Source organism: Xenopus laevis, chromosome 6L (assembly GCF_017654675.1).
Source record: "Xenopus laevis strain J_2021 chromosome 6L, Xenopus_laevis_v10.1, whole genome shotgun sequence".
Taxonomy (NCBI): Eukaryota; Metazoa; Chordata; class Amphibia; order Anura; family Pipidae; genus Xenopus; species Xenopus laevis.
Window position 1 is genome coordinate 152,961,454 of NC_054381.1, and position 243,793 is coordinate 153,205,246.

A 243,793-nucleotide genomic window follows, 5' to 3' on the forward strand; every position below is an offset into this window, starting at 1 on the left:
TGATAATTTATGACGATCCATAAGCAGCCTAGACCACACTGAGCATGTGCACAGTCTTGGTCTTGCAAAGATGTATAACAAAGTTACAAGATGGTGACCCCCCTGTGGCCAACTTTGAAAGCATAAATCATTTGTTTGATTAGGCTTGTGGTGCAGTAAGTTCATGTTTATATTTAGTATACAAAATACAGCATTTCTAGCCTTATTCTATTTTAGACTTTACTTCCCCTTTAAGGCGTGGGGGGTTCGCTGCTTTCGAAATCATGGCCCTGTGGTTGGCACAAGGCAACATTTTTTCCTTTGTCATGTTTGTGACTTCCCTATCACTAGTGTTAGAGGAAATGTCGTGTTCTGATCACGGAAAATCAGATGATCTCAAACACAGAATAGAAAACAATGAGCAAGAACACGATATTTATATGTAACGAGCGACTGTAACTTCTGGGATGTGCCATGCAATTATGCTGACCCAATTTCTCTGCCCACTCCCTGTCTTTGATTTGAAAATACACAGAATTGACTTGAGGGATTCACCATGTTCTGAGGTTAAGCTGAATGTGCTTTTAAATTCTGCGCCCCCTCTTTCATTTCAAAGCAATCGCCGAACTCGCCATCGCAGCGAAGACTTCATTACAGAAAGACTCTTGTCCTTGTCGGCATTTGTGGCCAACCATAATTACAGGCCCACACACATTCCGATCAAATGGCAGAGAAAGATGCAAGTCTGCAGTTCAGGACACAGCGGTTTCTAATTCTCCTGGCGAGCAGCCTGCCAAGAAACTCGGGATATTTTGCTGGGGATTTTTTTTTATTTTCTATGGAAATTGAAAGCATGGCAGAGCGGAGCCAACATTAGGCTGTAAAGCAACGTAAACACATGGAGCGTCACCTCGGATTTGGAGGCATGCGTTGGGAATTTAATTATTTACACATGCCATCCCGTATTTAGCTTTTTATTTCTCTTCTCGCACAGGAGTAGCTCCTATTCACAGCACAAAGATCCCATTTTATTTATAGAGGTCCTATACATGCAACTTCAACGGGTGGTTTTGAAAAGGGGACACAATCTGTGCCATAAATGTAAATTTATTGTGTTGGACCTTTACTCAGCATTAGACTGGCAGAGGGTGTCGGGCAAACCAGGGCTGTTGCATGAGGGGCCCACATACCTCATGGGCCCCCCTGCAAACCCGTCCTCCCCCACCACAGCCGCAACCCCCCTCCGTCCTACTCCCCCACCATGGTCGTATTAGGAGGCCGTGGTAAGTGGGCAGAACTAGCAGGGCCCACCAGGTTTTTTCCTGTGTCCCGCCGGCATAGTCCGACCCTGCCTTTAATGTAGAACAGATAGGACCTTTGCCCTGGGTCTCCAGCATGAGCATCAGAAGTGAATTGTATCCGCCTGATCCAGACTTTTTGCACAACTTGTGTTTTCATGAGTGGTAAAAATTTCTGCTCTAGATTTTCGCCCGCCCTATATTTTATTTCAGTGGGAGAAAAACTTTATTTTAGGAAAGAAAATTTATTTTAGGAAATAAAAATGATTTTAGGAAAAAAATGTATTTTAGGAAAAAAAATTCAAGAAAAAACACCCAATCACTCCAATGTATTTGGTGCGAGAAAACAAATGAAGAAAAAAGACTCCAATGTACTTGGCAAAATTTTGCTGTTTCATTAATCTGTGTAATGTGTGGTTTTGTAAATTTTTTGGTGAAGCACCAATGCAAAAGTTTCACCCATCACTATTAGATTTCTGCTTTAGCCTTCACTAGATATGGACAGCCCTGCAGTATTGCATCAGGCAGCATGAGGGTTTTATATGTCCAATGAGATGGCAAGAAAGATACTCCTGCCTATGTTCTCCATCAAAGTAACTTGATGGCCAAAAATGTGTAGACACCACTTCCATTAGACTCGTCTATTCAACCCCCCCTGCCAACATTGGTGGAGAATAATGATGTTTTTAAGAGACTTTGCCCTCCCAAATGCCATAAGTGTGCGATTATCCTTCCATGGAAAACAATCTAGTAGTAGCCACCCCAATCCCAAATGTCTTCCTCCTCCTCCTCCCATGCTCACCATTGCAAGTGACTCAAGTGCCACAACATCATCCAATGACATTCTCAGTGAGGAGAGACCAAACAATGATCATGTTTAAAGGGGACTAATATCACACTAATGTCACATCAAGAGGGTTAGGAATAAACTCACAACTACAATGTTTGCGTATTTATGAAAAAGGTCTGAATGTAAAAAACTAGATTGAATGCAATTGGGGTAAAAAAAAAACCTCAAATACTCAAATTGATTGAGTTAACGGCTTAAAAACCTTGAATACAGTACCTCGAATTGATCGAGTTATTAAGCGCAAACCACCGTAAACAACTCATCATGGAGGCTAAAAACATCTTCAAACAGTTGAAGGGATCTCTGCCATTGACTTCTAATGACCTCGGCAGGGTTTTAGCAGGAGTATTTTCAATTTGGGCTTTTAGTATAAATTTGGACTTTGATAAATAAGGTCCTTAAAGGAGAAGGAAACCCCCTGGGCGCAAAACCCCTCCCCTGTGTTGCCCCCGTACCGGTAAATGTTCCTACTGCGCATGCGCCAGAAGACACCGGTCAAAGCAGGAAGAAGACGCACGTGGGAGAAGATGGCGACTGTGAACTCCGTGGACAGAACCAGCGCAGAGGGGTGAGTAACAAGTTAGGGGCATTTGCCCAGGGGGACAGGTAGGTCAGGGGGGAGGAGGGAGTGGGGCAACACAGGGGAGGGGTTTTTTTTTCGCCCCGGGGGGTTTCCTTCTCCTTTAATGTATAAAGACAAGCTGTCCTAATTGGATCTGTTATGTTATAGAGGGGATACTATCACTTTTAATACTGTATATTAAGGGACTATAAGGTAACTAAGCTAGCTAACATAAGACATCTCAATAAACAACACAAAGACAGTAAGATGAAAGGATGTTTAATTACCAGCAGGTTTTATTACAGTAAGAGGACTAAAGATATAGTTACTCAATTAGTAAGGGATAGCTGTAAGTGCTTGCTAATGAAGCGCACATTAATGCCCCATACACCTTGCACTTGCAGGATTTGGGAGGTGCACAAACAGTTCATTGCAGGCCATAACCCTACCCCACCATTGCCAACACACGTGTCACTACCTAACACAATTACATTTGTTACATTCCATAGATTCTGGCAACAGGTAGGAGATCATTAACCCATATACAAACGAATGTCCCACCAAAGACATTTGGGAGGTAATGACAAGGGTCACTTCTCCTATTTGTTCACTCCCTGGACAACCCAATTCATCAATGCAGTTGTGTTGTACTTTACCTGTAGGAGTGTGATTAGTGCCAAAAAAACTGGCAGGGCCACTCCAGCCATGAGGCAACTTGAGAATCTTTACCAGGGGCTGCAAAAATCACCTTTTGTAATTTTAAAAGCAGAATTTACATTTGGCACCAAACAGGAGCATTTTTCATGCTTTTGTTGCTCCCCAACTCTTTTTACTCGTGAAAGTTGCTCACAGGTAATAAAGGTTGGGGACCCCCAATCTTAAGCAGATCCTGGCCCCTTTGCTGCCTGATGCGGCTTGCTGCTGCCGCCTTCTTATTCTCGCCTTTTTGGCACTGGAGGGTCCAGGGCAGTCCATGATGCCACCGGAGGGGACAACGATGCTAGCACAAAGAGTGCAATCTCTGCTTTAGCAGAGCCAAATTTCCAGTTTCAAACCAGAATTACAGCTCTTAAAGTTACCAGGAGACACATTGTTGCCGCCCCTGGTAAACAATGGGGCACTGCCACCTGAGGCAAGTCTTTCAACTCATTGGCAGAGCACCATTAATATTAAGTATAAATGCAAGCAAAACCCACCAGTAATGTTCCACCATCTAGTAGCAAGGCTTCTCTGAAGGGTCAATGCTGTTGCTGCATCAAAGAGAAGACCATCTTCATATTAATCCCATTGGCCATAAAGTGTATGATTATTTTCTGTAATTACATTATAAGAGGTCAATGTATAGAAGTGGTATGATATCACGTGGTATAATAACCCTGGGGAAGGGCCATACAAAAGTGGACAATGATGAAAAGGACCAAGAAACCAGTTCAACACTATAATGTATTTTTCCCATCCTTTAATCTGTATTGCAGTGTGTTCATCAGGGGATTGTTTGGATCTTGGAGTCATGTCCCACAAAATCAAAGAAGCTTAAAGAAATGTTAAATATCCTTGCTATTACTTGCCTTTGATCTGTCTGGGATATAACTATCATTACTGGTGAACAATCATGTTCTGTCACTTGCAGAATCATATTGGTGTCTGCAAATAAGATCTAAGAGAAGAATAGTTGCCCTTTTGTGGAGCATTTGCAGAAGAAAAAGTAAGTGAGGGGCCACGCCTGTTGGCAGTTAGCAGACATGAATCTAAGCAGCTTATTCACCCTCCTACAGGACTTTTCAGTCAAACTCTCTTTTCTGTGATTAGCAAGTCATGAGACCTACAAACATCCAGTAATTCAGTCATTCACCCCGTTTGACTTTCTAGGAAGGAATAGTCTTTGTGTAAATCTCCTTCAGCAGTCACACTGGCTCCCATTCAATGGACTCCAGTATATATATAATCTGATTTATGTAGGGAAAATGCACGCTCCAGTAAAACACAACCATGAAAGATTTTCTCATAAAAAGAAACGTCCAAGATTCATACAAGGGGGGAAAAAAAGGAGGACATTTTGAGGAGATGATGGTGATATGGTAGCGAGACGCATTCATCATATTTATGACACGATTATTAAAAAGAGTTACAGAAGGGTAAGCAACGAAAAATTGGTTTATGATAAAACCAGAGGGATCCATTTACAGCTGAAAATGAGACAACTGAAACACTGAAACACTGACAGTAACATCCTTACATAATGTCAGCAGGGGGCTTTACTAACTGGAGACATGGAAATATTCAATAGGTTAATGTACAATAATAAGGCACAAAGGCTATGATCAATCTATAAAAATCAGTCCTTGTCTTTGACTTTAAGACATGTGATCATTTACATTTGGTACTTGTCATCTCACATTTGTTGCACAATTTCCTTAAACTGCTTTAGGTAAATTACTATTAGAACTTCTCACCATTAGTGTGAGCTTTGCACATAACAGTAAGTGATAATGTTCCCACGTTAGTGCTCGTATCAGTAATGGATTGTGTTCCCATGTCAGTGCCAATGACAATGCAGGATAGTGTTTTCTGTGTTACTGCCCATAGCAGTACAGCACAGTGTTCCCATGTATGTGCCCATAGCAAAACCAGATAGTGTTCCCATGTTAGTGCCCATTTCTGCACTGGGTCGTGCTCCCATATTAGTTCCCAAAGCAGTTCTTGATAATGTTCTTATGTTAGTGCCTGTAGCAGCTCCGGATAGTGTTCCTTTGTTAGTATCATTAGCAGTATATGATGGTGCTCCCATGTCAGTATCTACTGTATAACAGAGCAGGATAGTGCTCCCATGTTAATGCCCATAGCAGTAAAGGATAGTGATCCCATGTTAGTAGCTCTGAGCGTATGGGGTACTGCTCCCATGTTAATGCCCAAAGCAGTACATGATCATGTTCTCATGTTAGTGCCTGTAGCAGCTCCGGATAGTGTTCCTGTGTTAGTGCCCAAAGCAGCAACGGAAAGTGTTCCTGTGTTAGTGCCCGCAGCAGTACATGATAGTGTTTCATGTCAGTGTCCAAAACAGCACAGGATAATGCTCCTGCGTTAATGCCCATAAGAGTACTGCATAGTGTAAGTAAGTAAGTGTTCATAGCAGCACCAGATAGTGCTCCCATGTTAGTGCCCAAAGCAGTACATGATATTGTTCTCATTTTAGTGCCTGTAGCAGCTCAGGATAGTGTTCCTGTATTAATGTCCCTAGCAGTACATGATGGTGTTCCCATGTCAGTGACCATAACAGAGCTGGATAGTGATCCCACGTTAGTGCCTATAGCAGCTCTGGATATCTTTTCCATGTTAGTGCCGTAGAAGTACAGGGTGGTGAACTTATGTTTCTGTGTTGATCCAGGGACTAGTCTGATAGAGTTCCCATGTTAGTGGCCATAGTGGTACATGATAGTGATCCCATGTTAGTGCTTATATAAGCTCTGGATAGTGTTCCTGTATTAGTGCCCACAACATTAGAGGCTAGTGTTAATGCCCATGACAGTTCAGGATAATGTTCCCATGTTATTGCCCATAGCAGTACAGACAGGCACTAATATGGACACACTGACACTGCTACACTCATAGCAAGGCTGCTTGTCCTTTTAGGTTATAAACAGTGAATTCTGACATTGAAACACACCTTTTACAGTCTATAATTTCAGTAGTGCTGGCAGTGCCCCTATTATAGATTAAGGGGTTATTTAAAGGGCATGTAAAGGCAAAAAAATAAAATCCCAGTTTTACTTTCTTTAATGAAAAAGAACCCTATCTCCAATATACTTTAATTAGAAAATGTGTACAGTTTTTATAAAAAAAATTGACTGTATGCAGTGAAATTCTCCCTTCATTTACTGCTGTGGATAGGAATTGTCAGACGGTCCCTAACTGCTGCGCAGGGAAACAATCATACTTATGAACAGCAGGGGGAGCCCCCGTCTTACTTCCCAGCCATGCAGAACTCAAGCAGCTTTGTTTATGACGATCCCTAAGCAGCCCAGACCACACTGAGCATGTGCACAGTCTTGGTCTTGCAAAGATGTATAACAAAGTTACAAGATGGTGACCCCCTGTAGCCAACTTTGAAAGAGTAAATCATTTGTTTGATTAGGCTTGTGGTGCAGTAAGTTCATGTTTATATTAAGTATACGAAATACAACATTTCTAGCCTTATTCTATTTTAGACTTTACATGCCCTTTAATGGTATGTTTTCTGCCCTCTGCTCCATGTCCTGCACTTTGTAAAATTCTTACAGGTTCTTTGGACTCCAAAAAGGAGGGCAGAGACCTGCACTCCCCCCAATAATATGGTGCTTCCAGCACTCCTGTATTCATCTGCTGTACTCATGAGGAGCAACTAGGCATTCTACTCATCCACCCCTTACCTGTCCCTTAATTTGTACACCATTCAGACCCAAGTTAGGGAGAGCAGTGCACAGTCAGGCCCTAAGTGCTTTTTATATGAGCACCAAGGAAGGACATGTTTTTGTACCCATTAAGGCTTTCGCACTTGTGTCCGGGGTCAAAGTAAATGACCCACCTAATATCTGTCACAAAGAACAGGTGTGGAACTGGCTGTTGGAGCTGGTGCTTGGTAAAAAAATGTGCATAAGGTCAGTGTGCAAAAATAGATGATTTAATTAGGGATCTGAATAAAAGTCAACAGCAAACATGCATATAATAAGCATATAATGGGCCAGTGGTGTGGGCTAGCAGCAGGCTGAAAAGCAAGTCTGTAATGAGAGCAAAGGTCAGGACAGGCAGCTGGGAGACAGTAAGTCCACTAGACAGACCAGAGGATAGAGCAGGCGACAGACATTCCAAATCCAAGAGAGAGGCCAAAGGTCAGCAGCAGGAGATCAGCAGATACAGGATAGGGCTGGCACAGGAACTGACACTCAGGAGCACAGGATTCTAGATCATGAAGTCTAAACCACAGGAGAAAGCTCAATGATCCAGCACAGACAACTGATAGAATTAAACATCATCTATCAGATAGATGTAATGTGCTTACACTTATGGACCAAGGAAGACCTTTTTGACTATAAGCATTTATAACTAATCTAACTATAGGGCACCGGCAACACTTCAGCATCTGCCTGTGGCTCTTCTTCTCGCCTTCAGGAGATGTCCACATGCTGATATCTCTGAAATATCCAGAGTAGAGTCTTCTGTAATTCTTCTGGGATTTCATAATGAAAATGATTTGAGATGCAGAAGGTTGGTGCCCTTTGCCCACTCTAGGGTAGGGAATATGGAAATCCCACATCGCTCTTCTACTACTAGATATGACTGTATGGCACCAGAAAGCCCAGTTTGATCAGTTTAGTGGCCGGTGGTTAAATTGAAAACGGGTGATTTTAAGTGGAATTGAAGTTCAGTCCCAAAACCCTTTACAAGTTGCTCCAGAGAAGAACAAATGGCACAACCACCAGCTCAGTGTTGTTACAGCTCCTGGGGTTTATTACCAACTGGAAACGTCACATGGTAGCTCATGAGTCAGAAAAGCAGAAACCAATTAGCATTATGTAGAATAATGTACATGAGACCCAAACAGTGACAGGGAAAAAACCTGGTGGAGCCTGACCCTCAGGGGGTCCCTCCATCCCAGACTTACTACCTGGTGGATAATGTAGGCCCCCCTCCCGGTCGCAGCAAGGTAAGGCAAAACACTTGCAGGGGAGGGAGCTTGTGTCTGGGGTGGGGCCCTCGACAGGTGGGGGGTCCTGAGGTTGCATCCTCAGTAGGCCCCACGCACCCAAGTCTGACACTGGACCCAAGTGTCGTTGCGGTGGGACGACATTTACTGAAGACATTGTGCAAATTAGTGCCATTTGGTACTTGCTGTTCCTTGCACTGTAATTCTGAGGGTTTACTTTCCCTTTAATCTAGCAAACTTTCTCAGTAGTAGTACTTAGTGCTACTGTGTCTGTCCACCTCCTCTTGTCCACCTCCCCTATTGACATAGGGGAACCCTGAAGCTTCTGCTGCCTCAAAAATCTATGTTTAACCACAAAGTAGACAATAATAATTATTTAGTACTGACACTTTTATGCATTTACTGCAGTAAATGCAACCATCTTTTCACAATAGCATGCCATATGTCATTGTGAGGAACTAGAGCTTACAATCCTTTGTCTAACAGCCAGGCCAATATACAGAAATAGAACCATTTTTGTCATACTGCTTATATTCTTTACAACCTCTATGGGCAATATTCAAATAGTGTCTCAATATGAATTCTCATATTCTCAGACTCTACCCAAAAAGCAAGAGAGTATTGAGCATTACTGCAATGTTTGGACCTTCATATTGTCCTAATATTATTTCCCAGTCATCAGACATTTATTACATTAACTATATTATGTAGTGGGGAAAATATTAAAATAATGCATAATATTTTGCATAACGATTCCACATTATAATCTGCAAAACCAATGAAATGCAAAGTACAAATTGCTATAAATATGTCACTGATGGGACTTCCTTTCCCAAACCCTAAAGCAGGACTGATCCAGTAGTAAAGGGGCAGGGGCCTCATGTTTATGAGCTCATTACTTATCAGTTATGATTTAAAACAGTTTACTGCGCTGATATTGCCGATACTTAATGAGTCATGCAGCATGCCTCTTTTATATGTTGCCAGCTTTAAAAGGTTGACGTAGTATTCTTCAGAGTAATTAGCAGCTAAAGAGCCGTATAATGGAAATAGAAATATTTGGTGCTGGTAGAGAAGATGCAGATGTGGTTTCCAGCCAAGCTAAGACACTGGAGTTTATAGGGGTCATTTACATTGTAGGGGAGGGTTCCAGACCAATCTACTCAACACTTTGCACTATGGACACAGGTCTTTGCACTTCAGGATGGAGCAGAAAGATCCTTTGATGAATACATTGCTGCTGGTGTTTTGGAGCACTCTGCTGCTGACTAGTAGCCTGGAAGGTACCAAGGAGTCCCTTCATTACTTCTCCTATCTCAAACTAGCTTGCATGTCCTTCAGAAGCTCAAATTAGGGTGCTGGTGATAACAACAGGGCTGTCTTGAACCTGCCAAGCAATGATCTTCCCTTTGTTCCATTCCATCTCATTTTTAGTGAAACGCCCGTGAAAATTCGCAGCAAAATTTTTTTGGCGAAACGGGCGCAAATTCGCTCATCACTACTCATTTTATGTAAGCAGCAAGGTCAGCTGGGCCAGTGGGACACTGGGAATAAATCCGATGGGTCCCACAGACCCAAATCCCTCCCTGCCTGACACTACAGGTGCTCCCCACTTACCTTTCCTGATTGTGGCCACAATCTGTCAGTGCATGTGATGGTCTGGGGAAGTGTAATATCTATGACTGTGCTCTAATGCCTATGACTACGTATCGTGGATACGAAACGCGTCAGGACGATGTTTTGCTTTTAACATGTCGAAATAAAGGTTTTTCGTCTTAACATTGAGTGGACGTGCTCTAAAACCTGCCAGCCTCCCTTGCCTGCATTCCATACACAACATTTACAAATGCAAAATGCATTATCAAATTATTATCCTTTTTGCTGCTTCCAGCCTGCCTACCTTCATCACTTCTTACACAGAATCATTCGCTTCATTAAAAGATTTGCTGAAATGCACATGATTCTGTTTAAGAATCGATCATGGTAAGTAGTTTCCAATCTCCACATCAATATGCCAAAACTGCCAGTTCCTCAGATTTAGGGGATTATTTACTAAACTCCGAATGCAAAAATCACAAAAAAACTATTGAAAAAAAATATTGAAAATTGGATGAAAAATCTGAAAGAATGCTGAAAATCTGATTTTTTTCTCGCAAAGCAAATTTTCGGGAAAATGTAATAATAAATAAGTGTAAAAAACCAGAGCAGGTTTGATCGGAGTTTGTAGCAGAAAATATTGAGATAAATTCGGACTTTGAGAAATAACCCACTTATACTCCCGCATGGGCACTAGAGTAATTTTCACTTTGGAGCGCCTATAAATTTAGGGGCAGATTAACCAAAGGTCGAATTTCTAATTTGTATGAATTTTTTTCTACTCTAATAAATTTGAATATACCCACAACTCTAAAAAATCGAACATTTAATATTCGATCTAATAGCCCCGACCCGTAAATTCGAATTGAATTTGAATCGAATCCAAATTGAGTTTTCCCTCTGAAAAAAAACTTGAATGTCAGGAAAGCAATTAACATATTCAAATGGTTCAATGGACCTCTGCCATTGACTTGTAAATTAACTCGGAGGTTTCAGGTGGCGAATATTCGAATTAGGACTGTTTCCATGGTTGTGATAAATCTCACATTCAAATTTACCTTCGAATTGGAGGATTCGAATGTGTGTAAATTTTGACACTAAAGAAAATTTCAAAAATTTGTGTAGTTAACGTTACTGTTAGTGATAGGTGAATAAATTCGGCAGGTGTGAATTTACGGCGCATTTCCGCGTTCCACGCCGGCGAATAAATTAGCAAAACTCCAGCAAAAATTCACAGGTGTCAAAAATTTTTGGACGTGCGCCAAAAACGTCGTTCACGTTAAAACCGGCACATGTGTCACGGTCGGCACCCAATACCAGAATAAGTGCCAAGTACCCTGGTCTCGGCTTCACCAGTAGTGTGACCACCGTTGGGCTTCGGGAGGAGCCCTCAGCTTACTTGGGTGCCACCTGGACTTAACGAGGGGTACAAGGCGAGATGTTCTGGCTGGCAAAGGGGCACGGCTGTTAGCAAAGTCTTTTGGGGTGAAGGTCACGGTACAAGAGGATTAGGCAGGTGGATGGTCAGACAGGCTGGGTCGAGGCAGACGGATATCAGAATCATCAGGCAGGCAAGGGTCAAACCGGGTTGTCAATCAATGGGTTAAGCAGGAGAGTTGTCGTAGGCAGACGAGGATCAGGATACAGAATGCAGAGTAGTCAGGAACAGGCTGGGTCAAACACGGATAATCAGATCAGAATTTCAAAGACAGACGCACAAGGCTCAGGAAAACCACTAGAACAAGTTCTATCACCGGAAAAGAGCTGTATACGGAATGGCCCTTAAATAGCTTTCAAAATTCGTGCCAAAAAATGCACCAAAACGTGCTGGCGCAAACACACCAGCGTGCCTGCGCCTTTAAGAGGCACGCAGGCGCACCACGCGCGTCCTAAAAACAACATGGCGCTGGCGCTTAAGGACCATGTGGCGGGCGACCCCAGCCGCACAGGTACTTTTCTTACAACATCTCAACATTATTCGGATGCCCATTGACTTTAACGCCTGCATCAAAATTGAGTGTCAAAATTGCTGTGAATTGACGTGAGCGTCAGTATTGATGCATGCGTCAAAATTCGCGTTTCGTGGGAAATTGACAAATTATACGACGAAGTGAAACGGGAGAAATTCGCCCATCACGAGTTACTGTAATTAGGACACCACAACTTAATTAAATTGATATTAGAGATCCTGCATTTGCTACGCAGGAATAGCTGTGAAATTCCGCTCTTCAAAGCTCGGGGTTAACTCTAGAGGCATTTGTTGTTACATAATAACCCTCTTCCCACCACCACTGTTTCCACATCTGAAGCCACAAAAAAATATTTTATTATATAAGCAGGAATTTTCCAATGGAGGCTTAATTGTTACTGGTATCCAACGGAATGTTGTTAAGACATTGTATATTCACATACACAAGAAAAAGAGATTCATTGATATCCACAGATGCAATCACAGCCATGAAGGCATTAATATTTCATTTAAATGTGACTTTAACAAACAAAATACCCCGTAGGCAAAGGGAGAGTGCGCTCACCCAGCACATGACGGCCACAAAGACAAGAACTAACAAAGGGATCTTCTGCTTTCACAGGAAATACTTTCCCTGAAGACCATTTCATGCAGCTTTCATAATTACCAAAGAGGCCTTTCCCTAATGTGCTTAAAACGGGACCATTGAAGATTAAATTCCTAACGTGTTACCAACATAATGCAGCTTAAAGTAGCAGGAGGTGTTTTAGTGGCTGTTTCATACTGATAGAGAGAAAGATAGATATACATATATACAGTCATATAAAAGTTTGGGAACCCCTGTTAATTCTTTGGAGTTTGGTTTATCATTGGCTGAGCTTTAAAAGTAGCAACTTCCTTTTAATATATAACATGCCGAATGGAAACAGTAGTATTTCAGCTGCGACATAAAATTTATTGGATTAACAGAAAATATGCAATATTCATCATAACAAAATTAGACAGGTGCATAAATTTGGACACCCCAACAGAGATATTACATCAATACTTAGTTGAGCTCCTTTTGCAAATGTAACAGCCTCTAGACGCCTCCTATAGACTTTGATGAGTGTCTGGATTCTGGATGTGGCTATTTTTGACCATTAGTCCATACAAAATCTCTCCAGTTCAGTTAAATTTGATGGCTGCCGAGTATGGACAGTCTGCTTCAAATCATCCCATAGATTTTCCATGATATTCAAGTCGGGGGAGTGTGACGGCCATTCCAGAATATTGTACTTGTCCCTCTGCAGAAATGTCTTTGTAGATTTACAAGTGAGTTTAGGGTCATTGTCTTGTTGGAATATCCAACCCCTGCAGCGTAACTTCAACTTTGTGACTGATGCTTGAACATTATCCTGAAGAATTTGTTGATATTGGGCTGAATTAATTTGACCCTCGACTTTAACAAGGGCCCCAGTTGTCCCTGAACTAGTCACACAGCCCCACAGCATGATGGGACCTCCACCAAATGTGACAGTAGGTAGCAGGTGTCTTTTCTTGGAGTGCAGTGTTCTTCTTCCACCATGCAAAGCGCTTTTTGTTATGACCAAATAACTAAATTTTTGTCTCATCAGTCCAAAGCACTTTGTTCCAGAATGACTGTGGCTTTTGTATACAACAAGCGACTCTGTTTGTATTTGTGTGAGTGCAGAAAGGGCTTCTTTCTCATCCCCCTGCCATACACATGTTCTTTGTGCAAATTGTGCTGAATTGTAGAACAATGTACAGATACTCCATCTGCAGCAAGATGTTCTTGCAGGTCTTTGGAGGTGATATTCGGGTTGTCTGTAGTGATGGGCGAATTTATTCGCCAGGCGCGAATTCGCGGCGAATTTGCGCGATTCGCGTCCAGCGAATAAATTCGCGAAACGCCCGCGAAAATTCGCCGAAAAAATTCTCCGGCGTCAAAAAATTTTTTTTCCGAAAAACGGACGCCAGCGTCAAAAACGGGCGCCGGCGTCAAACACGGGCGTCGGCGTCGAAAAAACGGGCGCCGGCGTCAAAAACGAGACGCCGGTGCCGTTTCGCGGATTTTTCGCCGTTTCGCGAATTTCGCGCGAAATTCGCGAATTTTTCGGCGAAGCGAAACGGTGCAAATTCGCCCATCACTAGTTGTCTGTAACCATTCTCACAATCCTCCGCATATGCCGCTCTTGCCAGACCTGGGTTTTACAGCAACTTCCATTTCCTGATTACATTCCTTACAGTTGAAACTGACAGTTAGCTTTTTGTAGCCTTCACCTAAACCATGATACTGAATAATATTTGTTTTCAGATCTTTTGAGAGTTGCTTTGAGGATCCCATGCTGTCACTCTTCAGAGGAGAACTTGCAATTGGTCACCTTAAATACCTTTTCTCATGATTGGACACACCTGTCTATGAAGTTCAAGGTTTAAGGAGCTAATCCAACCAATTTGGTGTTGTCAGTAATCAGTATTGAGCAGTTACATGCATTCAAATTAGCAAAATTAAAATCCTTCGATTAAAATCCTTCGATCGTTCGAATCGAACGATTTTCGGATGTTCGAAGTTCGCAAACTGTTCGCGAACTGTTCGCATTTTTTGCCGGTGTTCGCGAACGGCGTTCGCGAACACATTATCGGCGGTTCGCTACATCCCTATATATGAGCCGACAAACCCTGTTTTGTTTAAGGAGGGAGTTATTAATAAGTTTTTGCACATGACTAAATATTCTCGATGAATGTGACTCAATATCCTGAATGAGGGTGAGTGCAGAGGATTTCATTTTATTGCTGAATTAGGAATATTTAGTGGTTACTCTACAGCCGCACCTTTTACCTGGATTTCATGTTCCATTAGACTTGTGTGGTAGGGGACCTGTTATCCAGAATGCTGGAGACCTGGGGTTTTCCAGATAACAGGTTTTTCCATAATCTTCATACTACAGGTATTGAACCTGTTATCCAGAATGCTCGGGACCTGGGGTTTTAGGATAACTTATCTTTCGGTAATTTGGGTCTTTATGCCTTAAGTCTACTAGAAATTCATGTAGACATTAAATAAACCCAATAGGCTGGTTTTGCTTCCAATAAGGATTAATTATATCTTAGATGGGATCAAATACAAGCTACTGTTTTATTATTACACAGAAAAAGGAAATAATTTTTAAAAATTTGGATTATTTGGATAAAATGGAGTCTATGGGAGACGGCCATTCTGTAATTCGGAGCTTTCTGGATATTGGGTATCCGGATAAGGGATCCAATACCTGTACTAGAAAACCATATAAACCATATGTAAAAATGAATATAGTTCATTGCTTCCAATAAGGATTAATAATAACTTAGTTGGGATCAAGTACAAGCTACTGTTTTATTACATACAGGTATTGGACCTGTTATCCAGAATGCTCGGGACCTGGGGTTTTCTGGATAAATTGGATCTTCATACCTTAAGTTTACTAGAAAATCATGTAAACATTAAATAAACCCAATAGGCTGGTTTTGCCTCCAATAAGGATTAAATATATCTTAGTTGGGATCAAGTACAAGCGACTGTTTTATTATTACACAGGAAAAGGAAATCACTTTTAAAAATTTGGATTATTTGGATAAAATGGAGTCTATGGAAGATGGCCTTCTAGTAATACAGAGCTTTCTGGATACTCATTAATTACATTTATAATCATTGTAAACATATAACTACCCCCTCCCTTTCCAGACTGCTCATCCCAACCAAACTCACAGCCTGTGTCTTTCTATTTATAACTCTAAGAAGTAGTGATGGGCGAATTTATTCGCGTTTCGCCGCCAGTGAATAAATTCGCAAAACGCTCGTGAAAATTCGCGTCAAAAATTCGCCAGCGTCAACATTTTTTTTCAAAAAAACGGACGCCGGCGCCAAAAACGGGCGATGGTGCTAAAAATGGGCGCTGGCGTCAAAAACGAGACGCCGGCGCCGTTTCGCAAATTTTTCGCCGTTTCGAAACGCCGCAAATTCGCCCATCACTACTAAGAAGCAGATTTATTAATAAAAAAAAAGTCTTTACCTCTTGTGGGTGCAATACAACCGATGATGATGAAAAACTTGCAATATGAACATGGTCTCCTCACCACATTTCGGGGAAGATTTATTTAGGGTCGAGTTGTGTTTTTCACAACAAAACAAAAAGTCAATGGTCCCTTGAACCATTTGATGATTTTAATCGCCTTCTTGATGTTCATGTTTTTTTCAGAGGGTTTCGCTTGAAAACTTGATCAATTCTAGGGATTCAAGATTAGTTTTCCACTAAAAACTAAATTAATTCAAATTTTCAGATTATAGAGTCGAGCTTTTTCCATTCGAGTTTTTTTTAAATTAAAACCATTTGAGTTGGGAGTTCATTGGAGTTCAATCAAGGTCTAAATAAAGCTCACAAAACTCTAAAATTCGACCTTTGATATGTTAATTCATTTCCTTCTGCCAGATTCCATGTTCTTCTTCCTACAACCCCATCAGAGTTATTTCACGTTCCCTCCAACCTTCATACAGATAAACATCTGTAAAAATGAATATACAGGTATGGGACCTGTTATCGAGAATGCTCGGGACCTGGGGTTTTCTGGATAACGGATCTTTCCGTAATTTGGATCTTCATGCCTTAAGTCTACAAGAAATTCATTTAAACATTAAATAAACCCAATAGGCTGGTTTTGCTTCCAATAAGGATTAATTATATCTTAGTTGGGATCAAGTACAAGCTACTGTTTTATTATTACACAGAAAAAGGAAATCATTTTTAAAAATTTGGATAAAATGGAGTCTATGGGAGCTTTCTGGATATCGGGTTTCCGGATAAGGGATCCTATACCTGTAGTAACATGTAATTGTTATATTAAAACACTGACTAGTTCCATTCCTAATTCTGGCAAATGAGAAATTTGAGCTGAGATGGCCCATTGAAGTGACTACTTTGCCTCTTGACCCGTGACAGTGTTTGAAGTCGGCAGGGAGGGAATCACCAAGGATTTTCAAGGCCTCAAAAACATTTATCTAATGAGCCAGTGATGAGCAGAGATTGGATCGCTCTTGGGTTTCTTTTTTTACACTTTTGATATTTTGTTTTTTACAATGAAATTAAAACAAGGTCATTTTCTGCTTGCACTTGTTAGAAAGAGAATATTATGGGAAAAAAAGATAATAATGGTGAATTTAAATCTTTACTTTCTTTATTCCATGTGATATGTACCAGCTGTAACTGTGTCACCCATTGGCCGGGAAATGGAATACTGAATTGCCATTGGTTATATTTCTTCTGTAGAATGAGAAGAATTGTGGGATAAAGAAAGAAATATTCTGACCCCTTGCAAGAGCTTCATCAGGATTAATCCTATATTCTGTTACCAGGGAAATCCCGAGATAATTGGACTGCGTGGAGATTGGATTATGTAGAAGAGGGCAACCTTTTAATAGAGCTTTCCTACATGAGGGGTCACGTTGGTTTCCTTGATGACCTGACCCAGATCTAAAGGTCATTCATCAGACAAGAAAGGATTTCCCTTAGGGACATGGTGCACAAGGCAATTTGTCTGGCCTGTATTTATATATTGCAGGGACATTATGCAGCACTTTACTGAATATGATAAATCACTGAGCTCTTCTTCTGCAATTTTATTCTAAGAGGCTTGTTGTTTCCAATAATTGCATACATTGCCCTGTTGTGAGCTATTTAAAAACATGTTGCTTAAAGTGTCAGGGAGAGCCTTACGTGCCCTTAATGAAAGTGAACAATACTTCTTATTGAACAATATAGTACAGGTAAGGGATCACTTATCCGGAAACCCGTTATCCAGAGTTGCAGAAAGGCTGTATCCCATAGACTCCATTTTATCCAAATAATCCCCAATTTTTAAAAATAATTTCTTTTTTCTCTGCAATAGTTAAAGAGTACCTTGTACTTGATCCCAACTAAGATAAATTAATCCTTATTGGAAGCAAAACCAGCCTATTGGGTTTATTTAATGTTTACATGATTATCTAGTAGACTTAAGGTATGAAGATCTAAATTACAGAAAGATCTGCTATCCAGAACACCTCAGGTCCTGACCATTCTGAATAACAGGTCTCATACCTGTACTGACATAATGGAGCATATGCAAGTGGGGTGAACCCTATGGGGCAGATTTACGAAGGGTCGAAGGGAATTCAAGGGAATTTTCGAAGTTAAAAAATTCGAAATTAGAAGTAATTTTTTGAATACTTTGACCATTGAATAAGATACGACTTCCAATTTACTTCGACTTCAATTCAAAGTAAAAACCGTTTGACTATTTGACCATTCGATAATCTAAATACTGTCTCTTTAAAAAAAACTTCACCAACTTAAACCTGCCGAAGTGCTATTTCTATAATCACTTTTAGGCAGAGGTAGGAATGTTTCCAAGTAGGAAGCGGATTCTAATCTAATGGAGAATTCGTTTGAGGTTTGCCCAGTGGATTCTAGAAAACACTTGCATTTTAAATACAGTCTTTCTCCCCCTACCACAATTGCCATGGAATGATTGTTTTATGTTGTTGGACTTAAGCCTTCATTCTGGGAGGCTTTTGTACAGATTTCATTGTTGTATTTATCACTTTGTAGGTTTTCAGTGAATAAATAAAAGTCTGTTTTGCTTTTTATCAGGAGCCTAATCCACTTATCCTGTGAGTTATTTGCCTTTCACACTTGAATAGCCTGACATAACAAGAGACTTATTTGTCAATATGGTTAACCAACTGCAGTATGGGACTTGTTATTCGGAATGCTTGGGACCTGGGGTTTTCCAGATAAGGGATCTTTCCATAATTTGGATCTACATACCTTTAGGGCAGAGACACACGTAGAGATTCGGGGAGATTAGTCGCCCAGTGACAACATGCCTCTACTTTGGGTGACTAATCACCCCAAATCTCAGAGCGCTTCATTTTCTAAAGTCGCTCGAAGTTTCCTCGTGACGCAACTTGGGACGACTTTGGAAAATGATGTGTTCTGAGTGCCATCCCACTGGTGATTTAAATTCTAGCCGGCGGGAAAACAGTTTGGGAGATTCGTCGCCCAAAGTAGAGCCATTTTGTCTCCGGGAGACTAATCTCCCTGAATCTCCACGTGTGTCTCTGCCCTAAATCTGCTACAAACTCATTTAAACATTTGCCGAACCCAATAAGATTGTTTTGGCTCCAATAAGGATTAAAAATAACTTTGGATCAAGTATAATGACATGTTTTATTATTACTGAAGAAAACATTTGAATTATTTGATTCTATGGTTGATGGCCAGAGCTTTCTGGATAATGGGTTTGCTGATAACGGATCCTATACCTGTACTGTATTTTTCTGAAGATATAGCGGCATTATATAGTAACATGATTACAATTACAAGCACCTTTAATGAATGATGACAATTTGTGCAATGGCTGTATCAATTTTTGAGGACATAAATGACTCCTAATCTCATAGTCATAGACTCGGTAGGACAAGAACAATAGAACCTCCAAACCCTTCTTTTCTAATACCAACTTGCCAAGCAATTTACAAACTCCTCCTTCCTTGTTGTTTGCTTTCACCATATATGACAATACTGAATAATATTAAGTCACATGTACCCTACAATTTACCCCTGACTGGCATGCATGTTTAGCCAATCAAATCTGTAGATGTATAGGTGGTAGGTTCTTCCCTCACGCTGAGTAGAACTGTTAGAACAGAAGTTGTAGGTAGTTTGAGATAGCTCGTAACAGTTAATGCATCGAGGCTTTTCAACAGGGAAAAAATCATTATATTCTGAGTGTTTCTGACAAATGGAGGTGAAGCAAGAGAGAAATATAACTTACAATAACCTTCTGGCACATTAAAATAATCCATTTCATCCCCAATCTGGGAGACTTGTTTCAGATGCTGAATAAGGTATTGTAAGAGAACAGAAGGATAATCAGATCTTTTCAGATCTCTTTATAGAAAATATAATTCACAATCATGATACATGTGTTGTAATTTAGGGCGCTGAACTGTTCTGGGACAAGCAAATGAAATGTTTGGTATTCCCGGGAATCCAAGTCATAAGAGGACCAGGAGAAATGGAGTTGGTGGAAGATTTTAAAGATCAGAAAAATTGTGCGGCATTGTCATCTATGGTATTTATATCCCTTATATTTATTAGCTTGTCAGTGTTTATTCCTTAATTAATCGTTCAACACTTCAAAAGTGTTTATAGATATTAATAGTGCTATTTCTTACCAATGTAAAGAGTAAAGGAACCATGGAAGGGAGAGTTGGCTCAGTGGTTGAGGTGGATCTCCACGTTGGCCAACCCTTCTACTGTAAATTCTCGGATTATTGGTGAAACAGTGTCAAGATTCTTTAGCAAGTCCAGATGCTTTAGATTTATCTATCACCTCTAAATACTGTAAAATCTATTTATTTTCATTTTGCTTAATTTTCACATGTGTGAAACCTCATTATTTTTACATGAAATAGATTCACTTTGGAGCCATATTTCAGAACCTTTCTGTACTTCGTTTCACTGGGGCAGAAGATAATCTTTTTGGTATCAGCAAATTATAATTAAATTGAGCCTCAAAATATTCTACCTTTTCTATCCAATTATTTCTGTCCATTTTTTGTCTTCCTCTGGCTTTATTAAATCATGGTATCCATAGTTCCCATCCCTAGACTATCCAGTATACTGCATAAAGCCTATCAAAAAAGGATAAAGCCAACCAATAGTCACATAGTGATGTTTTGAGAGACCTGGAAAAGTTAAAAGTAAGTGATTACCATCTGGGTCATAGCCAATGAACAAATAAAGACTTTTTAAAAAGATTTAACAAGAATGTTGTCTATTCCAAACATTTCTGAAGGACCAGGTAGACATGGCCATCATCTGAAGTGCACTAAATCCTGATATTTGGGGATTCCCATGGGACATCAGGAGTCAGATCACAGAATGCAAGGAACACAACCACCCTGGGAAGGCCAGGAGTGGAAGGAACCCAGTAAGGTCAAAATTAATTAACAACTTTAATATATAATAGGTCAACTTATCAATATTTTGCTTTGAAATTGGCTGTGAGGCCCAGTAACATCTAGTAATGGCAATAGTTGATTCCATATCCCCCTTTAATCTGATGGAGTATTGCAAGCTGTCCAAGAACTTGCAAGAATTGCAACTTTTCCAAGAACAATATGGCAGCCTACCCTATATGTGACCCCAGTGCTCATTCCATGAATTTAGTAAGCTCTGTCAAGAGGTGAAAGGAAAAAAACCAGGAAACATGTGCGGCCAGACTTTGGATATTTTAGCCACAGATCAACTTGGGTAACCTACTGAATTGGCAGTAATGGGGAACTGCAGCTCCATATCTGATGTCTCTAACATGGCGTGCATCTGCAAGTGTTTAAGATCTGAGCACGAAAATGTGTGAATATTTGAGAAGTTGCCAAGTTGGATACTAAACAAATCAAATTTCTCTGAACTCATTTGAAGGGATGTGAAGAATGCCTTCAACATTGAAAGCTGCCTTTCCTGCTGTCCTTACCCTGCATCAAAATAATGATCTCCCTTCCACAGGGTCCAAGGCAACACTAACCTCCCAATTAGGAAAGGTTTTTTTTTTTTTATTCCAGATTTCAAAAGGAGGTTCTGGTTTTCGAGACTTATACAGTGAGACGTGAGGCAGGACGTGCTCCATGTGATTCTGCTTATGCTGGGTTACAAGTAGTTTTTCTTTTGAGTTTTGCCTTATTTTATTTCAGTTAAACTAACTTTGTACAGAGGGTCACAAAATGTTAATGTTTTCATAATAGCAAAAGGCTATGAGTTATGCAGGGAACTCTGAGTATCGCTCATGTATTTTAAGGGATAATGTACCCCCTACTGTAAATGATAAGGATATTAGAAGTCACTGAGGGGTTGTTCTGTGACCATATAAAGGCACAAGGCTGCAGGCTGAGTTATACAGGGAACTCTGAGTATCACTCATGTATTATAAGGGATAATGTACCTCCTACTGTAAATGATAAGGATATTAGAAGTCACTGAGGGGTTCTGTGACCATATAAAGGCACAAGGCTGCAGGCTGAGTTATACAGGGAACTCTGAGTATCACTCATGTATTATAAGGGATAATGTACCCCCTACTGTAAATGATAAGGATATTAGAAGTCACTGAGGGGTTGTTCTGTGACCATATAAAGGCACAAGGCTACAGGCTGAGTTATACAGGGAACTCTGAGTATCACTCATGTATTATAAGGGATAATGTACCCCCTACTGTAAATGATAAGGATATTAGAAGTCACTGAGGGGTTGTTCTGTGACCATATAAAGGCACAAGGCTGCAGGCTGAGTTATACAGGGAACTCTGAGTATCACTCATGTATTATAAGGGATAATGTACCCCCTACTGTAAATGATAAGGATATTAGAAGTCACTGAGGGGTTGTTCTGTGACCATATAAAGGCACAAGGCTACAGGCTGAGTTATACAGGGAACTCTGAGTATCACTCATGTATTATAAGGGATAATGTACCCCCTACTGTAAATGATAAGGATATTAGAAGTCACTGAGGGGTTGTTCTGTGACCATATAAAGGCACAAGGCTACAGGCTGAGTTATACAGGGAACTCTGAGTATCACTCATGTATTATAAGGGATAATGTACCCCCTACTGTAAATGATAAGGATATTAGAAGTCACTGAGGGGTTGTTCTGTGACCATATAAAGGCACAAGGCTGCAGGCTGAGTTATACAGGGAACTCTGAGTATCACTCATGTATTATAAGGGATAATGTACCCCCCTACTGTAAATGATAAGGATATTAGAAGTCACTGAGGGGTTGTTCTGTGACCATATAAAGGCACAAGGCTACAGGCTGAGTTATACAGGGAACTCTGAGTATCACTCATGTATTATAAGGGATAATGTACCCCCTACTGTAAATGATAAGGATATTAGAAGTCACTGAGGGGTTGTTCTGTGACCATATAAAGGCACAAGGCTGCAGGCTGAGTTATACAGGGAACTCTGAGTATCACTCATGTATTATAAGGGATAATGTACCCCCTACTGTAAATGATAAGGATATTAGAAGTCACTGAGGGGTTGTTCTGTGACCATATAAAGGCACAAGGCTGCAGGCTGAGTTATACAGGTCGGTGTAACGTAACAATGACACCTCCACAACAGCTTTGTGACAAACAATAACAGTTCTGGTTAAAAATCATGGAGGGCAGATCAAATCTTCCATTTTCCCTGTTTGATCACAGAGTCCCATTTCTGTTCTAATTGAAATGTTCTTTTTCTTGTGAATTTCTGGCAGATTTAAATTACATATTTCCTGGAATTATCTTGGTAGATAGCATAAACTAACATAACTAGCCGGTCGTTCTACAGAAGCAGCAGAGCACTTTGTTAGTCAGCCAAATATAAGTTAATTTACTGGAAAGTAGAGCAGTTGACAAGCCCAGTGGGATACCCTGAATGGTCGGCCTGCATTGCTTCCAGTGTATCAGCATAACCTTCAGATTAGAATGAGCATCGTTCAAAGGAAGCCATTCCACATGTGCATAGCAGCTCATAATCATTCTGAAATTATGTATTTAAAGCAATTTTCTGCTATTTGTGTCTCTGCTAATCTAGGCTACTGATTATTAAATTAAGTGAAATTAATGCAACCTTAACTGACCTGTATCCATCCGATTAAATGTTTCTATTCAACACCTACTTTTTATAGGGAATTACAGTATTTACCCCTTCTAAATACAAGGATATTAGAGGTCACTGAGGGGTTGTTCTGTGACCATATAAAGGCACAAGGCTGCAGGCTGAGTTATACAGGGAACTCTGAGTATCACTCATGTATTATAAGGGATAATGTACCCCCTACTGTAAATCATAAGGATATGAGACGCCACTGAGGGGTTCTGTGACCATATAAAGGCACAAGGCTGCAGGCTGAGTTATACAGGGAACTCTGAGTATCACTCATGTATTATAAGGGATAATGTACCCCCTACTGTAAATGATAAGGATATTAGAAATCACTGAGGGGTTGTTCTGTGACCATATAAAGGCACAAGGCTGCAGGCTGAGTTATACAGGGAACTCTGAGTATCACTCATGTATTATAAGGGATAATGTACCCCCTACTGTAAATGATAAGGATATTAGAAGTCACTGAGGGGTTGTTCTGTGACCATATAAAGGCACAAGGCTACAGGCTGAGTTATACAGGGAACTCTGAGTATCACTCATGTATTATAAGGGATAATGTACCCCCTACTGTAAATGATAAGGATATTAGACGCCACTGAGGGGTTGTTCTGTAGCCATATAAAGACACAAGGCTACAGGCTGAGTTATACAGGGAACTCTGATTATCACTCTTGCATTATAAGGGATAATGTACCCCCTACTGTAAATGATAAGGATATTAGAAGTCACTGAGGGATTCTGTGACCATATAAAGGCACAAGGCTGCAGGTTGAGTTATACAGGGAACTCTGAGTATCACTCATGTATTATAAGGGATAATGTACCCCCTACTGTAAATGTTAAGGATATGAGACGCCACTGAGGGGTTCTGTGACCATATAAAGGCACTCATGTATCACCCATGAACTGAAGTGTATTTATTTATAGGGTATTCTGATCTCATGTTTATTATTTTTGTCTCTGCTGAGAAATTCTCTGTGGATTTGAACAGGAGCATGTTCTTTTTGAAAATGTTAAATGTTAATGTTAGGAAACCTATTAAATCTGTATGTATTAGTATATAAGTGTTGTCAGATTTTATGATAAATATTATCTACCCTCAGAAATAAAAAATGAACTCTTTGTTTTCATCCTGAGCTATTTTTAAGTTATAAGGTCATAACAATATGTTCAAAAGAAATACAGATTCCCGTGGGGTCACATTGAGTGGAAGATAAGGGCCGGCTTAGCTGTGTACATAGACTTTGTTGATGCATTCTATCAATCATATAAGCTTCACAGTGAAACAGGTTTTTAAAAAGGGGCAAAAGGATAAACAGAGCAAAACAAAACAAAAAATGAATGATTGGAACCAGGTGTTGCAAATAATCTCTCCAGATAAAACCTTAACATAATGAAATCTTGGTATAACAATGTATGACAAGGCCTAGATAATGGACTTTTTAAGTCTAAAACATTGAATGGGCTTCAAACATTCGTCAAGGCACACCTAGCAGGGGTGGAATTAGGGATATCCTTGCTTAAACACGGAGTTAATCAGTACAACCAGGCTCCTGATTGTCCAAATGTTTCACCAAAGGTAACTTGATGGCCATGATGTAGGTCTGCTCAGCTGGGATGGTTGATGGTTGCTAGATTCAAGAGTAGAGAATGTTCTCAGCAAACAAAAAAAATCTACAAATTCATCCAATGCTTCCCATACAATAGAACAAGCCATGGGAAAGCCTCCAGCTATCGTTCATAATTAAATGACACAAATGTTGCCAAAGAAACCATATGGAAGACCAATTAAGGAAGACACAAATAAAGATTGATGGAGTAGACTGAGAAGGACACCTACTCTTGTGCTGTGTAATATACATTTTGCTGAGTATTGCAATATCTGGGTTCTGGAATTCGGTTCTGACCAGGGTATTGGGTCTCTGCGGGGTTTGGATGTTCTCCCTGCGGGTCTTTTCTGGATTTTTTTAGATTTCATTTTAGCGTATAGGTGGTCACTTACAAATGTTCCCACAAGTGTATGGGGCAGATGCATCAAGGGTTGAATATCGAGGGTTAATTAACCCTCGATATTCAACTGGGAATGAAAATCCTTCGACTTCGAATATCGAAGTCGAAGGATTTTGCGCAAAAACTGCGATCGAAGGAATAATCGGTCGATCGAACGATTAAATCCTTCTAATCGAACAACTCGAAGGATTTTAATCCAACGATCGAAGGATTATCCTTCGACCAAAAAAAGTTAGGCAAGCCTATGGGGACCTTCCCCATAGGCTAACATTGGGTTCGGTAGCTTTTAGGTGGCGAACTAGGGGGTCGAAGTTTTTCTTAAAGAGACAGTACTTCGACTATCGAATGGTCGAATAGTCGAACAATTTTTAGTTCGAATCCTTCGATTCGAAGTCGTAGTCGAAGGTCGAAGTAGCCCATTCGATGGTAGAAGTAGCCCAAAAAACACTTCGAAATTCTAAGTTTTTTTACTTCGAATCCTTCACTCGAAGTTAATGAATTGGCCCTTAAGTGTTCTAAGATGGAAAATGGAGAGCTCATTTTGATGCAATTCATTTAAAGGGCACCTGATAGCCTAAAATAGTTTCCCCCACCAAAGCCAGTGCTACAACACTCACACCAAGAGGGAGATCCCGGTGCAAGCGACCATGTTGGGGCACATGCATGCACAACTGTTTCCCCCAACCAGAATGAGGAATCTATTAGTCAGCATCTTTGGAAGGGGAAACTGTTTTAGGGTAACAGGTTCCATTTAAGTACTTGTGTCCAAACATGATCCTGCTCTTTCACGTTCCAGCCCAACTCTTGTTTTATATGACATTTAACGATGTCTATGGCAACTGGGGGACCCTGGAGCTAGCTCAGTGGTAGGTCTGAAGGTCTGTTGTATCAGTAGGCACATCTGAATTGCACCTGGTAAATTAGATGCATGCTCCACTCGAACGCACGTTCCAGAAGAGACACTATGAAAGTGCTAGACCACAACCTTCAAAGCATATATTCTGACTCCACTTGCTGTGACGTTGGCTGATTTCCCTGAGAGATCTCCCTGTCTTGCCTTTATGGAGCTGGTACAGGTATGGGATCCGTTATCTGGAAACCCTTTATCTGGAAAGCTCCGAATTACAGAAAGGCCATCTCCCATAGACTCCATTTTATCCAAATAATACAAATTTTTACAAATGACTTCCATTTTCTAAACTAAGATATAATGTTTACTTACTGAAGGCAAAACAATCCTGCTTGGTTTAAGTAATGTTAAAGTCTTATTTTAGTAGACTTTAGTAGACGGTATGAAGATTCACATTATGGAAAGAACCCTTATTCTGAAAACCCTGGATCCATTCTGGATAACATGTCTGTAGGCAATCTTTGGCAGATAGCTGAACTTACCAGACACTTGGAATCTGCAAAGGTTCTTTCTTGGGGGTGGTTGGACAAATGTTGGAGTAGATGGACAAATGTTGGAGGTCAAAAGGAATATTTCCCTTCCTAACCTTTGGAGCAGCTCCTCACTCATGGGGGCAAATTCACTAAGCCGCGAAGCGCCGAACGCTAGCGTTAATTCGCTACCGTTTGGCATTTTCGCTACTGCGCAAATTCACTAACAAACGCTGGCGTAGTTTCGCTAGTGTTACTTCGCAACCTTACGCCAGGCGAAGTTTCGCTAGCGACGAAACTACGCAAATTCACTAACTTGCGCAGTGTAGTGAACGCTACCTTTTACGCTAGACTTCCTTCGCCACCTCAGACCTGGCGAAGCGCAATAGAGTAGATAGGGATTGTTTAAAAAAAAGTCAATTTTTTTTCTAAGTCCCAAAAAAACGCTGGCGTGTTTTCTACATGATGGCTGATAGGCTGAAAAAGATCGAAAATTTTTTGGGGCTCCCCTTCCTCCCCCCTACATTTCCTGACTCATGGCAACTTACCTAGACAGTGGGCACATGTGTAGGGCAAAATAAAAAATTTTATTTGCTGATTTGAAGGTTTTCTAGGCATTTGTAGTGCAGATACGTGTTCCTCCATTGAAATTGCGCCGTATGCAAATTAGCCTTCGCTAGCGTAACTTTGCTTTATATAGCAAATCAACGCTAGCGCAACTTCGCAACCTTACGCTACCCCTGTGCGCAACTTCGGATTTTAGTGAATTTGCGGAGCCCTGGCGAAGTGCGGCGAAGTTGCGCCTGGCGCAACTTCGCATCTTAGTGAATTTGCCCCATGGAAGGCAGCAACACAATGGGACTCACATCAAACATAAGGAAGGGGAATAGGTAGGTTTTTTTAGAAACAAGGAAATACTGAGCTTGCAAAGTGAACTTGGCCAGTAGGTGACAGCATAACAATGGATATGTTTATAAACACAAGTAATTAATCATGAATATTAAACATAATGAAACAATTAACTGCTGGGACAGCATAGCATGGCCACAATTAGTCTGAAATTATCAGGAAAAAACACTGTATTACGGGTAAGAAACATGATGATTGCCTTAATAATTGACCCCTATGTTTGGAGTATTTGACTCCTGACAAAACTGATTCTACTGTTTTTAAGTATGCGATAGAAAAATTAGACTGTGAGCTCCTCTGGGGCAGGGACTAATAACAAATTGTGCAGAATATATTAAGGATAATTATTGCCCAACCAGGATACGTTACATGAACATGATTCCTGCTGTATCGTAACAATGAATCCATATTAATGAATAATTAGAACGTGGGTTGAATTCCCAATGTTGCGCTGTGATTAAATTGCTATTATCAAGTCTCTGTGATTGACTCCACTGTTCTAATACAATAAAATACAATACAATACAGATCATTTCCACTGTTTTTTTTTACATTTCCGTTAAATCCCTGTGTCGAGACCTGAGCCTAAATTTAATGTGGATTAATTCCCTAATTGAATTGGCTTTCCTTGTCAAGAATTTGGAATTAAGTCAAACCTCTTTTGCCTTTTTCAATTAGATGTGGGAAAAGGAGAGGGGGTTGGAAGGGGAAAGAGAAACATAGATTGGAAGGATGGAGGCAAGGCAATAAAGGACACGAGAAAGCATCGTTGGTATGGCAAGACTTGGCATTTGTTTTATGCAGAACAATAAATGCTACCCACTGAAAAAACTAGTTTCCCCCAAATATACTAACGGGAGAATAATAAGTGAACCATCAACCGTGACTGGCTCACTGGCCAAGGCTTGGATGAAATATTGTGCTAGTATTCATGACTTCAACTTTTAGGGCAGAGACGCTTGCTCAGATTCTGGGAGATTTAGTCGCCCGGCGATAAATCGTCTCTTCTTTAGGGCGACTAATCTCCCCAAACTTCTTCCTGCCAGCTAAATCGCCATAGGGACAGGCACTTGCTTTATTTTCCAAAGTCGCCCAAAGTTTCCTCATGTGGCAACTTCCCATGAGCCATCCCGCCGTCTATTTACATTCTAGCCAGCAGGAGGCAGTTTGGGGAGATTAGTCGCCCGAAGAAGAGGAGATATGCACTGGGCGACTAATCTCCCCGAATCTGATTGTGTGTCTCTGCCCTTAGATTGGAAAGGTAGAGGAGAGCTCATTATACAGGAAGAGAGGAATGGAGTTTCCTCCAAGAAGGTGGGAGATTTATTATACCCTGACATTGAAAATAGCTCAAATCTGAAAATACAGCATCTAAAACCTGTCAAGGTCATGTAGGAGTCAATGGCAGAGGTCCCTTGAATCATTTGAAGATATTAATAGCCTTCATGATGTTTGAGGTTTTTTTTGAGAGGGTTTTGCCAGAAAACTCGATCACTTCAAACTATTCAAGTTTTTTCCTACCAAAAACTCGATTAACTACAATTTTCGGAACTCAAACGTGCAGAATCGAGTTTTTTTCCATACATGTTTTTTCTTAAAAAAGAAAAAACATTTATTCGAGTTGTGAGTTCATTCTGGGTATAAAAAACTGTTAAATTCAACCTTTGATAAATAACCCCGACTAGGGTGCATCATGGTCAATTGGCATGCCCCTACTCACCTAGATTAGATAAAATAATTTGGAGAGAGTTACTGTGGTCCTAGGTTTTCTAGTAGGGCACCCACTCAAACACTATCTACCCATTACTTAAAGGAGAAAGGCTGAGTTAACTTGGGGTTGCCAAAAGTTAGGCAACCCCAAGTGATTATATATATACTTACCTGAAACCCCCAGGCCGATGCTACTATCAGCAGAAACCTGCATCGGTTTGATTTTGTTCTACTGCGCATGCGTCTGCCCCGGGAAATTTGAAGAAAAAAGAAGGAGGTCAATGACTCCATGGTGCTCGCTGGAATAACCCCCGAACCAGTGCACTTTTCTCCTGATAGGAGCACCAGCCAGGTAAGTATATATAATCACCTCGGGGTGCCTATCTTTTGGTACCCCCAAGTTAACTCAATCTTTTCTTCTTTAATAGGGTACATTTTTTGTAAAAATGTATTAATCTTGCAGAGGAAAAAGGTTCTTCCAAGCCAGCAATATAAATATGAAATAAGTGCTCCTTGTAATGGGATGTATTGTCTTCTGCCTGCTTTCTGCCCTCAATTCTTGTTACCTGTCCCAGACCTAGATTTGGACTCACCCTTGTCAGTACCCCATTTACGGGTCCCCTGTCGATACTACCACAGACAGTTCCGGTTCCTCAACATTGGGCGGGTGAAGACCGGTGCTGGAATGGGGTTTCCAGATTCACGGGTGCAAAGTTTACTGCCACCTCTTACCCCAGGAAACTGTTGTTATGGTCATATTTTGGATCTATCTGGGTATCAAGGTAATAGATCCAATATCAGGCTTATAGATCCCATTTCTGTAGTAGGGATTTGGACTATTGTGTGTGTCCTGTGCCCCTTAGAGAGTTGTGTCTAGTCAGGTCCTTTGGATACTGGTTTTCCTTTAGTATGATGTACCCAGTGATATCCTGTCTTTTTAAACAAAGTTGTAATTATAATATTTATATTTTTTCTGTACCTGTCTGAAAGTTGAACTGATATATAGTTGCTATGGTCAATGACCCTCACAACCAGACAATGGTACAGTGGAATAAATAGATATAAAAAAATTAGCAATACTAATCATAATTAAAGGGGTTGAAAACACAAAAAGGAAAACTTGCCCAGAATGCTCTTTTGTTATTTATTTTCAGTTCTGCTATGTAAAGATATTATGACTCTTATACTGCTAGAATGGGTTTACAGCCCAGCAGCCCAGACTTAATTAGAGACACAAGGGGTGTCTCCAATGAGAAGCTAATATTCCATGTAGCCATGCTCAGCAGCTGGAAAATCTAAATGAGTTTCTCTGTTGTTACTCCGGTCCCCCTGCCACCCAGATGCCTTAACCTGGGAACAATAAGAAATATCTTTCATTGCTTGTTCATTGGAAATTCAGGTGCTATCAGCTACAATTTGAAGAATAGAATAGATGTGAGAAGTGTAATGCATTATGGTGGATATCATGTCAAGCCAATTCAGTGCCGTGAGACATATGAATCCATGAATATAAATGTATTCATCCTTCTGTAGGTTATTAAGGTTCTGTCATCTCAATATCGCTCTGCGGGGCTTCAACAATACCATACAATATTGCAACACGAAAACGGTCGCAGGATTCCATGTTTTATAAAAGTGATTCTATCACTTTATATTATGATGCAAAAAAAATTGACTTACTTTTTTTAATTCCATTTTCAAGCAAAATTATTACAGTTGGGTTCCTTTGTAGAACCAGGCTTTAAAATATCAGAATAAAATGCAACAAAATTCGTTGGCTAGTGATGAGTGAAATTACAAGGTTTCATCTTGACAAAAAAAAAGCCCATTGATTTCAATGCATTTTTTGCCGTTTTATGAATTTTTCAGCTAAACACAATGGGACAGATTAACCTTTCTCTACTTTTGGCCACTCATCTCCACTGATGCCTCCCTAGGGTGAACGGCCGACCTGGATTTTGTTAGGTCCATACAAGAGAAGATGGAGAAATTTTTTAGGGAGGTTACCAACGGAAGAAAAATGAAGAAAAGGATTTGTTATCTGGAAACAATTTATCTAGAAAGTTCTGAATTATGGGAAGGCCATCCTTCATAGACTCCATTTTAATCAAACGATTTAAAATTTTAAAAAATGATTTCCTTTTTCTCTGTAATAATAAAACAGTAGCTATCTCACCTAAGATATAATTAATCCTTATTGGAAGCAAAACCAGCCTATTGGGTTTATTTAATGTTTACATGAATTTCTAGTAGACTTAAAGGGCATGTAAAGGCAAAAAAATAAAATCCCATTTTTACTTTCTTTAATGAAAAAGAAACCTATCTCCAATATACTTTAATTAAAAAATGTGTACAGTTTTTATAAGAAACCTGACTGTATGCAGTGAAATTCTCTCTTCATTTACTGCTGTGGATAGGAATTGTCAGATGGTCCCTAACTGCTGAGCAGGGAAACAATCATACTTATGAACAGCAGGGGGAGCCCCCGCCTTACTTCCCAGCCATGCAGAACTCAAGCAGCTTTGTTTATGATGATCCCTAAGCAGCCCAGACCACACTGAGCATGTGCACAGTCTTAGTCTTGCAAAGATGTATAACAAAGTTAAAAGATGGTGACCCCCTGTAGCCAACTTTGAAAGCATAAATTATTTGTTTGATTAGGCTTGTGGTGCAGTAAGTTCATGTTTATATTAAGTATACAAAATACAACATTTCTAGCCTTATTCTATTTTAGACTTTACATGCCATAAGGTATGAAGATTCCAAATCTCCAAATTAAGGAAAGATCCTTTATTCGGAAAACCCCAGGTCCCGAACATTCTGGGTTCCATATCTGTAATTATATGTTACTTTATGAGGTGGTGTGCCAATTTTTTTTCTTGTTTGTTTCTGGTATATAGTAGTTTTAGACCCTTTATTTAGAGGATATACTGACCTGTTATTCAAAATGCTCGGGAGCTGGGGGTTTCAAGACAATGGATCTTTTTGTAATTTGGATCTTCATACCTTAAGTCTACTAGAAAATCATATAAACATTAAATAAACCCAATAGGCTGATTTTGCTTCCAATAAGGATTAATTATATCTTAGTTGGGATCAATTACAAGCTACTGTTTTATTATTACAGAGGAAAAAGGAAATCATTTATAAAAATTTGGATTATTTGCTTAAAATGGCATCAATGGGAGACGACCTTTCTGTAATGTGGAGATTTCTGGATAACGATCCCATACCTGTACTAGAAAAATGCCATTGGCTGATTTGTGGTGCCCAGTGCCCCCCACTACACATCATGTGGCCCTGTAAGGCTATTTTCATGGGCATATTTATACGGCACAATATTTTGTATGAACACAAACATGCGTAGTAGATAATTATCCCTCTCTCTAAAAACATTGAACATTTTTTACTTGTGTTCAGAGCTCGTTAAAATCTTTACTGATACTATTAGCGGCTTTCTGTTTGTAAATATCAATTTGTTTCAGAATGGAGAATGATTATCATGACAGGCCAAAGTAGTGCATTGATCAAATACTGGCAGTTAGGGATGTAGCGAACTGTTCGCCGGCGAACTTGTTCGCGCGAACTTCGACCGTTCGCGTCCGCCGAATGTTCGCGAACGTCGCGCGACGTTCGCATTTTGAGTTCGCGTTCGATTCGAATACAAATCGTTCGACCATTCGACCATTCGAATTCCTTCGACCGCTAAAAATCGAACGATTTCCATTCGTTCGAACGATTGTAAGCATTCGATCAAATGAAAAGCATTCGATCGAATGCTTCGATCGTTCAATTCGAATGAAAATCGTTCGATCGAACGATTAAAATCCTTCGATCGTTCGAATCAAACGATTTTAGCGGGTGTTTGAAGTTCGCGAACTGTTCGCGAACGTTCGCATTTTTTGCCGGTGTTCGCAAACGGCGTTCGCGAACACCAAATCGGCAGTTCGCTACATCCCTACTGGCAGTATTGTATATATATATATCATATCCATAAATAGACTATTACTATATAAAACAGTGATGCCTTCTGATATTATATGAGATGTTTTGAAAAATAATAAAATTAGATTTTAGTTAATCCCAAACTCACCCTAAGGAAAGAGTTAACTTTTATGGGATGGCGATGGATTTGGTTATTGTGAGAAGCGAGAAGAGATGTTCCATCTGGTGCAAGCGTAGGGGTAACATTCCCCATGACAAGGCCTCTGAGTGTGTTTTTCTCTAGAGGGTTGTAATGCTGAAAGGACCAAGCAGGTGCTAATAATTGGCATTTCAGGGATTCACTTCTTTATAGAGCTGGGATTATTAAGGAATTCTATTTTCCTTTCCAAGGAAGTCTCCTGCAGGAGATAAACAGTGAGTAAGCATTTTATCTTCAACCGTTTAGAACCAAGAGAAAGAAATAGGGATAAGGAGGCTGAGTTGAGATGTTTTAGATGGTATCAAAGTATCAAAGAGATAAATCCCACCTCTTCCTTTTCATTGCCCCCCAAAATGGACTGCAAGTCTTATATCGAGAAATCTTGCCCCAAAATGTGCATAGAACTTACTTTCATTCTCCTGTAAATTTACAAAGTTAAGCTCAAGTCCAGTAAAGGGGCTGCAAACCCCATTAACATCTTTACATTTACATATAAATATAATCCTGTGTCAGGCCATAATTGTTTAGAAGCTTCGAAGGCACAAGTGTTTCTGGATGAGATCATCAATGGAATTTTCATGATTGGTAGATATTATAGGGTTGTTGTTTGTTTTTTTTACTATATATTGATTTTTTTTTTTACTAGAAATTGAATTCGACAAAAAGAGATGATGACATCATGATAAATACTATGAACGACTTCAGTATCAACCACAACCTTCTATTATGGTTCCTTTGTGTAGACCCAAAAATGCTGAATTACATTTACTGATTTTGGCTTTAAAAAATTAAATATGCATTTTATTTATAAAGTTTTTTACAGAGATAACTTATTTAAATTGTATGTATGTAAATCAGGAGTGCCCATACTGTCATTTACTAATGCGAGGTCTACTTTTAGGTGCACATTTACTGAGGGTCGAATATTGAGGGTTAATGAAGCCTCGATATTCGACCGTCGAAGTAAAATACTTCGACTTCGAATATCGAAGGATTTACCGCATTTCCTTTGTTCGTACGATCGAAGGAAAAATCATTCGACCGAACGATTAAATCGATAGCCTTTCCAAAAGCTTGGAAAGCCTATGGGGACCTTCCCCATAGGCTAACATTGATGCTCGGTAGGTTTTAGGTGGCGAAGTAGGTGGTCGAAGTTTCTATTAAAGAGACAGTACTTCGACTATCGAATGGTCGAATAGTCGAACGATTTTTAGTTCGAATCGTTCGAAGGTCGAAGTAGTCAATTCGATGGTCGAAGTAGCCAAAAAAATACTTCGAAATTCGAAGTATTTTTTATTCTATTCCTTCACTCAAGCTAAGTAAATGTGCCCCTAAGTGATGTTGTCCCATTATGATCTACATCCATAAAAGCATTGTTAGCATTTTGTTCCAAAATATTACTTAAATATTGATTTATGAGAAAATGTATATTGCTATATTTAAAAACCAATTGTTTCTTATGTAACCATAACATAATAAGTATCTAAATGAAAAGAATACAACAGGAGGGTGATATAGACAAGCTGTTTGTTGACAGTGTCTTGAGATCTACTGATCACCAGCTAAAGGTCTACTGGTAGATCCTGATATACCTTTTAGTCACCCCTGGTGTAAATAGTGTATGTAAATGAATGTAAATAATGTATGTAAAGAGTCTGGAATTGTTTCTACTGTAAGTATGTAAATAGTGATGGGCGAATCTGCCCTGTTTTGCTTTGCCGAAAAATTTCCGAGACTGCTAAAAAAATTAGCGAAGCAGTGAAAAATTTGCAATACCATTTGAAGTCAATGGGCATCAAAATAATTTTAACGCACAGCAATTTTGATAATTTTTATATACGCAACTATTTTGTTCAAATGCATTAAAGCGAATGGGTGTGCGAATAATTTTGACACGCGACAATTTTTATGTGCGTGACAATTTTGATGAGCGACAATTTTTTGTGGAAATTCACAGCAAATCCGTGCCTGGTGAATACATTTGCTCATCACTATATGTAAATAATGTATGGAAAGAGTCTGGAAGTGTTTAATTACTTTAATACATTGCTACTGTCGTGCTATGCCACCTTCAAGATCAGGAGATCAGGATTCCATTGGTTCAGCCACCTCAAGCCAATGGTGGACAAAAGAGGAGTGAAGGACATCTATTTGGGCAGATGATCCACAGTATGTCTGCAGAAACGTGGTCAGGAGATAAACCTACAGGGAGTGTCAGAAACACTAGCTGGATGGAGACAGGCTGAAGCAAAATACTGGGTAACATCCGTATATTGTGCCAAAGGCAATCTGTTGATGAAGGTGTAACAAGCACACATGAGCAGACAAAAGATTTGGTCTAATAACTGGCCAAAGTTTAGGCAGTTTTTAGACAAAAAAGGCAGGCCGAGGGCAAACAGTGTCTCATAACAGGCCAAGGTCAGTGCAGTCGACAGGCAGAGGCAAAGGGAAGAGGTCAGAACTAGAAAAGTCACAGGAATTAGACGAGGAACAGGGACTAGGCCACAGACAAAAGGAAGATACTTGGGAACTAGGCAGGGATGAGGAACAAGGTCGGAAACCAGGCAGGGAACAAGGAAATCAAGTTAATACTGACTAGATCTGAAGCTTGATGACCAAGCGACCGGCAGGAGCAAGAGGCAGGATTTTAAAGACAGGATACCTGTTAGGGAAACTGGACAATGCAAGATCTAAAACACTCCAATTTTTCCCATAATAATGCAGGAGCAGTTCATCACATGGTCCAGGGTTCGAATCCTGACGAGAAGTGCTGGGATGGAGACATGCCTTAAACCACACCAAGTGGATAGGAATAGTGGCGTAGGCCAAGGCTTTGCTGTACCACTGGGAAACAAGGGAAAGATCTTAACACTAACAACAATTTAAGCGTAGAATGTTTCGTTTGGGGAAACCCCACCGTTACTTTTCACTGCCTGCCTAAAACCATTCCTTAATTACGAATAGTAAATAAATGAGTGCAAAGGCCACTAATAAATTAAATATTGCACATCAAAAGGCGATCAAGCCTGTGTACCACAAAAACTCTAAGGGCAATTGTAAGGTCAGTGAAACCCAACCACAGCCCACACCCGTTTCCATGACATCTCATACTTTCCCCTTCTGATAATTTGCAAAACTAGGGCAAAATACCTTCAAATCTAGAGAGAGAATACAGCAAGAATAAGAAGATATTTATACATCTTAATTCATTTAACTTGAATAGTTACCGAATCATACATTATAAGACTTATAATACACAAGAGCCATGAATATCCTGTACCTTATATCCTTATAAAGAGAGCTTAGTGATGTCATTGGTTATACTTGAGGCTTTGTGATGTAATTTCTGTCACATGACTCAATGAAAATAGTGTATTATAATAAAGTACCCCACGTTGCAAAAGTCACCTCGGCGTTAAATGACCTGTATGAAAGCACTCAGCCTTCGACCTGGTGTATTTATATGATCATGGAACCCCTTGGTAACATATAAGATCCTGATATTTTACAAGAGGGAGCATTTTATTCACTATATCATTAAAAGGATGGTTCACCTTTAAGTTTCCTTTCAGTATGTGTAGAATAGCTAATTCTTAGCAACTTTTTAATTGGCCTGCATTGTTTCTTTTTTATAGTTTTTGAATTATTCTGACCCAGTTTTCAAATGGGGGTCACTGAACCCATCTAAAAAGTACAAATGCCCAGTAAGGATACACTTTATTGTTATTACAACTTTTTTTTACTCATTGTTCTATTCAGGCGTCGCCTATTCAAAATCTAGTCTCTTATTCAAATCAATGCATGGTTACTAAGGTAATTTGGTCCCTAGCAACCAGATTGCTGAAATTGCAAACTGGAGAGCTGCTGAATAAAAAGCTAAATAACTTTATAATAAAAAATAAGCTAAATAACAAATAATAAAAAATGGAAAACCAATTGCAAATTGTCTCAGAATATCATACATCATACTAAAAGTTAATTTAAAGGTCAACAACCCCTTTAATTGGATACTAGCATCCCAAACTTTCCTGTAACTTTCTTTCGTAGAAGAAAGTCTTTCTGCCTTATGTTGTACAGAACATGGGATGGACTCTTGGCCCTTTACACTCAAGGATGAGCCTTCATCTTCATTGGAATTGTTTGGCAACCAATGAATACATACAGTAAGATGATCACTGGTCAGCTTGAAATATATGACATGGCTACTACAGCACTCAATGCCTATGGGCTCCAAGCTCTAGGTAATAATTATTGAGTGTCCCTTTACCTGCTTGTGCACTGGCTGCCCTGACCCCTTGCCTGGACTTAGACTCTAAGATAATTCCTATGTGTGCCTTGCTTTGGACTTTAGCCTGTCATTGCCCACCCTTTCCTTAACCAGTACCTACCTTGCTATCTTAACCTACCTGTGCCTTTAATAAAGTGTTTTCCTGTTTGACAAGCACCTGTCCTGCCCATGTCCCAATTCTGTATCCTTTTTGATGCTCCTTCCAACCCTTATAAGACCAGTGACCCCTTAACAGTATGAGTTGGCCCTTGGTTCTTGACAATGAGTAGAATGAGGTGCTACAGTAATGTAGATAACTCACCACATGGAATCAGTGGTCTAGGTCCACCAGCCCCAGACCCTCAGGTTGGAGAGCAGTAAAGCTGGACATACACTATGGGGCACATTTACTAAGCTTGAGTGAAGGATTCGAATGAAAAAAACTTTGAATTTCGAAGGTTTTTTTTGGGTACTTGAACCATCGAATAGGCTACTACGACCTTTGACTTCGATTCGAACGATTCAAACTAAAAATCGTTCGACTATACGACCATTCTATAGTAAAAGTACTGTAGTCAAAAAAAACTTTAACTACATTTCAGCAGTTTAAACCTACCGACGTACAATGTTAGCCTATGGGGACCTTCCCCATCACTTTTCTAAGCTTTTTCTGATCTAAGAAAAATCCTTCAATTAAAATCATTTGAATCGTTCGATTCGAAGGATTTTATCATTCGATCGAACGATTTTTACTTCGATAGTTCGATCGTAGCATTTGCGCTAAATCCTTCGAATTCGATTTCGAACGATTTTACTTCGAGGGTCGAATTCGAGGGTTTATTAACCCTCGATATTTGACCCTTAGTAAATGTGCCCCTATAAGATCCACTCGTTTGGCGGCATCGCCAAATGAGGGGATCTGTCCCGATGTGCCCAGCAACGCAGGTCTATATTACGATCTTTCGGCCCTAGGGGAATGGGCTCCGATGGGTCAATCCCCTGAAAAAATTAAACCTTCCCGATAGATATCGTTGCCAGACATTGATTGTGGGGATATTTACCCAGTTTTTATTTTTATTCCCAACAATTCCTTTAAGGACAAGCATAGCAAAAAAAACGTTATTATTTAGCATGCACACACTGGCGAAACACTCCAAAAATGACTTTCCTGCCCTATATTTGAATGACTTTTTGTTTTCTGCAAGGTGTAAAGTAGCAGCTCAAAGGCAATTTCTCGTGTGTCTGAGAAGTTTCAGATAAATACTCGGCAGGACTGAAATAAGGGATTACAAGAATTCAAGTAGCGCAGAATCGGAAGATCTCTGGTTTTTACATTTTACAAGTCCTGGGATTCCTCCCTGGTGAGCGGATCATCATGCGGATGGCATTTATGCAAAGGAAGATGTTTTATCACCATGGGAAAAATATTTTCAAAAGTAAAAAAAAAAAAAATGGGCTGGTTAAAGGAGAAGTAAAGTTCTGTAGGGGTGTAACTACAGAGGAAGCAGACCGTGTGGCTGCAGGGGGGCCCAGTAGGTATAGGGGGCCTCATGAGTCCCTAATTAATGAGCATTTTAATTATATACTGGTAATGCAGGACAACCTCTAGATATGTTTGAGGCCCTAAAATTAATGTGCTTTGGGCCCTCTAACATATAGTTACTCCACTGCTTGCGGATGCCAAAAGTTAGACACTCCCAAGCAGGACCGCCATCAGAAATCGCAGGGCCCCATACGACAAAATTTCCTGGGCCCCCTATTGGTGGTCAGGGCCCCCCATAAAAAAACATTTGTGGCCAGGACCCCCCCCCCCATTTAAAAATATTGGTGACTAGGACCCCACATGAGAAAAAAAATTTGGTGGCCAAAATTGATGGCAGCCCCACCCCACATTATAAGAAAATTGGTGGCCAGGGCCCCTTAAACGTCCATGCCTTCCCGAAGTCAGCAGCTCTCAGAAAGACAGGGGGCCTAGCTAATCAAGTAAGTGTGGCGTGGCCGGGGCCCCCTTACCCTCGGGGGCCCCTACAACTCTCCCCCCTGTCCCCCCCTGATGGCGGCCCTGCTCCCAAGTGATTGCATTTACTTACCTGACACCCCGGGTCGGTGCTCCTATTAGGAGAAAACTGCACCGGCCCAGGATTCTTCTAGCGATCATCTTTCTGCTTCTTCTTTCTTCTCGAGGCTGCACATGCGCATTAGAGCGAAAAGTCTAATTTTAGTGAAAAATTCGCTATTTTGTTCTACTGCGCATGCGTCTTCCACCAAAGAATTTGAAGAAAGAAGAAGCCGGAAGAGGATCATTCCATGGTGCTCACAGGAAGAAACCTGGGCCGTTGCAGTTTTCTCCTAATAGGCGTACCAGCCTGGGGTATCAGGCAAGTAAATGCAATCACTTGGGGTGCCTAATAGTGATGTGGGCTTTTACACTGAGAGCCCCAGACTGGTGCTTCAATAAAAAAATGCATCTGTCCAGGGTGTAATTCTTTTTCCAAGTTTCACTCTATTGGGCATGGCCAGGGCACCAGCAAGGACTGTAGGAACCAGAAGCAAGATGGTGGTACATTGCTCCTTAAAGGCTGGTGTATTTTGCAGAAAAGGGAGCACAGCCCAGGGTCTGAGGTTAGTGATTATAATCTGTGGGGCGTTCCTAATACTTGCCACCTCCTATTGATCAAGTCTTTCCTTGTCTTTTAAATGTCCCCCTAGGAGTCAAGTTCAGACGGTTCCCAGAATAGCGCTAGTTATGCCAAGCCTGCACACCACCCTTTTCAGTCACTGATCATTTTTATATGTTATTTTAAGTTATCAGAACAGGAAACATTTCAGATCAGACCCCAGGGTTTGATTCTCAAACAAGGTTTCACATAGGTACAGTCAAGGGAACCACAAAACACTGCCAACATAACTGCGGTCGAGTGAATTGCTAGCCGGTGATGTTGCATTTCATGGCCTCCTGCAAAATGTAGTAACTAGCTGTAACTTAACAACTTTAAGGGTAATACAAAACAGATGGTGTGATCCAATTACTGAGCAGCATATGATAGTTTTGGTGGCCAACTCGCCCAGCCCTTCAAACTTTTATGGTAAATGTACAGCAACACAATTGCCGCATTGTTGAAAACCACTTTTAAGACCTTGTTCTTCTATAATCTTGGCTAATGTAGGTTTACAGGGTTTTTTATGTGCTAAGCCAATGTATGGTTATCCGATGAGCCCATGGGACAAGTGGTTGGATCTATATGGATGGCCAACTAGTATATTATGCCATTTGTTGATTTAAGTGGATGCTAGTGGTGTGGACTTCCGAGTCTTTTGATGCCATGAACACAGAGGGACCAGATTTTATTATTGTGGTCAGAGCAGTTGCAATTTAATGGGATCTGCTGTGAATGAATGGGTTCCCCAGACCGAAACTGCCTCCCAAAAGTGACCATCTTGCCTGAGCAGAGCAGCTGCAAATTCATGGGGATACAAATGGCAATATGGGGAACTATCGTGAAAATGAAAATTTAATATCAGCTTCAGCATACTGAAATAAGAAGTTTTGTAAATGCAATCAATTAAAAATTCTGTACTGATTCTGAAATAATCAAGTTTATCTTCACTACCCCTCTCTCGGCATCTGTTTCTCTTCATTCTGTCTTCATTCAGGAGTTGGGTGTCAGATAATCATTGACAGTTAGATCCAATATATTTAAAAGGAGGCTCCTTTTGCCTAGAAAGTGTATTAGAGCTCAGTCTATTAAACTCACCAGACATCATGGGGCCGATTCACTAAGCTCGAGTGAAGGATTCGAATGAAAAAAATTCGAATTTCGAAGTATTTTTTTGGTACTTCGACCATCGAATTGGTTAAATTAGTTCGAATACGAACGAAATCGAACGAAAAATCGTTCGACTATTCGACCATTCGATAGTCAAAGTACTTTCCCTTTAAAAAAAACTTCGACCCCCTACTTCGGCAGGTAAAACCTACCGAAGTCAATGTTAGCCTATGGGGAAGGTCCCCATAGGTTTGCTAACCTTTTTTTGATCGAAGGATTTTCCTTCGATCGTTTGATTAAAATCCTTCGAATCGTTCGATTCGAAGGATTTAATCGTTCGATCGAACGAAAAATCCTTCGATCGATCGAACGTTTAGCGCTAAATCCTTCGACTTTGATATTCGAAGTCGAAGGATTTCAATTCGAGGGTCGAATTTCGAAGTATTTTTTACTTCGAAATTCGACCCTTAGTGAATCTGCCCCCATGTCTCTCTACATGCAGGATTTGTGCAAAAGGCAATTATTTTGTTAGAATTTGTTTGTACTGGAATCAGTTATGTGAGTGAGCTCAAATTCATCTGCTAGAAAAGGTAGCCCCCCCCCCCTATAAGATCTAACTGTCAATGAATATCTGACACCCAACTCCTGAAATAAGAGAGAATGAAGATAAACAGATGCTGAGAGAGGGATATTAAAGATAAACTTGATTATTTCAGAAACAATGTCAAATTTTTAATTGATTTTAATTAGAAATATCCTTATTTTAGTATGATGAAGCCTTTCATAATAGTAGAACAGTAACAACAAAAAATTAAAGTGTTTATGAGTAATAAATAAATAATGTACTGTTGCCCTATGCTGGTAAAACTGCAGTGTTTGCTTCAGAAACTCTACTATAGTTTATACAAACAATCAACTGTTTATCCATGGAGGCAGTCATTCAAGCACAGGACACATAGCAGATAACAGATAAGCTATGTAGAATCCCATTGTATACTACAAATCTTATCTGTTATCTGCTTTGTAACCTGTGCCTTTTCTTCTTTTTCAGCTTTGAATGGCTGCCCCACAGCTACCTAGCATCTGATTTATATCAATGAAAGTATAGTTTCTGAAGCAAACAAACAGTAGGGAAACAGTACATTAAACAGTACATTATATTTTAATTACTTTAAAACACTTTCATTTGTTGGTGTTACTGTTCCTTTAAATAGATCAGCAGTCATAGAACTGCATCTCCAACCACTATGGAGCATGTTTACTAAAGTGCAAATTGTCTCCTCCTTTAATCCCACCATAGTTCACGTCATTACGTCACTTGAATCACCCTTATCTAGAAACCCATTATCCAGAAAGCTCCCAATGATGGGATTATATAGACTCCATAATAATCAAATTATTCAATATTTAAAAACGTATTTCCTTTTATTCTTTAGATATAAAATCATACAGGTATGGGACCTGTTATCCAGAATGCTCGGGACCTGGGGTTTTCCGCATAACAGATCTTTCTCTAATTTGGATCTTCATAAGTCCACTAGAAAATCATGTAAACGTTAAATAAATCCAATAGGCTGATTTTGCTTCCAATAAGGATTAATTATATCTTAGTTGGGATCAAGTACAAGCTACTGTTTTATTATTACACAGAAAAAGGAAATAATTTTTAAAAATTTGAGTTATTTAGTTATAATGGAGTCTATGGGAGAAGGCTTTTCCATAATTCAGAGCTTTCTGGATAATGGGTTTCCGGATTCCATACCTGTATCTTGTACTTGATCTTAAAGGAACAGTAACGTCAAAAAATAAAAGTGTTTTTAAGTAATGAAAATATAATGCAGTGTTGCCCTGCACTGGTAAAACTGCTGTGTTTGCTTCAGAAACACTACTATTGTTTATATAAATAAGCTGCCGTGTAGCAATGGGTGCATTCATTCAAACGAGAAAAGGCTCAGGTTACACAGCAGATAGTAGATAAGCTCTGTCTGTCTAATGGTGTTATCTGTTATCCATTCGTTAACCTGTGCCATATAGCCGTTTTTCAATTTCCGCCATTGCTACACAGCAGCTTGTTTATATGAACTATAGTAGTGTTTCTGAAGCAAACACATCAGTTTTACCAGTGCAGGGCAACAGTACATTATATTTTCATTACTTTAAAACACTTACATTTTTTGATGTTACTGTTCCTTTAAGGTATGAAGATCCAAATTACAGAAAACCCCTTATCCAGAAAACTAAAGTCCCCGACAGGTAACAGGTAACCTGTCCTGGAGAATTAAATTAAATGTCATAAAGGAATAACGTATGAGGGATATTAGCCTGGAGGACATGACATGTAAATGAGATGATGTACTGTATCTTTATAGAAGAGATTACCAGCCTGGACCTACAAATCAATACACCAAAATTTATCATTCTTGTGTTTTAGTAAATTACAGATTTGACAAATTCCAATTATGGCCAAAAGTTCATCAGATTTGACATTACACCCTTTAGTAAATAATGTGTGCTGAAAAAGGGAAGCCTCAAGGGTTGGTTATCAGTGGATTCCTTTCCTCCTGAGAGTGTTTCAAAATAATATTTTCGCTCTGTCTAAATTTAAAGAAAAAATATTTGAATATCTGTCCTAAAAACAAATAAATGAGTGTTATAAAATGTTACAAAAGACATTCTTTGATGATGAGATTGTTGGCAGCCATCCCTTACCCCAGGCCGGCTCGCAGAAACTGCCTTCTAATTATGAGACTGGATTTCTCCATTTGGGATGAAAACTATGGAGATGGTTTAGTCATTTAGGAAATGGGTGGAGCAGCCCACAAAAGGCTAAACAGAATACAGATGGAATGAGCTATTTGGAAAGATGGGGTTGCTATTGAAACGGAGTACAGATGACTTGACCAAATCGGAGCCAAGCCAAACATTCACATTAAACATTACACTTGGACCAGGTTCAAGAACAGCCGAGAGAACATAAAGAAGGATATTGCATCAGGCATCCATTGTGGATAGGGGAAAGGGATTTTACTTAAGACAGCTGTGACATCAAAGGGATTCGTTTCGAAATAAATTGTGGGCAAGAGTTCCCACTCCGGTAGAGTTTACGAGAGTTCAGCCAAGTCAGTACAAAGAGAGCGGCTCAGAGAACAGATCCTATCTAGTAATCAGAATTACAGTAACTCAAGTATATCGCATTTCTCACTCAGTCAATGTAAATATGTACAGTAAACGTCTCTGTCCCCTGCCCCATCCATCCAGTGAGTGATCTCTGAGATGAGGGGGGGGGGCACGTGATGAATCTCTGTCTTTTGGTTGGATCGGTGGTATCTTTTCATGAGATTCAATAAAAAAATGGTATTGAAGAGTTTGTGTGTAGATATCCCTAATATTATATGGCCGAGCCTTAAAGGGTACGTACACCCCAAAATAGAATGTTGTTGAATTGAAAGAAAATGCAATTCTAGGCAACTTTCCAATATAGATTCGTTACATAATGTGAGTGGTTTTCAAGCAATGTTTAAATGGAAAGGCTTTTAAAATCACTGTGTGTCTCTCCATTTCTGCATTGAGGCGGTCGTGAAACAATGTTGCCCAGTTCAGTCTTCTGCACATGTCTGCTGCTCAGCCGGCTTCTGCTACATTGATTCAAAGAGACCCATAAGACTAGAGAATGGGAACTGACGGACAGATACAGCTTTTTCTTATTTACAGATACATTTCAAGCCACAACAAATCTGCATAATACAGGTATTGGAAAGTTCTGATTTACGGGAAGGCCGTCTACCAAAGACTCCATTTTCAGTGATGGGCGAATTAATTCATAAGGCACGAATTTGCGGAAAATGAAATTCCGATGCCGGTAACATTTGACGCACATTAAAGTCAATGGGCGTCCATTTAACTGACGATGGCGTCGAAATTGTCGACAGCATCGGAATTGTCGTCAAAAAAACTTTGACTTCAATTAAACGGAGACCTGTTGACTTTAATGCGCATCAAATGTCGCTGGCGTCATCATTTTATCCAAATAACCCACATTTTTTTAAATGATTTCCTTTTTCTGTGTAATAATAAAACAGTAGCTTGTACTTGATCCCAACTAAGATATAATTAATCCTTATTGGAAGCAAAACCAGCCTATTGGGTTTATTTCATGTTTATATGATTTTCTAGTAGACTTAAGGTATGAAGATCCAAATTACAAAAAGATCTGTTGTCTGGAAAATCCCAGGTCCCAAGCATTCTGGATAACAGGTCCCATACCTACTGTGTGTGTATATATACAGTATATATATATATATATATATATATATATATATATATATATATATATATATATATATATATATATATATATATATATATATATAAATATATATATATATATATATATATACACATACATACATATATAATGTGGCCATGTTTATTACGGTGGCCCACTGCACCCAATCATCCCCAGTCTTGCCAGTTGTTTACATTATAACAATAGCAATCTGAAGAATAAAACTTAGTTATGTTCATCCTGACCTAAAGGCTCAGCCGAATTGATAGTGATAATTTTTTTTATTCATTTTACCTCACCAGAGAACGCAATATGGCCGTTTCTACATATATTTTTTGAATGCAAAAATGTAGATGAATCGGGCACTGCAAAGCAATTGCAAGAAAGCATTTGTGAATCTGATTAAATATATGCTGCATATCAAGAATGCTCGGGACCTGGGGTTTTCCTGATAACTAGCGAAACGTCATTAAGGAAAAAGAAAATACAGCAAGTGCAGTTGATTTGACTTATTAGTATAGAAATACATGACTTGGATGAATGAGAACCTCCCCAGACAAATAATGGATCTTTCCATAATTTGGATCTTCATACCTGAAGTCTACAGGTATGGGACCTGTTATCCAGAATGCTCGGGACCTGGGGTTTTCCGAATAACCGATCTTTCTGTTATTTGGATCTTCATGCCTTAAGTCTACTAGAAAATCATAAATAGCTGGGATCAAGTACAAGTTACTGTTTTATTATTACAGAGAAAAGGGAAACATTTGGATTATTTGGATAAAATTGAGTCTATGGGAGACAGCCTTCCCGTAATTCTGAGCTTTCTGGATAACGCGTTTACAGATAACGGATCCCATACCTGTACTAGAAAATAATTTAAACATTCAATAAACCCAATAGACTGGTTTTGCCTCCAATAAGGATTAATTATATCTTAGTTGGGATCAAGTACAAGCTACTGTTTTATTATTACACAGAAAAAGGAAATCATTTTTAAAAATTTGGATTATTTGGATAAAATGAAATCTATGGGAGACGGCCTTTCCATAATTCGGAGCTTTATGGATAATGGGTTTCCAGATAACAGATCCCATACCTGTACTTGCTATGTCTACATTCTGGTTACTTTAGGCCATCTTCTGAAGATAGAACCAATCCTAAGAACAGAGTATTATAATGTACACTGTCAATCCCTCCCATTCACTCATAGCATAGCTACAATATAAGTAAAATATTGAACACATATTTATATACATTCTAACCAAAAAAACTAACCATATTAGGGGTTGGGGTTCCCAGTTAAGTTGTCCCAAAGCATCAACAGTATGAGGGCCACATAATGACATCCCTAAGCACAACACAATAAGACTGAGATCCAAGACATATAGGTGCATTCTATGCATTTCCATACTCTACCCAATAAAATAGAAGAAGTTTGAAGAAGAAATATGAACTCAGAGAGGAAGTAACACATAGGGGCAAATTTACCTAGGGTCGAATATCGAGGGTTAATTAACCCTCGATATTCGACTGCCGAATTGAAATCCTTCGACTTTGAATATCGAAGTCGAAGGATTTAGCCCAATTCGTTCGATCGAACGATCGAAGGAATGATCATTCGATCGAACGATCGAAGGAATAATCGTTCGATCGAACGATTTGAAGGATTTTAATCCATCGATCGAAGGATTATCCTTCGATCAGAAAAACCTTGGAAAGTCTATGGGGACCTTCCCCATGGGCTAACATTGGCCTCGGTAGGTTTTAGGTGGCGAACTAGGGGGTCGAAGTTTTTTTTAAAGAGACAGTGCTTCGACTATCGAATGGTCGCATAGTCGAACAATTTTTAGTTTGAATCGTTCGATTCAAAGTCGAAGGTCGAAGTAGCCCATTCGATGGACGAAGTAGCCAAAAAAAACGTTCGAAATTCGAACTATTTTTCCTCTATTTTCCTCTATTCCTTCACTCGAGCTAAGTGAATGGGCCCCCTATTGTCAACTATTGGCCCTTTAATGTGAGGATTCAGCTTATAAACTGATTCCTCGTCATCTGAAATGCATTTGTGCCCGTGCATACATATTACACTGATTGTTGCTTATTTATATTTATGAAGCTTGGCTAAGTTCATGTAAGGATTTCTCCCTTCTCGTTCAAGTGAAAGCATTTTCCAGTGAGTGGAAACACTTTTCATAATCAGTGGCAATTAATAGGGTGAAGTGACGAAGGCTCCTATCTGACAGTCGGGTGTCTGAGCTCTAACCTCTGGCACCGTGCAGTACCCTGACATATTGGACACATTGGGGCTCATTTATCAACACTGGGCAAATTTGCCCATGGGCAGTTACCTATAGCAACCAATCAGGGATTAGCTTTTTAAAGACAGCTGCAAGTAGAACAATGAAAGCAGCAATCTGATCGGTTGCTATGGGTTACTGCCCATGGGCAAATTTGCCCAGTGTTGATAAATGACCCTCACTATCTTTAAAACATATCCTTGGAGATCACTAGAAAACAGTTTTAATCCCAAATTGTTTATTGGGTTCCCACAACTATTATTGGCAACAACAGAAATATTTTATAACAGTAGGAGGAAGAAAAACTGGTTTGTGACCAATGAAAACCTCTGCAGGAATGGTAAGGTCTGGTAAATAGGGATCATTCATGACATCAAGGCTTGGCGCAAAAAAAGGGCACTTTTTTGCACTTTGCACCCTTCCATTATAGATGACTTCCGTAGATGTCTTTTCCTGTTTGGATCTCAGAGACCTTTGTTTTCCCTATGAATAAGGCGCTGATGGTATTTACCCCCTTCTGGCCCCCTAACATTGGAAGGACTGTTATGTTATTGAGTATCTGTGATTTTGTTATGTGCAATTATTATTATTATTACTATTATTAACATGTATTTATATAGCGCCAACATATTGCGTAGCACTGTATTGAAGGTCTAACTATATATTTAACAACTAGTGAACTCTAAGAACCCTCTCTCCTTATAGGTCAAAGATGTAGCCAATGGTTTCCACTAGAATGGGTGCTGAAGAAATCAGTATATAACTTAAGATCCCCCCATTCCTGGAAAGCTTGTGAAGGCTGTACAATCGCCATGCGAGTGTGTGTAACACTTCTTATTCCTCTTGCTCTGCTTCTTCCATTATGTTCATCCTTTGCAAGAGAATTCAGCAGGCAGGGGTGAGCAAGGTCAGCCATAACAGTGCATAGTTGAGGGCTCACCCTGTCCGGACACAAGTGGATCAATCCATGGCTCAGTCATTCTGACAGATGCACTTGTGCTAATGAGATAACCCTCTGTGCTCACATGGGGACATGTCTAAAACTGTGCTCGGTAATGGAATCTGAAAACCAGCTTTACGCAACCCAGTGGTAATCAGTAGAGTGACATTCCAGATAAAGAATTAATGATCTTGCCCTGTGTATTAATGTTTTTACAAAACCCTTTCTAATGGAACATGACTAGGCATTACTGGGCTGCACATGTGCAGGGAAAGTCACAGCTCTGGCATCAAAAACAAGATGAATGAATCAGGACACTTGGAACTCATAAACTGATGTGTCAGCATTGTCTTATTAGTAAATCTGAGTCTTCTTACAAACATTTGTGAGTCAAGATGTACTCACCATGAATTTCATTAAACTAGTGATGATCACTGGGTTATGGTTAGCTCTTCATGCACAAAATCAAAGGCTTGCGGGCCAAGACCCACAGAACACATAGGGAACCTTTCTCTTAGTGGCTCCTACAAGGAATATATGAAGCTAAACCTCAATGCCAATGCTCAGATATTGTAATAACTTACAACGGTAGGGGTTGTGGAGTTTGGCGGAGACGCCCGCCGCACTCCAAGCGGGGACGCCCGCAGGGATCTTCTGCGCCTAGGGCGCGCGCCGCTTCCGTCCGCGTCTTAAAGGCGCAGGCGCGCTGACGTGTGACGTCAGCGCGCAATGGCGCGAGTTTTGAATATATTTAAAGGGACAGTTTGTAATTGTAGATTGCCCATGATAGGATTGATATCCTGGTGCTTCCTGTGCTTGTGCTTGCTGATCCTGACCTTGATTCTTGTTTGATTACCCGTGTTTGACCCTGCTTGTATACTGACTACTCTGAACTCTGAATATTGACCCAGCCTGAACTTTGACCACTCTCTTGCCTGATCCCATCTGTCTGATTGATTACCCGGTTTTGACCCTTGCCTGCCTGACGATTCTGATATCCGCCTGCCTCGATCCATCCTGTCTGACCATCCGTTTGCCTTGACCTTTGTACCGTGACCTTCGGCCTAAAGTCTCTGCTAACAGCCGTGCCCCTTTGCCAGCCAGAACATCTCGCCTTGCACCCCTCGTTAAGTCCAGGTGGCACCCAAGTAAGCTGAGGGCTCCTCCCGAAGCCCAACGGTGGTCACACTACTGGTGAAGCCGAGCCGAGACCAGGGTGCTTGGCATTTGTTCTGGTATCGGGTGCCGGCCGTGACAGATATGTTCCTAGTTGTACTTAGAGTGAGATGGCTTTTGTAGGATATCTCTGGCTTCATCTGCAATTTGGTGTACCTGCAGAAGAAGTTAATGATCCACTGGTTGATACGGGTTGCTACATTAGGGATGATTTGACCAATGCTAGTAAATGAACCCCATTGTACCCAAGTGATGGATATGTATGGTCCATAGCAATGATGCCCCTTAAACAAAGTTGGTGGTTGTTGGGTTAAAGCCTGTGCTACCTCTGTACTTATATTTCAATAAATTACAATAAAGTTACTCCTGCTCCGATCAATGGCCTGATCCAGACCACCCCCACTCCTCCCCATATTATAAGACAGTTGGTCAATTTAAACCAAGGCTCCAGCCCTGCTCCAGTGTGTATTTGTCAAGAATCTTCTGACTACACGTTCACTCTGCATTTGTAAATATTTGAATTAGTTTTTTTGACTTTCATCAATTTTACATGTATTTCCAGAGATGATATATATCAATTCAGTCTATTTCCCTGTGCTCCTACAAACAGACACTTGTTTGTTGAGTGCGTATAGCTGCAGATAATCCTGTTGACAAGAATGCCCCAGCTGTCCTGTTAGTGCGATCTTACCTTCTTCCAGCAGGTGTGAATGATCCACATTATCAGACCTGTCGTGGCCTCCTCAGTTAAAAGCTTAAAACATCTGATACTTTTCCCTGGGGAAGTTGGTGGAAAAGTAAGCTTTTCATCCTATGTATTGTTACTTTTATACTTTATTTTAGAGAAGGTGCTAACGAGCTCTTCTGAACCTCAACGTTCCATGCATCAATTAATTCTGTTTAATAATCAGTTATTAGATGCACAGGACAGTTCTTTTTATGCTTAACTGACCGAATGTGGAGGCAAGGCTTTAGTTGCGCTCTAATCCCTGTATTTGTATTTGTATATTTCCCCAATCAGCAATTAAGAAGATTCCTCACTGCATCCAGCATTTTCCGCTCATCCGATAATATTAAAATAGGCTGAGAAGATAACGCCTGTCTACTAATTAACTCCACTTAGAAAACCAGGTCTTCTCTAGAGGATTTAATTGCAATTTGTTCAAACCTTATGGCCGGCAGCTAATTGCATCCTAAGATGTGCCTCTCCACTGAACCGCAGATTACTTAATATTTAGCATGTAATGATTTGGAAATCATAATTATCAGACCATTTGTATTCAGACATAGAATTTGCTCTGCACATAATTTACTTGGAGAGAATCCTCAAAAGTGTCCATTTGCCTGTCCAGACTAGTGTGGCCTCTGTTTGCAAATTTTAATGTGAACTATGGAACTATACTGGATGATAGAGGGGGACACTGATGAATCTTATAAACCTATAGACTTGCTGAAAACCTATTGTAAAGTAGAAGGAGGCTCACAGAAGCTCTTGATTGCTCTGGTGGAGAAGAGTCATCCTAAGATGTGGAGTTTAGGCTGGAGGCAGGGAGTCATGGAAAGGTGCTCATAAGGGACCCAAACTGTATGGAACCAGAAAGCCCGCAGTCCAAGGAAATTCCCCAGGAAATGATGGCCCCAGCTGGAAAAGCAATGCTCCTCATTAGTTGTTATTGAAGTAGCTGAACTAGGTCATAAACTGTTATTCTAACCAGGCCATGGGAGGACCATAAGCGCTGTTATGGTAGACCAGGGGGCATGTACATAACATAGACTCCCTGGTTAATATGCCAGGGGTGATACATGTATTAAAAGTCTTTATTTTCCTGCTGGGTCCACTTGTTCAACTGGATTATGTAAGGTGGAGGCACCATAGCAAGTTGTACTAGATACTCAGGCTATCCTTGCAAAAATTAGGCTTAAACTCTTCCACGAAGTGAGTGGCATTTTTAAGGCACTCAGAAAAAGAATAAAATATCCGATGTGAGATAAAATTGATAATTTTCTTAAAGTTCTGTAGATGGATACCCCTTAGAAAGAGCTCTTCTATCCATGTGGCCCAGTAACTTGTGTACCCTTCTAGCTCATTACTAGCTACATAGCTGGCAGACCATGTACATGGTGATTCTTATAAATGAGGTCTGGTCTATGCCCAGTACTAGATTTCGCTAAAAGTTACAATTGAGGATGGAGAACCCATGGGTGCATTTGTGCCCAAAGTATCCTAACATACCCCTCAGTCCTCCTTTCTGAGAAACTTCTTCCACACAAGTCCTGATGAATGTAGCCATTACTTCTTGAAATCAGTTAGGTGGTTGGCATGTTCTAAAGCAGATGGAACCTGCTAATCTGTCCATTTCTCTGTATATATTATATTAACTAATTGGAGCTTCAGTGTTGCAACTGTTCTTCATTAATAAATTACTTCCCACAAGAAAACAACACAAGGCCAGCTGTGGACCTTAACCTTAGTAAAGAGGGCTATTACTACTATTATTATTATTATTATTGGCTTGATACAGACTGGAGAGTCATACTTGTGCCTCATGGGACCTTTAAAGAGGCTTTTATAATCAATTGTTAATGGTGGATAATGATTTCTGGTGAACACCAGTGATCACAACGTTCTCCTCTGCCTACACAACTGGAATTTAGAGCTCCTGAGGGATTAGTATATGTGTTTTTGCACATATAAACAAATGGGCGGTTCCCTAATTTGTCAATTCTGTATTGATTTCCAATGGCATCCAAAGAAAACAGCACAGCATTACATCACTTGTGTTGCTTTATTTCCATTTATGAATCTTATCTACTGGTGTGTTGTCATTGGAGCCATTAGTACCTTGATTTTGACAGACAATGTCTAAGAGACTTCATCAGTGGAGTTCTATTTGGTCATCAGTTCCTGGAGTAAGGTTACGGCATGACAACATTCTGCAGTCCATGGAGATAGCTAGTTACTCTTATCTAAAGACCTTACCAAAAAAAATATTCCAAATCCTATTTTATCACATTAGTAAAGCAAAATTAACTTTAATTACACAATATAAATTATTTGAATCTTTTTTCCTTTAGTCTGGGAATTCATTATTCTATAAAGCAGGCAGGAGCCATTTTGTGGACACTGTTATTAAATGCAAGCCTTGCATTGAATAGGGGACCTGATGTCCATCCCCATGTACTGGCTACACAATTAAATGGTGAAGAGAACAGGGGAATGTGGGGAGAGCAGTGACATCTAGGAAGTGCTGAATGGAAAGTGAAAGTAATTGTCTGCCCCGCCATAGTGGAAGGGGCCTGCAATATTTGATTGACAGCTGAGATTTTTAAATGAGCTTAAAACAGCTATGAATTAGTGATGTGTGGGTCTGGTTTTAGCTTCTCAACAGCCAATCAGAGCCCACTGAGCATGAGCATGTCACTGACACTTTCCAAGATGGTGACCCCCTGTGACAAGTTTGAAGTCCTGGATCATTGCCGGTATTGAGAAGCTGAAACTTCAGGCTGGTGCAATATGTTCAGTATATAAAATATGGCATTTTTGCCATATTTATTTTTAGGGTTTAGTTCTCCTTTCAGGTGCAAGTATGCTACGTCTATTGACAATGGCCGCGATGGGAACCCTGAAGCTACCGCTACCTTACAGGTCTAAGAACGGGAAGGTGGGAACATGACTGTCATGTTAAATACATGACTCTTAGCAAGAGTGGGCCAAGCCTGATACATGTTGTAATGTTTTCATTGTCTACAGCAGAAGTCTTCAATCTTTTTTCACTCATGAGCCACATTCAAATGTAAAAAGAGTTGGGAGGCAACATAAGCATGAAAATGTTCCTGGGGTGCAAAATAAGGGCTCTGATTGGCCATTTGGTATCCCCTTTGTGGACTGCCAGTCTATAGGAGGCTCTGTTTGGCAGTACACCAGGTTTTTATACAACCAAAACTTGCCTCCAAGCCAAGAATTAAAAAATAAGCTCCTGCTTTGAAGCCACTGGGAGCAACATCCAAGTTGTAGGTGAGCAACATGTTGCTCACTAACAACTGGTTGGGGATCACTGGTCTACAGATTGGTACCTGATCCAGTCACTTCAAGGCTGGTTACATGCACACATTAAAAAAAAAATTACGAGATCAAGGAAAACTCACACTGAAAGCATTAGCAGAGAATACGACCACTCAATGTCAAGTCAAGGTTGTCCAACAATAGAGAGGGGGTGCTAATCTAAAACTCAGTATTCATTTTTCTTTATGGGCCAATCTCTAAATGACTTGCTGCACAGGTCATATAACCTAAAAATTCTAGTTTATAAATTGCAGACAGGGAGGAGAAGGAGGAAAAACATAAAATCTGTTGCTTTTCTCATTCAGCAACACAGTCATCATTAACACATTGTTCAGCCTCTTTCACACTTATGTTCCAATTACCGAGATCCCCCAGGAATGTTAGTAGGTGAAGAAAGTCCTTATGTGATCAAGCTTTCACAATGACCTCTATTTAGAAGTAGACAGAAGGTCCTCTTGGAAGCCCCATGGAAGTTCAGGACTTTCACAGCAGCTGTATGCTTCATCCTGTCAGCTGTCCAGGCCATATTTACATCAACTGCCAAACTGCTCCCGAGCGGGACGGAGCACGGGCATTATTCTCCCCAACACCAAGCGCATGGCTCTGATTTCTCAGTCTGATTTCTCTGAGCAACTGCTCACGGGCTCTGAGGGGTGATAATGTTTCTCTAACGTTCATCATCACTGTGCCGGGAAGAAAATGTGCCACAAATGGAATTTGAAGAGAGAAGTTGTTAAATGGGTATGTGGGCTGTAATCTCCGTTTACAATCATGTGTGTCATCTCAAAGTCACTTCCATTCTTTCTTATATATCTCTTAATATTTCAATGGATTATAAAAACGTGCAAGTGTAAAAATGCTTTGTTTGATCCTTACTAGAAAATTTATATTCAGGGTGCCCTTAATTACGCTTTTGTCTTTTATCCTTCTACTTACCCACCATCTTTTAGAATCCTGTCTTCAGGTAGTCATACATGGGTAAAGAAGCTGCCAACTCCCTCTCTCCAGATAAGGCAGCTTATTGGCAAGTGTGTGGGGGCCTCCTGAAGGCTTGTCCAAAAATCATGCAGGTATCTATAGTGGTAGGTTAGAAAATCCTATCAAGTTAGGACCATGTTGGACTTGATCCACTCCTGATGGGTCTCCCCTGGCCCCATTGATTTTGTCAAACAATTGAATCTATTCTTCTACCTACCCACCAGCTCTTGGAATCCTGTCTTAAGGTAAACCATACATGGGCAAAAAAAGCTGCCCTCTCCAGAACAATTCAGCAGCTTCTTGGCACATGTGTGGGTGCCTTCTGATGGCTTGCCCTAAAATTGGGCAGTTGTCTGCCAGGATTGTTAGAAAATCCCATCAAGTGAAGACCACAATTCAGCAACTTCTTGGCACGTGTAGGGGATCTCCAGATGGCTTACCCAAAAACTGGGCAGGTGTCTGCCAGCATTATCAGAAAATTCCATCAAGTGAGGACCACATTGACACATTGACTTGATCCTCTCCAGATCAATTGTTGGTTCTGGGGCCAAACAATTTGCCCTGCAGATAGGTGGCCAAATCAGGCAAAGACCATTCTGTCAAACAGGTGAATCTATTCTTCTACTTAGCTACCAGCTCTTGAAATCCTGTCATGAGCTATCCATACGTGGGACAAAAAGTTGCCAATTCCCTCTCTCCAGATCGAGTCAGCAGCTTTATGGCACATGTCTGGGGGCCTCCCGATGGCTTGCCCAAAATTTATACCATCAAGTGAGCATCATATTGAACCATCTTCTGATGGGTCTCCCTAGGTGCCCATTATGATCGGTTGTTGGTTCTGGGGCTAAACAACTTTATCCACCCTGCATATAGATGACCAAATCAGGCAAAGGCAATTTTTATAGGTGAATCTATTAGTGCATGGCCAGTTTTACTCTTGTTATCAAATATCAATCCACAGATAGGAATATGTTTCCTGCCCATAGAAATTACAATCTATGGCACATAGAGCTAGTTGAGATATGAGATTAAGTGTGTTACAGTGAGTTGCTGGAGCTTATCATTTCCAATTTTAGATAAATGTGGAGGCTTGAAAAATCATGGTTATAGGTTACCAAAAGGGGTTCATAAAGGCTAAAAACTGGGGTGAATGAGAGATGAGAAGGAAATCCAGAGAAACAAATTCAGTATTATGATGATGGTGCACAAGCTGAATAGTTTTCCATTTTTTTTGGGAATGAGACCACTTGCACTATTAAAAAAATAGCCAAATGGATTTCCACATTTCCGGATCAGCAACCCATTAGGGTACAACTGCACCGTGTTCTCCTAAATGCTTTTTAGCTGTTTAAATTCAAAGGCGCATATGGATAATGCAATATGATGCCGATAGAAACCCTAGGAGCGGCCTAAAAGTCTCACTATAATAGCAACTGGGAATTCTAATGGCCAATCTATTATGAATGATGGTGAATGGCAAGGGATACGGCAAATTGTGAAGATAATTAGTGCATCATGATCTAACACTGCTGCAACAAAAAGCAGGAGACCAGCGGAAGGGGCTTGCAAAGCAATTTGCAAAGTGCAAAATTCAGACCAAAATCATAATTTTTTGATCTACAATGCAGGGGTTTCCCCTTAATTACAGAGTATTTCACATACCTCAATTGTGTCCACTGCAACTTGCATGCCTTGCACCAATATGGATGCAATTTAGTGTCTGTTTTGGTGAATGGTGTCCAAAAGCATAGGATCAATTGCAACTATTGAAGCAACAGTTTCTATAACCTGCAGTCACATAACAACCCCTCAGTGACTTCTAATATCCTTATCATTTACAGTAGGGGTACATTATACCTTATGATACTTGAGTGATACTCAGAGTTCCCTGTATAACTCAGCCTGCAGCCTTGTGTCTTTATATGGTCACAGAACCCCTCAGTGACTTCTAATATCCTTATCATTTACAATAGGGGGTACATTATCCCTTATAATACATGAGTGATACTCAGAGTTCCCTGTATAACTCAGCCTGCAGCCTTGTGCCTTTATAAGGTCACAGAACCCCTCAGTGACTTCTAATATCCTTATCATTTACAGTAGGGGGTACATTATACCTTATGATACATGAGTGATACTCAGAGTTCCCTGTATAACTCAGCCTGCAGCCTTGTGCCTTTATATGGTCACAGAACCCCTCAGTGACTTCTAATATCCTTATCATTTACAGTAGGGGGTACATTATCCCTTATAATAAATGAGTGATACTCATAGTTCGCTGTATAACTCAGCCTGCAGCCTTGTGCCTTTATATGGTCACAGAACCCCTCAGTGACTTCTAATATCCTTATCATTTACAGTAGGGGGTACTTTATCCCTTATGATACATGAGTGATACTCAGAGTTTGCTGTATAACTCAGTCTGCAGCCTTGTGCCTTTATATGGTCACAGAACCCCTCAGTGACTTCTAATATCCTTATCATTTACAGTAGGGGTACATTATCCCTTATAATACATGAGTGATACTCAGAGTTCCCTGTATAACTCAGCCTGCAGCCTTGTGCCTTTATATGGTCACAGAACCTCTCAGTGACTTCTAATATCCTTATCATTTACAGTAGGGGGTACGTTATCCCTTATAATACAAGAGTGATACTCAGAGTTCGCTGTATAACTCAGCCTGCAGCCTTGTGCCTTTATATGGTCACAGAACCCCTCAGTGACTTCTAATATCCTTATCATTTACAATAGGGGGTACATTATACCTTATGATACATGAGTGATACTCAGAGTTCCCTGTATAACTCAGCCTGCAGCCTTGTGCCTTTATATGGTCACAGAACCCCTCAGTGACTTCTAATATCCTTATCATTTACAATAGGGGGTACATTATCCCTTATAATACATGAGTGATACTCAGAGTTCCCTGTATAACTCAGCCTGCAGCCTTGTGCCTTTATATGGTCACAGAATCCCTCAGTGACTTCTAATATCCTTATCATTTACAGTAGGGGGTACATTATCCCTTATAATAAATGAGTGATACTCAGAGTTCGCTGTATAACTCAGCCTGCAGCCTTGTACCTTTATATGGTCACAGAACCCCTCAGTGACTTCTAATATCCTTATCATTTACAGTAGGGGGTACTTTATCCCTTATAATACAAGAGTGATACTCAGAGTTTGCTGTATAACTCAGCCTGCAGCCTTGTGCTTTTATATGGTCACAGAACCCCTCAGTGACTTCTAATATCCTTATCATTTACAATAGGGGGTACATTATCCCTTATAATACATGAGTGATACTCAGAATTCCCTGTATAACTCAGCCTGCAGCCTTGTGCCTTTATATGGTCACAGAACCTCTCAGTGACTTCTAATATCCTTATCATTTACAGTAGGGGCTACTTTATCCCTTATAATACAAGAGTGATACTCAGAGTTCGCTGTATAACTCAGCCTGCAGCCTTGTGCCTTTATATGGTCACAGAACCCCTCAGTGACTTCTAATATCCTTATCATTTACAATAGGGGGTACATTATCCCTTATAATACATGAGTGATACTCAGAGTTCCCTGTATAACTCAGCCTGCAGCCTTGTGCCTTTATATGGTCACAGAACCCCTCAGTGACTTCTAATATCCTTATCATTTACAATAGGGGGTACATTATCCCTTATAATACATGAGTGATACTCAGAGTTCCCTGTATAACTCAGCCTGCAGCCTTGTGCCTTTATATGGTCACAGAACCCCTCAGTGACTTCTAATATCCTTATCATTTACAATAGGGGGTACATTATCCCTTATAATACATGAGTGATACTCAGAGTTCCCTGTATAACTCAGCCTGCAGCCTTGTGCCTTTATATGGTCACAGAACCCCTCAGTGACTTCTAATATCCTTATCATTTACAATAGGGGGTACATTATCCCTTATAATACATGAGTGATACTCAGAGTTCCCTGTATAACTCAGCCTGCAGCCTTGTGCCTTTATATGGTCACAGAACCCCTCAGTGACTTCTAATATCCTTATCATTTACAATAGGGGGTACATTATCCCTTATAATACATGAGTGATACTCAGAGTTCTCTGTATAACTCAGCCTGCAGCCTTGTGCCTTTATATGGTCACAGAACAACCCCTCAGTGACTTCTAATATCCTTATCATTTACAATAGGGGGTACATTATCCCTTATAATACATGAGTGATACTCAGAGTTCCCTGTATAACTCAGCCTGCAGCCTTGTGCCTTTATATGGTCACAGAACCCCTCAGTGACTTCTAATATCCTTATCATTTACAATAGGGGGTACATTATCCCTTATAATACATGAGTGATACTCAGAGTTCCCTGTATAACTCAGCCTGCAGCCTTGTGCCTTTATATGGTCACAGAACCCCTCAGTGACTTCTAATATCCTTATCATTTACAATAGGGGGTACATTATCCCTTATAATACATGAGTGATACTCAGAGTTCTCTGTATAACTCAGCCTGCAGCCTTGTGCCTTTATATGGTCACAGAACAACCCCTCAGTGACTTCTAATATCCTTATCATTTACAATAGGGGGTACATTATCCCTTATAATACATGAGTGATACTCAGAGTTCCCTGTATAACTCAGCCTGCAGCCTTGTGCCTTTATATGGTCACAGAACCCCTCAGTGACTTCTAATATCCTTATCATTTACAATAGGGGGTACATTATCCCTTATAATACATGAGTGATACTCAGAGTTCCCTGTATAACTAAGCCTTGTGCCTTTATATGGTCACAGAACCCCTCAGTGATGTCCCAGTGACATTTGTGGTAGCCATATATTTTACAACAGGGGGTAAATAATTCCCTATAGGCAGACTGAACTGCTTACAGTATTTAGCTAATTTGTCACACTTAAATGCAGCAAATAAAGGTAATTTGCTACTAAACAGTGGGTGTCAAATGATGATTCTATTTTGCTCTTGGGCTTTTCAGTCATTTCTACCTGTGAATAACCCCTGGGTTTGATCATCTGTCATAATGAGTTACTCGTTCAGCTTTTTAGCTACAATACTAAAAATTACTAATTACCCCAGTCAGTGGCGATTCTGGCCCCTCCGCCATCTGAGGCAGCAGCAGTTGCTGCCGCCCCCCCTCCACCGTGCGCTTACATTTTGCACCTGAGGGGGTCCACAAGGACGACAGAGAGGGCCAGAATGCTAGCGCAGAGAGCCTAACTGCCAAATTTCTGGTTTGGAAACTGAAAATTTGGCTCTTAAAGTACCAGGAGCAGCATTTTTGCTTCCCCGGTACCTAGTGGGGTGCTGCAGCCTGAGGTGACAGCCTCAACTCTCCTCGTTGGTGAAGCACTCCTGACCCCAATTGGGAATATCTAATTATGTTCATGTACAAGGGACACAGTGATGGGGAAGGTGTTGTGCCCGTCAGTAGAAGACTTAGAGGGTATTGGTTGGAATGTTCTGGAACTTCCAGTATCTCTAGAGAGCCTTCCAGCTTTCTCGAATTCAGGTATTTTAAGAAGATACCTGGATCAGGGTGATTTGGCACTTGGGGTAGTCTAGCTGGGAGAGCACTATAGCACTTTCTGCACTAGAAAATTCCAATTTAAAAATCATTATTTAGGCATTTTGCCTCCCCCGGTAACTTGCTGAGCAGCTCCCCCTTAACCTGATCACCTGAATATGTGAGACTACTTTTCCCACCCCATCCTCTTCAATTGGGTGGTAGGGTGCAACTCTGAACACCAACACCTATCCCAATTCTTACTTTTCCATGCCAATCCCATATGGGAAGAAAGGATTCAGATAATCTTAAATGGACCATATTTTTTGGCCCACGCACTTCTACTCAGCCCCCACTTGTGTCTAATTCTCTTAAATGGGAAAAGTTCTCGCCACTATTATTGGAGGATTTTTGAAAGCTAACAGTGGGTGCTGAATGGAAACCCCATGTCCATACTCACATGACAACCATTGGGGGCTCTGGGCCCACTTACATTTCTTATTGGGGCTTTTGGCCTCCCAGTTTTCAGCCTTCACTACCTTGTGCTAATATATCACCCTGTCTGACCTTCTTCTAGGAGCAGTTGACTGTCATTGGAAGGCACTCCCTATAATAGAATTAACCTTGCATCCTATTTATCCATCTACTTATAAACTTGTTCTACCAACAGAGGTGCAAGGGGTCTAATATAACCCACTATATATAACATAACAGCCACTGTATGTGGCCTTTATTCTCACATATGGGCAGCAAACTATAAGTATTGTAAGATTTGAGCAATACGTTATAATGTAAAGCAATAGAATGTACATTGCATCTGGCTTGGAATCTATTGGCCGGGGCAGTATGACAGAGAGCCCAGTAACACAGAGCGTCTCTTTATCTCAACAGCCTCTTTGGGTCGTATCATCTGGAGTTGCATAACCAGCCTCCTTGTCACGGAGAGAGTTCAAGTAGAATTTAACTGTCTGGCTTAATGAAAAGCTCTTGGATGGCTGCTATATGGGTCACCAAAAAAACGCTGACTAGGATCCAAGATTCAGCGCCAGAAAAGAGAAGAACATTACAGAAACACTGACACTGGGGGAGTCTTGTTGCTAATCATGCTCTTGTATTGGGAAATAAGGACCTTGGTTCAACATAAAGAGTCAAATTGTACAAGGGTCATTATACTTCTACAATTCCCTCCTAAATTGTGCTTAGTACAGGGAATACCTATGCTGCCATAGTTTTATGGGATCTCTCTGTACAGACTATGAGCAAACTTAGGGACTGTTCCTGCTGAATTGTGCTTAGTACAGGGAATACCTATGCTGTCATAATTTTATGGGATCTCTCTGTACAGACTATGAGCAAACTTAAGGGACTGTTCCTGCTGAATTGTGCTTAGTACAGGGAATACCTATGCTGCCATAGTTTTATGGGATCTCTCTGTACAGACTATGAGCAAATTTAGGGGCTGTTCCTGCTGAATTGTGCTTAGTACAGGGGAATACCTATGTTGCCATAGTTTTATGGGATCTCTCTGTATACGGTGCAAAAGAACCAAGGCAGTGTTTCCCTGTTATAGAGAGTTCCATCATCATTAGGACTGTAACACAATAGGAGCTCTATGGGAGGTGATAAGGAGCATGTGGCCAAATAGCCTGAGACTAAAGGTGGCCATACACAGGCAGATTAAAGCTGCGATATCGGACCTTTAGACTGATTCAACAGCTTATCTGCCCATGTGTGGGTGCTCCCGACGGGTCCTCCTGATCGATATCAGGCAAAAAATCGGAGATGCAGATATCGATCGGTCAAGTTTGAATCTTTTGTGCGATCCAGGACCGCATTGGTTAGTTGATGCGGTTCTGCAACCAGTCGGAGCCCATTCGTAGTATTGCAATCCGATCGTTCGGCCCCAGGATTCATCCGATATCGCCCAGCTGTTAGTGGGCATATCGGGTTAAGATCCACTTTATGGCAACCTTGCCAAACAAGCGGATCACCTTTAGAGAAGGAGGGTCAATATGGAGCAATGTGAGAAGGAAGCATTGGGATAAGGTAAAAAAATTTGTATGCCAAAGGCCATTAAATGTACTATAACATATCCCTGCCTGTGATGCTCACAATAGCGATGGGCAAATAAATTCACCAGGTGCGAATTTGACTTTAAGACCGGCGTCAAAATTGATGTGAGTGTCAGAATTGAAGAGTTAAAATTCTCGTTTAGCATTTGTCTCGCCATTTCGTGAATTTCGCTGGAAATATACAGAGAAGCAAAACGGGACAAGTTCAGCCATCACCACTCACAATGGATTATGGGACTGACTGCTCACACTGTAGTTGGTTATTTCCATGACCATTATATAAGGGGGATAAGATGGTGTAATAATGCCTTTTATAAAACCCTATAATGACCCATCTAGTGAATGCCAATGAGTTAGGGCTCCAGTACACACAAATGATATTATGGAACTAATGGAAATACAGAAAAGGGCAACCAAATGAATTAAGGGAATGAAAGATATCAGTCACAGGTTTGCATGAAGGGGGCAGTATATGAGATGTCATAAAAACAAAATATACCGTATGAAGCAGCTGGGGGAAAAACGTTTGACTTGAGGGGGGATGAAGAGATTTGCATGGGCCCCAGTCTCAGATCTGGTCCGTAGCTGTTGCACTATGACTGTACATTCCATCAGTACAGTAGAGCTCTCAGGCAGTGGATGTTTTCTGTAGGTCTGCACATTCCGTTCTGGCACAGAAATTCACAAACATATGCAACAATGATTAATGCTGCTCTCTTGCCTATGGGAATTTGGGATAATGAGGTATTACAAGTTAGAAAAGCTGCGGCTCTGGGAGGGAGAATGAATGGCTTGAACTGTACATCTTCACCCCCTCGTTCAGATTCTGATTATCCTCTTGTCCAATCAATAAGCCATCTGCTCCTCTGAGCACTCTTACACTTTAATGCTCAATTATAACACATAGAATCAATCTGCTTTATACCCCCCAACCTAATATTTGGCTCTTTGGGATAATGTGTCATTAGAATTGCCCAACATTTCCTATATCCCGAGCCTCCGAGGGGCAATAAGCAATTTCACAAGACTTATTTGTCTCCTTTATTAACTGCTCATAAAAGTCACCAGCCACTAAATGTATGGACTGTCCCAACAGTCAGCCATTATTAATATTATTATTATTATTATGCCAATAACTTTCATGCACAGCAACAAAGAAACATAATGTTTGTATTTCAGCTTAAAATATGATGTGATGCTCAGCAGATTAAACTAAATATGGGTCTGATCTAACTATATTCAGAAACTGCTATAGTTGTCATAGGAAAGTTGCCAAGTCTCCTCTCAAATCAGAAATTTCATCTTGCTTTATGGTTGAAAATCTAACTATAAATATACAGTATAACTGAGCATTCAATGGCTACACAGATCCTATCTGATCCCCATTGTAAGCAGCAGTCCTGCCCTGCTTTATGGCAGCTGAGATTCTAGCTATCTGTATAACAGAACATTCTGTCCCAGTGGCTGCACAGATCTTATCTGATTCCCATTGTAAGCAGCAGTCCTGCCCTGCTTTATGGCAGCTGAGATTCTAGCTATCTGTATAACAGAACATTCTGTCCCAGTGGCTGCACAGATCCTATCTGATCCCCATTGTAAGCAGCAGTCCTGTCCTGCTTTATGGCAGCTGAGATTCTATCAATCTGTATAACAGAACATTTGTTACAGTGGTCACTGAGCCTATCTGATGCTTACTGTTGACATTACTACAGGATTTTAAACCTTTATTAGCATTAATGAGCTGAAAGTGTAAAATGCTCCAAGAATAAAACTCCCCATCGGCATTAAAAAATCATGTGATGATCCAGTGTAAATATTACGGTTTATACTGATGTAAATATTTATATGTAATATTAATGAAAATAATTAAGCAGTTTAGAGTCTTTGTGATTTACGAAACCTATAGCTACAAGCTCTTCTGAAGGAATAGCTGTATCTCAATAATGATGGTGGTGCAGCAGTTTTGGGGGCGAGCTCCCCAAAAAGCCAGGATGTATGACAACTCCCAAAAAGTTTTATGAAGAATAACAACATTAAAGAACAGCAGGGTGAGATTGCATGCTTGTTAAAAATGAAAAACATTTTGGTTTTATAAGGGACTCTGAAAACCTATCATTTTACCCCACCCCCATATATATTAAAGGGAGCCAGTTTTACAAGACTCGCTCTGTAGTAGCAAAGAAAGCTTAGCTCAAGGTACTGGTCAGTGGCAGATGTACCACAGGGCAAATTTTATGTGAACAAGGCCTGATGGAAATCTGGAAAGCTTTGTTTGGTTTTAGATAGTGATGGGTGAATTTGCGCCGTTTCGCTTTGCGGAAAAATGAGTGAATTTCGCTCGAAATTCGCGAAATGGCGCCGGCGTCTCATTTTTGACGCCAGCGCCCGTTTTTTTGATGCTGGCGCCCATTTTTGACGCCGGCGTCCGTTTTTTCGGAAAATTAATTTTGACGCCGGCGAATTTATTCGCTGGCGGCGAATTTATTCGCTGGCGGCGAATCCCGCAAATTCGCGCCTGGCGAATAAATTCGCCCATCACTAGTTTTAGACAGACCAATATTTCTCAGTTTCCCAGACTCCCTCTCTTTTGGTTTGGTACCAGTGGATTGGATGAAATCTGATTTATGGTTTTAACATGTAAATTTGAGATCATGACAAAGGACATTCAGTGTTGACACACATAAGGAATATAGTTCATAGCATGTTATACTAATTAAAATAGATCAAATAAAACATTTTGAAGTAGGTAAATTGGTTGATGAGAGCAGGGAAAAGGCAGAAATTTTCAACTGCTGTTTCTGATTTTTTTTCTCCAGAATTTTTGATCTGGTTGAAATGGTTAATGAAGACTTTCTTTTTATTAGACCCAATTTTCTTAATATAACTACTGTTCCATGAGTGACTCAGAAGGAAACTCAAAAGTGACTAGAACATGTGAAGGTAATCAAAGGTCACAGGATGAGATAGTATTTATCCAAGGATACTAAATTAGTTTACTCTGTAAATGCCAAACCTGGTCTGACCTGATGCCACAGTATTGGTGAATTGCTATACTGGTGCCATTTTTTGGCATCTCAGTCCTGTAGGTTTTACATCAGTGGTAGGAACATTTTTGGAAGGGGAAATAAAGCATAAGAGAACTTTGCAATACTATGAATTTGTGCCAAAATGGTTTTATTTATAATAGATCTTGCCACACTAATCTAATTACCTTCTATGAGGAGGTGAAAAGGAGTCTTGATTCTGGGATGGAAATGGATGTGATCTACTGTGAATTTGCTAAAACATTTGATATAGTACCATACAGAAAGCTACTAATTAAATGATGGAACATTGGCCTGGAACATAATACTTGTACTGAATAATAGAACTGGCAGGAGAAATTAAAAATAATAGTGGTAAATGGGACAATTTCTAATTGGATCAGTGTTGTTAGGGGAGTACCGCAGGGCTATGTCCTTGGCTCTTTCCTTTTTAACTTCTTTTTAATGACCTGTATTTTTGCAGATGATACTAAAGTGTGCAAAACTGTAAGCTCCCTGCAGGATTCCTTCACTTTGCAGCAATATTTCACTAAATTGAAAAAATGGATGGCAAATTAGAGACTGAGGTTCAATGTTGATAAATGCAAGGTCATGCACTTGAATACGAGTTATTCAACAAATAGTAGCATGTTGGGGCATCCTTAATTGAGAAAGATTTGGGGATTTTTGTGGATAACAAGCTCTGTAACTATAGGTAGTGTCTGTCAGTGGATACAAAAGCAAATAAAGTTCTGTTTTGCAGGGAAAAGGGCATTAATTCAAGTGATGAAAAAATAATTTTGTCTCATAATAGGTCCCTGGTTAAGCCTTAACTTGAGAATGCAGTGCAGTTTTGGGCTCAAGCCTTTAAAAAGGATATAAATGAGTTGGGCTCTTTTCTCCATTTAAAAAGCGCAACAATGAGATGTCACCCCTGTAGATTTCAATAAATTAACTTTCATTTGAAACAGAGAAGGTGGTTCTTCACAGTGAGGTCAGTGAAGTTGGGGAAAGCCCTATTGCCTGATGCTGTTTCTATTAATGCGTTGAGAGGGACTTGGATGATTCCTTGGACAGGCATAATATCAAAGGCTACAGTGATTTTAAGATCTATAATTAGTTTAATATAGGTATTGGTATATACATTTCCATATGTGAGTGTACAGACAAGTCTGTTGATGTGTGTAATATATGTGCAATGGGGGTTCATTTGGAGGGGTTGAACTTGAATGACTTTTTTTTTTTTTCAAATAAACTATGTAACAAGAGTTCAATGTAGAAACCAAAAGACGTAGAGGTGGTTTAGTGATATATTTTCATTTTCTATTGATTAATGACAAACGTAATGAACTGCTACAGGGTAAACATAAATCACTGTGTAGTGTAACAGAGTTAAATTTACTGTCAGAACTTTAATTAAAGTTGCTTTGAGAGCAACCTCAGTACGGCATGTCAGAATGTCTTTGCCACTAGCTCTTTAGAAAGATAAATGTTAGTTGTACACAGGGAACTCCCTTAGATTAATGTTGCATTACATAGCCATTGATTTCTCTTAAAACTTCTCCCACATACTCCAGGAACTGGAACCTTACCTTACAGGTGACTTACCAGCAAAGAGAACTATTTATTTAAATGTCTTATAGAATGTGGGAGAATATTATGGTTATCCTATGCCTGTCCTGCAACTGAACATGTGCTATTCTGTATACCTTGAAAAACATATATAGTAGGGAGAGATGGTGTCTATAGTAACAGTGGATAATAGTCTCTGGGAAGGGAGTGTGACTGTGGGATAGCAGGTATAGTAGGGAGAGATGGTGCCTATAGTAACAGTGGATAATAGTCTCTGGGAAGGGAGTGTGACTGTGGGATAGCAGGTATAGTAGGGAGAGATGGTGTCTATAGTAACAGTGGATAATAGTCTCTGGGAAGGAACTGTGGCTGTGGGATAGCAGGTATAGTAGGGAGAGATGGTGTCTATAGTAACAGTGGATAATAGTCTCTGGGAAGGGAGTGTGACTGTGGGATAGCAGGTATAGTAGGGAGAGATGTGTCTATAGTAACAGTGGGATAATAGTCTCTGGGAAGGGAGTGTGACTGTGGGATAGCAGGTATAGTAGGGAGAGATGGTGCCTATAGTAACAGTGGGATAATAGTCTCTGGGAAGGGAGTGTGACTGTGGGATAGCAGGTATAGTAGGGAGACATGGTGCCTATAGTAACAGTAGGATAATAGTCTCTGGGAAGGGAGTGTGACCGTGGGATAGCAGGTATAGTAGGGAGAGATGGTGCCTATAGTAACAGTGGATAATAGTCTCTGGGAAGGGAGTGTGACTGTGGGATAGCAGGTATAGTAGGGAGAGATGGTGCCTATAGTAACAGTGGATAATAGTCTCTGGGAAGGGAGTGTGACTGTGGGATAGCAGGTATAGTAAGGAGAGATGGTGCCTATAGTAACAGTGGATAATAGTCTCTGGGAAGAGAGTGTGACTGTGGGATAGCAGGTATAGTAGGGAGAGATGGTGCCTATAGTAACAGTGGATAATAGTCTCTGGGAAGGGAGTGTGACTGTGGGATAGCAGGTATAGTAGGGAGAGATGGTGCCTATAGTAACAGTGGGATAATAGTCTCTGGGAAGGGAGTGTGACTGTGGGATAGCAGGTATAGTAGGGAGAGATGGTGCCTATAGTAACAGTGGATAATAGTCTCTGGGAAGGGAATAGCAGATTATGAAATCAGTAATAGTACATGACCCATATCTGGAAGGGAAGTGCTTCCATACAAACCTATTATTGGACTCTCAAGCTCTGTAGTGCATAGTATATATATAGTGTGTATAATAATGGACACTCCTGCCATTTGTACGTACTGTTAGTAAATAACCCCTTGTGTATAAATACCTTTACTGCATTTTTTATTTCCTGACTTTACTTGCCCTTTAAAGCTCAATAACCATTTGACAAATTTTCACTCTATGTAGCCCAAAGTCTGCGTCACATTACAGACTGTAGATCTTATACTGAGCATCTGCCTTAAGAGAACCTAAATACATTCACATAATATGCGGCTTCGTTTTCAGGACATTTGTCTTTATGGCAGGTCAGAGCTGCGGCACATTTTAGAGTCAAGTCACATCCCCACGCCCGAGCAAATGTGTCTTTACTATTGGAAAGGAGGGTTCTACAATATTAGATATAGATTTATATGTACTGTATATATATTCTCTCCCCCCTCCATTCCTGCACTGTCCGTATGTGTGGGAATGTGTTTTCGGTTCATTATTAAGTCACACAACATTCTGGATTTTTGTTATTGTGACGGGCGCTGAGAAGGAAATAAAGAAGCTGAATTTCATTTACATGAAGACGGAATTGTTGTATTTCAGCAGCACTTACAGGCGTCGTGATTGTACCTTTACCCGTGTTTTCTGCTGCCCCGTATCATTAATCACCCAATAAATATATGTATATAACATATAAATAACAGCTGGTTTAGAAGGAGGTACAGCTGAACCTTTATGAAGATTATGTATAATACACAAACGTATTAGTAATGAACTTTATATTCAACAGCTCTCCTGTTAGCAATTTCAGCAATCTGGTTGCTAAGGTTCAAATTCCCCTAGCAACCATGCTTTGATTTGAATACGAGACTGGAATATGAATAGGAGAAGCCTGAATAGAAAGACGAGTAATAAAAAGTAACAATAACAATACATTTGTAGCCTTACAGAGCATTTGTTTTTAGATGGGGTCAGTGACCCCGATTTGAAAGCTCGAAAGAGTCAGAAGAAGGCGGCAAATAATGAAAAAAACTATAACAATATCAATAATGGAGACCAGTTGAAAAGTTGCTTTGAATTAGCCATTCTATAACATAATACAAGTTAGCTTAAAGGGCATGTAAAGGCAAAAAAATAAATAATACCATTTTTACTTTCTTTAATGAAAAAGAAACCTATCTCCAATATACTTTACTTAAAAAATGTGTACAGTTTTTATAAGAAACCTGACTGTATGCAGTGAAATTCTCCCTTCATTTACTGCTGTGGATAGGAATTGTCAGACGGTCCCTAACTGCTGAGCAGGGAAACAATCATACTTATGAACAGCAGGGGGAGCCCCGCCTTACTTCCCAGCCATGCAGAACTCAAGCAGCTTTGTTTATGCTGATCCCTAAGCAGCCCAGACCACACTGAGCATGTGCACAGTCTTAGTCTTGCAAAGATGTTGAACAAAGTTACAAGATGATGACCCCCTGTAGCCAACTTTGAAAGCATAAATCATTTGTTTGATTAGGCTTGTGGTACAGTAAGTTAATGTTTATATTTAGTATACAAAACATAGCATTTCTAGCCTTATTCTATTTTAGACTTTACATGCCCTTTAAAGATGCACCAATGTATTTCATTTAATGAATTTGAAAGATGTCACCAATGGAGCTCCTCCTCCAGGGTACAGGAGTGGTGTGTGATGCTCTAAGTCAGTGATCCCCAACCAGTAGCTTGTGAGTAACATGTTGCTCCCCAACCCCTTGGATGTTGCTCCCAGTGGCCTCAAAACAGGAGCTTATTTTTGAATTCCAGGCTTGGAGGCAAGTTTTGGTTTCATAAAAGCCAGGTGCACTGCCAAACAGAGTCTCAATGTAGATTGGCAATCACAGCGCAGTGAAACAAAAAAAACAAACAGCGAAAACCAAAAACAATTATTGGGTTAGAGCAGTGATCCCCAACCAGTAGCTCGTCAGCAACATGTTACTCAACCCCTTGGATTTTGCTCCCAGTGGCCTCTAAGCAGGAGCTTATTTTTAGTTGCAACACCAGGGGGCAGATTTACATAGGGTCGAATATCGAGGGTTAATTAACCCTCGATATTCGACTGGCGAATGTAAATCCTTCGACTTCGAATATCGAAGTCGAAGGATTTAGTGATATTCCTACGATCGCATGATCGAAGGAATAATCGTTCGATCGAACGATTCGAAGGATTTTAATCCATCGATCGAAGGATATTCCTTCGATCTGAAAATTGTTAGGAAGCCTATGCGGACCTTCCCCATAGGCTATCATTGGCCTCGGTAGGTTTTAGGTGGCGAACTAGGGGGTCGAAGTATTTTTTAAAGAGACAGTACTTCAACTATCGAATGGTCGAATAGTCGAACGATTTTTAGTTTGAATCGTTCGATTTGATGTCGTAGTCGTAGTCGAAGGTCGAAGTAGCCTATTCAATGGTCGAAGTAGCCATATTCGACCATTTGAAATTCGAAGTATTTTTTCTTCTATACCTTCACTCGAGCTCAGTAAATGGGCCCCTTGGTGTACTGCCAATCAGAGCCTCAATGTAGGTTGACAATCCAAATAGGGGCTACCAAATTGCCAATCACAACACTTATATGGCACCCCAAAAACATTTTTCATGCTTCTGTTGCTCCCCAACTCCTTTTACTTCTGAATGTTGCTCACGGGTCTAATAGGTTGGGGATCCCTGTTCTAAGGAGTTCAGTGTTGCAACTCTCAACCAATCGGGATACAACACAACTGCTTTTAGCCAATCAAAAACCAATGTCAGCTGCACATTTAAAAGTTAAATCAGGTATAGAGCTTGCTTTATCTCAATACTCAAGGTCCACTAAGGCTTCTGTACAAAGAAGGGGGGTATTGAAATATAACATGAAGTATCTGCACCTTCCCCACCAGTAGGGTAAATATGGCCCAGAATGCACCCACAGCCGCACACACACATGTGAACCCCCCAGTCTCAATCCCTGATCCACCAGTCTTCTGTCCGGCACAAGTAGAGCGAGTAAAACTAACCACTTACACTAGTCAATTACATTAACTGGTTCTTCGCATAAGGCTGTGGTTGAGCTAAGGTTTCATAGTGTAGTGGTTATCATGTCTGCTTTACATGCAGTAGGTCCTGGGTTCAATCCCCAGTGAAACAAGAATTGTGGGTGAACTTTTTCAAAGTTAGCAATCAAACAAGGCCAATAGATAAAGTTGGTGAAAAGCACAAAATGTAAAGGTGCATCACATTAACACTGTCGTTAATCAGACGTAACATGGTCAAAGAGAAGTAAACTTTGTTGTGAGATTTCTGCTGACATATAAATAAATTCAGCTAACCGCTTTAGAGACGATGAAATTGACGACTATGGACTGATTTGGCTAATGATTAATCCTTGTCTAGGGCACATTGGAGCACCTTCCTGATCAAAAAACCATAACAATCTCTCCTTGCTACATACATACATACATCCATACATATACACACACACATACATCCATACATACATACATACACACACATCCATACATACATACATACATACACACACACATACATACATAAATCCATACACACACACACATACATACATACACACATACATACATATATACACACACACACACACACACACACACACACATACATATATATATATACATACATACACACATACATACACACACACACATACATACATACATACATACACACACACACATACATACATACATACATACACACACATACATACATACATACATACACACACACACATACATACATACATACATACATACACACACATACACACACATACACACACACATACATACACACATCCATACATAAATCCATACACACACACATACATACATACATACATACACACATACATACATATATACATACATACACACATACATACACACACACACATACATACATATATACATACATACACACATACATACACACACACACATACATACACACATACATACATACATACATACATACACACATACATACATATATACATACATACACACATACATACACACACACACATACATACACACATACATACATACATACATACATACATACATACATACACACATACATACATACATACATACAGATGGAGCGAAGAGTAGAGCAAATATCAACAATCACTTTGCATTGCTCTATCATTATCCACTGGCCCATGTCATTTAGGCATCACTTGTAGGAAGTCGGTGGCTGATGATTCAATATTAAACATTTCTATGACCTTTTACTTAGATCTTTAGATTTAAGGTTTTTTTGAGAGAGAAAGGGGCGGCCGTGAGTCACGCAGGGAGATGGTTGAGGTGAGTGGGACAAGTAAATCTGCGCAGAAAACAAGAGTGAGCGATGCGTGTGGTGGGGCCAAAGGAAGACAAAGCAGCGTCTCGGTGGTAGAGCAAAGTGCCACAGAAATGTCTCACACCCACATGTGGTTTGTCTTATACAACGTAAAGAAACAGTCAAAGGTGATGTGCTAAGTATATACACATGTAGATCTGGTTAATATGCTAATTTATTCTAATTGTAGGAGGGAGCCTGCTGACACTGGAGGAAAGACAATTCCACCATTATTTTTTTGCATTAACGGGCAGATATGGGTACGGACCCGGTGTCCCGCCGGCCCAATGGATAATATGTGCCTCATGTACAACTTTAAACCTGACATTAATCAGTCGGGGAATATAACTTTAGATGACCACTCAACCACCAATAAATTCATTGGGGCAAATTCACTAAGCGCCGAAACGCCGAACGCTAGCGTTACTTCGCTAGCGTTTGTCATTTCCGTTACTGCGTATATTCACTAACGAACGCTGGCGTAGTTTCGCTAGTGTTACTTCGCACCCTTACGCCTGGCGAAGTTTCGCTAGCACGTAACTACGCAAATTCACTAAAGCGCGCAGTGTACTGAACGCTACCTTTTACGCTAGACTTCTTTCGCCACCTCAGACCAGGCGAAGCGCAATAGAGTAGATAGGGATTGTTTCAAAAAAAGTCAAAATTTTTTCTAAGTCCCAAAAAACGCTGGCGTGTTTTCTACATTATGGGCGATAGGCTGAAAAAGATCCTAAAATTTTTTGGGGCTCCCCTCCTTCCCCCCTACATTTCCTGACTCATGGCAACTTACCTAGACAGTGGGCACATGTGTAGGGCAAAATAAAAATTTTATTTGATGAATTGAAGGTTTTCTAGGCATTTGTAGTGCTGATACGTATTCCTCCATTGAAATTTGAATTTGGCGCCCTATGCAAATTAGCCTTCGCTAGCGCAACTTCGCTTTACTTAGCGAATCAACGCTAGCGCAACTTCGCAACCTTACGCTACCCCTGTGCGCAACTTCGGATTTTAGTGAATTTGCGAAGCGCTGGCGAAACTACGCCTGGCGAAGTGTGGCGAAGTGCGGTGAAGTTGCGCCTGGCGAAACTACGATTGTTAGTGAATTTGCCCCATTGACTCTCCCTACTTGTATGGGCCACTTGCTTCTGCTCTCCCAACCAAAACAACTCTGATAAATACTGGGGATCTTAGAAATGACCATTGGCTCATTGATGAAGTCTTTGCCTGATGGCTCTCCTGTATTTTACAATAAAAAAAGTGAAAATTAAAGAGGTGATTCCCCTTTAAGTTAACTTTTAGTATGTTATAGAACGGCCAATACTATGCAACTTTTCAATTGGCCTTCATTATTTTTTTTATAGTTTTTGAATTATTTGCCTTCTTCTTTTGATTCTTTACAGCTTTCAAATAGGGGGGGGTCACTGACCCCATCTGAAAACAAATGCTCTGTAAGGCTACAAATGTAACGTTATTGCTACTTTTTATTACTAATCTTTCTATTCAGGCCTCTCCTATTCATTGTACTGGATTACTTCAGCGCACTGACTAGTTTTTAAATGCAATGGTGCTTCTTTCCGCTAAGAATTCACCGCAAGTCTTCAGTATAAACGTTACTAGTAGAACGAGGAGAGCAATCCAAGGCAGAATATCTGCAACAATGTCGTTTATTAGCAGCTAAAAAACACTACATGTATCGGGCCTCAAACGCCCTCTCCTATTCATATTCCAGTCTCTTATTCAAATCAATGCATGGTTGCTAGGGTAATCTGGACCCTAGCAACCAGACTGATGAACCTGCAAGCTGGAGAGCTGCTGAATAAAAAGCTAAATAATTCGAAAAACACAAATAATAAAAAATTAAAACCAATTGCAAATTGTCTCAGAATATCACTCTCTACATCATACTAAAGGTTAATTTAAAGGTGAACAACCCCTTTCAGTAATGACATTTCTAATGGTATTGATCATTTTTAATTTTTGTTGGACTTGACTGTTTGGGTTGGGAACCACTGTTAGACAAACTAACATAGGAAGGTTTGTACATGCAAAAGGTCCTGGGTTCTATCCCCAGTAAAACCAGATTTCCCTAGTATAATAATTGAAAGAACAGCTCTAACCCTGTCATTAAAGGGATACTGTCATGGGAAAAAAAAAATTTTTTCAAAATGAATCCGTTAATAGTGCTGCTCCAGCAGAATTCTGCACTGAAATCCATTTCTCAAAAGAGCAAACTGATTTTTTTTATATTCAATTTTGAAATCTGACATGGGGCTAGACATTTTGTCAATTTCCCAGCTGTCCCAAGTCATGTGACTTGTGCTCTGATAAACTTCAATCACTCTTTACTGCTGTACTGCAAGTTGGACTGATATCACCCCCCTCCCTTTTCCTCCCAGCAGCCAAACAAAAGAACAATGGGAAGGTAACCAGATAACAGCTCCCTAACACAAGATAACAGCTGCCTGGTAGATCTAAGAACAACACTCAATAGTAAAAACCCATGTCCCACTGAGACACATTCAGTTACATTGAGAAGGAAAAATAGCAGCCTGCCAGAAAGCATTTCTCTCCTAAAGTGCAGGCACAAGTCACATGACCAGGGGCAGCTGGGAAATTGACAATATGTCTAGCCCCATGTCAGATTTCAAAATTGAATATAAAAAAATCTGTTTGCTCTTTTGAGAAATGGATTTCAGTGCAGAATTCTGCTGGAGCAGCACTATTAACTGATTCATTTTGAAAAAAATGTTTTTTCCCATGACAGTATCCCTTTAACAAGGTTTAAGGTGGTCGCACAAAAGCATATCTTTTCATTGAAATGTCTGGTGAAGTACTTATAAATTAAGCTAATCACTTTACAGCCAATAAAATTAACTGGCTCTGCCCCTCAGCACTGATTTGGCAATTTATTAATCCTTGTTTGGCCACAAGTCACTGCCTTTCTGATCAAAAACTATTTGAAAATAGACCAGGTATGAACTGGGAAGTAAATTGGAAATAATGGTTTCATCATGAATTGGGGAATGAAAAGCCTAATTTTGCTTCATTGAATAATTGGTGAAATGGAAAAAAATGTGCAAAATGCAAGTAAGTCAATAGGCGTCTAATTTTTTTTTTTTATGCGCAACAATTTTTCTTGTGGCGACTTTTTTGTCCGAATGCATTAAAGTCAATGGGCTTCTTTTGTTATGGTGACTTTCATGTCTCTGCAACATTGTTTTCGTGGAGACGTATTTGTCTCAGCGAAAAATTTTCCTCTGCAAAAAATTCACAGATGGTGAAATCCGGATTTTTGCCTCTAATCGCATCACCTTTACGCGCAGAAAGTCCTGAGTTCAATCCCCAGTGAAACCTGGCTTTGCTTGCGGCTTTTCTTAAAGTCCGCAATCAAACAACGACCACAGATATAGTAAAATTCCAAGCTCACAAATTGAAGGTGCATCTCATATACAACTCTAAGGGGCAGATTTATCAACGGTCGAGGTGAGTTTCAAATTTTGAGCTATTTTTGTGTACTTCAACTAGGGCAGTGATCCCCAACCAGTAGCTCATGAGTAACCTGTTGCTCTCCAACCCCTTGGATGTTGCTCCCAGTGGCCTCAAAGCAGGAGCTTATTTTTGAATTCCAGGCTTGGAGGCAAGTTTTGGTTGTATAAAAACCAGATGTACTGCCAAACAGAACCTCAATGTAGGTTGACAATCCACATAGGGGCTACCAAATGGCCAATCACAGCACTTGTCACCCTAAGAACATTTTTCATGCTAGTGTTGCTCCCCAACGCCTTTTACTTCTGAATGTTGCTCACAGGTTCAAAAGGTTGGGGATCCCTGAACTAGGGAATAGTCCAAATTCGATTTGAATTTGAAAAAAATGAAAAAATATAATATCGAAATTTATCATGTACTGACGCTTTAAAAATTGCTGTTTTAGCCTATGGGGGACCTCCTAGAACTGGAGGTCAATTGGTGGACTTTGAAAAATCTAAGTTTTTTTGGGGAAAAACTTTGAATCGAATTCAGTCAAATGCGCTAATCCTTTAATTCATATGATTTGAATTCGGCTGAATACGGACCTATTTGATAGAAAATGGACCTATTCGACCAGAACAAAAAAATTCGACTTAATTTCAGTTGGTCTTTTTGAATTCAAATTTCGACGTTTTTTCAATTCAAAATTCGACCCTTGATAAATATCCCCCTAACCTTATCAATAATATGGTTTAAGGTGGTCAAAAAATAACTTTGCATTGAGATATCTGGTGAAATACATAGAAATTAATCTAACTCCCAACCCTTGTGTCTTATTCCCTTCCCTTTAGATTGTAAGCTCTTTTTGCACAGGGCCTTCCTTACCTTTTGCACAGGTATTGGTTGTGATGTATGTAACTCCGTATGTGACTAAGTTGTATAAACACATTTACAGCGATGCGAAAAATGTTGGAGCTATATAAATCCATGTTAATAATAATCACTTTAGAGCCAATGAAATGAACCGGCTCTTCCACTCACGACTGATTTGGCTTCTTATTGATCCTTGTCTGGCCACTAGTCACTGCCTTGATAATTAAAAACCTTTTGATCTACATCTAAGGATATAAAGGGTGAAAATAATAGTAAGTAGAAAAATTCACAAACAAATTTTGTATTTTTAATTGTTTTTTGTTTCTGTTTGGATTTGATAACTTGGAAATAATGGTTTCACGAGAGATTGGAAAATTGAAAGCCTGGCCGCTAGTGTCCTGTTTTGCATCGCTGATAAATTAGCCAAAAAAATTTGCAAAACGGTGACAAATTTGCAAAATGCCTTGAAGTCAATGGGGGTCCAAATTTTTTTTATGCTACAATTTTTATGAGCGTGGCAATTTTTTTTCGCTTCAACTGCATTAAAGTCAATGAGCGTTTTTTTTCTTGTGGCAACTTTTTTTTGTCTCAGCGACTTTTTTGTCCAAATGCATTAAAGTCAATGGGTGTTTTTTCTTTTAATGATTTTTTTGTCTCAGCGACATATTTTTTCCACAGTTTCGCAAAAAAAAAATCTGCATTTCACCTTAAATCCATGGCTGGTGAAAAAATTCAGTAATCGCTACTGTAGACTTTGTTCAGCAGAGGTTTCATAGTGTAGTGGTTATCACGTCTGCTTTACACGCAGAAGGTCCTGGGTTCAATCCCCAGTGAAACCAATCTTTGCTAGTGGCTTTTCTCAAAATCAGAATTCGAACAAGTATAAGGCAAAATCATGGGCAACTTTAACCTTGTCATTAATCAGACTTATGGTGGTTTAAGAAAAGCAAACTTTAGCATGAGATGTTGGGTGAAATATAAATAAATTAAGCTAATCACTTTCAAGCCAATACAATTTACTGACTCTTCCCCTCTGAATTGATTTGGCACCTTATCCATCCTTGTATGGGACACTTGCTTCTGCTCTCCAACCAAAACGACTCTGATAATAGTCCAGATAAGTACTGGGGAGCTTAGAAACTTCTCCTGAGCTAAAATAGCATTGGCTTATTGATGAAGTCTTTGCCTGATGGCTCTCCTGTAAAGGTGGCCATACACGGATAGATCCGCTCGTTTGGCGATGTCGCCAAACGAGCGGATCTCCCTCCGATATGCCCACCTTGAGGTGGGCAATATCGGGCTGATCCGATCGTGTGCCCTAGGGCCCAACGATCGGATCCTAGCGTTCGCCAAACGGGCGGTCGGATCGCGGGACCGCATCAACGAACAGATGCGGCCGCGATCCGACGGGATTTTTAATCCCATCCGATCGAGATCTGGCCGACTTTCGGCCAGATCTCGATCGGGGAAGCCCGTCGGGGGCCCCCATACACGGGCCAATAAGCTGCCGACACGGTCTGTCGGCAGCTTTTATCGGCCCGTGTATGGCCACCTTAACTTAGGATAAAAAAGGTAAAGATCAAGTAATGAAATTTGTAACGGAATCGATCATTTTTTTATTTTTGCTGAATTCGCTATTTTGGTTGGGAGCCACTGTTAGATATCCCAGCATGTGAAGGTTTCATAGTGTAGCGGTTGTCACGTCTGCTTTCCATGCAGAAGGTTCTGTGTTCAATCCCCAGTGAAACCAAACTTTAACAGTGACTTTACTCAGCAGTCAAACAAGGACAACAGATGTAGTAAAGTTTCAAGCTCACAAATCAAATGTGCATCTCATTTACAACTCTAACCTTGTCATTAGCAATGTTTAAGGTGTTCAAAGAAAACTTTGCATTGAGATGTCTGGTGAAATAAATACATTGGACGAAAAAATTTCCGAAACGTCGAAAAATTCACAAATTGCATTTATGTCAATAGGCGTCAATTTTTTTTTTTTACACGTTGTATCTGTCCAAATAGATTAAAGTCAATGGGCGTTTATCTTATGGCAACTTTTTAGTCCAAGTGCATTAAAGTCAATGGCCTTTTTTAATGGTGACTTTTTTGTCCAAAAAAAGTCAGTGGTTTTTTTTTCTTATGGCAATTTTTTTGTCCAAATCCATAAAAATCAATTGACGTTTTTCTTATGATGACTTTTTTTTTCCCAAATGCATGACAGTCAAGGGGCATTTTTCTTATGGCAACTTCTTTGTGCAAATGCATGAATGTTAATGGGTGTTTTTTGTTTTGGTGGCCTTTTTTTTTGCTCAGCGACATCTCAGCAGCAAATCTTTTCAATAGTTTTGCAAAAAAAATTTCGCTGATGCTGAAATTCAGAATTTCACTGCAAATATACGGCTTGTGAAAAAATTCACTAATCACTACTGAAAGCTCCCTCCAGCGAAGGTTTCATAGTGTAGTGGTTATCACGTCTGCTTTACACGCAGAAGGTCCTGGGTTCAATCCCCAGTGAAACCAAGCTTTGCCGGTGGCTTTTCTCAAAATCAGCAGTCGAACAAGTATAAGGCATAATCATGGGCGACTTTAACCTTGTCAATATGTGTTTTTCTTATGGCAACTTTTTTATCCAAATGCATTACAGATAATAGGCTTTTTATTATGGCAACTTTTTTGTGCAAATTCATTAAAGTCAATGGATGTTTTTTCTTTAGGTGACTTTTTTTGTCTCAGCGACATCTGAGCTGCAAATTTTTTCCACGGTTTTGCAAAAAAATTCACTGAGGGCGAAATTCGGAATTTCACCGCAAATCTATGGCTGGTGAAAAAATTCACTAATCACTAAAGGGAGCACTTTGCAGCAAAGGTTTCATAGGTTATCACATCTACATACACACAGATGGTCCAGGGTTCAATCCCCTGTGAAGCCAATCTTTGCCGGTGGTTTTAAATCATTGTTTTATTTTTGTTGATTTCACTGTTTAGGTTGGGAGCCACTGTTAGGTTTTGTAACATGTGAAGGTTTCATAGTGTAGTGGTTATTACATCTGCTTTACACGGAGAAGGTCCTGGGTTCAATCCCCAGTAAAACAAAATTTCATTTTGGCTTTACTCAAAGTCAGCAGTTGAACAAGGACAACAGATAAAGTAAAGTTCCAAGCTCACAAATGGAAGGTGCATCTCATTTACAACTGATAATAGTCCAGATATGTACTGGGCTAAGCTTAGAAACTTCTACTGAGCTAAAATAGCATTGGCTCATTGATGAAGTCTTTGCCTGATGGCTCTCCTGCATCTTAGGATAAAAAAAGGGGAAAATCCAGTAATGAAATTTGTAATGTAATTGATCATTTTTTTATTTTTGTTGAATGTTTGGGTTGGGAGCCACTGTTAGATTGCTCAATGTATGAAGGGTTCATAGTGTACTGGTTATCACGTCCGTGTTACACGCAGAAGGTACTGGGTTCAATCCCAAGTAAAACCTGACTTTATGGGCAGCTTTTCTTAAAATCATACAAGGTCATTAGATAAAATAAAGTTCCAAGCACAAAAATCAAAGGCACACCCCATATGTAGTTTTAACCTTGACATCCAGGCTGAAGGGGGTTACACAAAAGCATGCTTTCCATTGAGATGTCTGGTGAAAAATATATAAATTAACCGAACCACTTTAGAGCCAATTAAATTAGACATCTCTGGCCCTCAGGACTGATTTGGCAACTTGTCTGGAGATCCTTGTCTGGGTCACTTGAAATTTCCTTACAAATACTTTCTCAAAATACAACCATACCAGACTAAGGTTTCATAGTGTAGTGGTTATCATGCCTGCTTTACATGCAGAAGGTCCTGGGTTCAATCCCCAGTGAAACCAGGTTTTAAGGGTTTTTTTCAGCATTGGTCAAGTAAGTCCAACAGATAAAGTAAACTCAAAGATGAATTATGTGTTGTCTATTTTTTTTCTGGGCAGTAAACGAAGCCCACAGTTTATTCTGTAGAGATGTATAAGTGGGACATGCCATATGGCTTGCCAAAGCTGAGACAAGTTACATAAAAAGGCAGTAAATTGGTATGTTTGACCTTTACAAGGGGAAGGCAATGTTCTAAACACCCAACAAGTTATTTGCTTATTTTTTATGTTTTGTGTAAAAGATCCCACCCTGCTCTCCATACAAGGGAACAAAATTCTGGAGGGTGACCCAAACAGAACTTCAATTACAAAATATGAAACAACAAAGGGGAACTTGAGAACAAAACAGTCAAAATCCCATAGTGCTATAGTGATATCCCATTTTATCATGTTGCTTGTAAAAGATCATTACAGTGCGGGTTAAAGACAAGACACAAGCAAGTAATTCAGCCAACAGTTGAGCTGACTTTCACCTATACGCCCAGTTCTTACATGGGGCTGGTGTTTCCTATCAGACCCTATTTTTTTGGTCTAGTTTCACAAAATAAAACTTTCCTAAAGAAACTTGGACTGGCAAGCCTGCAGTCCCCTGTTTGTCACCTGTACAAAATACATGAATTAATTCCATCATTAACTGGAGGAAGCCCAGGGCCAGACAGACTGTAAGGTACAGTTGAGTTTTTTTGGGAGTTTTCCAGTGGTTACACAGTTTATAATGACTGGGATATTCTTTGAGTAGGATCTACTGCTCCACAGTGGATAAAAAGATCCTGCCTAATTACTCCTGCATTAAGAATGACGATTGCTACAGTACTGTTGGCTACTAAACTCTGCCTGCTCAGGTTCAGCTAGTAGTATCCTGTTGCCAGCCTGGACTGGCAATCTGTCGGAGGGGCTGCTGTAAGTTGCCATAGAAAGTCACTATTAAGTGGGCTGGTGGGGGCTGTTTGGGCCTAGGTACTAGGAATGCCAGGGCCCACTCCAGTCCTGCCTATTAGTATCTTGCAAAGCTCCAGTAGCAAGTATCTCAATAAAGAACTGAAACTTCGTCTTGTGTTAAATGTTTGTCTTTAAAGGAACAGTAACACCAAAAAAATGAAAGTGTTTTCATGTAGTGTTGCCCTGCACTGGTAAAACTGATGTGATTGCTTCAGAAACACTACTATAGATCATAAAAACAAGCTGCTGTGTAGCAATGGCGGAAATTGTAAAAAGTCTATATGGCACAGGTTAAATAGTGGATAACAGAAAACACCATTATGTTCTACAGAGCTTATCTGCTGTGTAACCTGAGCCTTTTCTCCTTTGAATGGCTGCCCCCATTGCTACACAACAGCTTGTTTATATAAACTATAGTAGTACTTATCTGTTGTCTACTGTGTATCCTGTGCTTGAATGGCTGCCCCCATGGCTACACAGCAGCTTGTTTATATAAACTATAGTAGTACTTATCTGTTATCTACTGTGTATCCTGTGCTTGAATGGCTGCCCCCATGGCTACACAGCAGCTTGTATATATAAACTATAGTAGTACTTATCTGTTATCTACTGTGTATCCTGTGCTTGAATGGCTGCCCCCATGGCTACACAGCAGCTTGTTTATATAAACTATAGTAGTACTTATCTGTTATCTACTGTGTATCCTGTGCTTGAATGGCTGCCCTCATGGCTACACAGCAGCTTGTATATATAAATTATAGTAGTACTTATCTGTTATCTACTGTGTATCCTGTGCTTGAATGGCTGCCCCCATGGCTACACAGCAGCATGTTTATATAAACTATAGTAGTGTTTCTGGAGAAAACACATCAGTTTTACCAGTGCAGGGCAACACTGCATTATATTTTTATTAATTTAAAACAATTTAATTTTTTGATGTTACTGGTCCTCAGAGTCGTATTGGGGGGCCCGGGGCCCATTCGGACTGCTGTCCAGGGCCCCCCTCCTGCCCCTTACTGTGACTGATGAATGAAGGCGCGGCACGGGGCACATGAGTGAACGCGCAGAGGGCACTGTGAGACGGCGAAATTATTTTTTTTTCTACAATCTAAATATCGGGAGAGCGGGTCTGGCCCAGCAGGGGCCCACGAGGGTCGGGCCCACCAGGTTTTTTCCCGGTGTCCCGCCAGGCCAGTCCGACCCTGCTGGTCCTTTAAAATCAGCCTGAGAAATGTCTATGAAACGTCTGCTTTTTTTGTGGCATAAAATAAACTTTTTCAGGTCACAGAAGTCCCAGAAATGGTTCAATTGCAGGACGAGGACTCCCTCCACAGGATATACATTGTACTGCAGTTTAATGTCTATTACCAGAACTTTTATTACTTGTCTTTATAGGGGGCAAATAGTGGCAACATTTTCTTTTGATTCTTTTTAATTTTCAAATGGGGGGTCACTGACCCCATATAAAAAACAAATACTCTGTAAGGCTACACATGTATTGTTATTGCTACTTTTTATTACTCATTTTTCATTTTTATTACTCATCTTTCTATTCAGGCCTCTCCTATTCATATTCCAGTCTCTTATTCAAATCAATGCACGGTTGCCAGGGCCCTGGACCCTAGCAACCTGATTGCTGACGAGCCGCTGAATAAAAGTGAAATAAATCAAAAACCACAAATAATAAAATCTAAAAACCAATTGCAACTTGTCCCAGATTATCACTCTCTACATCATACTAACAGTTAACTCAGAGGTGAACAACCCCTGTAAGTGCTAAAAAAAATCATGTAAACATGAAATAAACCCAATAGGCTGGTTTTGCCTCCAATACGGATTAATTATATCTTAGTTGGGATCAAGTACAAGCTACTGTTTTATTATTACACAGAAAAATTAAATCAGGTTTTAAAATTTGAACTATTTGATTAAAATTGAGTCTATGGGTGATGGTTATCCCGTAACTTGGAGTTTTTTTGGATAATAGGATTCCAGATAACGGATCCTGTATCAGGTGCTATTCTGTCCTAAGCAAAAGTCTTACATGATTCTCATACCTATTCTCAATGGTCATTCCCAGCAGTTCCCCAACATTTTGCAACCCCACCTCTCCCCATTGTATCATTTCAATTATTTTATTCCTTGGCTTAAAAAGTTTATCTGAGCCAAACAAATGTATTTTAAAGGTTTTTTTTTCTGCTATTTACCATCTCCGAGTGTTTTCAGGCTGCTCATTAGATAAATAAAACGGCTTTAATTGATACATAAGAGAATCCCCTCCCTGTGGCTTTTTTATCTGCTCCCAACTGAACATCAGAAGGAACATTCCTAAAGTGGTCGGCAACCGAAAGGGCGTGGGGCTTCCCACACTTCAATCTGATCTTTTTTTCCCCCAAAAAATAAAAACATTTTAGGCATATTTTGTTTAAAGGAGAAGTTCACCTACAAAACTTTTTTTTGGGTTCTGTAATAAAAGTTGAACAGTTTGCTCCAGGCTTATCGACCCAAAGTAACCAATGGGATGTTTGCTTTCAGACAGGTGACTAGTAGATGCTGCCTGCTGATTGGTTGCTATTTGATACTAGACCTTGTACTAACATTTTAACTTTTAGCATCTTCTAATTCTATGTAAATATAGTTACTGGGGTCAGTGACCCAAACACAGCAGAGAGCCTAAGCTCAATCTAAGCTGCCTTAATTGCTTAAACAAGGAAGAATAGGAAAGCAAGTAACTGAAAAAAAACTTTTTTAAAAAATGAAGATGATTTGTTTTTTTTTTAATGTTTTTCCTGTTCTTTCTTATGCTAAACTGGAATTTTAAATGCATTTAAATGCGATTGTCGGGGGGCACTGACTCAAGCAACCAATGAAAGGGGTGGTTGAACTTTAAGTTAACGCATGTTATAGAAAGGCCTATTTTAAGTAACTTTTCAATTGGTCTTCATTGTTTATTTGTGATCGTTTTTGAATTATTTGTCTTCTTCCTCTGACTCTTTCCAGCTTTCCAATGGGGGTCACTGACCCCATTTAAAAACAAGTGCTCTGTAAGGCTACAGATTTATTGTTATTGCTACTTTTTATTACTCATTTTTCTGTTCAGGCCTCTCCTATTCATATTCCAGTCTCTTATTCATATCAGTGCATGGTTGCTAGGGGAATTTGTTCCCTAACAACCAGACTGCTGAAATTGCAAACTGGAGAGCTGCTGAGTAAAAAGCTAAATAACCCAAAAACCACAAATAATAAAAAATGAAAACCAATTGCAAATTTTCTCAGAATATCCCTCTCTACATCAAACTAATAGTTAATTTAGGGTGAACTTCCTATTCTGCCTTATGCTAGACTAGAATTTATAATGATTTGTCGGGGTCACTGACTCCAGCAACCAATTAACTGATTGTATTCATTTGTATTATCACTGCTCACCTTTCTTTGCAAGCCCTTTCTTATTCATTTTCCTCTCTGACGTTCAAGCTACTGTCAGGTTGCTAAGGTAACTGAGCGCCTAGCAACCCTATTGTGCTTATTATTAACATTATTATTTACATGTATTTATATAGCACCAACATATTTTGTAGCGCTGTTTACTGTAGAATAAGTGAAAAGTTGTCTTAGAATGCCTTTGGCTATGTCAAAGCTTTCCAACTGGAGGCCCCTGAAACAGATGTGGCCCTCTAAGAGATATTTAGGGCCATAAAACAAAGTAGTCCACATTGGCAAGTGGAAAGGTTTTATCACTTGTAGTAGATGAAATATTATGTTTCCAATTGGCCCTAACGGTCACATGAAGCTCCCAGGGCAAAAGGTTAATGTGCGACCGACAGCGGGAAATATTTCATTTATTGTCTAATAAGACGGGAATTATTGCAAAATACAATAAATGCCCCCCCCCACTCGAGAGTGGCCCCTTCTCTTAACCACACGCGTATCTAACGTTCATTCTTAAATTTAACAGCCACATTCGAAGTTTCGATTTTTTTTTTTTTTTTGAATGAAACTTCCTGCTGTGAAACAGAACTTTCTGTTCAACTTCCTTAATTTAAAGGGAGCAGAGAAGCATCACATCCCGTCATGATCGACCAAAACCTCAGATGTTCTCCCAGAGGAACTTACTTCAGCAAATTAAGAAAAAGAAAAGGCACCACAACGTATCGGGAAACAATAAATCAAACTGACGCAGCTTTAACTCCTTCACTGGCGCCCGCTATATATTAGGGGCCTTATTTCTTCTGTGTAATATTGTATTGCTCACTCCAACAGCAACAAAATACTTGACCTTACTGTAAAATGTATAAAATCCAACATGAAGCGAATTTGCTCCCATTGTGCCAATTAATTTGAATGAGGTTCATTAAGCTTTGTAATTGCACCTGCCACTAAATGTTAATACATGTTTTAGGCTAAGGCTAAGGGCACACTAGGCGATAGCGCCGCGATTTGACTCGCGGCGACTTTTCGCCGCGACTTTTAATCCGCAATCGCTGGGGAAACTTTGGCGCTGGCGTCTATGGGGAATCGCGTCAAATCGCCAGCGTAAAAACACACGCGGCGATCTTTTTTCTATTGTCGCTCGAAATCGCCTAGCGAGGCGATTTCGAGCGACAATAGAAAAAAGATTGCCGCGTGTGTTTTTACGCTCGCGATTCCCCATAGACGCCAGCGCAAAAGTTTCCACAGCGATTGCGGATTAAAAGTCGCGGCGAAAAGTCGCCGCGAGTCAAATCGCGGCGCTATCGCCTAGTGTGCCCTTAGCCTTATAGCATTATTACATGCAATGGATCGGGGGTGTAATCAGGCCATACACCTATACAGGGAACTCTGAGTATCACCCATGTATTATAAGGGATAATGTACCCCCTACTGTAAATGATAAGGATATTAGAAGTCACTGAGGGGTTGTTCTGTGACCATATAAAGGCACAAGGCTGCAGGCTGAGTTATACAGGGAACTCTGAGTATCACTCATGTATTATAAGGGATAATGTACCCCCTACTGTAAATGATAAGGATATTAGAAGTCACTGAGGGGTTGTTCTGTGACCATATAAAGGCACAAGGCTGCAGGCTGAGTTATACAGGGAACTCTGAGTATCACCCATGTATTATAAGGGATAATGTACCCCCTACTGTAAATGATAAGGATATTAGAAGTCACTGAGGGGTTGTTCTGTGACCATATAAAGGCACAAGGCTGCAGGCTGAGTTATACAGGGAACTCTGAGTATCACTCATGTATTATAAGGGATAATGTACCCCCTACTGTAAATGATAAGGATATTAGAAGTTACTGAGGGGTTGTTCTGTGACCATATAAAGGCACAAGGCTGCAGGCTGAGTTATACAGGGAACTCTGAGTATCACTCATGTATTTATAAGGAATAATGTACCCCCCTACTGTAAATTATACATGGTTCTATGTAAGGATAATGGAAGTCACTGTGTCTATATCAATATTGCAATTTGTTGAATATGTGGCACAATACCCACATTCCACACCAGTCTAATATTTGAGGGTTTCCAGCCTATCCTCCATTCGATTATTTACATCCATCATCGTATTATTTGAAGCAATGATGCAGATTTTTCAAAAAGTGCAGCCTTGGTTAGGATTTCAGTTTTACTTACCCTTTAAGAATTTTCCCGCACTCTTCAGTGTAAGTCAGGACAAGTGCTGATACATCCCTTCTCTTGTCACGTTAGTCAAAGAAAATGCAGAAACTGACATTTGACAAACATGAAACGTCTTCTTTTATTAGTCACTCGCCAATACAACACCGCAGTGGAGCTGACAGTTACTAACACAGGCCTCATTTGCACAAGGGCAGTAACCCATAGCAACCAGAAGAGTAATAAAAAGTATAAAATGCGACAGGCAGCAATGCAACTTTGCCCAGTGTCAGTGACTGCAGTTATTTATACATATCTAATATAAAGTGGGTGTTATGTTAATGTAAAATATACATTCATCACTAGTGGAAGAATAAATCCCCCTATGTGTAAATAAAACATGTTCAGAGAAGGTGCAAATAGCAAAAGTCTGGGTTGTGTAAATAAAGGCTGCTAAGCTGGTTTATTGGTTCAGCCAATAATGAGAGGAATTGCAGAAAAAAATGCAGCCAACCAGGAGAAGGAACGGACAGCAAGAAGCAATTTATATTAATAATGGGACTATTCAAAGTATGGTTTTCTTTGGGCCCCTCAACACTAAAGACTCTAAAGTTCTGCCTTCGATTCCTTATAGAAACCACTATATTGGTGCTGTTTTATTTGTGGTTCCTTCCCTGTTAATGTCAAGAATTTGGTGCAAGAGGCAAAGGGAGGCGATTGCCTTTTAGTAACTTGTAGAATGGCCAATTCTAAGCAATTTTTCAACTGGCCTTCATTTTTTATTTCCTATAGTTTTTTTAATTATTTGCCTTCTTCTTCTGACTCCTTCCAGCTTTCAAATGGGGGTCACTGACCCCAGATACAAACAAATGCTCTGTAAAGTTCCACATTTATCGTTATTACTACTTTCTAGCCAGGCCTCTCCTATTCATATTCCAGTATCTTATTCAAATCAGTGCATGGTTGCTAGGGGGAGTTGGACCTTAGCAACCAGATTTCTGAAATGACAAACTGCAGAGCTGCTGAATACACAGTTAACAAACACAAAACTGCAAACTAATTGCAAATTGTCTCAGAATATCACTCTCAGTGTCATACTAAAAGTTTATTTAAAGATGAATAACCCCTACATTTCCCTATTGTCTATATTGGTCTGTAGAGAAATAAATTGATGTGTATATTCTAATAAAAGCAATGAGAATGGTAGAACTTTTTATATAGAATATTCTTCAATTTGTATTTATTCATATCAGGGAGAGTTTTAGTCTTATTTGCCAAGGGGGCAACATTCTATTATCAGCAGGAGCAACTATATCATCTATATACCACTAGGGAAGCTCATAGCTTGGCTGAAGGAATAGCTTTAATGGGTGATGGACAATACACATTCTTTTCTTATTATTTATTGCTTTTATTCTCCCATTTTAATGTCCCATTAGCAGAGACTCAAGCTAGTGGACAGGATCAGTCATGTGGCTTCCCATCTAGATTAAAATCGTGAATGGGATAGTCCCAATCTCAATTCTGACAGCTCAACCGACAGTCCCGGGTTTCTTACTTAAAATGTCCGACTTTCTCTTTGATCTCCTGCACTGACTCGAGAAAAAGATACAAAGTTTCTGAAATTGAATGGAAATAATAGGCTTTCTGGCAGAGAGCCCAAAAGATTCAGCAGTTGCACTTAGATACATTTATGACAATTTTAGATAAGGAAAGAAAAAATTGTAAATTTAAGATAAGCGGATCTCTTGGAAAACTGTAACGTGCAGCTTAAAGGAGTAGGGAAGCTTAAACTAAGTAAGCTGTATCAGAAAGGTCTATATAAATACACCAGGAAACCCTCAAAGTAATGCTGCTCTGAGTCCTCTGTCAAAAGAAACACCACATTTCTTTCCTTCTATTTTGTACTCATGGGCTTCTGTATCAGACTTCCTGTTTTCAGCTGAAACCTCCAGGGCTAGGGCTTGAGCATGCTCAGTTTGCTCCTCCTCCCTTTTCCCTCCTCCCTCCTCCTCTCCCTGCTGTAATCTGAACCCAGAGCCATGAGTGAGCAGGGAGAGACTCAGGCAGGAAGTGATGTCACACCAAGCTAATATTGCAGCTGCTATCCTAAACAAACAGAGAGAGTTTCTATTTCTGTTTACTCACGTATGGTTAAGCATTCTGCAGAATAAATATAGTGTAATAATTTGCACTATTGTGGCTAATCTATTGGCAATCAACTGCTTCGGTAGCTTTCCTTCTCCTTTAAAGGGCAATTCACTTTCATTAGCAAAACTGTTATAACACATAAAAAATTGCACTTAAACTCCCAGAAATGTGTTCAAACTTTCATAACCTGCCAAATTTTGTAAAATGGCCATGGTAATTATGGGGGGTGGCCAAAAGAAATTTACTTTTTTGACCCTCTTTTCATTTTTCAAATGTTGGGAGGTATGCGTTAGTGTAGGGCACGAGTCCAACATAGACCTTTAGTATGTCTTTCCGGATTGATCTCTATGCAAAGCCTCTTTTAGGTGGAACTTGTACACAGACAATAGACTTGTTAATGGGGTGAAATTAAGTTTTATGAGACAACGCAAGGCATAACCTGTAATTCTACTCTCTGGCCATCTTATGTTATATTTTTTATGACAAAACACATTTAAAAAAAAAATGCTTTTTTAAAGGCGAAGGAAAATGCTTTATGTATTATAAGAACCTTGCAGAGGTCCTTCTACCACCTCCTGAACCACATCACCTACAGTCCCCATTCTGGTCCTATTCTCCAGTACTCAGTAATAAATAGACTAGTGCAGAGGGAAGGCTGGCACCATGTTTGGCCATTCACATCTTATCTCTGGCTCCTATTTTCTGGTAGAGATTGCTCATCAGGAGCCAGGACCATATTAGCTTCAACTGTTGTCCTATCTGCAGTAGGAAGCCATGGACAGGAAGTAAATCAGACAGACATGGTGACCACCAACCACACTGTGTGCCATTTTAATATTAGGTATAGTCGTAATGGGAAGTCTGGGTGGTTGTGGTTCAGGATGGGGCCTCTGCAGGGGCCATATGAGGCATAAATTGTGTTCCAACCCAGGATAACTCTTCTAGAGAGGCACAAGCAGGTCTGGACTGGGAATCCAAATAGGCCCTGGCATTTCAAGTACACAGAGGCCCAAACAGCCCCCCAGCAGCCCACTAGATATTGAGTGTCTATGGCATCTTACAGCAGCCCCTCTGGCATTTGCCAGAACCTACAGATTGCCAGTCCAGGCCTGGGCACAAGAGCTAAATGAATGAAGTAATACCTAAAGAGGAATATTGTCATCAACGTATTTCACACTTCATCCACCTTTAGTGAATAGGCAAATGAATACTTGACCATGAATACTCATTTTAAATAAAAACAAAGCGAATAACGTTCTTCTGCTGCCTTATCTCACCCAGCCCTTAGCATTGCTGGCAGTTAGCGTGCATGGGTGAACTTGGCCTTCATGGTTGAGCGCACATGCTGCCCCATAGGATAAGGTAATAGTGCAATGCAAGCAAACCACAAGCAACAAGGTGCTTAGGAAGATTGGAAGAAGGTTGTTTTTCTGTTATTAACCACAGGCTGTTGTAAGAGTAATTCTTAGAACAAAATGTTGGAGAAACTCACCACAACTTTCCCTTTTGCCACTCAGCCATTGTCCAACCTTCAGTGAATGTGTATCATGAATTACATAACAATTGGGTTTCTACATTTATATAAGTGATGCATCAGGGCATCTGCGGTTGCTGCATTGATAACATGGCTTCCTCTGGAATGGAGAAGTTCATTGCTCAGATGTAACCAATGTATTTCAATTAAAGAAACTACGACGAACTGGGTGCTGGAGATACGTCATCTTATGAGCTTTTATCTGGAGCACATGTTGCCATTAACCTTTGCCTCAAAAAGAATTAACTTCGTAGAAAAGGAAATGCAGGGTTTAAAGGGTTAGTAAAGCCCCCCTATGACTGTCCGGGCCGTCAAAGCAGCAGTAAGGTAGGAAGAGTAGGTACCAGCAGGTATAGCAGATATTAAAAAGATAAAGAGCTCCCCCAAAATCCAAACATAAAGCACTAAAATGATTTATCTTTAACTACCCATCTATCTACACTCCCATACAATGAAGACTCATGAGGGCAAAGTCCTCCTTCTATATTGTGCCATTAAGTTGTGTGAGAGTCCTGCATGGAACCAATTTATTAAACCCACAACACGATCCGCGACCCGCTGACCGTCAAGAAACAAGAAATGCTGTCATTTTAAACCGGAAGTGACATCATTAGAGGTAGGCGTGATCAGGAAAAGAGGAGTAAAACTCGATATTGAGAAGACCCATGACCCGCAAACCCAGAGAACCGCCGGCCCACGTCTATACCCGCTCCAGAAACATCTACCTGCAATCTGCAGGGTAACGCAAGTTTTTGCGGGTAACCCGACCCACTGCAGGACTCTATTGTGTGCACCTTTGTTCTTGATTGACCATCCAAGACCACTTCTCTATTTTTCCACCCTTGACATTAATAAGTCTATGTTTACTTTGTGTATTATATAAACACTTTGTTGACAGATATTGTCACGAGGAGCAGAATATAACTTCTATTGCAGTCATAATTTAAAAATACTTATAAAAAATGAGAAGAGTTCAACAAAGAAGTAGGGTGCATTTGGATTTTGTACCAGCCCAAGGCAACCACAGCCATTTAGAAGTGAATATCTAAAGATGCCCCCAATAGCTATAGAGTCTACAGACATCAGTCCAATACATTTGAAATATTCCCACCAACCACAGAACTGTAAAATACATTGCATGAAAATCTATTCATTTACATAGTTGCTTCGTACAGTCACTTAGGATTTTCTCAACTCCTTCATCTGATGGTGCAAGAGCGCCTCTTGCTGTCTGGATACAATTCTTTTTCCTTTTCATCACTTACTTATCCTGTATATACTAGAAGTGTGGATATTATTAATGGTAGACCTACAAGTAAAGCTTTCTATAATTTTCATGTCAGAGGGAGAACTGGTCTAAATGAATAGAGTACAATACATTATGGAGAACATGGAATATTTATGGGATCTAAATGAGGTAAAGAGGTCTTAAATCTACTTCAATTAAAGCGGAGACTTGAACAATGATTTACTAAAAAGAGAAGAGTATGTGGGTCAACCAAATGAAATTCATGTCTCAGTTGGTATCTGCATGATGGTGGTAGGGATGTGCTAAAATGTAATTCTTATAGGTGTGTCTCTTCTTTGGGTAGGGAGGATTGGACCAAGTACAGTAGGTATTTCCCTGGAGTTATAGATGGCAGTGCAGTCCAACTACAACAGCCCCATGTGGCCTACAGCAACAGGTGTCAGAATACAGGACAAGGCAGGAGCTAGTTTCAGGCACTCATATGGAAAGTGTTGGGGTGGTGCCGCAGACCCCCTAGTTGAAGGGAAATGAGTGCAGGAAGCAAAGTGAATAAGAGGATCATCTGACCTAATCAGGGTGCTGTAGTTAGTTGAGTCAGTGCTGTCCAGGAGTACAGCAATCCTAAGTCATCTTAAGGTAAGGTGTAACATATTAGAATTCCCCTGGAACTTAAAAGAAAAACCCAAAGAGAAAGAGAGAATAAAATCCTGTTGAGTCGATGATGGTTCTACTGAGTTGCATGCTATACTAAAGTATGAATCAACATTTTAATTAAACTTTATTTTACGTTGAATATATATTATATATACTAATGCACAGTGAGCTTAGAATATACAGGAACAAACTGAAGACTGATGAAGTGCTACATGTCATTAGCTTTGCCCAAGGTCTGGGATGAGGCTATACCCAAATCCAATAACTACACATGAGACACTAGGGAAAGGGAAGAGGGGAGAAAGGGGTTTACATGAAAAGATAAATGGAAAGTTCCAGCCAGAACAACTCAAATGCGAACTGAGGGGACTTCATTAGGTGAACCACTCAAGTTCCCTCAACGATCTCTAGGTAGCTGCAAGCTATCTCCATGTCTCTTATGCAATATCTTAAGTTGATATTAGGCTGGAAATGCCTAGTTAGTAGTAAGTTGCAGTTGTGCCTCTGGATGAGTATTTTGGTTGCTGAGAGAGAGACAGAAGGGTTCCCACTGTGACATTTCAGGGCCTGAAAGGTCTTTTAAAACAACTTATTTTCAATACATTCCGGTTTTCCCATCCAAAAATAACTGCTATTAATTTTGCCCGTCATTATTGTAATTGCCCAGGGCATTGCTGTAATTCCCACCTAGCAGGTGGGTGCGGGTCATCCCTAATGTATACATTCAGAATATCCAACAATTCTTTCTCTAATTTAATTTTAGAAGACAAAGGATGCACCGAAAATAAGGAGTCAAGTCCATGGTCACCTGGACCCACATCCAATTCTGCCTACTAAATTGAGGATGAGTTGAGGGAATGTACAAGAACACCTATAACCTTGCATACATGACGGCTATAATGACAAGGTTACAATTCACCCAAGATTTACAATTTGCAGTTTTGCTTTTCTCCTTCCAAGAAGCTCCAATGTTTCCCTGCTCGGCTCCTGGCAGCTGTGGGTTCTGCTGTCACTACTATTACACCCTTGGAATGCCTCCTATTCCATCCCTGGTAAAAGTATCAGGTTTATTTAGAAGGGTCCTAACCACATGAATAAAGTGGCCGGCATGTTTAAGGTTCTGAATGGCGTCTATAGTCCTTTTGGCCATTCCTTTTTATTTTCCCCCTTCTCTTTCTATCATGAAGTGCAGTCAGAACACGTGCACTGGAGTCTTACGCTGGTCTCAGTAATCTTATGCCACTACGAGCTCATGTAAAGCAGTGTAACGAGAGATGGCACCAGGCGCTGAGCACAAGTTATGATATAAGTCTCCAGAGTAAATATATCCATTTCCAACTGCCATGTGCTGGAATGATCCTGGGAAATCACTTAGTAGGTTGATCTGAGTCAACAAGAAGTCAAGTGCATGTTGGAAAGTTTGCAGGGATTTCATCAAATGAATCTGAGATTATCGCTTCTTCGTTTGTGATGCAATCAGTGGAAATGCCGTTCCTAATGGGATGTAGATTTATTTATCCACATGAACCTACATCCCATTAGGCATTAAAGGGATACTGTCATGGGAAAAAAAAATTTCTTAAAAACGCTTCAGTTAATAGTGTTCCTCCAGCAGAATTCTGCACTGAAATCCATTTCTCAAAAGAGCAAAAAGATTTATTTTGAAATAAATATTTTGAAATCTGACATGGGGCTAGACATATTGTCAGTTTCCCAGCTGCCCCCAACCATGTGACTTGTGCTCTGATAAACTTCAGTCACTCTTTACTCTTGTACTGCAAGTTGAGTGATATCACCCCCTCCCTTTTCTCCCCAGCAGCCAAAGGCTATGGACGCGCATGCGGATACTTGCGTTTTCAGCACGGTCTGCCCCGCGGTTTTTTGAAAAAAGCCGACCACTGCGCAAATACGCTTGTGGTTTCATCTTTCGGCAATGGCATGCTATGTGGTCAGCTAATAGCAGGGACCACACCGAAAACACAATAATGGGAAGGTATCCAGATAGCAGCTCCCTAAAGCAAGATAACAGCTCCCTGGTAGATATGAGAACAGCACTCAATAGTAAAATCCAGGTCCCACTGAAACAGATTCAGTTACATTCAGGGTTGGACTGGAATCGGTGTCGGACTGGGCCGGCGGGACAAAGGGAAAAAATCCGATGGGCCCGCCGCCGACCCAGATCCACGATTTTTAAAGTTGCTTCCTGCTGCGCCGCTTGTAAAACTAGGTGCGCACTTTCAATAAAGGAACCTCCAACACACTACCATTTAGTGCTTTGATCCCCAACAGTGACTCATGAGTAACATGTTGCTCTCCAACCCCTTGGATGTTGCTCCCAGTGGCCTCAAAGCAGGGGCTTATTTTTGAATTCCAGGTTTGGAGGCAAGTTTTGGTCGCATAAAAGCCAGATATATTGCCAAACAGAGCCTCCTGTAGATTGCCAGTCCCCATAGGGGCTATAAAATGGCCAATCACAGCCCTTATTTTGCACCACCCATGAACATTTTTCATGCTTGCATTGTTCCCCAACTCTTTTTACATCTGAATATTGCTCACGGAAAAAATAAATGTTGGGCACCCTCAATTTAGTGTATACAGTCCCTAGCATTCCTGTTATTTTTGCCATAACCCATGCGGCATGATCATCTCTATCTTTTTGGACCCATTAAAGGACAACTATCAGCTTGATGTTTCTGGCAGTTACTACAGGAAACCTCTGTTCTAGACTTAGGGTATCATTTACTACAGGTTATAAAAAACCTAGGGTGAGACACAGCTATGAAGATTTCTGCTGACACTCCAGTGGTATCATGTAAGTTCCCTTGGCTGCTGGACAATGACCCCTTTTGGCATTTTGTAATAAACTTAAGAACCCAATTAGAGCCCTATTGGAGATAATAAAGGTTTTTCATTCTGCAGGTGACAGAATTGCTGCTCAGACAGCAAGGAAGAGTAAAATAAGAAAAGTGTCAAGAAAGTAAAAGTAACTTAATCATGGTAGCCCTAGAGTTCTGGTTTGATTCCGCCAAAGGAAAAACAAGGCATTGGCTGTAATTTTAAGCACAACTAACCTATCCAGTTGGTCACCTCCATGGGCTGACTGATGGTCACAAGTCCCAGAGGGGTAAATGCCGGCCAGATTCAGCATTCTGAGATCAAGAGACTTTTTGGCAGCAAATTTGTTCAGAATTGAAGGAGTGGGTGGGGGCACAATACAAAGCTGCCAGCACAGAGCCACATACTGTACCAATGAGAAGCATGTATCTCAGCAAGGATAGGAGGTTGGGAAAGGCATGGATTTTGTTACCTACTTCAGTCAACATAAACAGCACAGCTGGTCGTGATGGGCAGGTGCTTTAATCCTGGGAGCATTGCCATTATTTTAATTTGTTGAGAAGACCTAAATAAAACAGAGCTTAACTCAGCACAGGTGTTAATAGGAAAGCTATTTTGGTTAGCCATAGCATGAGGGGGGTGTAGTTGACTATGTTTTCTACTGTGACATTGTTTTTCAATGTCATTTTAGTCTGAGAATATCCAGGTTGGGGCCCTCCAGATGTGGAACAAAGCTCCCAAACTGATCTTTTACCCCATCTGCAAGAACTCTACTTCACCCATCACTTCACTCAAACATACTAGAGAAAAAGTTCAGCACCAAGGGGAGCCATGGAGACCCCCCTACACTCTTCTCTAGCCTTGTACTGTACATTACTAGGGGGAGAGACAACCATAGCATAACTACATTGAGTTCATATTCTGCCCCAATGGCTTCCACACTGTGGGGCCCAGTGTTGCTTTTTTTCCCCGTAGAGACCCTCACTACTCTTCCCTGGCCTTGTACATTACTAGAGGGAAAGGCAGCCATAGCACATGTCATTGGAACTACATTCTGACCCAATAGTTTCCACATTGTAGGGCTGGCCCCTGTGTTGGAACCAAAAAAGTGGAGTAGTTGGTCAGACCTCTGTGCATGAGCACTAAACGAGGCCATACACAGGGAGATCCACTACTTTGACAGTACAAGCGCATCTCTCCCCAATAAGACCACATTGAGGTGGGCGATATTTGGCTGATCCGATCGTTGGGCCCTAGGGCCCAAAGATCGGATCAGAATGGAGGCAATATGGGCAGTCGGATCGTGGGACCGCGTCAACGTACAGAAGCGGCTGACGGGCCAAAAAGCTGCCGACTCCCAGTCTGTCAGCAGCTTTTATCGGCCTGTGGATGGGGGCCCTAATGGGGGCCCTCATTTGCCTTGACAAAGCTTATTAGCGAAACGCGTCAGCATAGCCTCTCTTCATAATAATTTGATTTTATTTGTTGCTCAGATCCTAATACTAGTTCGATCACTTTGGAGAAAAAACATTTTTTTAAAAACTTTTTTAACTGAATCTGAATACTCATAGCCTGGTCCAGGGAACTGCATTCAATTTCTTTTATTCTCTGTTATTTATATGGCACTGGTGGATTTGTGGTTTTTTAGGATATTTTAGCTCTTTTAAAGAGATAGGTTATGTAACATACGAGACCACAGTCCTCAGTGTACTACTTTCTCCCCGTGTGGGGTCCCAGGGCTTAGAAAATAATAGGCAGCAGTTTCTTTGGGACTTCTCCACCTCTACACTATTTTCCTTTTCCTACTTAATTTTCCTTGAATGACAGTCCTGGTTCCTTTTTCTTAACTAATTTTGTTAATGAATTACCTTTTAATTATATAATGCACTAGCACTTGCATAAATTGTTTATTTTGAACCACACGCAGTCGGTGACTGTAATTAATTTAGCACTTGCACTTTATAAGTTATTGAAATTTTGAATCTATTCTATAAACTCAGTATATAAATCAACAAGTCGGCACTAGCTATTTTTAATATACATAAAAAGCAACTTTATGCTTATCTGAACTTGTTGTTTGTTAATTGCTTAATACTTAATTAAACTTATTAGAAGGTTTTAATTAACCAAGCAAGTTCTTTTTATCAGCACAAGCACCTTATATCTATTAATTGATTGATAATTTAGATAATTAATTTATTCGAGAGTGCGGGGTCTTTTACTATCTTTTTCTCAGTTTTCAATAGTGTATGGGGACCCTAAGGGTCATGCTCTTGGTCAACGTAAATGTTCACTTCCATTTTCCTCTTGAGTATTGTAAATGGGGGGGGGGGTTGGGTCTCCAACAGCTGTTACATAAGCACCACAAATGTCCACACTCTTCATTCTAAATCTTTTTCCTTATACTTTTCTTCTTTTCCCCTTATTCCTTTCTAACAGAGATAAAGCAGAAAGACCAATGTCATTGAGGTTACATCAGTCCCAAGCTCACAGGGCCCCCCATCAGCATATGTTTAGCACTAGAAAAGTGTGTTGAGTTAAACATTAACTACAGAAAGACTCCAGCAACCAGTGGAGGTGGGAAATTCCTGGGAAAGAATGATACTTTCAACGGAACATTGCTTAGTGTTCAAATTGATCAACGTGCCGACGTCCAATAATAGGCCCTGTCTGAAGTTAACAGAGGAGAAATAGCCTGACATATCAGTCATACCCAGGTATTCTGTCTCTACAAGATCCTTTAACTGCTCTGTTTCGTGGTGGCCTCAGCGTTGGCACCATATTTGTTCATTCTTGGGTGTCAAAGATCACCATGTAGATTTATTTCTATGAATTCCAATGCTTTTGTTCAGAACATGTACGTTTTGTGCCTTCCTCAGCTTTCCTATATCCAGTGTTCTACTCTGGTTTCATTCCTGAGAGCAAGAGGCGGCTCTTTCCATACAGTGTAGAATGCTCCGTACATGAGTTCATGGACCTATTTGAAGTTCTATTCTTAGCGCAAAGCATGTATCTGAATGTACACGGCTGGGAATATGTAGCACAAATTCCTCCAGGTGTTCTATTTTAGGAGATAGTAACAAGCATAGCAGGCAACTGTTTAACTAATGATCTCCCAGACCCAGTGAGTACTATAACCCTCTCTTTCTATATTTTTTTATTCTAATCTAAGGGTACGTCACGGGGAAAATTAAATCACGATCAGCGCCCCTTAAACAGAAGCTTCTAAGAGATGGAGAGAGAACATTGGCTGTTGGTCCATCTTGGACCATCCAACATCCCACAACAGCCTTCATCTCTCAATATGTAACTCAATGATGCTGAAGAGCCATAGGTATCAGATATAAAGTTCTTTTTATATGAGATATGACATAGGCTTCCCTACCTACAGCTGCAGGTACTGTAATATCCTGTGCCGTGGCCAGATGTTCCTTACCATCCCCTCCAAATGTAGAACATCATGCCACTACATTGAGGCATCCGATATATCAGTGAACATACAGCACAGTCATGGTCCATGACATTCAAAATATGGTAGAAATTGTTCTGCCAAACTCAGATGAAGATGTTGGTTCTGCAAATCCCTTACTGAATGTCACACACAAATTTGGATTCCCCAGTGTTGGAGTCCATAGCCAACAGGTTGGCTGAGTTTTACCGAAAATTGGGTCAAACCAGCAAGCTGCTGAGCATTAATTAAGTGCTCCTGGTTTGGAGCTCTTACAAAGGAGTATTTGAAGGGACACTTAGATCCCAGTGACACTTTCTCTTCCATAGTGTTAGTTATGGTTAATTATGGTGGGAGTGGGTTATGGGTAGGGTTGCCACTTGGCCGGTATTTTACTGGCCTGGTCAGTAAAAATGATGGTTGATCCCAATGTTATTAATAGGGGAAAAAGCAAAATATGTAGGAAGGCCGGTATTTTTTTCCAGAAAAGGTGGCAACCCTAGTTATGAGGCCGACACTCATGATTAGGAATAGGAACCATGGAATTTAGATGGAAAATATGATGTCTATAAATAGTATTCACATTAATTATGTCTAAATATTCAGTAATATGAAATGATTGTCATTGGTTGATCTGCAAATGGGCCCCTAATGACCTGCATTTCTTTATATGGAAGATGAAGGCTCAGAAGACTCTAAAGCAGGGCCCCCAACTTTTTTTTACCCATGAGCCACATTCAAATGTAAAAAGAGTTGGGGAGCAACACAAGCATGAAAAAGGCCCTTTGGGCGCCAACTAAGGGCTGTGATTGGCTATTTGGTAGCCCCTATGAGGACTGACAACCTACAGGAGGTTCTGCTTGGCCCTATACTTTGTTTTTATACAATTAAAACTTGCCTCCAAGCCTGGAATTCAAAAATAATCACCTGCTTTGAGGCCACTGAGAGCAACATCCAAGGGGTTGGAGAGGAACATGTTACTACTGAGCTACTGGTTGGGGATCATTGGTCTAAAGAATTAGTAAATCTACCGGTGGGGTGGAGTCTAGGGGGAGGGGCAAGTAAAGGTCAGACTTTTAAAGTGACACACACTACAGTAGTAGTAGTAGTAGTATTTTTTTAATTTGGTGTCAAGCAGCTGTATAATGATCACTTTCTATAGCAGTGGTGGGGGTTTGTGTTACATTTAATTAGCTGGTTCCCAGGGGGGCCGTCACCACTTTCTTTTCTTGAAAAAAAAAGTGTAAATCCATTTCCCAGAAAAGACCTATTTTTTTTTTTACAGGGGTTTGCATTGAAAAAACATCAAACCACTTCCTCTATTCGTTAACTGAACTGGTGGGTGATAATGGGAACCGCACGCACCCCACCTCTCGGATACCATGAAAATGACTTGGCACAAAGTGGGCAAACGGAACATTATCAGCGTGTTAAAAAAAAGTCACAGAATGACAAAAAGTGAAGTGGAACCTTTGGTAAAAACAATTTGTTCCAAAATTGTAGGAGATAGGGAATTCTGTAACTGTGGGGCAATATCTATGGCTGATAGGGTTACGGCCCCCACTGGGAAGCCTCTTTCATTCATTTGTTTATGGTCAAAGTTAAAGTTCCCCTTATTTATTTTATCTTTTCTATAGTTTTCATTGGACCACCGGTTCTGACAGAGAACGGAGACCAGTGACTCTTTTTCAGGCCAAGGGGTCAGTTTGGAGGCCCAGAGCCTGATATTTCCATTAGACAAATACAATGGGAAAATATTACAGGAGAACAAAAACCTACCCACCACCTAGGCCCTCTTGAAAAGCCTCCCTTCCCACTCCCATGATGCACCACCTGTAAGTCTAACCACTGGACCTATCTTGGATTTAATAATCAGAATTGGTCAGTGAGGTTGACAGGCTCTGGGTCCTCTTCTTTGAGATCATCAACACGGATCATGTGCAGATGAAACCAGGTCTAAATCATCTTCAGATCAGCATCAACCTCAGGTGATCACATACAGAAGAGGTGCCCCAATATGGTATCTGCCAGCCCCCCCGGTTACTCAGATAGGTCCGGTTGTGCGACAAACAGGTAGTGCCATTAGGGAAGTCTTTGAAAGGGACCTGGATTGGCAGGTAGGGTTTTGTTCTTTTTTATTATGGCAGCAGAAATAGCAGCCCACAATACTGGGATTTATAACACAAAATCTACTAGAACACTGATGAGGCCACAATACCCTTGCATTGTCCTTCTGAATTGTGCTTAGTACAGGGAATACCTATGCTGCCATAGTTTTATGGGATCTCTCTGTACAGACTATGAGCAAACTTAGGGGACTGTTCCTGCTGAATTGTGCTTAAGGGATACTGTCATGGGAAAAAACATTTTTTCAAAATGAATCAGTTAATAGTGCTGCTCCAGCAGAATTCTGCACTGAAATCCATTTCTCAAAAGAGCAAACAGAATTTTTATATTCAATTTTGAAATCTGACATGGGGCTAGACATATTGTCAATTTCCCAGCTGCCCCAAGTCATGTGACTTGTGCTCTGATAAACTTCAATCACTCTTTACTGCTGTACTGCAAGTTGGAGTGATATCACCCCCTCCCTTTTCCCCCCCAGCAGCTAAACAAAAGAACAATGGGAAGGTAACCAGATAACAGCTCCCTAACACAAGATAACAGCTGCCTGGTAGATCTAAGAACAACACTCAATAGTAAAATCCAGGTCTCACTGAGACACATTCAGTTACATTGAGAAGGAAAAACAGCAGCCTGCCAAAAAGCATTTCTCTCCTAAAGTGAAGGCACAAGTCACATGACCAGGGGCAGCTGGGAAATTAACAAAATGTCTAGCCCCATGTCAGATTTCAAAATTGAATATAAAAAAATCTGTTTGCTCTTTTGAGAAATGGATTTCAGTGCAGAATTCTGCTGGAGCAGCACTATTAACTGATTCATTTTGAAAAAAAATTTTTTCCCCATGACAGTATCCCTTTAGTACAGGGGAATACCTATACTGCCATAGTTTTATGGGATCTCTCTGTACAGACTATGAGCAAACTTAGGGGACTGTTCCTGCTGAATTGTGCTTAGTACAGGGGAATACCTATACTGCCATAGTTTTATGGGATCTCTCTGTACAGACTATGAGCAAACTTAGGGGACTGTTCCTGCTGAATTGTGCTTAGTACAGGGGAATACCTATGCTGCCATAGTTTTATGGGATCTCTCTGTACAGACTATGAGCAAACTTAGGGACTGTTCCTGCTGGAGTTACACCACTAGAAATATCAATCTGTATATTCTGACTTCCTTCCCCTTGAGTATGATTCTTTGCAGTGGTAATTAGATAGTAAATAGGGCGTTACATGGCATTCATTGAAACATTTGATCATGGATTGTGTATAGGTTGAAGAATCATTGCATTGTCCCCATATTTCCGCTTGTTAAGCTGTTTAGGGACTATAATAAGACTTGGCTCATAGAAGGGTGTTGTGGACAAATAACCTTTTCTCCCCTGGCTGAAAACCAATATTCACCCTCCGCTCTTTCATTTGAGCCGCGTCATTACAGGATTACAGGTTTCCCATCCCTGGAAGGGAGAAAAAAACAAAGTTGTTCTATTTGCTCAATTATCAAATAATCTCTCTGGGAACAAGTTAATGGCAGCTTTCAGTTCTGTCGTCCACATTCTTTCCATTCTCCCCATCAGCTTCTTTTATCCTCACAAACACCTACAGGAAATCGTTGTGAGGATGAAGGTCGCCCGTGTCTTGCGCTTGTGGGTAATGACACCGCTCAGTAATTACCTGATGTCCTTAAAACAGACTCCGGACGAGGGTCCATTTTTTAAAGGAATTTCTAAAGATAGAATGGAAATGAAACACAGAGGGTCAGAAAGGATCTAGTAACTAATGGAAACAACATACCTGTATCTCTATTAGGGACGCACCGTATCCAGGATTTGGTTCGGGATTCGGCCAGGATTCGTCTTTTTCAGCAGGATTCGGATTCTTGTGCCTGAACCGAACCAAATCCGAATACTAATTTGCATAAGTAATCACGTGACTTTTCATCACAAAAAGAAGAATTTGTTCCCCTATTTCCTTTCCTGACCCTAATTTGGATATGCAAATTAAGATTCGGTTCGGTATTCGGCTGAATCTTTCACCAAGGATTCGGGAATTCAGTAGAATCCCAAATAGTGGATTCGGTGCATCCCTAATCTCTATGTCCTGGTGACAATAAAAATTGTCAGGGTCCCAGGTTGGGGGCAGGGAGTTTGGGGGAGGGGCTGGCAATGCAAAAAGATCAGAATCAATGATGCCCAACCTTTAGTCATTGCTGTCCCAGGGAGAATGTGGGGTGCCAGGGCTCCCCCAGAAACCTTAGACTCTCAAGACTATATTTACTTCTCTATTCACTCACCTTATTTACACCCTGTGCATTTCATTATCCTTCATTATCTTTCCTTCTGGGGCATTTCTCCTCCTTCTTCTCATATACAAATGGAGAATTGTCATGGGATAGCCAGTGGGAGGTTGTAGAACCTTGGCGCCGAGTGATATTTGTTGTAATTGTTTTCTCTGACCTTGGTGTGTATGTGAATGTGACCTTAGATTGCAAGCTCCATAGGCCAGGGACTGATGGATGGTAAATGGATAAAACATAATACAGGTATGGGATCCCTTATCTGGAAACCCGTTATACAGAAAGCTCCAAATTACAGAAAGGCCATCGCCCGTAGACTCCATTACATGCAAATAATCCAGATTTTTAAAAGTGATTTCCTTTGTCTCTTTAATAATAAAACAGTAGTTTGTACTCGATCCCAACTAAGATATAATTAATCCCTATTGGAAGCAAAACCAGCCTATTGGGTTTATTTAATGTTTATATGATTTTCTAGTAGACTTAAGATATGAAGATCCAAATTAGGGAAAGATCTATTTTGGATGACAGGTCCCATACCTGTACTATAAAAAATGACATCCACTGAGAGTTACAGTTATACAACAGGAGAGTTGCAGATTCCATATCATGACTTTTTGTCACACCCCACACCCTGTTCCCAAACTGTGTCCCACAACAATTTCAAGCTTAAAATCTAATTAGCCATAAGTCAGTGAGTCCCAATGGCATAGAATTCCCTGCTTCCCAACAGATTGTTACAGACCCATCACAGAACAAAGACTAGTGGCTGGGACCCTTTCCCCTCGTATCTATAAGTATCTATGATGTATTCTATGTACCCGGTGTATATTTAAATTTATCCAATTATTCTGTTTACAGCATCTCATTCCCAGCAGGACGGACAATGACACGTTGCTCAGCAGAGACTTTTATTATTCCCAATGTGACTCCCTTTTTTTTCCTGATTATTGCCAGTTGAGCCGACCCCAAAGCTTGGCCGACCCCATGGTTGGTTGTGAATTCATCACCTTATGGCAGAAATGGTTTTACTCCAATTTAATGCCAAATTCATCTTGTAGCCACTTTTGTTGCATCAACCCCCCCCCCCCATGTGGTGTGAATTATGAAATGAGAATTCCTATTTCCCCTCTGACACAATTATTTACATTTGGCCCGATTTTTTCCATTTACAGCATTTTCAGCAGAAACATTTCCATTCTGACCAAATTAAAAATATGAAGGTTATTCAATCATTTCTCCCCATTTACAAAGGAGTCTGAAGACAATGACAATGTCAGGGACACACAATACTGAAGTCACAGAAGGACAAGTGGGAATATGAGCAGTGACATTGTCCCCACACTCTCAGTTAGAGACACTAGTGATTCATGTACCCCAGGGGTGCAACTAGGGTCAGACTGTGGGTCACCTGAAAAAAACCAGGAGGGCCCGGCCAACCCAGACCCACTCCCACCAAGACTATGGACACTGCTCCCTGGCCTCCCCCACTGGGCCCGATCTAGTCTGCAAAAAGAATAATAAAGGTACCCAAAAGATGGGGAGCTGGTGGAGGGGTGTGGCTGGGGGGCAAGCGAGGGGGATGTGGGGGCCCCTGAGGCAGCAACTCCAGTGGGTCTAGTCCAACACTGGGTGCAAGAGGGTGCTCCATAGTGCTTAGAGACCTGAGACAATCATTATACATTGCAAAGTACAAAGTGATGTCCAATTTCTGCATTTTTCGCATGTGTTCTGACTCATTTAGGCCCATTTACAAATAGAAACAGTTACAGGTCCCCATAAACTCTCCTAGTATCTTACAGCCAGTTTGCTGCTTCTCCCGCCTCTGATGCCGAAACGTGGGATTTAAATCAGGCACTAATGTTATTAATAGGGAGGCACCAAAGCCGGGATTCGGTTCAGGATTCTGCCTGGATTCGGCCTGGATTTTGCCTTTTTCAGCACGATTCGGATTCGGCCGAATCCTTCTTCCTGGCCGAACTTCTTCCTGGCCGAACCGAATCCTCATTTGCATATGCAAATTAGTGGAACAAGGAAGTAAAAACATTTTCCCCATCCCACCCCTAATTTGCACATAGCTAATTTGCAAATGCAAATTAGGATTCGGATTAGGTTCGGTATTCAGCCAAATATTTAGTGAAGGATTCAGGGGTTTGGCCGAATCCAAAATAGTGGATTCGGTGCAACCGTAGTTGTTAAAACTCTGCCACAATTTGCCCACAGTTGACAAACAGGGGGTAAATTTCCACCCACAGTGGCACACCTCCCAACTGTCCCGTTTTTCGCCGGACTGTCTCGATTTTGATAGCTCAACCCACAGTCCCGTATTGTTGCTGAAATGCCCCGACTTTCTCTTTGATCTCCTGCACTGAACAGCCAGAAAAAGATACAAAGTTTCTAAAACGTAATTGTCTTTTGGCAGAGAGCCCAGAATACGTGGCAGGTGCACTTGGATACTCTTGTTACAATTTAAGATAAGCAAAGAAACAATTGTAACAATTTAAGATAAACAAAGAAACAATTGTTACAATTTAAGATAAGCAGGTCTCTTGGGGAAACTGTGACTCACAGCTTAAAGGGCAATTCACCTTAATTAGCAAAACTGTAATAAAAACCACGAAAATTTGTTCAAACTTTCATAACCTGCCAAATTTTGTAAAATGAACATGGTAATTAGGGGGTGTGGCCACAAAAATGGGCGTGACCACTGAATTTGTGCTGCGATTTGCGCAGCAAATCTTTTTGTCGCTCTTTCTATTTCCAGAATGTTGGGAGGGGAGATATAGTAGCAGTGGGGCATTATGTGCAGCTTGTAGTGGATACAGTGGTGGCTGCTAATACAATATGAAAAATTCTGCTTTGTGGGTAAAAAAAAGGGGCATTTTGTGTCCCATATTTGCACATGCTTAGTAAATGAGGCCTGAAAGCCTTGGGCAAATACCCATTTGTTTATATATTGATGTGTGCGTACGAGAATGTCAGGGTGGGGGCCCATTGCCTGTGTGTAGTGATGGGAGAATTTGTCCCATTTCACTTCGCCGAAAAATTTGCTAATTTCCTGCAAAACTCATGAAACGGCGAAAAATTTGCAACTCTCAAATTTTGACGCTCCGTGCCAATTCGCATCAATTTTCACGCTCAGGTCAATTTTCACGCCTGCATTAAAGTCAATGGGTGTCCGAATACTGTTGACGCACAACAGTTTTGACGCGAGCGACTATTCCAACATGCATCCAAATTAATGTTGACACTGTTGAATTTTCGCAAGCGAATTTTTACCGCAGTTTATTCGCTGGAATTTATTTGTGCCTGGTGAATTTATCACTACCTGTGTGTGTGTGTTACAGTTGCACGTGGGAGTGAGTGTGTACAATAAGCCGAGAGCTTCAGAGGCCGCAGTCTCTCCATGGGAACCAGCTGAATGGCAGCACAAAATAGCCACCAGATAATGACTACTTGCCCATTTTCTCAGGGACACAAAGGGCCCCACAAACACAGGCAGTTATGGAGGATTAGGCCTTTGAGGGCAGAAGACTTCAAAGCCAAGGTCAGACCCCCAACTGTCACCCGGCCCTTCTCCTCTGCCCCTCACTATTCAGGGCCCGGCTCCCTCGTTAGGTTTTCATCTACTGGGAAAAAAGAAGTCGGGAGTTGGAAATTCTGAGAAAACAGTTTTAATTAACAATTCCATTCGAAAAAATGTCATTAATGAGAGGAGGGCACCGGGCCCCCCAGGCTCAGAGGGACCCCGCATGAGGATAAATATGTTGTGAGTGTGAAATACACGTATTCAATCATTTCAGTATATATATTTATATATATATTTCAGCATCACAGATGCCCAACCTGCAGCGGCATTCTGGGAGTTGTAGTTGAACAAGAGCTGGAGGGTTCCAAGATTTATATAATTTCTGTCCCTGGTATTCCTGTTCCAACCAGTTCCCTCCTCTCATACTGCTTGTTTGCAGGTAACTATCTGCTATCTATGGGCAAATCCAAATCAGTTCAGTATCACATAGCAACCAATCAGAAAATTGCTTTTAGTTATATATTCAGCATGAGGGGAATATAAGCTCATTGCTGATACTATGAGCTGGTACAGTAGAGAAGGGATCCTGTCATCGGAAAACATGTTTTTTTCAAAACACATCAGTTAATAGTGATACTCCAGCAGAATTCTGCACTGAAATCCATTTCTCAAAAGAGCAAACAGATTTTTTTTATATTCAATTTTGAAATCTGACATGGGGCTAGACATATTGTCAGTTTCCCAGCTGCCCCTGGTCATGTGACTTGTGCCTGCACTTTAGGAGAGAAATGCTTTCTGGCAGGCTGCTGTTTTTCCTTCTCAATGTAACTGAATGTGTCTCAGTGGGACATGGGTTTTTACTATTGAGTGCTGTTCTTAGATCTATCAGGCAGCTGTTATCTTGTGTTAGGGAGCTGTTATCTGGTTACCTTCCCATTGCTCTTTTGTTTGGCTGCTGGGGGGGAAAAGGGAGGGGGTGATATCACTCCAACTTGCAGTACAGCAGTAAAGAGTGATTGAAGTTTATCAGAGCACAAGTCACATGACTTGGGGCAGCTGGGAAATTGACAATATGTCTAGCTCCATGTCAAAAATTTTTTTTTTCCCATGACAGTATCCCTTTAATGTAATAAAAAGTACAATATTTGCTCCAGCTCTAGTAACCCATAGCAACCAGTCACATAATGGGTAGTGGGTGATGTGTTGGTGGGTGCCTCCTTAAAGTTGTTCACCTTTCAATTAACTTTTATCATGATGTAGAGAGAGATAGAGACAATTGGTTTTTATTTTTTAATATTTGGGGTTTTTGAGTTATTTAGCTTTTTATTCAGCAGCTCTCCAGTGTGCAATATTAGCAATCTGATTGCTAGGGTCTGAATTCCCCTAGCAACCATGCACTGATTGGAATAAGAGACTGAAATATGAATAGGAGAGGTCTGAAAAGAAAGAGGAGTAATAAAAAGTAGCAATAACAATACATTTGTAGCTGTACAGAGCATTTGTTTTTTAGATGGGGTCAGTGACCTCCATTTGAAAGCTGGAAAGAGCCAGAAGAAGAAGAAGAAGGCAAATGATTAAATAAATAAATAAATAAAAAAAGGCCAATTAAAAAGTTGTTTCTAATAAGATATTCTATAACATACTAAAAGTTAATATAATGGTAAACCACCCCTTTAATCTGCATAAAGGGGGAAGATTTAAGGGGCCCCGCGCATCACATATTAAATTTAGGGGGAAGCAGGAATTCTGCAGGAGGCAAAGGGCAGAAGGCGACAATATGTAAGAGACGACATCCCAGTGACAAGGGCCGAGTACAATAGAGACCAGCCGGGCTCCCAACTCCAACATTGAATTCTTATTCTCCCCCGTGACCCTCGGGGTCAGAGAATGACAAACAGCAGCTCAGTGTATCATTGTGCTACACAACAAGAAAGTCTTGGCAACGGGAGCAGGTTGATTGGTGGAGACGGGGCTGGAGTGTAGTGAGGACATTGATCATTCATGCACACGGGGATATTGTTGTGAGAGGATTATACACCCAACACATCCATGTCCCCTACACACACTCTACTCTGTCTCTACCCACATACGGGCCCCCCTTTCCTATTTTGGAAAACTTATTCTGTATCAGAAATCTGAGATACCAGTACCACAACCCCTGGGCCACAAGTTTCTGTTCCTAGATAAAGGTAATACAATTAAAGGATAATATTCCCTTTACTAAGCACAATTCAGCAGGAACAGTCCCTAAGTATAATCATAGTCTGTACAGGGAGATCCCATAAAACTATGACAGTATAGGTATTCCTCTGTACTAAGCACAATTCAGCAGGAACAGTCCCCTAAGTTTGCTCATAGTCTGTACAGAGAGATCCCATAAAACTATGGCAGCATAGGTATTCCCCTGTACTAAGCACAATTCAGCAGGAACAGTCCCCTAAGTTTGCTCATAGTCTGTACAGAGAGATCCCATAAAACTATGGCAGCATAGGTATTCCTCTGTACTAAGCACAATTCAGCAGGAACAGTCCCTAAGTTTGCTTATAGTCTGTACAGAGAGATCCCATAAAACTATGGCAGCATAGGTATTCCCCTGTACTAAGCACAATTCAGCAGGAACAGTCCCTAAGTTTGCTCATAGTCTGTACAGAGAGATCCCATAAAACTATGACAGCATAGGTATTCCTCTGTACTAAGCACAATTCAGCAGGAACAGCCCCTAAGTTTGTTCATAGTCTGTATAGAGAGATCCCATAAAACTATGGCAGCATAGGTATTCCCCTGTACTAAGCACAATTCAGCAGGAACAGTCCCTAAGTTTGCTTATAGTCTGTACAGAGAGATCCCATAAAACTATGGCAGCATAGGTATTCCCCTGTACTAAGCACAATTCAGCAGGAACAGTCCCTAAGTTTGCTCATAGTCTGTACAGAGAGATCCCATAAAATTATGACAGCATAGGTATTCCCCTGTACTAAGCACAATTCAGCAGGAACAGTCCCTAAGTTTGCTCATAGTCTGTACAGAGAGATCCCATAATACATATATCAGTATAGGTATCCTCTGTGCTAAGCAGGGAAATGTAAGATACAGTTGTCCTTTAAATATGAACTTCTCCTTTACAACTGGGTGTAAGTGAGATGAGGGGTTGGGGTGTCAGTTTCAGAAGGAATAAAGCCGGTGCCTGTGGTACAAATGAGATGATGTAAAGCAGGTGCAACACTTTCCGGCCATTTCGACATCATTCCATTATATAAGTCACACAAGGAGCTTCCCACACAAGTCTGGTGCCACAATCAGTAGATTTATGACTTTCTTGTGGTTTTCCTCTTGTGCCAGAGGGTGAAGATTAATGTCACTCGCTGGGGGGTGAAGAAAAACAGAAAGATGTAACTCTCCCCCCCCACCCGTATAGTTTTCTGGCTTTTCATTAAACGCAAAGTGCAGAACATTGGTGCAAAGTCACTTTTTAGCACTTTAGCAGCAGGGGTCGTTTATGGGCAACTCATGGGAGTCTATGAGCCAATGACCTTGTAGCTTTTATATCTCAGTTACTTTGCTAATCATTATTAGTGAAATGCAGCCCTCCTCCTGTTTATCTTTTTGGCCCCTTTAATATTCCCATGATGCACCTGCAACTGTTACTATGTTATAGAATGGCTACTTATTTATTTTTTATAGTGTTTTAGTTATTTGCCTTCTTCTTCTGACTCTTTCCAGCTTTCAAATGGGGGTCACTGACCCCATCTAAAAACAATGATATTGTTATTGCTACTTTTTATTTTTCATCTTTCTATTCAGGCCTCTTCTATTCATATTCCAGTCTCTTATTTAAATCGATGCATGGTTGCTAGGGGAATATGGACCCTAGCAACCAGATGGATGAAACTACAAACTGGAGAGCTGCTGAATAAAAAGCTAAATAAGTCATAAAATGAAAACCAATGGCAAATAGTCTCAGAATATCTCCGTCTATATCACTGACATACGATGGAACGCTGAAGCCCCAGTAAATAAGGCGCCGGTGCAGCTGGAGGAAGGGCCAACAGCAAAGTATTGGCACAAAAGGCTTAGAAAGTTCAGCTGAGGAGACGGGAGAAGAGTCTTTAATCTTATTCTGAATGACAATAACAATGGCCCCCACTATCTAGAAGTGAATTGAAGGCTTGAGGGATAGGGACACATATACGGAATTCCTTGTGATCTGAGCAGTAGAAAATCTGTACAAAACAAGACTTATTATGGGTGGGAAAATAAAGCATTTACATCAGAATCCAGATTGTCTGTTTAGAACTGAATTGGATGTGACATTAGATAGAGGAGAATTGATGAAGGGCATTAAGTAGACAGTGGCACAAAGCTAAAATACGTGGGAGGCCACGGGGTCAGGGGAGTAAGTAACAAGCACAGAGTATGAGAGTAATGAGAAAGTGTCACACGTGAGAATGAAAGGAATGACGTTTGGGTAGAGGCATCCTGAGCTTTATACATTGGGATAATAGTCTTTGGGAAGCAGGGCTGGAACTAGGGGTAGGCACATGCCTAGGGCACAAAGCTGGGGGGCGCCATGCACGTAACTCCTCTTTCGCCTACCCCCAGACTGGTGCCTGACCCTCTGTGTTTTTTCCATCTTCTTGCGCTCCTGCGCATTAGTGCGAATGCACGCTCGCACCAATTCATGCATGCAGACATTTGCGGCAATTCACGCATGCGCAGGAGCGCAAGAAGACGAAAAACCACATCTTTCTTGCGCCGACTTGCCTTGGGCGCCGGCAGTGCTGGGCCACACTGGGCAGGCGCCCTAGGCTGGCCCGGCGCCTGTGCGCATGCACGAATATGTGCTCGAGTACGCATGCGCGAATTCCTGCTCGTGCGCGCATGCGCGAATTCCTGCTCGCACATATGCACAGAAGCACTGAGAAGCGCGAAGAGAAAAGAAGGGAACCGGACTTGGGGTCGGAGACAGGTACGTGCCTGGCGCCCTCCCAGCTTTGTGCCCTAGGCACGTGCCTACTCTGCCTACCCCTACTTCCGGCTCTGCTTGCCGGGAAGGGAGTGTGAATGTGGGATAGCAGGTATAGTAGGGAGAGATGGTGTCTATAGTAACAGTGGGATAATAGTCTCTGGGAAGGGAGTGTGACTGTGGGATAGCAGGTATAGTAGGGAGAGATGGTGTCTATAGTAACAGTGGATAATAGTCTCTGGGAAGGGAGTGTGACTGTGGGATAGCAGGTATAGTAGGGAGAGATGGTGCCTATAGTAACAGTGGGATAATAGTCTCTGGGAAGGGAGTGTGACTGTGGGATAGCAGGTATAGTAGGGAGAGATGGTGCCTATAGTAACAGTGGATAATAGTCTCTGGGAAGGGAGTGTGACTGTGGGATAGCAGGTATAGTAGGGAGAGATGGTGTCTATAGTAACAGTGGATAATAGTCTCTGGGAAGGGAGTGTGACTGTGGGATAGCAGGTATAGTAGGGAGAGATTATACCTATAGTAACAGTGGGATAATAGTCTCTGGGAAGAGAGTGTGAGTGTGGGATAGCAGGTATAGTAGGGAGAGATTATACCTATAGTAACAGTGGGATAATAGTCTCTGGGAAGAGAGTGTGAGTGTGGGATAGCAGGTATAGTAGGGAGAGATTATACCTATAGTAACAGTGGGATAATAGTCTCTGGGAAGGGAGTGTGACTGTGGGATAGCAGGTATAGTAGGGAGAGATGGTGTCTATAGTAACAGTGGATAATAGTCTCTGGGAAGGGAGTGTGACTGTGGGATAGCAGGTATAGTAGGGAGAGATGGTGCCTATAGTAACAGTGGATAATAGTCTCTGGGAAGGGAGTGTGACTGTGGGATAGCAGGTATAGTAGGGAGAGATGGTGCCTATAGTAACAGTGGGATAATAGTCTCTGGGAAGGGAGTGTGACTGTGGGATAGCAGGTATAGTAGGGAGAGATGGTGCCTATAGTAACAGTGGATAATAGTCTCTGGGAAGGGAGTGTGACTGTGGGATAGCAGGTATAGTAGGGAGAGATGGTGCCTATAGTAACAGTGGGATAATAGTCTCTGGGAAGGGAGTGTGACTGTGGGATAGCAGGTATAGTAGGGAGATATGGTGCCTATAGTAACAGTGGATAATAGTCTCTGGGAAGGGAGTGTGACTGTGGGATAGCAGGTATAGTAGGGAGAGATTATACCTATAGTAACAGTGGGATAATAGTCTCTGGGAAGGGAGTGTGACTGTGGGATAGCAGGTATAGTAGGGAGAGATGGTGCCTATAGTAACAGTGGGATAATAGTCTCTGGGAAGGGAGTGTGACTGTGGGATAGCAGGTATAGTAGGGAGAGATTATACCTATAGTAACAGTGGGATAATAGTCTCTGGGAAGAGAGTGTGAGTGTGGGATAGCAGGTATAGTAGGGAGAGATTATACCTATAGTAACAGTGGGATAATAGTCTCTGGGAAGGGAGTGTGACTGTGGGATAGCAGGTATAGTAGGGAGAGATGGTGCCTATAGTAACAGTGGATAATAGTCTCTGGGAAGGGAGTGTGACTGTGGGATAGCAGGTATAGTAGGGAGAGATGGTGTCTATAGTAACAGTGGATAATAGTCTCTGGGAAGGGAGTGTGACTGTGGGATAGCAGGTATAGTAGGGAGAGATGGTGCCTATAGTAACAGTGGATAATAGTCTCTGGGAAGGGAGTGTGACTGTGGGATAGCAGGTATAGTAGGGAGAGATGGTGTCTATAGTAACAGTGGATAATAGTCTCTGGGAAGAGAGTGTGACTGTGGGATAGCAGGTATAGTAGGGAGAGATGATACCTATAGTAACAGTGGGATAATAGTCTCTGGGAAGGGAGTGTGACTGTGGGATAGCAGGTATAGTAGGGAGAGATGGTGTCTATAGTAACAGTGGATAATAGTCTCTGGGAAGGGAGTGTGACTGTGGGATAGCAGGTATAGTAGGGAGAGATGGTGTCTATAGTAACAGTGGATAATAGTCTCTGGGAAGGGAGTGTGACTGTGGGATAGCAGGTATAGTAGGGAGAGATGGTGCCTATAGTAACAGTGGGATAATAGTCTCTGGGAAGGGAGTGTGACTGTGGGATAGCAGGTATAGTAGGGAGAGATGGTGCCTATAGTAACAGTGGATAATAGTCTCTGGGAAGGGAGTGTGACTGTGGGATAGCAGGTATAGTAGGGAGAGATGGTGTCTATAGTAACAGTGGATAATAGTCTCTGGGAAGGGAGTGTGACTGTGGGATAGCAGGTATAGTAGGGAGAGATTATACCTATAGTAACAGTGGGATAATAGTCTCTGGGAAGGGAGTGTGAGTGTGGGATAGCAGGTATAGTAGGGAGAGATTATACCTATAGTAACAGTGGGATAATAGTCTCTGGGAAGAGAGTGTGAGTGTGGGATAGCAGGTATAGTAGGGAGAGATTATACCTATAGTAACAGTGGGATAATAGTCTCTGGGAAGAGAGTGTGAGTGTGGGATAGCAGGTATAGTAGGGAGAGATTATACCTATAGTAACAGTGGGATAATAGTCTCTGGGAAGGGAGTGTGACTGTGGGATAGCAGGTATAGTAGGGAGAGATGGTGTCTATAGTAACAGTGGATAATAGTCTCTGGGAAGGGAGTGTGACTGTGGGATAGCAGGTATAGTAGGGAGAGATGGTGCCTATAGTAACAGTGGATAATAGTCTCTGGGAAGGGAGTGTGACTGTGGGATAGCAGGTATAGTAGGGAGAGATGGTGCCTATAGTAACAGTGGGATAATAGTCTCTGGGAAGGGAGTGTGACTGTGGGATAGCAGGTATAGTAGGGAGAGATGGTGCCTATAGTAACAGTGGATAATAGTCTCTGGGAAGGGAGTGTGACTGTGGGATAGCAGGTATAGTAGGGAGAGATGGTGCCTATAGTAACAGTGGGATAATAGTCTCTGGGAAGGGAGTGTGACTGTGGGATAGCAGGTATAGTAGGGAGATATGGTGCCTATAGTAACAGTGGATAATAGTCTCTGGGAAGGGAGTGTGACTGTGGGATAGCAGGTATAGTAGGGAGAGATTATACCTATAGTAACAGTGGGATAATAGTCTCTGGGAAGGGAGTGTGACTGTGGGATAGCAGGTATAGTAGGGAGAGATGGTGCCTATAGTAACAGTGGGATAATAGTCTCTGGGAAGGGAGTGTGACTGTGGGATAGCAGGTATAGTAGGGAGAGATTATACCTATAGTAACAGTGGGATAATAGTCTCTGGGAAGAGAGTGTGAGTGTGGGATAGCAGGTATAGTAGGGAGAGATTATACCTATAGTAACAGTGGGATAATAGTCTCTGGGAAGGGAGTGTGACTGTGGGATAGCAGGTATAGTAGGGAGAGATGGTGCCTATAGTAACAGTGGATAATAGTCTCTGGGAAGGGAGTGTGACTGTGGGATAGCAGGTATAGTAGGGAGAGATGGTGTCTATAGTAACAGTGGATAATAGTCTCTGGGAAGGGAGTGTGACTGTGGGATAGCAGGTATAGTAGGGAGAGATGGTGCCTATAGTAACAGTGGATAATAGTCTCTGGGAAGGGAGTGTGACTGTGGGATAGCAGGTATAGTAGGGAGAGATGGTGTCTATAGTAACAGTGGATAATAGTCTCTGGGAAGGGAGTGTGACTGTGGGATAGCAGGTATAGTAGGGAGAGATGGTGCCTATAGTAACCGTGGGATAATAGTCTCTGGGAAGAGAGTGTGACTGTGGGATAGCAGGTATAGTAGGGAGAGATGATACCTATAGTAACAGTGGGATAATAGTCTCTGGGAAGGGAGTGTGACTGTGGGATAGCAGGTATAGTAGGGAGAGATGGTGCCTATAGTAACAGTGGATAATAGTCTCTGGGAAGGGAGTGTGACTGTGGGATAGCAGGTATAGTAGGGAGAGATGGTGTCTATAGTAACAGTGGGATAATAGTCTCTGGGAAGGGAGTGTGACTGTGGTATAGCAGGTATAGTAGGGAGAGATGGTGTCTATAGTAACAGTGGATAATAGTCTCTGGGATGGGAGTGTGACTGTGGGATAGCAGGTATAGTAGGGAGAGATGGGGCCTATAGTAACAGAGGGATAATAGTCTCTGGGAAGGGAGTGTGACTGTGGGATAACAGGGAGCGCATAGCAAGTGTCATATATATGAATGTATCATTTATGTGGCAGTTGAACAACACTCTTATTTTTTCAATTGTTTCTCTCCATGTGACAGGAGCTGGGAGTAAACAACAGAGGGTGGCTACTCACTGCATGATGAAACCAGTTGCAATGTTACCTGTCTCCAAGCCTGAGCCTACACTGCCACCTAATGGTAAGTAAGGGGAAATGTCATTTTCTATGCCGTTTGTGCTGCTTATTAGATGTTTATATATAAAACAGTTTAAATTAAAAAAAAAATGATTTCCCCCCCAAATTTTAATATCACAATCTGCCAGTCACTTTCTTCTCATATCAAGAGATTCCCTTTATGAAGGGTGTCTCTCCAAGCCCTGGGGCTGCTCTGCAATCCAAGCCTGTCTCTGGGGGTCTATGACCCCATATGAACCCCCTTTAGTGGCCACGTTGTTCCTTCAACAAGTGACTTTGCCATTTAAACCTTGACATTGATTTTCAGGGCCCACCATGAAAGGGTTAATGAGCTGTCAGCCCCGTGGGCTTGTCTCCGCCAGGGTTACAGCTGTACTTTGCCTTTGATTCAGTTTCTTTTTTTAGTTTCTTTACAGAATGTTATAAATAATCAGCCTTGTGGCAACTGTAAGAGGGGCAGGTGGGCTGCTCTCCCTCCCTGGGACTCGGGTGTTTGGGGCAGAACCTCGCAGCTTTCCCAGGCTTCATGCAGGGACCACAATTAGACTCTAGGCTCTTTAATATGAGAGGCGAGATCAGCATAAGTAGGAGATATTCACTGAAAATTAAAGGGGAAGTTTGTCAGGGGACCCCAAGGTCTGCCACTTCCACTTGTGTTTGCTTTGCCCAATCTTCACCAGAAGTGACATCTTCCAGCGGATTTACAGAAGCCTAATAACAAATAAAAAATAACAAAATTGATTTTAGGGCCCCCAGCATATCCAAAGGTTGTCGCTGTTTTATCAGTATGAAATTGCTTTATTTGGGCCTCATGGGGCCCCTATATCTCCTGCCTTTCCTTCAGCCAGCGGGGAACCTCAAGAATTGCTATGCCTGACAGAAGGGAAGAGATAGAAGGGATAGAGATAAATAGTGCACCCCAATATTTGCTTTGCCGGGTAGATGAGAATGGAGTTTCAGAGGAGCACCCCAATATTTGCTTTGCCGGGTAGATCAGAATGGAGTTGTAGAGGAGCACCCCAATATTTGCTTTGCCGGGTAGATCAGAATGGAGTTGCAGAGGAGCACCCCAATATTTGCTTTGCCGGGTAGATCAGAATGGAGTTGCAGAGGAGCACCCCAATATTTGCTTTGTCGGGTAGATCAGAATGGAGTTGCAGAGGAGCACCCCAATATTTGCTTTGCCGGGTAGATGAGAATGGAGTTTCAGAGGAGCACCCCAATATTTGCTTTGCCGGAGAGATGAGAATGGAGTTGCAGAGGAGAAACCCAATATTTGCTTTGCCGTTTAGATCAGAATGGAGTTGCAGAGGAGCACCCCAATATTTGCTTTGCCGGAGAGATGAGAATGGAGTTGCAGAGGAGCACCCCAATATTTGCTTTGCAGTTTAGATGAGAATGGAGTTGCAGAGGTGCACCCCAATATTTGATTTGCCGGGTAGATGAGAATGGGGTTGCAGAGGAGCACCCTAATATTTGCTTTGCCAGGTAGATCAGAATGGAGTTGCAGAGGTGCACCCCAATATTTGCTTTGTGAGAATGGAATAGCAGAGGTTCTCCTCTATAACAGCTTTGCCTGGTAGGTGGGAGTGCACATTGGGGTGCCCATCTCCATCTGTCCTGTACATCTCTATGTGTCAGTTATGGGGGAGCACAGGGGATGAAATTTTGTAACTGAAAAAAATTCTCTTCCTCTCCCTGGCAAAGTGTTGCTGCTGCCCTACATCATACGGTGCCCCTCTTGCTCTGCTCTGTCCACTCTGCTTTCCTACAAAGCTGCTCTGCAGGGCCCCAGCCAGTCACCCCAGTTTTGGCTTTTCTAACCCCAATTAAGTTAAGGTGACCTGGTCCCAGATGATTGTGTCACTTGCAGAGAGGCAAATCCTTATTCATCTGATGTTACCCAAGTGCTGGGAGTCAACGGGCACAACAGCTCAGCTCCCTCCCACCCAGAAATCCCTCTCCCTGCTAATTACTGGGCTGGTTTACACCCCTGAACATTTCATTGTTCCACTGATTGTGCCTGTGACACTTTATTGCTCAGACAATAGCACAGGGGTCAGGGGCGTTACACTCCTTCCCCCAATACTAATAATTATATAGGGGCACCCATTATCCCCCCATTACTCTGCGGCAGGTCTCTCCTGGGGAGCTGGTGGGATTAAGATGTAAAATAATTCCTATTTACAGTGATGTGAAGTTGTAGTTGAGGTTGTACTGGCGGATACATTAGACAGCTTCAAGGAAGGGCTGGATGCCTTTTTAACAAGTGAGAAGATACAGGGTCACTGATATTATTCTGTGTATAATGTACAATCTGGGGACTATTCAACTGCCATTTAAGAGTCAGGAAGGAGTTTTTAGCCATTCTTAGTGAACTGGGGTTCCTCTGTATCATCCAATGGGTACATAGGAGTTACTGAAACTTTTTAAATGATTGCAGGGTAACGCTTAAAGGACAAGTAACAAACAAAAAAAAACCAACAGGGTCGATATGGGGTAATTGGTTATTCAGAGCAAGTGCCCAACTCTGTGACCAAAGAGCATAAGCTTTTACCCTGTTCCGGTGGCCGCCATCTATAAAAACAACAATACAGATACTAGTCCATGATCATACAGAACAGATGAGTGTAAGTTCTGTGGGTCTGTAGATTTATCCTGACTACAAGTGATGCTACAGGTTCTTCCCTACTGACAAGCCTGGGGATATACGAGTCTGCCTAATACAGACCCAGGTAGTTGATTGGTCTGCTCGGTTTGAAGATTTAGTTCATAGAAGATACAGATACAGGTGGGCTTGTTATGTCATGGGGCGGGGCTACAAAACAGCAGTTGGTGATTGGCTGATCGCTATGTCATTCAGAAAAACCTGGCGGCCAGTTCTACACAGGTTGCCTTTGTAAAAACCAGACAGCTGGTGGCAACCATATTTATAACTTTGCCAGTGACTCTGTAAGGAACTGAATGGATCACGTCTATAGTCTCCAGCAGGGATCGGTGAATTTGACCAGTTTCGTTCACAAAAATTTGCCACCGGTGAAATGTGCCCAACGCCCATTAAAGTCTATGGGCGTCATTTCCGCGTCGGAATAAGGCGAATAAATTCGCCCATCCCTATTCTCCAGATACAATCGGGTTAACCCAAAACAATAATCACATATCCCACCCCATTTCCTGAACACAACGTTAACAAGATGCCCCGGGATCTTTTTGGGACTGGGTTGGCATCTCCACATTCCCCTGTTTGAATAATTGTCTACGAAGCTTAAACAGCCCAGAGCCCACTGAGCATGTGCAGTGCCACTGACTCACAAAAGATGGACTAACAAGATCCAAGATGGGGAGCTGCTGGGGACAACTTTGAAGGCCTGAATCATTACTGTTTAAGGGCTGCTGAACCTCTGGGCTGGTACAAAAGTCCAATATATAAAAAGTACAGTATTTCAACCCATTTTATTTTTAGAAGTTAGTTACCCTTTAATTAAAGGCAGTATTTTTAAAAGGCGGTGTTGCTTTAAATTTGAATGAAACCTATAACAGGAACTATCGTTACAGATACAGAAACTTTTTAGGTTCATCGCACTGAAGGGGCCACTAACATTCTTCATATGAGGCGGCAGTTAATCAGTGGATGGAAATCTGATACAGGGAGGAACCAAACATGATCACAAGGAAAAGGGGTGCAAGGTGACTATGTCTAGGTAAGGCTAACACAGTACTTAAAGGATTGTTCACCTTTAAATAAAATTTTATTTAATTTTAGTATGATGTAGAGGGATATTCTGAGACAATTTGCAATTTTTTATTATATGTTATTTTAGCTTTTTATATAGCAGCTCTCCAGTTTGCAAATTCAGCCATCTGGTTGCCAGGGTCCAAATTCCCCTAGCAACCATGCACTGATTTGAATCTGGAGACTGGAATATGAATAGGAGAGGCCTGTATAGAAAGGCAAGTAATAAAAAGTAGCAATAACAATACATTTGTAGCCTTACAGAGCATTTGTTTTATAGATGGGGTCAGCGACCACCCCCCCATTGGAAAGAGTTAGAAGAAAAAGTGTAACAAATAAATAATGAAGGCAAATTGAAAAGTTGCTTAGAATTGGTAATCTTGTAAGATACTAAAAGTTAACTTAAAGGTGAACCATCCCTTTAAGCAGTGTGGAGGACAATGTGGAGGCTGGAGGTCACGGTTTCATTGGAGGCCATGGACAAGTTCTGTACAAGACACACTTAGAAAAATGAAAGCTGATTTTTATTTTATTTTTTTTTGTTTACAGCCACCCATTGGACATAAACATGCATACGTAATCGTTACGCACACATCACATGGTTTAATGTTAGTCATCAAAGATTAAAACATACAACATACATCCTTACAAAAATGAGTCCAAATGCAACCAGAAAACTCTTTGCTTCACTAAGGAATCCATGAAAATCATTGTGCTGGGTACCATTTTGTTTGTTTTTTTTAATTTATACAACACAGTTAACTGATACAAATCTGCTCGTTGTCGGAGGCTAATAGCCCAGGTGGGGTTCTGACCAAGTTAAAAAAATAAAGTGTGGCATCATACGCCATGAGGTTCTGGAGATCACCTTCAGGTGTTTCAAAGAGCAAGGCATCAACATCGATTATCACCAGAAACCAGGTATGTGTGTGCTTTTAGTCATGGGTTTCTGGGAACTCTCCTTTGACCATTTAAAAGGTCTCCACTTGTGGTTTTGACCAAGAAAAAAAGGTCATCATATGCCACTACTTTCTGGAGATGCCTTCCAGAGACTGCAGTGGGGATCATAGATCAACCTGAAACCAGGTATATATATGATCGTAAGTCAAGGATCTCTGGGAACTCTTGTTTAACCATTTGTAAAGGTCTCCACTTGTGGTTGACCATGAAAAGTGTGTCATCATCTGACATGACTTTCTGGAGATGCCTTCCAGAGCTCTAGTGGGGATCACCACAACATTAATCCCAGCCAGAAACCAGGTAAATGTATAATTGTATGTCATGGATCTCTGGGAACTCTTGTTTAACCATTTTTTAAAGATCTCCACTTGTGGTTGACCAAGAAAAGTGTGACATCATCTGCTACGACTTTCTGGAGATGCCTTCCAGAGCTCCAGTGGGAATCACCTCAACACCAATCTCAGCCAGAAAACAGGTATATGTATAATTTTAAGTCACTGATCTCTGGGAACTCTTGTTTGACCAATTTTAAAGGTCTCCACTTGTGGTTGAGCAAGAAAAGTATGTCATCAGCTGCCATGACTTTCAGGAGATGGCTTCCAGGGCTCCAGTTGGGATCACACAACATCATTCAAAACCAGAATCAGGCATATGTTTAATTTTAGTCAAGGGTCTCTGGGAACTCTGGTTTGACCATTTTTAAAGGTATTCACTTATGGTTGACCAAGAAAAGTGTGTCAAGATGCCTTCAGAGCTCTAGTGGGGATCACCTCAACATCAATCCCAGCCAGAAACCAGGTATATGTGTGATGTTAATCAATGATCTCTGGGAACTCTTGTTTGACCATTTTTAAAGGTCTCCACTTGTGGTTGACCAAGAAAAGTGTGTCATCACCTGCCACGTCTTTCTGGAGATGCCTTCCAGAGCTCTATTGGGGATCACCTCAACATCAACCCTAGCCAGAAAACAGGTATATGTATAATTTTAAGTCAACTCTTGTTTGACCATTTTTAAAGGTCTCCACTTGTGGTTGACCACGTAAAAACATGTGGCATCATGTGTCATAACTTTACGGAGATGATCCAATGGGAATCACGTCAACATAAGGCTTACTAGAAACCAGGCACATGTGTGGTCAAAGCAATGGGTCTTACATGGTAACATACACCTTGATTTCCAGAGACCGCCTGTGAGTGCTTTAACGGGAAACACTTTAACACCCAAGATTTCCCAGCGATTCTCACCGCCATGGTTTTAAGGATCTCTGGAAAAGTCAAAGCGGATTTTGTGTATTTGTGGCATTTTGATTGGGAATAAAAAAAAAAAGGGGTGGTGGTCAAAACGGCACATGTGCTACAAGCCCTTCTTATCTGCACAAGGAAAAAAAAAAGAAAAGCTGCAATAGAATTTTTTTTTTTACTTTTTTTTTTAAATAGCAGAAGTAGGCAATTCCGCCATGCACTGTAAGCAATATTAAATATTAGTTTTTTAACCCAAAAAAAACCAAAATAAAATTTAAAAAGAAAAAAAAAAAATTTCTTTAAAAAAAAAATATTTAGTTCAAGTCACAGAGCCCTCCTCCGTACAGAGGAAATCTAACGCAACGCTTAAATAGCTGCCACTGAAACGCCATTCTGACACGTACAACTGCCTCCCAGGATTTATCATCGTTTTCGGTTTTCACTGATTTTGGCACAAAAAAAAAAAAAAAAGGAGATGGAGCTTATTTAAGAACAAGAATTACAGTTTAAAAAGGAAGGGAGAGCAGGAAGGGCAATAGGTAGAGCCGGGGGGAAATAAAAGGAGAAAGTCGTTGCAATCACTAAAATCCTGTGCATCTCAGTCATTGCAGAATACTGTCTTCGAACTGCAGGAGGTGCAAATCCGTTATTGCAGCATCGTCTTGATTTGCTTCGAGGTAGTCTCATCATTCAAATGTTTCGTTGTGTACCTGGGAGGGAACCGAATGACAAACAACACCATCATGTTAGTTTGGCAAAAATAATGAGCCACTGACTGTCATTTCCCAATGAACAGCTTTCCGCCATTTACATGCCATAACCCACTTGCCTATAATTCTACTTGGAAAATGTTACAGGATATAATCAAACAAAAACACTGAAAGCAAAACACCCATAAGGGAAAAGTACGGGGACACCCGCCTGTCCTAAATTCACATACCCAAAGCTCTTCTAGAGCTTCTACTCTCCTGGGAAGGTCTCCACTAGATGTAGGAACAATGTTGCTGGGATTTGGGCAGCAGGGCACGGATATTAGGTTGGGTTGAGGTCAGGGCACGGTGCTGGCCAATCGCAAACTGGCAAATTGCTCCAACTGCACATGCGCAGAAATACCAATCTCCCAGTCAGCTTACAGAGGAGCCGAAAGATGGACGCATGGAACTGAAAGAATCTGCGCTGAGGGGTAAGTATGGAGCATCTCCCCGGGAGTACTTAGCCTGGGGGGGGGCTACCTGGGGTGGGGGGTACAGGTTTTTTTCCCCACAGGTTGATTTCTCCTTTAAGCATTCAGACAGGTCATGTTCTATTGGCATCTGCCAAACCCAGACCATTCCATCAGAACTCCAGATGGAGAAATGCCATTTACGACTCCACAAGACATATTTCCACTGTCCTATATCAGTGACCCGTATCAGTGACCTATATAAGAGACCTATATCAGGGACCTATATCAGCGTCCTATATCAGTGACCTATATCAGCGACCTATATCAGCGACCTACATCAGCGACCTACATCAGTGACCTACATCAGTGAACTACATCAGTGACCTATATCAGTGTGACCTATATCAGCGTGACCTATATCAGCGACCTATATTAGAGACCTATATCAGTGACCTATATTAGTGTGACCTATATCAGCGTGACCTATATCAGCGACCTATATTAGAGACCTATATCAGTGACCTATATCAGTGACCTACATTAGAAACCTATATCAGCTTGACCTATATCAGTGACCTATATCAGTGACCTATATCAGCGACCTATATCAGCGACCTATATCAGCGACCTATATCAGCGACCTATATCAGCGACCTATATCAGTGACCTATATCAGCGTGACCTATATTAGAGACCTATATTAGCGACCTATATCAGGGACCTATATCAGCGTCCTATATCAGTGACCTATATCAGCGACCTATATCAGCGACCTATATCAGCGTGACCTATATCAGCGTGACCTATATCAGTGACCTATATCAGTGACCTATCTCATCGTGACCTATATCAGCGACCTATATTAGAGACCTATATCAGTGACCTACATTAGAAACCTATATCAGCTTGACCTATATTAGAGACCTATATCAGTGACCTATATCAGTGACCTATATCAGCGACCTATATCAGCGACCTATATCAGCGACCTATATCAGCGACCTATATCAGCGTGACCTATATTAGAGACCTATATTAGCGACCTATATTAGCGACCTATATCAGGGACCTATATCAGGGACCTATATCAGCGTCCTATATCAGTGACCTATATCAGCGACCTATATCAGTGTGACCTATATCAGCGTGACCTATATCAGTGACCTATATCAGCGTGACCTATATCAGTGACCTATCTCATCGTGACCTATATCAGCGACCTATATTAGAGACCTATATCAGTGAACTATATCAGTGACCTATATCAGAGACCTATTTCAGTGACCTATATTAGAAACCTATATCAGCGTGACCTATATCAGCGTGACCTATATCAGTGACCTATATTAGCGACCTATATCAGCGACCTATATCAGCGACCTATCTCAGCGTGACCTATATCAGTGAGCTATACTAGTGACCTATATTAGAGACCTATATCAGAGACCTATATTAGCGACCTATATCAGTGTGACCTATATCAGTGACCTTTATCAGCGTGACCTATATTAGAGACCTATATCAGTGACCTATATCAGTGACCTATATCAGTGACCTATATCAGTGACCTATAACAGTGACCTATAACAGTGACCTATATCAGAGACCTATATCAGTGACCTATATCAGCGACCTATATCAGTGTGACCTATATCAGTGACCTTTATCAGCGTGACCTATATTAGAGACCTATATCAGGGACCTATATCAGGGACCTATATTAGAGACCTATATCAGTGACCTATATTAGAGAACTATATCAGTGACCTATATTAGAGACCTATATCAGTGACCTATATTAGAGACCTATATCAGTGACCTATATTAGCGACCTATATCAGCGTGACCTATATCAGTGACCTATATTAGTGACCTATATCAGTGAGCTATACTAGTGACCTATATTAGAGACCTATATCAGTGACCTATATCAGTGACCTATATCAGAGACCTATATTAGCGACCTATATCAGCGACCTATATCAGCGTGACCTATATTAGAGACCTATATCAGTGACCTATATCAGTGACCTATATTAGAGACCTATATCAGTGACCTATATTAGCGACCTATATCAGTGACCTATATCAGTGTGACCTATATCAGTGACCTTTATCAGCGTGACCTATATCAGTGACCTATATCAGGGACCTATATCAGGGACCTATATCAGTGACCTATATTAGAGACCTATATCAGTGACCTATATTAGAGAACTATATCAGTGACCTATATTAGAGACCTATATCAGTGACCTATATTAGAGACCTATATCAGTGACCTATATTAGCGACCTATATTAGTGACCTATATCAGTGAGCTATACTAGTGACCTATATTAGAGACCTATATCAGTGACCTATATCAGTGACCTATATCAGAGACCTATATTAGCGACCTATCTCAGCGTGACCTATATTAGAGACCTATATCAGTGACCTATATCAGTGACCTATATCAGAGACCTATATCAGCGACCTATATCAGAGACCTATATCAGTGACCTATATTAGCGACCTATATCAGTGACCTATATCAGTGTGACCTATATCAGTGACCTTTATCAGCGTGACCTATATTAGAGACCTATATCAGTGACCTATATCAGCGTGACCTATATCAGTGACCTATATTAGAGACCTATATCAGTGACCTATATCAGTGTCCTATATCAGTGACCTATATTAGAGACCTATATCAGTGACCTATATCAGTGACCTATATTAGCGACCTATATCAGCGTGATCTATATCAGTGACCTATATTAGTGACCTATATCAGTGAGCTATACTAGTGACCTATATCAGTGACCTATATCAGAGACCTATATCAGTGACCTATATCAGTGCACCTTTGTGAGCCCAGGTATGTTCTTTACAGTTTTATCAAATTTATTTTAAGAGACTCACCACGTATATATGAGGAGGCCCAGGTGCTCTCCTCCGAGCCTTCAGCTTAAAAGAGAAGGAAAGTCTGTTAGCACTCGGGGATACCAAATGTTAGGCACCCCAAATGACTGTATTTACTTACCTGAAACCCTGGGCTGGTGCTCCTATCAGCAGAAAACTGCACTGGGCCGGGGTTATACCAGTGAGCACCATGGAGCGATCTTTTTCCTGCTTCCTTTTTCTTTGCGCGGCTGTTCATGTGCAGTAGAACGAAAAGCCAAATTTTAACTAAAAAGTCGCTATTTCGTTCTACTGCTCATGCGCTTGCCCGGGAAATGTGAAGAAAGAAAAAGCAGGAAGAAGATCTCTCTGTGGTGCTCACTAGAAAATCCGTGGGCTGGTGCAGTTTTCTGCTGATAGGAGCACTGGCTGGGGTTTCAGGTAAATCATTACAATCACTTGGGGGTGCCTAACATTTGGCAGTCCCAAGTGGAAGAAGACTTTCCTTCTCCTTTAAGCTGAAGGTTCGGGGCAGAGCATATACAGGTATGGGACCTCCCCATATACAGGTATAGGACCTGTTATCCAGAATGCTTGGGACCTGGGGTTTTCCGGTTAACGGATCTTTCTGTAATTTGGATCTCCATACCTTAAGTCTACTAGAAATTCATTTAAACATTAAATAAACCCAATAGGCTGGTTTTGCTTCCAATGAGGATTAATTATATCTTAGTTGGGATCAAGTACAAGTTACTGTTTTATTATTACACAGAAAAAGGAAATCGTTTTTAAAAATTTGCATTATTTGGATAAAATGGAGTCTATGGGAGCCATTTCGTAATCAGAGCTTTCTGGATATCGGGTTTCCGGATAAGGGATCCTATACCTGTATACGTTTCAAGTCTCTTAAAATATCTTTGATAAAACTGTAAGTAACATACCTGGGCTCACAAAGGTGCACCAAGAGTTGTTGACCCTGAACGTGTTTGGGTTGAGCCTTGTAACTAGTGAGAAGGTTACCAGACCTACCAGCAGATTAACATTTACTTACTGTCTGTGGAGCATTGGGAAGCAGCGTCTCCCTTAGGTAAATATTGGGAAATTAAAAATCAGAGACTGATGGTTTCTACCGGTCACCCACCCCGGGTTTTATTTATTTATATATAATACACAAAAGCCATGAATATCCTGTAAATGATATCCTTATAAACGGTGAGTTCTGATGTCATCAGTTATAAACGGGCAGTTCTGATGTAATTTCTGTCACATGACTCACTGAAACGTGTGTATTATAATAAATAAAGTACCCCCACTTGCAAAATATGAGGATATTAGAAGTTACCTCGTCACGTGTCAGTGACAAGAAAGCAGCCGCTACATCAGAGATAACAAAACACATTTACTCTAGTAATTCCCATCATATCAGTAGAAGCTGCAGCTACTGCTGAACTACAGCGGAAGGCTTATTTACATCCCATACCATCAGATCTGCCCAGACTTACCTGAGAGCATTTAAAAGACCTTCTACACTGTTGGGAGGCTGTTCTTTCAAAACTTTAATGCATCCTTTCATCTGATGAAAAAGAATGAGAGACCGAAAACTTTTAGTAGGGTGTAGACAATTTGCAATAAGACATCTCTTTTTTTATTTTTTTTGGTGCTTTCTTGGGTGCAGCTATCAAGCTTGGAATTGAGAATATAACCTGGTTGCTAGGGCTTAAAGGAACAGTAACACCAAAAAATTGCGTTTTAAAGTAATGAAAATATCATGTATAACTGGTAAACTGATTTGCTTGCTTCAGAAACACTACTATAGTTTATATAAACAAGCTGCTGTATAGCCATGGGGGCAGCCATTCAAGCACAGGATACACAGTAGATAACAGATAAGTACTACTATAGTTTATATAAACAAGCTGCTGTGTAGCCATGGGGGCAGCCATTCAAAGGAGAAAAGGCTCAGGTTACACAGCAGATAAGCTCTGTAGAACATAATGGTGTTATCTGTTACCCACTATTTAACCTGTGCCATATAGACTTTTTTCAATTTCCGCCATTGCTACACAGCAGCTTGTTTATATGTATATACTATAACTATAGTAGTGTTTCTGAAGCACACGACCAGTTTTCCAGTGCAAAGCAACAGTATATGATATTTTCATTACTTTAAAGCACTTTCGTTTTTTGGTGTTACTGTTCCTTTAATGCTTTTATGACATGTTAAGATAATGGTGAATTTCCCCTTTAATAATAGAGCGAGGCAGTTGCTGGCCTGACAGGTGCCATTGACAGCCCATTAGCTCTGCTTGTCTGCACTTCTCATGCGGCAATAAACTACTTCCTATGTGCTTTGATATAAGTGTGAGCCAGTCAGCAGTTCGTGAGGCCCATCTAACACCTCTATTTAGTGTTGAAGAGCCGGCATTAAAGTCGAGTCTCCTAAAAAACGCATTTAGCCGTGGTCATCGCCGGGTCACGAAAGTCTGACAGTTGAGAACAGCTCTTTGCCCGGTGCTTAGTCTGGCAGTTTCTCTGAGTCGAGACGAGCCTTTCATAGGCTTCTGCTGACAGTGCGCTCTGCTAATGGACAGAGTGAATAGGTCTAATGAATTTCATAGAGCAGTCTGTCTGCTGTGCGGCAGCTTAGAGTAGTAACGGGCGGGGGGTTGTGTTATAAACAAACACAGACTTACATCAATCTTTGACGTTTTTGCGAAAGCGCCCACTGGGTGCACATGGTCGTAGAGGATGATGACGCCCACCATGACTCTCAGGCAGAACGATACTGTCTCTTCGTTTGTAAACCGGCTTCTGTACTCTCTGGAACAAACAGAACATGTTTAACTTTGCCTTTAATCCGTTCTCTTTACTGTGAAAGGATGGAACCAGGGCTGAACCATCAAAAATCACAGGGCCCTGAACAACAACATTTTCTGGGCCACCCTCCTCCACCTATAAAGGTAAAAGCACTAAAACATTAAAGGGGTACTTCACTCTCTACATCATAATAAAAGTTAACGTAAAAAGATTAATACTAAAAAAGATTAGTGGCCAGGGCCCCTAGAAGTTATTAAAATAAAAACATTGGAGGCCAGGGCTCCTAGAAGTTATTAAAATAAAAACATTGGTGGCCAGGGCCCCTAGAAGTTATTAAATTAAAAACATTGGTGGTCAGTTCCGTTCGTTCAGTTGCTGTGAGTGAGCTGAAGAGTTAGGGGAGCTCAGGTCTATCTTCAGCTTTTTGTGCTCTGATTTGCCAGTAAAGTGTAAGTCCCGGTAAAGCTGAATGGGGGTTGGATAAGCTGGAGGGCAGATTCAAACTTCATCCATCCAATCCCCATGTGGCTTTACCAGACCTACACTTCACTGACAGCGGGGGCCGGCTTTCCTAGTAAGTTCAGCACAGTCGGGCCCCAAACAGTCCAGGCCCGGGACAGTTGTACCCCTGGAGGGAGGCCCTAGTTGGGATTCAGCATTAGGGGAGCAGTAGGCTCTGCAAGTAGGAAAGTGATACTTTACAATGCACCATGCTATGGTCTGGTGTGTATAGGTTTTGCAGATGGAGCGAGTCAGCAGCTTTTGGTCCATGTATTGGGCCCTTCCAATGGGCCTACTCAAGCCTATTCAACTTTCTGGCTGAAAGTCAGGCAGGTGTTGATTGGGCAGGTTTAAAAAACCAATTGGGTCAAGTAGTGCATCAGCTTCATGATGTGGTCCTGCATCCCCATTAGTTCAACCCAAACGATCGGATCAACATAAGACATCGACTACCTCAAAGTGGGAATATCTGGGAAAGAGTCTTGCAACCTCTGCTGCCTGAAAAGAATCCACCGGGAGAATATACTTTCTGTGCCAAAAATCTAATAGCTGGCGCTTTATTCTAAATATGATATATTAGATCTATAAGGTCTGTGCCAAATTAAGTATTTTTTTAGTTATAATATTGGTGTGTAGGTGCATCTCAGGTCATTTTGTCTGGTCATGTGCTTTCAGAAAGAGCCAGCACTTTAGGATGGAACTGCTTTCTGGCAGGCTGTTGTTTCTCCTACTCAATGTAACTGAATGTGTCTCAGTGGGACCTGGATTTTACTATTGAATGTTGTTCTTAGATCTACCAGGCAGCTGTTATCTTGTGTTAGGGAGCTGCTATCTGGTTACCTTCCCATTGTTCTGTTGTTAGGCTGCTGGGGCGGAAGGGAGGGTGTGATATCAATCCAACTTGCAGTACAGCAGTAAAGAGTCACTGAAGTTTATCAGAGCACAAGTCACATGACCAGGGGCAGCTGGAATCATCATCATCATTTATTTATTATCTAATCAACTCAAGATGCCAGCGAACCAATAGCTCGGTGCATGGACTGCGTCTCAGTAAGCAGCACTCATCATTAGGGACACACCCAATCCTGGATTCGGTTCGGGATTCAGCCAGTATTATGCCCTTTTCAGCAGGATTCGGTCGAATCCTTGAGTCTGGCCGAACAGAATCCGAATCCTAATTTGCATATGTAAATTAGGGAAGGAAAATCACGTGACTTTTCATCACAAAACAAGGAAGTGAGAAAATTGTTCACACTTTTTCCATTCCAGACCCCAATTTGCATATGCAAATCAGGACTCGGTTCGGTATTCAACTGAATCTTTCACAAAGGATTCAGGGACTCGGCCGAATCCCAAATAGTGGATTCGGTGCATCCCTACCCATAATGCGCACAGGGTTTAGATACCTATAGCAAGCACTCGCTAGTTTGGAGTGAAACGTTACAGTGTATACAAAGAATCAGCTGTTTTACATAACAGGCCATACTAATGTGATTATACAATATTTCTAATAAGCTGTGATATTTTACGTTGAGTGCTGGTAATAAATATCATAATAAATATTTTATTTCTGGAACAAGATGGGTACACAGGAACCCTTACAGGCACATTTATCAAGGGTCAAATTTCACATTAATGTGAAAATTTTTTTAAAACTCCCATAAACTCGAAACTTATTGATAAAACCAAATTTTCTCAGCTCGGACGAATGTAATCGATCGGAAAACTCAAATCGATTCAATTAGAATGAGAAAAACTCGAGTCTAATGAAAAAAACTTTAATGTCAGGAAGGCCGCAAACATCACCAAATCGATCCCTGGACCTCTCCCATTGACTTATACAGCAATTCGGTGGCGAAAAGTCGAATTCAAGTTCTTAAAGGGCCAGAGTATTATAAATCTGGAAATTCTAATTAAAACTCGAATTGAGTTTGGAAAATTCACAATTCGAATTCGAGAGTTTTGACCAAAAAACAAAAAAAATTCAAAAATTCTAATTAAAATTTTCACTTCGACCCTTAATAAATCTGCCCCTTAGTGTATTGCCTCTCACCTGCTCTCATATTCCATGTAAATTCTTTCACCTTAGATAAATTTCCCTTTAGGGTTAGTCCACACGAGCAGATTCAGCGAATAATCGCCTCTTCTTCTGGGCGACAATCTCCCCGAACTGCCTCCACGTGTCTTCCCGTCCGCTATAATGAAAAGTTGCCTGCGCTAAGCACATGCGGCACTTAGTTTTCCGATGTCGCCCAAAGTTGCCTCACAGGGAAACTTCAGGCGACTTCGGAAAACGAAGTGCCGCGTGTGCTTTAACACCCGCTTATTATATAGCGGACGGGAAGACACGCGGAGGCAGTTCAGAGAGATTGTCGCCCAGAAGAGGAGGCGATTAGTCGGCAGGCGACTAAATCTTCCCGAATCTGCTCGTGTGGACTAACCCTTAAAAGCAAGATTTAGATCCTTTAAGTCCAGCAAGATATGAGAGCTTCAGGCTGACAACTACTGATATAGTACAACCCCCAGTATCCTCCTTCTGCCTTTGCCTTTTAGATTTTGGGACTACAAATCAGCTACGTATAGGCTGTATAACAATAGGGCACCATTTATAAACAATGGATAAACTTGCACTAGGGCAGTAACCCATGGCAACCAACCAGTGATTAGCTTTTTATCACCCAGCTGTAAGCAGAACAAAGAAAGTAATGATCTGATTGGTTGCCAATGGCATAGGTTACCAAGTGCCCGGTGTTCATTAATGACCCCCTCAATGTGATCATTGCCATATGTAAATATTTAACGCAGGAACTTACGGCGTCTCCAGCATTACCCGGCACACGCTGGCCATGGTACTTAAACAATCGGTGGTGTTTTCTATTGGTAAATTCTTGTTCTGTGCAAGAGACAAAGCAGATGTACAATTGAGTTAATATAGGAGCAAACCTCAAGAAATATATCCATCCCAGAATTAAAAAAAAATCTCTAGTATCCTTAGAATATTGTTTTATAATACACAAAAACCATGAATATCCTGAAAATTATATCCTTATAAACGGTGAGTGGTGATGTCATCAGTTATTAACGGCGAGTAGTGATGTCATTTCTGTCACATGACTCATATGAGGATATTAGAAGTCTCCTCGGAGTTCCATGACCTGTATTAAAAAACCTCGACCTTTGGCCTTGTACTTTTATATGGTCATGGAAATCCTCAGTGACTTATAATATCCTTATATTTTACAATAGGGGGTACTTTATTCACTATATAATATGCTCAGCATTTGATCCAATCGGTTTAGAAGAAGGGAGATGACAGGGAGAGGTATTGTGACTATATTAGGCACCCAAGTAAGTACACGTAGGGTGAGGCACCTGAGCCTGCACCCCAGTATCTGCACTCACCTCCGATACAAACTTGGTGGTGGCATCGCTTAAGGTTTTAAGCATGGGCGTGGCTTCTGCGTAGAATAAAGACATTCTGTTCGCCAGTTCGTTATTGACTTCGTTTTCTCCCTCTGCCTGTTCAGGGAACACAATGGTGCGAGAATGAGGAACAGATAAGAAGCAGCTATTTAGGGAAATCTGCCTGTGCTTTATTGTTCCTGTTCCTGCCACTTCCCTTACTGGTATAAGTGAAACCCCTGTCATTTTGGGTTCCTTCCCAGAACTAACACAGAACTGAAGTGGAAGAAGTGGGAGTGTGTCCATGCCCTTAAAGGATAAGTAAACCTTTAAAATCAGTGCATGTAAAATTGATGAGGGTGCTATTCATTATAGCACCATTCATTATTTATTTTGTTTTTATTTCAAGCTATTAAAGGATACATGTACTGTTAATATGAATGAATTTTGTGAACAGTACATGTATCCTTAATATCTTGGAATTAAAAATAAATAAATAATGAATGCACAATGCAACATTTCTTAGAATAGCACTCTCATCAATTTTACTTTCGCTTATTTTAAAGGTTTACTTATCCTTTAAAAATATGTGTTTGTAGAAGAAAATAGAATGGATTGTTGTGCCTTTTATCAAAGGAATGCAAACTCTCCAAAGAAAAAATATCAAAGTAAAATTGCTCTTGCAACTGAGTTATTTTTCTAGTTTTCTAGACATTAGGGGGCAGATTTATTAACGGTCAAAATGTAAATTTCGATTTTGCCATTTTTTTTAGGGTCAAAACTGTTGAATTCGACCAGGGAATTATTTAAAATAGATTCAAGTTTTTTTTAAAAAATTCGAATTTGATTTTCGAGATACTCTGGCCCTTTAAGAATTAGACTATTCGCCACCTAAAACCTGCCGAATTACTGTTTAAAGCAGTGGTTCATCTTTAAAGGGCATGTAAAGTCTAAAACAGAATAAGGCTAGAAATGCTGTATTTTGTATACTAAATATAAACATGAACTTACTGCACCACAAGCCTAATCAAACAAATGATTTATGCTTTCAAAGTTGGCTACAGGGGGTCACCATCTTGTAACTTTGTTAAACATCTTTGCAAGACCAAGACTGTGCACATGCTCAGTGTGGTCTGGGCTGCTTAGGGATCGTCATAAACAAAGCTGCTTGACTTCTGCATGGCTGGGAAGTAAGACGGGGGCTCCCCCTGCTGTTCATAAGTATGATTGTTTCCCTGCAGAGCAGTTAGGGACCGTCTGACAATTCCTATCCACAGCAGTAAATGAAGGGAAAATTTCACTGCATACAGTCAGGTTTCTTATAAAAACTGTACACATTTTTTAATTAAAGTATATTGGAGATAGGTTTCTTTTTCATTAAAGAAAGTAAAAATGGTATTTTATTTTTTTGCCTTTACATGCCCTTTAAGGTGAATTTAAGTATGTTATAGAATGGCCAACTCTGAGCAACTTTTCAGTTGGTCTTCATTATTTATTTTTTTATAGTTTAATAGTTATTTGCTTTCTTCTTCGGACTCTTTGCAGCCTTCAAATGGGAGTCGCTGACCCCCTCTAAAAAATAAATGCTCTGTAAGACTACAAATTTATTTTTATTGTTACTTTTTTATTGCTCATCTTTCTATTCAGGCCTCTCCTATTCATATTTGAGTCTCCTATTCAAACCAATGCATGGTTGCTAGGGGGATTTGGACCTTAGTTACCAGACTGCTTAAAATGCAAACTGAAGAGCAGCTGAATAAAAAGCGAAACTACTAAAAAACCTTAAATAATAAACAATGAAAACCAATTGCAAATTGTCTCAGAATATCACTCTCTACGTCATACTAAAGGTTAAGGTGAACAACCCCTTTAAATCAAAAAACTTAAATCACTTTGATTGAATTCAAATCAAGTTTTCGGGTCGTTTAAATTCGTCCGAGTTTTAATAATTCGATTTTATTAATAAATTTCTCCAGGTTGAATTTAGAATTCATTCGAATTTAAGGGAGCTGAATTCGAAATTCGACCCTTGATAAATGTGTCTCTAGCAGTGTTTATTACTATAATGATCTGGAAACAGCAGCACCACCTGCTGTTCATTTTGGCTTATGTTGGCAGAAAATGAAGTTAGCGAGCAGAGAAGAGTCAGCAGGTGTTTCTGGCCAGTACTAAGCAGAGCAAATATCGCCAGGCTTTCGTTTTCTTACTGACTTCATTCTGCACCTGTTGTGTCCAGTCGGGTGAAAGAGACGACAAGTGGTGCTGCTGTTTCAAATTCATTCTGTTAGTAGTGTAAAAACTGATCTCTACAAAACTAGCGAAAAAAGGAATTCATGTAAATAGTAAAACTGCTCAGAAGAGAAAATCTATGATAATATGTTGCAAGGGTTTACATTTCCTTTAATTATACAGGGAGGAAGGCAACAGTTACGGTAAAAATAATGAGTTAATACAAACTATACAGGGCTAAATACTAAATAAGTTAATATTTTTTATCTGATTAAAATACATATTAAAGGTCACAGGATTACCATTAATGGTCACGGTAACTTCTAATATCCTTACCATTTAAAGTAGGGGGTACATTATTCCTTATAATACGAGTGATACTCAGAGTTCCCTGTATAACTCAGCCTGCAGCCTTGTGCCTTTATATGGTCACAGAACAACCCCTCAGTGACTTCGAATATCCTTATCATTTACAGTAGGGGGTACATTATCCCTTATAATACATGAGTGATACCCAGAGTTCCCTGTATAACTCAGCCTGCAGCCTTGTGTCTTTATATGGTCACAGAACAACCCCTCAGTGACTTCTAATATCCTTATCATTTACAGTAGGGGGGTATATTATCCCTTATAATACATGAGTGATACTCAGAGTTCCCTGTATAACTCAGCCTGGAGCCTTGTGTCTTTATATGGTCACAGAACAACCCCTCAGTGACTTCTAATATCCTTATCATTTACAGTAGGGGGTACATTATCCCTTATAATACATGAGTGATACTCAGAGTTCCCTGTATAACTCAGCCTGCAGCCTTGTGCCTTTATATGGTCACAGAAGAACCCCTCAGTGACTTCTAATATCCTTCCTTATTGTATACAGTAGTCATGTGCCATGTGGGGCCCAGGAGAGCTGATCAGTTATATGAAGAATTAAATGCTTTGCACTGGATGAATGTCTAGATGAGATACTTTGCCCCACAAGAGTAATGGCAATGGGCTTACTGGCAAGTTGTTAATCCTCATGCGACTCAGGGTTCTTCTGTAGTAACTGAAATCATTCTGTATCGCAGGGTTTGTCATCTGGGAAAGCAGAAACAGGTCACAGCTGCATTACAGTTGGGCTGTGTATTATACATTAAAGTCACATTAATGTTGAGCAAAGCCACAATGCTGTTGTACTAAATATATCCCTGGCGAGTGCATTCAGCAGCTACATCCTCCCTGCAACCCTCCAGCAACTCCCCGCACCCCTGAGACTTACACTTCCCTGGGACTGTATGTACAGGGCTGCCAGGTTCTTCTACAAAACTCTGTGCATCTCAAGGAAACAGATTAAAGGGGAAGTTAACCTTCGAGGGGGGTGGTCATAAAAAAAGTTACAATCAGCATTCTCTCTCTCTCTCTCAATTGTTGACCTTTTTTGTCAGCGGCTCTTTAGCTTGGAACTGTTGTATCATTGCTAGGCTCCCTAAGAAGCATGCAGTAGATTAAATATGAGTTGAGGGTATGAACAAAATAAAGGTACAGAGAGGATAAGGGAAAGTAAAACAGAGGCACAAAGTAAACCAGTACAGTATATATATATAACTGTGGAGGAACCCGTGGGGGCCAGTGTCCTACCTTGAGCTCGTCGAAGCGCAGAGTAAAGTGCAGAATTTCTGCAAACTGTTTGGCAAGAGCCTGCTCTCGCTCCAGGTGCTGTGTTGGGGAGTATGGGGTGCTGGTCAGGGCTCCCAGAAGGCCCCTCAATGCCGCCTCTAGGTGGCCAAAGAAAGAGATAAAGTTAATAACTAGGTAGTACATTAGGTACTGATGCAGGTGTCATATACATATATAGACCATATACAGAGCCTATATTATACACACACATCTATCTATCTATATCTATATCTATATATATATCTATATATATATATATAGACTATACATATATACAGACCATATACAGAGCCTATACACACATGCAGGCCATATACAGAGCCTATACACATATGCAGACCATATACAGAGCCTATACATACATATATATATATATATATATATATATATATATATATATATATATATATAAATAACAAACAAGGGAAAGTTGTGCTCACCACTATTTTTTAAAACCATTAGGCGGGGGTGCAATGAGGCTGTGACCACAAAATACATATAGTCAAACACAAGAGTCCTCTGCACTCAACCCATTATCAATATATTTAAGACAGCGACATTTTGTGCATACTGCTACTGAAAAATGCCTTACCCTTTAAACAACACAGGGATTGTTTGTCCATATATTGCAATATATTTAAGCTGAACAACTACGTCAAAGTCATCCCATATCTGGCCAGTCCTACGCTCAATTTTCATCTGATTCATTAAGAATTCTATTGCTTCATTATACATTTTACAAAGGGACTAGGTATTACCTGCAACTTAACTTGCTGCTTTCAAAGTAAAACTCCCAAACTTGGCTGCCCTTTTATTAGACACCAGTGGGATCACCTGACTATAGCTGGGAAGGGTGGGAGCTACAACATGGAGCTGGTCACTGCTCCTGTATAAACTATAACAAACAAGGGAAAGTTGTGCTCACCAATATATTGATAATGGGTTGAGTGCAGAGGACTCTTGTATTTGACTATATGTATTTTGTGGTCACAGCCTCATTGCACCCCCGCCTTATGGTTTTAAAAAATAGTGGTGAGCACGACTTTCCCTTGTTTGTTATAGTTTATACAGGAGCAGTGACCAGCTCCATGTTGTAGCTCCCACCCCTCCCAGCTATAGTCAGGTGATCCCACTGGTGTCTAATAAAAGGGCAGCCAAGTATGGAGGTTTACTTTGAAAGCAGCAAGTTAAGTTGCAGGTAAAACCTAGTCCCTTTGTAAAATGTATAATGAAGCAATAGAATTCTTAATGAATCAGATAAAATTGAGCATAGGACTGGCCAGATATGGGATGACTTTGACGTAGTTGTTCAGCTTAAATATATTGCAATATATGGACAAACAATCCCTGTTTTGTTTAAAGGGTAAGGCATTTTTTAGTAGCAGTATGCACAAAATGTCTCTGTCTTAAATATATTGATAATGGGTTGAGTGCAGAGGACTCTTGTATTTGACTATATATATATATATATATACTATATATACTATATACGTTTAAAGCCTATACATATATAGACCATATATAGAGCCTATACATATATGCAGACCATAAATAGAGCCTATACATATATACAGACCACACATATATATCGAGCCTATACATATATACAGACTATATACTGATTGAGCCTATACATATATGCAGACCATATATACAGCCTATACATATATAGACAGTATATAGAGTATATACGTATATAGAGCATATGCATATACAGAGCATATGCATTACAGTCATATGAAAAAGTTTGGGAACCCCTTTTAATTCTATGGACTAAATTATTATGCAGGCTAAGAGGGGTTCCCAAACGTTTTCATATTACTGTATAGACCAGTGATCCCCAACCAGAGGCTCATGAGCAACATGTTGCTCTACAACCCCTTGGGTGTTACTCTCAGTGACATCACAAACTAGGAAGTTGAATCCCGAAGGACAGGAAAAGGCTCACAGTGGCGCGCAGGCAGAGAGAAGAGGCTTTTCTAGTGCTGCAAGATGGCGGGCCCCCTTGGACTCCACAAGAAAGTTGCAGTTTCCATTTTTATCGGTTTATTACTAGAAAGCAGGATGCAGCTGCATATTTGATGTTACTTATGTAAGTGCATTGACTGGGCCTGAGTTCTCTAAAATGTGTTACTGGTCCTTTAAACCAGGTGCTAATTTTTGAATCCCAGGCTTGAAGACCAGCTTTGGTTGTTTAAAAACCAGGTGTACTGCCAAACAGAGTCTCCTGTAGGCTCACAGTCCTCATAGGGGCTACCAAATAGCCAATCACAGCCCTTATTTGCACCTCCAGGGACATTTTCATGCTTGTGGTGCTCTCCGACTTTTGAATGTGGCTTACAGGTAAAAAAGGTTTTTACCCCTGGTATCGACCACATATAAAGCATATGCACATATAGAGCATTCTTGAGGTACTGGAAGCCGTGCATTAGTTAAGGCTCAGCAAGGAGTGGAAGAGAGTAAGTGTATAAGAATATCAGGGAATAGAAGCAGGCTTACCTAGCCTTTGAGAGAATTCATAGAATTTCTTTAGTTTTCCTACGAGCGGAACCACAGCCGCCCAAGCTTTCTCCTGCAGCTTCTCATCAGTAGCATGCTGTATGGCCTTTAGGATGGAAGATATGCGTTAGAATTTGTTTCCTGGGTCGCTGAGGCAGCGCAGGGGCCACAACTAACTCCTACATGCCTAAGTCTTACATGGACTTATTTTTTAAAGGGGTGGTTGCCTTTAAGTTAACTTTTAGTATGTTATAGAATGGCTAATTCTAAGCAACTTTTCAAATGGTCTTCATTTATTCTTATTTATAGTTTTTGAATGGTTTGCCTTCTTCTTCTGATTCTTTCCAGCTTTCAAATGGGACCACATTTAAAAAAAAATGCTCTGTAAGGCTACAAATGTATTGCTGTTGCTATACTTTTTATTACTCATCTTTCTATTCAGGCCTCTCCTAGGTTGCTAGGGTGATTTGGAGCCTAGCACCCAGATTACTGAAACCGCAAACTGGAGAGCTGCTGAATAAAAAACTAAATAACTCAAAAACCACAAATAATAAAAAATGAAAACCAATTGCAAATTGTTTCAGAATATCACTCTCTACATCATACTAAACGTTAACGCAAAGGTGAACAACCCATTTAAGTTATAGTAAGCAGTCTATGTTGAAAGCAAACATCTGATTGGCTGCTTAGGGTTCCAAGCCTACAATTTTCACTAACCCTCTGAGCTCACAGGGGCTAAGTACAATGCACAGACGTCACGTGTTTGGAGAGAAAAAAAGACAAACTGCAAACTTAACTTACCTCCCGAATTTCATGGCCGGCCCCTCGGTAGGACTGTAATTGATCCAGGATCCCTTCTGCGTCCTTTAATACTACATTCACCTGATTATAGACTTCCTTCTCGGATTCGGAGGGCTGAGCATCTAAACAGCACGAGAGCAGGTTAACTAATGGGCCAGTAACAAGGAGTTAGGGAAGGCGACGCGCGAGAAAGAGACAGAGGGCTCAGTGCAAGCAAATTCTCTTTCTACGGGGAGACGTTTGATATGTTCACTACGTTAATACTACCCCCCAGCACCCACATATACACTCTACAGAGAACATGGAGAGAATTCTATTGAAGAAAGTGAAGACTGGGATGAAAATGGAAAGAGTTATACCAGTTGAGATGCCTTGGCACCGTCACTTAGGGCTCATGGGGCACAAACTAAAATCACAGTTACATATTATTATTAATAAACCCAGCTAATTATTATATATGTATTCCTTCTATTTAATCCTGATTTTCTGCTCTGCCTCCACTGAAATGTGTATTTCTTCCACTTGACTAAATACCTATTTAATAACCCCAATTAAATAACTCAATCTAAATACATCATTTCATTTGCTTCATTTATCCAGTGATTCTTATTTGGATGACAGTTTTAATTGCCAGTTAAGTTCAAGAAGCTTTTTATCCAGTGATTGTTACTTGGATGACAGTTTTTTTTAACTGTCAGTTGAGTCAAAGAAGCAATTTATCCAGTGATTCTTACTCGGATAACAGTTTTAACAGCTGAGTTAAAGAACCTACTTATCCAGTGATTCTTAGGGCAGAGACAAGCTGCAATTCGGGGAGATTAGTCTGCCGGCAACAAATCTCCTCTTCTTCGAGGAGACTAATCTCCCAAACTGCTTACCCGCCAGCTAGAATGTAAATCACCCGCGGGGTGGCACTAGGGGAGCTTCGTTTTCCGAAGTCGCCCGAAGTTTCCTCATGAGGTTAATTCAGAAAACGAAGCGCTCCGAGTGCCACCCCGCTGGCGATTTACATTCTAGCCGGCAGGAAGGCAGTTTGGGGAGATTCTTTGCCCCGAAGAAGAGGAGATTTGCCGTTGGGCGACTAATCTCCCCAAATCTCAGTGTCTCTGCCCTTACTCGGATTACAATTTTTTAACTGCCAGTAAAATTACAGAAGCTATTTATCCAGTGATTCTAACGTTTTAACTGCCAGTGGAGTTAAATGAGCCATTTATCCAGTGATTCTTACTCGGATGACAGTTTTAACTGGCAGTTATTATTATTTTATTAACATGTATTTATATAGCGCCAACATATTGCGTAGCACTGTGAGTTAAAGAAGCTATTTATCCAGTGATTCTTACTCGGACGACAGTTATAACAGCCAGCTGAGTTCAAGAAGCTACTTATCCAGTGATTGTTACTCAGATTACAGTTTTAAATACCAGTGGAGTTAAAGCAGCTAATGGAGGCCGCACCTTCCAAAGAGCTCCTACTCGACAAAAGGGTGTGGTATGCTGTTACAGTGGGCGTGGCCAGCTGGAAATGGCACTCTCCATAGCATGCAGAACTCCTTTGTTTTTCTTATAACCTGTACTTAAAATTGCAGAGGCTATTAGTATATTCCCCTGTACCAAGCCTCATGTTTTATTATTGGAAGGAACAGTGACCATTTAAGGAACAAAGGCATCTCAGAATGGCATGACCCACCCAAAGAGAATACCTAGAAAGAGCAGTGTTCAGAAGAATGAACGTGAGGACACACTGAACACAGATGGATTTCTCAAACACACACAACAAACACCTTACGTGCCAACATTCTAACAAATGCAACACCGCCATTATTAAACATTAAGAAAAAAACATGAAACGCTAGTGAATCCCCACTATCATAACCCAATGGGATTGTATGATTGTAGGTCCTTTGTGTTCACTGAGATTAGGGGCGGGACATAGGAGATTCCAACTGAGAATTGAGAGAACGGGCCAAGGTTCTCACGTAGTGGTACCAAATAAGTAAATTTTGACAGCTGCTGAAGACTGCATGTGCATGGAGACATAGTTTTGTAGAATGGGACAATAAGGAAGCACAGATTAACCCAATAGGACTCATGCAGCAATACACAAAGTGGCATTTGAGATCAGCGATTGAATCAAGACTTGCCGTAAGTTGTACAATGAACAGCTATGAACAGTAGGTACCTACTCTGCCTACCCTACAAATCCCATTCTGCATTCTCCTTCTTCTACGTCCTTCATTTACACCTCTCTATGGTCATTTGGCAATTACAACTGAAGTTTGGTTCATTCACAAACCCACAAAACTCAAGACCAGAGACGACTACATTCTATGAAAGTTCTCAGATGAACTTCTCCTCTTGTATTACAAATCCTGCTATTATTGAAAGGTTTTATCTTAATTCTTTCCCCTTGTGGGAATAGCATGACCTTCAACAATGGACGTAACTTAGGTAGAGCTTAGAGTTGGCAATGGTTCAAACCAAGTAAAACAAAAGGTTCTTTTATTGCACAGATATGTTTCTTTTTGGCTTTACGTAGATGGAAGATCATCGATGCAGAGATCACTTCTTATTAGTGGCTTTGACAAGTCTTGATTCTGAGCTATCTTAAATGCCGGCACATTGACCAATTAAGCATTGAACGTACATGGAAGCCAAGAGAGGACAATGTAAATGGTGATGGAAAACATTGCATTTATGTCAGGCAGCAACAGGACACACAAGGAGGGGCAAATCACAAGGTCAGCAGTGTAGAACACAATACAACCTTCCCAGCTTTCCATAGAAGATCAGAAGCCCCCAAATAGCTGGCCATGTACACCAGAGACTCAGATGTTCAGTAAAGACCCCAAGCTGGTCAACAAACTAAACTTAAGCAGCTCTGCAGGAGTGAGTGGTGTCAGGGACATGGTGGGCCACAGAAGAATCTCCAAGTCTTCTAAGAATAGAAGGTGATAAGGCTGGAGGCAGATGCCATTTAAAGCCTCAAACTATGGCTGTATGTACACATATCCAGAGTTCACAAGGGTTTTGCTGCTTTCCCATGTTCACCTACAGCAGAAGACTGCTGGGTTGAGAGAAGTTGCCTCATTCCAACACTGGTGTGACCAATCCTTAGACTGGTTGTCACCATCTGTGGTGACATGGTATACCAATCTTGTCCAAATGTTTTAAATTAATTGTCCCTTGGGCTACAATAGCTTTTTTTTAAATGATTCCTGCACCCTTGATGGTGTTTCAGGATTTCCTTGTAGTTCTAACCATACCGGAGATGCCACTAGCTCTCAGACTAGCTACAAGCTTCTCCCATGGGCCCATCAAGAACCTAAAAATGGGACCTAACCTCAAACCCAATGCATTCTGATGTTCTTCTTCTTGTGGCTTTCTATATAGGCACAAGTGGAAACAGAGATGAGCACCTTATGTCAATGCAATGACATGCAACTAGACATTAATTTTAGTAGGACAGATTTTTCCATTGTAACATGGATGCCTAACATGTGCCAGTGACAGGGGTCAGACTTGTATGTAAGCTGGAAATTTGCTGTAACTGTTAGTTCACGTTAACTACCACCAAGAACGAACCAATGTGCTACATTAAGGAAAACTGTGTCAAGAAGAGCAAAGAGAGATTATTGAGTATATGGCATCACAGTGCCAAAATAAATGGTCCATGTCAGTGGGTCTTCACAGTTGCCCTCAGGTCTCACAGCAGCACAGCATTGGCCAACCACGTTCTGTACCACCTGTGCTGCTGGGAGAATTCACATGGCTATTGAGGACTAGAGGTGAGGAATGAGACCCTACAGATGGACCATTCATGGCCAACTGGAGAAGAAAGGTGTAAAAAGAGTCCAAACAAATGTTAAGTTGGCACTTTTCAGAGACAAACTGTGGCTCTCCAACCGATCTACAGTTCCCAGCAGCATCAGTGATGCCAGACACAGCAGATTGGCAAGTGATAAAATGTCACAGTTTAAAGAAAGCTTCCATAAGTGGGAATTGCAATAACATTAGCTAAAAGTATATATTGTATTAAGAGCTTTATTTAGAATTATAGTGATGTAATATTTGCCTTTTTAATAACCATGAACCGAGTAACTTGGTAAGCAAATATTTGACTGGTCGCTATGGGTTACTAGACCTGAGTGCGGGGAATAATGTACCCCCTATTGTAAATTATAAGGATATTAGAAGTCACTGAGGGGTTCTGTGACCATATAAAGACACAATGCTGCAGGCTTAGTTATACAGGGAACTCTGAGTATCACTTATGTATTATAAGGGATAATGTACCCCTACTGTAAATGATAAGGATATTAGAAGTCACTGAGAGGTTGTTATGTGACCATATAAAGGCACAAGGCTGCAGGCTGAGTTATACAGGGAACTCGGGAGTATCACTTATGTATTATAAGGGATATTGTACCCCCTACTATAAATGATTAAGGATATTGGAAGTCACTGAGGGGTTGTTATGTGACCATATAAAGGCACAAGGCTGCAGGCTGAGTTATACAGGGAACTCGGAGTATCACTCATGTATTATAAGGGATAATATACCCCCTACTGTAAATGATAAGGATATTAGAAGTCACTGAGGGGTTGTTCTGTGACCATTTAAAGGCACAAGGCTGCAGGCTGAGTTATACAGGGAACTCTGAGTATCACTCATGTATTATAAGGGATATTGTACCCCCTACTGTAAATGATAAGGATATTAGAAGTCACTGGGGGGTTTCTGTGACCATTTACACACCGTGGACCCAAGAGACACCCTAAGCACACATTAACACTGATGGCATCATTAGTATCCATTATAGTATTAATAACACCAAGCAGGTATCACCAGGTATATGTATAATCCTTATTATTGTCCCAGTATTTTGTTATGGAAGCAATCCTGTGATGTTTAGTAGGCAAACACATAGACAGACAAGAGGCAGACAAACACTGAGCGCGGAGGACAAGCGCAGTCTACGGCAGGCAGAGAGAAAAAATATATATATACAAAATCATAATCTCACTTTCAAAATCAAGGAAAAAATTTGGCCCCTGCTCAAGGTCTGTGCAAGTCAAAACTTTAAGAAGGTTCCCCATGACAAGGTACCTGCCAAGACAAGAATGAGAAAAGACACAAGGTCTTTATGAGAAAGTTACAGTATGATCAAATGCTGAAGTGGGGGCTCAATCAGAAGAGGAGGTGGACACCAAGCTGCTTCACTCCTTGGAGAACCTGTAGGGTTAGGGGGGGCCATGGTTAGGTTTCCATAGACATCTGATGGACATTATTATGTTACCAGCATTTTGACCACCTCCTTGTGAGTAAATCCTATGTCTGCTGTCCCCAGCGGTGTTGTGAGGGGTCTCAGTCTGGCTGCAAAGCCAATTCTCGTGGCTATAAATGGACTTTCATGGCTTCTTTAGCTTTTCTTATCATTGATCTTCAGGTTAAAGGCATGAAGCCTATTAGGCTCAGCGATTAGCCTGTAAACTCCCTGGTCGAATTATACTAGGGATGCACACAACCTTTTGGATTCGTCCAAATCACAACTCCTCCGCAAAAGATTAGACTGAACCATATTTAAATTTGAGAAAACCTGTTATGTACAGTTTTCCAGAGCTTCACAGTCACGTGACATTAGGAGACAGATTTATTAAAGGTCGAACTGAAAATTCGAATTTTCTAATTTTTTTTTATGGTAAAAACTCTCAAATTCGAATAGTGAATTATCGAAACTCAATTCGAATTTTGAAATTTATCAAACTCTGGCCCTTTAACAATTCAAATTCGACTATTTGCCACCGAAAACCTGCCGAGTTCATGTATAAGTCAATGGTAGAGGTCCAGGGACCAGGGACATGTTACTAGCCTTCCAGGCATTCAAGTTATTTTCGGGAAAAAAAAACTTGAATTGAGTTTAGTCGAATTCGATTGGAGTTTTTGCGTCTGTAAAATTTGTTCGAGTTTTAGTTTTTAAATAAATAATCCCCCAATCAAATTTCAAGTATATTCGAATTTAATAGAGTTAAAAAGAACTCACGTGTATTCGAAATTCGACTTTTAATAAATGTGCTAGTAATGTGCAGGTCGAGAATTTCTTGACCCGCACCCGACCCTAACCAGCCCCCTTCCGCACTGCACCCGGCCTGGGCCTGCTCCTGCCCTCTTTTTATAGACCCGCGCCTGCCCCACAGTGATGTCACAAAAGGGGTGGGGGCAGGCGGAAGTCTATAAATTCCGGCACCGGAAGCCGGCAGTACTAGGTTGCGGGCGGGAAGAGCAGAAAAAGAGCTCGTGACCCGAAGGATTTTAGGGTTGCACCAAACCCAGGATTCATTTTGGAATTTGGCGGAATCATAGCACTTTTTGCAGGATTTGCCCAAATACTTGGTGCATTTTAACTGCACAAATCAGCATGTCTCAAAAATGAATTCAATGGGCCAAACACTGGCAGATCTGATAGGCCAAGCTTCATGGTTTTCAATCGAGTTGCCCTGGCATCCCAAAGCATAAGTGCCCTGAATGTTGAGTTCAGATTGTGATCAGTATTCGGCACAATGTTTGGTGAACGCATGGTCTTGCTATTGATTCTGTCTGGGTAGGTTTCCTCCTGCACAAACACCTCTTGGGACAGCAAACTAGAATTTCCCTGGGCCTTGGATCCCTGACATTAGGACAAAAAAAAAAGAAGCTGATCACAAAGGACCCCAATGAATTTGGAAATGCTGCTGGATAATGGAAGTGTCTCCTCCGAGTGGAGAGCTTCATGCACCCGCCGCAGCTCCTATCTAACTGCACTTTCCCATGCTCTGCAGCTGTGCGAGGCTTCACGTTGAGACTTACTTTCAAAATCCAAGAAAAAATGGGCTGCATTGTGGTCTATGTCTCTGGTTAGCACCTTAATGAGATTACCCATGCCAGCCAACCTAAAAATAAAGAACGGCACAGTCATTGAGTTCCAGTAAATGAGAGCGAAACGCGTGAGTTCAGTTAGCGCTCTGCTTCTTGTGGTTTCCTACAGGGACGCAGGAGTGGAACCAGAGCCTGGCATGTGAGAAGGATCGCTCCGTGCAACGTGTCCGTGGTTAGGCATTTCCTTTCTTACCCCCCCCATTGTCCCGCCCTCCCTTCTTAAAGGGGTGGTTCACTTTTACATTAACTTTTAGTATGGAATGACCAATTCCAAGCAACTTTTTCACTTTATTATTTTTTATTTTTTAATTATTTGCCTTCTACTTCTGACTTTTTCCAGCTTTCAAATGGGGGTCACTGACCCCATCTAAAAAAAAACAAATGCTCTGTAAGGTTACAAATGTATTGTTATTGTTACTTTTTATTACTCATCTTTCGATTCAGGTCTCTCCTATGTGTGTGTGTATAAATATATATATATATATATATATATATATGCAAGTAACTGGAAAAAAAACTTTTTCAAAAATGAAGATGATTTAGTTTCTTAATGTTTTTTTTTTTTTAATATTTTCCTTGCTGTTCTTCCTTATGCTAGACTGAAATTTTAAATGCATTTAAATGTGATTGTCGGGGGCACTCAAGCAACCAATTAAAGGGAGTGGTTGAAGTTTAAGTTAACACATGTTATAGAAAGGACTATTTTAAGTAACTTTTCCATTGGTCTTCATTGTTTATGTGTGATAGTTTTTGAACTATTTGTCTTCTTCTTCTGACTCTTTCCAGCTTTCAAATGAGGGGTCACTGACCCCATCTAGAAAAACAAATGGTCTGTAAGGCTACAAATGTATTGTTATTGCTTTTTATTACTCATGTTTCTATTCAGGCCTCTCCTATTCATATTCCCGTCTCTTATTCAAATCACTGCATGGTTGCTATGGTAATTTGGACCCTAGCAACAAGATTGCAGAAATGGCAAACTGGAGAGCTGCTGAATAAAAAGCTAAATAACTCAAAAACCACAAATAATAAAAAATGAAATCCAATTGCAAATTGTTGCAGAATATCAACTGTTAGTATGATGTAGAGATTGACATTCTGAGACAAATTGCAATTGGGCTTCATTTTTTATTATTTGTGGTTTTTGAGTTATTAAGCTTTTTATTCAGCAGCTCTCTAGTTTGCCATTTCGGCAGTCTTGTTGCTAGGGTGCAACTTAGCCCAGCAACCACGCATTGGTTTGAATAAGAAACTGGAATATGAATAGGAGAGGCCTGAATGGAAAGATGAGCAATAAAAAGTAACAATACATTTGTAGCCTTACTTTTAGAAGGGGTCAGCGACGCCCATTTGAAAGCTGCAAAGAGTCAAAAGAATAACTATAAAAAATAAATAATGAAGACCAAATGAAAAGTTGCTTGGAATTGGTCAATCTATAACATACTAAAAATTACCGTAAAGTTAATTTAAAAGGTGAACAACCCTTTTAAACAAAAGGCTGCTTATTACACAATGGCATCGGGGAGAGGAAAGAGTGCTGCTGGGTAATCTCTCCTTATTTAAATCTGCTTTAGCAGGACACGGGTAATCTGCTGCTGAACTATAACCCCAGCACATACAATATATGCTGCACCATTAAAACTAGATGCTTATATATAAATATAAATGCCCATAATAATTCTCAGTGATGCAGGCTACATGACATTTGAAGCGGCCACGAGGCACACATCGATGAAATTGCTGTCTGGATTTAAAGGGGTAAGGTGGCGACTACATCAGCACCCAGTAATAAATATGGGGAAATTGCCTTTTGAAAAGGCCCACTTTCTTGTTGCACAGTTTTAATGCTTTGGCTCAGGAGGTGCAGCTGAACTCCACATCACACTGTAGGGAGACTTAGTGCCCTGGAATGGAAGTGTTGAGATTAGCAGAAGACATAATGATAACAGTAAGCAGCACTACATTCATTTCAATCCAAGTTGGCAGGGAAAGGGCACGGTGAGAAGGTGCAGAACAAATGCCATTCTAACAGTGCGGCTCAGCCTGGGGCCCCGTTCCACCCACTGCGTGTAAACTTTTATTTATTGTGAATATCTCTGGGGCCACAGGAGAGTCACAATGTTTCTGTATATATGACGGCTTATTGTGTTGAGGGGAAACTTGAACAAATGTTTGTCTGTAAAGGGGGGCCCTTACACAAACCTTCTATAAAACCACCTGCTTGAGTCCCAGACCCCAGTCATCGCATTTATGGCACCTGCAGTTTGATAGGATCGTGTGTGGTTGCAGCTTTCACTAATGCTCTGTTAAAGGGAAACCCTTACAGAAATAAATACTTGTGGCTACAGCCCTGGTGTGCCATTAAAGCAAGGAATGTAATGTAGCCTTGCTTCTTTTTTTGGAATATGGGGGATTGTTCTACACACATGCCAGGGGCAATGTAAGGGAACAGGGCATACCATTTTAATATTGCTTTAAGGGGTGGTTCACCTTTAAGTTAACTTTTAGTATGCCACAGAATGGTCAATTTTAAGCAACATTTCGATTGGTTTTCTTTTTCTTATAGTTTCTGCATTATTTGCCTTCTTCTTCTGACTCTTTCCAGCTTTCTAACGGTGGTCACTGACCCCATCTAAAAACAAATGCTCTATAAAGCTACAAATGTATTGTTATTGCTACTTTTTTTACTCATGTTTCTATTCAGGCCTCTCCTATTCATATTCCAGTCTCTTATTCAAATCAGTGCAAGGTTGCTAGGCTAATTTGTTCCCTAGCAACCAGACTGCAGAAATTGTAAACTGGAGAGCTGCTGAATAAAAAGCTAAATAACTCAAAAAAAACTACAAAAAATGAAAACCAATTGCAATTTGTCAAAGAATATCACTCTCTACATCATACTAAAAGTTAATTTAAATGTAAACAATCAAATCCCTTTAGGTAGGTGTGGCTACAGAACCAGGATTCCGCTACCCTGTGTCAGGAGCCAGAACCAGCAGTGCAGAGGATATTCACGGCCAACAACAAACACTGCTTTCAATAGCCGTTACACTTACAACTAAATTCAAATAAACTGTAAAATGTTAATATTGGAAAGGTGCTTAAAATGACAGAATATGGTGTGCATGCAAACAGCTAATGAGTGCCCCTTTCACTCTGCAGTAAAGCAATACTCCCATCTAGTGGTGGCTTTTAAGAATGCAATTTAACGAGACTGTCACAGCTGTTACTAAAGTAACTAGCACTAGTAACCCTAGCAACAGCAGTGTCACACCAAACATACAGTGTTCAGTGCTTGGGAGGATAGTAAGTATGAATTAAATTAAATGAATAAAAGGGTAGGTCAGCTAATTTAAAAAAAAGACATGAATAAATTAATAATAATACATTTGGGTGGATGGAGATGAAGCTATATTTTTAATTTTTCTACCAATAAATTTATCTTTTAACGGAGTATCTTTGGTCTTGTGGATCCATTTTAGTGCCGGTCAGCCCTGCTTCTTTATCTTCTCATGAATAAATTAATAAACAATAATTGCATTGCTTAGAATAGGACACTAACATACCAAACATTAATGTACAGGTAAACTTCCCCTTTAATTGTGGCTGAGTTCAATTATAAGCAAAGTCCATGAGAATTCTACAGATATGGTTTGGGCCTCATGTACAGACTCTGGTGTCGTGGCCATGAATATCTTCTGCACTGCTGGTTCTGGCTTCTGACAGGGTAGCGGAATACTGGTTCTGCAGCCACACCTACCTAAAGGGATTGTTCAACTTTAAATTAACTTTTAGTATGATACAGAGAGTGATATTCTGAGACAATTTGCAATTGGTTTTAATTTTTTATTATTTGTGTTTTTTGAGTTAATTAGCTTTTTATTCAGCAGCTCTCCAGTTTGCAATTTCTGCAGTCTGGTTGTTAGGGAACAAATTCCCCTAGCAACCATGCACTGATTTGAATAAGAGACCTCCTCTCACTCTCTACCTCATATTAGAAATAAACTCAAAGGTGGACAACCCACGTGCAGATTAGGCAGCAGCTCATTATAACTATAATTAGTACTATAATAGTAATACAGGGTTGGGGAACTAGTCTATACCAAGCTGTATGACTGCATAAGATAATAATTAGATATATATAAAAGTATATAAAAGGGAACTATATATATATATATATATATATATATATATATATATATATATATATATATATATATATATATATATATATATATATATATATATATGGCTGTAATTAGGGAAATTACAAGAGATGCTTCTCTATATCTGCCAGTCTGTGCCCATTACAATTTGATGACTTTTATCCCACCCCTTATGATAATGAGTCTGACACAGGAGATCCCTCTCACTAGTGTGTCTGTGTAACAAGCGCTGCTGTAATTCAACCACTAGATGGCAGTGTAGGCAATCAATATAAACACAGCTGCATGATTACAGGACAACAGAAGCCATGGTAAAAGGGTGGATCGCCTTTAACTTAACTTTAGGATGTTATAGAATGGCCAATTCTAAGTTTTTTACATTTTAAATAATTTTTCTTATGACTCTTTCCAGCTTTCAAATGGGTCACTGACCCCATCTAAAAACAAATACTCTGTAAGGCTACACATGTATTCCTATTGCTACTTTTTATTACTCATCTTTCTATTCAGGCCTCTCCTATTCATATTCCTGTCTCTTATTTAAATCAATGCATGGTTGCTAGGGGAATTTGGACCCTAGCAACCAGACTGGAGAGCTGCCGAATAACCACAAATAATAAAAAAAATGAAAACCAAGCGCACATTGTCTCAGGATATCACTCTCTACATCATACTAAAAGTTAACTCAAAGGTGAACAACCCCTTTAAAGAGGAAGTAAAGTCTAAAAAAGAACAAGGCTAGAAATGCTGTATTTTGTATAGTAAACATGAACATGAACTTACTGCACCACAAGCCTAATCTAACAAATGATTTATGCTTTCAAAGACAGGGGGTCACCATCTTGTAACTTTGTTATACATCTTTGCAAGACCAAGACTGTACACATGCTCAGTGTGGTCTGGGCTGCTTTGGGATCATCATAAATGATCAAAACGGCACAAGTCAAATAATATCTGCCAGAAGCCGATACAGCAAGACTGATTAATAATCAGAATATACAGACTGCACTGGGTCTGTGGATACAAATCTCTACACAGTCACCAGCTGCTCTACAGGGAAACAAACAAAGCTGCTCGAGGTCAGGGAAGTAAGGCGGGGGCTCCCCCTGATGGTTGAAAGTATGATCGTTTCCCTCCAGAGCAGTTAGGGACTGTCTGAAGTTTCCTATCCGCTGCTGTGAGAGCAAGTAAGACAAAGGGGGAATGTCACTGCATACAGTCAGGTTTATTTTAAAAACCGTAGACATTGCTCATTTTTGAATTAAAGTATATTGGAGATAGGTTTCTTTTTCATTAAAGAAAGTAAAAATGGGATTTAATTTTTTTGCCTTTACATGCCCTTTAACTCGGGTGCTAATTTGTCCCCTACTAAATAAAGTTGAACCACGGACCAGTGTTCTGAAAAACACTATATTATTCTATACTATCCACTATTTGGATTTCGGCCGAACCCCCAAATCCTTCGCGAAAGATTCGGACGAATACAGAACCCAAAAACTAATTTGCATATGCAAATTAGGAATGGGAAGGGGAAAGCATTCTTTACTTCCTTGTTTTGTGACAAAAAGTCACAAAAATTCCCTCCTCGACCTTAATTCACATATGCAAATTAGGATTCGGATTCAGTTTGGCCGAATCCGAATCCTGCTGAAAAAGGCTGAATCCTCGTCAAATCCCAAGCTGAATCCTGGATTCAGTGCATCCTGAATAGAATCCTAATGCCCCCCCCCCCCAGAACAAAAAAAGAAAGGAATCTCCCCTCCTTTTACTCACCGTCCCAGTATTTGGAGGGGGGACGTTTGGGAAATGCAGTAGTTAGTCAGAGGCGTGACAGCATAATGCTGATATTCAATACAATGCACAACAAACATGGGGGGCTCACCTATAACCAGTGCTGGTGCTGCAGTCTGCTCTCCCCAATCTGGAAAAGAAGAATGGGAAAGGATCATTGGGGTGCAAAAGAAACCGTTGTCATTGCAATTCTGTGTTATTTGCCTTAAGCAACCACTAGGGGTCACTGCAGGACAATACGTGTCCATTCTGGTGGCTGGGAATGATATGTCAGTACAGATAATGGATCTTTCTGTAATTTGGATCTTCATACCTAAAGTCTACTAGAAAATCACGTAAACATGAAATAAACCCAATAGGCTGGTTTTGCTTCCAATAAGGATTAATTATATCTTAGTTGGGATCAAGTACAAGTTACTGTTTTATTATTACAGAGAAAAGGGAAATCATTTTTAAAAATTTGTTGAAAATGGAGTCTATGGGAGACGGCCTTTCCATTATTTGGAGCTTTCTGGATAAGGGGTTTCCAAGTAACGGATCCTATACCTGTACAAGCTCTGAGTAACCTCTATGAGGGGGTTGCCCCTAGAATACATTGCGTATTTCCTGTGATATTTGAATGATTTCACTGAAAGGGAGGCTTCAGTTTATTCATATTCTAATAAACATCCCGTTTAATCCTCACTTCCACAATGCTGCCTGGTTGCTATGGTAATTAAGCCCTTGCAACCTGTTTAAATACTGAGAGGCACAGAACCAACATGTCAATAACTCAAAAAAAGAGAACTCTCTGCCCCAAAATAAAACTTAAAGGGGTGGTTCACCTTTAAGTTAACTGTTAGTATGTTATGGAATAGTTAACTCTTAGCAACTTTTCAATTGGTCTTAATTTTTTATAGTTTTTGAATGATGTCTTTTGACTCTTTCCCACTTTCAAATGGGGGTCACTGACCCCATCTAAAGAATAAGTGCTCTGTGAGAGTCTGGCCACACAAGCAGATTTGGGGAGATTAGTCGCCCCAGCGACAAATCTCCTCTTCTTCGGGGTGTCAATCTCCCCGAACTGGCAGACCCTGAGGCTACACATTTATTGTTATTGCTACTTTTTATTACTCATCTTTCAATTCAGGTCTCTCCTATTCATGTTCCAGTCTCTTATTCAAATAAGTGCATGGTTGCTAGGGCAATATGGACCCTAACAACAAGATTGCTGAAATTGCAAACTGGAGAGCTGCTGAATAAAAAGCTAAATAACTCAAAAACCACAAATAATAAAAAATGAAAACCAATTACAAATTGTCTCAGAATATCACTCTCTACATCATACTAACAGTTAATTTAAAGGTGAACAACCCCTTTGTGTAAACTAAATAGACATATGGGTTATATTGCCAAATTTCTGACTTAGGGACGGCAATGGGCTCCAAGGAGGCCCCACAGTTTAGACATAGTGGGTCCCTGCTCTGGGCGTCTAATACAAATAGTTGTACTAATCACACGGCAGGTCACACAAGTCCCTACAAGTGTAAATAAAGGCGGCAGGCGGCATTATTCCTGGCTGAGACAATGGCAAATTATCAGCTCAGATCTGTTCCAAAGCCACAGACAAGAACATTTATTAACAATACAGGAGCCTCCGTCACCCCCGCCTTCCATTTCCTCAACTTGTAACCCACAACACAAAGACTACACAGCGGCACCAGGAGCAGCTACACACGGGGAGATTAGCACCCTCTGCTGGGGGAAAGATGGGGTGCAATGCATTAAAGGAGACATTTCATGTAAAAAATAGGAATGTACCAGTGCATTATACTCATTTAGATATAGAAGAATTGTGCTTAAAGGAACACTATACCCCCAATATGAATACTTGAGCAACAGCTCTCCCTTCTCTTCTACTTCCTGTTCCCTGGATTCCCAGGCTGTGCACTCAGCTCACTGCACTGTAGGACAGGAACCAATCAGCAGCTAGCAGGACCTGATAGGGAACTAAAGCCTGTCTGTGCTTGTGTGACTGCAGGGCTGTGATTGGCTGTCCCCCTCCTACTGAGCTTCTGACATGGACCCTTAGGACACGCCCACCCCTCATTTGAAACACAGACAGGGACCAGAGAACATCTATAGGGAGCTCCAATTAAGGGGCAATTTTTAAAGATAATATACATTTTTAGCACCATGTAAAAGCAACATCATATATTACTTACAATTGCCTACAAAATTAGGGTTTTTATATTTATCCTATATGTCTCCTTTAAGCCTCCCCCTGCTGATGTGGATCCTTCTTGTTCCCACCATATATCAGTCACTTCCCCCAAACAAATATAGAGCAATCAGTTCCTCCTGCAAAGGGAACATCCCCTTAGAGCAAGACACACGCGGAACTCTGTGCTATACACACGCACAACAGTCAATTTAAAGGTAAAATACCCATTCAGGTTAAAGGGGAACTAAAGCTTAACTAAAGAAGTCGGGAGAAATGTTGTACATTATGTTTTGTGCTTCTGTACCAGCCCAAGGCAACCACAGCCCTTTAGCAGTAAAGATCGGTGTCTCCAAAGATGCCCCAGTAGCTCCCCATCTTCTTTTCTGCTGATTCACTGCAAATGCTCTGTGCTGCTGTCACTTACTGAGCTTAGGGACCCACTCACAATATACAGTACACATAGAATAGAAATGTCACAATATAAGGCTGATTAGTAATTAATACAGATAATTACTACATGGCAGCACAGAAACCAGTTCAATTATCATCAGAATTTAATAATCAGCAAACCTGTAGCATCAGCTTATATTACAGGGGAAGCTCATTTTCTGCTGGATAATTAGTGACGAGCCCTAAGCTTAGCTTCTCAACAGCCAATCAGAGCCCACTGAGCATGTGAGTGTCACAGACACTTTCCAAGATGGTGACCCCCTGTGACAAGTTTGAAGTCCTGGATCATTGCTGCTATTGACAAGCTCAAACTTTAGCCTTGTGTAATAAGTTCACTATATAAACATGGCATTTTTAGCCACATTTATTTTTAGGGTTTAGTTCTCCTTTAAGAATGCTTGTCATCTGTGAGCACAAAATGCAGGAGATCCAAATAAATAGAAAGCTATAACTCTCACATGTCTGGACACTATAGATTCTATGTATGTATAAAGGGTTAAAGCACAGCAAGATGTGACATAGGAATTCCTGATCAGCGCGTCTAAGAAGAGCAAATAAACTGGAGAAAAGAAAGGGGAGGAGTCTGCCCATCAGCTGTAGAACACTGGCTCGCACCTTCATAAAAAGGGCTTGTCCTCGCTCTCAATAGCTCCAGTGACAGCAAACAATGAGCCTTTCAGCAAAAGGAAAACAAGCTCGGAGAAAAAAAAAGGAAGAATGCGAAAATACGTTCAGTTTTCTCATCCCTTTTGTGACAGAAAAGTTATGCTAAAATCACTGTGTCCTGGTTCTCATTAGCTACCGACTGCCATATAACCACCGGGGTAACCCCCACACACTGCTTCCAACCATCTCGCTAACTATCTATAGACAGACATCAGTGTCTCAGAGAATTCTGCACCCATGGGGGCAACCCCTGTCCGTCTTGAAAAAATTGCCTAAGTCTATAGTCTACATTAGGTGAAGACAAAGGCCTGCCGCGTTTCATGTTTACACAGACCACTCGGTGCCCTGTATAGGCATGAAATGCATTGGGCTTTGTTTCTCTATTGATCTCATTGTTAGTGTCATGTACAGGTACAAAACGCATCAGGCTTGGTTTGATTTCATTGTATGTGCCCAGTGTAGGCATGAAATGCATCAGGCTTTGTTTCTCTTTCTATTGATCTCATTGTTAGTGCCATGTACAGGTATAAAAACGCATCATGCTTGGTTTTGATTTAAATATAAATGCCCTGTATAGGCATGAAATGCATCACGCTTTGTTTCTCTTTGTTCTGATCTCATTAATAGGTACAAATTGAGTCAGACTTGGTTTTGATTAGATTATAAATGCCCAGTGTAAGCATGAAATGCATCAGGCTTCCTTTCTCTGTGTTTTGATCTCATTGTTAGTGTCATGTACAGGTACAAAACGCATCAGGCTTGCTTTGATTTCATTAGGCTTTGTTCCACTTTGTTTTGATCTTATTATTAAATGTTAATACCATGTACATGTACAAAACACATCAGGCTTGGTTTTGATTTCATTGTAAATGACCTGTGTAGGCATTAAATGCTTCAGACTTTGTTTCTCTTCTTTTTATTGTTAGTGCCATGTACAGGTACAAAACACATCAGACTTGGTTTTGATTTCATTTTAAGTGCCCTGTGTAGACATTAAATGCTTTGTTTATCTCTGTTTTGACATCACTGGTGTAGACAAGCAACACGTACAAAACGGGTCAGGCTTTGTTTCTTCCTCACTGTCAGAGTCCTGTACAGGAACAAAACTCAGGCTTTGTTTTAACCTCTTTGTTACTGCTACGGTTACCACCTGGCAGGTAGTTTACCAGCCTAGCCGGTAAAAGATTTGCCGACAACGGAGCCGGTATTACAAATTTACCAGCAATGTAATAAATGTTGGTCAATCTGCAATAACCATAAATTCAGCTAATGGTCCACCCTGATCTGTCAAGAATGTCCCATAAACTTATCCTTTCCTAATGTTCCGCATGATGGCCGTGACGTCACGCCCACAATCCCCTTTCATCACCCCACCCCCTCAACGTCACAGATCACTCCTTTTGTCAACACCTCCCCCCCAACCAGTATGTTACTTTTACAAAGGTGGCAACCCTAGTTACTGTCCTCTGTAGGTACAAAGACATCAAGCTTTGGCGGCACAGTTTATACATTTTTTGCTACTACCCTGTGCAGGTACGAAACGCGTCAGGCATTTATGTCTCTTTCTTTTCACCTCATTCTTAGTGCTCTATGTAGTCATGAAACAAGTCAGACTTTAATTTAATTTTAAAAAAAATTAAAAATTAAAAAAATGGCACCTTTCAAGGCTACTAATGGCAAAGTGCCAAATCCTGCAGGGTTTGTTTCTCTTTGTTTTGACTACTTTGCTAGGGTCCAGTGTAGGAACAAATATTGTCAGACATCGGTTTTCTTTTGGTTTGTTTTGATTGTAGGCGAATAAACGTCTGTAATACATGTAAGATTACACCAGCGTGCTTACTTCTTAGGGCAGAGATACACGGTCAGATTCGGGAAGATTAGTCGCCCGGCAACAAATCTCTTCTTCCGGGAGACTAATCTCCCCAAATTGCCTCCCCTGCCGGCTAGAATGTAAATCGCCGGCGGGATGGCACTCAGAGCAATTCGTTTTCCGAAGTCGCAACCAAGTGAGGCAACTTCGGAAAACAAAGCGCTTCAAGTGCCACCAGGCTGGTGATTTACATTCAAGCCGGTGGGAAGGCAGTTTGGGGAGACTAGTCGTTAAAGAAGATATTTGTCGCCGGGTGACTAATCTCCCCGAATCTGACCGTGTGTCTCTGCCCTTCAACTTTGGGGATAAAAAAATCAGTGCATCCACTTTGTCACTTTAAATTACGGATGCACCGAATCCACTATTTTGGATTCGGTCGAAGCCAGGAATCCTTCGCAAAAGATTCGGCCAAATACCGAACCCGAATTTGCATATGCAAATTAGGGGTGGGAAGGGGAAAACATTTTTTACTTCCTTGTTTTGTGACAAAAAGTCATGCAATTTCCCTCCAGTCCCTAATTTACATATTCAAATTCGGATTCGGTTCGCTGGGCAGAAGGATTCGGCCGAATCTGAATCCTGCTGAATCCCGAACCAAATCCTGGATTTCGTGCTTCAACTGATATGTCATGTCACTTTATTGGGTCGCATACAGCTAGTGTCCACCCTCCCTCATCATCATCTTTTTTTTGGGGGGGGGGGGGTACCTTCTACTGCTAAAAGAGAGGCAGTGCCCAGAGCATTATGGATCACTTCCATGTTGCTTTGTGACCCTATCAGTGTACCCCAGAAGCTTTATGTTGAGGAAATATTGTATCCAAGGATTTAAATACAGTGAAACTTCAATTTTAGCTTATTAATATATTAAATACATAAAAAAGGTATATAGCTCCTGGATTTTATACCAGTTTTTCTTGGTCTCCTGAAAAAAACATAAAATGGGGGTTCACCTAGCAGCAGACGGGTCTTTTTTTTCCACCTAGATTACAATGTAAATACCAAGAGGCGAGTCTAACGACTGAGAAGTATTTATGGTTTGCTGGAAGAACAAGTTCCGTCCTGCAGATGTATCTCACCGTGGTTACCGTGTGTCCTCCTAAAACTCAATTATAAAGGGAAATATTTGCAGCCCTATTAAGAGAGGACAGCTGAACAAATATTTACCAGTAGACGAAAGCTCCTTCAAGTGGATGAGAGTCCAACTTCACAAGAGGATGAGGAGTGGCAGCCTGTTCCTGAGGATCTGAAATAAAGCAAAAACACCCACAATGTGACTTTTACTGCAGGATAAAGGGCACATGCACCAATGGCAACACCAAATTAGGCTTTGGGTAGAAAATGAGACGTTAGAACCCAATCTAATGCCTAATAAACCACATGGATATTCTCCCACGGCTCATCTACAAGTTAAACAGGAAAACCTACAATGGGCCGTGATGTTGAGGATACACAGAATGTGATGTGAAGCTGCATTAGAGGACCTTCAGGCTTATTTAAAAGGGTGGTTCACCTTTAAAGGGGTTGTTTGCCTTTAATTAACTTTTAAAATGATGCAGAGAGTGATATTCTGAGACACTTTGCAATTGGTTTTCATTTTTTATTATTTGTTGCTTTTGAGTTATTTAGCTTTTTATTCAGCAGCTCTTCAGTTTTCAATTTCAGCAATATGGTTGCTAGAGTCCAGATTACCCTAGCAACCATGCATTGATTTAAATGAGAGACTGGAATATGAATAGGAGAGACCTGAATAGAAAGAGGAGTAATAAAAAGTAGCAATAACAATACATTTGTAGCCTTACAGACTATTTGTTTTTAGATGGGGTCAGTGACCCCCATCTGAAAGCAGGAAAAAAAGAGTCAGAAGAAAAGCAGCAAATAATTCAAAAACTATAAAAAATAAATAACGAAAACCAATTGAAAAGTTGCTTAGAATTAGCCATTCTACAACTTACTAAAAGTTAACCAGAAGGTGAAACCCCCGTTTAAGTTAACTTTTATTATGTTACAGAATGGCCAATTCTAAAGGTCCCCATACATGGAGAGATCCGCTCGTTTGGCGATATCGCCAAACGAGCGGATCTCCCTCCGATATGCCCACCTTGAGGTGGGCAATATCGGCTGATCCGATCGTGGGCCCTAGGGCCCAACGATCGGATCCTAACGATGCCCAAACGGACGGTCGGATCGAGTAGATGCGGCCCGCGATCCGACGGGATTTTCTGTCCCATCCGATCGAGATCTGGCCGACTTCCGGCCAGATCTCGATCGGTGAAGCCCGTCGTGGGGCCCCATACACGGGCCAATAAGCTGCCAACACGGTCTGTCGGCAGCTTTTATCGGCCCGTGTATGGCCACCTTAAGCAAAGCTTTAACTTGCCTTGATTTCTATTTTTTCGAATTATTTGCCTTCTTCTTCTGACTCTTTCCAGTTTAAAAAAAAAATAGCTCTGTAAGGCTACAAATGTATTGTTATTGCTACTTTTTATTACTCATCTTTCTATTCAGTCTCTTGCTAAAGTCTGTTTATGGTTGCTATGGTTATTTGTACCCTAGCAACCAGACGGCTGAAATTGCAAACTGGAGAGGTGCTGAATAAAAAGCCAAATCACTCAAAAAACCCAGAAATAATTAAAAATGGAAACCAATTGCAAATTGCATCACTTCTGCTCCCGTGTAAAAACTAAAATGTGAGTTCTAATGTAGTTTCTAAACAGTTGCAAACTGATACATAAGCCTGCTCCCAGAACTGGGCTGTAAGAGAGCAACTGTTATAATATTACATTTTTAAAACAGGAATTCCAGAGAATTTTTATATGATGTAGTGAGTGATATTCTGAGACAATTTGCAACTGGTTTTCATTTTTTATTATTTGTGGTTTTTGAGTTATTTAGCTTTTTATTCAGCAGCTCTCCAGTTTCAGCAATCTGGTTGCTAGGGTCCTAATTACCCTAGCAACCATGCATTGATTCGAATAAGAGACTGGGATATGAATAGGAGAGGCTTGAATAGAAAGATAAGGAATAAAAAGTAACAATAACAATACATATGTAGCCTTACAGAGAATTTGGTTTTGGAAAGGGTCAGCGACACCCATTTGAAAGCTGCAAAAAGTCAGAAGAAAAAAGCAAATAATTCTAAAACTATAAAAAATAAATTATGTACCGTTAGACCAATTGAAAAGTTGCTTAGAATTATCCATTCTATAACATACTAAAAGTTACCTTAAAGGTGAACCACCCCTTTAATACTGATAAATGCTTACAAACTGGTTCTCAGAACTATAGCTGCAAATGTTGTAACACTTCCCCTCCCCCCTCCACAATGAAATTGCCCTTTTCTTAAAGAGTTCTGAAAACGATTGGACTGTACCATGTACCACTGCTCAGTACTCGGTTCACCATGCTGGGTTCCAGCAGCTCAGTGAATGGGAGTGTGGCACTGCAGGAACAGTGTGGCCCTCGGGGGCCGTTGGGTGCAAAGAGGGCGTTTAACACTTATAGATTGCCCTAGACTTGCTTATTCTGCTTTCTGTAACACAGATAGCTGTGCCGAGACATGGAAGCATTGTGTATTTCAAGTAGTGGCAATAGAAGACGAAGGAAACCAAAAGAGGGCCGATATGCCTGCGCATTATCTAGTGAATCAGGAAGTAACAGTCATAAGTCTGTGTGAGAGAAAAGAGCTGCCATATAGAAAAGCATGACGTGTGGCCCAGAGCACTTCCTGGTTCTGATGGAACTCAAGTCTAAAAAGGGAAGTCGGGAGTCGTGTTTGGGGAAGTATTAAAGGAACGCCCTTTCTGCTATCTGCAAGTTGCATCAAACAAAGGACTCGTTGGCTCTCACACTCACAGACACATACAAACAGACACACACACACACACACACACACACACAGACAGATAGATACACATACACACACATACAGACAGAGCCAGATTCCTTTGGCCCACACTTCCCCCTCCCGGCACAATTATATGCACACCTGTGAATAAGCGCCGGCGAAGGGTGTCATTGAATGGGGACGCACAGGTCCCCATAATGCGGCTGGGCGGCATGCCGCCCATATTTTTTGCTGCCCTAGGCCTGGGCCTATGTGGCCTCGCCACAAATCTGGGCCTGCAGACAGACAGACAGACACACACAGCCAGACAGACACACACACACAAAGAGACACACAAAGACAGACACACGCACAAAGACAGACACACACAGACGCATACAGACACACAAAGCAGCTGGGAACTTGTACACTTGTAGCTCGTCCTGCACGAAATAAACAAAATATCAGGCCTTACTACAGGGACACCTCTCTGGCTGCCTATACAGTAGGACGATGGTTTATGACTCCATGGGGTGCTCTCACCCAGTAACCGCTTACCTTGCTCAGCACCCAATGTAAAGTGGAAAAGGAAAGCGCAGGGGTAATAAGCCACAAGCACAATGTTTGCATCAGTTCCGGACAAGATGTAGGGGAAGTTTTTACCCTGTAATCTTTTGGCTTTGCCTCTGTGATCTTTACACCCTTAGACAGAGAATTGCTCTGAGCTGAACTGGAAACCACAAGAGCTGTGCATTGAGCAGTCCTTTCAGTAGAATATTCACAGAAAACAGTATATGAGGGAGGCCTTGAAGGCATGTCCCCCAAAATGCTTTGTAACATACATTATACATTCATCAAATATACATGAAACATTACAATGGCTTAAAAGGAACGTGTAAATAGAATTGCTACTGAAAGCACTATCTGTCTCTTACATTTCTCTCTGCTTCCCCTGACTACTCATACAATTCACTAGTCACCTCTTCTCCAGCAAAGGCTCCAGTTCCACAATGCATTGCATGTTCCGTTATTCTCCTTCTTCCCAGGTCTCGTCATACAAAACATGCAAGGCAATGAGTTTGGCAGGAGGACAACCGATTTCTTTCTTTCTATAGGACCCTCAGGCAATCCTAAGTCTTGGATGGACCATTTCTGGCAGATGGACCTCCACTTGGAAAACAAAGTTCTAGAACTTCACATCATTGGTGATCCTGGGCTACACCTTCCTATTGATGGCCCCTTTATCGAAGATCTAAAGTTTAGTTTCTATTTCTGGTCCCTGAGGAAATCCATAAAACTATTCCCGTGGGAAGCGGTTTATCCAGGAGGGCCCCAGAAGATGAGCAACTCCCCACCCGCTTGGAAACTGCTTGTTCAACTAAGCCCTCTGAGATATGAGGCTGCAATCCATAAATATTCTCAAGTGGGCCATACATGGCTCAATACAAGACCTTCAAACTGAGCCCGGAGCTTATTGGTTCATATATGGGGCCCAATCATTGGCAATCCTGCCAGACAAGGAGTTCATCACAGCACAGATGTGGTCCCTGTCCAACAGGTTTCTGTAGGGCCCTCTGTAAGATCCAGTGGTTGGCCCTAGGGTCAACCATTGTATCAGCCCCATTAGGCCCAGCAAATGGAAGGTCCGGTCTAGATATTAAGGGGGCTCATCAGAGAGACTTCACAATTCAAATCTTTCCTTGCCCTAGTGGAGCTAACAATCATATTTTCCCCGTCATGTTCAGATCATTATGGCGACCCCAACAGACCTGTCAGGAGAAGAATGCACCAATGGGTCAATGCTTCTTGGTCCACTGGAATCTTATAAACTGCTTGATAGATATCTGGCTGATTTTCGGTCACATATTGTTTGGCTGAATACCGAACCGAATCAGAATATGCAAATTAGATTCAGGAAAGGAAAAAGTGGGGAAAAAAATCTTCTTTGTGATGAAGTCACATGATTTCCCTACCTGCCTCTAATTTACATATGCAAATTAGGATTAGGATTCGGTTCAGCTGGGCAGAAGGATTTGGGCGAATCTGAATCTTGCAGAAAAAGCCCGAATCCTGTCTGAATCCCGAACTGGATCCTGGATTCGGTGCATCCCTACACTAAATCCACTACTGTACTTGGGATTCGGCTGAATCCCCGAATCCTTCATGAAAGATTTGGCCGAATACTGAACCGAATCCTAATTTGCATATGCAAATTGGGGATGGGGAAAAAGCTTCCTTGTTTTGTGACAAAACTTTCACTTGCATAAAACATTACTGGGGCTCCTTCTATTACATCCGAGTTCAGGGGAAGCCATAATCTCCTCTGAATGGAAACAGCAAGAAGAAAGCAATATCGCAATATATATATATATATATATATATATATATATATATATATATATATATATATATATATATATATATATATATATATATATATATATATATATATATATATATATATATATATATATATATATATATATATATATATATATATATATATATATATACATACACATAACAATTGAACCTTTATGTCCCAAGCAGCAATATCTATCCATTTATTGTAGCAATGGGGTCCTATTATTAACTAGGACTGAACACAAGCGAATGCCAGATATAATCACAGTATCTTTTCATATTACGGTAATGCCAAGCTACAGAGCAGCTTTATTGTGATATACAGAGATCTCATGTATAAAGGTAGGTATGTCTGAATAAAACAGATTCCATCAGAATAAAGAAAGAGCCAGAGTATAAGGACTAAAGTCGAGATGTTTTAAAGCAGCAGTAACCCTTATGAATAGGGATGGGCGAATTTGACCCGTTTCATTTCGCCAAAAAAAAACTAACTGTCGCCGACGCCCATTAAAGCCTATGGGCCTCAACAAAAAAAAAAATGTTTCTGTCGCACAACGCCATACAAGTTTATGGGCGTTATTTCCGTTGTGAAACAAGGAGAAAAAATTCGCCCATCCCTACTTATAAATAGGAGAAATATAATGAAACGGATGCAGTGCTGTGTGTTCCTTTGCCGTGAGCAGAGGGAAGCCAATTAACCTGTCATTAATCACCTCCCGCCGCGTATATTAAGCACATAATAAGGAAGCATGGTGTGCAACGGAGAATCAGCCCCCACGACCCTTTCCTGCTGGAAACCTACATATAGACCCAGAAAAACACTACTTCCACTACATACTACAAAACGATAACCGTGATTAGAATAGCAGTATCCGAACAGAATTAAAGAGAGAGACGTTTTCGGATTGGTGGACCCAATGGAATTAACTGCCAGTTCTGCAGCTTTTAAACAGGTTTTAATAGGGGTTGTTCACCTTTAAAGGGATAATCAGTTTTTCATTATTTAAGGTTTTTGAATTATTTAGCTTTTTATTCAGCAGCTCTCCAATTTGCATTTTAAGCAATCTGGTTGCTAGGATGCAAATTCCCTAGCAACCATGCATTGATTTAAATAAGAGACTGGAATATGAATAGGAGAGGGGCTGAATAGAAAGATGATGAATACCAAGTAGCAATAACAATACACTTGTAGCTTTACAGAGCATATGCTTTTTTAGAAGGGGTCAGCGACCCCCATTTAAAAACTGCAAAGAGTCAGAAGAAAAAGGGAAAGAACTATAAAACTATAAATATATAAATAATGAAAACCAATTTACAGTAGTATTGGTCATTCTCTAACATACTAAAAGTTACGTTAAAGGTGAACAACCCTTTAAGAACTTTGATGTTGAGAGTGATAATCTGAGACAATTTGCATTTGGTTTTAATTTTTTTATTATTTGTGATTTTTTGAGTTATTCAGCAGCTCTCCAGTTTGCAATTTCAGCAGTTTGGTTGGTAGGATCCAAATGACCCTAGCAACCATGCATTGATTTGAATAAGAGACTGGAATATGAATAGGAGAGGCCTGGAGAGAAAGAGGAGTAATAAAAAGTAGCAATAACAATACATTTGTAGCCTTACAGTGTCAGAAGAAGGCGAACGATTCTAAAACTACAACGAAGACCAATTGAAAAGTTGCTTAGCTTAAGTGTGAACCACCCCTTTAATACAGTTACAAATAAAATGTGCTAGCACTCTATATATAGATATATAAATATATATAGATATCTATATATATATTTATATCTATCTATCTATCTATCTATCTATCTATCTATCTATATATATAAATATACTTGGTTGCATGTCACACACAGAAGAGTCCAAAGGCTAATAAGTATTAGAGGCTATGTCTTTGGGAAGTAATTATAAAGACACAGCAGTAGCCTGGAATGGGGCAAGTAGAGGCACTTATCTTCTGTAGGGCAGCTGTCACAACATGTGGATATTAGCCTGACAGTGTAGGGGCCCCGAGGGCATCTTGTTTAACCTTATTTATAATAACTATAAATCTTCCTGCAGCTCTGCATTCCTCACACATACACACCTCTAAACTCAAGCACAGATTTAAATCCCCTTCTACTGCATCTTCTGGTGAATGGCTAGTGCTTTCTCTGCCTGCTTCTCCTCACTTGATTTTAAAAGCGCATGTAAAGGCAAAAAAATTAAATCCCATTTTTACTTTCTTTAATGAAAAGAAACCGATCTCCAATATACTTTAATTAAATACAGTTTTTATAAGAAACCTGACTATGCAGTAAAATTCTCACTTCATTTACTGCTGTGGATAGGAATTGTCAGACGGTCCCTAACTGCTGAGCAGGGAAACAATCATACTTATGTACAGCAGGGGGAGCCCCCGCCTTACTTCCCAGCCATGCAGAACTCAAGCAGCTTTGTTTGTTTCCCTGTAGAGCAGTCGGCGACTGTGCAGAGATTTGTATTGGATTTTATTTTTGCCTTTACATCCCCTTTACTATTTCCAACTCCAGCTGCAGGGACAAAGATCATGGAGCCAGATTTAAACAGATAAACTGGGATTCTATTTGGAGGATTATTTTGCTGCAGTCCATGTTTTTTCAGAGTTGGAGAAAGTTTGTATTAAACAATACAAAAACTTTAAAATCCACATTAGATTATATGACAACACAGGACCCAGTGCAGTCTGTATATTCTGATTATTAATCGTCTTGTTGTATCGGATTCAGCAGATATTATTTGACTTGTGCTGTTTTGATCATTTATGACGACCCCCTAAGCAGCCCAGACCACACTGAACATGTGCACAGTCTTGGTCTTGCAAAGATGTATAACAAAGTTACAAGATGGTGACCCCTGTATCCAACTTTGAAAGCATAAATCATTTGTTTGATTAGGCTTGTGGTGCAGTAAATTCATGTTTATGTTTAGTATACAAATTACAGCATTTCTAGCCTTATTCTATTTCAGACTTTACTTCCCCTTGAAATAGCAAGCTCGGCACAACGCTGCCTTCCCAACAGACGCATTCCCTGCTACAGTGGGAGAGGGTATGGAATTGCAGGCTGCAGCAGGAAAGCTTATTGGGGAAAAAAGGAGAATAAAGACAAAGGAGTATCTGTTGTTTAATAAGTGTTCACTTCAGAGTGATAACCCCATTATGGCAAAGCTGTGCATGTTCATTAAAGGGGAACTATGGCATAAATGAACATTTAATATAAGTTCATCACAGTGAAAGAAGAGCTTTTCCAATAATCAATTAAAAATTCTGAACAACCCCTTTAATCCGTGGGCAAAATATGCCCTCGTGGCTTGTCAGTTTTACCAGCTTGCTTGTGGCTCGCTATGTTTAAACATGTTGGCTTATATTGAACTACAGGTATGGGATCCGTTATATGGAAACTGGTTATCCAGAAAGCTCCGAAACGCAGAAACGCCGTCTCCCATTGTTGCCATTTTATCCAAATAACCCAAATTTATAAAAATTATTTCCTTTTTCTCTGTCATAATAAAACAGTAGCTTGTACTTAATCCTTGTTGAATCCTTATTGGAAGCAAAACCAGCCTATTGGGTTTATTTCATGTTTATATGATTTTCTAGTAGACTTAAGGTATGAAGATCCAATCTGTAGAAAGATCCCTTATCTGGAAAGTCCCAGGTCCCACGCATTCTGGATAACAGGTCCCGTACCTGTACATCTAATTAAATGCATTACAAAAGTAACTGACGCTCCTATTCATTCCCCATTACTCATCATTCAAACCACTGCCTGGTTGCTAGGGTACAATGGACCCTGGTGACCAGATTGCTGCTAAAATTGCAAACAGGAAAGCTGCTCGATAAAATTGAAATCACTTAAACCACACAAAACAAAGACCAATTGCCTGCGCAAAATAAAAAATGTTTCTAATATAGTTTGTTATCCAAAAATGTAAAATGTATAAAGGCTGGAGTGACTGGATTTGAAACATAATAACCAGAACACTACTTCCTGCTTTTTCTAACTCTGAGTTAGTCAATGATTATAAGGGGGGCCACATGGGACATAACTGTTCAGTGAGTTTCTAATTGATCCTCAGCATTCAGCTCAGATTTAAAAGCAACAGTTATGACCCATGTGACCCCCTCCCTCAAGTCACTGATTGGTTACTGATTGGTAACCAATCAGTGGAAACCAAGAGAGCTGAAAAGCAGGAAGTAGTGTTCTGGCTATTATGTTAGACATCCAGTCACTCCAGCCTTTATACATTACATATTTGGCTAACTAACTATATTAGATACGTTTTATTTTGCCAGCCAGTTTTTATTTTTACACTGAGCAATTCCTTTAATCCTACAATTAGATTTCTCTATACAAACAACAGTGACTGAACTTAAAAATGGAAGCAACCCAATTATACCTCCCCAATTGACTTTGTAGCAGTGAATTAAGTTTATGACATTATGCTAAAGGTCACCCTAGGGATTCTTGGCCTTACAGATCAATACTAAGGATGTTAAAGGGCAACTTGGCTCTTGCTTAGTTGTCCCTATAGGGGATCAGTGTATCAGGGCCCATCCTACAGTTATTATCTTTAAATTGTATCTAAATTTAAGGCTCTAGAGAGAATTTTTACTCATTCACATCTTCATTCTGCAGCCTGAGCAGCTGAGCAGAGAAGAAGAAAAAAAAAACAACAGGTGCCGACGCATACAGAGCAGTTGTTTTCTGATTGGCCCTTCCTCCTCCATCTCCCCGGTAACAACCAGTGGCCGGCAGTTTGCCTGCTGTCTCCAGGCTTCTTTCTACTGTACAGTCAACTGGTAACATGCAGCCGGCAAATGAAAGAATCCAAAAACATAGTTATTATCTGTGTGTGTGCCAGGGAGCCAGTGGGAGGGAGAGGGGGTTGTGTATTTTTGTGCATAAACACTATGAGACATTGAGGAGCGCATATATATTATATATATATATATATATATATATATATATATATATATATATATATATATATATATATATACACACACACACTCTCAGACATTCAGCCATGTTTGGCAAAGGATGCTGGGAGTTGGAGTTTAATTCAAAAGTCACAGTTAGAAGGAGAAATGAGAAAATTAAAGGTCTCCTACTTCTATGGCAACAGAAGTTTTACTACAGTACTGTATTTCATGCACTTTCACTGTATTTCATGGTCGGAGGTAAGAAGGGAAATGATTGGACCCCCTTGACCCCCCTCAACACAACTTAATGTGCCCCCTGTAATTCTAGGGAATGCTGCACTGTGGGTAAAATATATGGTAATCCACAACCAAACATTTACACTGTGATAATAAATACGTACAATGGAAGCTAAGTGCTACATTAAACTCTTCTGTCTTTTATATATATGCACTCGGTTTTATGCCCGTTGTCATCAAAAAGTGCAAACACACATATAATACACAAAAGCCATGAATTATATACTTATAAACGGTGAGTTCTGATGTCATCAGTTATAAACGGTGAGTAGTGATGTCATTCTTGTCACATGACTCACTGAAACTTGTGTATTATAATAAATTAAGTACCCCTTGTTGCAAAATATGAAGATATTAGAAGTTACCTCGGAGTTCCATGACCTGTATAAAAACACTCGGCCTTCGGCCTCGTACTTTTATATGGTCATGAAGCTTCTCGTGACTTATAATATCCTTATACTTTACAAGAGGGGGTACTTTATTCACTATATAATACACAAGAGCCATGAATACCCTGTAAATGAGATCCTTATAAATGGCGAGTTCTGATGCCATCAGTTATAAACGTTGAGTAGTGATGTCATTTTTGTCACTTAACTCACTAAAACTTGTGTATTATAATAAATAAAGTACCCCTGTTGCAAATTATGAGGATATTAGAAGTCACTTCGGAGTTCCATGACCTGTATAAAAACACTCTCCTATATCCTTATATATTTTACAATAGGAGGCACTTTATTCACTATATAAACAAAAGAAGGTTTCAACTAACGGGTTTTTCGGTTAATGGATCCCATACCTGTATATAATATATATTTAAAGTGGTGGGTCACCTTTAAGTTAACTTTTAGTGTGTTATAAAATGGTCAATTGTAAGCAACTTTTCAATTGGTCTTCATTATTTATTTTTTATAGTTTTTTAATTACATGACTTCTTCTTCTGACTCTTTCCAGCTTTCAAATGGGGGTCACTGACCCCATCTGAAAACAAATGCTCTGTAAGGCTACACATTTATTGTTATTCTTACTTTTTATTACGCATCTTTCTATTCAGACCCTCTCCTCTTCATATTCCAGTCTCATATTTAAATCAGTGCATAGTTGCTAGGGGAATTTGGATCCCTAACAACCAGAGTGCTGAAACTACAAACTGGAGAGCTGCTGAATACAAATATAAATAACTCAAGTAATAAAAAAATGAAAACCAATTGCAAATTGTCTCAGAATATCACTCTCTACATTATACTAAAGGTTAATTTAAAGCTGAACAACCCCTTTAATCCGTGGGCAAAATGTGCCCTCGTGGCTTGTCAGTTTTACCAGCTTGCTTGTGGCTCGCTATGTTTAAACATGTTGGCTTTTTATTTCTGACTCTAAACATATAATTAGAGTCCCCCTCTGTCTCTCTCCAGGCAGCAGGGGCCATGGCCCTTACATAGAATTACAGGCCTTGCATAAAAGCTGCACATGTCAGAGTAAGTGGCTCCGGGCTACACACATTTCCCTTTCTCTTATAATTTCTCATTTTCTCTGAGCTACGCCAAGATGATAATGTAACAGAGCAGAACATTGCCCTCCAGCCGGCAGCGTGCTGTAGCTTGTCCCACTCGGATTTCTTTCCCTACAATATCTCATATTTCTGCAAAAAGGACACTTGGTACGTTCCAGTATCCACAGCAACATTCCCAGAGCCGGACCAACTGGGCACAAATTGGCTGTTCTCGTCCAAAGAAAATTCTTCCCTTGAAAACCAGGGGAAAAGCCATTACATTTGAGGAACCCATTCCTTATACAGAAAATAACTGTCCAACCTACAGCCTTTAAACTGTTGCTGAACTACAACTCCCAAGATGCCCTGACAAAAAGCTGTAGAATCAGGAGGAGCCAAAGACTCACTGCTATTTTGGAGCCAAGAAGGAACAGCAGATTGTCTCCGAAAATCCCTGTCTGCATAAAACTAAAAAAGTAAATTTAAAGGCGAACTACTGCATCACTGGGAAGGGTGCCTATTAGTTAGGCCCACCCTACTGAACCAAAAAGCTGACCTACTGCCCCAGCACCAGCCCAGGAGAGTGTGTCCCCACCATACTGATCCACAATATCCCTTTACTGATTCTAGTTGGGTGCATCAGATCATCAAATAGAAGAGCATGGCCCAAGGTTAGCGATTTGGGTCTAGCTTTCGTTTAATAGGAATCATGGAGATCAAAAGTCTCCAAATATGAAAGAACAAATACGGGAAGAGTCATGTCTATCAGGTTGAGTTTCTTCTCAAGCAGGTGCCCAGGATTGGACCATACTACGCACCGTTGCGTTAGTATGATATAGAGAGTGATATTCTAAGACTATTTGCAATTGGTTTTTAATTTTTATAATCTGTGGTTTTTGAGATATTTAGCAGCTCTCCAGTTTTGCAACCATGCACTGATTTGAATAAGAGACTGGAATATGATTAGGAGAGGATCTGAATGGAAAGATGAGGAAGAATAAGTAGCAATAACAATAAATATTTAGCCTTACAGGGCATTTATTTCTAGATGGGGTCACCTGACCAGAAATACTGCAGCTCTAACTGTAACAGGAAGAAGTGTGGAAGCAAAAGACACAACTCTGTCTGTTAATTGGCTCATGTGACCTAAAATGTATGGTTAGTTGGTATGTTTGTGTGCACCGTGAATCCTATGATTCCAGGGGAGGCCATTTTTTTTAAATGGCAGTTTTTTATTTATGATTACCCAATGGCACACAAAAAACTATATTATTATGAAAATGGTTTATTAACATGAAGCAGGGTTTCACACATGAGCTGTTTTATGCAATATATTGTTATAGAGACCTACTTTGTTCGGGGGCTATAGTTTTCCTTTAAAACAATTGTTGACCAGCTAGCCCAAGCCTATAGGTCTTTGGCTAAGTGCTAGTCATATGAGGTCCTAAAGTCAAGCTTAGTTTGGATGAGGCCCTCCAGCTTTCCATAGCACCAAGCATCCCCTAGAGGAGCCAATGGCTGCTAATGGCCCCTCAGATTCCTGGGGAGCAGATACTGCAGGTCCGGGTGTTCGCGTATGTTTAGGTGTCACAGTTAGTGCCTAAAGAATCTCACATTTGGACTACCGTATATACTCGAGTATAAGCCGATCCGAGTATAAGCCGAGGTACCTAATTTTACCTACAAAAACTGGGAAAACTTATTGACTCTAGTATAAGCCTAGACACAACTACAGCCCTGTCTCCCAGCAGCGCACCTTCCGCCAAAGAGACTCCCCCAGCGATCGACCGGACTTCTTTGCAAAGTTGATGGTGACAGAGAATTGTGCAGAGAGTGCTGTGTGTCATAAAACCATCACTGATCTTTCGTATAACCAACAGATGGCGCTGTGTGATATTGCCATCACTGTTAATCCTTTATTCAACCAACAGATGGCGCTGTGTGATATTGCAGTTACTGTTATTCTTTGATATAACCAACAGATGGCGCTGTGTGATATTGCAGTCACTGTTATTCTTTGATACAACCAACAGATGGCGCTGTGTGATATTGCAGTCACTGTTATTCTTTGATACAACCAACAGATGGCGCTGTGTTATATTGCAGTTACTGTTATTCTTTGATACAACCAACAGATGGCGCTGTGTGATATTGCAGTCACTGTTATTCTTTGAAATAACCAACAGAGGGCGCACTGTTATTCTTTCATAAAACCAACAGAGGGCATTGTGGGATATTGCAGTCTCTCCCCAAGTGAACTGTTGGTATAGGAATGATTAAAAGTGACTGCAATATCGGCAACTGCCCGCTGACCCGAGTATAAGCCGAGGTAGACTTTTTCAGCACATTTTGGATGCTGAAAAACTCGGCTTATACTCGAGTATATACGGTATTTTCATGTCCGATCCAATCTAGCGAGTGTGTTGGTCACATGTATTAGTCAAACTGGAAAGAATGTGTTGACGGACTCCAGGGATTGGCCATTGATAATTGCTTTTACTGGTTTCTCTAAAGTTGGAATGGTGATCGTGAATCAGGGGGGATTTTCTAAATACGGATATTCATGGGAAAAATTCCTTTCATAATTCTGCAAAGATGAAAAATACAAGGCCGGACACGTTGTGCCAACGCTCATGAGCGACCTTTAGGGATGGCTTGTGGCTCAGTCTCAGCTCAATAACTGACGTAGAGTAAATGGGTGGGAGAATAGTGAAGATTTATGGACGGTAAGTGTTTGAAGGTGCAGGAATGTGTATTCTGCAAGAAGCAAGTTGAGACATAGCCGTGTTCTTGGTGGTTCTGTGTTGTGCATGCAAAGAAAACTTATAGAACATAAAATACAATGAGACTTATAGCAAGCCACTCTAAGTTCCCCTTTACATGCCAAAAAGAGCACGGCTATTAAAAGGGACATTATCATTTTTCCATGGGAGGGTACCCTTCCATTATACAGGTATGGGACCCATTATCTGGAAACCCGTTATCCAGAAAGCTCAGAATTAAGGGAAGACCATCACCCATAGACTCTTTTTTTAAACCAAATAATCAAAATGTTTAAAAACTATTTCCTTCTCTCTGTAATAATAAAACAGTAGCTTGTACTTGATCCCAACTAAGATGTAATTAATCCTTATTGGAAGCAAACTCAGCCTGTTGGGTTTATTTAATGTTTACACGATTTTCTAGTAGACTTAAGACATGAAGATTCAAATTACAGAAAGACCCGTTATCCAGAAAACCTGGATCTTGGATATTGATAACTTAAGTCTTGCCAGTTTGCAACCTGCTTGCTAAGGTCCAAATTCCCCTAGCAACCATGCACTGATTTGAATAAAAGACTGGAATATGAAAGGTCTGAATAGAAAGATGAGCAATAAACAGTAACAATAACAATAAATGTGTAGCCTTACAAAGCATTTGCTTTTAGATGGGGTCAGTGCCCCCCCCCATTTGAAAAGAGTCAGAAGAAGAAGGTAAATGATTCAGAAACTATAAAAAAGACCAATTAAAAAGTTGCTTAGAATTGGCCATTCTATAACATACTGAAAGATATAAATGGGAACCATTTATTTAAACTCTCAGTCCATGTAGATACTTTCCTCGAGAAAAGTCTGCTTGGATATTCCCAGCTTGTTTCCAATGGGATTTCATTTGCCTCAATACCCATTATTACCTCGTGTTCAGCTGGTGATTCCTCCGATCTTTCCTCGTCTGATCATTAAGTCACAATTTTATCTCTTTCTATATTTGTCCCTCAAGCAGCTCACTGGTACTTCCTTGCTCTTTATTCACACAGCGGTAACCAGCAACTAACTTCTCACCCAGAGAGTGTTTGTTTCCCATGGGTATTGACTTATGTGCACTTGTATTTTCTACTCATCCTGTTCAGTCTACGAACTACTGAGATGCCTAATTCTGCTGAAAAAGGTGAAGGTCTCCATCAGGGGCACAGACTTTGCCTGCTCTTTAGTCTTGTGCCCCTAACAAAGACCTCCACTTTTTTAGGGGGGGTCAAAACGCATTGGGTAACTATATGCAAATAAAGCATTATTACAAATTTTTGTTTGAGTGCCTTGCTGTTCCTATTATTTTGTTAAATCTTTGGGGATCTCACAGGGGACCCCTGCAGTGAGAACCTAAATAGCACGACTAGTACAATATTTTGTGCATCCTCTGGAAGCAGCACAAAACTCTTTCCTCTGGACTCCCTTAATTACCAATCACTTAAGCCCCCAAACCTATCCACCCAGTTTCCAAGAACAGCAAATGGTCATTAAATTTCCTACTTCCTTTGTCTGTCCAGTTCTTTTCTCTTCTGGGGTGGATACAAAACCCATAGACTTTCAGTTGAAATTCTTAGTAGCAAGACTGCCTGTCCCAACACATATGCACAACATTCCCAGTGACCTACAACTATGGGCCCACCAGCCGGTTCTAAATGTTATTTTTGTGCAACAAAGCAGTGCCCCAAGAGATGTAAATTATCACTGCAATTACTACTTCCTGTTCTGCAGAACAGGAAGTGACTAATGCACTTAAAATCGCAGCAAGTCTTTATCCGGAGATATAGAACAACAGAATGAACAGTCCGCAAGTCTTGTTGAAGATACCTCATGTCTGTATTTAGGGCAAGTCATACCAAGTCAAAATAAAAATTTGCCTAATATTATTCTATGCAACTTTGCAATATACATTCATTCTCCATTTTCTGTTTTTTTTTTTTAATTAAGTATGTGTATATGTATTGCTATTGAAAGCAGTGTCTGTCTGTCCCTTTCTATGCTCTGCCTTGATGGTTACAACTGTTGATATAATTTAAGACAAGCAGCTGATTAATAGACCTGACTTTGCTGAGGGAAGCAAGACTTTTGCAACATTGTTTAAAAAATAACAAGAAGGAGTTAAGCAAATGCTGCTTTCAGCAGCAAACGTTTTTACAACTAACTTTAAAAGCACTGACAATTTTTAATAAATGTATATTGGAAACTTGTTTAAAATTGTGTTTTCTTTTATTAGGCAAATTGTTATTTTGGGGTTGACTTGCCCTTTACGTATTCATGAAGCAACGTCCTTACAAGATCAATCTTCTCTGCAAGAAAGTCACCTTTTCATTAGCTGTTAGTCTTGATACAATAGTTGCAGATTCCACAGATGCTGCTAAGAAATGTATCAATGAATGTAGTAAATTGTAACAGTTCAGAATCTGCACCTGAATTACTGAGCTGCCAGACTACTGGAAAAACAGTAAAAGAGAGAAAGCAACTGGAAAAAAATCTTTATTTCTGGAGAATAGGGATGCACTGAAACGACTATTCTGGATTTGGCCGAACTCCTGAATTCATGAAAAATGTGTCCGAATACCGAACCCTAATTTGCATATGCAAATGAAGGATGGTAAGGGATAAAAATAACTATTTTTCACTTCCTTGTTTTGTGACAAAAAGTCACCCGATTTTAAGGATTCGGTGCATCCCTACTGAAAACAACTGAACTAAAAAAAAGTTTTTGGAAGGTGAAAAACCCCCTTAAAGGGATAAAAGCAGCAGCTTGGCAATTCTCAACTCTCAGGGTAAGGCCAGACGAGGAGATTCGGGGAAAACGCATCGCAGCATGTGCATTAGCGCAGGCGATTTTGCGCTGTAGCCTTTGGGGAAAAAACGCTGAGGTAGTTCAGGGAGATAGTCGCGCAAAAGATGTGGCGATAAGTCGCCCGGCGATAAAATCTCCCCGAATCTCCTCGTCTGGCCTTACCCTCAGGGCAGAGACACACATGGATATTAGTCACCTGGCGACAAACCGCCTCTTCTTCGGGCGAACAAATCTCCCCGAACTGCCTTCTCCCGGCTAGAATCTAAATCGCCGGAGGGATGGCACTTGAGTGCTCGTGAGGCGACTTCGGGAAACAAAGTGCTCCGAGTGCCATCCCGCCAACGATTTTCATTCTAACTGGCAGGAAGGCAGGGTGAGGCAGTTCGGGGAGATTAGTCGCCCTGAAGAAGAGGAGATTTGTCGCCGGGCGATTAATCTCCCCGAATCTGAGCGTGTGTCTCTGCACTAAGAGATGATCTACAAGCCACTCCCAGCCAAATATAAATGGCAGCTGGCTTCTCACAGGGTTAAACGACAGCTAGTAGGATCAAAGCAACTTCAATGAAAATGTGAGATGCATAGGAAAAGTTACTGGGTATAAGAAAGCAGGGCACTGGCAATATAATAGACACGTGACTGTCTGAATTTAGAATAGGCGCACTCCTCTGAGAATGAGAAGAACTCTACACCAGCAAAATGTCCAGAACATAGAAATAGATCAAGAAGGAAACACGTCCAAGAAATTCATAGGTTTTTGAATCAAAAAAAGCTTGTAGTGTAAAATCTAAAGCACAAAAGAAAGTGCAAAACCTAAACATCCTTTCACTGATATCTGGTGGCAAACACAAGTAAGGGAGGATAATGAAATAAACCAAACGGCTTCTCCCAATTTCCAGGTAGGGACCGGCTGGACACCTCCTGTGCCATAAATTAAATAAAATCATCTTCAGCACCATGGAGAGCAGCCAACCTTGCTCACAACTATCCAATAGGGATGCACCAAACCAGCTGAATGTCAGCATTATTGTTGGATTTGGCCGAATCCTGAATGCTCAGCCAAACAGAATCTGAACCCTCTCAACCATAACGTTCCTTATTGTTGCTTTATTTTGGATCCTGGAAACCAGATTGCAAACTGGAGAGTTGCTGAATAAAAAGCCAAATAACTCAAAAACTACAAATAATAAAAAATGAAAACAAATTGCAAATTGTATCAATCACTACATCATACTAAAAGTTCACCAAAAGATAAACAATCCCTTTAACTAAAAATAATGCAAATGAGCACACTTTACAGCTGTAAAAGCATTTACCTTTGCCCCATTTCACTTGTGCTGAGTTCTTAAAGGATAACTAAACCCTAAAAAAAATATGGCTAAAAATGCCATATTTTATATACTGAACTTATTGCATGAGGCTAAAGTTTCAGCTTGTCAATAGCAGCAATGATCCAGGACTTCAAACTTGTCACAGGGGGTCACCATCTTGGAAAGTGTCTGTGACACTCACATGCTCAGTGCGCTCTGAGCAGCTGTTGAGAAGCTAAGCTTAGGGCTCGTCACTAATTATCCAGCAGAAAATGAGCTTCCCCTGTAATATAAGATGCTGCTACAGGTTTGCGGATTATTAAATTCTGATGCTAATTGCACTGGTTTCTGTGCTGCCATGTAGTAATTATGTGTATTAATTACTAATCAGCCTTATATTGTGACATTTCTATTCTATGTGTACTGTATATTGTGAGTGGGTCCCTAAGCTCAGTAAGTGACAGCAGCACAGAGCATGTGCAGTGAATCAGCAGAAAAGAAGATGGGGAGCTACTGGGGCATCTTTGGAGAGACAGATCTTTACTGCTAAAGGGCTGTGGTTGCCTTGGGCTGGTACAGAAGCACAAAACATAACATATTTCTTTAGTTAAGCTTTTGTTCTCCTTTCATTTCTATGGAGATGGACCACATCATTATCCTGCTCCCCCATCATTTTCAGCATTTAGAAAAAGCCCGTCTTTTTATTGTTAGGGTTCAAAACATACACCTAGGATATGTGCACGCTACTTGACCAATTAGTAATTATTTCCATTAACCACAGTCTAGAGAATGCCACCGATTTATTGATTAGTCCAATAAGCTCAGATCGACAGACCTAATTCTTAACCAGGAAGATTAACAAGTAAATTAACGGGGCTGTTCACCCATTTAGCATGATGTACAGAGTGATATTCTGAGACAATTTGCAATTGGTTTTATTTTTTTATTATGTGTGGTTTTTTTCAGCAGCTCTCCAGTTTGCAATTTCAGCAGCACGGTTGCTATGGTCCAAATTATCCTAGCAACCATGCACTGATTTGACTGGAATAGGAGAGGTCTGAATAGAAAAAGGAGCAATAAAAAAAAGCAATTACTATACATTTGTAGCTGTATGGAGTATATATTTTTAAATGGGGTCAGTGACCCTAATTTGAAGTAAATCAAAAGCCATAAAAAAAACGAAGGAAAATTGAAAAGTTGTTTAGAATTAGCCATTCTAACTTAAATTAAAGTGAATTACCCCTTTAAATGTATATATCTTTACTGTTATATAGAAGTGTATGTCACAGTATAGTGCATTGCAATAGAACAGGTGCATACGGGAGTAATGGCTGAGAGAATCTGCACAACACCTATTTTTAAGGTATCGGTGGTTAAAATCCTATTTTTAGGAAGTACACGTATAAAAGGGTGGTCTTACATCCTTCAACAAGATCAAACGTGTGAAACCCTACTCTTCCTGCACATCAGCGTTCCACCTTAAACTGAACTGCGAGGAGGGAAGGTGACCACATGGTGTGTATATAGTTGGAGCAGAGAAGTGGCTAAGAGCTGCCTCACTAGGGCTTTATGTATAGTAACATCAAAATACAGACAGGAGAAAATCCTGCCTGGCAGGTTACAAGTTTGCTGTAATCTGAAACAAAAAAATAACCACAAATTGCAACACCAATACGCAAAGTCACTGGACATGGGGATAGGGCTTACCAAGATAGATGGGGAAATAGGGTGCTGCCATACTACTTACTTGGCTACTTGGAATGGAAACATGGAATGAGATCAAGACAATAGCAACAAATAGATCTGAATGGAGAGTCTTCATGGACGCCCTATACTCCACTGGGAGTGGAAGGAACAGATGATGATACTACTTGGCTACTACTTGACTATACACAGGCCTCAACTGTCGACAAAAATAAAAAGAGATCCCCCGGCAGACAGGTAATGCACAGAGATGACACAATGCCGAACAAACAATAACATTTATACATAACCTCTCTGGCACATGGGAGGATCCATGTTTTAATGAGCAAGAAACACCAAACTAAATATTTATAGTGTTCAGAAGACTTAATTGCCTGTAAAAAGTCCCTGCTGTGAAATGCAAACTGGAGGTCAGGCAAACATTGCGAGGGGAGGGGTAACCCAATATATCATATCACAGAGTCTCCAGATTTTAACCTCACCTTAACCTGTAAAGCGAAAGCAGTCTCAGACTTTATCAGAAAAAGAAGGCAAATAATTCAAAAACTATAAAAAAGAAAAAATTAAGGCCAGTTGAAAAGTTGCTTAGAATGTGCCATTCAAGAACAGTACAAAAGTTAATGGTGAACCACCCCTTGGAAGGAAGGAAGTAAGGAAGAAAGGAAGAAAGGAAGAAAGGAAGAGAAAGAAAGGAAGAAAGGAAGAGAAAGAAAGGAAGAAAGGAAGAGAAAGAAAGGAAGAGAAAGAAAGGAAGAAAGGAAGAGAAAGAAAGGAAGAGAAAGAAAGGAAGAAAGGAAGAGAAAGAAAGGAAGAGAAAGAAAGGAAGGAAGGAAGAGAAAGAAAGGAAGGAAGGAAGAGAAAGGAAGGAAGGAAGAGAAAGGAAGGAATGAAGGAAGAGAAAGAAAGGAAGGAAGGAAGAGAAAGAAAGGAAGGAAGGAAGAGAAAGGAAGGAAGGAAGGAAGGAAGAGAAAGGAAGGAAGGAAGAGAAAGAAAGGAAGGAAGGAAGAGAAAGAAAGGAAGAAAGGAAGGAAGAGAAAGAAAGAAAGGAAGGAAGAGAAAGAAAGAAAGAAAGAAAGAAAGAAAGAAAGAAAGAAAGAAAGAAAGAAAGGAAGAGAAAGAAAGAAAGGAAGAGAAAGAAAGAAAGGAAGAGAAAGAAAGAAAGGAAGGAAGGAAGAGAAAGAAAGAAAGGAAGAGAAAGAAAGAAAGGAAGAGAAAGAAAGAAAGGAAGAGAAAGAAAGAAAGGAAGAGAAAGAAAGAAAGGAAGAGAAAGAAAGAAAGAAAGAAAGAAAGAAAGAAAGAAAGAAAGAAAGAAAGAAAGAGAAAAAAGAAAGAAAGAAAGAAATAAAGAAAGAAAGAAAAAGAGAAAGGAAGGAAGAAAGAAAGAAAGAAGTGGAGAGGAGAGAAAAGTGGAGAGAGAGAAGGAATGTGAGTATATAATCCAGGCCAGCAGCCAGAAGCCAGTGATTAGAGATATCCAGCATGAAGGCAGCTTTATGTTATCTAATCATACTTTCTAATCAAAGCTTTTAAACACTATATTAAATGCAGCCATAAAGCTGCGGCCTCAGACTGAGAGAGTGGCTTCCACCACGCTGGGAAATGAGCAAAAAGACTGTTGTCCTACGGAACAGAAATAATACCTTGTATTAACGCCGCAGCTTTTAATTTGCATGCATGGCAACCTCTTAAAAGGGGGAAGCAGAGACGGAGGGGTTTAGCTCAGCACCCTGTAATTGCCTAATAACAAGGCAGGGGAGGATTAAGTGATTTGCCTGAGATCACACAGTGTGGCCCTGTGCAGGAATCAGACTCTCCCCCCCCCTGTAAAAGCTCAGTATCATTAATCACATGTTCCATATAAAAAAAAAAACGAAATATAAAAGGGGTAGAATAATAATATGACCGGTCTGTAATTATTCGTATCAACTGTCAATGCCGCACTTTATCTGTGAAATCAACTCTTGGCCCCATGTGGGTTTTCTTTTCTAGTGTGCCTGTCTATTCACATGTGGCTGCTGTAGTCAATGGAATATAAAGCAGCCTGGTTCTACTCTAACCTTCACATGCACTGCTCCCTACCTGTAACTCCACTACACACGCACAGATCACCTGGATTGCTGGGGGGCCGCCCTGTGAATGTACCCAGTAGAAGGACATCCCATAAAGGATGCAGAACTGAATCAGAAAGCCCATTTATCTTAACTAAAACATTTATAGGGTAAAGCCTAAAAGGTTGCAACCAATCAGATGTTTCTTTTCAAACAGCTGATCATTAAAGGGGTGCACCTTGAACTTTTTTAGTATGTTATAGAATGGTCAATACTAAGCAACTTTTCAATTGCCCTTCATTATTATTTTTTGAATTATTTGCTTTCTTCTTCTGACTCTTTCCAGCTTTATAAGGCGGTGGTCACTGACCCCACCTAACACAAAAGCACTATAAGGCTACACATTTATTGCTATTGCTGCTTTATTACTCATCTTTCTATTCATATTCATATTCCAGTCTCTTATTCATATCAATGCATGGTTGCTAGTGAAACTGCAAACTGGAGAGCTTCTGAATAAAAAGTTACATAACTCAAAAACCACAAAGTATAATTCAAAACCAAATTGTCTCAGAATATCGCTCTCCAAATCATACTTAAAATTAATTTGAGGGTTAACAACCCCTTTAAAAGAGAACAAACCCCCTTCATACTAGGGATGCACGGAATCTTTTGGATTCGGCCGAACCCCCGAACCTGTCGTGAAAGATTTGGCCGAATACCGACCCGAATCCGAAACCCTAATTTGTATACGCTAATTAGGGGTGGGAAGGGGAAAACATTTTTTTCCCTCCCTGCCCTTAATTTTCATATGCAAATTAGGATTCGGTTCGGCTGGGCAGAAGGATTTGGCGAAATCCGAATCCTGCTGAAAAAGGCCGAATCCCGAACCAAATCCTGGATTCGGTGCATCCCTACTTTATACCATACAGGTCCTTTGCAGATACCTCCCTCTTAAACATAACACAAAATATTAAAGGAATTGTTCAGTGTAAAAAAAATAGGTAAATAGATCTGTGTAAAATTAAAAATGTTTCTAATATAATTAATTAGACAAAAATGTAAAGTATAAAGGCTGGAGTGACTGCAAATTGGAGAGCTGCTGAATAAAAAGCTAAATAACTCAAAAATCAAAAAGAATTACAATTCAAAACCAAATGCAAATAATCTCAGAATATTGCTCTCCAAAACATACTTAAAATGTATTTAAAGGTAAACAACCCCTTTAGAAGAGAACAAACCCCCCTTATCCCACACTGGTCCCCTGCAGATACCTCCCCTTAACCATAACACAAAATATTAAAGGAACAGTTCAGTATAAAAATAAAAACTGGGTAAATAGATAGGATGTGCAAAATAAAAAAATGTATCTAATATAGTTAGTTAGCCAAAAATGTGATGTATAAAGGCTGGAGTGACTGGATGTGTAACATAATAGCCAGAACACTACTTCCTGTTTTTCAACTTACTTGCTTTCCACTGATTGGTTACCAGGCAGTAACCAATCAGTGACTTGAGGGGGGGGGGTGTGACATATCTGTTGCTTTTGAGTCTGAGCTGAATGCTGAGGATCAATTGCAAACTCACTGAACAGTTATGTCCCACAGCAGCTAATTAGTGTTCATCTTTACTAGGGATGCACCGAATCCACTATTTTGGATTCAGCCGAACCCCCGAATCCTTTGTGAAAGATTCTGCCGAATACCGAACCCTAATTTTCATATGCAAATTAGGGGTGGGAAGGGAAAAATAATTTTACATCCTTGTTTTGTGAAGAAAAGGCACGCGATTTCCCTCCCCCACCCCTAATTTGCATATGCAAATTAGGATTCAGATTCAGTTTGGCTGAGCAGAAGGATTCGGCCAAATCCGAATCCTTTTGAAAAAGGCGGAATCCTGACTGAATCCTGAACCAAATCCTGGATTCGGTGCATCCTTAATCTTTACATTAAAGGGGTTGTTCATCTTCCAAAAACTTTTTTTCAGTTCACTTGTTTTCAGACTGTTCCCGAGAAATAAAGACTTTTTTTCACATACTATCAATTATTTATTTTTTATTGTTTTTCCAAAATCTAAGTTTAAAGTTGAATGTTGGTGTCTCTGGTGTTTGAGTCTGGCAGCTCAGTAATTCAGATACAGACTCTAACTGATACAATTTTGCAACATTTAGTTCTTTTCTCAGCAGCATCTCTGGAGTATCAGCAACTATTGTATCAATTCTAACAGCTGTCTGTAATGAAACCCAGGGATTCTGCTCAGCAGGGACAAAGATAGGAAATGTATCCCATTAAATGTATCAATTTAGAGAATTTAGAGAAGTTTGGAGGGTCAGCGACCCCCCTGCGGTAAAAAATTACACAACACTTCAATATTAGAAAAATGGTCACACATAGAAATTCGATTAAGTAATTGGCCAAAGTCTTTATTTCTGGTGATCTATCTGAAAACAACTAGTTGTTTGAAGGTGAACATAATATTACGTAGAAAGTGGTATTCTGAGACAAATTACAATTAGTTTTGCATTTTTTATTATTTGTGGTTTTTGAGTTATTTAGCTTTTTATTAAGCAGTTTGCAGTTTCAGCAATCTGGTCACTAGAGTCCAAATTGCCCTAGCAACCATGCATTGATTTGAATAAGAGTCTGGAATAAGAATAGGAGAGGCCTGAATAGAAAGATGAGTAATAAAAAGTAGCAATAACAATACATTTGTAGCCTTACAGAGCATTTGTTTTTTTAGATGGGGTCAGTGACCCCTATTTGAAAGCTGGAAAGAGTCAAACGAAAAAGGCAAATAATTTAAAAACTGTACAAGTTAAAAAATGAAGGCCAAATGAAAGATTGCTTAGGATTAGCAATTCTATAACATACTAAAAGTTAACTTAAAGGAGAACCACTCCTTTAATATAGAGCATACCTGGACCCTTGGCACCCACACACAATTTTTATGATAACAGAACATTATATTTAAATACAAACCCAACAATCCCTTTCATTTTTGGCCCTTGTAGAAAAAAAAACAAATAGCCAGAGCGAGTGCTTCCCTGCAAACATAAGAGTTCCAGGAAACGACGGAGCCTCAGGCAATGGGATTCGCATCCCTAGAACAATCGCCGCTCAGCAACGTTTATTTTATTAAACATGGTAATTATGTCGTTATTCTTTCTCTTACTGGAAAGCAAACACATCATCCAAACGCTGCAAAATGAGCCCCAGGCCTGCAGCACCATCCTGGGGGGTAAAGCCATGCTCCAAAGGGGGGCGCTGATCAGATTGAGGAGCTGTTCTGCTCTATATGAGTTTTACAATTAAAGATAAATGCACATAATCTATTCTGCACTAATAAGTTAGTGGGAGCTCCCATACTGCTTTCTCTGCCAAGCGATATGGGAATTTTAGTTCCAATCAGCCGAGTGATCAGTTCATTATAGAAATAACTAGGGATGCACCGAATCCAGGATTCGATTTCGGCCAGGATTCTGCCTTTTTCAGCAGGATTCGGGTGAATCCTTTTGCCCAATCTTCAGCTGAACCAAATTCTAATTAGCATATGCAAATTAGGGGCGGGCGGGGAGGGAAATCACAAAACAAGGTTCTCGGACGAATCTTTCATGAATGATTTGGGGGTTCGGCCGAACCCAAAATACTGGATTCGGTGAATCCCTAGAAATAACACAGAGCCATAAATAAACAAGTTACCACACAGTATATTAATCACTGCATAGTTTTAAAGGGGTTGTTCCCCTTTAAACTAACTTCTAGTATGATGTAGAGAGGGACATTCTGAGACAATTTGCAACTGTTTTTCATGTTTTATTATTTGTGGTTTTTGAGTTATTTAGCTTTTTATTCAACAGCTCTCCAGTTTGCAATTTCTGCAGTATGGTTGCTAGGGTCCAAATTCCCCTAGCAACCATGCGCTGATTTGAATAAGAGACTGGAATATGAATAGGAGAGGCCTGAATAGAAAGAGGAGTAATAAAAAGTAGCAATACCAATATATTTGTAGCCTTTTTAGAAAGCTGGAAAGAGAAGAAAAATGCAATATTGAAGGCCGATTGAAAAGTTGCATACTAAAAATCAACTTAAAGGTAAACCACCACTTTTTTTTTTTCAGGGGGCCCAAATTATACTGGCAATCCCAAAAACTAACCAGTGATGCATCTTGTTTTAATGACTATTTTCTATTGCAAAACATATGACTTTATTAAAGGGATCACAGCAACCCACTCTACGTAGCATGGGGAGTTATTTTTCGGGCCCCAGCTTCTACACTTTTAAGTTTCAGTATGTTATGTCCGAATTTCAGTTGGTCTTTCTTCACAGATATGTTATAACGTATATGAAGTTATTTTCCCCGTTCTTCTACCTCTTTCCGGGTTTCAAATGGGGGTCACCGAACCAGGTAGACCTATAATGAGTCTCTTATTGCAATCACTGCCTGGTTACTCAGGTAACAATGCCCCTAGCAACCAGATAGCTGCTTTGATTCCAAACTGGAGAGGTTTACATGTAAACCTACACTAATGAGTGACTTTCAGAGTTTTTTGGTCAGAGCCACGCTTTGAGGGCCCACATCTGGTTGGGGCCCCACTTTCTTCATGACAAGATTACAGCTATAGGAACCATTGATATATCAGATAGTGGCAGGAATATTTAGGACAGTGAATGAGAGTTCTGTCCACACCTCTATCTATATGACCTAAAATCTAGAGCTCCAGACAATCTATAAGGACTCAGACATTGTCCCCTCTTGATCCTCAATCAAACATTCTGGCATCACTTGATTAAAGAAGGATGTACACTAGAGACTCAACTTGGGGAGGCACATTTATCAAGGGTCGAATTTCGAATTCATGTGTTTAAAACAACCATAAGCTCCCATAAACTCGAAATTCGACCACTAGCAATTTATTAATAAAACAGAATTTTCTCAGCTCGGATGAATTTGATCAACGGAAAACTTGAATAAAATTTGATTTGAATTAGAAAAACGCACCTTTAGATTAACTTTTAGCATTTTATAGAACAGCCAATTCTTAGCAACTTTTCAGTTGGTCTTCATTCTTTATTTTTTTATGTTTTATTTTGTTTTTTAATTATTTGCCTTCTTCTTTTGACTCTTTCCAGCTTTCAAATGGGGGGTCACTGACCCCATCTAAAAACCAAATGCTCTGTAATGCTACAATGTATTGTTATTGCTACTTTTTTTACTCATCTTTCTATCTAGGTCCTTTTCTATCAATATTCCAATCTGTTATTCAAAGCAGAGCATGGTTGCATGGTTACTAGTAATTTGAACCCTAGCAACCAGATTGCTAAAATTGCAAGATGCTGAATAAAAAGCTAAATAACTCGAAAACCACAAATAATAAAAAATGAAAATCAACTGCAAATTGTCTCCGAATATCACGCTCTATATCATATTAAAAGTTAATCAAAAGGTGAACAACCCCTTTAACCCTGCAAGAAGCTTCCACTCAAATGGGAGTAATTGCAGATCAGTCCCCGGAGCTCGGCATTGAATCTGGCACAGAGTCAGGTTCCACCCAAGCATCAGCCACAGATTAACTGCACAATAACACACAGTGCTGATTCAATCGCCACATCTTGGAGCAGATTTACAAAGATTATTAGTCCCATGGGGTGGAAATAAAACCCAACTTGATATGTGCGTGTGCAGAGTTCAAGGTCATAGTTAGAACAGCTGAACCCCTCTCCTGCCAAAATGTGACTGCCGAGGGATGCTTAGTTATGCTCTACATGTGCACAGTCAGTCGTATCAAATAGGCGTATCGTGCGGTGGTATCGGACGGTGGTATTGGACGGTGGTTTCGGTCAGTATACGGGATGTAATGGGCGAGGGCATCAAAGGGTCGGGTGATAATAATGCAGTTGGCCGAATACCGAACCGAATCTTAATTTGCATATGCAAATTAGGGATGGGAAGGGGAAAACATTTTTTACTTCCTTGTTTTGTGACAAAAAGTCACGTGATTTGTCTCAATGCCCCTAATTTGCATATGCAGGCAAATGATTCGGCCGAATCTGAATCCTGCTGAAAAAGGCCGAATCCTGAACCGAATCCTGGATTCGGTGCATCCCTAAAAGAGACACACGTCTATCAAGTTCAACCTTAATATCTGCAACTGTTGCAGTCCTCTTGAGCCTCAATCAAACATTTTGGCATCACTTGATTAAAGAAGGATGTACACCAGAGACTCAACTTGGGGAGGCACAGTTATCAAGGGTCAAATTTCGAATTCATGGGAGTTTTTTTAAAACAACCATAAGCTCCCATAAACTCAAAACTCGACCAATCGCAATTTATTAATAGAATCGAATTTTCTCAGCTCGGACAAATTTGATAGACCCAAAAACTCGAATCAAATTCTATTTGAATTAGAAAAACTATAATAGAGTTTTTTCTGGGGAAAAAAAAGTTGATTAGAGTTTTTCTAAATCAAATCGAATGATTCAAGTTTCGATCAAATTCGAAGGCTACAAACATCACCAAAATGATCCCTGGATGTCTCCCATTGACTTATACAGCAATTCGTCAGGTTTAAGGTGCCAGAGTATGATAAATTTTAAAAATCTGAATTTGAATTAAAACTCAAATCTAGTTTGGATAACTCACAATTCAAATTTGAGAGTTTTGACCAAAAACAAAAATCGAAAATATGAATTTTCATTTCTTTAATAAATCTGCCCCTAAGTATACTTTACACTACCAGTGCATGGGGGAACCCCTGAAACCTGTAGGTTCACCTGCGCCCCTACCTCTTCCCAACCTGAGCCTGACGGGAAGGAAGAGACTGACACTATCAGATATAATGTCAGAAAAGGGCAGATTCTGTAAGCAACACTATCCCATCCATGAAGGGTTAAAGGGATCCTGTCATCGGAAAACATTTTTTTTTCCAAAACACATCAGTTAATAGTGCTGCTCCAGCAGAATTCTGCACTGAAATCCATTTCTCAAAAGAGCAAACAGATTTTTTTATATTCAATTTTGAAATCTGACATGGGGCTAGACATTTTGTCAATTTCCCAGCTGCCCCTGGTCATGTGACTGCACTTTAGGAGAGAAATGCTTTCTGGCAGGCTGCTGTTTTTCCTTCTCAATGTAACTGAATGTGTCTCAGTGAGACATGGGTTTTTACTATTGAGTGATGTTCTTAGATCTACCAGGCAGCTGTTATCTTGTGTTAGGGAGCTGCTATCTGGTTACCTTCCCATTGTTCTTTTGTTTGGCTGCTGGGGGGGAAAATGGAGGGGGGTGATATCACTCCAACTTGCAGTACAGCAGTAAAGAGTGACTGAAGTTTATCAGAGCACAAGTCACATGACTTGGGGCAGCTGGGAAATTGACAATATGTTAAGCCCCATGTCAGATTTCAAAATTGAATATAAAAAATCTGTTTGCTCTTTTGAGAAATGGATTTCAGTGCAGAATTCTGCTGGAACAGCGCTATTAACTCATTCATTTTGAAAAAAATGTTTTTTCCCATGACTGTATCCCTTTAAAGTAAAGTTCAGTCACATGATTTGCAGTTGGTCCTCTAGTGACATCACATCCTCTCCTCTAGTGATGTCACCCCACCCCTTGTAATGTCAACAGGAATACCCCACCTCCACTAGTGACATCTTCACCTAAAACCCACTTACATTTGACTGTCTGCCAATCACAGGAAGGGGGTGGGTGCAGGTATATAAAACTAGGGAAAATGTTGGGTGTGAATCACTGCAGTACACAATGCCTTTCAAATAAATGTGTATTTTGAATGCTTTTGACAGGGCCGGACCAAGGTATTTTGGCACCCTAGGCAAGGGCTTCAATCAGTGCCCTCCACCCGCTCCTGCATTAGCATTTCCCACCTTACCATTCATATTGCCCCCTGTGCCAGCAGCCATTGTGTTGTCTCATGTAACTGTGCCAACACCTATCACAATGATCCCATTTGTACCTGTGCCAACAGCAGTAAATATCTCAGATTGCTCCCAAGTCCCCAATCTGTACTTGTGCCAGCATAGGCCAAAACATCCATCACATTATTACCCCCAATCTGTACCTTTGCCAGCAGCAGCCAAAAAATCCATCATATTGCCCCTAATTTGTACCTGTGCCAGCAGGAGCCAAAAATCCATCACATTGCCCCAAACATCTCTGTACCTGTGCCAGCAGCCACCATATTGCCCCATGTACCTGAGCCAGCAGCAGCCAATCCCTCATAGTGCCCCCAATCTGTACCTGTGCCATCAGCAGCCAAACTATCCACAAAATTGACCTCAAATATGTACAAGTGCCAGCAGGAGCCAAAGATCCATCATATTGGCCTCAATTATGTATCTGTGCCAGCAACAGCCAAAAGTCCACCATATTGCCCCATTTCATCTGTTTACCTGTGCCAGCAGCTGTCAAGAGGGAGGTGGGAAGTACTTCTGCCCGCAGTATGAATCACGGGCAAGAACAGGCAGTTTATAAAATTGAAGAATTATTAAAGGTCAAGCAAACCAAAAAATTCCCCTTAAAAGTGCGCCCCCCCATGATTGCACCCTAGGCGGGCACCTACTCTGCCTACCCCTAGTTCCGGCCCTGGCTTTTGATGCATAGTTCTTCAGTCTGGATTTTAAACATAATTTGGTTGCTAGGCTCCTGCTGATCCTAGTAACCAGGATTTAAATGAGAGACTAGGAAATGGGTAGATGAAGGCCTGAATGGTGCATTGTAGGCTGCAGAGAGGCACTTTCAAGGCACTGCCTGGTTGCTAGGATAAATAGGACTCTAGCAACAAGATATCAGCTTGGATCCCAAACTGAAGAGGGGGCAGGCAAAAAAAAAGGGTAAATGGGTTTGAAACAGCAAAGCATAAAATGTTATTATGTAAGGTTTCTGTAATCTGTCCCAGCATGCACTGCTAGGAAACGGAGCAATTGGTGAAATATCCCTTGTGGGTCAGAGACATCTAGGGCAATACATTTAACACTTGCCCCCATATGTAATAAAATGCACTATGTTTGTCCAGGAGCAGTAACCCATAGCAACCAATAAGATGTTTGCTTTTAAATGTGACCAGGAAATTCTACCTGCTGATTGATTGCTATAGGTTAGTACCCATGGGCAAACTTAGTGCCTTTAATTACATAGCCCCAAAATCTCAATCCCATCAACAGGAGCAGAGGTGCATAGTCATAGAGGATTGGCAATTATCATTCGGTAATAAAGTCATATGGGGTCAGAACACTGCAGCCTGGGACTGGGGATGAGATCAGGGCTTTGTACAACATGTTGGCACCATCAATATGAACGTAATAATAACAACAGGGAAATCACAATATATTAACTAGTGAGGAGCCAGGCCAGTGATTACTGGGCAACAGCGAGAAGTGAAACAAAAATATAGGAACATGGGGCAACAAACATTAGGAACCGGTGAGACAGGGGCCACTCATTAGGAACAATTAGGAAACAAGAGTAGATTGTGTAATTCTGTATCAGCTCACACACTGTCTCATAGCAACAAGGGGAACAGGTGGCAAATAGGTGCCCAATGACACAAGTTTATTAGCCCAGGCATCAGGTACCCCATGTAGCAGAGGAGGCTTAGGGTAGGGACACACTGGGCGATTTGGGGAGATTTAGTCGCCTGGCAACTAATCGCCGCGACTTTCCACGACCAATCTTCCCTGAATGCCTCCCCTCGCTCTGCGCCTGGCTAAAATTAAAAATCGCCTGCGCTAATCACACGCGGCGATTCATTTTCCGAAGTCGCCCGAAGTTTCCTTTTGAGGCAACTTCGGAAAACGAATCGCCGTGTGTGATTAGCACCGGCGACTTTTCATTTTATCCAGGCGCAGAGTGAGGGGAGGCATTCAGGGAGAAAAGTCGCTGCTATTAGTCGCCAGGCGACTAAATCTCCCCAAATCGCCCAGTGTGTCCCAGCCCTTAGAAACCATGTTGAAAATACCCAGAATGGTCACTAATTAGAAGAGATGTTATGTGATGTCACATGACTCATTAAGACTAGTACACATCAAAACCATGATTGGATCACTTGATGTGAAATACAAGGATTCCCAGGGGAGACGGGTGAGTACAGGTATGTTAGTTACACAGGGGTGGTTAAGAATAGGGGGGAAATAGATAATGCAGAGTAGAGGAATGATAAGAAAGTGGGGTGTCCCTGGGTAAGATGGGGTACAGGCATATTAACTACAGGTCAACAAAGGAGTGGCTATGACTAGGGTAGGACTAGGTATGATGGGGTACTGGCATGTTAACTACAGGTCTAGAAACATGGGGTTCTTAAGGCTGGGGTGCTACTGGGTAAGATGGGGTACAGACATGTTAATTACTTAGCTAGAGACAAGAGGGATCCAAGTCTTGGGGACCCCATCATACCTAGTGCTACCGGATCCAGAGCCACTCCTGCTTTCTTGACCTGTAGTTAATATGCCTGTTCCCAATATTACTCAATGCCACCCTCAGTGTCAGAGAGTAAGATGGGGTACATGTTATATAAAGGATGTACAGAAGAGTAAGATGGGGTACATGTTATATAAAGGATGTACAGGAGTGTAAGACTGGGGTGTCAGTGAGTAAGATGGGGTACAGGTTATATAAAGGATGTACAGGAGTGTAAGACTGGGGTGTCAGTAAATAAAATGGGGTACATGTTATATAAAGGACTGGATGTACAGGAGGAGAGTGAGGGGCACTGGGTGGTTAATATGAGGGTGACACGTGGGGCAGGGCAGTTGGACAGAGGCGGGGGAGGAGGATGAGTTAACAGAGTCAGAAATACACAGAAATACCACATTGCCGCCGCTGCTCGGAGCCCACAATTTCTCACCTGGCGGAAACGCTCTGGGGGACGGTGCTCGGGCCTAGCGTGGCTGCCGCATCTCCACACACAGCTCCCTTCTCATTCACAGCTCCCGGCTCTGACACACACACTGCACCACAACCATAAGCACCGCCCACCCACTATCCGCCCCTCCCATACGGACCGCCTACTCCCCGCCTACTCGCCCGCGCTCTATTGGACAGTCTGTCAGACACTGCGAATTATGTCCCGAGTGTCTGTTGCTGCGACTAATTCGCTCTATAGGAATAAATTGCACACGAAGCTGCTGAGAGAAACAAAAGTTATAGTTTTATGGGTGTTGGAGAGAAACGCAAGGCAATAATTGAGACTAAATCCGGTTGCCATCTTGAGATTGGCAGGAAGTCACAGCCGACACATTTTTTTAGGATGGCAAATCCCCGGAAGTACGGCGTCATCATCGCGACCAAACAACTGAAGAGACATCTTGGGAAGGGCAAATAGCGCGGAGTATTTCACGGAAATAAATCCGTTTTACATTGTTAATTTTAATGCTGAGGGGTTGTGTGGCCATATAAAGGCACAAGGCTGCAGGCTGAGTTATACAGGGAACTCTGAGTATCACTCATGTATTATAAGGGATAATGTACCCCCCTACTGTAAATGATAAGGATATTAGAAGTCACTGAGGGGTTGTTCTGTGACCATATAAAGGGACAAGGCTGCAGGCTGAGTTATACAGGGAACTCTGAGTATCACTCATGTATTATAAGGGATAATGTACCCCCTACTGTAAATGATAAGGATATTAGAAGTCACTGAGGGGTTCTGTGACCATATAAAGGCACAAGGCTGCAGGCTGAGTTATACAGGGAACTCTGAGTATCACTCATGTATAAGGGATAATGTACCCCCTACTGTAAATGATAAGGATATTAGAAGTCATTGAGGGGTTGTTCTGTGACCATATAAAGGCACAAGGCTGCAGGCTGAGTTATACAGGGAACTCTGAGTATCACTCATGTATAAGGGATAATGTACCCCCTACTGTAAATGATAAGGATATTAGAAGTCATTGAGGGGTTGTTCTGTGACCATATAAAGGCACAAGGCTGCAGGCTGAATTATACAGGGAACTCTGAGTATCACTCAATATCTTTTAGACTGTAAGCTCTTTTTCAGGCACAAAACTATGGGTAGGCAGAGAGGCACATGCCTAGGACTCAATGGTGAGGGGACACTGGACATGTACCTCTTTTACTAAGCTCCCCTAGTTCAGGCTCTGCAGATCTCAAATGCAGTTTTAACAATTCTCTGGACTCTCCAGGTCTCCCCAGTGCCGCTCGCTGGTGAACTTGCACATGGGAGGGGGCAGGGACATCACCATTTATCATTGTGTCCATGCAACTTGGCTCATGGCAGCACTTTTGGGCAGGGCCCACTTTAACTATCTTGAATCTGTCAGTGGTTACTTTTTAAAGTTTTTATATTTAAATCCGTTTTTATCACCCACTTACCGTACAGTTCTGCAGAATATGTTGGCACTTTACCATTAATAATAATTTCAGCCAGAGCGCCTCAATTTCCAAACATCACTGACAAACATACAAGTCAGTACGAGAGTCAGTGAATTGGATGAGGCTTATCTGTGCATATGAGCTCGGCCCAAACAGACCCACCTAGCAGGACTCACGCTGGCACAGAGCGATACACACTCACCCTCAGCCGGAAGAGAATCTATTTCTCAGCTTGTGCGAGTGCTTCCCATACACCTCATTATACAGGTCGTCAGCAGGTGGGCGCTAATGAGAAGCTCCAGAGGGAGATCAACGAGCGCCGGGGCCACAAGTTACTACATTGGATATTCCAGGCCGAATGGAGGTAAAGCAATACATTTCTTTTTCTCTCTTTTTTTAATACTTCTTTTGCTAGTCATCTGTTTCAGTAATAATCATAGATTTGGGTGGAATCATTTTATCGCTGCTAGATCTAAGGGGCCAGACGGCTTTGGAATGTACCCCACTGGATCAAGTATTAGGGTCACACTGGGTGACCTTGCCTTCTATGTGGCCCCGTCTGTAATGTCACTCAGCATTAATTGTGCCATAGCTTCCTAATGTATTGTTTTCTGAATGCCCGGCTTTGCGCATCAATTAAAAACACATTATTTATTAACACATTATTACTATTTTCCAGTATACTGTCCCTCTAAATACTTTCACAGTACAGGGATGGGATCCATTAATCAGAAACCCATTATCCAGAAAACTATAAATTACAGGAAGGCTATCTCCCATAGGCTCCATTATAATCAACTCAAAATTGCCTCTTAACTATTCCTCCTGCAAGAATCAAGAGCCTCTCCAGCTAACAAGACACAAACTGATCATCTTCCCACCTAGACCTACTGCCTTTGTAATTTCTACTCATGACATCCTTATTACACCTGTTGATGCAACACAACACATTAATTCCACTGCCAAAATCATGTTCCTTTGCACTATTATAAAGACCCATCCTTTTTCCCTCAATCAATTACTAAAACTCTCATCTAGGCTCTTATCCTATCCCCCCTGGTCTACTACAACCTACTAATTATCACTCTATCCTAAATGCTGCTGCTAGAATCCTCTGTCTCCTGAATGAACCCGTCATTGCCTAGAAGCCCCCATTCACAGGGTTGCCTATCACCAATTGCAACAGCTTCGGTTAACTTACAGAAACTATTCTCCAGACATTTCTCCACGTCAGACCATTACTAAGGCATCATGAATTTCTCCAGGACATCCACCCTCTCTATAGAGTGATATCCAAAGAGACAGAAACTCATGCTTGCTTCCATTATATAGACTGGGAAAACAGGAAGTATAAATACTACCCCTGGGCCTATGGAAACACATCCCACTCCAGGGCATAGTTACACTTCCTCACGTTAAGTTTAGTTAACTCCCTACATCTCCAACACTTCAAAGCCCTTCACTCCTCTTCTCTGCTCCATATGTTTCTGGTCAACTCCTTGGTTCCTCTCAGAGCCACCCATTTCCTCTGCCATTTCCCATCTTAAAGGAGAACTAAAGCTTAACTAAAGAAGTAGCTAGAAATGTTGTACTTAGTTTTTGGCCTCTGTACCAGCCCAAGGCAACCACAGCCCTTTAGCAGTAAAGATCTGTGTCTCCAAAGATGCCCCAGTAGCTCCCCATCTTCTTTTCTGCTGATTCACTGCACATGCTCTGTGCTGCTGTCACTTACTGAGCTTAGGGACCCACTCACAATATACAGTACACATAGAATAGAAATGTCACAATATAAGGCTGATTAGTAATTAATACAGATAATTACTACATGGCAGCACAGAAACCAGTGCAATTAGCATCAGAATTTAATAATCAGCAAACCTGTAGCATCAGCTTATATTACAGCCCGGGAAGGTCATTTTCTGCTGGATAATTAGCCCTAAGTTTAGCTTCTCAACAGCTGCTCAGAGCCCACTGAGCATGTGAGTGTCACAGACACTTTCCAAGATGGTGACCCCCTGTGACACGTTTGAAGTCCTGGATCATTGCTGCTATTGACAAGCTGAAACTTTAGCCTCGTGCAATAAGTTCACTATATAAAATATGGCATTTTTAGCCATATTAATATTTAAGGTTTAGGTCTCCTTTAAACTCCACTCTCTTTCTGCTCCTAATCCCTGGAATTCTATCCCCAAAGAAAGAAAGTCAGATCCTACTTCTAGGAGCTCAAGCAAGATATCTGATCCAGTCTTGCACTTGCACAATAATACCCCAAACTGTGCAAAGAGCAGGATCTATCTCCCTCTTATTTGTGCTAAATATGCACAGTGCTGTGTATATCAGTAGGGCTATGCATACTATAGACTTATATTTTATCTGCATATGTGAAAACCTCTATGTATAGGACTTGGCAGGACAGCCAGCTGCAAAGGACCTTGTTCTTTATCCATGCCATTGTGCACACTATTCACTAAGTATAAATGCTCCATGCAATAAACTGCAGATGGTTAAATAATAAATAGATCAGTTAACCTTGTAAATTAAAAAAAAAACTTCAATGGTTTATGAAAAGGAAAGTAAAGGATATGAATGCCAATGCTTTTCTTATAACATATATGTGAGTGCCATCTGCAAAGCAAAAACCAATACTAACTTGTCTGTATTTCACATTAAATATAATAGGGGGTGTAGCAAATGTTTTCACTTCCTTCTTGCCTTGTGGTCTAAAACATTCCAGTTTTACAAACACAATATGGTCATTATGGTTAATGAGAATGCTAATAAGTTCTTTAAGTGCATATTTCCAGCACATATTACTGAGCACAAATGCAAAGCCATTAACATGTCAGGCAAATGCAACACTGAATTAACCACAGACAGAGAAGTGTCCAAAGAAGCAGAGAGATCAGAGAGAAGTCAGAAGATGGAGGAGAGGGGGAGGGAGGCCCAGAATTAAAGAGGGAGAAATGAAAGAGAAGTCTGAGAAGAAGGGAAAGCACAGATGAGAAGGAGAGAATGATCTAAAGCAGGGATGTCCAACTGGCGGCCCTCGGGCCGCATGACCTCCCCTTATGTGGCCCTCCATATCAAAGTCTGTCTGCTGTGTCTGTTTACCATATGTAAGATTTAAAAGGTATCACTACAGAGATTAACTGGCCCCTGCATTGTTTAAACCTCAAATTCACACTGTAATCCCCTGTATTGTTGCCACATTTGATCCCCCTGTATTGTTCACACTTGTGGCACCTCTATTGTTTATATCCTAAAGGCCTGTACTGTTCTACCTGAGACCCAGACTGAAACTGCCACATTGTTCACCTGTTCACACTTTATACAAAATACTAATGGGGCACCAGCACTGTGTCACTGTATGTAGTACATATTAGACTGCTCCTGATTCCTGTCTCCTGCTCTGTTCTGCCTTCCCTATGCTCCCATTTGAAAATTATTGTTTAATCATATGCTGGGGTACTGTATTATACACAGGGGAGGAGGAGGCGGCATATGAATTTATGGGTATGTCTTAATATGACTTAACTTTTTTCACATATGAGTGACATCCCTGCTGGTGCCGGGCCAAGTTAGTTTGGCTCCCTAGGCAAAAGCTTCAATCAGCTTCCCCCTGTCCTGCATTACCATTTCCCTCCTTACCATGATGGTTTTTAAATAAAGAGAACAAGAACATGTACAACACTTTTTCATTTATATTACTGCCCCCTGTACCTGTGCAAGCAAGCTCAGCAGCTATCCATCATACAGCCCTCCTGCAGCCATCATTCATATTGCCCCCAATCTTTACCTTTGCCAGCAGCAGCCAAAAATAAATCTGATGACATCATATGGCCCCCAAGTATTTATGTGCCTGTGCCAGCGCCCAGCAGCAACAGCAAACATATGGCCCCAAATCTGTACCTGGCTGTGCCAGCAGGAAGCTTCACACTTTACAGTAATAGAAAGAAAGTCTTCAGTTCAGTGTAACTGTGCAAGTCTGAGAGCACCGAGAGCCACACCAAGCAGCCCCCCAGCTCTCTGCCTCTCTCTGTCATCCAACACATCAGTGACGTCATTGACGCGTATACGCACATCGCGCTGCCGCACCGCACAGAAGGAGCTATTACTTGCCGGCAAGAGGAGAGGGTGAAGGAGGGGGATTCCACCCGACTAAATGACCATGATTACTGAAGCAAATTATTAAATAAACGCTTGAAAAAAAAAAACCCCATTAAAAGTGCCCCCTCAATGATGGCGTCCTAGACAGCTGCTTACTCTGCCTACCCCTAGTTCGGCCCTGATCACTGCAGTGAGCACCAACCATCTGTTTTTTTGGTGTGCTATTAATGTGGACATGGTGTTGCGGTAACATGGGTGTGATTTGAAGTGGGTGTGGTCTAAAAATAGGGAGAGGCTAACTATGGCTTCCATTATCGGCCCTCCACCATGTAGATTAGAAAAATTCCAGCCCTCTGTACCATATAAATTGGACAGCACTGATCTAAAGAATGAGAATGAAAGAGAATAAAACTGTGTATGCAGATTCCCCCCAGGAGCCCCTCTGATTTGGATGGATTATGTTCTCAAGCTAGCCTTGGTTACTACTACCCTGGCCTTGAGGCAGAGCCACCTGCTTGGCTGTAAGAGCAGTTCTTTGTTTTTCTGTGCTGTGGAGAGATATCTCTATGCTCCCCACTGGTAACCCCCTTCTTACAAGTTTATAAAAACTCTGTCATCTCTTTGTTCAGAGCAAAACAGCAGAAGAAGGAATAAGAGAGAGACGTCAAATAATGCAAAAGAAGAAAGAGAGGAGTGTCCAAGAATGAAAAAGATAGACCCAAAATATAAGAGATGCCAAAGGGAAATCTAAAGGTAAAAGAAAGGAGAACGGAGAAGAATGTTCAAGAATGGCAAGAGCTAGAGAGAGCAAAACAGCAAAGGCTGGGGAATAAGCGAGAGGAGTCAAAGAATGAAACAAGATTTATGAGAACAAGAAACAGAGGGAGACAGAACTTAAGTTGAGAACAGAAATGAGAGGAAAGAGGTATAGAAGCCCAAGAACATCAGTGGTGTTTATTTCATAGCCCTACAGCTTTAGTTACACTAATTTCTACTATCTCCATACAATGAAGGGAGTAGGACCACTATACCAAGCTGTAGGTGGGAGGCTGAGAATTATTAATTGGATGCTGAGAGCTGCAGTAAAATCAGGCTGCCAAAAAGATCTTTAACACAACAGTTGAATATTGGACACTTCATTATGGCCAAGTGATATCAGTTCTCATTTTTACTTTATGTAAATTTACTTGGCACAGACAGGTGATCATTTTGGCACTAGAGGTAAAACAGTTGGAAGTGATAATAGGCCTAAACATATATACATTTAATAGACCTCAACATATATATGTGCCCTGTGCTGACTGTTTGGTACCTGTGGATATTGTGCTTCTGGATCACCATGTGCTGGAAAAAAGATCTGAAGACTTGCGGCTTATCCACTGTCACTTTGGGTTGTGCATTCAGTATCCTTTCTCCACTGTGTCAGCCAAACAAATCTGAGAAAATAATAGAGGAGTAAACAGTCAACACCCATAACAGGTGTAGTAGGGAGAGATGGTGTCTATAGTAACAGTGGGATAATAGTCTCTGGGAAGGGAGTGTGACTGTGGGATAGCAGGTATAGTAGCGAGAGATGGTGCCTATAGTAACAGTGGATAATAGTCTCTGGGAAGGGAGTGTGACTGTGGGATAGCAGGTATAGTAGGGAGAGATGGTGTCTATAGTAACAGTGGGATAATAGTCTCTGGCAAGGGAGTGTGACTGTGGGATAGCAGGTATAGTAGGGAGAGATGGTGCCTATAGTAACAGTGGGATGGAGTGTGGCTGTGGGATAGCAGGTATAGTAGGGAGAGATGGTGCCTATAGTAACAGTGGGATAATAGTCTCTGGCAAGGGAGTTTGACTGTGGGATAGCAGGTATAGTAGGGAGAGATGGTGCCTATAGTAACAGTGGGATGGAGTGTGGCTGTGGGATAGCAGGTATAGTAGGGAGAGATGGTGCCTATAGTAACAGTGGGATGGAGTGTGGCTGTGGGATAGCAGGTATAGTAGGGAGAGATGGTGCCTATAGTAACAGTGGGATAATAGTCTCTGGGAAGGGAGTGTGACTGTGGGATAGCAGGTATAGTAGGGAGAGATGGTGCCTATAGTAACAGTGGGATGGAGTGTGACTGTGGGATAGCAGGTATAGTAGGGAGAGATGGTGCCTATAGTAACAGTGGATAATAGTCTCTGGGAAGGGAGTGTGACTGTGGGATAGCAGGTATAGTAGGGAGAGATGGTGCAAATAGTAACAGTGAGATAATAGTCTCTGGGAAGGGAGTGTGACTGTGGGATAGCAGGTATAGTAGGGAGAGATGGTGCAAATAGTAACAGTGGGATAATAGTCTCTGGGAAGGGAGTGTGACTGTGGGATAGGAGGTATAGTAGGGAGAGATGGTGCCTATAGTAACAGTGGATAATAGTCTCTGGGAAGGGAGTGTGACTGTGGGATAGCAGGTATAGTAGGGAGAGATGGTGCCTATAGTAACAGTGGATAATAGTCTCTGGGAAGGGAGTGTGACTGTGGGATAGCAGGTATAGTAGGGAGAGATGGTGCAAATAGTAACAGTGGGATAATAGTCTCTGGGAATAGACTGTGGCTTTTGTCACTGGCACTACAAACAGCATTTGAGCCAACAAAGTGAGCGCTAGATCTTACGTCTTGACTGAGAATAACTATATCCTCGGCTACAGTAAAAAGCCAAGGTAAATGTAGCATGAAATGAATTTCATCTCTTGGATGCCACATAAAGCAAAAGATATTCCGCAGACTGTAATGGCAGCCCCTGCTCGTTATTCCATTCCCATTTATATTATTGTTATGGTAACCTTTATAGAAAAGAAAAATAATTTCATCCTCAAGCATCCTGGCATTTGCAGAAGTGCAGAGTTGCGTAACCATAATATTAAAATGGTGCTCCCCGAAAAACAATTACGTGTAGTAGGAAAATGCAACAGGTACAAGAATGTGCTTTAGAGAAGTTGGGAATCAGGCAACAGAGAAAAAGTTTACCTGCGTGATTTGGAACCACTGACACTGAAAATTCATTTAAAAATGGGGCCCTGAGAGACAGCGGCCTTTTAGAGAATCAGTGTACCACCGATATCCATCATGTGGCCCCCATCAAGCCAAAGGTTGGCTCTGGACCTTCTGAAGTGCCTGCCACAAGAGTGTGTGCAGGTTTCACACTTACTCATGAACACTCACCTGGGGCCCCTAAGCTACACCCGCCCATCACTTATAAGACGGAGGCAATACTTGCAGTCTATGTGCAGTCCTATTTGAAAAGCATATATTTCAGTACTGTACAAAAGAAGGGAGAATACATCAAAAATACATTCATGATTCATACATTCTGATTCATGAAGGGGTAAAGAGGGCTTTTCATTGTCACTTGCCAGAACCGTTTAATGGGTAAAAGATCTTGCTAAACTAATTGAATGGCTTTTGATGAGGAGGCGAGAAGGAACCTAGACTCTGGGATGGCAGTGGATGTTATCTACCTACACTTTGCTAAAGCATTTGGTAAAGTATCACACACAATTTTAACGGTTAAATTAAGGAATGTTGGTCTGTGACATAATATTGGTACTTGGATAGAGAACTGGCGGTAAATAGAGAGTGGTGGGAAATGGAACATTTTCTAATTGGGCTCTGTACTAGGTCCCTTGCTTTTCAACTTTATTAATGATCTGGAGGTGGGCATTGAAAGTACTGTTTCTATTTTTGCAGATGATACTAAATTGTGCAGAACTATAGGTTCCATGCAGGATGCTGCCACTTTGCAGAGTGATTTGTCTAAACTGGAAAACTGGGCCGCAAACTGGAAAATGAGGTTCAATGTTGATAAATGCAGGTTATGCACTTTGGCAAAAATACACTATATGGCAGTGTGTTGGGAGCTTCCTTAAATGAGAAGGATCTGGGGGTTTTTTTTGTAGATAACAAGTTGTCTAATTCTGGGCAGTGTCATTCTGTGGCTACTAAAGCAAATAAAGTTCTGTCTTGCATAAAAAGGGCATTAACTCAAGGGATGAAAACATAATTATGTCTCTATAGGTCCCTGGTGAGGCCTCATCTGGAGTATGGGGGCAGTTTTGGACTCCAGTCCTTAAGAGGGATATAAATGAGCTGGAGAGAGTGCAGAGACTAAGTGCAACTAAATTGGTTAGAGGGAGGGAAGACTTAAATTATGAGGGTAGACTGTCAAGTTTGGGGTTGTTTTCTCTGGAAAAAAGGCGATTGTGAGGGAACATGATTACACTTTACAAGGACATTATAGACAGATACGGGGGATCTTTTTGGGCAACCTTTGCTTTTCCAGTGCTCATCCCCTAATCTCTCTTAATTCTCCCATTTAGATAGATCACAGCATCTAAAAGGAGCTTTCAGTTCATAAAGTGGAAATGTCACAAGCAGAGGAACCCAGCCATGTCTGATCTACCTCCGGCCACCCTCTGTGGGTAATGGTGACACTTCCTTTCCTGTAATGTGTAATTTTGAAAGATCTGACTCACCGTGAGAGTCTTGCACAAACCTACAGGAAAGGCAGCTCAAACTGTAGAGCCCAAACAAGAAAAGTCCTTTATATATAGTGAACACTTACACAGAGCTACTTTAGGGGCCCAATGGGCCACAGAGCAGCAGCAATAGTTGTAGGTATGAGCAGTAGGAGATAGCAGTAACTAGATGGAGACAGTAGGGCAAGTTGACAGCAATAAAATACTATATAAGCTTTGCCACATCCCTGGAGTCAACTGTAGTCCCTGCAAAGTGAGGGAGATCACACCTCTACATGCTGAGATCTACTCATTTAGCAAGGTTACCAAACAAGCACATTTCTGTCTGATTTTGCCATCCATGTTCTGGGCCAAATCAGACATAGGCCAACGATGGGACCCATCTGATGATGGCACATCCCAAAGCAGGATCTCCAAAGTTGCTGGTAGATATATGGCTTATAAATTGCTAACTTGGTCTGGAAGGTCTCAGCCGGTGTATGGGCAGCTAACAGTATTTCTGTTGTTTGAGGTGGGGCGGTTTTCAGCAGCTAGGTCTCGCTTATCTGCATCCTCCTGCCATAGACTACATCACTGACCTCGAGGAACCTATGGATGGAATCTATGCCAAGGTGATGGAGTTTATTTAGTGGGAAGAAAGCGGAGAGCTCTGATTTCACTGATGTTAAAGGCAGGGTCAGAAAAATGTGGGTATAGGGGGGTCCAGTGGGGTGCCGAGCATCATGGGATGAACCATTGTTTGGCAGATGAATAAACATAATGCCAAGTTAGATGGAAAATGCTTTGATATTTTGCCATGTAATTTAGGGAAGTATCAGCTACTTGATGACTGTTGTGCTGTAACTTCATAATGAACCAACAGGTGAGTAAGGGCAGAGACACACAATCAGATTCGTGGAGCTTTAGTAGCCCGGCGATAAATCCCATCTTCTTCGGGGAGACTAATTTCCCTGAACTGACTCCCGCCGACTAGAATCTAAATTGCCGGCGGGATAGCACTCGGAACACAGTTTTCCGAAGTCGCCCGAAGTTTCCTCATGAGACAACTTTGGACGACTTTGGAAAACGAAGCGCACTGATTGCCATCCTGTCACCGATTCACATTCTAGCCATGGGAGGCAGTTTGCAGAGATTAGTCGCCCTGAAGAAGAGGAGATTCGTCGCAATCTCCCCGAATCTGATCGTGTCTCTTCCCTAATAATCTGATTAGTAGTCGTACCTCTGATACTCCCGTAGAGGTGTAAAGTATTTATAATTACACGAGAAACCACTGAATGAAAACAACAGACTGCTATAATGAGTAGCGAATCTGGCGCCAAATGCATAGTAAGAACAGGGGAAGGAGACCAACATGGCAGCTCAGAACATAGCTGAACATTTACGTCATTTACAGCCTATTCTAGTGCAATGTTTTATCAATGTTACAATAAGACATTGGCTTCTCTAAATACGAATGATCATTTTCCGATTATATTCACTGAAAATAGTTCTTTGCCCCCCCCCCCTTTAATCCCAGTCCTCAAACACAGAGTGGAAACCCTAAGGGCCACAGGCAACTGTACGAGAGAATCTTTGTGGAACACTGCATATAATTAGTGGCACTACAAAAAGATTCTTTTAATGATCACCAGCCTGACCAGCCCTGGAGTATAGCTCAGCGTTGAGGAGAACACGGCTACAGAATTATATTAACAAATTAGAGACAGTTGAAAGAAGAGTTATTTGTACACAGAACTCAGAATGAAGACAACTGGGCTGGGTTCAAAGAACTTCATATGTATTGCCTGAATCCAACAGGCACATAGGAACTTAAACACATCAAGGGGCTCAGTAAAATGATGGTGAAATGAACAAACTCTAGAATACCAATGGCTTTATGTGGACACATTTAAAGGAGAACTAAACCCTAAAAATGAATATGGCTAAAAATGCCATATTTTATATAGTGAACTTATTGCACGAGGCTAAAGTTTCAGCTTGTCAATAGCAGCAATGATCCAGGACTTCAAACTTGTCACAGGGGGTCACCATCTTGGAAAGTGTCTGTGACACTCACATGCTCAGTGGGCTCTGATTGGCTGTTGAGAAGCTAAGCTTAGGGCTCGTCACTAATTATCCAGCAGAAAATGAGCTTCCCTGGCTGTAATATAAGCTGATGCTACAGGTTTGCTGATTATTCAATTCTGATGCTAATTGCACTGGTTTCTGTGCTGCCATGTAGTAATTATCTGTATTAATCACTAATCAGCCTTATATTGTGACATTTCTATTCTATGTGTACTGTATATTGTGAGTGGGTCCCTAAGCTCAGTAAATGACAGCAGCACAGAGCATGTGCAGTGAATCAGCAGAAAAGAAGATGGGGAGCTACGGGGGCATCTTTGGAGACACAGATCTTTACTGCTAAAGGGCTGTGGTTGCCTTGGGCTGGTACAGAAGCACAAAACATCATGTACAACATTTCTAGTCTGCTTCTTTAATTAGGCTTTAGTTCTCCTTTAAGGTAGTTTGCCTGAATTATACCACTGGGCACAGGCAGTTCCAACACATTCCCATTGGTTTGTAGATGGTCCAAACTAACACTTTTTCACCTTTCTTGGTGGAGCATTATAAAACATAAGTGAACCGCATCTCCATCCCCTGGGGACAATCAGGCAGATAGCAATGCCTACAGAAGTTGCATGAAAACGCCAACATTAGTTTTTGACTGGAGACACTCTTGGTGTGACATTCACTAAGATTCGTAGTTGCGCCAGCGTCCGCTTCGCCGCACTTCGCCAAATGTATTTTCATCAGCACTACGCAAATTCACTAAAATCTGAAGTTGCGCTCAGGGGAAGCGTAAGGTTGCGAAGTTGCGTTATCGTTTATGCGCCAAGCAAAGCAAAGTTACGCTAGCGATGCTTAATTTGCATACGGCGCCAAATTGAAGTTACAATGGAAGTATATGTAGCATCACTACACAAGCCTGGGAAACCTTCAAAACAGCAAATAAAACTTTTATTTTGCCCTACACATGTGCCCACTGTATAGTTAAGGTGCCATGCAGGGCTGCGCCGCACAGGTGCCCAAGGCAAGCCGGCGCACGCGTCGCCGGCTTAGCCCAAGTGCGCATGCGCAAAGTGGCGCTCGCGTGCGCATGCGCAAGAAAAGTGGTAGTTTTTACTTATTTTGCGCTTCTGCGCATGCGCCAATGTGCGCATGCGCAAATTGCCGGGAAATACATTCAGGCGCATGCGCAGGAGCGCAAGAAGAAGTAAAGACCGCAAAGAGTCGGGCACCGGACTGGGGGAAGGCGACAGAGGAGGTGCGTGCCTGGCGCCCCCCCCAGCTTTGCGCCCTAGGCACGTGCCTACTCTGCCTACCCCTAGTTCCGGCGCTGGTGCCATGAGTTAGGAAATGTAGGGGGGAAGGAGGGGAGCCCCAAAAAAAAATTCGATCTTTTTCAGCCTATCACCCATAAAAAATGAAAAAACGCCAGCGTTTTTTGGGACTTAGAAAATTTTTTAACTCATTTTGAAGCAATCCCTATCTACTCTATTGCACTTTGCCTGGTCTGAGGTGGCGAAGGAAGTCTGGCGTAAAAGGTATATAATTTGCATGTCAGTGAATTTGCGTAGTTATGTCCGTTGCGCAAATTCGCCAGGCGTAAGTGTGCGAAGTAACGCTAGGGATACAACTGTTGTCAAACGGCAACGTGCAGAAACTTCTTTATTTGTGGTGACCATGAGCCAACTCTAACCTGCTTTAAATGATCTGTGCAATATGGCGATCACACAATTTGGACATGATCCACAGAAGAATCTGCCTGTGGAGAGCCAAGCTTAAAAATGTAGCACTACAATGCTCAGCAATTCCACCACTGTCAAACAGTCATTGTGATGCCTTGGAGCCAACTCGTAGCTAGAACATACCTGCCTTAAGTGGCCGGCGCAATATGGCTGTCATGCCTGTAGGCCAAATTAGGCATGATCCACAGTAGAATCTGTAAAGACAAGCTTAAATCTACCACAAATAACAACTGAAGTAGAACTGTAGATAGGTTGAAACATTGTAGGCTTATTATTCCAGCTCAGACATTAACACATCCACAACATATTAGGAATATGAAATCATATAACAATTATGGTCAGGGTTATCTTCAATGTGGGGGCCTTGATCTGAATGAACCAAAGGGTCCGGATGTGCTTTAGCTTATTCTTATGAATAACTTGATAGCTCATCAGATGACTCATTGAAGCCTTTGAGGCTAAAGTGACCCGAGATGTTGGAATGATGTAAGTGCAAAAGGAATCCCCTGGAATTACCAACTACAGTTTGGAAACCTGCCCATGAGTCATAAGAAAGGAGCTGCACGTGGCTTTTTTTGGTAGTAGAATATTACTAACTGCCATTTGTGCTCATTGGAAAAGCACCAACCTTATCTCTTTGCCTTCTCTCTGAACATCAGCGCAGAAGACTATATTTAGTATTTCTCACTGTTGAACTGTTTACGGAGGAGATGATTTAATGCAAGTTGTCACTGTTACCTTTCTTCCCATTTGTAGTGTAAATGAGAAAAGTAAAAAGAAATCTTATAGCCCCTCAACACTTCTTTGTAGTCTCTGAAATCAACCATTTCAGTTCCTCAATGTGTCCTACGTCCAGGCCTCAAGCATCAAGGAAAACTAAGAACTGTAATTTCTCAACAGCTGAAGAACCACAGGCTTGGCATTCCTGCAGTACATCATTTCTTTCCTTATATAAGAGACAGGAACTTCCCCCAATGTTCCAGCCCTGTCTATATCCAAGAGAAGGACATGTGCAATTTTGTCACCCAATGTGGTCCCATGGAAATGCTTCAGTAAAAAGCAAAATAACCTTCTGTGTAGGGCCAGGCCATGGTTTGGCACACTCATCTGATGTGAGATCTGATGTCCTATTTATACCCAATTTGCTGTGCTTCATGGGATTCCTCCAGAATCAATCCATTAGTTGACATTTAATTTTCTAAGGTAACTGGACTTTTACTCTCAGCACAGGATGAAGTCCTATCTTGATAAAGTCTCTTAGGGGAGAGGCAATGGGGCACATACGTGGATTTTACTCCTTTATACTTAATGTGATACTTTACTCCTTTTAATATAATTACTCTATTGGACATTTAAATGGGGGGGGGGACTCCTTAGCATTCTGGCACACTCAGTAATCCTTTATGCCGTCACCTTTCCAAGTCGTTCAGGACAATGGAAACCATCTGTCACCCCGATTTTCCAGTAACGAGTGGCAACAGGCAGTTCCCATTCATCAGAATGACGGGCACCATGGAGAGGTATTGGCCGTCTCTCGGTCAGCTGAAAACTTTACATATAAAAATATTTAGGCCTTTGCATATGTTAAGGGACTTGGGAAGGTTCAAGTATTTCTTGTAAAGTCCATAAGGAGCAGGAGTAAGCCTGATGGAGAAATAGAGACTCAAAGGTCTCCCAGTGCCTCAGGCAAAGGATACTTTTCTATTGCTTAGAACGCCAACTAAATTTAATTCATTCCATCAAGTGATACAAGGAGGAAAGTAGCCACATTTGCTATTTTCATGCCACCTAAGACTTACTAGAGACGTGGCATAAACCAACGATACCATGAGCCGCTTCCATGCCTATCCAGTAAGTGTAACACATGAGCCAACCATACATGCCAACCACTTGCTATTCTGCCCTATCTTTGTCTGTATGATAAGCAGCCGCAGCCAATAAGCTGGCACTTATTAATAAAGTGACAGTTTTAAGATCCCACGAGCTGTGCATATATTTATATATCAGAGGCAGTTCCTCTTTTAGCTCATACAATACAAGCACTTGTTCATTTAGTTCCAGGCAGGGAGGAAGTGACAAGTTTACCAGTATAGGAGCTTGGTTATGTTATTGTTACTGTTATACTGACTAGTACACTGGCACTGTAAGACAAAAAAGTATCTTAAAGAGGCAGTTCCACTATAAGAGAACTTGTGGCATGTTACAGAATAGCCTCCTTTACGAATGGTCTTCCATTCGCCTTTTGGATCTTTCCAGCTTGCAATTTAAAATGCTACCTGGTCGTCGGGGTCGCTGACCCAGGGGATCTTAGTGCCAAAATATTCCATAGCTCCACCTCTGCCTCTTACAAACTAAGGTCCCTTTCACATTTTCACAAACTATGGTCAATGGAGCCTATGAACCTGGTAGAAAACCCACCTAGACATGGGGAGAACATACAAACTCCTCGCAGATAGTTTCCTGGCTGGAATAGAGTGGGTGGAGCTAGGGAGAGGCTATGTGGGGACATGGGGGGGAATCGGTTCGGACAAAGACCAGGAAGTCCTTGCAGATATTTATGATGGGCTGTAGGTTGGGCAGAACTGATGATGATCCATCACTATATAGAGATACCACTTCTATAGCCACCTACAGACAGCTCTGGCTATGAGAGTGCCGCATCTCTTATGCTGATATCAACGATAAAGACATGTAAATGTACAGAGGCTGGGAGAGGCATTATTTCTAATAGATTGTAAACTCTTTCAGTCAGGAACCTTAACCCAAACTGTGTATTGACACTGGAGCACAGAGTCTATTTTTACTATATAGTATATAGTGAATCTAACAATTCAATATTACGTGGGCAGTCAGGTGCACATTTCTACTCTAAAAATAAATGTATAAATTAATTGTTGGTTGTACCTAATCTGTAATGATGTTTTGGATTGGCCTTTCTAAAAATGTTTCTGATTGGTCCATTTCCAATCACTGCCTCTTTTGGATTGGCGGTTGAATACATGTTTGTGATTGGTCCCTTTTCATTTAAATATGACTACATGGTTTAATGTAAGGCACGAAACGCGTTAGGCTTTACTGTGGTGTTTTTTACTTAAATAAATACTTTTTTACTACATCAATCTAAGGAGTGTGGTCTGGTATGTGCCAGCCCTTCATTATCTATTTGCCTTATTTCTTATGTAACCTTTACCTAAAAAATATGTGAATGACAAGAATGAAACAGGAGGGTGCTATAGACAAGCTGTTTGTTGACAGTGTCTTGAGATCTACAACTCCTGAGCTAAGGTAAGTAACATCCTTCCTGGAGTTGAACCATTGACCTGGTCTTGCATTGCCTCCACTCAATGTGAGCAAAGGGCCTGGTTCACTGCAATTGTTATCCTTGTATTTACCAGTTGCAACTGTTGTTAATCTGGACATACAGTAGGTGATCACAGGTCTTTAGTCTGGCTATAAAACCCCTGCTCTGACTCATTGACCAACATAGGTCAAGCCTGCTTGGTCCTAGGTGCTCTTAACACTGCTTTGTTGTCGATTTGACTCCTGCTACCTGTGTGTCTTCCTGATTCTGACCCCGGCTTGTTCTGACCTTGAGTTTGCCTCACGATTCTGCTCCTGTTATCTGGTTCTAACCCGGTCTATATGACTACGTCTTGCTCCTTCCTTACCGGCTCCTTCCCCAGAGAATACATTTGGCGCCCTTGCCTGCCCCTGTGGGAGTTACTGGATTCTTGTGCAGTAAGTCCTAGCGGCACCTGAATATCTGAGGGCCATGCCCAAAGCCAAAAGTTGCTGTTATAGGCAGAAGAGGACCCAAAACAGATATCCAGTTACTTCCCTGGGGTTTGGGTTTGCCATATGTGACAGGTACTAAATAAAATCAGAATCCTACCAAGGGCAAGTCAAACCCAAAGAGAAAGATGATGGAAAGCGTTCCGGACCATTAAACATACTGATCTGGCAGCTGATTTCTAAAGGCAGATGCTTTAAATCAATTTGATTTGTTCCTCTTCACCTTAGAGGAGATGATCCCTGAAATGATTTGGGATTACTGTATGGTTCCAAAGCCTTGCTCCAGTTTATAGTTAATTGTGAAGGGGGATCAGAGTATTTAATAGTACATGTCTTACCTGCAGCCCCCCCACCAGCTTTGGTTGTTTTCAGTGATGCCTTTGACCCATAACCTACTGCTTTCCCTGCCCTAATTTTCTCTGTTGCACCTTGAGAAACTCATGACAAGGTCTACCTAACCTCATTCCCTGAATCCCTGTCCCCTGGGTTCCAACTGCATCTCTGATGTGTTCCTTCCTTGCACAGCTCTGGAATCCATGTCCTACCCCTGATCTTAGAGGAGCAAGTAAACTATCAGGAGTCCATCCCTACCTGATGTATGCAAGAACAGTGGAAGGGTCATAAGGGCCACCATCTAGGCGGGATAGACAGGACTCCTGTTAGGGATGCAGTCCAAGAATGAGCACAGATTGCCACAAAAGCAGCAGGGTGTGGATGGATCATCAGGAGTAGGGTTGAACAGATCGATGGAGTGGCCATGCAGGTGTATAGGGGAGAAAAATTCCTGAAGGCAATCTAAGGAACCATGGACGTTCTGAGACAGGATACATCTTTTATAGGAGTGACCCAAGCTCTCCAACTACTCCTACTCCAGGGAAACACCCCTCCTACCAAGCACGTTTCTCAAAATATCTAAGAGTTATGTTCAAAGAACCATGGACATTTTCAGGCAGGATACATCTCTATAGAAATGACCCTAAACTCTCCAACTACTCCTACTCCAGGGAGACACCCCTCCTACCAAGCAGGTTCCTCACAATATCTAAGTAGTAATATTCTAGTTGAAGATCCCCTATGCCCCCTATATATCTACAGGGTTGAAATGCCAATATTATTAAGGTGGCAACCCTAAATATCCATTTATATATTATAGCAGGTATTCTGTGTCTTTAGATGTTGAATATTAAGGGAAAATAATCCATGTGATGTAAGAGAATTCGAGGCAATATTGAGACCAGAAATGCAATTTTATTTCATTGTTGGGGCATCTCTGCACCGGTTGTAATTAGGGAAGGGTGAATTTGATCCGATTCGCTTTGCCAAAAATTCGCAGCAATGCATTAAAGAATATTGATGACGGGCGTCATGTTTTTGGACGCACAACATTTTTTCCTCCCATTGGAGTCTATGGCCGTCAATTCCAAGGTGAAACTCTGGGAAAAAATTCGCTCACCCGTAATCGTAATTAAGCCAATAAGATGCATTTCAACCTCTGAGTTTAATGTTATCATTTCTGACAATGCGGTGCTGGTATTACAGTATTGATTGGCACCTCTGGGTTTGGGGGGGGGGAAAGATTTTTTTTCTCTCTTTTTATTATTATTAGAAATAACACAGGTTTAATCTGTTGCCGAGCAGAAATATCAATTCATTATTCCCGCCTATTAAAAGGCAGAAATAAATTAGCCTCATTAGGAAACAGGTTGAGAAATAATGGTCATTGTGACAGCGAGAGAAAATAAAGCCGCTCAGCAATATAAAGTTCAGACATTATTGATTCGGCTCTTGGATCAATCTGTTTATCCGCACAGCACTGTGGGCCCAGCAATCTCTTGCCTTGGCACAGGCCCAGCACTAAGCAGTGAGCTCCTCTTAATTATTCATACGCGGCTCTAATAAGCTTAAAGGATTTCCATTGCTTTCTAATGATTTCCACCAATCGATGCCTGTAGTCAGCTAAGGAAACTCTCTATAAATTTAAAGAAGCAGTTTCTCCTTTTCTTCCATTTTTTAAATGCTGCAGGACCCATTTGCAAAAGGCGAGAACATGAGTAACAAGGGCCACAAAACGGCCGTCTGTAGAGCCCCGAAATCTAGCGCCAAAACTTCTGCCATTGCTTCTAATATCATGTATTAAAAATCCAGGGAGCCATATTTAGGGACCGATGCATCAAGGGTCGAATATCGAGGGTTAATTAAGGGTTAACCCTCAATATTCGACTGGGAATTAAAATCCTTCGACTTCGAATATCGAAGTAAAAGGATTTTAGCGCAAAAACTGCGATCGAACGATTAAATCCTTCGAATCGAACGATTCGAAGGATTTTAATACAACGATCGAAGGATTATCCTTCGACCAAAAAAAATTAGGAAAGCCTATGGGGACCTTCCCCATAGGCTAACATTGGGTTCGGTAGCTTTTAGGTGGCGAACTAGGGGGTAGAAGCTTTTTCTTAAAGAGACAGTACTTCGACTATCGAATGGTCGCATAGTCGAACGATTTTTAGTTCGAATCCTTCGATTCGTAGTCGAAGGTCGAACTAGCCCATTCGATGGTTGAAGTAGCCCAAAAAACACTTCGAAATTCGAAGTTTTTTTACTTCGAATCCTTCACTCGAGCTTGGTGAATTGGCCCCTTAGTGTTTCCCATCACCTTGTGTCTAGTAATGGGCGAATTTATTCGCCAGGCATGGATTCTCAGCGAAGAAAGTCGCACGTGTAAAAATTTACGTGCCCATTGACTTTTATGCATTTGGACATAAAGTTACACACGTAAAAATTGTTGCACGTCAAAAATATTTTGACATCCATTAACTTCAATGCGCCTCACTAATTTTTCGGAGTTACGCAAATTTTTCAGCGAAGCGAAATGGGACAGTTTCACCAATCACTACTTGATGCTCCCGTTTTGTGGATCAGGAATGACGTGGAAGATAACAGATAAGGGGATCCCAGGAGATGCTCATGTGCCTCCAACCTCCCACCTCTTAAAGGGGTGGATCACCTTTAAGTTAACTTTTATAGAATGGCTAATTTTAAGCTACTTTTCAATTGGTTTCCATTTTATTATTGTTTTGAATTATTTGTATTGTTCTTCAGACTCTTTCCAGCTTTCAAATGGGGGGGGGGGGGTCACTGACTCCATCTAAAAAAACAAATGCTCTGAGAAGCTACAATTATATTGTTATTGCTACTTTTATTACTCATCTTTCTATTCATGTATTGTTTGACTTGTTCTTTAAGTAAAACTCAGCAGGAACTGCCTCCTCCTATGTCTGCTCATAGTCTGTACAGAGAGATCCCATAAAACTATGGCAGCATAGGTATTCCCCTGTACTAAGCACAATTCTGCAGGAACAGTCCCCTAAATTTGCTCATAGTCTGTACAGAGAGATCCCATAAAACTATGGCAGCATAGGTATTCCCCTGTACTAAGCACAATTCTGCAGGAACAGTCCATAAGTTTGCTCATAGTCTATACAGAGAGATTCCATAAAACTATGGCAGCATAGGTATTCCCTGTACTAAGCACAATTCAGCAGGAACAGTCCCCTAAATTTGCTCATAGTCTGTACAGAGAGATCCCATAAAACTATAGCAGCATAGGTATTCCCCTGTACTAAGCACAATTTAGCAGGAACAACCCCCTAAGTTTGCTCATAGTCTGTACAGAGAGATCCCATAAAACTGTGGCAGCATAGGTATTCCCCTGTACTAAGCACAATTCAGCAGGAACAGCCCCCTAAGTTTTCTCATAGCCTGTACAGAGAGATTCCATAAAACTATGGCAGCATAGGTATTCCCTGTACTAAGCACAATTCAGCAGGAACAGCCCCCTAAGTTTGCTCATAGTCTGTACAGAGAGATCCCATAAAACTATGGCAGCATAGGTATTCCCTGTACTAAGCACAATTCAGCAGGAACAGTCCCCTAAATTTGCTCATAGCCTCATAAAACTATGGCAGCATAGATATTCCTCTGTACTAAGCACAATTCAGCAGGAACAGTCCCCTAAGTTTGCTCATAGTCTGTACAGAGAGATCCCATAAAACTATGGCAGCATAGGTATTCCCCTGTATTAACAACAATTCAGCAGGAACAGCCCTAAATTTGCTCATAATCTGTACAGATTGATCCCATAAAACTATGGCAGCATAGGTATTCCCTGTACTAAGCACAATTCAGAAAAATATATTAGATAATACTGCCCCTTTAACGCTCAGTCCTTGTTCTATGTAGGGTTCCTCAGTATAGCCTTATATAATATATTCTAATCCTTTGCTTCTTTGGCCCCAACTGTTCAGATGATACAATGAACTCTGCAAACTGCATAACTGTAAAAGGAGAAAAGATTCCAGGCTGAATTCCCTGTATTCCTGTGACACAGTCATGAACTCCTCTCCCTGGTGTAACAAAACGCAGATCCGCAGAAGTTCAGTGTCAGTGTAAGTGCAGGTATGTGACTGCTGGATATTTCTATGTACTTGGCCTTATATAAAACAAATACATGTGTAACAGGAGAAGAGATTCCCAGAACCTAATCATGGGGTAACATGTAGCTATTTAGTGGTGGAGGGCCCTGTGTTGGGTATCACTGATGTAAAGACTATTCTCTGCCCTACACTGAAACCTCCCCTGCATGGCTCATCCATGGACTACATTAATGCAGTTTCCTTGCAGTGAGAGTCTATACACAACATGAATAAATCCAGTATAATCTTGCTGTGCTTCAGACCAATGAACTCTAGTTATCCTTATAATTTACAGTAGGGGGTACATTATCCCTTATAATACATGAGTGATAATCAGAGTTCCCTCTATAACTCAGCCTGCAGCCTTGTGTCTTTATATGGTCACAGAACAACCCCTCAGTGACTTCTAATATCCTTATCATTTACAGTAGGGGGTACATTATCCCTTATAATACATGAGTGATACTCAGAGTTCCCTGTATAACTCAGCCTGCAGCCTTGTGCCTTTATATGGTCACAGAACAACCCCTCAGTGACTTCTAATATCCTTATCATTTACAGTAGGGGGTACATTATCCCTTATAATACATGAGTGATACTCAGAGTTCCCTGTATAACTCAGCCTGCAGCCTTGTGCCTTTATATGGTCACAGAACAACCCCTCAGTGACTTCTAATATCCTTATCATTTACAGTAGGGGGTACATTATCCCTTATAATACATGAGTGATACTCAGAGTTCCCTGTATAACTCAGCCTGCAGCCTTGTGCCTTTATATGGTCACAGAACAACCCCTCAGTGACTTCTAATATCCTTATCATTTACAGTAGGGGGTACATTATCCTTATAATACATGCCTACACAACCAGAGTATTGGATTTATTTAATGTTTACATGATTTTCTAGTAGACTTAAGGTATAAAGATCTAAATTACGGAAAGATCCTTAATCGGTAGAACTCCAGGTCCTGAGCATTCTGGATAATAGGTCTCGTACCTACCAGGCAGTCAGTGCTAGGCACAATGTATTATATTCTGCCACAACAATAAAGTCATAATGAGCCCAAAGACATTTATGGTTTCATATTTATACAAGAAACTGCTGACTTTCACTTATTCACTTATTTCTCAGAGTCTCAGTAGCAGAAAAATTTCTAAACCTGAAAATCAATAGGAATTATACAAAATTCAGTTCCCATATTTATTATGTCTAAGTCAGGTTGGAATATCAAATGGCATTGGCTTTCCCTCCCCCACCTGCCCCGACTCACAGTCCCACTTCCAGGATTCGGAGTATCTCTAATTATAAGATATATCATGGGTTCCACTGGGCGCTATGAACCGCAGTTGTACGCATATATAAATATGTAAAATCTGTAATAATATTACTAATGTGATATATCTGTCACTCTCTGATAAATATAATTATATAGTTCACTGATCATGTGACCTCCATTCAACTTAATAGTCCTGACATATTTTATATATATATATATATATATATATATATATATATATATATATATATATATATATATATATATATTCTTCACCAAAGAGGCCGCACTGCTCAGGACTTATTATAAAAAAGTACTTTTATTGAAAAATCTAACGTTTCGGCTGTACTTTTCTACATTTTTCAATAAAAGTACTTTTTTACAATAAGTCCTGAGCAGTGCGGCCTCTTTGGTGAAGATTGTTTGCAGCTTTTTGTGAGACGTGCACCCAGGCAACGTGACGACCATTTATCGTGAGTGCTGGGAGTTTGGGGGAAAATATATATATATATATATATATATATATATCCAACTGACTTCTAAGGCTTCTCTGAAAAACTCTTTACATGCATTCCCTATACCAACTGAAAATCAGTGGCAATTGTACTTAGACTTTATACTGCATGTAATACAATTTTATATATTAAACACATAACACACAACAAATTAACTGCCTGGGAAGGGAGTGTGACTGTGGGATAGCAGGTATAGTAGGAGAGATGGTGCCTATAGTAACAGTGGATAATAGTCTCTGGGAAGGGAGTGTGACTGTGGGATAGCAGGTATAGTAGGGAGAGATGGTGCCTATAGTAACAGTGGATAATAGTCTCTGGGAAGGGAGTGTGACTGTGGGATAGCAGGTATAGTAGGGAGAGATGGTGCCTATAGTAACAGTGGATAATAGTCTCTGGGAAGGGAGTGTGACTGTGGGATAGCAGGTATAGTAGGGAGAGATGGTGCCTATAGTAACAGTGGATAATAGTCTCTGGGAAGGGAGTGTGACTGTGGGATAGGCAGGTATAGTAGGGAGAGATGGTGCCTATAGTAACAGTGGATAATAGTCTCTGGGAAGGGAGTGTGACTGTGGGATAGCAGGTATAGTAGGGAGAGATGGTGCCTATAGTAACAGTGGATAATAGTCTCTGGGAAGGGAGTGTGACTGTGGGATAGCAGGTATAGTAGGGAGAGATGGTGCCTATAGTAACAGTGGATAATAGTCTCTGGGAAGGGAGTGTGACTGTGGGATAGCAGGTATAGTAGGGAGAGATGGTGCCTATAGTAACAGTGGATAATAGTCTCTGGGAAGGGAGTGTGACTGTGGGATAGCAGGTATAGTAGGGAGAGATGGTGTCTATAGTAACAGTGGGATAATAGTCTCTGGGAAGGAAGTGTGACTGTGGGATAGCAGGTATAGTAGGGAGAGATGGTGCCTATAGTAACAGTGGGATGGAGTGTGGCTGTGGGATAGCAGGTATAGTAGGGAGAGATGGTGCCTATAGTAACAGTGGATAATAGTCTCTGGGAAGGGAGTGTGACTGTGGGATAGCAGGTATAGTAGGGAGAGATGGTGCCTATAGTAACAGTGGGATAATAGTCTCTGGGAATAGACTGTGGCTTTTGTCACTGGCACTACAAACAGCATTTGAGCCAACAAAGTGAGCGCTAGATCTTACGTCTTGACTGAGAATAACTATATCCTCGGCTACAGTAAAAAGCCAAGGTAAATGTAGCATGAAATGAATTTCATCTCTTGGATGCCACATAAAGCAAAAGATATTCCGCAGACTGTAATGGCAGCCCCTGCTCGTTATTCCATTCCCATTTATATTATTGTTATGGTAACCTTTATAGAAAGGAAAAATAATTTCATCCTCAAGCATCCTGGCATTTGCAGAAGTGCAGAGTTGTGTAACCATAATATTAAAATGGTGCTCCCCGAAAAACAATTACGTGTAGTAGGAAAATGCAACAGGTACAAGAATTTGTGCTTTAGCAGGTATAGTAGGGAGAGATGGAGATGGTGCCTATAGTAACAGTGGATAATAGTCTCTGGGAAGGGAGTGTGACTGTGGGATAGCAGATATAGTAGGGAGAGATGGTGTCTATAGTAACAGTGGATAATAGTCTCTGGGAAGGGAGTGTGACTGTGGGATAGCAGGTATAGTAGGGAGAGATGTTGTCTATAGTAACAGTGGGATAATAGTCTCTGGGAAGGGAGTGTGACTGTGGGATAGCAGGTATAGTAGGGAGAGATGGTGCCTATAGTAACAGTGGGATAATAGTCTCTGGGAAGGGAGTGTGACTGTGGGATAGCAGGTATAGTAGGGAGAGATGTTGTCTATAGTAACAGTGGGATAATAGTCTCTGGGAAGGGAGTGTGACTGTGGGATAGCAGGTATAGTAGGGAGAGATGGTGCCTATAGTAACAGTGGATAATAGTCTCTGGGAAGGGAGTATGACTGTGGCATAGCAGGTATAGTAGGGAGAGATAGTGTCTATAGTAACAGTGGGATAATAGTCTCTGGGAAGGGAGTGTGACTGTGGGATAGCAGGTATAGTAGGGAGAGATGGAGATGGTGCCTATAGTAACAGTGGGATAATAGTCTCTGGGAAGGGAGTGTGACTGTGGGATATCAGGTATAGTAGGGAGAGATGGTGCCTATAGTAACAGTGGATAATAGTCTCTGGGAAGGGAGTATGACTGTGGGATACCAGGTATAGTAGGGAGAGATGGTGTCTATAGTAACAGTGGGATAATAGTCTCTGGGAAGGGAGTGTGACTGTGGGATATCAGGTATAGTAGGGAGAGATGGTGCCTATAGTAACAGTGGATAATAGTCTCTGGGAAGGGAGTGTGACTGTGGGATACCAGGTATAGTAGGGAGAGATGGTGCCTATAGTAACAGTGGATAATAGTCTCTGGGAAGGGAGTGTGGCTGTGGGATAGCAGGTATAGTAGGGAGAGATGGTGCCTATAGTAACAGTGGATAATAGTCTCTGGGAAGGGAGTGTGGCTGTGGGATAGCAGGTATAGTAGGGAGAGATGGTGCCTATAGTAACAGTGGATAATAGTCTCTGGGAAGGGAGTATGACTGTGGGATACCAGGTATAGTAGGGAGAGATGGTGTCTATAGTAACAGTGGGATAATAGTCTCTGGGAAGGGAGTGTGACTGTGGGATATCAGGTATAGTAGGGAGAGATGGTGCCTATAGTAACAGTGGATAATAGTCTCTGGGAAGGGAGTGTGACTGTAGGATACCAGGTATAGTAGGGAGAGATGGTGTCTATAGTAACAGTGGATAATAGTCTCTGGGAAGGGAGTGTGACTGTAGGATACCAGGTATAGTAGGGAGAGATGGTGTCTATAGTAACAGTGGGATAATAGTCTCTGGGAAGGGAGTGTGACTGTGGGATAGCAGGTATAGTAGGGAGAGATGGTGCCTATAGTAACAGTGGATAATAGTCTCTGGGAAGTATTAGCCAACTTGCCCCCCCTTGAAGACTCCCCTCTCTAGAGTCACAGTACCACTATACAGAACCTCATTCACTACTAAACAATGATTGAGCTGCAGCATTTTACAATCCAGTCCATTAGTGTGACCCATACAATTTATTTTCAGTTACATTAGCAGAGAGGATTGGCCTAATGGGCTGACACTGAGAAGCAGGTGCTTTGTAGACATGTATATAAATATAACTATAAATATAACTATAAATATAAATATAAGTACAATGCTCTGTGGCGTCACTGAGGGCGGGAGAAGCTTCTGGATATTCTGCAAATCAATGAGATTATAAAGGTAGAAAATCTTGTTTAGTCCCTGGGAATCTATCAGAAGGGGGAGTGTCTCGTTGTGTGCGTCGCCTTTACTCGTTTATTGATACCATGTGACGCAATTCTATAGAACGGTGTAGTTTGAGATTCTATAGAACGGTGTAGTATAATGTATCCCCTAGTGTAAATGGCAACGGCAATGTAGCTGCTGGAAAATTTGTAATACCCTTAAAAAGACCCTTCGGCCCCGCCCCCAATCCCCTGTAACTTAGCTTTTGTCCTGTCTTCACAGCTCCGCGGCCCCGCCCTTTTTGACATCCCACCCGCCCCTTTTTGTTCCCACCCCCCACCAGCCAGTAACAAAATTAGGAAAAGGTGGCAACGATACTAGGGTTTCCACCTGGCCGGTATTTTACCGGCCTGGCCAGTAAAAATGATGGCTGATCCCAATGTTATTAATAGGGAAAAAAGGTAAATATATAGGAAGGCCAGTATTTTTTTCCAGAAAAGGTGGCAACCCTAAGTATCACTCATGTATTATAAGGGTTAATGTACCCCCTACTGTAAATGATAAGGATATTAGAAGTCACTGAGGGGTTGTTCTGTGACCATATAAAGGCACAAGGCTGCAGGCTGAGTTATACAGGGAACTCTGAGTATCACTCATGTATTATAAGGGATAATGTACCCCCTACTGTAAATGATAAGGATATTAGAAGTCACTGAGGGGTTGTTCTGTGACCATATAAAGGCACAAGGCTGCAGGCTGAGTTATACAGGGAACTCTGAGTATCACTCATGTATTATAAGGGATAATGTACCCCTACTGTAAATGATAAGGATATTAGAAGTCACTGAGGGGTTCTGTGACCATATAAAGGCACAAGGCTGCAGGCTGAAATATACAGGGAACCTGCTATTAAAGTTACCTTCAGGGAGTTGTTCTATGGCATGTTACAGGGAGTTGTTAGCAATTCTAGTTACAGCTGTGGAAACAGAGATAAACAGGTACAAAGTCCCTAACAAACTGCATTGCGACAATGATATAAAAAGTACAGTATCAGTATAATTGGGTTTATCTCCTCATTTCTGGGATTCACCTGCAGGATCTGTGTCTCCTCTCATTGACTGCGAGAGATAAAGGGACACGTTGGGAAAGTCAGGTCGTTTCCATTGTGTTGGCAAAACTGATTTTTTAAAGTTTGGCGGTTAAAGGGGAAGTTACATTTCCAATTGGCATATTACAGGTTAAAAATAATCAGAGCAAAGACGCAAATAGCCTTTTTATGGTTTTTAGGCTAAACAATTAAAATGTCCTCAGGAGCTGATTTATTGTCTTTCAAGAGGTTTTTGGATACAAAGTCAAGTTCTAAATAAAGACATACAGTGAAACCTCAATTTTACAACCACTGGGTTTAAATGGGTTATACACCTTTAAATTACGTCTTAGTATGATATAGAGAGGGATATTCTGAGACAATTTGCAATCGGTTTTCATTTTATATTATTTGTGGTTTTTGAGTTATTTAGCTTTTTATTCAGCAGCTCTCCTGTTTGCAGTTTCAGCAATCTGGTTGCTAGGGTCCAAATGACCCTAACAACCATGCATTGATTTGACTAAGAGACTGGGATATGAATAGGAGAGGCCTGAATAGAAAGATGCGTAAATAACAATACATTTGTAGCCTTACAGAGCATTTATTTTTTTAGATGGGGTCAGCGACCCCCATTTGAAAGCTGGAAAGAGTCAGAAGTAGAAGGCAAAAAATTTTAAAAAAAAAAAGAAAAAATGAAGACCAATTGAAAAGTGGCTTAGAATTAGCCATTCTATAACATAATTTTTTTTCTCTATATTATTCATAATACATTTCCCTTATTTGACGATTTCCTAGATCTTTTTCTGGCCCCCTGTAAAACATAAAGTTGGGGGGTTCTACTGTATATTTATAATATCATTCCTCACTCATGACATGAGAGTTATTTTATCTCCCAAGTCCCCTTTTTCTCAGGTGCACTGGGAAACCGCCAGGGTCACTGTACTTTGGTTTATTCAACTCAATCAGCAGCTTCTAAACTGACAGTCGGCCGCTAATTAGCATAAGTGCATTTCCCAATCATAACAGGAAGCGTTACATCCCCCCCCCCACCCCCGAGCACTATCAGTGTTACACACTTGTGTGGGGAGGAGGGGGAGTTATAACAAGTTCACTTTTCAGTTAACTCTTAGTAAATTATAAAATGGCTTATTCTTAGCAACTTTTCAATTGGTCTCCATTATTTATTTTGTATAGTTTTTTAATTATTTCTTCTCAGGGGTGATCCTGCCCCATCCACAGTGCCCCTGCTTCATCTCTTTCCAGCTTTCAAATGGGGATCAAGTGCTACTTTTTCTATTCAGGCCTCTCCTATTCATTTTCCAGTCTCTTATTCAAATCAATGCATGGTTGCTAGGGTCATTTGGACCCTAGCAACCAGACTGCAGAAGTTGCAAACTGGAGAGCTGCTGAATAAAAAGCTAAATAACTCAAAAACCACAAATAATAAAAATTAAAACCAATTGCAAATTGACTCAGAATATCCCTCTCTATATCAGTGATCCCCAACCAGTAGCTCAGGATTAACATGTTGCTCCCAGTGGCCTCAAAGCACGTGATTATTTTTGAATTCCAGGCTTGGAGGAAAGTTTTGGTTCGGGATTCAGCATTTTCAGCAGGATTTGGCTTCGGCCGAATCCTTGTACCCGGTCTAACCGAATCCTCATATGCAAATTAGGGGTGGGGAAGGAAATTTTATCACAAGTAAAAAATGCTTTCCCCTTCCCACCACTAATTTGCATATGCAAATTAGGATTTGGTTCGGTATTCGGCCAAATCGAAAATAGATTCGGTGCATCCCTAAAAAAAAGAAGTATAGAGCCTCCTGTAGCTGCCAGTCCACATAGGGGCTACCAATAGCCAATCACAGCCCTTATTTTAATGCTTGTGTTGCTCCCCAACTTTTTTTACATTTGAATGTGGCTCACGGGTAAAAAAAAAAAGGTTGGGGACCCCTGATTTACATCATACCAAAGGTTAATTTAAAGGTGAACAACCCCTTCAGCAGACCCAGAACAGGACAGACGTCACTTTCGATTGAATAAAAGGAAGGACTGCATATTGGGATCTGCTTAGAATGACGTTTTCTTTCATTAGGCAAAATTGTGTTTTGGGGTTTATATTCCCTTTAAATCTCAGGTTGCACAAATGGGCAGATTAGGGGTTTCCAATATGTCCCACCATGTGCTGCCTGGGGAAAGAGGGAGCAAAGTACAATAAAGGGAATATAATAAAGATAATTGTAGGAGGGGGTTGGTTCTGATTATGAAATTCCTTATCAACCCTCATTAAAACTCCGGCTTTATCACAAGGAGATGCTGAGCAGCAATAGACGTGACCTACATTCCGGGGAGTAGTCTGTCCCAGCGACTCAGCAATACGTGTCCTTTAATGAACCGCACAGAAAGAACAAGCCAAAGCCACAACTGTCTGTTCCGCAGAACCTGGGAACATAAATCTCCTCGCTGTTCACAGCCGGGGGTAACAGGTCTATTTGCCCCACTGAATTGTCCCCGGACTTACGCTTTGACCCTCAAACGGCCGATCAGGGAGTCATTTTGCTTGGGGAGAAGAAGATCAGTTTGGGCTTCTGATTCAACGGGATTTGTTTTGGCAACATTCCTAGAATAATAACAATGAGCTTTGATAAAAGGGGATCAAAGTATATTCAGTGGATCTTGATCCCCATTGTAAGCAGCAGTCCTGCCCTGCTTTATGGCTGAGATTCTAGCTATCTGTATAACAGAACATTCTGTCCCAGTGGCTGCACAGATCCTATCTGATCCCCATTGTAAGCAGCAGTCCTGCCCTGCTTTATGGCAGCTGAGATTCTAGCTATCTGTATAACAGAACATTCTGTCCCAGTGGCTGCACAGATCCTATCTGATCCCCATTGTAAGCAGCAGTCCTGCCCTGCTTTATGGCAGCTGAGATTCTAGCTATCTGTATAACAGAGCATTCTGTCCCAGTGGCTGCACAGATCCTATCTGATCCCCATTGTAAGCAGCAGTCCTGCCCTGCTTTATGGCAGCTGAGATTCTAGCTATCTGTATAACAGAACATTCTGTCCCAGTGGCTGCACAGATCCTATCTGATCCCCATTGTAAGCAGCAGTCCTGCCCTGCTTTATGGCAGCTGAGATTCTAGCTATCTGTATAACAGAGCATTCTGTCCCAGTGGCTGCACAGATCCTATCTGATCCCCATTGTAAGCAGCAGTCCTGCCCTGCTTTATGGCAGCTGAGATTCTAGCTATCTGTATAACAGAACATTCTGTCCCAGTGGCTGCACAGATCCTATCTGATCCCCATTGTAAGCAGCAGTCCTGCCCTGCTTTATGGCAGCTGAGATTCTAGCTATCTGTATAACAGAGCATTCTGTCCCAGTGGCTGCACAGATCCTATCTGATCCCCATTGTAAGCAGCAGTCCTGCCCTGCTTTATGGCAGCTGAGATTCTAGCTATCTGTATAACAGAGCATTCTGTCCCAGTGACTGCACAGATCCTACCTGATCCCCATTGTAAGCAGCAGTCCTGTCCTGCTTTATGGCAGCTGAGATTCTAGCTATCTGTATAGCTAGTATAACCATAACCCTGCCCTGCTTTATGGCTGGGATTCTATCTCTCTTATCTGGAGCAATGCAGAGGAAACAACAGAAGTAAAATAGGCAATTTTATGATAACTGGACACATTGTCAGACACTAATTAGTATGAAAAAGTAAAGTATAACATGTAATATTTAAAATGAAATGACGAGGGAATCCTTCGAAATATAATGATCTCATGGATCAGCCAACACCTCTTCCTCCAGCTCCGCTCATGATATTTCTTCTTTCTCCCTCCCTGAACTTCTCTATTCTCTGTCTGACAGTTGGACACCACGTATACCAGCTAAACAACATTACACTCATTAAACTCTTCATTTGATTGGAAAATAAAAGCGATTCTAGTGTCAGCACCAACACAGATCTGGATATCAATGGCGGCAGAATTTACCTTTCCAGTATACAATAATTAAGAGTGTTTTATTTAAATATCTGTAAATATAATTGCTGCTGGCGGCAACATCCTTTCTATTCGCTGCACTGCTGGTTCTCACTCCGAGACTCTTGAACTGACCTGTGAAGAAGCAGCAATGTATTGTGGGAAATTGAGTCTTGGCTAGACGAGAACTGGCTTCTGCTACAGTTGTCACTGGGCACAACCAGCAGTGCATAAATGGAGAAACAAACACTGCTCTGAACTGCAATTAATCCGCTGGATCCATCTATACAGGGCTGTGCAACTGGAGGACTCAATGAGGCTTATGAAGATTGTTTTGGCCCCCGTCAGCTCAACGGTTCAATATATATATATATATATATATATATATATATATATATATATATATATATATATATATATATATATATATATATATATATATATATATATATATATATATATATATATATATATATATATATATACAGATTGTCTGCTACATGTAGAAATTTAAAATAGAACATGCTAAACTGTCAACTTCTCCTTTAATAGTTACAAAATACAATAAATGTTGGTTACAGCAAGGCTCCCCTAATGTATATCTGCACGTAATTCATTGTCTGCTTATGAGAAATGGGCCGAAAGAGGAAGCGTTCGTTCATTCTGCGCTACTGCACCTGCCCTGCCATTTACTAATCTATAATTCACTGCCCTATGGGAACGAGACTAATGCACCCAGCACCCAAAGCCTCCGAAAGGAGAAGTCTAACCACTTGATTTTAATTTAACATTGGTGAAAAGACAAGAATTATTACTGTGTAAATAGGGGGAGATTGGGCAGCAAAGAGGAAGTTACCAATTTATATACACGCAAGAACTAGCACTCAGGAGGAAGTAACAGTTTAACCCACGCACTGCTGCAGACAGCTGTCTGATAGGGGATAGCAGGTATAGTAGGGAGAGATGGTGTCTATAGTAACAGTGGGATAATAGTCTCTGGGAAGGGAGTGTGACTGTGGGATAGCAGGTATAGTAGGGAGAGATGGTGCCTATAGTAACAGTGGATAATAGTCTCTGGGAAGGGAGTGTGACTGTGGGATAGCAGGTATAGTAGGGAGAGATGGGGCCTATAGTAACAGTGGATAATAGTCTCTGGGAAGGGAGTGTGACTGTGGGATAGCAGGTATAGTAGGGAGAGATGGGGCCTATAGTAACAGTGGATAATAGTCTCTGGGAAGGGAATGTGACTGTGGGATAGCAGGTATAGTAGGGAGAGATGGGGCCTATAGTAACAGTGGGATAATAGTCTCTGGGAAGGGAGTGTGACTGTGGGATAGCAGGTATAGTAGGGAGAGATGGGGCCTATAGTAACAGTGGATAATAGTCTCTGGGAAGGGAGTGTGACTGTGGGATAGCAGGTATAGTAGGGAGAGATGGGGCCTATAGTAACAGTGGATAATAGTCTCTGGGAAGGGAGTGTGACTGTGGGATAGCAGGTATAGTAGGGAGAGATGGTGCCTATAGTAACAGTGGATAATAGTCTCTGGGAAGGGAGTGTGACTGTGGCATAGCAGGTATAGTAGGGAGAGATGGGGCCTATAGTAACAGTGGATAATAGTCTCTGGGAAGGGAGTGTGACTGTGGGATAGCAGGTATAGTAGGGAGAGATGGTGCCTATAGTAACAGTGGGATAATAGTCTCTGGGAAGGGAGTGTGACTGTGGGATAGCAGGTATAGTAGGGAGAGATGGTGCCTATAGTAACAGTGGGATAATAGTCTCTGGGAAGGGAGTGTGACTATGGGATAGCAGGTATAGTAGGGAGAGATGGTGCCTATAGTAACAGTGGGATAATAGTCTCTGGGAAGGGAGTGTGACTATGGGATAGCAGGTATAGTAGGGAGAGATGGTGCCTATAGTAACAGTGGATAATAGTCTCTGGGAAGGGAGTGTGACTGTGGGATAGCAGGTATAGTAGGGAGAGATGTGTCTATAGTAACAGTGGATAATAGTCTCTGGGAAGGGAGTGTGACTGTGGGATAGCAGGTATAGTAGGGAGAGATGGTGCCTATAGTAACAGTGGATAATAGTCTCTGGGAAGGGAGTGTGACTGTGGGATAGCAAGTATAGTAGGGAGAGATGGTGCCTATAGTAACAGTGGATAATAGTCTCTGGGAAGGGAGTGTGACTGTGGGATAGCAGGTATAGTAGGGAGAGATGGTGCCTATAGTAACAGTGGATAATAGTCTCTGGGAAGGGAGTGTGACTGTGGGATAGCAGGTATAGTAGGGAGAGATGGTGTCTATAGTAAAAGTGGATAATAGTCTCTGGGAAGGGAGTGTGGCTGTGGGATAGCAGGTATAGTAGGGAGAGATGGTGCCTAAAGTAACAGTGGGATAATAGTCTCTGGGAAGGGAGTGTGACTGTGGGATAGCAGGTATAGTAGGGAGAGATGGTCTCTATAGTAACAGTGGGATAATAGTCTCTGGGAAGGGAGTGTGACTGTGGGATAGCAGGTATAGTAGGGAGAGATGGGGCCTATAGTAACAGTGGATAATAGTCTCTGGGAAGGGAGTGTGACTGTGGGATAGCAGGTATAGTAGGGAGAGATGGGGCCTATAGTAAAAGTGGGATAATAGTCTCTGGGAAGGGAGTGTGACTGTGGGATAGCAGGTATAGTAGGGAGAGATGGGGCCTATAGTAACAGTGGATAATAGTCTCTGGGAAGGGAGTGTGACTGTGGGATAGCAGGTATAGTAGGGAGAGATGGGGCCTATAGTAACAGTGGATAATAGTCTCTGGGAAGGGAGTGTGACTGTGGGATAGCAGGTATAGTAGGGAGAGATGGGGCCTATAGTAACAGTGGATAATAGTCTCTGGGAAGGGAATGTGACTGTGGGATAGCAGGTATAGTAGGGAGAGATGGGGCCTATAGTAACAGTGGGATAATAGTCTCTGGGAAGGGAGTGTGACTGTGGGATAGCAGGTATAGTAGGGAGAGATGGGGCCTATAGTAACAGTGGATAATAGTCTCTGGGAAGGGAGTGTGACTGTGGGATAGCAGGATATAGTAGGGAGAGATGGGGCCTATAGTAACAGTGGATAATAGTCTCTGGGAAGGGAGTGTGACTGTGGGATAGCAGGTATAGTAGGGAGAGATGGGGCCTATAGTAACAGTGGATAATAGTCTCTGGGAAGGGAGTGTGACTGTGGCATAGCAGGTATAGTAGGGAGAGATGGGGCCTATAGTAACAGTGGATAATAGTCTCTGGGAAGGGAGTGTGACTGTGGGATAGCAGGTATAGTAGGGAGAGATGGTGCCTATAGTAACAGTGGGATAATAGTCTCTGGGAAGGGAGTGTGACTGTGGGATAGCAGGTATAGTAGGGAGAGATGGTGCCTATAGTAACAGTGGGATAATAGTCTCTGGGAAGGGAGTGTGACTATGGGATAGCAGGTATAGTAGGGAGAGATGGTGCCTATAGTAACAGTGGATAATAGTCTCTGGGAAGGGAGTGTGACTGTGGGATAGCAGGTATAGTAGGGAGAGATGTGTCTATAGTAACAGTGGATAATAGTCTCTGGGAAGGGAGTGTGACTGTGGGATAGCAGGTATAGTAGGGAGAGATGGTGCCTATAGTAACAGTGGATAATAGTCTCTGGGAAGGGAGTGTGACTGTGGATAGCAAGTATAGTAGGGAGAGATGGTGCCTATAGTAACAGTGGATAATAGTCTCTGGGAAGGGAGTGTGACTGTGGGATAGCAGGTATAGTAGGGAGAGATGGTGCCTATAGTAACAGTGGATAATAGTCTCTGGGAAGGGAGTGTGACTGTGGGATAGCAGGTATAGTAGGGAGAGATGGTGCCTATAGTAACAGTGGATAATAGTCTCTGGGAAGGGAGTGTGACTGTGGGATAACAGGTATAGTAGGGAGAGATGGTGTCTATAGTAACAGTGGATAATAGTCTCTGGGAAGGGAGTGTGACTGTGGGATAGCAGGTATAGTAGGGAGAAATAAAGAAAAGGACATAGTTGATAGATCAAAAGTACTGGCTTGACCACTCCCTGCCCAGCACCAGTTCTTACTAACAGCCAACTACAACCACACATTACTATGTGCCAGCCTGGTGAAATGTCAATGTGCATATCAACTACTAATAGCAGATCCCTGGGTCCATGTACAGTATATACATTATATTACACTATACAGACACACACATATATTCACATAGTACAGTTGATACAAATATACACTGTATTTATAGATATACACAGGGAAGAATCTGCTCCCATACAACACGGTGTATAGAGCAGTGTATGTGAAGTGTGTATAATATATATATAGTACCTGGTATATAGAGCTGTATATAGAATACAGTATTAGTCTTAGAAATATAAAACCTCTGGGTCTGTAGGTTCTTTTGGTCACCAGAACCCCATGGATACAGTTTTATGGGTCCCAGAACTGATTCCTCGACTCTATTGGGTCCCAGAACTGATTCCCAATTCTATTGGGTCCCAGAACTGATTCCAGATTCTATTGGGTCCCAGAACTGATTCCAGATTCTATTGGGTTCCAGAACTGATTCCAGATTCTATTGGGTCCCAGAACTGATTCCTCGACTCTATTGGGTCCCAGAACTGATTCCCAATTCTATTGGGTCACAAAACTGATTCCTCGACTCTATTGGGTCCCAGAACTGATTCCTCGACTCTATTGGGTCACAGAACTGATTCCTCGACTCTATTGGGTCACAGAACTGATTCCCGACTCTACTGGGTCCCTGAGAGGCATGAGATGGGGTCGGGCAGTACCTGACAGTTGTAGTTCCCGGTATAGAGGAGGCAGGTGGGGAGAGAAGCGCAGTGGTTCAGGAGGGATCAGGGATCAAGTGAGACAGTCGGCAGGTCCCCGGTAGCGACAGGTGCGCAGAGTGTTGGTGGAAGTGTCGCAGCGACTGTTGTAGGGAGAGACGCGCGGTGTCGCAGGTTCAGATTTACTGCGGGAGGTTCTTCCGGGTTGGGCAGGGGAGCGTCAGCGCTGCAGGTCGGTGGGTAAATGTCAGAGAGCGGTGGAACTAGTGACTATAAAAGGAAGAGGATGAGGAAGCCCCGGTACCTGACAATGTGACCGCCTCCTCCTGTCGCATCTTCCTCCCCTGCCTGTCGCACTTGTACCCTGGCAGTGGAAAGGTTAAGTCTTTCATTCACAGTGAATATCAGGAATATTATATAAATCTGACACGTCCCATTATACTCCCCCCCCCCACAACTGAGGGTTCTGGGAGTTGTAGTCTGACAATTGTTGTAGGGTCGCAATGTAGACATAAATTCTATTGGTTTATTGGAGCCCCCACTATGGGCACTAGAAGCTCCAGCTCTTCTTTGGGTCCAACTAAAGGGGCATTTCCCAATCCACATGGATTTCTACTGATTTCTATTGATTTCTACTGATGACCTTGAAGTTGACATTGACATTATTGCTATAGGGTGGGCTGACAATGGGACTTGTTTAAGGCTCTGCACCCCTGGGGGCTCCACTTCTATTAGTCCGTTGCCTTCATTCTGCCCTGGGGGCGTCGCTGCAGGAATGGGCACCGGTGTTTATTGGGGGGCTGTTTGGTTGTACTTGGAATTCCAGGGATTTATTTTGAGCCCCAGTCCAGACCTGAGACACTGGAAAAACTAGGGATGTATCAAATCCACTATTTTGAATTCGGCCGAAGCCCCAAATCCTTCACAAAGATTCGGACAAATACCAAACCGAATCTGAATTTGCATATGCTAATTAGCGGTGGGAAGGGGAAAACATTTTTTACTTCCTTGTTTTGTGACAAAAAGTCACAGGATTTCCCTCCCCGTCCCTAATTTGCATATGTAAATTCGGATTCGGTTCGGTCAGGCAGAAGGATTCGGCCGAATCGGAATCCGGCTGAAAAAGGCCAAATCCCAAACAGAATCCTGGATTTGGTGCATCCCTAGTAAAAAGCTAATTTGTTGTTGAACTGCAAGTAGCAGAGCCGTGAAGAGCCCGAGAGAAGGAAACCAGACATACAGGACAGACAACATCACACGGGGGCAGCTGAGAACTCATTGTAGTCTTCTGGGCCTCTGTCTGCAACTGGGGGAGGGTAAATAGATGTTGGGGTACAATCCATAGCAACCCAGAAGAACTAACAAACAATTAGCTCTGATTGGTCAGCTGCACACAGTACTTTGCAATTATACAGCAGACTAAATAGGTCTCCTTGTTTCCTATGGTGCATGCCACACTATAGAATGGGGACAGATTATCTCCATGCTTAATACTGGTCCCTAAGGACTCTTACTCACGCTCGTTTTTACCTGCGCTCCCCTGCGTTCCGTTTTTCGGCGTTCAGCGGCAGGGGAGCGCAGGAATAGACGCATTTCATTTTTTCCAATGGGGCTGTACTCATACAGGCGCGTGTAGGCGCCGAACGCAGGAAAAATGCAGCATGTTGCGTCTCAACCTGCGTTCGGTGCCTACATGCGCCTGTGTGAGTACAGCCCCATTTGAAATAATGAAATGCGTCTATTCCTGCGCTCCCCTGCCGCTGAACGCCGAAAAACGGAACGCAGGGGAGCGCAGGTCAAAACGCGCGTGAGTAAGAGCCCTTATGTAGGCTGCAATATGAGTAATGAGTACCACATTGCCTGTATGGCAGCACCCATATAAAAAAGTAAAAGTTTGATTGGTTGCTATGGATTAGGACTCCCTCCTTGTTGTGTACAGGTTGCTATGCACTACTTGTAGCCCTAGGACTGATATGGACCTTAGCTACAGTTCCTATAGGGCGACACTTTAATGCTGAATAAATATTAAAATAAATATTTAATAAAAATATTAAAATCCCATTCTGCAGGGCTAATTGGCATCAACATAGGGGCATGCTGCTGCAGACTGCGCTGGTCCCTGTGCAGCCATGCAAAATGCAACTAACTGAATTGCACGTTAGTCTTTCAGCATGTGCATTATATAAAGGGCGAGGTAGCATGTGCAAAAAAACCTGTATTTCCAACCTGTAGCTCTCAGCATTCTTATATGTACGGCCATTGGATGGGAGTTGTAGTTCAGAAACATCAAAGAAGTGTTGATGAAAGTCTTGTCAGCCAGTTATCTTTCTTCATGAAGATCCTGAAGATCTGCTTTTCTAGTCTAGCTCCTAAGGAGCTTCCAGCTGTGCATGTCTGAAAATTCCAGTGATACCCAAGAGCTTACAATCTAAGCATTATATCAGATAGCCTGAAACAATAGGAGACACACGAGGATCCAAGCACAGGGCCTCTCAAAGTCTGAGCTTTACTTGCTGTGCAGCCGCAAAAGGGAAAACATCCTCAGATGGTCAGTTTGCCTTAAAAAACATTTTGCAGTTGGTCTTTTTTTTTTTTTTTTTTAAATACACTGATTTTTGATTTACCAAATTCTGCTTTAAAATAAGTAATGAGAGGTATTGGCAACAGGTGTCAGTTGGGCTGGTAACCCACAGCAACCAATCAAAATGTAGATTTCATGACTGCAGGTGAAGCGTCAGGGCTTACAGCTGATTGGCTGCTAGTCAGGGGGTAGAATTATTATGATTACAATAAAGATGTATTTGTAAATCGCCTACATATCCCCTGGCGCTGTACAATAAATGGGCGTATACAGTGACCCTGCAGACACCGCCTTTATCTGATATAAGAATTGTCTGTAAATCGCAAGCTCTAAAGGCAACACGGAAATAGTAAATTTCTTTCTAAACCTGGAAAGTACCTGTTAACCAGCTGAGTGCTGAATAAAACCCGATGCCTTAGGCAGCAATGAGAAGGCTAGGCAAGGGCAACACTGTGGGCACTGAGGGGTTAAATGCAATAGCCGCCCTATTGATGCTGATGATAATGAGGCGCAGGTGGGGGGGGGGCTATAAAGTGCAGCTGGGCCAGAGCCACTTACCCATTAGGTTAGGGTTGTGAGTAAGTAAGTGGTTAGTAGGTTACTCGGTGCAACATGACTGACAAAGCTCCTCAGAAGACTCACTTGAACATTGTGATTATTGGACATGTTGATTCTGGGAAATCCACCACCACCGGACACCTCATCTACAAGTGCGGGGGCTTTGACCCCAGGGCCCTGGAGAAGGTGGAGGCGGCTGCTGCTCAGGTAAGTGCTCCGACCCCTCTGTTACTACTATTCAAATTTTTTTTTTTTAAATCATTTGTCACCTGACTCTTTCCAGCTTTCAAATGGGGGTCACTGACCCCATCTAAAAACAAATGCTCTGTAAGGCTACAAATGTATTGTTGTTGCTGTTTTTTATTATGACTCTCCTATTCATATTCCAGTCTCTTATTCAAATCTGTGCATGGTTGCTAGGGGAACTTGTTCCTAGCAACCAGTGCCAAAACTGGAGAGCTGCTAAATAACTCCAACCAGAATGCAAATTGTCAAACTTTTAGTATGATGTAGAGAATGATATTCTAACTTAAAGAGGTGGTTTTACTTTCAATTTTTCATGCTATCTTTTGCCTCTTTCCAGCTTTCAAAGGGGGTCACTGACCCCTTAACAAAACAAATGCAATTGTAAGGCTACAAATGTATTGTTATTGCTACTTTTTATTACTCCTCTTTCTATTCAGGCCTCTCCTATTCATATTCCAGTCTTATTCAAATTGGTATATGGTTGCTAGGGTAAATTGGGCCTAGCAACCAGTGCCAAAACTGAAGAGCTGCTGATTAAAAGCTAAATAAATCAAACCACAAATAATAAAAAAATGAAAACCAATTGCAAATTGTCTCAGAATATCACACTCTACATTATACTAAAAGTGAATTTAAAGCTGAAAACCCCGTGAGTGGGGTCCTTGAGAATAAAGTAAAGGGCTCATGAGATTGTTTTGCTTATTCCCGGGGCCCCCTCCACTTGAAAGTAAAAACCCAATAAAACCATGTGCTGCAGAAGTGATCAGTGATTGGCCGCAGTCTCCCCCCCCCAGCTGTGCCAAATCCATGGGACCTACAGGGTTTGCTCAACTTTTAACCCCTTCAGATCTGGGAGTGATGGTGCTGTGTGTTTTTCAGCAGATTAACCCAAAAACCTTGAATTTGTCACTTGTATGGTGAACTATAGCAACCAATTAGCTGCTAAGCATAACTTTAAAAGCAACTGAAGGATAAGTAATATATTTTTTTTTATTCCATTTCAAAACGATTAAATGGGGTGGTTCACTTTTGTGTTAATGTTTAGTAGTATAGAATGTCCTACTCCTAGCAACTTTGCAAGTGGTCTTCATTATCATTATTTTTAAATAGCTTTTGAATTCCTAGTCTACATCTTTCCATCTTTCAAATGGTCGCTGACCCCAGCAGCCAAAAACTCAATGCTCTGTCTGCTTACAATTTAGTTTTTATTGCTCTTTTTATTCAGTTTCTTTCAAACTGCTGCCTGGTTGCTAAGGTACACAAGGCCCTAGTAACCAGATACCTGTTAAGATTCCAAACTGGGAGAGGTTGAATGAAAAGTTAAATAACAAAAAATCTATTTTTTTTTTTTTTTTTTATGGTACTTGGTGAACAATCCCTTTAATCTGTCTGTAAATCACTAATATAAAGGCTTTTGTAACAGTGCCACCTGCTGGCCAGTTCTGACTTTACAGAATGTTGAGATCTCATTGGTATCAGACTATCTGTAGCCTCCAGGTAACACTTCGGTTGGCCTGTAAGAATGGGGTGTTTTTGGGGCACTTTTCTTTTATATTAGGGGGGGGTTCTTTTGTCTTCCAGACCCTCCCTACTAAAATGGGGTGCCCAAAACATTCTGGTCTGGGAGAGGGGCGCATGTCCCTCCATTTGTTAAACTGCGTTAGTTTTAGAAATATGGTGTAACCATGGCCTACAACTCCCAGCATCCTTAGTCAACCTATTGTGGTTTAAGAGCTGGGCCACTGCCTGTCCTGGGATCTATATACTTGGCAAGGACAGAGCACGGGCGGAGTTGTCGTCTGATACCTGCAGGGTTTTTTGCCTACTGGGGGGCTGTACATGGGGGGAGGGATGTTTAAGGGGTCCATGTGATATACAGACTAATTAAAGGGGTGTTTTTTTAAGTTAACTTTTGGTATGTTATAGTGACCAATTTTAAGGAACTTTTTTTTTTTTTTCCCCCCCAGCTTTCAAATTTGGAGTCACTGACTACAAATGTGTTATAGTTGCTGCTTTTTATTCCTCATCTTTCTATTCAGGCCTCTCCTATTCATATTCCAGTCTCTTATTCAAATCAATGCATGGTTGCTAGGGGAATTTGGATCCTAACAACCAGACTGCTGAAATTGCTGTTTACTCAACAACTAACATGTCTGGTGCTTGGGGTCCAGGGTAAAGTTTCTCTTGCCCAATAGTCACAAGTAATGATTTGCTTTCTAGCTTGGCAAGAGCTCCTTCAAGTTTGCCTGGATCCTGGATAAGCTGAAGGCTGAGAGGGAGCGAGGAATCACCATCGACATCTCCCTATGGAAGTTCCAGACCAACAGGTTCACAATCACCATAATCGATGCCCCGGGGCACAGGGACTTCATTAAGAACATGATCACGGGCACCTCTCAGGTAATTGTACAGCTCAGCTGGGCCGCTACTAAGGTCTTCTTCTGCTCTGCTGGGTATAGGTCTTGCATACTAAATCCTATAATTGTTACACTGGTTGTCTTGTGTCCTACAGTAGAAGCCACAGACAAAGAAAGTCATCATGGAAGAGACCTGAAAACTAGACATTCTCCTGCTTGCACCTAGTGGCATTGACTTTTGGGGAAGAAGACACTGGCACACAGAAGCTAGTAACAGCAGGGTTATACCCTTGCGTGTTTATTCTGCAAACGTGCAACGTTTCGGGGGTCAGACCCCTTTGTCAAGCAAAGGGGTCTGACCCCGAAACGTTGCACGTTTGCAGAATAAACACGCAAGGGTATAACCCTGCTGTTACTAGCTTCTGTGTGCCAGTGTCTTCTTGGACAATTTGCTGAGGGGGGTGCCGATCCCTCCAACACCGTGCACCAGGCGTCGAATTGCTGAAGGCCAGGGTTGAGCGGGCTACACTACATTGCATTGACTCTTGGGGGTCACTTTACACTATGGGCTACTCTACCCTAGTGACTTGTAGCACATTTTATTGGTGGGGTAACAAGATTCCATGAGGAATGGGGGGGGGCTGACCCATAAATGTAGGTTCTGTTAAGCTTACAAATATATTGATTAGTTCTTCGGTTTATATCGTAGGCAGATGTTGCTCTCCTGGTGGTCTCTGCGGCTACAGGGGAATTTGAGGCCGGTGTGTCCAGAAATGGCCAAACAAGGGAACATGCTCTTCTGGCCTACACCATGGGGGTCAAGCAACTGATCGTCTGCGTGAACAAAATGGATCTGACGGACCCTCCCTACAGCCACAAGAGATTTGATGAAGTTGTCAGGAATGTGATGGTCTATCTGAAAAAGATTGGGTACAACCCGGCTACCATCCCCTTCGTGCCTGTGTCTGGCTGGACGGGAGAGAATATATCTTCGCCCAGTCAAAAGGTACCAAATCTTAATTTCAATTAGCAGCTGAGTGACCTCAAACCACTAAATGTGATCACCCCATTATACGTTCTGCTTCAGAAGTTCTGTCCAACCTTTGCATGACGTCAACTTCTCTGACCAGTTGGGTCACTGTGTAAAATATGTACAACAGGGATGAAGGTAAATATTTCTAAGACTTGGTCCTACAAGTTGGAAGGTGAACTGCCCCCTTGTAAGACACTAATTTGTCAAATGTTTCTTCCGCTCTAGATGGGTTGGTTTAAAGGTTGGAAGGTGAAACGAAAAGATGGCTTTACAAAGGGCCAATCCCTCTTGGAGGTTCTGGATGCGCTTGTACCTCCAGTGAGGCCGGCAAATAAGCCTCTGCGGCTCCCGCTGCAGGATGTATACAAGATAGGGGGTAAGTCCAACACTCAGAACTGGAATCTGCATGTCTTACAGAGCAAGTCAAATTAGATCACTCTGGAGAACCAATGCTTTTCAAAGTCTTTTATTGAATTGCACTACATGTTTTGGATCATGTTGATCCTTCCTCAGGTGCTAGTGTTCAGTGATTATTCCACTGGCCAAGGGAACAGTCAAGTAGCCATTACCTCATAGGACTTTGTTTGGCTCTACAATGAAGCTGCACAATTCCCCCAAAGAGTAATGTATGGCTACAACATAGGGGGTTTAGTTGGGCCCCAAAAAGTCTGGGGGGGGGACTGACTTTAGTGCTTATAAAACCATGCCTCTAATGCTTTTCTTCTTCTTTAGGCATTGGTACAGTCCCTGTGGGCAAGATAGAAACTGGGATTCTGAAGCCAGGCATGACCATCTCCTTTGCACCGTCTGGTTTCTCAGCTGAAGTTAAATCCATAGAAATGCACCACGAGCCGCTTCAGATGGCCTTCCCAGGGTTCAACATCGGATTCAATGTCAAGAACATTGCTGTGAAAAGTCTAAAGCGTGGCAATGTGGCGGGCAATTCAAAGAGTGACCCACCGACTGAGGCCTCCAGCTTCACTGCCCAGGTAATGGTGGTCTGGTATATGAAATCCCAAGAGGTTCTTCTACCATCTCATGATACCCTAGATCTTCTGGTACTACTGAGGGGACAAATTCCATGACCCAAGTAACATTGTACATCTTGCCGATCTGGTACATTACTTGACAGTTTGAAGTCCACTGAGATCCATGACTTGGTATAGGTCCTCTTACAGTTCCATCCAGCTTTATATAGATGCGTGGGCCCTAATCAGATTAGGGAAAGGGAGTCCCTACCATCATAACTCCTCAAACAGTTGGGTCAGATCACATAGGTTGAAAACATGTTAAAACCATGTATCTTCTTCATCTGGCCAATAATTCTAACGGGACTCCTGATCCATAAAGGTGCAGGAGGCTATACTTTACCTGCAGAAACCTTTACGTAGTCTTCCAACCTCTATATAGCACATTGTGGTCACTGTTTTTGAGATGACCTTCCTGAATACAGGTATTTCTAGGCTGTTGTGGAGATGGTGCTTACAAGAAGTGGTACAAGAAGCTTCAATTGACTAGTCAAGGGCAGGCAACTGAACTGATACTTTTTCTATGTCCATGGCAACGTGTACACGCCACCTCATGTCTGTCCACTCTTCTTGCAGGTGATCATTCTGAACCACCCGGGCTTTATCAAAGCCGGATATTCACCGGTTATCGACTGTCACACTGCACACATCACATGCCAGTTTGCAGAACTGCAGGAAAAGATTGACAGGCGGACTGGCAAAAAGCTAGAGGACAACCCGGGGCTACTGAAATCTGGAGATGCCGCCATCATAACCCTGAAGCCCATCAAGCCCTTCTGTGTGGAGAGGTTCTTTGATTATCCACCTCTAGGTCTGTTGCTGAGTCCATAATGTTTCCCTGAAAGCCCTACTCTTATTTGCACCCTTGGCTCTATTGCCCAGTGAGTACAGTGTGTAGTCTCAGTGGGTGATGCCAAAGGACACTTGGGGGCAGATTTATCAAGGGTTGAATCTTTAATTCATGGGCATCTTGAAACGCCCATGAACTCTAAATTCAACCGATCTAAGTTTTATTAAAAAGAAATCAAATTTTCTAAACGCTGGTGAATGGGATCGACTTGAATCTAGTTTGATTCGAATTTTAAAAACTTCCAAGTTAATTCTAATCGAATTAGATTTGAAGCAGATGTCGGAAGGCTGCAAACAACGCAAAATGATCCCAGGACGCCTCCCATTGACTAAAACAGCAATTCGGTAGGTTTTAGGTGGCAAATAGTCGAATTAGAGTTCTTAAAGAAACTCTCAAATTAGATTTTTTTTTTTTTTTTTTTAAAAATCGGTCAAATTTGACAGTTGACCATAAACTGAAAGTTTCTAATTAATTTCAACCCTTAAAATCTGCCCCTTGGTGTATTTCAGTGCTAGGGGTGCAAATCTCAAACGTTCAGTGCTACTGGGTCAGACTTACTAGTTTTTGCTTTAATACAAGTGATCTTTTGTTACAGGGAGGTTTGCAGCCCGAGACCTAAAACAGACTGTTGCCGTCGGGGTTGTGAAGTCGGTGGAGCACAAAGCTGGAGCTGCTGCCAGGAGACAAGTCCAAAAACCAGTGTTGGTGAAGTGACTTTATGCAGAATTGGAGACGTAAAGAAAGTGCTTAGGCCGGAGCAGGCCACTAATTTATTTTTTGTTTGGTTGTGACAGTTTTACATGACAGTGAAAAGGAAACTGTTGTATGTAAAGTAAATAAACTGTGCAAGTAACGGCATTTGTCAGTCTTCTCTGAACAGGAGATTCTATAGGGGGTTTGGGTAATGGACATAAGATTCCTCTGTGTATAGACTCTGCTTTCCCCTGTTTTAGCTCAGTTACAACTGGTATAAAAATAAAAACTGGGTCAATAGGCTGTGCCAAATAAAAGATGCATCAAATATAATTAGGCAAAAATGTAATGTATAAAGCAGGGATCCCCAACCTCTTGAACCTGTGAGCCAACGTTCAGAAGTAACGAGTTGGGGAGCAACACTAGCATGAAAAATGTTCTTGGGGTGACAAGTGCTGTGATTGGCCAGTCAACCTACATTGAGGCTCTGTATGGCACTGCACCTGGTTTTTATACAACCAAAACTTCTAAGTCAGGAATTCAAAAATGATCACCTGCTTTGAGGCCACTGGGAGCAACATGTTACTCACGAGCTACTGGTTGGGGATCACTGGTATAAAGGCTGGAGTGACTGGATGTGTAACACAATAGCCAGAACATCCTAGAGGTGCAGATTAGCCTATTGACAATTGTCTGTACTAAATGTCTGTACTAAATCTTCTGACCAGCAACTAACCATTCAGATTAATGGGAAACTAGCATGAAAAAAATACGCCTCAATCCTTCTAAATTTTTTAAAATTCTGTACAACTAAAAATTCTGGTCTATTTGTGAAATCCACTTCTCCACCCTCCTCCTCTCGGCTTCTGTTTCTCTTCATACAGGAGTTGGGAGTCTGATTTTGAGCCGGGGGGGGGCTTATTTTGCCTAAATGTATTGGGGCTCACTTATAGATCCCCCCCCCATCCTATAACATATATTGGATCTAACTGTCAATGAATAACTGACACCCAACTGCTGGATAAAAGACAGTTGCTGAGAGAGGGATAGTGCAGATAAACTTGATTTCAGAAACATGTAAGGCAACTTATTTCAGTATGATGAAGCTTATAATAATTTTCACAATAGTTCCCCTTTAATATGAAGTTGGGAGAACAATTCACTAGGGATGGGCGAATTTGACCCATTTTGCCAAAAATTTGCCGCCGGCGAAATGTTGCAGACGCCCATTAAAGTCTATGGGTGTCAAAATTTTGTTGCACATCAATTTTTTTATATTTTTTTTAAATTTTTTTTGACGCACCCCGCCATACAAATCTATGGGCATCATTTTTTTGGTGAAACGAGGCGAAAAGTTCGTCCATCCCTACAATTCACACTATGCTCAGGCCATTAATTGACAAGAAGGCAATTATAGGAAACATGTCTGACAAATGGTGAGTCACATAGGAAATACATGCAGAGACATGACTGGCAGCCAATCTAAATCTTAACCTTTCTGACCATTCACTAAGGTACGAAAAATATCGGGACCCTCCACACTGGGGGCCACAAGGGACAACTGTTCAGTGAGTTTGTAATTGATCCTTAAAGTGAACCATCATGAAAATAAAGTTTTTAAGCTTCATCATACTGAAGAAACTTTCGAAAATTATATTCAGTGTCTCAGCATCTGTTTCTCTTCATTCTCTCTTCATGCAGCAGTTTGGTGTCAGATAATCATTGACAGTTAGATCCAATATATATTATAGGGGGGGCTCCTTTTGCCTAGAAGATGTATTAGAGCTCACTCTAACTGATTCCAATACAAACAATCTAACAAAATAACTGCCTTTTGCACAAATCCTGCATGTAGAGAGACATGATGTCTGGTGAGTTTAATAGAGTGAGCTCTAATACATCTTCTAGGCAAAAGGAGCCCCCCTATAAGATATATTGGGTCAACAATCATCTGACACCCAACTGCTGCATGAAGAGAAACCAATGCAGAGAGGTATATTGAAGATAAACTTAAAACTGTACAGAATTCAATCAATTGTGTTTAGATAAAAGCTAATTTCAGTATTCTGATGCTTATTTTCTCGATTGTTCTCAGCAGCATCTCTGGAGTATCAGCAACTATTGTATCAATTCTTAACTGCCTGTAATGAAACTCAGGGATTCTGCTCAGCAGGGACAAAGAAATGTATCAACTAAATGTGTCAATTTAGAACAGTTTACAGGGTCGGTGACCCCCTCACAGAGCTGCTTTAGGTGAAAAATGACTTCTTTAAAATTAGAAAAAGTCACACATAAGTCACACATAGAAAGTCATTTGAAAAAGTCTATTTCTGGTGATCTATCTGAAAACAACTAGTTGTTTGAAGGTGAAGCACCTCTATATAAGGGGCAACCTGTGCTCCTAATGAACAGTAGGGTTGTCCGTATGGGGCAGAATATTGGGGCAGCTGAAGACATTGCTGCTTTGGGACCCTGGGTTTGATCTGACAAGGACACCAGTCCATTTCATGAAGTCATTCCAATACATAATACATATTGCTTTGCCCTCTAGTACGTGTGCATTTGATTGCAAGTTCTTCTACAGCATGGACTTGTATCAATGAACACATTCTGTAAAGCTCTGCAAATTTCTCTATATAAAGAATTTGATTACAGGCATAGAAAACAAAGGATTGGTCCAGTCATTGCTGCTGAGCTTCTTGTTCTGGGTCTAGGCATTGCCACTACCTGGGCTGATTGCTGTAGTTGAGCCCTGTACAATACAACTGCCTGCAGGATATGACTGTGCCACCAACCAATGTAGTTGTAGCCAATGGGCATTGAGATGTTTGTGCCCAGAACTCTGGCCAATCACAGGGGAGTAATGTACAACTGACTGTGACTTAATAACCCAGAGATTTCCCTATGGAATGGCTCTCACTATCAGTTTTACCTGCACAAGTAGCATAACCAGCACTCTGATGTGACTGTCATAAACATCACACATCATAAACATGAAACCTCCTTACTAATCCCCTCTCCTTTATCTGAAGCTTGATTGGTTCTCCTATAAAGTGTCTCCATTTTTGCTCCACTATCCTTACTAACTAATCCCCTCTTAAAGGGGCCCCTCTCCTTTATAGGAGAACCAATCAAACTTCAGATAAAGACGATGGGCCCCTTTAAGAGGGGATTAAGTAGGTAGAATAATAGAGCACAAATGGAGACACTTTATAAGAGAACTAATCAAACTTTAGATAAAGTGTCTCCATTTTTGCTCTACTATCCTTACTAACTAATCCCCTCTTAAAGGGGCTATGTTTGGGGTAGCCGAGGATGAGTAGAGTATAACAGTGCTTTATTAGCCCCTCTCCTTTATCTGAAGTTTGATTGGTCCTATAAATTGTCTCCATTTTTGCTCTACTATCCTTACTAAATCCCTCTTAAAGGGGCCCCCCTCTTTTATACGAAGTTTGATTGGTCCTATAAATTGTCTCCATTTTTGCTCTACCATCCTTACTAATCTCCTCTTAAAGGGGCCCCTCTCCTTTATTTGAAGTTTGATTGGGTCTCCTATAAAGTCTCTCCATTTGTGCTCTACTATCCTTACTAACAAATCCCCTCTTAAAGGGGCCCCTCTCCTTTATCTGAAGTG

The 243,793-nt window shown here is 41.1% G+C and overlaps 2 protein-coding genes and 5 non-coding genes across 12 annotated transcripts; 6 read left to right on the forward strand and 1 right to left on the reverse strand.

The window, feature by feature from the left end:
• Window positions 1-72,075: 72,075 nt before the first annotated feature.
• trnav-uac lies at window positions 72,076-72,148 on the forward strand. The gene has a single exon. It is a non-coding gene; the product is annotated as a tRNA-Val (tRNA).
• A 6,339-nt stretch (window positions 72,149-78,487) lies between these two features.
• trnav-uac lies at window positions 78,488-78,560 on the forward strand. The gene has a single exon. It is a non-coding gene; the product is annotated as a tRNA-Val (tRNA).
• Window positions 78,561-79,398: 838 nt separating this feature from the next.
• trnag-ucc lies at window positions 79,399-79,471 on the forward strand. The gene has a single exon. It is a non-coding gene; the product is annotated as a tRNA-Gly (tRNA).
• A 694-nt stretch (window positions 79,472-80,165) lies between these two features.
• trnav-uac lies at window positions 80,166-80,238 on the forward strand. Its single transcript has one exon. It is a non-coding gene; the product is annotated as a tRNA-Val (tRNA).
• Window positions 80,239-81,516: 1,278 nt separating this feature from the next.
• On the forward strand, window positions 81,517-81,589 carry trnav-uac. Its single transcript has one exon. It is a non-coding gene; the product is annotated as a tRNA-Val (tRNA).
• Window positions 81,590-121,575: 39,986 nt separating this feature from the next.
• Window positions 121,576-233,344, reverse strand: cyrib.L (CYFIP related Rac1 interactor B L homeolog). Of its 6 annotated transcripts, none has more exons than XM_018266293.2 (14): window positions 233,040-233,344; window positions 200,624-200,747; window positions 160,455-160,533; window positions 154,193-154,231; window positions 146,259-146,341; window positions 141,233-141,354; window positions 140,432-140,537; window positions 137,894-138,030; window positions 137,276-137,353; window positions 134,045-134,161; window positions 133,456-133,535; window positions 130,018-130,144; window positions 128,827-128,897; window positions 121,576-123,980 (listed from the first exon to the last, which is right to left on the reverse strand). In XM_018266293.2, exons 5-14 carry the CDS (start codon window positions 146,329-146,331, stop codon window positions 123,917-123,919), a joined length of 975 nt encoding a protein of 324 aa, XP_018121782.1. In that variant the 5' UTR covers window positions 146,332-146,341; window positions 154,193-154,231; window positions 160,455-160,533; window positions 200,624-200,747; window positions 233,040-233,344; the 3' UTR covers window positions 121,576-123,916.
• Window positions 233,345-233,964: 620 nt separating this feature from the next.
• 42sp50.L (Elongation factor 1-alpha L homeolog) lies at window positions 233,965-240,310 on the forward strand. The gene is given in 7 exon segments (NM_001101761.2): window positions 233,965-234,159; window positions 236,419-236,598; window positions 237,265-237,561; window positions 237,814-237,964; window positions 238,321-238,577; window positions 239,193-239,427; window positions 240,062-240,310. Coding segments are annotated over 7 exon segments (1,392 nt in total). The 5' UTR covers window positions 233,965-234,006; the 3' UTR covers window positions 240,181-240,310.
• The last annotated feature ends 3,483 nt before the right edge of the window (window positions 240,311-243,793 follow it).

Coding starts and splice junctions, on each gene's coding strand:
- cyrib.L (XM_018266293.2), bottom strand. CDS start 146,331: ATGGGGAACCTTCTTAAAGTTTTGACTTGCACAGACCTTGAGCAGGGG. Junction 133,536..134,044: donor CCACCAAGTTTGTATCGGAG/GTGAGTGCAGAT, acceptor TCTCTTGCACAG/AACAAGAATTTACCAATAGA. Junction 123,981..128,826: donor GGTCTTTTAAATGCTCTCAG/GTAAGTCTGGGC, acceptor GTTCCCTCCCAG/GTACACAACGAAACATTTGA.